At 40.8% G+C, this 240,622-nt stretch overlaps 1 protein-coding gene across 1 annotated transcript; it reads right to left on the reverse strand.

The window, feature by feature from the left end:
• Window positions 1-29,099: 29,099 nt before the first annotated feature.
• On the reverse strand, window positions 29,100-178,199 carry clic4 (chloride intracellular channel 4). The gene is made up of 6 exons (XM_072548355.1): window positions 177,786-178,199; window positions 115,552-115,661; window positions 88,500-88,625; window positions 57,503-57,609; window positions 37,831-38,012; window positions 29,100-34,127 (listed from the first exon to the last, which is right to left on the reverse strand). Exons 1-6 carry the CDS (start codon window positions 177,852-177,854, stop codon window positions 33,963-33,965), a joined length of 759 nt encoding a protein of 252 aa, XP_072404456.1. The 5' UTR covers window positions 177,855-178,199; the 3' UTR covers window positions 29,100-33,962.
• Window positions 178,200-240,622: the final 62,423 nt, after the last annotated feature.

A 240,622-nucleotide genomic window follows, 5' to 3' on the forward strand; every position in this document is an offset into this window, starting at 1 on the left:
CAAACTTGTTCTAATGTCGGGATCTACAATTAGAGGCCAGAAAGTAAGGCCATGTTCACAAAAACACATACAGCCATTGCTTCCATCACCCAATGGCTCGCGAGTATGTTGTAATGACCAGAGCCTGGGCATAGCTTCCCAATTCCTTCTGTTTCTGGGGGTATATCCCAAACTGTTAAGTTTCCATGTGAACATGGATAAGCTGTCGGCCTAAATGTATTCATCCATCCCTGGGTTGGTTGTGACAAGGCTAATTTAAAAGGGATCCCTTCCTTTGTGGTTACTTTCCTCCCAGATCCAACTGAAATTATCATGTAAAGGAGCCAACTTAACCCAGCTGTCTTGAATCAACAAAGAGTGAGTGATAAATGTGATAAGAATTAGAAATACAACACAATACGCAGAGATCAGAAATGAAGGGAGTTCACAAAGATAAGACTTTTAAAAATAGATATATAGATTTCTCCCTGATTAGTTTAATGCTGTGACGGTAGCAGTGGAGGTTGCTGGTAACATTGAAGTCCAAGATCATGAGCTTTGCAGATTGGTTGAGATTCTGCAATCCTGTTGTCTTTTAATCAAAATTGAATTCCAGCATTCAGGCTGACTGAGTGTCCTTCAACATCCTGTTTCCTTTCTAATTGGTTTTGCAGCACTTGGAGTTAGAATGTTTACCTGTAACGCAGGGGTGACAAGGGGACAGTTCTTCAACTGTACCTTTCATAACGTACTAACACTCAAATCCAGGCTGATAGATTTTAGAGTGTTTCATCCCTCTCGTCCATTCCAGTGGACTTGAAACTGACTTTTTAACTCCTTTTCTTGTATATCAGTCAAAGGGACATGCAAAAATGTGTCTGCAATTTGGCTCATAATCAGCAAACAGTATGTTGCTGTTGAGACGTTGCTGTCAAACCAGCACCTCCTCATTTTTGTAGTCACAAGAGATCACAGTCCAGTCGGTTTGGAGTTTCCTTGATACCTTTAGACTCCTCTGATCAGTTTCACACACAATGTTTGTTACACCTGTAATCACTGTATATGTAGCAGCCTCTTTTAAATAAATACATCTTGGAATTAAGGGCTAACAGCATTCTCAGTACTTTGGGGTTCTGATCCATCATTTTAGCAAAATGTGCAACACTGACATGGAGATTACTGGATATTAGAACAATGGGAAATGCTGGAATGCCATGCTAAATTGCTGCGTAATGTCCTAAAATTATGCAGGTTAGGTGGATTGGCCATGGTAAATGTAGCTAGGGTGGGGGTTGGGTCTGGGTGGGATGCTCTTTGGAGGGTCAGTGCAGACTCGATGCGCTGAATGGCCTTGACCTGCACTGTAGGGATTCTACGATCTTATGAGAGAAAACAGCAGAAGCAACATTAGTTTGTACATGATCTGGTGCTGACGTTACTGCACATGGAAGATGGTGGATGGCAGTGGCACACTCACAGACACGTCGTGAAGCCTGCTGCAGACAACTGATATCAACAGGACTTTCTTCACATGCACAGGGGGTCAGCAGGCAATATATCAGCCAATTTAGTGTTTGAAATAATTACCCTAATTGCATAAATACAGCAACTTATTCAACCCTCAAAGCCAAATATCGACTGCAGGAACAAATGTAAAACTTCTCTCACGATTGTCGGTGAGGTAAATATTCAGATGCATCTGCATAGTTTATTCTATTTGACGTTTACCAGTTTCTCTTAAGTTCAAGATTATTGAAGGACCTGCCAGTCTCAGAGTGAGCAAACCAATAGTGTGACTGGAATATGCTTCTAGCTCAATTTCAACTCGTCTGACTAATTGATTCCCAAAATCCTTTCATTTCTCCTGGAAAATCATTTTCCTAGGTAATGATGAGAACAGAGATAATCTCTTTATAACTCAAAAAGAATTTAAAGGCCCACTTCAGTGTGCATGCTTGAAGTCTTGTTACTCAAATGAGGAGTCTAAGGTGTTTGACTTTAAAGATGTGAGGCTCTCAACTAATAATGCAGGGTTCTGTAAACCTTTTTCGGTTATCTGCCAATTTCATCTTTTGTATTGCACTCCCAAAATGCACAAAGACATGCCTTGGATGAAATGGAATTATCTTTCTCAAACACTTTCTCAGGATACAATTTGATAGTTTGTTAGTTAAGCCATCTAAGACAGCACCTTGCAAACCTATGACCACTTCCATCCAGAAACTCTAGGGCAACAGAAACATGGGAACACTACCTTCATGTTCCCCTCCAAGCCATTAAACATTCTTCCTTGGAAATATATCACCATTTCTTCAGTGTCACTGGGTCAAACTCCTGGAATTTCCTCATGACAATGTGGGTCGAGCAGCAGCACATGGATTGTAGTGTTTCCAGAAGGCAGCTTACCAGCTTTCCTTCTCTAGGAAAACCACGGATGGGCAATAAATACTAGCCCAGCCGTTAACATGAATGAATAAAAAACTTCGCTCTATACAATATAAGTTGTCACTTATTTACAAGGCTAGTACACGAACTAGGCAAACTAGTCCACTAAAGCAGCAAAATATGAAGGGGTTAGCAAAACCAAATTAAATATTCAGAAAACTACATAAATAAACAAGCAGACTTCAGCAGTAGAAATGAAACTGTTCAAATCTACTGATAGACATCTGTATACGTTAACTTGACTACAAATTACCATTGGTGGAAGGAGGTTAAGGTGAGGGTGATAGGCCGGAGAGGTCCGGAAGAAGATTGCAGGTCAAGAAGGTGGTGCTGAGTCTGAGGGTTGGGACTGAGAAAAGGTGGGGGAAGGGGAAATGAGAAAGCTGGAGAAATCTGCATTCATCCCATGTGGTTGGAGGGTTCCTAGGCGGAAGATGAGGCGCTCTTCCTCCAAGTGTCGTGTTGCCATGGTCTGGCGATGGAGAAGGCCAAGGACCTGCATGCCCTTGGCGTAGTGGGAGGGGTAGTTGAAGTGTTCAGCCATGGGGCGGTTGGATTGGTTGGTGTCGGTGTTCAAGAGGTGTTCTCTGAAATATTCTGCAAGTAGGCGGCCTGTCTCCCCAATGTATAGGAGGCTACATTGGGTGCAGCGGATGCAGTAACTGATGTGTGTGGAGGTGCAGGTGAATTTCTGATGGATATGGAAGGATCCCTTGGGGCCTTGGAGAGAAGTGAGGGGGGAGATGTGGGCGCAAGTTTTGCATTTCTTGCAGTTGCAGGGGAAGGTGCCGGAAGTGGAGGTTGGGTTGGTGGGGGGTGTGGATCTGACAAGGGAGTCACAGAGGGAGTGGTCTTTCCGGAGACTCCCTCTGCGACTCCCTTGTCAGGTCCACACCTCCCACCAACCCAACCTCCACTCCTGGCACCTTTCCCTGCAACCGCAAGAAATGCAAAACTTGCGCCCACACCTCCCCCCTCACTTCTCTCCAAGGCCCCAAGGGATCCTTCCACATCCATCACAAATTCACCTGCACCTCCACACACATCATTTACTGCATCCGCTGCACCCGATGTAGCCTCCTATACATTGGGGAGACAGGCCGCCTACTTTTGGAATGTTTCAGAGAACACCTCTGGGACACCCACACCAACTAATCCAACCGCCCTGTGGCTGAACACTTTAACTCCCCCTCCCACTACGCCAAGGGCATGCAGGTCCTTGGCCTTCTCCATCGCCAGACCATGGCAACATGACGCCTGGAGGAAGAGCGCCTCATCTTCCGCCTAGGAACCCTCCAACCACAAGGGATGAATGCAGATTTCTCCAGCTTTCTCATTTCCCCTCCCCCCACCTTTTCTCAGTCCCAACCCTCAGACTCAGCACCACCTTCTTGACCTGCAATCTTCTTCCTGACCTCTCCGCCACCACCCCCTCTCCGGCCTATCACCCTCACCTTAACCTCCTTCCACCTATCGTATTCCCAACACCCCTCCCCCAAGTCCCTCCTCCCTACCTTTTATCTTAGCCTGCTTGGCACATCTTCCTCATTCCTTAATAAGGGCGTATGCCCGAAACATCGATTCTCCTGCTCCTTTGATGCTGCTTGACTTGCTGCGCTTTTCCAGCAGCACATATTTAAGCTCTGATCTCCAGCATCTGCAGTCCTCACTTTCTCCTACAAATTACCATTGATTTACATTGCAATCTTCTTCAAATTTCTTATTACATTCTTCAAACTGTTTATGTGATAGTTTAAACATTTTTCACCTCTACATAGCATATTCCAAAACTGTAAACTGGTTAATAATAGTACAAAAATAACTCAATCTAGCCCATTCTATCATGATGATTAGTAATTGTATGAATAGTGCATAACATAATCTTGTAACTGTGCATGAACAGACAGTATTACACTGTGTGAAGCAAATTGCACAGTATAATGTGCATTTCCTGCAACATAAGTACCGTGGAGAAAGTGAGCACTGCAGATGCTGGAAATCAGAGTCAAGAGTGTAGTGCTGGAAATGCACAGCAGGTCAGGCAGCATCCAAGAAGCAAGAGAATCAATGCTTCGGGCATAAGCCCTTTACAGGAAACATAAATCCTGTGCAAAGTCTAGAACAATTCGAATGCACAAGAATGTATTGTGGTATTCCTCTTTATGTACACTAAGTCTGTGATTATGACCACACATTTTTATTCATACTAATGTATAATATTCATTTACAAATTAATTGTGGGCAAGGGTGAGGACTGCAGTGACCTAGACTGAAGTTTCACAGTGTGCTGGCAATGCTTATCAACCTGATTTATCTTTGAAAAACAGCAGGCTTATTATTGTCCCTCTTTAATGATCCAGCCTGTTAACCACAGTAGTATGGTCAGGGCATGATGGCTGCAGTGGAAAGAACTACAAGTAATCCATGGTGGTGTTCGAAGCATTAACATCAGGGTTTACAGTATAGACTATAACTCTACAGCATCAAGGCCAAAACTGCACTCTCAATTTCTAGGCATATCAGTTATCTTTCATCCCACCAAAATGGAATTTAAAAGTGATTAAAATATTAAGGAACTCAGTTAAACGAACCCTCTTCACCAGGATGAATTTCAACGAATAATTTAAAAGACCATGTGCTGTACCTTACTATCCAGAACCAGTGTATCAGTAGTGCAAGGAGTCCCACAATTATCTACATTAGCACAGATTGTCAGACTTGGCTCAATTCCAACGAAAAAGATTCTAAAATGAATACAAGTAATGTCAGGAAAAGACCAAGTGTCTACTCAACATGTCTCACTCTATATCACAATGTACTCCTAATCACATCTAATAAGTAGAAATACCAGACAAGATGAAAACCCAAGCCAATTGGGGAAGTAAAAAATTAGCAAAATCCCTCTGTGACACCACCCCCACCCTCAGGCAATCAGAACCCAGGCACCACTCTGATAAAGCATTAGCTGGTGCCTACCTAGAGGTGATCTGTGTCCTAGTTAGCACCAGCTCTAAGACTCGCTTGAAGACATTCAAGAAATGAGGTTGTAACATGTATCAGAATTCTGACCAAAGATTCACCAGTCTCTGGTAAAACTATCACTACCTAACATCTTAGTTAGCTTTGATCTTTGTGACAGTTCTTCCTCTCTAGCGCCTGGTTAGCGCTGCAATATTTTCTAAGTCTCTGCAACGTCTTCAAACATCAGGAAAGGGTAGCACTCTCCAATACACGCGAGTCCTAATAAACCATGATCTGAGGTACCTCAGAAATATGAACTTGAGCAGGACCCTGAAATTTTCATTCTTCAATAGCAGCCAAAGCCACCCCACAACTACAAATGTACTTGAGAAAAACTGATTAGTTTTGCAACCATCATGCTTTATTCATTTATTCTGGAACACAAGGACTGGAATCTGGGAGAATTATCCATACAATATCGGTCTTGGCATTGATGGGATCACCTTGAGCACTAGGCACCACCAATGAATTACTACAATCTCAACTATATTGCAGGCTTGAGTGGTGAACCCCAAGGATCATGCAATGAGGTTCCTTGCATTTTCTTTTTATCTGATTGCCTCTTGATTAAGTTAGCATGTGTTTAAATCAGTTTTTAATAAACGTTCTTCCATTTCTGTCCAACATGGTGACATTTCCCCGTCAATGTATTTTACATGATTTGGATTATGAAATGTGAAGTGTTGACATGTGTTGTGTTGTGTCACACAGTGGACAGGCAATATATCTTTAAGGGACACACTCATGACATCATGGCATATGACATAAGGTTATAAAGCTCTCAGCCTCCATCTTGTTGCACTCTGTCTTTCTGTCGAATGTCTCCGTTAAATGTCTTCAAGGCAGAGATTGATAAATTCTTGATCTCGCAAGGAATTAAGGGCTACAGGGAGAGTGCGGGTAAGTGGAGTTGAAATGCCCAACAGCCATGATTAAATGGTAGAGTGGAGTTGATGGGCCAAATGGCCTTATTTCCTAGGCCCTTCTGTCAACTCACCATTATGTTAAAATCCTGACCCTCCAACTGTTCTTGATGGAAAAAGGATCTTGCAAACAGGAGTCGGTCCATTGAGCCTGTCCATCATAAATAGCTCTCATGGGAGCTATACGTAGATGGTATCATAGGCTTCCTCCTGATGAACCTATTCCAACAGTCACTGCATCAGAGGTCAGATCAGTTTTCCTACGTGTGAATCCAAGAAAAGCGATGGGACTAGATGGAGTATCAGGCCGTGCACTCAGGGCATGTGCAGATCAACTGGCAGAGGTTTTCTCAGACATCTTCAACCTCTCCCTGCAGCAGGCCACTGTCCCTCCCTGTTACAACAGGGTCAACACCATCCCTGTGCCCAAGAAGGCTCATGCAGCATGTCTCAATGACTACTGCCCAGCGGCCCTAATTTCGGTGGTCATGAAGTGCTTTGAAAGGCTGGTCATGGCATTAATCAACTCCAGCCTCCCCACTACTCTTGACTCAGTCCAATTTGCCTATCGGACCAACAAATCCACGTCAGATGCCATATCTCTTGCCCTTCACTCCTCCTTAGAACATCTCGACACCAAGAACAGCTACGTAAGAACCATTGACTACAGTTCAGCCTTCAACACTATTATCCCCTTGAGACTGATTACTAAACTTAGTGATCTCAGACTAAGCCCCACTCTCTGCAACTGGATCCTCAGTTTTCTGACCCAAAGGCCACAATCACTGAAATTTGGGGACAATATTTCATCCTCACTAACACTCAACATGGGAGCCTCTCACAGCTGCATACTCAGCCCCCTACTGTACTCACTGTGTACCCATGACTGTTTCATCAAATACCAGACTAAAGCCATTTTTCAAGTTCGCTGATGACACCACCATAGTCAGTCGAATCTCAGATGGCGACGAAACAGACTACAGACAGGAGGTGAAAGACCTGGAAAAATGGTGCACTGAGAACAATCTAGCTCTCAATGCCGGCAAAACCAAGGAACTCATTATTGACTTTCGGTGGGATGTCACTCATGCCCCCCCTGACACATTAACAGCACAGTGTTGGAATGAGTGGAGAGTGTCAAGCTCCTAGAAGTGGTCATCCACAACAAGCCTTCTTGGACTCTTCGTGTGGACCTACTGGTTACAAAGGCCCAATAACATCTCTTCTTCCTCAGCAGCTGAGGAAATTTGGCATGATGGCGAATACCCTTGCCAACTTTTATAGGTGCACCATCAAGAGCATTCTGTCTGGATGTATCACTACCTGTAGTGGCAACTGTACCATTCAAGATCGGAGACAGTTACAGAGAGTGGTGAACTCGGACTGGACTATCAGAAAGGCCAACCTCATATCCAAAGAATGCATCTACCAGGGCCCACTATCAAAGAAAAGTCTCCAGCATTCTCAAAGATCCATCCCACCCTGACAATGTTTTTCTACAACCTCTACCATTGGGGAGAAGGTACAGAAGCCTGAACACATCCACCAGCCGGTTTCGAAACAGTTTCTACCCTACTGTTGTTAGAATACTGAATGGACTCACAAGCTCTTAACATTCGCCTGTACCTGTGTTTTTGTTTATTCCACTGTTCACCTATTATTTACAATCTATGCTACTTAACTCTGTGACCTGCCTGTATTGCTCGCGAGACAAAGCTTTTCACTGTGCCTCAGTACACGTGACAATAAAATCGATACAATTCAATTCAAAAACTCAGCCCAGGAATTGAGTTTGCTCTGTAAGCTTCTCTTTTTTTTATTCTTGAAGTTGCAGGTTACCTTTACCCAAGATTGGAGTTTTGCTTTTGCAGATTGGCCTGTATTTCATGGTCAGTGGAGAAGTGACACCACTCTCTACTGACTTTCAAAATGCTGCTACAAATTTCAAACTAGTTACGTGGTGTCTTTTTCAGCTTTTCCAATGTTAATTTCATTTCAGCGTATCCTTAAGGAAAATGGTGACATTCAGTAACAGTTCGGGTATCAAGCATGTCATCCAGCAAGTCACATTGAAAAGCTCCCAGGTATAGTAAACCGGGAATTTAAAAGTACAATGTAGCCTTCTCTTTTCATTCATGTTATAATTGGCGAAGTAAAGTTTGGGACACGCACCTGAGATTAAGGTAAGAGCTAAACTATCATTAAAAAATGCTTTTATTATTTTATAAATCTATAATTATTTCATTATTGTGGTTAAATTTGACATTCCAAATACACAAAACTATGTTTCCTGGAACAGAGAGGTTATAGAAAAATAGGTGTGTCTTAATACATCAGTAAAAACCCAATTTATACCTCATTTAATCAAGACCTTTTACAATAACACCAGGACTAATAGTGTAAAAAGCAGAAATCTATTTATAATTAATTGGCGTTGGGGATTTCAAAAGAATGTTAATTTTATATCATTTCTGTTAATTGCATTCAAGTTCAGTATACATGCAAGTACACATATAGCAACAGACTGAAAGAGTGATTTCCTGTTGGAGGAGCCTAGCATGTCATGTACGTCTCTATAAATAAAAGGAACCGCTAAGTGATTAAATATTGTACCCCAGAGTTCTTTCACCAACTGGTTATTGAGCTTCAACATTGCACATTATGTGGAGGAGCAGAAACTGACTGACAGCAACCTCTGGATTTCCACCTTTAGCTTCACAGGTGCAGTTAGGCACAGGAAGTTGCTGTCAGTTTCACAGCTATATTGACTGCAAAAGCAGACAGTTTCAGCACAGTTACAACTGCAATACCGAGGTTACTGAGCCAGTGAGTTTTCTTTTGAATTTCCCATTCCTAGATGTTTTCGGCGAATGGAAAATACTGTAGCTAGCTTAATATGCGTCCTCTCTTTCCTAGTATTTGTTCATATATGAAATGCCTCAGCACTGAATACCTCCTATGGTGGTACATCCTGTGAAACAGGAAAGAGAGCAACTGTTCAGAAATAATATTTTCCAGGTAAGATTAATCTTTCCTGTTAAGATGAAAATGATCTTGTGTTGCACAATTCCTTGGGATTTGCCCCATTTTACACTCACTCTATTTGGCATGTACTCCAAAATACCAGGAAAGAAAGGAGTGGCAGAAGAGTTCCCAGGGAATTATCTCAGCTTAAAAAGTTACATAGCACTCCAGTTCTGCTTCAGTTGGGCCTTAAATGTTTTGCAAAAAGCTAGCATTTTTGTGCTTATTTTTATCAGTGCCCCTTAAAAGCGGAATGCATCTGTATATTTAAGTCATGGAATATTTCTCTCTCTCACCTCTCACATTCTGTAACGGAGGAAACCCATTCACTTCTTTTGCAAGTAGTCAGTTTTGACTGACTTTCTTTCTAGGGACAATCTTGCTTTATCTGATGTAAGGAAATATATCGACAGATTTTACCATACCAGCTTGCTGCACAATTGATCACTGACAGTATGACTGTATTGTAGAGACATCTAGTGGTTATTGTTAGATTATTTTCAATTTTGAGTGACTTGACTATTTAGGGGCCATTTCTTTACATTTGGTAGCACTGAAAGGAAAGCTGTAGCAATGTACAGGTGAGGCAGATGAGCTGGTGGACTGAGGTTTTCACATGCAATAAATGACAGCATTTATTGTCCCTCTTACAATTATAGTTACACTAAGAGGTTGAAATTGCAACCAATTTCAGTTGAAATGCTGAACTGAGTAGGAATTTATTACAAACTTGGATCAAATTAAAATCCTCCTCTCCCTGATATCTGCTCATGAACTTGGCACAGACACTGTCTGCTCATATCTAGAGAGAAACTGTGGGTCCTCATCAACTTTATCTTTAGCAACTTAAGCCCCTCTCATAACAAGTGCATATTTTGAACCATCTTTTCAGGATGTAACGCTTTGCATTAATTAGCATTAAATTTAATCTGAAAGGATAGCTACTAAATTTGCTGACAACACGATAGGTATACAAGTGAATTGTGAAAAGGATGCAAGGATGCTACAAAAAGATATAGAAATGGGTTAAATGAATGGGAATGATGTGACAAATGGTGTATAATGCGGGAAAGTATTATGTCCATTTTGGCAGGAAGAATAAAAATGAAGAATTTTATTATAATTATGAGAGATTGCCGGGTTATGAGACGCAGAGGAATCTGGGAATCCTAATGCATGAATCAAGAAAGGTTAGTTAATAGATAGAGCAAGTAATTATGGTGGAAGAACTGCGCAGATGCCAATTCCCATCACCAAGTCACCCTTTAATTACTAGTGTCGAGTACACTGGCTGTAGCCAGCCAGCAGAGAGTCAGTCCTCAACTGAGGAGATTCTATTCTCCTGGTTATATAGGCCAGCCAAGTCTTTCCTGATTGGCCCAGGATAACATTCCCAGTCAAAGATCTCATAGTCAAGTAGGTCAACCTGGTCCCAGGAACTATACTCCCCCACCCCAGTCGCAAATCTGGGGATATAGGCCTGGCCTTTCACTTGTAGCTTCCCTTGCGATGTTTTCACCTCATGTCCAGTTCCTCTGACCTGGACTCAGACACGGGCGATATATGAATGGGCAGACTGTGGCCCATCTCTTGCATCTGGAGCATTTTGGAAGAGTTTCCTCCTCTTCTTCCTGTAGTAATGGTATCAAGGCTACATCTATCTCGCACTCTGAGGTTTCCTTGACACTAGACAGAGGGGGTGCACCTATGGTTTCTGCCTGTCCTTCTGGCTGTTCTGAAGATCCAGGTATGTTTTCCTCCTGCCTGGTCACACTGTAACAGTTTTCAGATGATCCATGTATTTGTTTAGGACTGTATTCAGAACTTTGTAAGTCATGGGACCTGACCTCGCATCAACCTTGCCTTGTTGCCATGCAGGGCCATTTCTTGGTTCCGACACCAAACTTCATCCCATGAATTAGATTGTCTCTCTCACTGAGAAGATGCATTTGGCTGCTAATGGCATTCCTGCTGCTGTTTCACCACCTTACCCCCTCCCTCCTCCCACCACTACTTTCCCCCACTACCAAAAAGGTCTGGAAATATCAGGATTATCCTGTTGCAAAGTCTTCACCCCATCAGAAACTCTGCTGGAGCTACCCTTGTTGTTACATGTGGGGTGGTCCCATAGTCTAACAGGAACCAGGACAGTTTGATAACCAGTGACACTGTAGGGTGCTTCTTTAAGCCTGCTTTCAAGGTTTGGATGGTTCTTTCCACTTGACCCTTGGATGATGGATGGTATGGAGCTGTCCTTTTGTGTTGAATACCATTGGATTTTCAAAAATATTAATATTCCCTGCTGGTAAATGACATCCTGTTTTCCATGACCAATATTTCCAGGAGTTCATGTATCACGAATGATGCTCACAGCTTCTCAATCATCATCTCTGAGTTGCTAAATGAACTTTATGCACGTCCAACCACTTTGCTGCATTTTCCAATGATAAACCCAGTTATAATGCCTGTTTGATGTCCAGTTGGGCTTCAGCTAGTAGGCGCTTCTGCAAGTTTACATCAGTAATCCCATATACCAAATGGTCTCTCAGCACCTCATTCAAGGTTAACCCCAACAATTGTAATTTTGACTCAGAGGAGAACAAGTAGTTTGGCTGAACCAAGTTGAGCCAGTAATTGGTAGCCTTCCCCCAGCATCTCATTGCCATGGCATCTCTGCTGCCAGTATGATCCAGTTGATTGACGTTTTGATTGACCATTTCTGACCACTGTGTCCAGCCTGCATTGCGTTCTATAAGTGCACTCTTATAAGCACTTGTAGCATAACAGCATCTTCTCGTTATGTGAAGCAACGGAACATCAAGCAGAAAATAACTCTGTAAACAAAAGCATTAACACTTTTTAGCCAAATTGCCTCATGGAAGCAACTCTACCTGTCAAGAGAAGGGAAGAGAGACATTGCTGAGTGCACACCATGTGAATCACTGATGCTTGTTACAAGGAATAAAACAATTTATTGTGTTTACATTGAATTTCTCACATTGCTGTAATAGTGAACTGACCCATTCAAAGCTTGTGGGGAGCCACCCACAGTATATGACACAGTTGACACTGTGGTAATTAGCAATCTTCATGGAAAGACATCATTAAATCATTTTTCCTCTTAAGTTTTTCTGTGGATTTTACATTCTGAGATGGGCCTTTGTCCTACGTAAAGTGAAACACAAGATTACAGGGAGAAGAGTTGAAGGAGATTCTCAAATAAAACTGGAGCAAGGGTTTAGCTGTTTGGATTCTCTCACATTTAACACAATCATCTTCGACCTTAACCCCAAGATCCCACTTACCTGTTAATCTGAGGTGCTATTCAGTGTTATATGGAGACACTTGAGAACCCGTATAATGCGGTTACAGAATGCACATCAGATGTTGCTTGTTTGCAAGCTTTTACACTGAATATTCTTCACAGTATTATCAGACATATTAAAATGATGACAGTGTAACTAAATATGAATTTTATGAAGCTTCTTTGCGTTTCCTTCCTCCATCCTCCCATCTTTTAACTTGCACCAAATTCCATTGCTATAGCACCTCTGGGTCCACTGACCTACACTGGCTTGCAGTCAAACAATGTCTGAATTTACAATTTCCATCCTTGTTTTCAAATCCATATGGGGCCCACCACTCTCTGTCTCTGTAATATCCTCCAGCCCTACAACCCCTTCAGATTTCTGCACTCGTCTCATTTTGGTCTCTTGGTAGGTGTTAGTTATTCTGCCATTGTTGATTCTACCTTCAGATACCTCTGTCCCAATCTCTGGAATATTCTCTTTACATGGTTTCACCTCTCTATCACACTTTCCTCCTTTAAGACATTCATTAATACCCACCTTTTTGACCAACGTTTAGTCATTTGACTTAACATCTCCTTATGTGACTGCGTGTCATATTTTAGTTTGCAATGATGCTGTAAGGCACCATTTCATTAGTTTGAAGGCACTGCAAAAATGTAAGTTCTTGTTGTTACTTTGTTTATTATTAATACACTTTCTTCTGTTCCTTGATGGGATACTTTATAGCCAACACAAACCCTCCAACATCTCTCCCAAATAACTGTGAATGAGCTTCAACAGGGAATGATTGTAACCTGACTGTCCACAGCATGCCACCAAAGGTAAGCTTGTTCCAGTATTCATCAACAGATACACACAGATGCATCCAGCTGGGTTTGCTGAACACCAAACTAGAGTCATATTATGAACTGCTGAAGATCCTGGGATTGAGTTTAAAAGGTTGAGGGGAGATCTAATAGAAACTTCCAAGATAATGCATGGCTTAGAAAGGGGGGATGCTGGGAATTTGTTTCTGTTAGGCAGGGATACTATGACCCATGGGCGCAGCCTTCGAACTAGAGAGAGTCAATTTAGAATGGAAATGAGGAAACATTTCTTCAGCCAGAGAGTGGTGGACCTGTGGAATTCATTGCCACGGAGTGCAGTGGAGCCTGGGACGTTAAATGTCTTCAAGGCAGAGATTGATAAATTCTTGATCTCGCAAGGAACTAAGGGCTACAAGGGAGAGTTTGTGTAAGTGGAGTTGAAATGCCCATCGGCCATGATTGAATAGCGGAGTGGACTTGATGGGCCGAATGGCCTTACTTCCACTCCTATGTCTTATGGTCTTATAAAATCTTAACCCTTCCTAACATTACATAACCAAAAAAAGCCAACTTCCCCAGTTGAAGTAATCTACTCAAAATCAAACTTTGACTCCTCCCAATTCTATGGGGCATAATTGAGTAGTCAAACCAAACTGATTTATTCAGGTTTGCTTTTGCTTTTGCTTGGCTGCAACTCAGTTGATGATATTCTTACGTTTAAGTAATAAGGCTTTAGATTCTAGTCCCATTTCCAGGATTTGAGCAGAAAAATCGAAGCTCACACTTCAGTATCACACGAGGGGATGCAGTACCATTTGAGGTGTGGTATTTCAGAGAGGATGATAAACCAAGGCTCTTGGGCAAGGATGCCATGGTCAGTTTGAAGAGTTACCCTCAGTGCTCTGACCAATGTTTCTCCTTCAATTATCATCACCAAACCAGATTATCATGTCATTATGACATTGCACACAGCCAGCTCCCATAAATAGCAAATGTGCTCTTGCATTTGCTGGAAATTAGTTACAACCATCATTGCATTTCAAAAAGGTATTTAATTAGTTTTGCATCATCTAGTGGTGATGAAAGGTTCTTCAAAAATGCCAGTCTTTCTTCTATGTCAAATTTCTCTTTAATGAATCGCAATTCTTTCAAATCTGAACTGACTCTTCTTTGACTGAAGCAGAGAGATATCGGATGCTGGAGATTAACTCTGTTTTCTTCTTCACAGATGCTTTTCCATCAATTTCTGTTTCTCTTTGTGTTTCAGATTACAGCAGCCAGAATATTTTGAATTAATCATTACTTTCTCTCACCCTCATTCCCATCTAAGGCAATATTTACTGTTCCTTCTAAAACAAAAGGGTGTATGCCTTATTGTATCCATTCTTGCATGTATTGGATTATTTGTCTGAGAAAACCTCATTTTGTTTATTAGTTTCTGCATTAAAACTCAAGATATAGCGAGAAATTCATTATACTTCTGTGAAAATATCACACATGTTGCATTAAAATTATAAGCCAAATGTGATAGTTGAATCAGTGATCACAATTGGTTTATCCAATAGAGGTCCTGACGATTGCCTTATATGTTGTTACTAATAAACTTGCCAAAATGGTAAAGTCTTAAAATGCAGTCAGTGGTCATATTGTAAAAAAGGAATTGCACTAAAGGGAATGCCTTCTGGGTGATAGTAAGCAGATAATACATTGTGTAATGTCTACATCCAAACAACTGCTCCTGGAGGGACTTGAGTTGGATTTTAATTTGTGTCAATACTGAAAAGAACCAGAAGATGCCACTGTTGATCACCAAAATAACAAAGGTAGTGACTTTCAGCTGGCCCAGTTTTTGGAATGAGACCAAGTGGCTTGAGCCTGTCCCAAAACCAGGCCTCAGGCCACATTAAAGTCTTATGTATTGGGGCAGCTCAAACATTTAAAAAGTATGGCTTTGGATCAATAAAACCCTACTAAGCTGAAGACATTTTTAGTTTTTAAAAGACTTGTTCCTACATTGGCAACCACTGAAGCCTGTCCAATTCCCAGGAACAGGAGCAAAACTGGGTTTTACCTTCTCAATTATATGAAGGACCTGAATATTGGGTCGGACATTTTCCAGCCAACCATGCAGCATGAGACTTTGGTCCCTGAAACTGATGAATATTACACCCATTACACAACAAAGATCAGGCACAAAAGGCTCCACTTTTCCAAAAGCATGGGAGTACCCAAATTACACATCTTTAGACACTCACATTTCATACTTGACTTACCCAGGACTTTTGACTTTTGACCCAGGGGTTCTGCTCACTGTGCGTCTTGTGACTGTCAAGGAGCATAAATCAACTGCAGGTTTGGAGGTTAGAAAGTCCACTGCAGACTGGCTCACTAAGACTGAGCCCAGCTTGCTGCAACACTTAAAAGCTTCAAAAACTTTGCCCCTTACCCCAGCCCCCCCATCCATCCCAGTTTGCCTGTGCCACTTCCATGTCCCCCTAGTATCTTCCATTGTCCCTCACTCTGTACGTACTGTGTATAGTCCTCGGGAGCCATTCAATAGTCATGAGAGTTATTTCAAAGTTGTTGGAAAAAGTTCCAGCTCTAACCATCTAATAAATCCATTAATTCAAGCTCACTATCATGGACATACATTTAAAGAATTCCAGTGCAAAAATAACTGCATATTAGGTTTGTACACATACAGGACCCCACATTAAAGACAGTTTCTGTTATGACAGACATTATAATTTTCGATCCTTCTTGAATTCTATATCACTAGCTTATTGGAAGTCATCACTAGCCTTTGAAAATCAAGCTATCACAATGGCGCTAACTGTCTCTGTTACGGACTAGGCCAGACCACTCAAGACATTCTTAAGCAGCCCAGGCCAACTTTGTTATTTGTTTCAGTAAGTGTATTAGTGTATTATTCAGTGAAAGTTACCTGGAATAAGTTAGCGAGGTTGACTACCAGGTTATAAAACAGACAAAAATTTAATCACAAAATTACAGAATGAAATATTAAGAACAGAATACAGAATACCATCTCACTTATCCTATCCAAACTAGACTTAATTATACTGTTCTGAAAGTACACAACAGTCCCAATAAACAAACTCCTTAAACACAGAGTAAAACTGAAACAGAGGCTTATAAATCAAAGTTAGAAGGGCAGAAGGAGAGAGAGAAGTTCCAGTCTCAACTGACTGTCTCCAGCAGCCTCTCTTGACATATACCACTGCTGAACTGAACTGACTAAAGTTCTGAACTGAATTGAACTGCATGGCTAAAGAGCTGGCCACGCCCCCTTGATTACACAGGTTACTTCGAAACATAAAAGCCTTGGCCTAAAGTCTCATCTGTTTACGTGCAAACAAAAAGCCTCTCAGTAAACCCTTTCATCTCTGTACCACTTCAGCCAATTCGGAGCCTGGGATGTTTAATGACCGCTCTGAAAAAAAGTCAAGGACTCGATAACCTTGAGAAGAAGGAACAGCTTTTGTGACAGTCTTAAAAACGGTAACTGAGGGACTAACCGAGATGGTCACTTCAGTGTAATACTGTGGGAGTATCTGAATCGGACATGTCAGTGTAGCACTGAGGGAGTAACCTAGATCAATACTTCAGTGTAGTACTGTAACAGTATCTGAGTCAGACATATGAGTGTAACATTGGGGGAGTAACCTAGACCAATACTTCAGTGTAGTACTGTCGGAGTATCTGAGCTGGACATGACAGTGGAGCACTTGAGGGAGTAACCTAGGAGGTCACTTCAGTATAGTACTATGGGCGTAACTGAGCCAGACAGGTCAGTGTAGCACTGAGGAAGTAACCTAGGCCAATATTCAATGTATTACTGAGGGAGTGATGCATTGTCAGAGGTACCATTATCTGGGTGACATATTAAGCCCAGTTCCCACTTATCCTGTCATGGTAGGTGCAAATGATTCCCTGGCACAATTTCAAGATGGACAAAGGAGTTATCCCTGGCAACCTGATTGATAGGAGAAAGTGAGGACTGCAGCTGCTGGAGATCAGAGTTGAAAAGTGTGGTGCTGGAAAAGCGCAGCAGGCCAGGCAGCATCCGCGGAGCACGAGAATCGACGTTTCGGGCACAAGCCCTTCTTCAGGAATACCTGATTGATATCCACTTTAGGTACTGGTTGAAGGATAACTAACTTGACCATTTATGTCTTTATGAAATCTTACCATGCAGAATTGGCTGCCACATTTCCTGTAAGACTACAATTCAAATTATATCTTCAGCTGTAAAGAATTTTAGAGAAATCTTCAACTCCTCATTCTAGGGTAGCCATGGGAATTGTATTGTTCCACAGTTTTGTGACAGCACCATTATTCTGCATGATAAATGGAGTGGTTTTAAGCAGCACAGGTTTAAAAATTGGACAGGATGATCAGTTTTATTTTGAAGCAATTCTGAGTTAAAAATGGCTCATAAATCTAAAATATTGAGTTTGCTTCTCCAGAGTACTTCAGCTTGGATACAAAAGTTGTTACTTGTCACAATTTTAATCAATAAAAACAGCAGAGCCTATTTCAGCTGAAACCTCTTCATAAACCCTACTCAAACATAACAAGATACTTGTAACTTATTTGGTTGGCAAGCAGTGTTTATGGCCTTCCAACATCTCAATGTGAGGCAACAGTAGCCCCCATATTAAAAAAATATTCTAACTTCAACATTCAATATCACAATCAAAAGTAAATTAAAACCCAAGGACATTTTTAGGAGCCACAAGTTGTTATCGGGAAAGCCGGTTGGAGAAGGTCGATGCTCGAGCTGGTCTCATATTTATTGACAGAAGTAAACATTATAAATTTGCACCTCCTAACTCAATCAGTCAACATTATTTTTAAGTGTCTGTTAATATGTGATCAACTGAAATCCCAAATCATGCCCACTATCAGCATAGAATGCATTACAGTGGCTCAGTGGTTAGCACTGCTGCCTCATGACACCAGGGACCTGGGTTCAATTCCACCCTCAGGCAACTGTCTGTGTGGAGATTGCTCATTCTCCCTGTGTCTGTGTGGATTTCCTTCAGGTGCTCCGGTTACCTCTCACAGCCCAAAGGCTAGGTGGCTTGGCCATGATAAATGCAGGGATAGGATGGGGGAGCAGGACTGGTGAGATGCTCTTTGGAGGGTTGATATGGACTTGATGGGCCAAATGGCCTGCTTCCACACTGTAAGTATTCTATGAAAAACCAAATAATTTACAATTAACACCGTATTGAAGCTTTGGTACCATCCCAATATGATTTGTGAGAACGGATGCAAAGAGGCTGTGATATAAGCAACAATATGATAATTCTGTAGCTTATTGTTTTTATTAGTTTCTCTTTGATTGGGAAACTCTCAATGCTTTAAAGGGACAGCTTTTCAAGGATTTTCCATATGTCCAAGCACCCTTCATAATATAAAGCTACCAAAATCCATAAAGAGCCAGCTTTCTGAATTGCCATATTCATATCAAAGCTGAATGATCTATTTCAAATCCTTAAAGAGAGCAACACTCAATTTTAGTCTGTGTAATGAGGGCTTCATGAAGAATGACAAAGCTGAAAGCTAGGCAAGGAATAAATTGTACTGGAAGAAAAATTATCGAAGAGAAATGAGCATCTATTCAAAACTCTGACATTGATTTGGATTTAATTTCATGGGGATAAAGTTCATTTCACAGGTACAATTGAGCTGCGCTTTGCCATCAATCAGAAGCTGCTTTCTCAATATATAGGTGTCAATTTGATGCCTGAGTAGATTAATATCAAATAGTGTGAGATCCCCATCATTAAAGTCTTCACAAATTTCTTTCAGTAGTAGCACTCGGAACATTTTTGACACTACTTTATTCACCCATGGAATTTGGGCATCATTTATCACCCATCCCTAAATGCCCAGAGGTCAGTTAAGAGTCAACCATATTGGTGTGGGTCTGGAATCACATGTGGGCCAGACCATGTAAGGATGGCAGTTTCTTTCCCCAAAGGACATGAGTGGACTTGATGGGTTTTTCTCAAACAATTGATTCATGGTCATCATTAGATTCTACCAACGTTTTTTAATTGAATTCAAATTCCACTCATCTGCCATGGTGGGATTCAAACCAGGTCCCCAGATGTTACCTAGGTCTCTGAATTAATAGTCTCACAATAATACCACTAGGCCATTGTCCCCTTCTCTAGGGCAGGTCTAAGGCCTCGACAGCATCACCAGAGGAAGGTTCAATAGTGACATGCCATTCCTCCCAGAATTTCAATGTGGGATTTATTCTAAATCCAAGGATCTGATTTGATGTTATCCAGATAGCTTGATAATGATAACTATGACTCAGGCCTAAAAGGCTCTTTGAATCGCCTGGGATCTAATCTTTGTATGAAATGTGAGTTGAAAGTTAGAATAAAGAGTTATTCTATTATTATCTACCTTAATTCTCCTGAATTCAAAATTAGTGCTGAGCAGCAGAGAGTGTTAGATGCTGGTTAGATGCTGATTGAGGAACACAGTGGAAAGAAAGGTCAATCAGGCTCTGGGGCGGCATGGTGGCTCAGTGTTTAGCACTGCTGCCTCACAGCACCAGGATCCAAGTTCAATTCCAGCCTTGGGTGACTGGCTGTGTGGAGCTTGCATATTTTCCCATGTCTGCGTGCGTTTCCTCTGGGTGCTCTGGTTTCCTCCCGCAGGCCGGGTGAATTGGCCATGCTAAATTGCCCATCGTGTTAGGTGCATTATTCAGAGGGGAACAGGCCTGGGTTGGTTACTCTTCGGAGGGTCAGTGTGGACTTGTTGGGCTGAAGGGCATATTTTCACACTGTAGGGAATTTAATCTAATCTTTTGCTCTGAAAGTGTCCGTGAACGAAGAATTAAATGTGATTAAACTCATTTAATATTTTGCCTTTGGGGATCACAAAGAAACAATTTGGGGCTCAAGGTTTCACACAGATTGTAGGATTCATGTCTAAGGTATTATTATGTGCAGTCATGTTGCCTTATGTCTTCCTTCATACAAGCCTTCATGAATTGCAAAGGTTTTCACTTCATGCATGAGCAATTGATGTGCAATATTAACAGTGGAAGTTAACATCTGGCAGCGACCATGAAATTTGTATGTTAGGGTGATGTATTAATGCCGATATAGCAAGTGAAAGGCTAAGGGACAGTTAGGCCCTTTATAAGTATGCGATCCACGAGCTGCTTATGATCCACTAACTAAGCTACAGCTGTTTTCCATCTCTCATGCTGCAGCCATTGGGGATGTAGCTTATCTAGAGAAGGTAAAAGAAAATCTGAGACAGGCATTATGGAATCATAGTAAGTTGATAATTACTGTGCCAAACGAAAAATACTGAAAATCTGAAATAAAGTAGGGAGTGTTAAGCTAATGCGATTTTTAATTAGCCATTAGTTATCGTTTGTATTAATATTATTGTGATTTACACTAACGTTGAGTTTGTGATATAGCCAGTTTGGTCTTTCTGTACTGCAGAGTTCGCCAAATTCAAGAAATATGTCACTTAAACCCATGTACTCTATTTGTACTGATAGAACAGAGTTGGGTCTGTTCCACTGCAATGAATGAGGCTCATTGTGTTTCAGAAACCCCACTGCTACATCAGTATTCACTTTCCTTCCTGTTGAAAGCTTCATGTCGCAAACACCCTGAGCTTTCACGTCTTTTTGCTTGACCAGGCAACAGAAAAGTTAGGGTGTATCATAAAATAACTGAATTCAATTTTGCAATCAATCATCACCAATGTTTCGAGAAAAGATCGTGCAGCTTTGTGCATGTTGCTAAATTTAATTTTTACGTGTGATTTCATAAGAAACTGGAAATAATACTGTCTCCAACTGCAATAAACATGAACAGCTGCTCTGCTATAACAGGTTAGCCATTTCCTCAGAAAGCTTTCTTATTGGCATGAATACTGAAATCCAGTTAAGGACTCCCTGTAGCATCTGCTATATTAATATTTTGACAAATTATGCAAAAAAGAAAGCCCAGGTCATCAATATGGCGAATGTTTGGAGTCTAGCAGCACATATTAATTTTGAGTTAGAATGAGGTCATTATAGACCTTAGTGGAATGCTTTTCAGTAAACGTGTGCTTTTTTAAAAACAAAAGCTTGAAGGTATATTTGCTATTTCTTTGTGTAGGTCAGAAAACAACTTGGAATGATATAGTCTTCCTATCAGAAGTGGAATTTTCTGCCAAAGCAATAATTTTTGCTAAGAGTTTACTCTCCAAAACCAAGCAGCATTTCACACAGTTTAGAACACATCTGAATCTCCACTAGCAATGCCCATCCTATCTTCAATTGCATCCATTTATTTTCCATTCTTGGAGAATACTATTAGTTCTGCAGACCCCAGCACATAGATTTCAACATGGATATTCTGGATTACAGTTCTTTCAATAGACATTCCCCACTCCATCCTTTCAATCATTTCCAATCATACAACCTAATTTGCGCCTTCTGTGGTTATCATATTCATTCTCCACTGCCCCTGCTTCACTATTGGAAAGAACACCTCTAGCCTTCCTGGTTCTTTTCTCTGGCATTTTCTCTATCTATCCACCAATATCTCTCCCCATCTTCAAAAGTTTCCTCATAAACTATAACCTGAATCTTCCCATTTTCAATTAAAATGCTTTTTTTTTCTGTTGCTCCCAGTCCGGCATAGTTAGCAACCACTTTTCTCTTGCCCTTCACCTTAATAATTATGCAACCAGACTCTTTTTGATCTTATTCTTGTGCAAACTCCATCATTATTTTCATTCTGGGTCAGCGTACTTCGGTATACACCATAGAGCACTATCAAAGTGCAGACTGACTAACACTCTGCAAACAATCATCTCCGTCTCCCTTGATTTAGATTTTGTTACTTTTATAATCAAACACGTCATTGGTTTTGTTATTGCTACATTGACTCCGTTTAGAGTTGATTAAACATAACCTCCTGGGTCTCCTTTAACACTCTCCTTTGATTTGCTAATGCCACGGTGGCTTAGTGGTTAGCACTGTTGCCTCACAGCACCCAGAACCCGGGTTTGATTCCAGCCTCAGGTGACTGTTCATGTGGAGTTTGCATATTCTCCCCGTGTCTGCGGGGGTTTCCTCCGACAAACCAAAGATGTGCAGGTCAGGTGAATTGGCCAAGTTAAATTGCCCATAGTGCTAGGTGCATTACTCAAAGGGAAATGGGGGTGAGTGGGTTATTCTTCGGAGGGTCAGCAAGGACTTGTGGGGCCAAAGGGGCTGTTTCCACACTGTAGGGAATCTAATCTACTAATTATGAGCATGACCCCCTCCCCACCCCCGCACTTTTATCATTGCTTCTTTTTAGTCCGTTTCTTCTCTATTACCAGGGTTTACATTGAATCTTCGCATCTTTGCATTTAACTAAGAGCATTTCATGTGGAACTGTGTCAAAAGTTATTTGGAAGTCAAGGTACACCATGACAGGGGTGCCTAGCACAGGCCACATGGCTTCTCACTACTTCAAAGTAATAGAAGAGGTTGATCAGGCAGTCACTTCCCCTTCTGAATGCATGCCGATTGATTTTTGCTGTGTTTTCATTTACGGACGATCCATAATTTTGTTCCAAATGATAACATTTATTTTATTTTTGTGAGTCTGCATCTGTTTTGTTACTCTCTTGGAATAAACACCAATCTATTTCCAATCTAGTGTCCATGGCCTTTTAATAATGATGGTCAGTTTCTCTCAGATTTCATGTTTATACTTACTCAGCATTCAAGGTCGTATAAACACCATTTATCTCTGGAACTTTAACTTGTTTAGAAACCTTTATTAACCTTATCATTTTCATCTTTCTTGTGTCAAAAGCATTTTACTTAGGCTATTTCCCTTTGGATAAGGTATGTTGCTCATATCTTCTGTTGTGAATATTTGGAAATATTAATCCTTTGGATTATTTATTGTTTGGTCTCATTCTCTGCTTGAGTTTGTTTGTATCTTTAATGCTTCTCAACTCTTTTGTTGAAATTTGGAAACAATGCTTTCAGAACTTATGTTTGAAGGCATGTTCTGTGCAGAGAATCTCAAACATAAGCATTCAACTGATTGAACATGGAAAAAGGGACTAAATCTTTTGTTGTTTTTGCTAAGAGTCAGTTTTGATCAGTTTTATAGAATGTTTCTCTCTGCATCTTATTAGACTTGCCTCATGAACTACCTAGCCAGCCATTAAGTGCCCCTCTCACCCAATTCTAGCCCCATTCTACCACTCCTGGAACCAGTCACCAGCTGTCTGCTGAATGGTTGATATCGCTGGCATAGTTGCCACCTCTAAAAGACTGTTGTGCACCCAGATGAGCACTGGTATTCTAAGGCTGCCATGATTGTCAAATGAGTCTCTTCAACGATGTCTAAGAAGGAGAAAATGGCACAATGATTCTCCGACAGGGACCTGGAAGTCCTGCTGGATGCAGTGGGCAAGAGAAGGGCTGTCCTCTTACCCAGATGACAGGCAGAGGAAGCCATGCCACCAGACCCTGGCAGCATAAGCCAAGGCAGTGCCCTATCTATGGTGTGGAGCAATGGCCAACAATGCCTCAAGAAGATAAACTAACTTCTCTGCTTTGCCAGGGTAAGTGTCACACTCTCTTTTCTGCTACCTCAGACTCAGTCTATCCCCGCTATTGCACCCAGCTCCCTCCAAGACTCTTGCTCTGTCATTTTCCCTGTTGCTTGCAACATCTTTCCTCATTAGCTCTTCAGCCTCCAACATCCCCATGCCCACGAACCTGGCATGGCCTCTGCTTTGCCTACTCACCTACCTGGGATGCCATCATTCAACCACCTGCACCAGCACTAACAACTGTGACAGCCACTTTCATCTTACTCCATCTATACCTTTCTCTCATTCCAGGAAAAGACAGCCCATAACAGGGTAGAAAGAGAGAAGGTGGTTGGATGGGTACCCGATTACCACATCTTCAGACCCTGCAAAGGAAAGTCCTATGCCTCTTAGGAGAAGACCAAGACCACTTCTGGGGGATGCTAAGATATCCACATCTCACCAACTAAGTAGGTACCACCTTCTGTTCTCTGTAGCTCTTACAGTAACCCCTCTGTGAGTGTCATTCATTACACACTACTTCTAACCATTGGCCGTGATACCTTCACTGTCTTGCCTCTTGTAGGTCCCGGCAGGATTGCCATGGCCTCTAAAACGATGTTCGAGTCCGGAGGAACAGAAGTTCATAAGTCTCAGAGGAAGTGTTGGCAAGGCTGCCTCCTGGAACTCCCACCAGCTCAGATACTGACACCTCGGTGCAAACATCAGGCTTAGAAAGTGTGGGAGCACAAGCTGGTGAGCACCTCACTGTGACAGCTTTGCAGTCGACCAAGAAAGACCTGCCTCAGTCCATTGGCAGTCGGTAGACTGCTCGAGACCAGGCACCTGCTCAGCCTCAGCAAGTACAGCATCCTGTCGTGTGAGAAATCACGAATTTCAACACCTGCACAGGGAGGAACAGGAGCAGCAAACAAATATATTCACAAGATTGTTGCCAGGGTTGGAGGATTTGAGCTATAGGAAGAGGCTGAATAGGCTGGGGCTGTTCTCCCTGGAGTGTCGGAGGCTGAGGAGTGACCTTATAGAGCTTTATAAAATCATGAGGGATTTGGATAGACAAGGTCTTTTTGCTGGGTGGGAGAGTCCAGAACTAGAGGGCATAGGTTTAGGGAGAGAGGGGAAAGATATAAAAGGGACCTAAGGGGCAACTTTTCACGCAAAGGGTGGTGTGTGTATGGATTGAGCTGCCAGAGGAAGTGGTGGAGGCTAGTACAATTACAATGAATAGGAAGGGTTCAGGCAGGTATGGGCCAAGTGGTGGCAAATGGGACTAGATTAGGTTACGATATCTGGTCAGCATGGATGGGTTGGACTGAGGGATCTGTTTCTGTGCTGCATATCTCTATGGCTCTATATGACACACCATGTCCCTCAGTGCCCAGAGGGAGCAGGACATGGTATGGCGAGCCAGCTATCTCAAGTATGTGATCCATGGACAGTTTGATAGCTGCTTTGAAGAGCCAGGTCTAGCACTCTCAGGGTCTGCTGTATATGCACACCTACTTGCCCTCATTACCCCCACTATTGGTCCTCAGAACCAAAGGTAGAGCAACAGGGGATCCAGGAACCTTGACCTCACTCCATGTGCCCTTTCCTTACAAAGCAACAGGGCTGTACCAGGCCAGTACCCCACAGTCCCCTCAGAAGCTCCAAGTGGCCAAACTCTCTACCTCAATCATGCCTGCCACCACGCCCCCACCCCAATTCAACTTGTACCTAGCAAAAACACCTCCAGTATATCTGGCCTGAGCAGTCACAAACTCCCCACCCTGAACAAACTGCCAACGAGCAAAGGGCTCCTATGCTGAACCAGGTCCCCTCCTCCTCAGCTGCAGTATCTGGGACAACACAGAGATATAGTTGCAGGGGAGAGACAGAAGATCACTTTAAGGGCACTTTGGTGGCAACCAGTAACATTGCACTCTCTATAAAATCTCACGTGTATAATTGTCAATGGCTTGCAAAGCATTGTTTGAGTCTCTGTCTGGCCATAGATATAACTGTGTCAGCATGATGCCTGACATCATGGCAATCCAAGCCATGTGCCATTGATCAACATCTGTTGAGAACCTGCTGCTGCATATCGTAGCAAGTTAAACAAGGCGTATACAGGGCAATGGTTTCTGCTGACACAATTTGGTCAAACATCCCTATCCTTTTCTTGGCCTCTGTGTTCAAAATTGTTGGTGTTGAATGAAGTAACTAGCAATGTCTGGGGCAGGGAGATGTGCAGCGAACATACAGACAGTGCATTAGGACTGCCAGGGGCTAGTAACACTGCAGGTCTAAGTCCTGTGCACTGTATGAGTTTGTAAAGCGTAATGTTACAGCCCTCTAAGGAGCCTCATATAAGTCAGTCAATAGATTGCATTTTCTCTATCATAGAGGGTGCAGGTATGGTTGTGGAAAATGTCAATTTTTTGTGAATTCAGAATTGGGGGATAGTTGTATTACACTGTATAATTATGGAGTCACACCCATGAAACCCACAAGATTCAAAATGACATAATCATAGTTCTTTGATGTTCCTATTAACAGCAGAACATTGAACTGGATTTCAGGTGCTTTATTATAGATTGGTAAAATGGGCCAACCTTTTTTCTGAAAGTAATTGAAATGAGAACAAATTTGTGCTCCATTAATTTCCAATACTAATTTCTATAATAATGTATGAACATATACAAATGCTACATGAAACACATTTTGGATGTGAAAATATACATTTTATTTTATTAACAGCTGCCAGCAGTATACTTGTGTTTCTGTAAAATATTTTCAATATACAGTGAGTGTAAGCATACTGTTCAACAGGAACTGAAACTAATAATAATCCTGAGGGGGCAATGGGCTCCAAACTGTATACAAGGCTTTGTTTTTAACTAAAACAAACGTTACACTAATCTGCCACTCCGTAATTTTCAGTACTGGCAGGCTATGTGTCCTAAATGATAAAGGACAAGTCTACATTGTTATTGGATTATGACTCATGTTCCCTCTTCATTTTAAGTAGTTTGTTAGTTTATGTTTCTAACACAGTGGTTAGAAACTTCTAACAGTCAAGCTTTGTAAATATAACAAAGGTTATTCATTGTAAACCAAACTAAGAAAGCTTAGAAAAGGATGCTACTTTCACAGGATGTCCAGGTTCTTCATTGACCCTGGCATTGTTCTTGATGAATGATTGGTCTGTCAATCTCAAGGTCATTGCAAACTACAGAACCACGTTTATCAATTTGGGTTCATTTTCAGGCATCAATTCCTATCAAATCTCATTTGCCAAACCAAAGCTGTTGACTCTATTGGTTCTATGAGCAGATCCATGAATTTGATTAAATGAAGATAGTCTACAGCAAGTGCCATCATCAACAAAATGTGCCAAAAACTACCCATTTTCTCTGGTGGCTTGGGATTGTTCAGTGATCCTTTCAGAATCAGCGCATTTGAAAAGAAAAATAAAAACTTCAAATAGAAGTTTTATTTTGAAAATTTCAAGTACAATTTCAAGATGTCTATCATGCTTGTAGCTACTAAAATGCATTAAAGGGGAGGAGATGATCTCATGGTATTATCCAGTAATGTCCCGGGCACCCAGGTTCAAATGCCGCCACGGCGGAATGTGGAATTTGAGCTCTAAATATCTGGAAACAAGAGTCTAATGATGACCATGAATCCATTGTCAGGGAAAATCCATCTGGCTCACAAGTGTCCTTTAGGGAAGAAAACTGCTAATCTTACTTTGTCTAGCTGATACGTGACTCCAGACCCACAGCAATATGGTTGACTCTTAACTGCCCTCTGGGCCACAGGAGTGAGCAATAAATACTGGGCTGGTTGGTGATCCCATAAATGCATTTTAAAAAGTGTACCTTGTGGTTACCAGAATGTGAACTATCTACAGACATACCAATTCTAGTTTAACACTGCTCAGGCTTGGTTTCAGTTTAATCAGTGTTATTTTAATGACTTTGCAGATAGTTTCACAATTTTTGGTGATAAAGCATCACCCTATCACTGTAGGCAATCACTCACTTTGAGTATAATAATATATTTTATAAACTGCAAAGAAAATGAATATGGAAACATTATTATTTTCATATTACTTGTACCAATGTGTAGGTTTCAGGAGAGCATAGATTGCATTTAGATATTATTTATTATGACTGAGGCTTTCTATTGAGGTAGCTGCCTCAGAAATGATACATGAATTAAATTTTTCACAGAGCTACAGTAGATGGTCCTGTACTAACATTTACATACGTGCATGGATTTGTCAATCAGTACTCAAGACTTTATAATAATGTTAAAAACAGTTTCAGATGATTCAATTCATTTCTAATTTTAAAGGATCATCTTTGACAACAGTATCATGTATTACTTTCTCACGATGCAGCCTAGAATTAATTGTAATATTTCATCTTTTTGTTACGGGATTGCAACCATGAGCTACATTTTGATTGGTTCATTATCAAAAAAGGTTTTCTACTTGATTATTTAGTTCTAAAGGACAGTATCTAGTGGACAATATCCCCTGGGATTAGAACAGTATGGTCTGAACAGGTTGTCATAGCTTGCTCTGAAATGTCGTTATACTACATACTCAGTTAACATTGTAACAAGGATTCTAAAGCATTATCTCCATTATTTCAACATGCTTTTTATTTGAAAACATATTTAAAATTGTTTTTTCAAAGACGTCAGGAGGGATGAATCTGGTCCAATGTCTTAGTTCTACCAACTGATATTAACTCTTTAATAGCTGGAGCTTGATACAATACCTCCTGTTGTTATATGGGATCAGAAAATTCTGCCTGGGTTCTCCCCTAACACAATTGTTATTCTGCTGGTGGTCCTATTACTGAAAGCAACCACAACATCTTGCCAAGTGTCAATTTGAACTGTTTGATGTGCTCAGAAATTTGCTGATGTTCCACTTCAAATTTTTAACAGCTTAAGAGAATAGGCAATTAACTTTGACCAAGTAATAGCACTTTAATTTATAGCCCTTTCACATGAAACAGTAAACTTTCAGGAACTGACACAATTGATAAATGAAATACCAAGAAAACACAGTGTACTGTGGTTCAGAACCCTTCTCCTTATATAAAAATACTGTGTGCTATAAAACTCCCCATTGGGTTATCAACACTATTGGAAAGTAATCAAAGAACACTATCACAGATCTGAGTCGGGAATTTAAGGCCATGTGAACTTTGGACAAATGGAAACATTTTTATTTTCATTTGCTAATCTAAAAACCTTAGTTTCAAATTAAAAATTAAAAATTTGCACATAGGTATAATTATGGAGTTTTAATTGGCAAAATGATATTTCACTAAGCATCTCAGTTTGGAAGTATAGAAGGCACTCACATCCCTTGTGATGAGCCTGATTTCTAGTCACATCAGTCTAGAGATTAAGTGAAAATTAGACCCCGTGATCTTTGGATTGATTCTACTATCTCACCCACAGTCATGAATGTATAGCTGGTGATGCACTAGATGGGAATTGGAAAGCCTGGTCTAAGTTGACATGCCCACCGTTCCAATCTTTAGAGAATCTTGAGTTTACTTCCTTTCAAAATTGGTCGGTCTCAGACCCTGTCTTCTGATATGCTTAAAGATTAGATTTTCCCTTGTGCTAAGCATTATTTTAGTAATTGTTCCAGTGTTAATAATTTTTTTTCTTGACTGTTGTGTGGGAAATACTGAGTGTAAATATTCTTTATACTCAAGTCTATAAGCAAATTTATTGAAGGCAATGTTCACTGGGATGTTGATATTGAAAACATTGTTTATAGCTTCAGGAGAACCTTATTCAATAAATATTGACAGGTCACTATCCAGTAAAAAGATACAAATGAGCAGTACTGAGCATACAGTAACTCTGACAAAATTGAGACAGCTCATGTTGAAATGGAAGTGATGATTCATCGATTCACAAAAATGTCATTCTTGATAGTCAGATAAAATGAGCCTTTTTTCTTTGATTTGCAAATAAGGTTTTTGATTACCATGTTATCAATGTGGATCAAATTTTTGAACAGATTTTTCTTTACACGCAATCTCAAAGAATTAATGCTTGCAATATGGAATTGATATCACTACCACCCAGGAAAAGTGTTTAGTTTGTTATGAATCCAGGATCAGCATTTGCACAAAGCTTTATATGCTCAAATCAAATGCAACACAAATTCAACTTGGAATGTGTGGAATAAACTAGGCTTGTCACAGGATTAGCAATCCTGTAGCCATATGGAACCAAATTATTGGTATTTACAAAAGGGGAAAAACAAATAGTCTACGGGATATTTATTGGAACATGAGAAAGTTGAACTGGACTGAATCAAATTACAAAACCACATTTATGGAAGATTTACATTGTCCAGTTTCCAAACATTGTAGGAAATGAAAGCACAATCACTTCAAATATATTTCACAGGAGCCCCTCCTGGGATTATTGATTAATTCTCCTCTTGTATAGGATAAATGTTGGTTTTCCCTTAAATTGATAATCTTGAGAACTGTTCTGATAAATGAAAGATGAAAAGCTTTGACAAAATTGAATTTTTTAAGTAGTACTCAGGTTCTGTGCTATCAATTGGGTACTTAATATATTAAATATTGATTTTCTTAAATCATTGCAAATATTGCTGAAACTATGCATTTGTTATCCAATTTGACACTAACAATTCACTTTATAATGTTTCAGTTTAACTCAGATGAAAATGTATTTATTCTTGGATCTAGTTCAGGACGGATTTTCCAGGTCTTCCTGACAAGTACAATAGGTATAAAACATTACCTGTTGAACATGACTTTTATTTGCTTTTTGCAATATGGTGTTAATAAAAGAATGAAGAAACGTTAGCATTTATTAGAGGAGATTAAGCAGCTCAAATGATGCACAGCTGGAGAATTTTTGGCAACATTTGCATTGCGTACCATTTCTTAGAAAGACATGACATTCTTAAGGACATTTTAGTCATAACACTTTGAAAATTAACCACTGGGCAGCATGGTTGTTCAGTGGTTAGCACTGCTGCCTCATAGCACCATGAAACTGAGTTAGATTCCCACCTCGGGTAACTATATGTGTGGCGTTTGCACATTTTGTGCATGGGTTTCCTCCTAGTGCTCCGGTTTCTTCCCACAATCCAAAGATATACAGGTTAAGTGAACTGACCATGCTAAACTGCGCCATACTGTTAGGTGCATCAGTCAAGGATAAATGTGGGGAATGGGTCTGGGTGGGTTACTCTTCAGAAGGTTGATGCGAACTTATTGGGCCAAATGGCCTGTTTCCACACTGCAGGGAATCTAATCTACTCTGCAAAATGGATTAATTCAGCCATTTTGTATTTTTATGAAATTTTACTCTGCTTAAAACCAAAGAAATACAACGTGAATCAATTTGAACTATGGTACTATTATTACATCGTGAGGTAACTAAATTCGAATTAGAGGCATGCTTGCTTGCCTAACATGTGTAAACTGTGTCATGTTAGACTAATTATTTAAATTATCTAATGATGTTTTGGAACTCAGTATTCTGGGTGACGTATCCCATTGCTTCTCTCTCCTTGGGAAATATGTTTACAATGAAGACAGCTCGGTATCAGATGAAAGCAGAACACAAAATATGACCACCTTTGAAGGGAAGGAAAAAATTTTACAAATTGGGTTTCTTTACAATTTGGCAGAAATTTCTGTAAGCTCTTTATGTTAGTTTCAAAAGGACTTGGACTCAATGTAAACTGCTTCCTTTTATGGAAAGGATGTACTTTCTTCAATATTCTTTGATGTGCCATTTTCTCTCCCCATGCAATCAGTACCTGCAGAAGTGATTATCTGTACTGCAAACTCTCTAACACAGCCCTCAAATACTATTCTACTTAATTGGCTGGAGAAATGTGTGAGCTAAAGTGAATGGGTTGACCACAGGTCAATGAAACCCACAAAGTTTTTGCAGCTCTACACTTTTGTGGTGCACATAAATGGGCAACAATTCTGCTGGCTTTTAAAAGTGATTTCATTTCTTCAGTCAGAAATGTGAAAACTTGTATATTAAAACCAATGTGGTGTAACTTCACTGTCCCTGCATTTCAAAAAAGTTTCTTTTATATAATGATGCAACAATCGCTTTTACCTGTAATATCTGAACTGAAGTAATCTTGTTCCTTTTTAATCACTTGTAATTCTGCCACCATTAGGAGATGAATAATGTGGTTGAAAATGCAACTTAGTTACTAGTTATGAAAAATGGCAGTTTTATCTTCACACAAAATCCTTCAAAAGCCACTGATGAATGGCCTTGAATCAAGGGATAACTTCAGGTTGTACATATATCTTTCATAAATCACAACAGCATTACCAAGTGACTAATAAATGAGTACCCTATAGGTTGTCAGGTATATTGCATTCTACAGCAAGGATGTAATTGTCTTGTTGCTCAATCATCAGTGGAAGTGTTCTTCTTCATTGTAAACTGAATATCAGTCATGAACTGAGCATAACTCAGATATAGACTGCCACTGACTCTTGGATTTAGCATTCTGCTACTGATAAATTGTAGGAGGAAGAATTGGCAAAGAATTGCAAGACATGTTTGAAAATTCATGTGTCAGAACTTTCTGACACTAAGTGTCCTGTGGAGCAACTGTGCAGAACTGCACTATTTATAAAAGATTGCTTCTTTCCCTTGAGAAAATCCAGGATACAAGTGGCATCATCTCTTTCTGTATATTGACATGTTGTACATGAAGTTATTCACTCAGTAAAACTAGCCTTGCCTTTTCCTTAAGTATCCAAATGAACCACTCAATGTCTTTTTAAATTACACAAAACCATAGGGAGAGCTATTAATCCAGATTTATTGTCTTGAGCTTGTGTATCTGTGTAAGAACAATAATGTCTACTTAACAAAAACTTATAAAAAAATTCTATAAAACTGGCTATTGCATTGTCCGCTACAGCCACTAATCACAATTTTTACTTCAGTATTGATTTTGTTTAATCTCTTGCTCAGCCATCTTTCTCTCAATAATATGAATACAGGGCAAAGTGATTCTTTTGTTAACTTATCAAGATGTCTATAAAACAAAAGGAAATGATAAAAATGTATCAATAGTTTGGAATGAAGTTTAACAATACGGAAAATGGGAAAATTTTACTTATGATTAAGCAGTCGAGGATTTGAAAATTTTTGCAGCATTATAAATACAATGATAAAACTGTTCAGCGGAATACTGTAACTTATTATGTTCAGTGTTTGTATGTGTATTTGTTTCATAATACCTAAAACTAGGGCTTTCAAGGTTACTTGCTGACTATATGGTCACACTTGCATTTAGGTCCTGTTAACCAACGTGATACTAACCAAGAAGGCAACTTTAGTCTGTTATTATTTGAAGCTAAAATACATTTGTGATACCTGTGTGTAAATATGATTAAAACTGAGCAATTTTCTTTTGCTACGTTTCATATATTTATAGAATGACCTTTCACAGCACAAGGTCTTAAAGGCACAGGTTCCTATAACATCTTTTCTTTCAATATCAAGTCGTCAACATCTGATGGATATCAATTGCCAAGTGCTTCTGCTCACTCTGACAACTGCTTGCTTAGTTTTACTGAACCTTGAAAACCCTTCCTAAAATATATTTTATATATATATATATAAAAAAGTAAGAACTGAGATACCTGAAGTTATAATCCAATGGAAAATATAAAATATCTGACAACTTGCAAAACCATGCAATAAAAGTAAAGCGTAGTCTGTTAACAAAAGCTTTTCTGTTAGTGAATGCTTGGTGCTGGCCTTGTCCATCATCACTTGGTGAGGCGTTTTGCTACATCTGCATAAGCAATTTCAATTTCTTTGTCTCCAGGACAAGTATTTGTGAATTCATCCCTGGTGTAAGCATTCTGCAGGTATCGCCAGATTCCCGTCATGGATTTGGGAATATCGAAGTTCCGGTATTTCTTTGCTACAACCTACCAAAAAAAAGGAACTTGTATTTATATATTATCTTTTCATATCATCAGGATAGCCCTGAGCACTTTACAAAAAAGTCCTGCAAAACAACATTTTTCATGTTTCAATCTAATTTGCATTTCTGATCAGTTCATTGATTTGTGATGAGCACTGTGAAATATTGCTGAATGAACCATCGATTTCAGTTTTAATGCCATCATCTGTCAATATATATTTTCTACTTAAGTTACACAATTCTAACTACTAGCAAAGATATAGAAGTCACAATGATGAAGTTGTTCCAGAAGCACCACAGAAAATGAAAGAAAATAACAGGTACAAGAAAATGATTACAAGACTTTCATTTTATTTCCAGGTTATGGAGTGGAAGCATATGGGCTATTTGATGAGATTGTAGCCTTGTTATCATTTGCAATTGTCCATTCTTTACTTAGCTCAGAAATGATTAGAACATTTGCACACAGTGGGGTCCACAAGGATTGAGAATAATGTATTAACATTAACCTGGATTGAGGATTGGCTAACAGTTAGACACCAGGTGTCTGGTTAAGGACCAGTGTTTTATACGGAGCTATTTACAAGCTCTATAAATGACTTAGAAAGCAGGACAGAGTGTTAATCATTAATTAAACAATGTTAGTTAGGGGCATAAATTGTTGGGAGGATACAAAGTGGCTGCAAAAGGGATAAAAGGCAAGTTAAATGATTGGACAAACAATTGAGACAAAGCATAATATTGAGAAACTTTAGGTTATTCACTTTGGTATAAAGAATGGAAAAACAGAATATGTCAAATTGTGAGAGAGGTTCAAATATTGGCTGCTCTGAGTGATTTAAGTTAAAAATCTCACAACACCAAGTTATAGTCCAACAGGTTTAATTGGAAGCACACTAGCTTTCGGAAAGTCGCTCCTTCATCAGGTGGTAATGGAGGGCTCAATCCTAACACACAGAATTTATAGCAAAAATTTACGGTGTGATGTAACTGAAATTATACATTGAAAAATTGATTGTCTGTGAAGCCTTTCATCTGTTAGAATACCGTGATAGTTTCACTTCTTTCATGTGTAAATCACAAAACCTTTTTTTTAAAACGTTGCATTCTCAGGTTAGCTGTTCACAATGGTGATAGCTAGACAATATATTGAAGGTGTTAGCCCCTTGAGTTCTCTTGTACTCCATACAACCCTGTCACGGTAGGTGCTGCAAGACGTGTCAGAGTGTGGACATAGATACCACCATTATGCGTGGGCACACCTCCCACCTTGTACATGGCAGGTACTCATGTGACTCAGCCAACGTTGTCTATCTTATACATTGCAGGCAAGGATGCCCGGAAGCATGGTACATTGGGGAAACTGAGCAAAGGCTACGACAACGGATGAATGGGTACCGCACAACAATCAACAGACAGGAGGGTTCCCTCCCAGTTGGGAACATTTCAGTGGTCCAGGACATTCGACCTCGGACCTTCAGGTGACCATCCTCCAAGGCGGACTTCAGGACAGGCAGCAGTGAAAAGTGGCCGAGCAGAGGCTGATAGCTAAGTTCGGTACCCATTGGGAAGGCCTCAACCAGGACCTTGGGTTCATGTTACAGTATAGGTGACCACCATTGCACTATACACACACACAGGTACTCCTGCACACACACACACACTCTCACACACACACAGGCACTCCTATACACACATACACACAGACACACATATACACAGACACGCACACAGACACCCACACACACACCCTTATAGACACACACACTCCCACACTCTCACATGCACTGCCTCAAAGACTTAAGACACTCTGCACTCACTACACACACACACACACACACACACACACACACACACACACACACACACACACACACACACACACACACACACACACACACACTCTTTCTCAGACAGACAAAGACCCACATGCGCACATATATTTTGTGGGGTGAATTTGTACTTTCAGGGTTACATTGTACTTTGCTCAAAAACTGCATGCATTCATGTAAAACTCTGTTATCTCACTTTATAGATTAGAATCAATCTAAAAATCAGTCCAACACCGGCATCTCCAAATCAGAGTGATTTAGGTGTTCTCATACAAGAAACATTGAACTGCGGCACACAGGTAGAGCAAGCAGTTAGAAAGGCAAATGAGTGTTTGTTGTTATCGTGCACAGGGATTGCTGTATAAATTAAGGGTGTTTTTTTCTGCAATTATATTTATGTTTGGGTTCCTAGATCACCAGGTATAATTTTGCTTTTCTTATCTGAGGAAGCATATATTTGTCTTGGTGGGAGTGCAACAAAGGTTCATGAGTTTAACCCCTGGGTGAGATGGTCGTCCTATGTGGTGAGACAAGATATATATAGTTTCTAATATTTAAGAGAGTGAGAAGTAATCCAACTAAAATGTATACAACTCTTCGAGGACTTGGTAGGGTAGATGCTGAGATGATGTTTCCCCTAGCGTGAGAGTTTGGAACAAGAGGCCGTATGCTCAGAATACATTTAGAACTGTAATAATAGAGAATTCTTTTCACTCAGAGGATTGTGACTCATTGAACTTCTCTCTGCTAGAGGCCTGCAGATGTACAGTTGTTGAGAATGTCCAAAGCTGCATTTGATGGGTGTTTTGGGAACTAAGGAAATGAAAAGATATAAAGGTAGAGTGGGAAAGTAGTGTTAATATGGGCCAAAAGGCCTATTGCTGTGCTGTAAAAACTCTGTTACTCTCTAAGACTTTATTCAGAAGATCAGCCATGATCCCACTAAACAGCAAATCAAAACTCATGGTGCCAAGTGATGTGCTCCTGCCTTTATGTCTTATGTCCTTCATGCTCTCATCGGTCCATGTTCTCATTCTACAAAAAATGAAACAACTATGGTATCCAACCCACACAGATAGGATCTAATGGTAAACATAAAGAAATATTTCCTGAAACTAAATCCGCAAAATGTTTGTTGCTTTATTGCTGGCTCTCTATAGGGCAAAGAAGGATGCTTCACAAACATAGCAACAACGTTAAAGTTGCTGGCTTAACATCAAATTATTTTGCAGTCTGGATCACTAATCTGTTTTTATAATTTCTCTACTTGTTTACTTTATTTTGATAAGCAGGATGGCCCAGAGTTAAAAAAGTCCCCTGACTTGGTACTTATTGATTGGCAATGATTTAAGTCCTGATTTTAGCTCTCTCTGCCTAGTGGGAACAAGATGAAGGACAGTTACAATAGCGTAAGGGACTTAAAGAAAACTTTCCTACCCTATTCTGGCTATCCATGGTAAAGATAGCCACACCAAGCCAGCAAGTTCCTCTTTAAATATGCGGATTGGACTCCAGTTGCACCACTGAGACCCAATCTGCTGTTCTAGTGGGTGGCCTGAACCTGGAAGCAATGACAATTTCCTAGTTTGATCAAAACTGCCAGGAATTGAAGCATGGACCAGGAAAAGTGCAGGCTGGTGAGATTTATTGAAAAAAAAATACTAGATTCATCTTTCCTTATTGGCCAGAAGGAATTGAAGGGCTAAGTGGTGGAAACCATTTCACTGCAGTGCTAAGTCTGAGTGCAAACACACCTAAAGAGAAACAAGGTGCTAAGTTGTTCTGGATCACCAGGTCCTGCACCAAATGCTTTCCTCCCTGGTACACATCTGCACAGTTGATTGGTTCAAAACACAGTGTGAAATAACTCAGTACCTTGACAATGTGAAGCTTCGGCAGTAGATTGCAGTCTGCTAGTGTCATCTCATTTCCATCCAGAAACTTGCGGCTGGAAGCCTTGACATCATCCATGCTGTCAGCATCAATCTCTTCAGGGAGGGGTGTGTTCAAATACTCATCCAGCTTCTGCAGTGTTTTCAGCAGGCCTTTTTCCAGAGCTGTCGAAATGGGAATGAAAACATGATACAGTAAACTTCACTTCAGCATTTGTAACTGATTCATTAAAATGTTCCAGAGAAGTATACAGTAGTAGAAAGCCAAACCCATTTAAAATATTTGGCTACAGGATCTGAAATGTTCTCCCTAAACCTCAGTGCCTCTCTCCTATAACAGATGGCCCTGTAACCCTAGCTCCTGCCCACATTTTTAGCCAGCTGTCATAATATCCCCTTATGTGTCTTATGTCAAATTTTACTTGATAATACTCCTGTGAACTGCTTTCAGGTGTTTTAATTATTCAAAGCAGCTTTATGAATGTGAGTTTTTGTCAAATAACCAGATCAGTTTCTAGGAAATGCCACTTGTAATGATTCCACTTTCATCATTAATACCACCTCTAAACCCATCTTTGGTTTCATTTATTGTGCTAATGCCACGCTGTTTTAGCTTGTACTATAATCCCTATTGCCAGCTAATCACACCTGCCTCACATAGAACAATATCGCACAGGAACCAGCTCTTCAGCCCATCATGTCTATGCTGAGCATGATGCCAATCTAAACTAATCCCATCTGCCCACACATGTCCATATCCCTCGATTGCCTGCCCTTTGATGCATCTGTCTAAATGTCTCATAAATATTGCTATTGTATTTGTTTCCACCACCTTCCCCGGCAGTGTATTCCATACACTTACTACTCTGTATGTAAAAAGCACTTCTTCACACATCTGACATTCTAGTAGAAACAATGAAAATTTGTCCATCCTCTCCTTATAAGTAATACACTCTAATGTCAGCAACGTCCTGGTAAATCACTGTTGTACCTTTCCCAAAACCTCCACATCTTTTCCTATAGTGTGGCAACCAGAACTGCACACAATATTCCAAATGTGGCCTTATTAAAGATGTAAACAGCTTATCGATTTTTACACTCATTGCCTTGACAGATGATAGCAAGTATGCCGTATGCCTTCTTTACTACCTTATCCATTTGAGTTGCCACTGTCAAGGGGCTATGGTCTTGCACCCCACGATCTCTCTGTCACATCAATGCTCTTGAGGGTCCTGCCATTTATTGTATACTATCCTCTTGCATTTGACCCCTCCAAAATGCACCACTTCACACTTTTCCAGATTAAACTACATCTGCCATTTCTCTGTCCAATTTTCCAACAGATCTATTACCTGCAGTATCCTTTGCCAACCTTCCTCATTATCCACAACTCCACCAATTTTCATGTTGTCTGATAATTTACTAATCAGACAACCTAAAGTTTCACCTAGGGGTCCCAACACTGATCCTTGCAGAATACCACCAGTCACAGAACTCCAGTCTGAAAAGCACCCATCCACAACTATTCTTTGTCTTCTATGACCAAATCAATTTTGTATCAAAATTACCAACTCACCATGGATTCCATATAACTTAATATTCTTGACCAGCCTGCCATGTGGGATCTTGTCAAATGTTTTGGTAAAGTCCATGTAGACAACATCCACTGCTCTACCTTCATCAATCATCTTTGACACTTCTTCAAAAAGCTCAATCATATTTGTGAGACAGGACGTCCCCCACACAAAGCCATGCTGATTATCCCTAATAAGTCCATTCTTTTCCAAATGCAAGTTAATCCTGCCCCTAAGAATCTTCTCCAATAATTTCTCTACCACTGATGTAAGGCTCAGTGGACTATAATTTCCTGAATTATCTCTGTTGCCTTAGAAACAACATTCGTTGGTCTTCTGGGATCCCACTGTGACTAAAGAAGGTTTCTGTCAAGGCCCCAGCAATCTCTTCTTTTAGTATCCTGGGATGGATCCCATCAGGCCCTGAAGACTTATCTACTTTAATGTTTATCAAGTTGCCCAACACCTCCACTTTCTTAATATCAACATCCCCTAGAATATCATCATATACATCCTTAATCTTAGCATCATCTATGTCCTTCTCCTTGGTGAATACTGATGCAAAGTACTCACTTAGGACTTCACCCATATTTTCAGGATTGAATTTATGCATGGAGCCTATGTCCTTGACTGGTCCTACCCTCTCCCTTTAGAGATAGTGAGATCTGCAGATGCTGGAGATCAGAGTTGAGAGTATGTTGCTGGAAAAGCACAGCAGGTCAGGCAGCATCCAAGGAGTAGGAAAATCGATGTTTTGGGCCGGAGCCCTTCATCAGGGTTTTCAAATGTTGCCATCCTTATCGTTCATCCTCACAGGAACATGCTATACTTGAATTCTGATCAACTGGCTTTAAAGGATTTCCACATGTTAGATGTGAATTTACCCTCAAACAGCCACCCCAAACTACTTTCTCGAGTATCTGTCTAATACTGTTATAATTTGCTTTGCACCCATTTGGCACTTATAATTGAGGACCAGTCTTCTTATCCACAACGATGTTAAAATTTACTGAACTATGATCACTATTCCCAAAATGCTCCCTTACTGAAACATTGATCACTTTTCATTCTACAATATAAGATACAGGGTAGTCCCTTCCCAACTTGTAATATCCGCAATTGTTTCAAGAAACCCTCCTGGATACACCTAATAAATTCTGCCCCATCCACGTCCCTGACACGAAGGCAGTGCTAGGCAATATTGGAGAAGTTAAAATCATCCATTGTAATAAACCTGTTGCTCTTACATCTTCCCTCACTCTCGTACATATCTGTTCCTCTATCTCCTGCTGGCTATTGGAATATTTATAGTATAACCTCATCATAGTGATTACACCTTTCTTATTCCTGATTCTAGCCATACAGCCTCATTGGATGAGCCCTTCAAGATGTTCTCTCTTTGTGTAGCTGTGACATTCTCCTTAATCAGTAATGCAACTCCTCCATCCTTTTTGCATCCCTCTCTACCACACCTGAGACATCTAAACCCTGGAATGTTGAGCTTCCAGTCCTGCCCTTCTATCAACCAAGTTTCTGTAATGGCTACCATATCATAATTCCATGTTCTAAGCTCATCTGCCTTACTGTTATACTCCTTGCATTAAAATAAATACACTTCAGACTTCTAGTCCCACAGTGTTCATTAACCTGATCCTTCCTGTTCTTCCTATTAATCTAATTTGACTTAACCTCTACCTCCTTCACATGCTGACCTACTGCTCTGGTTGCCACACTCCCACTACACTATTTAAACTTTCCAGAGTGGCACTACAAACCTCTCTGCAAAGATATTAGTGCCCCTCTAGTTTAGGGGTAATCATAAGACCATAAGACATAGGAGTGGAAGCAGGCCATTCAGCCCATCGAATCCATTCCGCCATTTAATCATGGCTGATGGGCGTTTCAATTCCACTTACCTGCACTCTCCCCATAGCCCTTAATTCCTTACGATATCAAGAACTTCCAACATCTGCCTTGAAGATACCCAACGTCCTGCCTCCACTGCGCTCCATGGCAATGAATTCCACAGGCCCACCACTCTCTGGCTAAAGAAATGTCTCCTCATTTCCATTCTAAATTGACCCCCTTTAATTTTAAGGCTGTGCCCACAGATCCTTGTCTCCCCGTCAAATGGAAACAACTCCCTAGCGTCCACCCTTTCTAAGCCATGCATTATCTTGTAAGTTTCTATTAGATCTCTCCTCAGCCTTCTAAACTCTAATGAATACAATCCCAGGATCCTCAGCCAACCATATATTAGGCCAACCATTCCAGGGATCATCCATGTGAATCTCAGCTAAAAATGCTCCAGTGCCAGTACGTCCTTCCTGTGGTGTGGGGCCCAAAACTGGACACAGTATTCTAAATGGGGGCTAACTAGGGCTTTATAAATTCTCAGAAACACACCACTGTTTTCATATTCCAACCCTCTTGAGAAAAATGGCAACATTACATTCGCTTTCTTAATCACAGACTCAACCTGCAAATCAACCTTTAGAGAATCCGGGACTAGCACTCTCAGATCCCGTTGTATTTTGGCTTTATGAATTTTCTCAATGCTTAAAAAATAGTCCATGCCTGTATTCTTTTTTTCAAAGTGCAAGACCTTGCATTTGCTCACATTGAATTTCATCACTCTCCTAAACTTTCTAAATTTTTCTGCAGCCTCCCCACCTCCTCAGTACTACCTGCCTGTCCACCCAACTTCGTATCATCAGCAAGCTTCGCTAGAATGCCCCCAGTCCCTTCATCCAGATCATTAATATATAAAATGAACAGCTGCGGCCCCAACATTGAACCCTGCAGGACACCACTTGTCACCAGCTGCCATTCCGAAAAAGAACCTTTTATCCCAATTTTCTTGTAACCCATCCTTCTTGGACAGGTCCCTCCTGCCTCAAAGAGATACTAATGATCCAGATATCTAAAGCATCCTCTTCTATCTCAGCTCTTTAGCCATAAATTCACAATTTTAACTTTCTATTTCTGGTCCCACTAGCACATGATACATGCCTTTACCTTATCACACACATTCCCCTTTGATATTTTGCTCTGATGTGCATCTCTCCAGATGGGTACACAATCAGATGAGAACAAGTTGTCATTTGTCTTGTAAACTCAGTTTTACCTATTTGCATAAGAATTGAATGGACAATGTGTGTCTGAATTCAACCACGTATGTCTAGAATAAGTTGTTAAGTTTGGAAAAAATGGATTATGTTTTATCTCTCATGGTCAGTGTGTCTGTCTATCTTTATGTGACATGCTTTTGATATCATAACATGTGATCTGAGAGTATAAGAGTCTCGTATTCCATCTTATCTCAGATCACTCAAAGCATGACACACTACTGGAAGCATGCTCCTCTGTTTGTAATCTACTAATTTAAATTTAAGTATGTTATGTAAATACTTATGCATCTGAAGAATAAAATGGTCATATGTAAATATCAGTTATAATAAACAACTTCTGGAGTCTTCAATACATGGCATCCACATTCTTGTGTTTTGGGAGATGATATAAGCATTGCCATATCATGTAAAACACCTTGTGCAGGTGCATTAACATCAAAGCAACAGGAGTAGGCCATTCAGCATAAATATTTCTTGCTGTTTAGTAGCTCAAATGTGTATTTTGGGCATTCTGCATATGGACATTGCTGTTTCAGTATCTGAATTGTAAATGGTGCTGAACACTTTGCCGATAAATGCACATGTCCCACTTCTGACCTTATGGTAGAAGCAATGTTATTAATGAAGCAGCTCAAGATGCCTGGACCCAGAACATTGAAGAGCTCCTACAGAGATTTCCTGGAATTGAAATGACTAATCTCCAACAACCACAAAAATCTTCTTTTGTGCACAGTACAATTCCACCAGAACAGAGATTTCCCCAATACCTAGTGAATCTAGCTTTTCTAAGGATCTCTGATGCTTTCCTCAATGAAATGCTGCTTTGATGTCAAGGCCAGTCACTCTCACCTCACCTCTAGCATTCAACTCTTTTGTCTATGTTTGGCCCAACATCTTGCGCTGCAGAATAGAGCAGTCTTAGCAGAACCCAAACAATGCATCAGTGAGAAGATTATTGCTGAGCATGTGTGACTTGGTAACACTGTTAATGACCCCTTTCATTATTTGCTGGTGATTGTAACGATGATTGGGACTGCCAAAGCTCATGAGGAACTATTATAGCTATCAGGGAACAGCCATCTCAACATAGTGGAGTTGGAAAAGAAACATGCTAGGTATTTCACCACGAATACTGACATAAGCCATTATAGGCTAAATGGTGCATGACTGATTTCACAAACTATAACTTTTAACAATGGGGTGCCTATCAAGCGAATATTTTGATAGATCACTCAAACAGCTTACAGAACAGAAATATTTGCTTTCATAAGGGATTAATTGAAGGGCCCAACAGAATGACAAAGAATGGTGAGGGGCCATGAGTTAGCACTGTGTTGGCATCAGAGCCATGGACATCACTGCAGGTTTAGGGAGCATGAGGGACCAACAGGGTATGGGTAGGTGGGCACAGGAGGTAGAGGTTCTCAAAGCAGGGGGGAGGGGGGAAGGGATTGGGATGGTGCAAGGACAAAAATCGTTGGCCCCTGACTAGACCCAAGTGCACTATGCTCCCGTAGAGCACCTGGCCCCAGTTATTTGCCTCTGATACAGTCCCTAATTGGAGCACTGGGTAGCATAAAAGGCATAGGTTGGCATGTGGTATGGGTTTATAAAGGTGTAGAATCATACAGCACGGAAACAAACCCTTTGACCCAACTCGTCTATGCCGATCAGGTTTCTTAAACTGAATTAGCCCCATATGTCTGCATTTGACACATATTCATCTCAATCTTTCCTCTTCTTTATCTGTCCAAATGTATTTTAAATGTTGTAATTGTACTACTTCTACCACTTCCTCTGGCGGTTCATTTCATAGACACACACACTGTGTGTGAAAATGTTGCTCCTCAGGTCCCTTTTTAAATCTTTTGCCCCTTACTTTAAACCTATGCCCTATAGTTTAGGATTCCCTCACCCTTGGAAAAAGACCTTGACTATTCACCCTACCCATGTTCCTCATGATTTTATAAACCTCTATAAAGGTCACCCCCTCAGCCTCCTATGTTCCAGGGTAAACAGTCCCAGCCCATCTAGTCTCTCCTTATAAGTGAAAGGGGTTGGGTACAGGACAATAGGTGGCACAGATTGGCATGGAAAGTGAAGGGAGTAATGTGTGGGAGCAAGAGGAATGCTTTATTTTAATCTTTAAAGTTCAAACACAGTTGCCAGAGTCCTCAGGCAGGCTTTCCCATGCACCTCAGAAATTATCCCATCCTACCACTGGACCGAAAGTGAGGAAAGCAGCATCCATTTTTCAGGTCAGATCTACATAACTGAGAATCCTCCTGGTTCTGTTTACAAGAACCAGTAACAAAAGTTTGGGTCTTCATGTCAGTGTGATTTTATTCACTTACTCTTCCCAGAATCTCCATAGTGACTGATGTCATGAATATTTATACTGACAATTATGTCATTTGTAGGTCTGGTAACAGTAAAGGGACATAAGTAGAATAACTCCAAAGTACAGAACAAAATGTACAACATTGGAGCTGTCTGTCTCTGTTTGTTGCACAACTCCACTCAATCTACCCAGAGAGATTCAAGGACTGGATGAGGTTACAGCAAGAACAGGGAAAATGGCTACTTGAATCAGCAGAAGTGCGATTTGACCTAGTCATTACTGAAATTATGCTTGTTGATTATTTAGAACACCAAACACTTTACTTATATGATAATCGTCCAACTGGATTTGACATTGCCTACATCTGTGAACTCATTCTGCCAATCACTACTAGGCTAGGCTAAGTGCTAACCCTTCAAGGAAGACAGCTTCCATAGAGATTACATTTGAAGCATTCAGCTTGTCTGTGCTGAAACGTTTCATGAAAACATTAATTTGCTACTTTTCATGATGCAGTTCACATTGAGTCAATCTCACATTTCATAGAAGTGACAAAGAATGTTGCATGACCTTGAAAGCTTTTTCTCTTAAGTACAACAGAATATGCTAATAAACGTTCTCTATAACACAGCAAACTATTTTCTCTAAATAATGAAAAGCAATGTACCCATGCTGCACTCTGCAGAAGAGGTAATAATAGAACTGTACTTTCACAATAGGATTCATTGGTGAAGATTTTTTAAAAATTGACAGGTGCCCGAATATATTGCCTTGGAAATGCAAGATTTGAGGTCAGAAAATGGTCATTTTGCTTCAGCAGAATCTGACCAGATAGCCTCAGATCACCATATCCTTCAGACAGAGTATCTACAAAATGGAGTAAGTTTCTTTGAAAATAGGGGACATTCGAGGTGCTGATATTTATGGAATAGACTTAGTGTAAAGAAACTCAAAATCCTTCATTCATAGGTCCAAGATGTATAGGATCTGTTGAGGAGGATCACTAATTGTTTATCTCATGTTTGCCTTACTATGGCCCTGAAAAGGAACACACTTAGTCCACCAGTACACTTGAAACCTTTTATAAATAGTACACTCCCCTAGATATTATTTGAGTTTGAGTTTGATTTATTGTTGTCACGTGTACTGAGATACAGTAAAAAGTGTTGTTTTGCATGTTCTACAGGCAGTTTGTACCATACAAAGTGCATCAGGGTAGCACTGTGTAAAACAGTTGCCCCCATGTCCTTTTAAATCTTTCTCTTCTGACCCAAAAAAAAGTGTGCCCTAGTTTTGAACACCCCCACCTTAGGGAAAAAACCTTTGCTATTCACCTTATCTATGTTCCTCATGATTTTATAAACCTCTGTAAGGTCACCCCTCAACTTCCACACTCCAGTGAAAAAGTCCCTTCCTATCCAGTATAATTTTATAACTCTGCCCTCAATTCCTGGCAACATCCTGGTAAATCTTTTCTAAATCCTCTCCAGGGCCCTACCATTAATTGTATAAGCCCTGCCCTTGTTTGTTTAACCAAAATGCAATACTTCGCATTTACCCAAGTAAACTGCATTTGTCATTATTAACTGCACATCTCACTATACCTCTCTCTAGTAAAAGTGAAATTTACCAATGTCTACCAGATCCATAAGGAACCAATTACAAGGCACTTAAGTGAAAGAAAGAGCAACTTTGTTATCTGTTAATAAGAAAATAATAAAGACATAATGTCAGGCATATATAAATGCAAGTATAAAGTTAAAGAAAGGAAGATACAAGGATATACAGTTTAAAATCTTCAAGGTGTCTGTAAAGGTGCAAGGATTTAACCTGAGACCATAGTTGTTTAAAGTATGTCCTGTTTTCTCATCAGTAGTGAATACCTTGTCCTTTGAGTTCTTGGTGCTTTGAAATTACTTTTTAATCAGTACAGTCACTGGCATGTTTTCTTTCTGGGAGGCTCAGACAGCACTTCCTTGAGCTGATTCCAGTCATGAATCTACCTTCGCAGCTCACAGAAATATAGTTAGTTTGTGTATTCCTTGTATCCAAGGTTGATAATTGTAGGTAACGTCTTTCATCTTCAATATGTCAAACAGATCATACAGGTGTAATTCAAAAGAGGAACTGAGGGTTTTCTTCATGCCTGACTAATTTCAGTGTCTTTTGACAAAAAAAGTTAATTTCAGTTCAGATGATTTTGTTTAATCAATATTCATTTCACAAAATCTAGCCAATCTGTGTGGTTAGCTGATTGCTGTGGCCATTTCAAGACAATGTTTTAGTCGGTGAAGTTTCTAGGTATTAAAATCAGATTTAAAATCAAATTTTAAAATCAGTAGTACATATTTTATTATAAGGATGATACCACCCCTTTACAAGTAGTAACATGACCAATATTTCTCCTTGTTTACATGAGTATATTATTACAAGGTTGAAATGAAATAATATAGAAATTGGCACTACAACACACAGACATTCACCTTCTGCGTCATTTCCTGGGTTCAAAACCAGTTTTAGAAATGACAGCCAGACTTATTACCTGAGCTGTGCTACTTGTCAGAGCATTAACCATCCATTGTCAAGTTCTATGATCCATGTACCAGATTCAGGCACTTTTCCAAATTTGGTTTTTATTGTTCTTTTGTTATTCCTTCACAGAAACTAGAGACATCCAGAGTCCTTCTGAAATGGAATAAACTCACCATAGCCCCAGGGAACAATAGGCTGCTTTCTCATTAGAGAGAGATGATTGGTAGTGAGAGTTGCCATACCTCAGGCTAAGGAGGAGGTTGAGAAGATGGGACCCTCATGCCAATCTCAGCGGGTACAGGAAATGATCCTGCACTGATGGCATCACTGTGCATCGCAAATCAACCATCTAGCCAAATGAACTAATAAATTCCCCTTGTCCTTGTAGGTCTAGTGGTGGGATTTCTGGGGGTGAGGTGGGGTGTGGTGGAGGGAGTGGGGTAGGAAATGAAAAGGTAAAAACAATGACTGCAGATGCTGGAAACCAGATTCTGGATTAGTGGTGCTGGAAGAGCACAGCAGTTCAGGCAGCATTCAAGTAGCTTTGAAATTGATGAAGGGCTTTTGCCCGAAACGTCGATTTCAAAGCTACTAGGAAATGACCAGTTTAGTTTTGTGCGTGGTAAACTGGTGGTTGTCTCTGACAGGGTGTCAGAATTTGCATCCTGCACCTTATTCTCTTTGAACTTCTTTTCAACCAAAATAAACTAATTGAGGTTTGAGACTCAGGTCTGTTCCTTTGATGCCCCAATAGGCAACTCTGCTTTTACTTCACTGGTGTCCCCCGGGGATCTCCAGCAGAGACACTTGCTGTGGTATATGTTCCCTTCTTTTTTCTCTTATGTTTGATTATGGGGTTTCCCTAATCTATTCCCTGGAACACTACTGCCACCTGTTGAACAGTCAGCTTCTGATATTTACCAACCTCCCCTATGTTCTTGTATAAAGCGCCACTACACTTTCATTTTCTCTTGTCCTGTCTGGCATGCCTCTGGTCACCCTTTACTCTAAGTTTTCTGTTGATCAGATCTCAATCACTGTCTTCTCAACCTTCTCTCACCTTCCCCTTCACGTTCCTACTATTCATTTAAAGCTCAACCTGGCTTTTTGTAACTCATTGGTGTTCCGTCCTGATCCTTTCTGCTGCAGCTTCTTGAACCAGTCCAACCCAATAGGGTTCTTTCTGCCCCCTGCAGGGCTGGCAAACCTCTCTTGGATCTCAGATTCTCCACTGCTTCCTGCTGACTTAATTCCACTGACCTCTCATGAGCTACTCCAACCCTCATGGGTTCGACTGCACCCTCTTGGGTTTCAGAGCCTCTCTGTTCCCAGCCACTCTGCCTTCCCTGCCTCTCTGGATTGCCTTTTCTGTTTGAATAGTATACTGTATTTTGCTCATGGACAGAGACTGGAGCATCTATCTCTGGCACTGCAACAATGACGCCCCACCCCCACTCTTACCAAATCCATGACAGGTTCACTGTCTAAGTCAGCATTAATCAATGGCATTTTTATACTCTTTCTCATGTGTCCTCCCCAGTGGAAAATCTTAGCAATGTCTGTAAACATTCAGTGCCTTGGAGAATGTTAAGTTATCTCTCTGGCTGTTTAAAATAGTAGGTGGTCACTGTCTCTTGGAGTACAAATTCCTGACAGCTAGCCTAGACAACAGTCTTGAAAGAGCAGTGCAATAGACACTAGTCTTGTGGTCTGAGTGTGTGGGAGACTGGATTTGCATATTATGGAAGAGAGGTCGGGGGTGGTGAGAGTAGGGATGCAATGGGGAGGCCAAACACCTTATTTTACAAGCACCTGCTGCCCACTGTCAATCACAATCTCAATTTTCCTCCATACTACATTAGACTCTCAAATGGTTTGAAACAATATTCCAATGTCTAGAAATATCCTTTGACTATTTTTAATGAGATGATGGTGAGTTTATACTGTCTACTTTCATTGGATTCAAGCATTATTGCTGTGGAAAAGGACTGGCCTGAATTGTCAGCCCCAGCTGTGCAATGACTAATCTCCACAGGATGGAATGTTTTCTTTTGCACCAGCTCTGTTGGTCTTGTTGCCAATCAGAACTTGGATGAAGTGCCTTCAATAACTCTATTGTCTCCATTTCCAAAAAGCCACCCAATGACTGCAAGGCAATGAGATCAGTCTCACAGATTCACTCCAGTGACTGAATTATTTAACCCACTACACACTTTGATATAAAACTCTTCAAAGGGTCAGTGTGCACTTGTTGGACTGAGGGGCCTGTTTCCACACTGTAGGGACTCAAAGATTCTAAGAGAAAAAAAGATTGGTAGCTTTTAATAAGCTACAGTTTGTGGCAATGAGTTTGGGTTTTCATAATAGATTTAATTCACTCAAAAATTTTTAAAGTCTTTTTTCAATCTGAGAATCACTGTACTCTAGTTAAAAAAAACACTTTTGGAGATGTTTTTATTTTTACAGTAATAAGGAAGCAAAATCTGGAATTCACCACCCGAATCTCTTCAGAGTCAGGTCACATTATCATCAGCTCAGCATCCCACCTAAGCCTGCAGTCCATCTTCTTAACATTAGGCCCAAAATTTTCTTTGGTCTAGGTTTGTTCATTGCAATTCATTTATTCACTTCATGTCGGTAAAAGACAAATACCTCAATGATATCTATCTATCATATCCATGTAAGCAAAGATAGATTTGTCACTTCTAAATTCTCATGAGTTCTTTTTTACTCATTTTAAGGTGAGCTATTGTTAGCAAGACCAGCTTTGATAGTCCATCCGTGGCTTGCCATGAAAGGTTGGCTGTAAACATTCCTTCGTGAACTGCCAGAACCTGGTGGAGATACTTCCTGCGTCCTCTTGGCTTGAGAACTTTGGGATTTTGACCCAATGGTGAGATGCCTCTGAATTGGTATCACAAGTGTGGTGAGGCAAGCACAGTCCCAAAAATTGTACATTCTAAATTGAGCCACAACTGGAGAAATCAGGCCAGACAGAAAATTGGCAGTGCTAAATTAACCAGCATGCATCGGCTACAGAGAACAGAGAAAACCAAGGTCTAAAAAGTCACAAAGGTTCATTGGAAACCATTTCCAAACAGCCTGGAGGTTGCGTGTTGGAAAAGTTTCAATCAGACCTCTGGGCATCTTAACTTCCAGCCAGTGCACTTTATACCTCCCTGGCATGGCAACTGTGAAGGGTACTGGTATGATCACATTGCATACTTTAAATCGCACTCAGGACCACATTGGCCAAAGATCACAGAACATTCTGGAAGGTCAGGTGCGAGGGCGGATTAGAACAGACATCTGAAAGCCAACCCTGCAGTGAAGCCCCTCAGGGAAGACTTGTAACATGACTTTTGGCTGAAGGCAAAGTGACAATCCAAGAAGACACAAGACCTGCATCTGACCTGCAAAACCCCACCTTTGTGGGAGACAGCCAGCTCTAAGTCAGGGAGAAGGGAGATTCCAATGGCTCAACTCAAACATGCGGATCATTGCGAGTAATATCCTTTCTCAGACAGATAGAGCTGGATAGAGAGTAAATATTGTGGCATTTTGGGAAATGCTCACATGATGTTTTTAATAAAATCAAGTTGACCCAAATTCTGTGTCCCTTTGTCCACTTCACTGACAAAAGCGGTTATGTAAAGTGTTTTTAATACATAAACAGGTCCACTTATCCAAAGCAAGGACAGTATGTGCAACTTGAAAGGGAAGTGATGTGTTCCCATGAACATTACCATAATCCTTCTAAGACAAGTGTGTACAATCCCATTAAGGATGCGCAGTAGTACAACCACCAGTTTAAGATTGCCATCAAGTCACATTGGGCTGGCTGCCAGTTTGGGTCAGGTCTAGTTGAAAAGTAGAGTCAGAAGTTTGAGCCTTCAACAGAGCAAGGAGCAGAAGCAAGCAGACAGGCGCCAACAAAATATGCCCCCAGCCAGACAGGTTTGCCAGATTTATCTTATCTCTGGGTCATTACCCTGGAGGTATCTTGAGACAGGGGCATAGGTAATGGCACAGCTGGATTTCCCAGTCAGTGTCTAATTTGCCAAAGATAACACAGCACTGTTGTATTGAGAGTAGCCTCCTCGCAGCAGACTGCAGGTCCAAATTCCAGAGGACTTCCCCCACCTGTGTGTAGTTGTAGTTGTTGGAGGCCACCTTGTTGTAGGTTCATGGTCTCCATTTTCAAGCTCCCTTTCATTCTGTCACCCTTTTGTCACCTCATTTCAAGCTGGAAGGTCCTTGATTGACCCTCCAACACGGAGAACCCACCCACTGGGTTGATCAGATGACAAGTCCAGGCGCAGGTCATTAAATGGTTAACCTGAGAAAAATCACAGTGAGTGACCGTTCCCCACACAGCCTGTACTTCTGCTCCCAACTTCAGCACAACTCCGGGATCCAAGACCCTACAGGAAACATCCAGTTCCGTGTTTTTCAGCAAACCTAGTCAACTGGAACTCTCATTATGGCACGTAAGACAGACTTTAACAAAACCTTCACTAATCGCTTTTCCATGTTATACTAACAAAATAGTTGCAGTTTTGTTGATGATGTACAGATTTAACAGTTTGGAGAACCATGACAATGAGCAAGAATTGTCACCCAATTTTCTGTCATTCCTATTTCTAAAATCGCTGCTGATCTTAAATACCTATCATTTCACATTGTTATTGTTCACCAAAAACTCAAATGGAATTATCAATTTTTGATGAAAGTATAATCTATAAATGAAGAGGAGGCTTGGCAGTGATACAAAATATAAATAGCCTGAAAATCACCATTGAGGCTTCAAGAGTCATAGAGATATACAGCATAGAAAATGTCCAAGTCGTCCATTCTGACCAGATATCCTAAATAAATCTTTTCCCATTTACCAGCATTTGGCTCATATACGCCAGAAACCTTCCTATTCATATACCCATTCAGATGCCTTTTAAATGTTGCAATAATACCCACCTCCACTACTTCCTCTGTGTAAAAAGGTTGCCCCTTAGGTCCCTTTTAAATCTTTCCCCTTCACCTTAAACCCATGTCCCCTAGCTTTGAACTCCTCTACCCTGGGGAAACACCTTGTCTATTTATCCTATCCATGCTCCTCATGATTTTATAAACCTCTGGAACGTCACCCCTCATCCTCCGACACTCCAGGGTAAACAACCCCAGCCTACTCAGCCTCTCCCTATAGCTCAAATCCTCCAAACCTGGCAACACCCTCGTAAATCTTTTCTGAATCCTTTCAAGTTTCGCAATATCCTTCCTGTAGCAGGGAGAGAAGAATTACATGCAGTATTCCAGTAGGGGCCTAACCAATGTCCTGTACAGCCGCCACACGACCTCCCAACTCATATACTCAATACTCTGACCAATAAAGGCAGCATACCAAACACCTTCTTCACTATCCTATCTACCTGCATCTCCACTTTCAAGGAACTATGAACCAGCACTCCAAGGTCTCTTTGTTCAGCAACACTCCCCAGGACCATACCATTATGTGTATAAGTCCAGCCCTGAATTGCCTTTCCAAAATGCAGCACCTCAAATTTATCTAAATTAAATTCCATCTGCCACTTCTCAGCCTATTGGCCCCTCTAATCAAGATCCCATTGTAATCTGAAGTAATCTTCTTTGCTGTCCACTACACCTCCAATTTTCGTGTCAGCTGCAAACTTACTAAACCATACCTCCTATGTTCATATCCAAATGATTTACATAAATGATGAAAAGCAATGGACCAAGCACCAATCCTTGTGGCACACCACTGGTTACAGGCCTCCAGTCTGAATAGCAACCCTCTTCCACTATCCTCTGTCTTCTAGTTTTGAGCTAGTTCTGTACCCAAATGCCTGGATCTCCCTGTATTCCATGTGATCTAACCTTGCTGACCAGTCTACCATGAGGAACCTTGTCAAATGCCCTACTGAAGTCTGCTCTGCCCTCTTCAATCCTCTTTGTTACTCTGTCAAAAAAACTCAATTAAGTTTGTGAAACACAATTTCTAGTGCACAAAGCCATATTGACTATCCCTAATCAGTCCTTGTCTTTCCAAATACGTGTAAATCCTGTCACTCAGGATTCCCTCCAACAACTTGCCCTCCACCAATGTCAGGCTCACTGGTCTCCAGTTCCCTGGCTTTCCTTACCATCTTTCTTAAATAGTGGCACCATGTTAGTGACCCTCCAGTCTTCTGGCACCTCACCTGTGACTATCATTGACACAAATATCTCAGCAAAGGGCCCAGCAATCACTTCCCTTGCTTCTAGGTTTCGGGGATTTATCCACCTTTATGCGTTTTAAGATTTCCTCCTCTTTAATATGGGCATTTTTCAAGAGGTCGCTATTTATTTCCCCACATCCAAATTTTCCATATCCTCCACAGTAAACACTAATGCAAAATACTCGTTTAGTATCTCACCCATCTCCTGCGGTTCCACATACAAGTGGCCTCGTTGATCTTTAAGGGGCCGTATTCTCTTCCTAATTACCCTTTTGTCCTTAATGTATTTGTAAAATCCCTTTGGATTCTCCTTAACCCTATTTGCAAACTATCTCATGTCCCCTTTTTGCCCTCCTGATTTCCCTCTTACGTATACTCCTAGTGCCTTTATACTCTTCTAGGGAATCACTCGATTTCTGCTGTCTGTACCTGACATATGCTTTTTTCTTATTCTTGATGAAAACCTCAATTTCTCTATTCCTCCACAATTTTCTACACTTACCAGCCTTCCCTTTCAACCTAGCAGGAATAAATATACTGTCTCTGGACTCTTGTTCTCTCATATTTGAAGGCTTCCCATTTTCCAGTCGTCCCTTTACCTGCAAACATCTGCCCCAAAGCAATTTTTGAAAGTTCTTGCGTCAAGAAAAGTCAAAATTCGCCTTCTTCTAATTTAGAACTTTGACTTTTGAATCCTGTCTATCCTTTTCCACCACTATTTTAAAACTAATAGAATTATGGTCACTAGCCCCAAAGTGCTCCTCCACGAACACCTCAGTCACCTGCCCTGCCTTATTTCCCAACAGCAGGTCAAATTTTGCATCTTCTCTAGTTGATGCATCCATATGCTGAATCAGAAAATGTTCTAGTACACACTTAAATTCTTCTCCATTAAACCATCAACATTATGTTACAAACAAAATGGATTGTATGAAAGAGATGTCAACAGCCATTGAACTGTTCCTCAGCATAAATCAATGACTTCAGAAAGCAAAGATCGAGAACAACTACTTACATCTATACAGAGCCTTTGACAAAGTAAAATGCCTCAAGGTGCATCATATGAGCATTATGAACAAAATGTAACAACAAGCCACATAAATAAGTAGTAGATTAAATTGTGAAAAACTTAGTCAAGGAGGTAGCTTCCAAGGAAGGAAAGTAAATTAGACAGAGAGGTCTAGGGAGGGTATTGAAGAGTTTAGGGCATAGACAAATGAAGGGCTGATCACCAGAGTTGGAATTCAAATGAAGTATGCTCAAAAAAGTCAGATTGTGATGAGCACAGATATCTTGGAGGTTTGTGGTGTTGAACGAGACCACAAAGATCAGGAGGAGTGAGGTCATGGATGGATTTGAAAACAAGGATAACAATTTTACAATGAAGATCTTGCTTGAAAGGGAGCCAATATAGGTCAACAAGTGCAGGAGTGATAAGAGAATGGAACTTGAAATGATTTGAGACATAGGCAGCAGAGTTTTGGATGATCTCTTATTTGAAGAGGGTCAAATATGGGAGACTAACTAGGAGATCACTGGAACAGTCAACTTTAGAGGTAACAAAGGCAGGATTGAGGATTTCAGCAACAGATGATCTGAGACACAGAAATTGGCAGCCTTACTGATGGCATGAATGTGCACTCAGAAACTCAACCTCAGAGTCAAATATGACACCAAACACTAGCTTAATCTTAATCTCCCAGGGAGAGGGATTAAAGTCAAGAGCTGGAGAACACATTTCGGTGCACAAACCAAGAACAATGACCACAATGTCCCCAGGATGATTGCAGAAAATTGCTGCCTCATCCACTACTGGATGTCAGACAAAGAGCCTAGTAATTTAGCAGCTATGGAAGTGTCAAGACGATGGTGGTAAGATAGAGCTGGGTGACATCAGTTTTCAGATGATATTACAAATGACAACATATGGAGAAGAGGATAAATCTTTGCCATACACCAGATTAACAGTTGGTGGGCATGAAAGTAACTTCAGTGGTGAATCAGTTGAGTGAGAAATTAAGTGCTCCTATGTAGCAGAGGCTGTACATGTGGTGTCAGATGACTGCAGGCACTGACGTAAATGCTTGTGGTAATTTAAAGGTATTGACTATTTAAAATGCAATTACCTTTTTATTGAGGTATCATTTGCCTGTTAACTCCTGCTTACTTTCAACTGGTTTTGATTTGAGTTAAAGTATAAACTACAAACGTGAAATCTTGTTGGCAATTTTCAGTGTGGCACTCACTCAGTCCACTTGGTTATTTTGGTTTACAGGTTCCATGGTTTACAATTCTCACTGTTCTAAAGCTGTCAGATCTGCTGAATGTTTCCAACATATTCTGTTTTCAATTCCATTAGGATCTTTAGATCAATTCCCTTCTCAACAAGGAGCTAATAGATTCTGATGAGGGCACAGGGTATGGGTATGTGGATTTTGCACTATATTTTGAATGAAATTTCTTAGAGTTCAAGAATTTCTTTTTAGTCGTTTTACAGAAAATAATTCTTGGTAAATCTGTCAATGTCATCCTGAGACTTAATTTTTTAAACTTGGCTCAGTGTCTGGTCAATGACAACACCCAGAACGCTAATGATCGAGAATTCATTGATGGTAATGTCAGTGAATGTCAAGCGGAGATAGTTAGACTCTCTCTTGTTGGACATGGCTTTTGCGTGATGTTTGTATGGCATGAATATTACTTGCCTCTATCAGTCCAATCCCAAATGTTGTCCAGGTCTTGAGGAATAAGGATCGAGCCACTCAAGTAAAGGAGAGGAGGGCAGTGCAGGTGTTGGAAAGCTAAAGCTTGGTGGTTTTGTGCTAGCCAAGCTAAGAATATTTGTTTCGGCAAATCATTGTCAGCATATTTGTCCCTCTGCCACACATGCAAGACATATTAGTACACAATCCCTTTCTTTCTATTGAGGCAAGGAAACCAGCAGGCATGAGGTACTGCAACTAACTTCCATTTATGGACACCTTTTCTTAGTAAAACTCACATTTCTCGATAATATACAAGAATGACTGAAGCAAAAAAGGCTGGAAATACTTAGGAGGTCAAGCTGTGGACAGAAATAGAGTTAACAGGCAGAATTCCAAAGCTGTCTGAAATGGCATCATTGGTGGTGGAAGTGTTTAATTCAAAGGGAGAGGAGGGTTTGGTACATGTCCTACATTCTTGCCAGAGGTGGTCTTGTGTCACAGTGGTAGTGTCCCACCTGTGGCCCAGCCATTTCAGGTTCAAGTCCTACCTCAGGTCTTGTTGGTCACAGAGGTGAACACAGCCTTACAGATAGATAGTCGATCTGTACATCCATCCAAGATGCCTTTGACAAGCAGGAAAGTTTCTTGGTCAGGCAGGACTGTGTGCTTTGGGCTAGATGCAACCCACATTAAAATGTTCTCTGTGCAAGCTTTTCCATGGCTAAGTATCATCCTCATTCACACACATCTTATTCTAACGTATACTTTCTCAGAATCTCAGTGTGTTGAATTCCAGACTTCCATGTTGTTATCTCCAGCACAAATGAAATGCTTTTAGGAGCACACTTCTGGGTCAGTTAATTTCCTGAGTTACCCAACTTCTCTTTAACTGTTTTTAAACTTAGTGTTGTCCTGCAATGGAGCCCTAGCCCAATATCTTGGTTTCTCAATGTATTCTATCACAGCTTGCCTGATATCTTGCTAAACACAAAGAAATCATGAATCCACACTCTTAAAATGGAAGAATATAATCCATAACCAAAATACATGAGCACTGCCTGTTGGCAGACACTCCAAAATGGAGAGAAGCTTCTCTAAGAAGGTAACTCTCCAAGAATAAAATTAAATGTGCTGCTCACCTTCATTAGCTTCTGGTTTAGAGTTCTTGATGTAGGCTGAGAACTTTGCAAAGATATCATTCCCAGCTGTGTTGGACTCTGGGTGCTTTGTGCCAAGCTTCATGTACCTGGGAATAAAAGATACAATAAGTGAGAAATCCAAACAAAATGTAACAATGGCAACTGCAACATCATTGCAATGTTCCAAAATGGATTCAATCTATTTCATAATTATTGCTGCTTTAACATTAATGATTCCATGAGCCTACTTCCTAACTAGACATCAACTGGAATACGTCTTGAATTGCTAGAGGCATGTTGCCTGGAATTAGATCATGGCGCTGTTACCATGAGAACACATCAGAAGTATTTAGCTTAGTCTTAAGAGTAATTTAAAAAAAACCTCTTTTCTACACATCATTTGGCCCCATTGCAATTAGTAAGACAACCAGAAATTAGCCAGAGAGGTGACATTGAGAACAATTTTGGTGCATGATTCAGGGAAGCAATATAAATTGGCTGCACAGAATAGCATGTGGGTCATAGCAGGTTTAAAATGAGAAATTAAGGAAAGCCAGGGCAGAGACAATACATAAGTATACATGAACTACGAGCACAATGAAGACACTGAGAAAGAAATCCATTAACATTGTGCCACTTCTAGCAATGCTGTGCTATGCTTGAATGTTAATAGTGAGGACGCTGTACAGGTAGCTTCCCAATGTGCTCCAGGGCATTAGCATAAATCTGCATTGCAGCAAACAGAACTCTCACGTTAAATGGGAGATAATTTTAGTTTAGTACGGATTGCAATAAACCAGCTATCCAGCCAATGGAGCTAACTGATGCTGAGTGATACAACAGTGTGGGTTCAATTCCTGTAGCAGCTGATGTTACTGTAATGAACTTTCCTTTTCAACCTCTCCCTTCCCTGAGGCGTGGTGACTCTCAGGTTAAAGCACAACCAGTTGTCTCTGTCTAATAAAAGAGCAGCCTTATGGTCTGGTAAGGTTTTGGCTACTTAACCTTCCTTTTATTTGAATAACAATGGGTTAGTATCAGTGCAAGGCAAACTTTATTGAGGTCATTTTGAAACTTTTTATTAGTACTGTATACAATATCATGCTCAGGTCTCTGAGTACATGGGAACAGGCAAACACAGCAAGTACTGGCTGCAGGCCACCATCTGCTGTATAACTGCATCATCAGCCAGATTAAAAACCATCATCAATCTTCCCTCAAGACAGAAGCTACTCAAACTACTATACTAATGTCTTAATTCTCCATTTTTCACAAAACTCAACCCCGATCAATTAGGTCATATTAAATTATTAGATTTTTTTTAAAATCAAATCAACAGCAATTCAGATGTGGGATGTAAGAAATGGGGGAGGAGGGGTGCAATTGAGACTTCCAAAGCTCCTACACAACCATGAGATTCCCTAGGCATGTTACTATCTAAGAGACTTTTGAAATGCAATCACTGTTGTAATGTCACAAAGGCAGTTGACAATTTGCTGCACAGCACGGACCCAGAAACAGCAATGTTACAATGATCAGATAAAACTGTTTCACTAATGTTGGCAAAGGTATGTTGGCTCATCTCTAGGAGAATTCCCTATTCATCATCTTTTACTGCCAACTGAGAGGCAGATGGGATCTTGGTTTAATTTATAATCTGAAAGACAGTGCACCTTACAGTGCAACACACCTTCAAAACTGCAGTGGATTGTCTGTGTAAACTTGAATCCTCGACCTTTTCACTCAAAGTGGGGATTGCTACCAATGGAGAAACAGCAGATTTAGCTCCTGATTAGCTGAAGCACTTGCAAGGTTTGATGCAGGATACAAGCTATCTTTTCTCTCTTTCCTAACTACTACACTAATATGTTACTCTACATTTTCCACAACAATCATCCTGTAGCTTCTATAGGTGACATAACAGCAGATTCAATAAAGACCAAAGACCAGTCTGAAGAATTATTAACAGTACATTCTGGAAGCAATTTTACTTTTAGAACACATCATAGATATGAGATTTTACAGCCCTAAGATCATATAATGTCTCTTATATTTGTGTCAGGTATTTCCCGAACAGTCAGTAATTTCATTTCTATTGAGCTGCTGAACTTAATTGCTTAAAACATAAATTGTATCAAGGGCTACATATGGCATGCTCCATGAAATGTTTTGCAGATTTCTGTTTCACAATTGCCCAGTTTTTGGGGGTGCGTAACCTTACTGAAGTCTTTGACTGTGTTCTCAAAGTAGCTTAATAAATTCATCCAGGGAAATGCAGAGCCATTTAGCCCAAGCAGGCTCAATCCTCCAGACTGTGTAATGTCAGCAGACAGATCTCAGGGAGTATATTACAATGAACAATGTCACCAGGTTTGAGTGAAAAAAAGTTTCCCACTCCTGATTTGAAGAAGATTGACAAAAAAAACAGCAATTCCATGATTTAACACATCCAAGCAGCCTATGTCACAGCAGAGACATACACTATTTTGTTTCCTCATTTAAAATGTCTCTTTTCCCTTTCTTGAATGGATACAATTAGAAACAGCACTTCAAGCTTCCTCTAAAGTGCTGACTATTTTTTTTTCACAGGAGGATTATTGTAGCACATTACTCATTCTGACAGTACAAACAACATCTGCTGCTGACAGCTCTGCATACTACAGCTTTCCCAATATTAATATTACAAGAGTTTCCATTTGCAGCAACATAATCCTCACCATTGAAAAATGTCTCTCATCTTGAACTAGCCATTAATTTGAAAGAGAAAGAAACAGAAGGGGACAAACAGTTCAAAACCTTAAATAGACTGGCCTGAAGCAGTTACTGCTTCAAGACATAAATCCTCCATTTTGGAAAATAACGGAAACTACTGTTGTGCTTTTCATCTCAGAAAAAAAATTAGATGTGCAGTTCTAATTAGCACCAGGCTACCCTCAGCTCAAGGCTTAAAGTGATCAGCTCCCAGTACATACCCCAACAACCTCATATGAAAATGAAGTACATGTTCAGTTGCCCTGTTTAATCTCATACTGTAAAATATTTAAGCTTGACCATGTCTGTATCCCTAATAATGGTACATCTCATTGAACTAGCAGTCAGGAACCATTGTGCACATGCCATTCAATAAATCTCTACCTAACTAAGCCTATATTATTATATATCCAAATAGATTTCGAGTTCAAGTATATTTATTTTTAAAACTATTCAGTATTCAGTGTTCAGTGTTTTAGCTACACTGAGGACATTTCACTGCAATGTGACAACGCATGCGTAGCATTTCCCGCACTAATGTCTGATTATCCAAATTCAAATATTGCCAAACATTTTACTCGATTAGAATGTCTACATGGCAGCTGCAAGTGAAGTAAAACTCAGCTCCTGCTGACTAATTAGAGATCCAATGCTGAGCTACTCCAGTGCTGCAAAATTTACCATTCATTCAGAACACTTTCGCACATGCTTAATCAAGAATCATATTTCTCTGAAGTTAATTATCTCAGAGTCTGCTTCTCCAAACAGGGTTCACCCATAAGATTAGAAGATGTAGGAGCTGAATTAGGCCATTTGCCCTAAGTCTGCTCTGCTGTTCAATCATGGCTGCTGTTTCTCAACCAATTTTCCTGCCTTTTCCCATAACATGGTCCCCTTATTTATCAAGAACTTATCTATCTCTGTCTTAAATAAAGTTCAATGACTTGGCCTCCATAGCCTTCTACAACAATGAGTTCCACATATTTATCACCCTGTGGCGAACAAAATTCCTCCCCATCTTAGTTCTAAATGGTTGTCCCATCATTCTGAGGCTGTATCCTCAGGTCTCTCCTACTAATGGAAACATCTCCTCCATGTCCACTCTATCCAGGCCTCGCAATATCTTGTAAGTTTCAATGAGATTCCCTCTAATCCTTCTGAACTCATTCTCTGTTCCAGTTGTAAACATAGACCTGATCTTTAGCAATAACAGAGAGCTTCCTGCTGTTGTATAAATAATGGCAGAGGCCAAAATCCAGAAGTCTTTCCTCCAAACAGGATCCTCACAATTTTCAGGAGGAAAGAAATGGGGACAAGATCCAAATTGCACATCCATGGCTCTTGGAGGCTTACTTTCAGTCATGTCAGGGCAGGTGACCAGGGGTCAGTGGGGGAGCACTTTGGGGCCAGCGGCCATAATTCTATTAGTTTTAAAATAGTGATGGAAAAGGATAAACCAGATCTAACAGTTGAAGTTCTAAATTGGAGGAAGGCTAATTTTGATGGCATTAGGCAAGAACTTTCAAAAGCTGATTGGGGGCAGATGTTCGCAGGTAAAGGAATGGCTGGAAAATGGGAATCCTTCAGAAATGAGATTATGAGAGCCCAGAGACTGTATATTTCTGTTAAGGTGAAAGGAAAGGCTGGTAGGTACAGGGAATGCTGGATGACAAAAGAAATTGAGGGTTTGGTTAAAAAAGGAAGGAAGCATATGTCAGGTATCGACTGGACAGATCGAATGAATCCTTCGAAAAGAATAAAGGCAGTAGAAGTATACTTTACAGGGAAATCAGGAGGGCAAAAAGGGGACATGAGATAGCTTTGGCAAATCAAGTTAAAGAGAATCCAAAGGGTTTTTCCAAATACATTAAGGACACCAGGATAACTCGGGAGAGAATAGGGCCCTTCAAAGATCAGCAAGGCAGCGTTTGTGTGGAGCCACAGGAGATGGGGGCGATACTAAACAAGTATTTTGCATCAGTGTTTACTATGGGGAAGGGCATGGAAGATATAGATTGTGTGGAAATAGATGGCGACATCTTGAAAAATGTCCATATTACAAAGGAGGAAGTGCTGGAAGTCTTGAAACACATAAAGGTGGATAAATCCCCAGGACCTGATCAGGTGCAGCGTAGAACTCTGTGGGAAGCGAGGGAAGTGATTGCTGGGCCTCTTGCTGAGATATTTGTATCATCGATAGTCACAGGTTAGGTGCTTGAAGACTGGAGGTTGGTTAACATGGTGCCACTGTTTAAGAAAGGGGGTAAGGACAAGTCTGGGAACTATAGACCAGTGAGCCTGACGTTGGTGATGGTCAAGTTGTTGGAGGGAATCCTGAGGGACATGTATTTAGAAAGGCAAGGAATGATTAGGGAGAGTCAACATGGCTTTGTGCATGGGAAATCATGTCTCATGAACTTGATTGAGGTTTTGAAGAAGTAACAAAGAGGATTGATGAGGGCAGAGTGGTGGACGTGATCTATATGGACTTCAGTAAGGTGTTCGACCAAGTTCCCCATGGGAGACTGATTAGCAAGGTTAGATCTCATGGAATACAGGGAGAACTCACCATATGGATACAGAATTGCCTTGAAGGTAGAAGACAGAGGGCGTTGGTGGAAGTTTGTTTTTCAGACTGGAGGCCTGTGACCAGTGGAGTGCCACAAGGGTCGGTGCCTGGGTCCACTACTTTTCGTCATTTATATAAATGATATGAATATGAACATAGGAGGTATAGTTAGTAATGTTGTAGATGACACCAAAATTGGAAGTGTAGTGAACAGCGAAGAAAGTTACCTCAGATTACAATGGGATCTTGATCAGATGGGCCAATCAGCTGAAGATTGGCAGATGGAGATTAATTTAGATAAATGCGAGGTGCTGCATTTTGGAAAAGCAAATCTTAGCAGGACTTATACAATTAATGGTAAGGTCCTAGGGAGTGTTGTTGAACAAAGAGACCTTGAAGAGCAGGTTCATAGCTCCTTGAAAGTAGAGTTGCAGATAGATAGGATAGTAAAGATGGTGTTTGGTATGCTTTCCTTTATTGGTCAGAGTATTGAGTACAGGAGTTGGGAGGTCATGTTGCGACTAAACAGGACATTGGTTAGGCCACTGTTGGAATATTGCGTGCAATTCTGGTCTCCTTCCTATCAGAAGGATGTTGTGAAACTTGAAAGGGTTCAGATAAGATTTACAAGGATGTTACCAGGGTTGGAGGATTTGAGCTATAGGGAGAGGCTGAACAGGCTGGGGCTGTTTCCCCTGGAGCATCTAAGGCTGAGGGGTGACCTCATAGAGGTTTATAAAATCATGAGGGGCATAGATGGGCTAAATAGACAAGGTCTTTTGCCTGGAGTAAGGGAATACAGAACTAGAGGGCATAGGTTTAGGGCGAGAAGGGAAAGATATAAAAGGGACCTAAGGGGCTACTTTTTTCATGCAGCGGGTGGTGCATGTATGGAATGAGTTGCCAGAGGAAGTGGTGGAGGCTGATTTCTCAACTGGCACAGAAGGAAAGGGGGCTCCTTTGGCTGCTCAATTTCAAAATTAAATTCAAGCTCATTGCGAGCTATTTCACAGCGCTACTATGGAGTGACATCACAAGTTGTATTCTCCATTTATATAATATTGCTGCCAAACCCAAAAAGATATTGTGTCTGCCACACAATTAAGTCATGTGATGTTTCAATTTCAGTGCCAGTGTGATGTGCCAGCTTGTCCTAACAAATGGTAGACAGCGTCAAACAACACGTCCTTCAGTTGCCTTCAATGGTGTACTGACTCTATTCAACTAACCCTTGAAAGTAAATCAAAAACTGACTGAATTACCAGAAGATAATATCAGCATGTTTTCAAAGCCACAAATATAATCTCCAGAGGCAGTTGATATCTTGATTTTTAATAAATGACTTATTCTGGATCATATTCTGGTGGATGTTGAGGACAATTATTTCCAGGTTTCTTGGTTGATTTCAAATTTGTACCCTTTCTATTCTTGTCTCCTTTTGCAATTAACTCAGTTACTTGTATAGAAAGCACTGGATTAACAAGAAATAGTTCCAGTCCACATCGCTTACTTTCTGCTGAGTCCAATAAAACACACCGGGAAAAGACTAAGACACAGTTAGGGCAGATCCCCAACAATTCTGGGATTGTTTGGTACCATTGGGCAAAACTTTCATATGCCTTCTGACATCCAGAAGCCTGCTTTGTCAATATCTTGGCATATTACTGAAGATTTATGTGTTGAGAGACAAGGCATACTGACTGTCAGAAGGGTACAGGTGGTTCCCATGGGGTGGGAAGAGAAGTTTCAAGCTAAGGTAGCAGTCTTCCCTACAGAACGGGACCTGGATGACAAAATGGTGTCCAGAGGGTACAAAATCAGAGTAAACTCCCTTCAACTGGTGGCCAGATTCACAGTCTTTCGGGGGTAAGTAGGCACTGAAGGTGTTGTAACCTTCTACACCCAGTAAATCATGTGGCCTTGAGTTGAATCCTGAAATTCTGGTGGAGTCAATGGTGGAAAACACAATTGGACCTTCCACAGAAAAATGACTACAATCAAAACAGAAATTGTTGGAAAATCTCAGCAGGCCAGACAGCATCTGTGGACAGAAAGCAAAGTAAATCTTTCAGGTCCAGTGACCTTTCTTCAGAACAGGTTGGTATATACTGTATACTGAAGATGGCATGGGGGTGGGGAGTGTAAACAATAGGTGGAGCTGAAAAGAGAGAGAGAGAGAGAGACAAAGAGAGAGAGAGAAAGAGAGAAAGAAAGAACACAGCAGTTGGGCAGACAAAGTAATGAGCAAAGGTCAGCCTGGAAGAATGAATAGCCTCTAATGGGGACCGTTAGTGGTTAACAATGGGTTGTTTGTGGTCACAGCCCATGTGATAAACAAGACCTAGTATGTGGGGGTTGGGGGTAAGGACATGGGAAAATGTGTTCAGGCCCTAAAATTGTTGAACTCAATATGGAGTCCAGAATGTTGCAGTGTTCTCAAGGAGAAAATGAGGTGCTATTCTTCCAGTGTGCACTCAGCTTCACTGGAGCACTGCAGCAAGCCTAAGACAGAGATGTTGGCCAACGAACATGGTGGTATGTTGAAGTGGCAGGCAATAGGAAGGTCAGCATCATTTTTGCTGACAGAACATTGATGTTCTGCAAAGCGGTCATCCAGTCTGGACTTCCCCTACCCAATGTAGAGGAGACACATTGTAAGCAGCAAATATAGTAGACTAGAGTAAGAGAAATGTAGATAAATCACTACTTCACCTGAAAGGTGTGTCTGGGGCCTTGCATAGTGAGGGCAGGTGTTACACCTTCACAGGCTGCAGATTTAAAAACTCATACAGCAATTCACTTGGTTTGATGCAAGTTTATAGGCATTGTATTCAGGGTTACTCATTTCACATGTTAACAAACCACTTGGAACAATATGAAACCACTAGGCTAATAAAATATTCATCACAACCTCAAACTCAACAATTCGATTACTTTTTACTGAGTCTTGCCTCCAGTCTTTCTTTCATCAGTTGTACCTTCGAATAGGTGTTAACTACAATACATCTATTGCAGGTCTGCAGGTCATTGTGAAATCCCATTTGACATATTTGTTTGAGTTTGTTATCCTCACATTGCATTTGCCAGTTATGTACACTGTGTATAAATTCCCACCAGATAGAAAACTGCACAACAGTGCAAGAATAAATATTAATTCATATTTTAAAATACAAATGCATAAACAGTGTTCAAAGTTCCAGCACAATAAGGTCTTGCTTTGTTGAACTCCCATGGGTGTGTTTTTAACAGTATGCATACAGACTTGCTATAAATATATTTTGGGAGTTTATTTTTAATAAATGGAAGTAGGAGGAAATAGAATGGGGTGATGTGAGATGTAGTGATTGTATGGAGGCCTTGTGGAAACCAAAAGGAGGAGCACTGGGGTTCCAGTGGAAATATTTGAGTCACAAGTTGACTTTCATTAAATACTGGCGTTAGTCTGTCTATCTTTACTTTATTAGCACTGGTATGAAACCCAACCCTGTGGTGAGTATAGTTCACAAAGGGCCAATTGAGAACATACAATCCAAACAATTATTAGTGGTAATGCAGATCAAGTTTTGGCAGATTCCAGGCAATCTGACCTCCAAATCTCATGAATGAAGTGAAATAAAGGCTCTGACTCTATGAGGCAGTAAGGTTTAGATTTGTTCTATCCTCCGACTGTCCTTCTTCCCACCCCAAAAGAAAATAAAACGGAATTATGTGATTTAGAAAGTCAAAACAATTTAAAAATCAAAATAGAAAAGTCATATGAATTATGCTCACTTGCAACTCTTTGTGTAGTCAGTGGGTCAAATCAATAACAACCTTTATTTTTCACTTCTGACCTGCATGTTCTTTTCTCAGGTCATTAAAAAAAGGGCTGGAGAGATTATGGTGTGAGAGGTAAGTTCATCCTTCAAGGTCTCTAGAATCTCTAGCTTCTGATATGGTTGTATTTTGAATATCTGTAAGTGCACATAAACGCTCATCATTATAACAGATTGGGAAATCTGTTGCTTTGTTTCATCAGGAGAGATCACTTTATTGTCCATTTGATCTGATCTCATGAGAAATGATTCTTTGGAAAATGCATGAGGCCACTTTTGGAATATTGCGTGCAATTCTGGTCTCCTTCCTATCGGAAGGATGTTGTGAAACTTGAAAGGGTTCAGAAAAGATTTACAAGATGTTGCCAGGGTTGGAGGATTGGAGCTATAGGGAGAGGTTGAATAGGCTGGGGCTGTTTTCCCTGGAGCATTGAAGGCTGAGGAGTGACCTCAGAGGTTTATAAAATCATGAGGGGTACGGATAGGGTAAATAGATAAAGTATTTTCCTTGGGGTGGGGGAGAGTCCAGAACTAGAGGGTATAGGTTTAGGGTGAGAGGGAAAAATATAAAAGAGACCTAAGGGGCAACTTTTTCACGCAGAGGGTAGTACATGTATGGAATGACCTGCCAGAGGATCTGGTGGAGGCTGGTACAATTGCAACATTTAAAAGGCATCTTGATAGGAAAGGTTTAGAAGGATATGGGCCAACTGCTGGCAAATTTGGCCAAGATTAGGTTGGGATATCTGGTCAGCATGGACTAGTTGGATCGAAGGGTCTGTTTTTGTGCTGTACATCTCTATGACTCTAGGACTCTAAATTGGTTGAAAACTAATTCTGAGTAGGTAACTGATAGGGAAGCTTATTTATTGTCACTTGGATCTGTTCATAACTTAGCATTTTCACTGCCTCTTGATCAAGCTTCAGAGGGTTACATTTTATTCATCATGTATCACTGGCTAGTGGTATCACTGACATTTGTCAACTGTCCCTAATTGTCCATGAACTCTCAGGCTGTCTAGAACATTTCAGAGGTCAACTCAGAGTCCACCAAATAGCTCAGGATCACCTGTAGGTGAACCAGTTAGGTTTTTACAACAATTACTGAGATTAGCTTTAAATTCCAGATTGGTTATTAATCAGCTAGCATTATTGGATTTGAACCTATGTTCCCAAAGAATCAATTTGGGCCTAGCAGCAACACTAAGCCACTTGCCTACTTATTATTAATCCCTTCCCACTCCTTTTGTTTTCCTCTAAATTTAAATACTTCACTCACTACAATGGCCATTTTTTTCATATATCTAACCATTATTTCAATATAAGGCATAACAATAAAATTATATTATTATACTGATGCCATTGAACAGTTGAAATTTTAACATCTAGCAAAGGATACATAACATATTGATTTTAATTATTAAGGATAGCGGTGTAATTATCAAAAAAAACTACCTTTTCTTTTCTGATTTTTCATGTATTTTTTGACCTTGTCTCAATACTTCACAACCAGTAATGCTCAATGAACCACTTAAGGATTTTTTACTTCAGTAAAGGTGCTTTATAAATAAAAGTTGGTACTATTCATGTGGAAACAAAACATACTAAATAAATCATAAGATGTCCTAACCAAACTGGGGACTTTAGAAGCCTGATCTGACCATGTAATCGAAACTGATCTTTAATATTACACTAAAGTCAAAATAAATAAGGGCAAAATGGTGCTGACACAGAGCATTGTTCACATTTAGTTGGTTCTGTTATTGTTGAGCACACTGTTTAGAAAGAACCTTTAGCATAGGATTTCTTTTAGCATAACACTTTGTTCCACAAGTATTACCATGTACAACAATGGAGGAGCCCAGCACACCAGTGCTAAAGACAAGGCTGAAGTATTTGCATTCATTTTCAGCCAGAGATGCTGAATGGATGATCCATCTTGGCCTCAAACAGAGGTCCCTGTATCACAGATGCCAGTGTCAAATTTGATTCACTCTACATAATATTAAAAAATACCTGAAGACAATGGAAACTAAAATGGCTACTGACCATGAAAACATCAGCTAATAATACTGAAAACATGTATTCCAGACATAGCTGTGTCTGTAGCCAAGCTGTTCCAGTACACTCACAACATTAGCACTTACCTGATGATGTAGAATGTTATCAAAGTATTTACAAAATGCTGGACAAATTCAATGCAGCCAACTACCATTCTATCAGCTTACTCTTGATCATGTTGGAAGAGGTTGTTGACAATGCTATCACCAGCATTTGCTTTGCAATAAGCTGATCAGTGATACTTAGTTTAGGTTCCACTAGGGTACTCAGCTCCTAACCTCATCACAGTTTTAGTCCAAACTTTGATAAAACAGCTGATCTCCAGGGTGAAGTGAAAGCGACTGCCCTCAACATCAATGCTGCATTTGACCATGTGGCACTGAGGACTCCTTGCAAAACTGAAGTCAATTAGGGGACAATTAGGGGAATATCTCTTTGCTGGTTGGAGTCATACAAAGCATAAAGAAAGATGTGTGGTTGTGGTTGTTGAATGTGAGTCATCGTAATCCCAGGACATCTCTGCAGGAGTTTTTCAGAGTACTGTCCTTGGCCCAACCATCTTCACTGCTTCATCAATGACCAACCCTCCACCAAATGTTCAAAAGTGTAGATGCTCACTGAAAATTGCACAATGTTTATTTTGTAAGAGCTCATATACTGAAACAGTGCATGTTCAAATGCACCAAGATCTGGACAACTCTGGGCTTGAGATAGTAAGTAAATGCATATCATACAAGTGCCAGGTAATGACCACCTAGGAACTAGAAATTCTACAACAAGTAACTGACTTCCTATTGCCCCAGTGCCTGTCCACCATTTACAAGGTGCAAGTCTGAAGTGTGATGGAATACTTTGCACTTGCTTGGATACATATAACTCCATCAACATTCAAGAAGTTTGACACCATCCAGGACAGCACAGCCCTAACCACCACCATCAACATTCACTTCCTTCACCACTGAAAAACAGTGACAGCAACGTGTACTATAAACAAGAAATAAAACGATAACACACATTCAACAGCACTTTCCGAATCCTTGGAGGTCACTGGGCAGCAGATACATGGGTAAACCACCACCTGCAAGCTCCTCTCCAAGTCACTCACCATCCTGACTTGGAAATATATTACCCTCCTTTGGTGTCGCTGGGTCAAAATCATGGTACTCCCTCCCTAATGTCATCGTGACTATGCCCACTCCCTTGGAACTGCACCAGTTCAAGTAGGTAGCTGATCACCACTTCCTCCCAGGCCATCCAGAGGGCCAATAAATGCTGATCTTGCCTGTTAATGCTCATATCCCACAAATGAATTAAAAAGGAGAGTTAAGCAAACTTTGTCAAATCCAAAATAGAGGACCATAGGTTTATTCCCATACCCTTCCACTAATTAGCAAAGAAGGCTATGAATTACAGGTGAGCTCTACACCGTCCATGCTTTGACACTTGGATTCTATTCTCAGCACACGATGAAATTATGTGCACTCTTCAAACTCATAACTTGTAATGTTTAATCAACTTCAGGCATGATACATGTCACAATGTTTAAATCCCTTTTAAAGTTGTTTTCAGGATGCTGCCTTATTTGGCTACAGTGTGAATTCTTTATCCTGATTCTCTTTTTTCACACAAAACCATGAGCTACATTTACCAGAACTAACAATGTGGAAATTTTAGTTATGATTTCCAGCTCCATCTAATAATGTACTTCAAAGAAGTTAAGAAAATCTCTTTCGTTGATCTGATCTCAGCTTTAAATCTTCTGATTACGGGTGCGTCAGGCATGAAACGTCCCCAGTGTTAACCAGCAAGTATGTGGCAATTAGCTACACAGAGGCCCAAAACACTGAACAGCAATTTCTAGCAACTGTTTAAGGGTTTCCAGAATGAAGATGTAAGCACTGTGTACAGTGCTAGGATACAGCGCTGTCAACGATTACAGGGAAACTGTTAAAAATCAGATTTACTGGAGGAATGCCCACAGCAAAGAGGGTTCAGAAATCAGTAGAATAGAGAAAGTACCAAAAAGAGACACCCAAAATTAGAAAGGGAGAGAAAGAATATACAAATACATAGTGTAATAGGAAAATAAGAGAAATATTGAGAGAGTTATTTAGAGAAAGTGAGGACTGCAGATGCTGGAGATCAGAGCTTAAAAATGTGTTGCTGGTAAAGCGCAGCAGACATAACCCGAAACGTCGATTCTCCTTCTCCTTTGATGCTGTCTGACCTGCTGCGCTTTTCCAGCAACACATTTTTAAGAGCTATTTAGAGACAAAGTAATGAGAAACTGAGAGGACAGTAATGTATTTCACAGTCACTTAAGATGGATTTTATCAAACACTTACTTTAAGTCCATATAAATAACATGCAAATACATTCTTCTGTCCGCAACTAATATGTTGAAGAAATGATTAGCAAAGTTTGTCAAGTTCAACCTGCCCTTCACCAATGCCTGCTGCTGCAGAACATTTTCAAGGTGTTCAACTAATCAAAACTTAACTTGAGTTCAATAACACCCTGACAGCAGACATCTGGCCGACTATTTTGTCATTTATTGGTTTTCATCTCTCACCTTTCTTAAATGGCAGAGTGACTGGCAACAATCCGACAAAATGTTCCTGGAAGCTAAAGAGCTTTGAACATTTTCAATTAGGACATCTGTAATATTCTCATCAATTCATTTAAAACCTTTGGATTGAAACCATCTGATCCTGGGAATATGTCACTGCTTGGTGTCATTATTTACTTCATTATACTGTTTGTGTTAACTTTGGGAAATCCCTGTTACTGATTCAGCATTAGATTGATTAGGATCGTTCTATTGTTATTAGGTCATTTTATTTCCTTTTTTATTGATAATATTGCAGTTATTAGTCTTTAAAGGATCTAGATTGCATCTGAACCTTTTCCTAATGTAACTAGAAGAAAAATTGTGTTTATTTTGATATCCCATTCCTACTACTTTCTATTGTTCTTACTATGTTTTGTTACCATTTTCTGCTGTTTGGATCTTTTTTATAATTTGCCAGAATCATGGTTACTTGTGTTGCTTTTCCTTTTAACTTTATGTTGCTACTTCCCTGTTTAGTCATCCATGGCTGTTTTCCTTTTCGAGAATTAGAATCTTACCCAATTTAGAACAATAACTGCTTCAGTCTCACATTGAGTCTTTTTAGAAGGTCTCCTAATTTTGTCCTTTTGCCCAGATATGTCCACTTTCCTGTGGAAGGACTTATCTCATTGCATCTGTCGCATTTACTCCCAGCTCAGCTGCTGTCAGCTTACTTCGCAAGGACTAGGGATTCAACCTTGACTTTTCATCTTCTGTCCAAGTTGCTTAAACAGCACATTTACAGTTCAGAACATTTACTGCCCATGAACTACTAAGGTTAACTAACCTAGATATTCAGCCTGACATTTGCAATATCATTCAACAGTAATTAATCTCTGCAAAAGCACTACTTGCTCTTCAGAGAAACTAATTAGAACACAAATGGGAATTTTTAGAATAATTTATGATTGAAATGGAGACAATTTAAAAATAGAAGCCGGATCCCTACAACAACTTGAAGTGTATGATTCACCTGCCATAGGTGGAAACTATTACATTCAAATTGTACTAGGAAGCACTAAAAAGGTGAGACCAGAGAAAGCCACCTTTCAAAATATCAAGTAATAATGACAGGTCAGAATCCCAGAGCATTATCAGCATTTTTACTTTTATTTCCAAAAACATGCACAAAGTTTTTTAATAAAATAAAGAGGGTCACCTCAGTTAAACAAAAACTGCAATGTAAATTCAATAACAGCCTAACAGAGTCCTGTGGGAAGCCATATTTGTAAAGTGTGAAGAATACTTCAAATCAGTGGAGACTCACTGAGACTGTTACCTGGTATGGTGATGAAATATCTGAAATTGAACCTTCCAGCTCAGTGCGCAAACTCACATCCAGGGGAGATATTTAAAAAGAAGCAATCACTAGGGGGTTGGCTCAGAATCCAAATTTGAACGGATGTATTAAGTAACCTGGGTGTAACCCAACGGAAGTTTTCAGCATCTCACCTGCTCGTATGGGGGAACAAGAATGATACCACCAAACCATAAAAACAAAGATCAAGTCCTATAGCCAGGAGTACCCCCATATCTGGGATAAAGAAGTAGATTTCCTACTGTTCACCACCAGGGAACCCAAAGAGTTTACCGGTTCTACTCTGTTAATCTGTTTGAAATAGCTTATGGGCGCCATGTGCAAAAGCCCCTCTACAACTCTCAGAAAGGATTTTGGAACCAGAGCAGGGAATCTCCATGTGATACAATGTAGCAGAGTTCCAAGAGCAGCCTTGTGAGTCTGCGAAGTGGCCTAAGAACACTTGGAATTCTCACAGGGATGAAACAAAAGGGAGCCAGACATGCCAAAGTCCAAACCTTTCAGCCAGAAGACTACATGTTAGTGCTCCTACCTTTCTCAGGTGAATCCATAAAGGCCCCATCCAGTGAGTAGGGGAGGTGAGTTATCAGACCAAGACCCTAGGCTATGAAAAATTCAAAGGCTTCATCTTGCCAATATAATAAAGCAATGCCTGTACTGTGAAAGGTCAAGCAGCTAACATTGCCACTAACCTGGAAGGTGAGGGTAGCAGTAGAAATGAAGTTAGCGGAAAATGTAGGGAAGGCCCTCATTGACCCCTCTACAATCTGGTTAATTAATACAGAAATAGCAACAAATTTATACTCCTTAAATACCCACCTCGGTGCAGAAAAGTGAGCAGATTTAGTTAAACCGCTTACTGCAGTCAACAGCTCATACAGAGGCAAGCCAGAATGAACCACTCTAGATAAACCACATAGATTGACATGGTGTAGATGTGGGAGAGGCCCCTCCATAGGATGATCTCAGATTCTGGAGGAAGTTAAATACATACCGGATCACAAACTGATCCAGCATGGCAACAAAGCTAGAGGTCCTCAGTTGTTATTCGTGCCCTGGCCTGTTGGCTCTACAAGGCTTTGCATTGACTACTGAAAATGCAGTGTCCACAGCCTTTTACTATCTGAAACCCCAATGGGAGACTGCATAAACTGGGAAGGGGTAGCAGCCTACATTATCAAGATAGATTTAATCAAGCAATACTGACAGTTTCTCTTGACGGCCCACACAAATAAAATATCCACCATTTTGAAGCCAGATGGGTTATATCCACAGCCAAAGGGACACTGAAATGTCTCAACCATGTTTCAAGGGTTGCTGAACCAGATAGTGGCAGGGTTATCTAATTGCAAAGTGTACTTAGACAATGTTCTAGTGTACAGCAACACTTGAGAAAAGTACTTAGAGCAATTGGGAACCCTGTTGCAAGAAAATGCAATCAGCTGACCTGGTGAGCCATCTTGCAAACAGCAAGTTTGTTAAGGCCCAAGTGATCAATTTAGTGGTCAAGGGTAAACAGCACAGTTCCCCGTTCCTACAACAAAATGGGAAATTAAAAGGCTCTTCCTAGGAATGTATGAACGTTTCGTGCCAAACACCAGTATAGTAGCCATGCTACTGACAGACCCATTACAGAAGAGAGTCACAGGTAGACTGAGAAATACTAGGCAACTTTTGAAAAGTGGAATGCCACTTCAATATCTACAGCTCCAAACTTTAACCAAATATTTAAAACGGATGTCGCGATATGAGTGATATCGGGGAGGAAGCTGTTCTCCTTCCTGAAGGTGAATCCAAAATAGAGGGGCCAATCAGGTCCTTCCTCAAAAACTAAACAGGCATCAGAAAGCGTATTCCACAGCTGAGAAAAAGAAAGCTGTAGTTTATTACTGGCTGTTGCTAACTCGCTCTTGAAATATGTCCAAGGCATGTACAGAGAGACCACTGTCGTTACTGATCATAACCCTTGACTTTTGTGGGAATGTTAAATGCACGGAACACCAGGTTATTTGACTGGAGCTTCTTCCTTCAAAGACACCAAATCACTCATTTCCCCAGGAAATTTACTGTGTTTCAAGATGTCATAGACAGAACTTAGAGACACCTACTTAGAACCAAAAAGCTAATTGTTCAAGGCTGGAGGAATGAATGTGTGTAGGTCAGCTTGTTTATATATTTTTTTAAAATCTCTCCTTGTAATAAAATGGGAATGGATCTCATTATGGTATTGTGGCTACGGATCAAAATCTTGAAGTGTTCAGAGATGATTTTACTTTTAATTCCAAGTCAACACATAACACACTGATCACACTGGTTGGCATGCACAAAACATCAGAGGAACCTTGGAGCATGAGACTTAGACAGAATGTTGGTGCAGGGCACCATTAACTGCATCATGTTGTGCTGAGAGGACCATAATGCACTGCAGCAGAGTTCATCAATAGGAAGGAATTCCATCCTATCATTCCTACTTAAGTAATGTCTCCTACATGACAACAATTGATTCACATCAAAAGATGAGCTCTGGTATTAACTGCATGTTTAATATAGTCAAATGATTTATAAATTGTCACAATGACAGATTAGAACCCAAAATTGCTTATAGATACATTGAACTTTTAGACAAGGCATGTCTTTCTCAAAAAAAGGCTGACATCCAAGCCTGGCTGATAATGTAATTTCTATGAAAGGAATTTACAGAGCGCTGAAAAATTCTCTTTGTGAACCTCATAATGTCATACCTTGTACTGTATCAAGGAAGCTTCAAAAGATAGAGACTTCAAAACACAGAAGTGCAAGGAAATCTCATCTTAACAGGAAAATATCTTCTGTGGGTTGTATTCCAGACAACGGACATGAGTCAAAAAACATATTTGTGCTTTACCTTTCTGAGAAAATAGAAGTCACAAGTCACACAACACCAGATTATAGTCCAGCAGATTTATTTGAAATCACAAGCTTTTGAAGCATTTGACAAAGGGGTTATGCTCTAATAGCTTGTGGTTTCAAAGAAACTTGTTGGACTGTAAGCTGGTGTCGTGTGACTTCTGACTTTGTCCACCCCAGTCTAACACCAGCACCTCAAGAAAATAGAAAAATTGAAACAACCGCAAAGCCTGGCTTGTGTATATGAATGTGCTGATATGCTAGTGAGGACCAGTGTGTTGTAACATTGAAGCTTGAGAACACCCACTAGACAGTCCCGCACTCCAGATAGAAAGAAAAAACAATCACCTTGAGTGTCAAAAGTCGGTCAATCAGCCAGTCATGGACAAAAGGGAAACAAGGCAAAACATTTCAGCTAACCTGGAAAGCCAAGAATCTCAAAATCGACTATTCAGCTACCAATGACCATGTTACGAGCATCCTCCAGTGTAACAGTTTCAACCTTTCACTACCTATTCTTCATTAGCAATCCAGTGACTGATCCATACATCTTAACTTGTACTCTTTTCAGGGCTCATTTCTCACTTCTAATCTGTGCACGTGTGAGTTGCATTATTACTTATTTTCCTGTTCAGTAACTAATAAAATTCACTTTTTCTTTAACACAAGAAAGCTTGAGTAAATTGGCTCCTTTTGAAACGTAAATTAATTTGGGAACTGGAGAAAGGTATCCAGAAGGATTCTATTAATTCAGCCTTGCTGCAATCAACCAAGGGGATTGGTGAGTATAGAAAAGGAGCCCTTCCCATCCGGAAGCACAAGAATTTTGGGTATATCATCCAGATTCGTAATGAATTGGGGAACCTTACATGGATAGAGGGGCTAGCAGTAACAAAATACAACTGTTATTTATCACTTAAATCCCTTCCCATTACTAAAAGGAAACAGATTGCTGATGGGATTACAAAACAGTAGTTGGAAAAGCCAAACACCAGCTGGTTGTTGTTCAAAGGCTCCCCATTACTGAAGAGGCTAGTAACTGAGTGAAGTTTTAAGTCCACTGTCAAATCCTAGAGCAACATTGATTGCAGGTAGCCCAGCAAAGACAAGCTGATTGATTAAGAAGGACAAACTGCACCAAACTGAGTACTGGCTTCATCATGGCTGAAGCTTCCTTAAAGACAAGTATAATTTGGGGCTTTCATGTGCTGTATTGTAGAGGTCAGATAAACTGCAGGTCATTGAGAACATCACAATGTTGCCATTCATCCAGAGTTTTAGTGCACACAGTCCATCTACAAACACCAGCAACCAGGTGACAAGGCTAAGAAGCTTAGTCAATATCCCTGATAGAACACTGTCATAAGGATTCAACATATTAAGTTAAGGAAATTTTAAAAATTGAATGTCCATTTTCAAATCACTGTCTGGTAGATCAAAAGATATCGTTATCTGTTAACCCTTCAGAAAAGAAAATGCAGTACTGGTGGCAACAATCTGTTTTGCTGTGCTTTTTACCCTCAGGACCCTAGGTTCAAATTGAAAGCAAGAAAATGAGGTTATAATTTCCTTTGTTGTTAAGTGTGAAAATGAGCTTGTAAAACTATCATCCAGACACCATACAGCAGAAAACAAACTGCATGCAAAAGCTAATTGGCACTAACTGTATAGTCTCACTCACAGAGTGCATACCATACTCTTCAGAAATCTCATCCTGTTGTAGGAGTGGAGTTGAGGCTGATTGAGAGGACAGTTCAGCACTGCATTTAACCCATGCTCTAGACTGTGACTGTGTTTCAATATTGTTCAATTTTCAGCACAATCTTGTTTCGCATCAAGGAGCAAGAAGCCCATCCTAAAGTAATGTGAAACCAGAGATAGAGACAGAGACAATCAGCTGCAGTAGCTGCAGTGTAGTATTTCATTGCCAGGCACTTAACAGGGCAGGGTTGCAGTTGCCTTCCAACATTTTGTTGCTGTCACAGAGAGACATTTGGAAGATGAATAGTGGTGTGCAAAAATGGCAGGGAAATAAATGGGCTGTTCTGTAGTGACTGTTTCTATGATTGTCTGTGGATGTTAATTGTACAGATCAATCAGAGCGAGCTATGTGCACTTGCGTCTAATTAAGAAAGGCTGCAACAGAGAAGAAATACTGACTAATAAATCCCCATACAAAAACTAACAAAGACAATGTAAGAAGGGAACACAAGCACATCAACCCTGTTATTATAGTTGTATGATCTGAGTGCTCACGCTGCTCATTTTTAAGAATGTTTGCTCACAAGCTTTTAAAGTTTTAAAACAACCAACATAATAGGAAAGATCCCAAAATTCTAAGCAAAATTGTGGAAGAAAGATTATTCTGAAACATCCTGTGATAGAGCTAATTTTGAATTTCAAAAAGGACAGCTAGCAAGATTTTGTTGCTGGTTTTTGTCAGGTGAAAATAGATTCTGTATAGTGTATCATTAAGCATTTATGTATTACAGGTATTTTGAGGCTGAGTAAAACTGAAGTTCTATTACAGAAATTGGTTTGCATGTTTCAGACAAAACTGATTTTCTAGCACAGCTCTGCCTTATTCCTCTTGAGCACGTCTGCCAATTTAAACATAATAATGAATTTTTCCTATAATGATACACAGATTCAAACTTCATAATTCATATTTTCAAATGAACTCCAAACAGGTCTGATTTTCCCCCCCGAATGATCTTGTATTTTACCTTTAGAAGTGCTAAACCAGTTTTTAAAACTATGTCAAGTTTCAAAAGTTAACTCACATCTCTGTCCCACAGAACTGTCCAGTAACAAAGTTTAAACACACGCACACACACTTTAGTGAGACTGAAACATTTTTGCGTGATGATTAATAATCCTGTCAAGAAACCAAATTAATTGCATTGCTCTGATCATGTCAAAATATGTGTTTTAATGATCGCAGCTCAATTCAAAACAATTGATCTATTAAGGAGGACAATATTTTTCTCTCCTTGCAAGACTGTCAGAATTCTGTCACTTTTTTCTTTTTTAACAATTAGTGTGTGGGATATGTGCATTGCGAGCTGTGCCAGTGTTTGTTATCCATCCCTAGTTGCCCTGGAGAAGGTGGTGGTGAGCTAGCTTCTTGAACTGCTGCTGTTCAGTTGGTCTAGGTACCTGCATAATGCTGTTAGGGAGGGACACCCTGCTGGAAGTTTTCTGAGCTATCAAGAGGTTATGATTTAAGGGAAGTAATATTAGAATGAACATATCAACTTAGATATTATATCAAGCTGTTGTAAATGTCATTTGTCATTTTGTTTTATGACGTTATTCAGAATTAGCTCCCAACAGGCTGGCTTCACATTGGAATGCTGCTCCTATAGGTGAGTGACACTTCATATACCTGCTTCAAATCTTGAAAGTGAGTGTTAGCAGACACCAGTGTCAACAGAGAAACAGCTAGGATGCTGGCAGCTAATTTCAGTGTTCATAAGCTCGGTACAAATTGGAGTTCTTGTTCCTCCTGACTCACCATGGCCCCTGTAAAATGCTCAGAAATGAATATGACCAAGTTAATCAGTGAAGCCATCCATTGTCGAACAGCTGGCTAGCACAAATCTTCTAGGCACAAAAACAAAGACAGACCCCTCGAATGGGTGGGCAATTGCCATCTTTGAAAAATTCTCCCAGATAAAAATGCACTCCCAGACCCTTCTTGAAACGGAGCATGGCTTGGAGAATGGATGCAAGGTTGTCCTCAAAGACATCTGCAATAGCCTTCTTTGAAGGTCAGCAGCCTTCCTCCAACCCCTGGAATAGTGGTGTATAGGAGCATTAAGATGGGTAATAGCTTATGGAAGACAGCTACTAAAGGGTGATGAAGGGCTTTTGCCCAAAATGTCAATTCTTCTGCTCCTCAGATGCTTTTCCAGCACCACACTATCAACTCTAATCTCCAGCATCTGCAGTCCTCACTTTCGCTTAACTACGAAAGAAGTGTAGAGGGGCGAATATTGGCCTTTGTATGCACCATAAGGGTTTGGGTATGTAACCACAACGTAGACTCATCATCGATAATAATCGCACCACCCCCTTCCATTACCTCTTGCTACCTCTGCATTTGCAAGCTCTGAGATAAAGGACAAGGGTGTGAGGGTGTAATGTTCATGCTAAGTACATTGAGAACAGAGGTAAAGCATATGAATGTCCATTAAACGCCCAACTGGTAAAATGTTTTGGTATGTAAGCACAGGAAGTGAGTAAATTGAATATTGTTTGAAGCTGTTTGGATGGGCTATTTGAAAATTCACTGATTTTGATAAGTATCATGAGTCACTGAACTTCCTGCAGCACTGCACCCAGGTCCTTATGACTTGATTGCTGATATTGAACATTGCAGTCAGTTCCTGCTGACTCTTATCTTGCACCTTATCTGCATTCTACCTCCTTTTCCAGAGGTGCAGAGTCACTTGCATCAGTCAAGCCAGAATGCAGCTCCGCTTTCAGATACCTTTGTACAGAAATGGTGTGCAGGGATATGGGGAAAATGCAGGAGTTTGGCATTCAGTAACAGAAGCGGTTTAAGCACTATGGGCCAAATGGCCTCGATCTGCACCGTAACAATTCGGTGTTGTTGCCTTGCTTAAGTTTTACTCGTCTCTCATGATATTGCCCTACCAAACTCACCATGATGCACCCTGTCAATCCATACTAGGTGCCTGACGAATGCAGCAATCATTAATAAGAGCTGACAGCAAGCAGTTTGCTTATGGCCTGCATCACAAACAAGCTAACGCTCATTTTCAGGGGCCATGGAGTTTAATTCCATCTGCAAAAATAATGACTAAAATTTAACACAGCTGATTAAATGAAGACTGCAAGGTAAGGTGGATGTGACAAACCAGTCATTAAGTGGAACTCAATCTAGTCAGATTTTTACATCACTGATAGTTATAACCACTTTTCAAGCTATGAAATAACCAGACAAGCTCTGACTGCCTACGACATGATGTTACTGTTAGTTCAGATGAAGGAATGGAGAGATATGACTCCCATCTCAGGATATTGCCACATCACTGGTTCACCTCTGACCCTTCTCTGCTCCCAGCTGGTGAAAACAGCTTTCGTTTGAACTGTGCCAACATTTCCTGGAATTGCCAGAGTTTACCGCACTTCATTAAGGAGCAAAAAACTGTCTTGAATTTACAGCAAAAGGAGGAGGATTTTAAACTAATCATAATAAGTACTGACATCACATGATCTATGTAAAACAACTACAATATACACACTGTCAAACAGCTTTCTGGCATCAGATATAAAATTAGCATTGTGCTACAAAATGTAAATAGAGCATTATACAGACCATAGCAGGCCTCCAATCAGGCAGGTTCTTTCATCTACTTCAGAAAGCACTGCAGTGCTACTGTGAAATTCTGTTTGCTTGCGTTAACTCAACTGCCTTCATTAACAAAGCCACTGCCTTTGTGTGAAACTAGGCCAAAGAGGCCACAAAAGGGTCTGTGCTTAACCTCAAGGCTGGAAAAAGTTGCTATGCCTGGTATCCCTGTGTGAGGCTTCTTGTCCTGTAAGTCCTGGAGAAAGTTAGTCACTGTAGGGGTAATGTTGGGAATAGCATTAAACAGATATTAGAGCTGCAAACAATAAAAGAATGCCTGTAATTATGGGTGACTTCAACCTGCATATGGATTGGGTAAATCAAATTGGTAACAATACAGTAGAAGAGGAATTTCTGGACTGTATTGGCGATGGTTTTCTGGACTAATACTTTGAGGAATCAATGTGAGAAGTGGCTGTCCCAGACTGGTGTTATGCAAAGATAAAGGAATAAACTGGTAATCTAGTTGTGTAAGGCCCCTTAGGAATGAGTGACCATAATATGGTAGAATTCTTCATCAAGATGGAGAGTGCTGGGGTTGATTCTGCACTTAAGCTCCTGAGTCTTAATAGAGGAAATAAAGATTGCCTGAGGCGCAAATTGAGTCTGAATGATTGGGGAACGCTACTTCAAGGGATGATGGCGAAAAGACAATGGCAAAATGTAACATCTCCAAATTTGCAAAACTGGGTGTGAGAATAAGCTCAGAGGGGGCTGCAGAGATCCTTCAGTGCAATTTGGACAGGCTAGCAGATGCAATATAATGTGGATAAATGTGATATTATCCACTTTGTTAGGAAAAAGGAAGGCAGATTATTACCAGAATGGCTATAAATGGAAAGGGAGGAATGTGTACCAGGCCCTGGATGTCCTTGGTATAATAGTCACTGAAATGAAGCACTGGATTAGTGGTGCTGGAAGAGCACAGCAGTTCAGGCAGCATCCAATGAGCAGAGAAATCGACGTTTCGGGCAAAAGCCCTTCATCAGGAGCCTCTCCCACTGAAATGAAGCATGCAGGTGCAGCAAGTGGTGAAGAAAACATATGGCATGTTGGTGTTCATAGTGAGATGATATGAGTACAAGAGCAGGGATGTCTTGCAGTAATTATACAGGGCCTTGGTGAGACCACACCTGGAAAGTTGTATGCAGTTTTAGTCTCCTTTTCTGATGAAAGATGTTCTTGCTTGAGGGAAAGCAGCAAAGGTGCTGACTGATTCCTGGGATGGTGGGACAGATATGTGAAAAGAGGTTGAATCAGGATTATATTGTGTTCCAAAGTATAAAAGGGGGGAATCGCATAGTAATGTATAAAATTTTAATATTGACAACATAGATACAAGTGGGGGAGGCCAGAGTCAGGGGGTCATAGTCTAAGCATACAGGGTAAACTACTAATAACTGAGATGAGGAGAAATTTCATCACCCAGAGAGTGGTGAGGCTACAGAAATCATTATTCAAGAAAGTAGTTGAGGCCAAAACATTGTTTAATTTCAAGAGGAGCTGATATAGGGCTTAGGGATAAAGGCAGCAAAGGATATAGGGGAAAAGCAGAAACAGGCAATTGAGTTGGATGATCAGCCATAATCATAATGAATGGTGGAGCAGACTCAAAGGGCAGAGTGACCTACTCCTCCTCTTATTTCTATGTATTATTTTACTTAATTATAATTATAGATTGAACTGAATCATCATAAAAGTCTTTCAGTTCTGACTTGCTACAAGATCATTCCAAACAGGAGTCCATTCACACAAATGTCAATGTGTTTGTTCACTTCATAACATTAAGCACCAAATAGTAATGATCAATAAAGACCATGGACCAGCCTGTTCACTCTGGAATATCATGTCATACTTCTGGCTAACTGAAGTTCTTTTGCTGTCTTCTTTTCACATATCTGGCTGCTAAGAGTTACTGCTTCTTAATTCTTGCTAGTGTTATTTCTGTGCAAGGTAAGTGGCTTCCTTGATTGATCTACCAATGCATGAACAGCGCATGCAATCAATCTTGGACTGGAACTCCATCCCTCACAGCACTGTGGGTGTACCTGCACCAAATGGACTACCATGGTTCAAAAGGAGAGTTCATCACCTTTTCTCAAGGGCACCTAGGGAAGAACAATAAATGCTAGTCCAGCCAGTGAGGCCAATATCCACGAATCAAAATAATTTGATGGTCTAAAAATACCTTCTGCCTTATACTGACTACTTTAACTTTGTTGTACCATTTTTCAGAAACTGAACATGTCATTCTTCAGTATATCCCATCATGCATTTAGTCACTTTACATGTCTGTGATGAACTGTCCAACAATTCATTGACTTAAGTCTTAGAGTAAAGTTAACTTGAAAACTCCAGACATTACAAATTCCTGACTGTTTTCCAAAGACGCCTACTTGAAAAGATGTGCAGATGTCATCAAGCATCCACCCCCTCCACCAACAACACTCAGCAGCAGCAGTGTGTACTATTTACAAGATGCACTGCAGAAATTCCCCAAAGATCCTTAGACAGTGCTTTCCAAACCCATGCCCATTTCCATTTAGAAGGAAAATGGCAACAGATACTTGGGAACACCACCACCTGCAAGTTCCCCTCCAAGGCACTTATCATCCTGATTTGGAACTATATCATAGTTCCTTCACTGCCGCTGGGTCAAAGTCCCGGAATTCCCTTCTGAATCACATTGTGAGTCTACCTATAGCACCTGGACTGCAGTAGTTCAAGAAGGCAGCTCACCAACAGCTTCTTTAGTGCAACTAGGGATGGGTCATAAATACTGGGTAAAAGTGAGGACTGCAGATGCTGGAGATTAGAGTCGAGAGTGTGGTGCTGGAAAAGCACAGCCAGTCAGGCAGCATCCAAGGAGCAGGAGAGTCAATGTTTTGATCATGAGCTCTTCATCAGGAATGAGGGAGTGACCCAAGAGAGCTGAGAGATAAATGTGGGGGGTGGGGAATGGTGCTGGGGGCGGGGAAGGTAGCTGGGAATGCAATAGGTAGATGAAGGTGGGGGGGGGTGAAGGTGATAGATTGGAAAGGAGGGTGGACTGGATAGGTGGGAATGAAGATGGACAGGTAAGACAGTTCAAGAGGGCAGTGCCAAGTTGGAGGGTTAGATCTGGGATAAGGCGGGGGGGAGAGGAAATGAGGAAATTGGTGAAATCCACATTGATCCCATGTAGTTGGAGGATCCAGTTATAACACAGGGTAAACGGCAAGAAGTGCAAAACCTGCGGTGGCAGGGGAAGGTGTCAGGAGTGGAGAGGGTTGGTGGGGGGCATGGACCTAACAAGGGAGCCCTGGTTGGGGGCGGGGGGTTGGTTTCTCCGGAACGCAGATAGGGGTGGGGAGGGAAATATATCCCTGGTGGTGGAATCTGTTTGTATGTATCAGAAATGGCGGAGGATGATGAGTGTATCCAGAGGTTGGTGGGGTGGATGGTGAGAACCGGGGGATTCTGTCCTGTTGCAATTGGAGAGTTGGGGTTCAAGGGTGGAGGTGTAGGAGGTGGAGGAGATGTGCTGGAGGGCATTGTCAACCACCTGGGAGGGGAAATTGTGATCTTTGAAGAAGGAGACCATCTGGTGTGCTCTATGGTGGAATTGGTCCTCCTGGGAACAGATGCAGTGGAGGCGGAGGAATTGGGAGTAAGGGATAGCATTTCTACAGGAGGCAGGGTGGGAGGAGTTGTAGTCCAGGTGGCTGTGGGAGTCAATGGGTTTAAAGTTGATGTCGGTATTGAGTCAGTCACTGGCAATAGAGATGGAGAGGTCCAGGAAGGGGAGGGAGGTGTCTGAGATAGTCCAAGTGAACTTGAGGTCAGGGTACAATGTGTTAGTAAAGTTGATGAACTGTTCAACCTCCTCATGGGAACATGAGATGGCGCCAATACAGTCATCGATGTAGCAGAGGAAAACATGGGGGATGGTGCCAATGTAACTGCGGAAGATGGACTGTTCCACATCCCCGGCAATGAGGCAGGCATAGCTGGGGCCCATGGCTATCCCTATGGTCTGAAGGAAGTGGGACAATTCAAAGGAGAAATTGTTGAGGAGGAGGACCAGTTCAGCCAATCGAATAAGTGTGTCAGTGGAAGAGGAAGAAACAGAGGGCTTTGAGACCTTTGTCATGGTAAATGGATGTGTACAGGGACTGGATGTCCATGGTGAAGATGAGGTGTTGGGGGCCAGGGAAACAAAAATCATTGAGGAGGTGGAGGTCATGGGTGGTGTCCTGAATGTATGTGGGGAGATCCTGGACCAGGGGGAACAGGACAGTGTCAAGGCATGCAGAGATAAGTTTGGTGGGGCAGGAGCAGTCTGAGATGATGGGTCACCTGGGCAGTCAGTGAAGCTTGGGTAGGAGATAGAATGGGCAGAGCAGAGTTCCCAACTATGAGGTTGGAAGCTGTCGATGGGAGATCTGCTGAGGTGATGAGGTTGTGGATGGTCTGGGAGATGATGGTTTGGTGATGGGAGATGAGGTCATGGGCAAGGGGACAATAGGAGAAGGTGTCAATGAGTTGGCGCCTGGCTTCAGCGGTGTAGAGGTTGGTGTGTCAACCCGCCAATGAGCATCCCCACCCTTGTCTGCTGGTTTGATGGTGAGGTTGGGGTTGGAGCAGAGGAAGCAGAGGGCTGCGCATTGTGAGGGTGTGGGGTTGGAATGGGTGAGATGGGTGGACAGGTTGAGCGGTAGTTGGACATGAAGAGATCGAGGACAGGTAACAGACCAGCACAGGGTGAGCACAGTACAAGGTAATGAAAGGTTTTGACAGCATGAAATGCTCAGGTCAGTTTGTCACTGCATTTTAGAGACGACAGTGGTAATAGAAGAATGGAACTGTACCCTCGGTGAGGAAGTTGGTGAAGAACCAAAGGAAGGGGCTCAGCTAAGAATGCATTGGAGATGTCAACTCTTGAGATGGTGAAAATATAGTCCAAGATTTTAGTTGTGAAGAAGGACAGATAAGGGCATATGACAGTATTTTTGCCTTTTTTAAAAAGAACAGGTTTAGCAGCACAGCAGGCGAGGTTGGATTTGGGATTAAGTGGAATGTCAAGGTTCCAGATCTTCCAATTAGGGCTGAGCTAACAGATGTGAAGCTGGTGGAGTCAGCCATAAATTATATATTATTTATGTATTTAATTCTTTGCACATGGCGGATGTTAACTGCGGATTCACTTGTGGCTCCTATGAGTAGTTACAGGTGGAGCCTGAGTGTTTCAATTGCTCGAGAATGTGCTGCTCAGTAGTAGATTCTGAGTTCAAGTCCTACTACAGAGTAAGTTGGTCATCCACTAATCATTTGTGTGGTTAAAACCTTTCACTTATTTGAGTGGCTCCCCTTTGAAATGGACTGCTTAATTGGGAATGGTTTTCACAAAAGAGGTGTAACAGAACAGACAAACTGTGCCAGCTGGGTTAGGAGATGCAAATTTGTAATATGAAACTCTTATAAATAAAAGCTTATAAAATGTTTGAAGATTGGCTCTGGTCTTGTCCTTCACTATTAGAGTTTGTGAATTACAAGATAAAGGCCAGAGGTAGCGAATGTATCTTGAGAAGAAATGCATCCCTAGGATACACCAGGGCATTGTCTAAAGTAATAGTTTGCATTAAACTCCATCCAATCTGCTGGTTTCCTCCCACAGTCTGAAGGTGTGCAGGTTAGGTGAATTGGCCCTGTTAAAATTGCCCATAGTGTTCAGTGATGTGTAGGTTAGGTGTTTTAGTTTGGGGTAAATGGAGAGCAGTAGGGGAATGGGTCTGGATGGGTTACTCTTCGGAGGGTCGGTGAGGACTTGTTGGGCCGAAGGGCCTGTTTCCACACTGTAGGGATTCTATATCTATATCTTATATCTATATCTATATCACTTTTGACTGGGGAAATCAGCAGAAAAGCTTCAGATCTTGAAGGGGACAGATGTGTCATTAATATCTTCTACTAGTCTTAATAACAATGTCTAACTAGCTAAAAGTTCTTTCAGCCAGTCTGTTTGGACAAGTTATGACACACCTCTGGGGCATGTGGGAGTTGAACCTAGATCTTCTGGCCAGAGATAGGGACACTACCACTGTGCTACACTTGCTCTTGTACCCAATTGTTATTATGCAACAATTATAACTTTTAAGACAAGAGCCTTTCTTGTTAATACTCATTAGTTACTGTTCCTCCAACACTTAAAACCATACAGGCAAATAAAGTTAAATATAAAATATGGAGAAACTCAGCAAATGACGCTGCCAGCATGTTAAATTTCTCCAGTGCTAGCTGTTTTTATTTCAGATTCCCACATCTACAGTACTTTGCTTTTATTATCAGGAAAGAGGAATGGCAATAGCATATTTCTATTGATAAATATAACACACAGGTGTTTGTAGGCGCAATGAAGGAGAAATCACTGCAGAGGAGTAGAAAATAAAGATATGGATTTAAATTACACCTTTCATGTTTCTTAAGATTTCACAACCAATGTATCACTTTGAAATGTGGAGACTGCTATAAAGCTGGCAAATACAACTTGCATACTAGGTATGATTCCAAGATACAAGTCTGGAAAGTATTGGAATACTCTCCATTTGCCTGGATGAATACAGCTTCAACATGATTCTAGAAGCTTGATACCACCGAGACAAAGAAGTCAATTTGATTGGCCACCACTATTCTAAATATTCTCTCCCTCCATCATTGACACAAATGCCAGCAGTTGTGTCCCATTTACAAAATGCATTACAGCAACTCACCACGGCTCCTCCAACAGCACCTTCCAAACCTTGATCTCTACCATCTAGAAAGACAAGAGCAGCATACCATATGAACACCATCATCTGCAAGTTCCCCTCCAAGCCACATACCATCCAAACCTGGAAGACATTTCTATTCCTTCACTGGAACTCCCCCCTTAATAGTATTGTGTATGTACCTACACCATTAGACTGCAACAGATCAAGAAGATAGCTCACCATCACCTCCTCATGGGCACTTACGGATGGACAATAAATGCTGATCGAGGCAGTGATACTCATGTGCTGTGAACAAATCAGCATGTAACATTCATTTTGCAAAGTAAGCACCTAGAGGTTTCAGTGTTGGATCCTTAATGTTCACCTGAACTAAACGTAACAGAATAGATCTCACCTGAAGGGCAGTGCTTTTAACAAAACTGCACCCACTCAGTAAGGTCTTAAAATGGCAGCCTACTACACGTATTCCAGTGTTGGAGTAGAGTTTGAATCTTGTAAATGCATGTAGCAGATGAATATTGCAATTATTTCCTCCTCTCAGTCAATATTAACATATTTTTATAGATACAATTAAATTTCAGGTCAACTTAGTTAAACCTGATTAAGAAGCTGCATTACAAAAGCATATCCTATTGGTATTTACAAACTTTGTTGCTTGGCATTAAAAGGTTTTAAACTCACTGCAATATTTTTTATTCACTTGCTGTGAATTGGTGACCATAGCTAAGGGGCTTCAGCTAGAAATCACAAAATTCTCAGCACACTTCTGCAATACGCATAAAACCTAGTCTGACACTGTGGTTCTGCTATGGATTTCTGGGAAACAGAAGCTTGCGTTCCTAAACTGTGAGACTTACTTGGGTGGAGCCAGGATATCCTCAAGGAATTCCTCAATCTTATTGACATCAGTTTTCACTTCTCCATTGAAGGTTATGAATGGGGGATGTGTTCCCGGAGCCAGATTTTGCAGGTCAGCAGGTTTCCTATTGATTCAGAAAGAAAGAAAATGTCATCAGTTCTCATTAGCAAAATAATTTGACATTCTCAATATTGCATGGAATTCATAGCGAGGGAACAGAATGCTCATGCTGCGGTTTAGGTGGAAATCTGTGCTTGTGTTTTACAAACAGGATAAGCAAGGTCACAATTGCATCACATTGTGTTCTGCTGCAGCCTCTGACTCAAAATTACTTAAAAGCTGCCTACAACACTGGCTAGATCCGTCCATTAGCAATCAGCTATTCTTCTCACTGACCAGCAACTGACAAAGGAAAAGGTAACAGTGCCAGTTAACTAAAGAAGTAAAAGAAGAGAAAAAGATGAAGAGAAGTGAAAAGATCATAAACGTAGAGAAACAGAGAAGCAAGCAAACCAAAAACAAAACCTGAAAACTCAAGAGATGAGCAGAAATAGAAAGAAAGATGGAGGGGTCATGTCACTTTCTGGGAGCAATGATGTGGACAATACACTGGTGATAGAGAATGAGTTATTCAGGGACGGTGCAGAAAATCTTTGTGAAGTTGAAAGCTTATGTATCTACATGATCGACCTGTCACAGGAACTGCACTGGAATAGTGCAGCAGAATATTAACCCAGGTCTTACACTGATAGAATACTGTTGCCTACAGATACAACATCAGTCCTATAAATTACACAAGCTCCTGAAATTTAATTTTATTTGAGACTCAAAGTTTTACAGTTATCAGCAGTTGTCATTGGTACACCAGTTAAAATTGTTGCTTTTATACCTCCTCCTGCCTGGAAATCTGTTGTCACGATGTGTCAACATTGGCCTATCTTGCTCCATTCTCACACATCCTTCTTAACCCATCTTCTGTAATCTTCATCATCCAACCATAACTAGGTAGGCCTCGCTTTCTGCTGGCCTCCACTTCACCCTCTAAAGTAGACCACTGTAAATTGACCATTCTGACTAAATGGCAGAAAGAGTAAAATTTTATTTGCTGCATTTTACTTTCAAAGAGTTCTTTTTTGCTTTTATTATTTCAAGAGCCTCTTCATTCGATTCTATTCTATTTATGGAGTTTTGAGTATTTGTCTTAGCATCCCCATTTGACAAGCCTGTATGTTTTCTCATCAATCTTCACTTATTGACCAGGTTTCTGAGGCAGACAAACAAGTAGATAGAATGCAGCGTCTCCTAAGTTTTTTTCCTTTGGAACAAGTTTGAATTTTATTGTCGTTAACGTATGCTTCATCTTCACAAAATTACTTCTGGCGCGCTCTATCCTTCCTCTAAATTTTGCATCAGATCTGCCTTTCCCTGGTCTCACTTGTTCGAAGTAGACAAATATCCCTAATTTTTTCCAATGTATTCCTTTTCACTACATAATGATTTTGTCTTTTTTGGTATTTGTACTCAATGTACATTCTAAACTTGCAGATTTTAATTGGTCGGTGATTCCTCGTCAGGCCTCCTCTGAGCATACCACAGCTTTTCATGCTCTTGCCTCCAATTTTGACCCCTGGAAGTAGATCTCATTCTCTTAACATTTGTTCTGTGTCCAGACTGAATATTTTTTGCAACAGTACACAATTTTGTTGTAGTCCTCTCTTCACTTGAAACACAGCTGACTGATGTTCTTTTACTTGTCCGATGCTCACAGTTTGCTCCCGATGTAGAGCTATGGATAAATCTCACAACTTACTGTCATTGCTCCATTTCAGCCGGATGGCTATTAATGTTTGATGATATGCATGAATAAACACTTTCTTAAGGTCTACTACATACAAGTAGAAATCCTTGCTAAGGCAGGGCAGCACGGTGGCTCAGTTGTTAGTGCTGCTGCCTCACAGCATCAGGGGATCCACGTTTGATTCAATTTTCGGGTGACTGACCATGTGAAGTTTGCACATTGTGTGTGTGTGTTTCTTCCCATTGCCCAAAGATGTATGGGTTAGGTGGATTGGCCATGCTAAATTTCCCTTAGCATCCAGGGATGTGCAGACCAGGTAGATTAGCCAAGGGAATCATAGGGGCAGGGGGGTGGGTCTGGATGAGATGCTCTTCAGAGGGCCACTGTGGACTTGATGGGCCAAATGCCTGCTTCTACACAGTAGGGATTCTTTCAATGACAATGTATGATATTTATTGAAAGTTGTTGTTAGGTTATGATTTGGAGATGCCAGAGTTAGACTGTGGTGTACAAAGTTTAAAATCACACAACACCAGGTTATAGTCCAACAGGTTTAATTGGAAGCACACTAGCTTTCGGGATCGTCGCTCTTTCATCAGGTTGTAGTCCACCTGATGAAGGAGCGACGCTCCGAAAGCTAATGTGCTTGCAATTAAACCTGTTGGACTATAACCTGGTGTTGTGTGATTTTTAACGTTGTTAGGTTAAATATTCCCTGTCTTGCTCCTGCTCCTGGTCTAGATCCAGCCTGCTTTTCATCAGTCTTGCTCCAAAGGTGTTGCTATTTATTTCAATTATGATTTTCAAGATCACTTCAATGAATTGACTCATTACAGTTCTGAAATGGTTGCACCCCATTAACTCCATTTGTTAAAACAAAAAGAACAAGATCACACTGTCCTTTCGAATCAGAAAAGTCCAAACCTCTGTGTTTGGATAGGAGACGGGGGAAGGGAAGTAACAAAGAGACACAGGGAAGTTCCTTGCTGCTGTGTTCCCCAGAATTATTTTGCATAATGTAAAAGCAAAACTAAAAGACCACTTTGCACATACTGAACATTGTGAGCGGTAATCATGAGCACATTCAAGTGGCAAACTGAAAGATCGAATATCTTGTTACTTGGGATTTACTCAATATGCCAAAATATTCATATTGAAACTAAATCTGCATATTTACTTAAAATAATGCGCTGAGAAAAGGAAAAGAAAAATCAGTTACGTTGTATAATTGGAATGAGCAAATTTTATTGGCTTCACGCTACATGAGAGCTACCGTCGTTATGTTTAAGAAAATAAATTACTATGTATTCCTGCTTGATGAATTGTTCCTCTTTGTCTCCCCTGCGAATTTTTAAATTCACAATTGTTAATCTGATTCATCGCTCTCCTGCAATAATATGTTTTTTTTAAAAAGATCAGACGGCACATGGTGTAAGGCACTGTGGCAGCTTACGTTTAAAAAGGGGAAGTAATTCAGTTTTCAAAGAAAGCATTCCAAGAGTCAGCTAAAAGTCATCAATCAAGACATGCAGGTGCACAAACAGAACCACACAGATGGTCTCCGAAAGACCATTGTTTAAAAGAATGCAGTGATTAACAAGAGGAAGTTGAATCAGATAAGATATAATAGCAGCGATTTTCCTTTCTAAGGCCTTGCTGGACCACCAGAATTTGTCACATCCGCTGATGAAATATTCCTATGACTGGCTGAGTTGCGAGGTTGTCCTGCTTTGGGTACCACTTCAGCCCAGCCCACGCCCACCAGAGCTTACAGCAGGGAATCAGGAATGGAATTAGGAATGAAGCTGCGGGCTTTGTCTTGGAGGTCACTTATAGAGTCATAGAGATGTACAGCATGGAAACAGACCCTTCGGTCCAACCTGTCCATGCTGACCAGAAATCCCAACCCAATCTAGTCCCACCTGCCAGCACCTGGCCCATATCCCTCCAAACCCTTCCTATTCATATACCCATCCAAATGCTTCTTTAATGTTGCAATTATACCAGCCTCCACCACATCCTCTGGCCGCTCATTCCATACACATACCTCTGCATGAAAAAGTTGCCCCTGAGGTCTCTTCTATATCTTTCCCCTCTCACCCTAAACCTATGCCCTCTAGTTCTGGACATCCCGACCCCAGGGAAAAGACTTTCTCTATTTATCCTATCCATGCCCCTCATAATTTTGCAAACCTCTATAAGGTCACCCCTCAGCCTCCAACGCTCCAGGGAAAACAGCCCCAGCCTGTTCAACCTCTCCCTGTAGCTCAAATCCTCTAACCCTGGCAACATCCTTGTAAATCTTTTCTGAACCCTTTCAAGATTCACAACATCTTTCTTATAGGAAGGAGACCAGATTGCACACAATATTCCAACAGTGGCCTAACCAATATCCTGTACAGCCGCAACATGACCGCCCAATTCCTGTACTCAATACTCTGACCAATAAAGGAAAGCATACCAAATGCCTTCTTCACTATCCTAGCTACCTGCGACTCCACTTTCAAGGAGCTATGAACCTGCACTCCAAGGTCTCTTTGTTCAGCAACACTCCCTAGGACCTTATCATTAAGTGTATAAGTCCTGCTAAGATTTGCTTTCCCAAAATGCAGCACCTCGCATTTATCTGAATTAAACTCCATCTGCCACTTCTCAGCCCATTGGCCCATCTGGTCCAGATCCTGTTGTAATCTGAGGTAATCCTCTTCGCTGTCCACTACACCTCCAATTTTGGTGTCATCTGCAAACTTACTAATTGTACCTCTTATGCTCGCATCCAAATCATTTATGTAAATGACAAAAGTAGAGGACCCAGCACCGATCCTTGTGGCACTCCACTGGTCACAGGCCTCCAGTCTGAAAAACAACCCTCTACCACCACCCTCTGTCTTCTACCTTTGAGCCAGTTCTGTATCCAAATGGCTAGTTCTCCCTGTATTCCGTGAGATCGAACCTTGCTAACCAGTCTCCCATGGGGAAAATGTCCAGATTACAGAGGAGGGAGTGCTGGATGGCTTGAAATGGTTAAAGGTGGATAAATCCCCAGGACATGATCAGGTGTACCCGAGAACTCTGTGGGAAGCTAGAGAAGTGATTGCTGGGCCTCTTGCTGAGATATTTGTATCATCGATAGTCACAGGTGAGGTGCTGGAAGACTGGAGGTCAAATACCTTACTGAAGTCCAGATAGATCACATCTACTGCTCTGCCCTCATCAATCTTCTTTGTTACTTCTTCAAAAAACTCAATCAAGTTTGTGAGATATGATTTCCCACACACAAAGCCATGTTGACAATCCCAAATCAGTCCTTGCCTTTCCAAATACATGTACATCCTGTCCCTCAGGATTCCCTACAACAACTTGCCCACCACCGAGGTCAGGCTCACCGGTCTATAGTTCCCCGACTTGTCTTTACTGCCCTTCTTAAACACATTTGCCAACCTCCAGTCTTCCGGCACCTCACCTGTGACTATCGATGATACAAATATCTCAGCAAGAGACCCAGCAATCACTTCTCTAGCTTCCCACAGAGTTCTCGGGTATACCTGATCATGTCCTGGGGATTTATCCACCTTTAACCATTTCAAGCCATCCAGCACTTCCTCCTCTGTAATCTGGACATTTTGCAAGATGTCACCATCTATTTCCCTACAGTCTATATCTTCCATATCCTTTTCCACAGTAAATACTGATGCAAAATATTTATTTAGTATCTCCCCCATTTTCTGTGGCTCCACACAAAGGCCACCTTGCTGATCTTTGTGGGGCCCTATTCTCTCCCTAGTTACCCTTTTGTCCTTAATATATTTGTAAAAACCCTTTGAATTCTCCTTAATTCTATTTGCCAAAGCTATCTCATGTCCCCATTTTGCCCTCCTGATTTCCCTCTTAAGTATACTCTTACTGCCTTTACACTCTAAGGATTCACTCAATCTATCCTGTCTGAACCTGACATATGCTTCCTTCTTTTTCTGAACCAAACCTTCAATTTCTTTAGTCATCCAGCATTCCCAATACTTACCAGCCTTCCCTTTCACCCTGACAGGAATATACTTTCTCTGGATTCTTGTTATCTCATTTCTGAAGGCTTCCTATTTTCCAGCCATTCCTTTACCTGCAAACATCTGCCTCCAATCAGCTTTCAAAAGTTCTTGTCTAATACCAACAAAATTGGCCTTTCTCCAATTTAGAACTTCAACTTTTAGATCTGGTCTATCATTTTCCATCACTATTTTAAAACGAATAGAATTATGGTTGCTGGCCCCAAAGTGCTCCCCCATTGACACCTCAATCACCTGCCCTGCCTTATTTCCCAAGAGTAGGTCAAGTTTTGCACCTTCTCTAGGAGGTACATCCACATACTGAATCAGAAAATTGTCTTGTACACACTTAAGAAATTCCTCTCCATCTAAACCTTTAACACTATGGCAGTCCCAGTCGATGTTTGGTAAGTTAAAATCTCCTACCATAACTACCCTATTATTCTTACAGATAACTGAGATCTCCTTACAAGTTTGTTTCTCAATTTCCCTCTGACAATCCCAATAAGGTGACCATCCCTTTCTTACTTCTCAGTTCCACCCAAATAACTTCCCTGGATGTATTTCCAGGAATATCCTCCCTCAGCACAACCTAATGCTTTCCCTTATATAAAATGCCACTCCCTCTCCTCTCTTGCCTCCCTTTCTACCCTTCCTGTAGCATTTGTATTCTGAAACATTAAGCTGCCAGTCCTGCCCATCCCCGAGCCATGTTTCTGTAATTGCTATGATATCCCAGTCCCATGTTCCTAACCATGCCCTGAGTTCATCTGCCTTCCCTGTTAGGCCCCTTGCATTGAAATAAATGCAGTTCAATTTATTAGTCCTACCTTGTTCCTGTATGCCCTGACTGTTTGACTCACTTCTGTTCTCAGCTGTACCAGGCTCAGATTAATCTCTTTCCTCACTATCTCCCTGGGTCCCAGCCCCCCACCTTACTAGTTTAAATCCTCCCAAGCAGTTCTAGCAAATTTCCCTGCCAGTATATTAGTCTCCTTCCAATTTAGGTGCAATCTGTCCTTCTTGTACAGGTCACTTCGACCCCAAAAGAGATTCCAATGATCCAAAAATGGGAATTCTTCTCCCATACACCAGGTCCTCAGCCATGCATTCATCTGCTCTATCCTCCTATTCCTGCCCTCACTAGGTCATAGCACTGGGAGTAATCCAGATATTACTACCCTTGAGGACCTCCTTTTTAAATTTTTGCCTAGCTCTCCGTAATCTCTCTTCAGAATCTCAACCTTCTCCCTTCCTATGTCATTGGTTCCAATGTGGACAATGACCTCCTGCTGGCCCCTCTCCCCCGTGAGAACATTCTGCACCCTCTCTGAGACATCCTTGATCCTGGCACCAGGGAAACAGCACACCATTCTGCTTTATCTCTGCTGGCCACAGAAACGTTTGTCTGTACCTCGGACTACAGAATCCCCTAACACAATTGATCTCTTGGAAGCCAATGTACCCCTCGTTGCATTAGAGCCAGTCTCAATACCAGAAACTTGGCTGTTCGTGCTACGTTCCCCTGAGAATCCATCAGCCCCTACATTTTCCAAAACAGCATACCTGTTTGAAATGGGTATATCCACAAAAGACTCCTACACTCGCTGCCTACCTCTCTTACCCTTCCTGGAGTTAACCTATCTATGTGACTGTATCTGAGACTTTCCCCCTTCCTATAACTGCCATCCATCACATACTGTTGCAAATTCCTCATCGCTTCTATCTGTCTCTCCAACTGATGCACTTGATCTGATAAGATTCGCATCCAACAGCATTTATGGCAGATATAATCCGCAGTAACGCTTAAACTTTCTTTAAACTCCCACATCTGACAAGAAGTACATATCACTGCAAAGGCCATTTTTGCTCCTTCACAATCTACAGACCCAGAAAATAACACCATCTTATTCCTCTACAAACACTGCCCCAGGTTAAATTAATAGCTATGGCTTATATTTTAAGTTTAATCAAAAGACCTATCTCCAAAAACATATAATCAAGAAAGAACCCACTGTACACACTAATACAGCCTTTCTCTTGGACAGATTTAATACAACAATTAACTTATCTGATTCTGTGTTGTGAACTTCATCCAACAGATTCCTCCAAGATTAGTTGTGAAATTCACTGTTTGTTAATTTTCCCAGATGCACTCCGATGTCCAGCAATACACGAATTCAAAAACAACAAAGGCAGTAAATGTGCAGGTTCTCTCTCTCTCTCCTGCACTGTCCTCACCATGTGCTTTCTTTGTCTGCTCTTCTCCCTTTTAAAACTGCTGTTGCTTCTCAATCCTCTAATTCTTGAGTTTTATACTCCAACTACAAAGTTGAGCAGATATAATTCCCTTCACCAAGGCAGGTTTGGTGGTGACATGGGCATTTAATCATGTGTGAGAGTGTCAAGTGAAAGCCCATCCTCCCACTTCTAATTAGGGCTACTCTCACCACCACTTGAAGTTGTTGTGTGGGTCCCATGGGCCCTCATTGGGGTCTTTCATTAGTCCAAACAACTGACTCATTTCTTCCTCTCAAGGAGTGGGATTTCCATTCACAATGTCCTTGATCCCAAGGAAGGCATGTCACTGCTCTACCAAGTAGTCGCGAAGTTCTTGGCTCTATCAGCAAGCCAGATCCTCTTTGCCTCCTGGGAAGACCACCCATGATACAGACAGTAGCCTCAGAAATACTCAACATTGGTGCGGGAGACATTCATCTGAAGGATGCTGCCTCGGTTGGAGGCTGGATTGGCTCGGGTTATTGCCTGGAGAGCAGTGAAGGCTGAAGGAGGGGGACTTGATTGAATTGCATGGACTAGGAGGGGCACAGAAAAGATGAGTAGGAAGCAACTGTCCCTCTTATTTGAAGGGTCAGTAACAAGAAGGTATAGTTTTAAGGTGAAGGGCAGGAGGTTTAAAGGGGATTTGAGGAAAAGGGCTTTCGCTCGGAGGGGTCTGGAATGTGCTGCCTGGGAGGAAAGTAGAGATTAGATTAGATTAGATTGTTTACAGTGTGGAAACAGGCCCTTCGGCCCAACAAGTCCACACCGACCCGCCGAAGCGCAACCCACCCAAACTCATTCCCCTACATTTTACCCCTTCACCTAACACTACGGGCAATTTAGCATGGCCAATCCACCTAACCTGCACATTTTTGGACTGTGGGAGGAAACCGGAGCACCTGGAGGAAACCCACTCAGACACGGGGAGAATGCGCAAACTCCACACAGACAGTCGCCTGAGGTAGGAAATCTCACAAACTTTAAAAAGTGTGTAGATAAGCAATTGAATCTTGTAACATACAAGGCTCTCGGCCAAGAGGTGGGAAATGGGATAAGTTTAGATAGGACAGCTACAGACTCAATGGGTCAAAGGGCCTCTTTTGTTCTGTCTGACTCTATGACTATGCCCATGACCTGCAACCACCCCCTACCCTACCTTTGCTGCACAACTAACACAGCCACACTTCCTGCAAGATGTGGGCCTCCCACTTATGCTAGTCCTAATACTAATAGGCAAAATGAGACCCTTAAGCAGCCAGTGACTGGCCAATCTCCAACCTCAGCATGCTGAAGGGATAGCAGGTCTCTCGAGTCTTGTGAAATTTCCAACAATCAGAGCTGGGCAGAATAGTGGGGGGAAACCCAGCCACTCAATATTATGTGGCCCTAGCCCAGCCTCTAAACCCATTGGCAATGGAGTATAAAATCCAGCCAATCAGTAAAACTACTAAACATAAAAGGGGGAGTACTGCTTCCAATGTCCAGGACAAAGATGACTAAAGGTAATAGACAGGGTAATGTCTACAGATGTTGATCATATGGACTTAGAGTCATAGAAATATACAGCATGGAAACAGACCTTTCGGTCCAACTTGTACACGGTCACCAGATATCTGAATCTAATCTAGCCCCACATACTTGCATTTGGCCCATATCCCTCTAAACCCTTCCTATTCATATATCCACCCAGATGCCTTTTAAATGTTGTAATTTTACTAGCCTCCACCACTTCCTCTGGCAGCTCATTCCATACACACACAACCCTCTGCATGAAAAAGTTGCCCCTGAGGTCCCTTTTAAGTTTTTCACCTCTCAGCCTAAACCTATGCTCTCTAGTTTTGGACTCCCCCACCCCAGGGAAAAGGCTTGTCTATTTACCCTATCCATGCACCTCCTAATTTTATAAACCTCTACAAGGTCACCCCTCCAACTCCGACATTCCAGGGAAAACAGCTCCAGCCGATTCAGCCTCTCCCTATAGCTCAATCGCTCCAACATCCTTGTAAATCTTTTCTGAACCCTTTCAAGTTTCACAACATCCTTCCTAAAGGGATTTGGTAAAGTCCCACATAAGAGGCTGTTAAATAAGATAGAAACCCATAGAATGGAGGGAAAATTACTCATGTCACTGGGAAACTGGTTGAGTGGCAGACAACAGAAAATAGGGAAAATGGGTAGGTACTCAAATTGGACAGATGTGACCAGTGGTTTTTTTTTAGATTAGATTAGATTACTTACAGTGTGGAAACAGGCCCTTCGGCCCAACAAGTCCACACCGCCCCACCGAAGCGTAACCCACCCATACCCCTACATCTACATTTACCCCTTACCTAACACTATGGGCAATTTAGCATGGCCAATTCACCTGGCCTGCACATCTTTGGACTGTGGGAGGAAACCGGAGCACCCGGAGGAAACCCACGCAGACACGGGGAGAACGTGCAAACTCCACACAGTCAGTCGCCTGAGGCGGGAATTGAACCCGGGTCTCAGGCGCTGTGAGGCAGCAGTGCTAACCACTGTGCCACCGTGCCGCCCACAAGGCGTTCCACAAGGATTGTGCCAAGGCCTCAAGTATCCATATTATTTATTAGCAATTTGGATAGTGGCATAGAAAGTCATCTATCCAAATTTTCTGATGACACATTGTTAGACAGCATTGTAGACAGTGTAGATGGTAGCATAAAATTACAAAGGGATTTAATAGACTAAGGGAATGGACAAAACTGTGGCAGAGAGAGTTCAACGTAAGCAAGTGTGAGATTACCAAAGAATAGATCAAAGTACTTTCTAGATGGTATGAAGTTAAATACAGTGGATGTCCAAACAGACTAGGAGGTTCAAGTACATGAATCTTTAAAGTGTCACAAACATGTACAGGAAGTAATCAAGAACATAGATGTTATATGCTGCAGTTATACAAAATTCTAGTCAACCTCAATGTGAGCAGATCTGGGAACCACACCTTAGAAAAAATATATTGCCTTTGGAGGAAATACAATGTAAGTTTACAAGAATTTGTGTGGATTTCATGTGTTAAGTTATCAGGAAAGATTATACAAATCAGGCCTCTAAAATTCTCTAGAATTTAGAAGATTTAGGGGTGATTGGATTGAAGTCTTCAAGATATTAACAGGAAAAGACAGGGGTAATAAAGATAAACTATTTTCACTGGTTGGTGATTCTAGAATTAGGGGATACAGTCTGAGAGTTAGGGCCAGACCATTCACAAAAGGGTGGTACATGTTTGGAACTCTCTTCCACAAATGGCAGTGGATGCTGGATCAGTTGTTAATTTTAAATCTGAGATACAGATTTTCTTTTGTTAAACAAAGGTGTTAAAGGACATCAGCCAAAGGTAGGTGCATAGAATTAGGTCAAAGGTCAGCCATGATCTCACAAAAATGATGGAACAGGCTTAAGGGGCTGAATGGCCTATTCCTGTTCCTATGTTCCTAAAAAGGCAAAGTGATAACCTCAATCAACTTAACGGTTCTGCTAAAACTTCTTGTATGTGATCTTGCAGGAAAGGCAGCTTTAGCCTCAACTGGGATGTACTTCACAGATGGCTAGCTTGTCAGAACTCCTTACTTCGATTCACACTTGCACTCTGATGACGCTGAGGTAAGCAGACACCAGCAGAAGTCAGTGTCTTGAAACTGAGTGGAGGAATTACTGGAATGATGGCTGTTTGTGATTATGGTACAGTTCAATAAAGCATGGCTTTTAAGAAGGGGAAAGAGGAATTACAGCAACTAAAGGATCATTTCTAATTGGCAATAGAAAGTGAAATTGAAGTGCATTGATTTGAAATTCTGACAAGTTAAAGACTTTAATCAGCGCCCTGCTCCTAGTTCTCCAAATCTAATTTGACATGTCTGCATAGCATTTAAAAATTGGTCTTTTTTTTTCCACGCATGTGAACTTAAAGTCTGACAATGGATCTTTTGTTGTTTAGTACCAGCCTCAGACAGGGATGTTCTAATAACCAAACATTTATTGTTAACTCTTTACAAGATGAAATAAGCCTGTACAGCATGTAACATGCAATATTCTTCTACAATTAATCTGTGATGGCATTAATTAGGAAACTTCTACTCTGTTCAAATTCAGCTTTGGAGAGGTTCAAAGCTTCTCAGAAGTTTTGACGTTCAAATCACTACATTTCAAAATAAAACCTATTGATAAATCATATGTCAACATAGTTTATTATTCAAGTATAAAAATATCAAAAGTCAGCAAAATCAGAATAATTAAAGAAGGAAAAGCAATAGGGGCTTCAAAAGACCATAGCGAGAGAGCTCAGGAATATAAAGAACAAATATACAGACCAGTAGAAAAACGAGATGATTAAGTGTAGATAGAGAAACAAATGGCAACATGGTCAGTTGAAAGTTATAAGTTTATCAGAAATTAATTTAAAGATTAAAACGCATAAAATATAGCAACAACATTTTGGCAATTTTTAAGGGAAAGCTAAAAGAAATATTGATTATAAGGTGGAAACCATAACCATTGCTATTCTTATACATATGATTGTACTGCAACCAAAATCTTTTCTGCTTTATTTAAATGGAAATATTAACACCTCTGGGGAATTTAGGATAAATGTTTTAAGCATTTGTACTAGAACACTATTGACTGTAATTTCCAGGTGTCCATTTTCATCTGATAGATAACTGGTTTGGATTAATTCTGCTCACATAACAAGACGTATATAGAAAATGGCTGAACAGCATATTATAATCCTCCTGACATTAAATATAAAAATATTTTAAAATGTACCTTGACTATTGAGACAGCATGTCCCATTTGATAATTTGCCATTTTTATATTTATCATATTTATTTTCTTTAAAGTTATTTTAAGTTGTTTTTGTTTTTACAAGTTCATATTTGAACAAAACAGTCCATCAAGCTCTTGGTAAATATAGGACACCACATTAAATGATGGGTAGCATTAAGGTGGCACAGTGGTTCAGTAGTTAGCACTGCTACTTCACAGCACCAAGGATCCAGGTTCAATTCCAGCCTTGGTGCCTGTGTGTGGAGTTTGCACATTCTCCCCGAGACTGTGTGAGTTTCCTCTGAGTGCTCCACTTCCTCCCACAGTCAAACGATATGCAGGTTAGGTGGACCATCCATGGGAATGCAGAGTTTTAGGGGTTAGGTCGGGGTGGGATGCCCTTTGGATGGTTGCTGTGGACGTGCATGGGCTGAATGGCCTGCTTCGAAATGACCTTCCCTCCATCATAAGGTCAAAAGTGGGAATGTTCACTGATGATTGCACAATGTTCAGCACCATTACGACTCCTCAGACACTGAAACAGTCCCTGCCCATTTGCAGGAAGTATCTAGGTTTGGGCTGACAAGTGGCAAATTGTATTTGCACCATACAAATGCCATGCAATGAGCCTCTCCAACAAGAGAGAATTTAATAATTTCCACTTGATATTCAACAGCATTATCATCACTGAATACCTCTCTATCAACATTTAAAGGATTACCATTGACCAGAAACAGAACTGAACGAGCTACATAAGTACAGTAGCTACAAGAGCAAGTCAAACAGAGGCTCGGAATCCTGCAATAACTCAACTCTTGACTCCACAAAGCCTGTCCACCATCCAAAAGTTTCCGCTTTCCTCCCACAGTCCAGAGAGGTGCAGGTTAGTTGAATTGGCCATGCTAAATTGCCCATAATGTTCAGAGATGTGTAGGCTAGTTGCATTAGTCAGGGGAAATGTAGAGTAATAGGAGTAGGGGAACGGTTCTACATGGGATACTCTTCGGAGGGTCGGTGTGGACTTGTTGGGCCAAATGGCCTGTTTCCACACTGTAGGGATTCTCTGATTCTATGAAAAGGCACAAGTCAAGAATATGATAGAGCTGCAATCATCCAGGAAATTCGCAAGTGTTCTAACAGCACTCAAGAAGCTTAACATTATTCAGGACAAAGTAGCCCATCTAATTGGCACGACATCTACAAATATCTACTCCCACCACCACCAATGCTTAGTATCAGCACCAAATAAATTCCTCACCGTACTTCTTATGGATCTGAAGTCCTCACAGATACACAGAAATGTTTCCACATCATGTCAGAAAATGCAGTTCCTACAATTCTTAAAGCTATTTAATCAAAACATCTAAGGAAAATCCCTCACGATATTCTTCAGGCAACTGGTAAACAGTCAACCAACGATATCTGGTCAATCTTTGGAGAGAAATTGGTAAACAATTACAGGAAATTATTAAGTGCTTTGATGCTTTTCCATGGTTTTCTGACCAAACACCGCCATGAGCTAGCAACAAAGAGATCAAAAAGCACCCTTTCTCTGATAGAAGACTTTAATATACTTAGCAGAATCTTGGTATGTGCTACTTATTGTAAACATTATTGGAAGGAAATGCACTCACACAGAGGAAGTGAGCAGAACACAAATACATCTGCAATTTAATCAGAAAAGGACTAACTTCAAGCAATGCCAAACCTTTAAATCATTGAACCAAATCTGCAGCACGAGTGAAAATACCAGAATGTGGAGATTGCTTTTACTACCTTATAACCCAACACAGTCCTTTGAACACATAAAAAGCATCTCTTGGAAATTAAACAGAATGGTTGTTACTTAGGTTAAAGTCACTCAGCAAATATGAATTTGCTTACAGAAAATAGCAGTGATACAATCAATCAATAATAGGACTCTTGTGTTGCAGCAGTAGTGCCCTACCTCTGGTCCAGAATGCTGAAGTCCAACCTGCTCCAGAGATGCATCGTAATATCTCTAATCAAGTTAGTTAAAAATACTTACAGTTGTTGCACAGTGGAGTTTTAGGCCTTCACGGCAATAAATATTATATACTGTTGTTGTAATTAATCTAAGCGTTGAAACAACTCAGTCATCATCTATTCTGAAGTATTGGCTGAAAAATCATTTTCAATTTGAATAAGTCTTGTTCATCTTTGATTGTTAAATGTTGGAATAACAATAACTTTAACAAAGTGATGTTGAAAGTGTTCGAAAAAGAAAACTGAGAGTAAATAATCAGTCAGTAATTATACGCAAGTAAATTAATAGGTTATTAAAAACAGAGGTTAAAAAAGTAACTCTCTTAAGTGCATTTGACAGCAATTCCAGAAAATACAGCTCTGATGAAGGGTCACTGGTCTCAAAACATTAACTCTGCTTTTGCTGCACAGATGCTGCCAGACCTGCTGAGTTTCTCCAGCAATTTCTGTTTTTGTTCCAAAAACATACAGTAACAGGATGAAAGCATCCACTGTCCTGCAATTGCTTTTCAAAGACGAAAACAACTACAAGTGGTTTTAACTCACCATGGAAAAAGACCTCCATTTCCCCATTCCTCCTCCTCCAAATATTTCTCAAACCTTTTAGGATTAGCAGCTTGATTCCTCTACTCTTTGTCATTTACATAAATGATTTGGATGCGAGCATAAGAGGTACAGTTAGTAAGTTTGCAGATGACACCAAAATTGGAGGTGTAGTGGACAGCGAAGAGGGTTACCTCAGATTACAACAGGATCTGGACCCGATGGGCCAATAGCTGAGAAGTGGCAGATAGGGTTTAATTCAGATAACTGCGAGGTGCTGCATTTTGGGAAAGCAAATCTTAGCAGGACTTATACACTAATGGTAAGGTCCGAGGGAGTGTTGCTGAACAAAGAGACCTTGGAGTGCAGGTTCATAGCTCCTTGAAAGCAGAGTCGCAGGTAGATAGGATAGTGAAGGAGGCGTTTGGGATGTTTTCTTTTATTGATCAGAGTATTGAGTACAGGACTTGGGAGGTCATGTTGCGGCTGTACCGGACATTGGTTAGGCCACTGTTGGAATATTGCGTGCAATCTGGTCTCCTTCCTATCAGAAGGATGTTGTGAAACTTGAAAGGGTTCAGAAAAGATTTACAAGGATGTTGCCAGGGTTGGAGGATTTGAGCTATAGGGAGAGGCTGAACAGGCTAGGGCTGTTTTCCCTGGAGCGTTGGAGGCTGAGGGGTGATCTTATAGAAGTTTACAAAATGATGAGGGGCATGGATAGGATAAATAGGCAAAGTGTTTTCCCTGGGGTGGGGAGTCCAAAACTAGAGGTCATAGGTTTAGGGAGAGGGGGGAAAGATATAGAAGAGACCTGAGGGGCAATTTTTTCACTCAGAGGGTGGTACGGGTATGGAATGAGCTGCCAGAAGAAGTGGTGGAGGCTGGTACAATTGCAACATCTAAGAGGCATTTGGATGGGTATATGAATAGGAAGGGTTTGGAGGGATATGGCCGGGTGCTGGCAGGTGAGACTAGATTGAGTTGGGATATCTGGTTAGCATGGACGGGTTGGACTGAAGGGTCTGTTTCCATGCTGTACACCTCTATGACTCTATGACTCTATAAATTCAGTTCATAAGTTAATTATTTCATTGATGTGCATCCTGATATCAAAATAATCTTTTTACCATTTTCATTTTATATGAGTTTACAAAATCTACCTTTTCTACATTGATATCGTACACTGTTAAGGCAAGGCAGCTCAGCATTCTCCACACAATCTCATCCCTCAAGTCTCTGATAGCAGAGTTCAACCGCAGAAAGGGCATAGTAAGTGTTTCTGGTTATGAATTCTAATGGATACTGCAATGTCCCACAAACAGCAACATGTAGTATCTGAGAGAAGCCAATGAGGAACCCACTCCTGTTTGGAGATGTGACAGTCAGGAGAAATTGAGGACTGCAGATGCTGGAGATCAGAGTCAAAGACTGTGGTGCTGGAAAAGCACAGCTGGTCAGGCAGCTTCTGAGGAACAGGAGAGTCGACGTTTCGAGCATAAGCCCTTCATCAGGAATGTGAGGCTCATAACGTCAATTCACCTGCTCCTTGGATGCTACCTGACCAAGATGTGACAGTCAGCCCATTTCTCTTTCCAATGTGACAGATCCATGGCCCACCACCAAGTACTGCAACTAAGCAAGCAGTTTGGATAAATAATTTAGCCTTTGAGATGGATATATCTTATATATATATATATATATATATATATATATTATATATTATGTACGTATGGCGTATATCTTTAAAGCAACCTGTCGGGACATGTTTGTCTGACCTTCTGGCTCAGAGGTAAGGACACTAATAGTGCACCACAAAGCTCCCTGAAGATGTGAGTTTGTAAGTTTTGCAATGAGTTGCTGAGTGCAAAATGGTCTTAAACTAAAATAAATGTGGTGATTATTTCTTTGTAATGTAACATTGAATTATTAAAAGCCATGAAAACAGACTGAATGTGCTAAGGACTGTGGATGATTACAGACACCATTAAAGAATAATTAGAATGCCAGGAACCTAGCCCAGTTTGGCCAAGTAATATCATTGTTCAGTCCATGGTCCAGAGAAGAATTTACATTCTTGGCTAGACTTCACTGTGAACCCTTGATAATACAGGAATTTGTCTGAGAATTTGCCCTTGTTTATTGATTTAAAAGCCTTTCTTCTGTTCCTCTTAATTAACGATATTTTCACCTCATACTTATTTGTTTATCACAATGGAATCACAAAACATTGAAGGGGGAGGAAGAAATAAGGCTGTTCCATTTTGTTTTCCTTACAAATTATTAAAGTACAATATGTGGCTGCCATAAAATGTGCTACAGTCATTTGTCAAGGTCACCTTAACCCCACGAGTAATTTATAAGTTTGCTGCAACTCTGAGATTGTGTTTCAGACTTGTATCTCATGGCAGCTGTTTTTTTAAAATAAATGTATATGCAATGTTTCATATTCTGTTGCTTAATGGATTTAGCATTTAGGTTTCCTACCAACTGTAGGAAAAACACTTGCAATGAAATTATCCCCTCCAACACCTGATTTTTGAATATTGTTTACTATTCTGAAAAGTATTGGAATGGTTGTTAACTGCCCTCAACTCAAAAAGGTCAAAACAAGAGTAAAGGGAAGACCTTTTAGAACAGAGATAAGGAGAAACTTCTTTAGCCAGAGAATGGTGAACCTGTGGAATTCACTGTCACAGAATGCTGTGGAGGCGAGGTCATTTAAGATGGAGATAGATAGGTTCTTGATTGTCAAAGAGAGAAAGCGGGAGAATGGGGTTAAGAAACTTATCAGCCATGATTGAATGGCGGAGCTAACTCAATGGGCTGAATGGCCTAATTTCTGCTCCTAAGTCTTATGGTCTTATGGTCTAAAATGCTAAAATTACGTATTTCTCAAACAATGTTTTGAGGTGATTGAGGTGATTGGCACACAACAGCATTGGCAGATGACGGTCCTGCTATGAAACTTAAAATTCATGTAAAAAAATAGCCTAGCTTGAAATTCCAATCTTAAATACTTAATCATATGCTATGTACTTTTGTAATGTGCTCTGAAAGTTGATACTAGATACCCTCAACAGATTAGATTAGATTAGATTCCCTACAGTGTGGAAACAGGCCCTTTGGCCCAAAATGTCCACACCGACCCTCCGAAGAGTAATCCACCCAGACCAGTTTCCCTCTGACTAATGTACCTAACATTATGGGCAATTTAGCATGGCCAATTCACCTAACCTGCACATCTTTGGATTGTGGGACGAAATCAGAGCACCCGGAGGAAACACAAAGACACAGGGAGAATGTGCAAACTCCACAGAGACAGTCACCCAAGGCTGGAATCAAACTTGGGTCTCTGGCGCTGTGAGGCTGCAGCTAACCACTGAGCCACCATGCCGCCCCCAACAAATCTGACAAGTAGTGCAAATAATTTCTGCTAGAAATCTCCAATTTATCGCTGTGCCCCTTTTAATTGCTCCCTTTTTTGTCTACAGTTTATCATTAACATCACACATCATCTCAATAATCTATATTGGTCTGGATATTCCTTTGGCAAGATAGTTAGACAAGTTAGACTTTGGGATCTTTCAGAATTGCACACACAGTTGAATCTGTGAGAATCACCAGTGAAAATGATGTTTCCAAGGGGTAATTCCCCTACATCCAGACCTGACAAAAAAACCCCCACAACATCAGAGAATTTTGAAGGTTCTGCTTCTGTTAAGCTAACACATACCTCTGAAATATTAGATAATTAAAAACCAAACCTAAATCTTGAGTAACCCTTAAGGTGGACTTCCAACTTATTGGACACACACCTACCAGCACTTCCTCCTGACCTGTTACACCTTCGGAACTCTGATAATACCCCAATCTAACACCATTCTATTGCCCACTGCCCTCAGGGGCCCAAAACTTTATCAGCACCAAAGCAAGTTTGACAACGCCCACAACCCAGCCCTAAACAGTCTATCATTTATTTGGCACCCTACCAATCTGGCATTCTAACCCTTAACCAACATCCTTGCTAACCCCACACTCACTAACTTACTTACCATTTCACAATAGCTGCAAAAGATTGTGGCTGTGCTGCTGGACATTAAATCTCAGGACGCCAGCACATTGACTGCTGCAAAAGTAGGCACAGTTTGACTTCCCTTGACTATCTTGCAGTATGGGCAAACAGTGAAAACAATCCAAGTTTGTCCAACCTCTCCTTGCAGCTAATACACTCCAATCCAGGCAAGATCTTTGTGCACCCCCCAAAGTCTCCACATCCCTCCTATAGTGTGGTGACCAGAACTGCACACAATAAACCAGGTACCAGGTGATAGCTGTGGCATCATGCCTAGCTGCTAGATTTTAACGTAAGGGCAATAGTGATGAGAGCATGTCTTGTCTTCTAATATTACATGTCCTGGCCCAAGATCTGAAATGCACAACAATATTTCTTATAATAAACATTGGCAGGACAGCCGTAATATAATACCCTTGCCTTCGAATCCTAGTCAATCTTCCACTGACATTAGCGACAGAAGGAAGTGTGCAACTGAAAAATGTTGCTCCTCCTAACCGTTAACACATAACGTTCCCAAGAACGTTCAGCCCCTCTTTTCAGCATTGCTACTCCAACCAGTGTTAATTCAACATATTAACTTTATTTTGGTCATCCAGTGCAGAAAAGTATGCCAAACAGTTTCAAATGAATGATCAGCCAAAGAAGGAAACAAAATTTTGGGTGGCCAAAAACTTAGTCAAATAGTCTGGCATTTTCAAGAAAGTTTTACAAAGATGGTAGCAAGATGTAAGGAGGGAATTCCAGAGTGCAGAGCCTACATAGCTGAAGAATCAGCTGCCAATTGTGGAGCAAAGGGAAGAGAATGTATCATGAAACAGATACTAAGGCAGGGAAAAAGTCTACATTTGTACATTGATGGAACATCATAGGCCTCTTTGAAAAACACATCCTTTACTCAAGAACTCAATGTAGTCCACGGCTAAAGGGAACAGACACTTCCTGCAAATCCGGAAAGAAACAACAGGAATTTCATTCATCAACTATGACAGTTTTCACTATTTTTTCTATGTCAGGTCACATCAAAAATAAATGACCATAGTTTCCTGCATAACCCACGATTTACGGGCCATTCAGGAATGCTCCAGGAGTTTGGGCTGAATTGTGAACTCTAATTCACATATTAGCCTCTGGGTAAGCGACAAACAGCCCTCGAAAAATGTCTTTACTTGTCTCAGTGGCAGCAAAATTCAGGTTGATTCGATGGAACATCTTTTCCAGCTCGACCCTGTTGTCATGCCACCAAATCCACAACAAAAAAAAATGCTTCTCACAGAAAACATTTACAAGGTGATCTATAACATTGCTGCCTTTAATTAACATGTAACTTCTAGCAGGGAAGGTTACACATTCTTTGCAGTTTATGAGGTCTCTGACTGCCTTAGAACTAGTGTGTCATGGAAAGTATTTCAATTACCTTGTTAGCTCACTCTTATTGTTAATGCTGAATGTTCCACAGTAATTGCTTTTGTCTAGAAAATTGGCATAAAATTCATGTATTCTAATACTGCTATAGACATAGTGAATCTTTCAAATATATCTTGACCAACTAATACAATTTCTAAAGTTTCCATGATTGAAACTTAATTGGATCATAATAGCTGTTGAAAACTTTTGTTGTCTAGAGTGCATGAGAGGTAAGCATTGAGAATTCAAAGTAGATGAATGGCATTTAATATAAAATTGTACCTATTTGAAAGGATTTTTAAAAACTATTTTATATGGACAACTCATGAAGGCAAAGTGTATTATAAAACCACAATAACAAGGAGATGCAGACTAGTGCAAAATACAGAGATTTCAAGTTGCAGGTAGATTGATGCTGAGTTGAATGGTGTAGCATTCCTGTCCTGGAGTCAGAAGGCTGTGCCTTCAAGTCCCATTCTCAAGACTTGAGATGAAAATTCGGACTAAAGTTTCAGTATAGCACTGAGTTACTGCTACACTGTTTTTCCAATGATCTGTTAATTGGAACACCCCCTTATCTTTAGGTTGATGTAGAGATTTCTACTTGAAGTTCTATTCAAAATAAAAGTAGGTTGTACCTCTCCTCCCATTCCCCCCACCCAGCAACTTGGCCAATGAAATACCAGAGAACTGGGCTAGACAGCTGAAACAAAAATGTGATGTGGTGAAATGTCTAACTGTACACCTAACCACAATGGCAACTTCTGACAAGTGAGGATAGGGTCAGTCCAATCCTGATAGCTCTACGATGAAATTGTGTGCCAGAACTCACCCCTTTAACTTCCAAATGAATATTTAACAAATCAAACTTTAAAAAAAAAATCAGGGAACTGGGCTATATTTCAGAGATTTGTTCTTTAGTTTTGAAGAGCTATTTAATTCCAGTTGGAATCTGTCCGTAAGACTCAATGACCTTCTTAACAGATTTGCAGGGGGAAGAAATCTCAAAGCTTTCTGGATACTTTCAGAAATGCTATAACCAATATCACACTAGATCCTTACACATGCTCAAGGTGAAGTTTTGGAGATTTGTCCAGCTTTTACTAGACAGCTATTCCAATTAGGAGAAAATATGATGTGTTTATGACAGGAAAGAATTCGAGGCAACAGATGGTCTCAGTGCACGCACAAAGCCTTACACTGCAGAACTGCAGAACTGGGAGACTGATGAATGGGTTCTCTGTCTTGCCTGTTCAGTGACCAAGAACTAGAATCTATGATCTACTGTTGAATCCTATTGCTATTTACCACATCCACAGTTCACTGAAGGGTAATATTGGAAAATCAGGACAAGAATTTGCCTCACCCGTTGAACATTACAATATCTGAATAGCATTTACTCAGGAACATTCAAAGTTCTCCTCATGTCATCTTTTGTGGCTTTAGCAAAAAACAAATCCAACACAGTCAACGCTGTTTGTAGTCTTACGCAGGACTTGTTTCTTTCTTGTCACAAAGGCACGATCCATGGCACTAAAAGCTTTTGCTGACACATTTATATCCTATAAAAATTTTAAACAAAGCTGCATGATAAGACCAGAGGTCAGACCTAAAATGTTGTGAATTTAAATTTAGCTCAGACATGAGAAGGAACCTCTTTATGTGGAGACAAATATATAGCTGGAATAATGTGATAGGCAGAGTTGGAGAGCTATAATTCCAAACGGCAGGGTAGTTAAACATTACAACATCTACAGCAGGAGACACCAAAGTTTATACTGGTTGAACCCAGACTGGGCAGGGTTGACCAATTTCCAGCCCAATTTGAAATCCCAATGTATTCAGAAGTGGACCTTGATAATTCTACCAAGTCAAATCAAATGTATCTGCCATAAGTATTGCAAACCATACATCTCTATCAAAGAGGTCCCTAATAGCATTGGATGGGGTGATCGTAGCATGGTTAGATGCTAGACTGGCAAATTTAGTATCCTAGGCCAATGACGGTCAATAGGCTGAATGGCATTTTGCATTCTAAAATTTCTCGTACTTGTATATATTTATTATTGGTTCAGCATATTGTACAGGCATAGAACAAGGTGGAATCAAGGCTGAACAGCAGGGATGTGATAGCTCAAATCACAACATATTGATTAAAGATATAAGCTTGGGAATTCAAACATGATGATTAGAGAGGGAGTGAAAATGATTGCAAGATAAACTATTTAGCAGTTTTGAGGGAGTTTACAACCAAGTCTGAAACAATGAATACATTTCTCCCTCTTTAGTCCTGAGTTTGGTAATCACAATGTTTGAACTTTTAAACACTTTTTTTCTCCCCCCATAGAAACTTTAAGATGTACTAAGGTCAAGCCTGACTGAACTATTTAAAATTAAACGAATTTGTAAACTCACTCAAGTAAAATACGAAACTAATTAAAAAAAGGGAACAATCCATCCTAAATCCTATAACACAAACATACTAGCATGTAAGGGTGAGGAGAGGAGCAATTACGACAAAATGTGTAATCTATACAGAATACATAAAATGCTGGGAATCACAAAGTCAAGCAGCGTCTGTGGAAAGAGACCAAGCTAATCTTAAGTCAGGGTGTAATTGAGAAGAAGTTACTGTTCTTCAGTGAAGGAATTATTTGTTCAAATGTTATCTTGACGTTCCGGTGGGAATTGCACAAGGTTCTAATGGAGACAGTTATTTTAAAACTGCAATCAATTCTTTTTCACAGAGTGGGTGCTTTGGCACTTGAAGTTCATTTTATCTTTCAATTCTCTATTTCTGTGATGTAGCCCAACATATTGCAGAGAGTATTGAAGAGTGAGACAGATGTTGATGGATTATGCAGCGATTGGTGGTCCGAGATGTTAGTCTTCTGCAGCAAAAGCCACAAGTTTATATTCAATACTAGTGTGAATACTAACTGCTGAGCCACAGGGGGGACCAACCATTCTTTTAACAAAGCAATCCAATGGCCCATTGTTAAAGATTACCTTTTGGGAATATAGAGACTGATGGGGAGGTTTCAATCCTTCTTCTTGCAATAATGGGTTTCAGAGAATGGTTTTGTTTCAGCAATACCTGCAGGCATGAGGTCTTATCCCAAGATACAGCTGAATATTAGACTGTGAGCTGGCTATTCCAAATGATGTATTTTAATGTTCAGGTGATTACCCTTAAAAAGCCATTTTGAGGTGTGGTAGACTACTTCGACCATGCTAGTTAGACACGCCTTTGTAAATTCCTGTTGAGCTTGGTTACTTTGATATCAAGCGATATTGGCAGCCATTTTGAGGAGTCTCAGTTCATTTTAAATTTTTGTCTCTCGAACCAAAGTACTGGGCTCAAAAGGTAGTCGAGATTTAAAGATTAATATTTTGTATCATCACAACAAGGTTCTGAGACAAAAAGGATTTGGAAAAAGCAATTAGTGAAGGTATGGGGGAGAAAAAATGTATTGGGGTCTCATGTTTGCAGCTTAAGAGGAATGAGTAAGAAAACGTGAGAGCATCATCAGCTCTGATATAGTGGAGTCATGCCATATTGGAATTGTGCATCATTTCCAGTGGAACTATATAGAGTCATAGAGATGTACAGCACAAAAACAGACCCTTCGGTCCAACCTGTCCATGCTGATCAGATATCCCAAACCAATCTAGTCCCACCTGCCAGCACCCAGCCCGTATCTCTCCAAACCCTTCCTATTCATACACCCATCCAAATGCCTTTTAAAATGTTGCACTTGTACTAGCCTTCACCACTTCCTCTGGCAGCTCATTCCATACACATACCACCCTCTGCATGAAAAAGTTGCCCCTTAGGTCTCTTTTATATCTTTCCCCTCTCACCCACAACCTATGGTCTCTAGTTATGGACTCCCCCACCCCAGGGAAAAGACTTTGTCTATTTGTCCTATCCATGTCCCTCATGATTTTGTAAATCTCTATAAGGTCACCCCTCATTCTCCGACGCTCCAGGGAAAACAGCCCTAGCCTGTTCAGCCTCTCCCTTGGGCTCAAATCCTCCAACACTGGCAACATCCTTGTAAATCTTTTCTGAACCCTTTCAAGTTTCACAACATCTTTCCAATAGGAAGGAGACCAGAAATGCATGCAATATTCTAACATTAGCCTAACCAATGTCCTCATGTAGAGGAAGAGTAAACCTACTCCAAAAGCTGGACAGAATAATGCTCTATCATTGAAAAAACTTATTTTTCTGAAATATGACTCCACTATTAGGAATGACATAAAACCTACATAGCATTCAATGCAAATACTGAGACACAAAAACCTATATGAGTCACTGATCAGATGCTAGACATTAGTGTTCTTTTGTCTATTATTTTAATGCAGGTGGCATCCTGTTTATTTTCACTGAGTTAACACCTCTGGTAAATTAGCAAGCAGGGAAAAGCCATATGTATGCAATAACAACTCATTTAAAGTAATTTATTGTGTTGTGAGGAAATGGTTACCTTTCGATGATAGATTAATAGAAATCTCTGAAGTTGCAGACATGCATCGTATGCTGTTGTAGCTTTATTTTGTTAATATCTATGTACTGTACTATTTCCTTTGTACTACATTCGCCCCAGATGGAAGATCTTTTTTGCTGCCATCAGCGGATTAAATTAGCATTCAAGGCTGTGTTCCTGTCAGCATAATGTAATGCAAGCATAAATAACTTATGTACTGCCAGGCTAATCCACTTCAGGATGTTGTAAGAACAAACCTGCATCCTTGATTTAACATAAGAAAAAATTGGAAGATGTAACTCTTAAATGGGAAGTCTTTTAAAAATAATTTTAAAATATTCAAACAATTTGATTAATATAAATATTACAGAGCAATTTATAGTTCTCTTCTTGCTGAGAGAATTCGGATATTAAAATGTTAATGTGGCAATTTGATTTTTTTAAAAACAAAGCCAGTGCTTATATTGGGTCATGAAACACAAAGAACAGTCTTAGGGTGTTCCCTAATCTTCAATGTTACTGAACTACAGCTCAACTACCCCCATGAACAGAATTAACTTAGGAATCACTTCAGCTACATGAGAAGCAAGTTTCATGGAGATTATTTTCCACTCACCGACAAATGCTACCCATTTTTCTGTCCACATTCTTAGTTAAGAGTTTCCTTTTCAAATCAGATTTTGTTTCTGTAATGAGTAAGATGAGGCTATTGGAAAGACTGAGCTGTGTGAAGGGGGATTTGCCACTTGTTGAGTGGTACCAGTAGAAATAAGAATGGTGGTTAAAGACTCCAGGCATATCTGGAACAACCCTGCTGTGCATCATTTCTTCTGTGTGACAGAATTCAAACTGAACAACCTAGAGAAAACTGCATTTATATAGCAACTTTCACAACGTATGTTTGGCAAAAGGACTTTACAACTTTAGGGCGGCACGGTGGCAGAGTGGTTAGCCAGAGACCTGGGTTCAATTCCTGACTCAGGCGAGTCTCTGTGTGGAGTTTGCACACGTGTCTGCGTGGGTTTGCTCCGGTTTCCTCCCACAGTCCAAAAAATGTGCACTAAATTGCCCTTAGTGTTAGGTGCAGGGGGAAATGGGTCTGGGTGGGTGCGGGTCGGTGTGGACTTGTTGGGCCGAAGGGCCTGTTTCCACACTGTAAGTAATCTAATCTAAAAAAAACTAATGAGGTACTTTTGAGGTGCAACCACTCTTGTAATGCAAGAAACGAGTTATTAAGACACAGCAATTTCTGTAAAAGGAAGTCCATTGATGCTGTGCTTTTTGGAATAGGCAAACATCACCTGTTACAACAAAGAAATTCATTTGGACTGAACAGGAGAAAATCCCACCCCAGGTAAAACTGATGACAATGCAAATTGGTTAGTTTCACATTGTCTTTTAGTTTTGCTCAGAGGCAGACGGAGGCTGGTGTTCTAACTCAGTAAAAGCACCGTGTAATTTGATTCATGCTCAAGTGTCTGACTAACTTGTGTGAAGAGAGTTCTGATTGTCCAGCAACAGAAGTAGCATTTATTTACATTGCACCAGCAGCATATGTATATCACAGGTCTTTGGGCCTAAAATCTAAAAATATTGTGGACATCCGCTCACAACCTTACCTCTTCAGATCAACTGTTGTGACATTGAAGACCACACCTTTCAGCCACAAGATCATGAACAGTCGTTGAGAAAATGGACAATTACCAATGCTTTCTCCATCACTTCCAGCCTGCAGGACAATGAAACAAAAAAAAAACAAACATTATTAGTGCCACAGAACAACTCTGTTTTCCATTGCAGTATGCTGGTACAGCATATGTTGGTTATGTTAGTGAAGGGCACTTCATTCCTTCCAGATATATTATATTTTCTTCTGATAGTTCTTACCAAAAATGTCTTCAATACAGTATTGTAGGATTAAACCTATTGCATCACCATACAGCAGAAGATCACTAGGCAGTATCAAAAGTCAGAGAGCCATAACACATTATTGCCGTAACTGAATGGGCCAGAGAGTGGAGGCCATGTTGGGTGATAGACAATGAACACTTTGTCATACTAATTATTATTGTCCCCCGTTTTATCTGTGGGTATGTGCTGAATTATTTGATACTATCTAAGGGAGGATAGTGTAGGATCAGATGCAACATTGTCCCTGCCATGGGTTAGTGATCCTCTGGACTACAGGTTTGGCAACATAATCAAATGTTTAAGCAGACAAAGAGATACTGCTTGTTTAATATGAATAGCAGAGAAGCACCGAGCACTGGTTATACAACCATCCTCGTCTCTCCCATCAAGAAAAAAAAGTTATGAATTTAACAGTGAACAACATTAAGAGATATTAGGTCAGGAATTTGTTCAGAGGCAGATGCAAAAGCACAATCTAACGGAGGCAAACAACATAAGCAAAGATATTCCAATGGCTAGATTGATATCAGGACAATGCATACTGGAGTTGCAAGTTGGGACCATGTGGAACCCAACACAGCACCACTGTCCCCTCTTCCAAATACACTCCCGATCCCTCACACCACTCTGCCTTGACATTCACTCACGACATAAAACAAACAACCCTGACTACTCTACAGCCTGAAACCCCCACACTCACAACTAGAACTAACACTGTCCCCTCACCAAATGCTGATATAATACCCCTCCACCTGAAACCCATTACCTACCAACTCCAAGACACAACAAGCACCACCTATTCCCATTGCACAACTCACCAGACCTTAGATTCAACAATAGCCTGACGAAGCAATCTCAACCCCATACCCCACTGTCAGTCCAAGGAAGGGTGATCTTATTGAAACATATAAGGTTCTGAGAGAACTTGACAGGCTAAATGTTGAGAAGATATTTCCACCAGTAGGAAGATGTCAAACTAAGGTATACAGTAACAGAATAAGGGGAGAACCATTTAAAACTGAAATGCAAAGTAATTCATTCTCTAGAGGGTAGTGAAGATCTGGAATTCACTTCCTTAGAGAGTTGTGATGGCTAAATGACTCAAAATATTTGGAAAGAAGGCAGACAGAGTGTTGAAATGTGAGCGAGTGAAGGTCTATGATAAGCTAAGCGATCAGGAAAGAGTTGAGGCCTGGGGCAGCTCAGCTACAATCTTGTTGAATTGTAGAGCTGGCTTTATGGGCCAAATGGCTTACTTTGATTAGATTAGATTAGATTCCCTGCAGTGTGGAAACAGGCCCTTCGGCCCAACAAGTCCACACTGACCCTCCAGAGAGTAACCCACCCAGACCCATTTCCCTCTGATGAATGTACCAAACACTATGGGTTTTAGTGCTTGGCAGACGGAGGCTGGTGTTCTAACTCAGTAAAAGCACCGTGTAATTTGATTCATGTTCAAGTGTCTGACTAGCTTGCGTGAAGAGAGTTTTGATTGTCCAATTCACCTGACCTGCATATCTTTGGAATGTGGGAGGAAACCGGAGCACCAGGAGAAAACCCACGCAGACACGGGGAGAATGTGCAAACTCCACACAGACAGTCGCCCAAGGCTGGAATTGAACCTGGGACCCTGGTGCTGAGGCAGCAGTGCTAACCACTGAGCCACTATGCCACCCCTCTGCTCCTATTTCTTATGTTCCATTAGACCTGTTATCTTACTCACTCAAACCAACACCACCAATCTGCTGGACTCAATACACCCTGTTCTACTACACCCTATCGTGTACCTGAAAGTCTTTCTCCCTGCCACCCTGACCAGATGCACTCACTGGCACTAAATTCTTACCAACTTAACTGACACACTGCCACACTATTTACCTGGCATCCCATATACCTCACCCACCTGGCGCTCTACTGCCTGGAATTCTTCCCTATGAACCACATTGCATCTTATCTGCCCCAACACCCTCACTCACCTTATGTACTTACCATTCCACTGTGGCTACTGGACATTTAAACTATAAAATCAGGACAGGGTGCTAAAAAAAAGGAGGCCAAAGTTGCTATGAAGGTCTTTTTCATCACTAGATTCATGGATTCCATACAGGAAACCCTGTCCCAAAATCTCCAATGCAAAAGTCATGTAAAGGTAAGTGGATAATTCGTAATCCATTCAGGGTTGGCAGATGATTGAATATCTGGGCTGATATATATCATATATCTTTTTAACAGAGTTAATTGAAAAGTAAGAATTTATCTATTAAAGGTAAAGGGCGACAATAAATAGGAAATGTGGGACTTGTATCTTTATTTGGCTTAATGTTATAGCATCAGTCAATTGTAAGCACAAAATAACTGTGGCATTGGGTGCCATTGCAGCCCAGTTGTTGCTGATTCCTGTTTCACTTAACACGTATCCTCTTTTTGATGCAAGATGCTTATAATGTTAGCTGCCCATCACATTTCGCACATATTACTGGGTGGATTTTCTGTCACAATCCAATTGATAGTGAGCTCCATTGTGCCTGTTTTCACAATACTACATGTGATATTTTGAAATTAATGTAAGTAATGATGTAACATGTAACAGACATTAGAAAGAGAGAGACACCAACCTAGAATGAGCATGTGAAGAGAGAGGACCTAGACACTGCACCAGAGAGCATATTTGAGAACAACTCCCTACTGATATCAGTGAAGGAGTGTTACAGTGCATAAGGAGTTGAACAGCATAGTTAGAAATTAGGAGCTTACAGCCTCAGGGGCAGTACATATGCAGACAAACTCAACCCAGAAATTCTCCAGAATGGTGACAGAACTAGCTTAAAGCACAAGATAAAACACTTAGATGTGTATTGCCTCCAAGACTGCATCCGTGACACATACAAACATTTGGTGTGTTAACTTAACCAGATTCCAAAGTACAGCCAGGCAGGATCACTAGACGCATTAAGAGTAGACATGGTAGTAGCAGTTGATTTAATGTCAGTGTTTCCATTTTGGAGATGAACACTCCAGCTATTGCTATTTCTTAAAGAGGCAGAACTGAACACATGGTAGTACCCTCCGCGTGTGTTATCAAAAGGAATCTGATATCAGTTACTTTCAGGTTAATTACAAATTAGTTTTATTGAGTCTTGCTGCAAATGTGGGAATCTTTGAGCGTCTTTGGTTTCAGGCATTATTTAAAATTGCTGGTGCCTATCTGGAGTGGTATAGCACAGATCTCAAGGACTCCACACAAATTACATTCTCCTAGCCATAGGTCAATTGCTATATTCCCTTTGGATGACAACATGGCAGGGAAAATGATCAGAGGCAATATACAGCAGTACTGAAAGGAGGAGGAGCAGTAGACGGGAGAAGGATCTTCAGGAGATGACCATATCTAGTTGAGGTGTTCAGAGAGCAATTCTCCTCTGGGAAACTTAGTGGCCATTGGAATAGCTGACGTCTCTACTGAAGATGATATAGCTCAAATCTGCCAAACTCGGTTTCTCTCTCCACAGATGCTGTAGGACGTGTCAAGTTTGTCCAGCATTTTCTGCTTTTGTAATTAATTCTGAGCACCATTTTTTCTGAGGCAAAATGAAGAGACTGAGAACTGAAGTGAAGATTAAATGTTATTGCAGTTGTTCCTGACTTAATCTATTTTATGTGAAACCACTCTTGGGCTTTCTGGTATTACATCTCTCAGCGTGCATTATGATCATGTTTAAAGCTCTCTGAAGTTAGATGCCAATATCTCTTTCCATGTGTCTGTTGTAACAAAAGGTAAATTCCTGGTGCTGAGCTTTTAATGTAATTGATTTCTGTGTGTGGCTTGAAGTACCATGATATAAATCACAGAAGAAAACCCAGGGATTTGTCACACGAAACTATTCAACTTAACCCTTGCAAGAATGGATTGTTCTGAAACCTCAACAACCTGCTGGTGGCAGGAAGCTGGCCTTTCTGTTGGAAGATCGCCACCGACAGAAGGAAGAACAAAGGGTTTAAAGTAGGCAACTCGCTTTTAAGCATATTTGTTGTTGTGGCTATTCTACTGTGGGAAGTTTTTATCTCCATTTTTTTATTGGCATACCTCAAAGATTCAGCATTGCAATTCTTAAATGAGTAAGCTTACAAATTGCTTGGGTGATACTCGCATAGCAGCACAGATCTGCAGGAACCTAACCAGGTACTGTCAGATTCTGAGGCTGTAGAATCACATCATGCCAAAATGAATATACAGCAATATTCTCAGTCACTAATCGCATGATACAAATATCCATTCATGTCACCTACACCTCATGTCACCCCATGACCACCCAACCTCAGAAAAGTGTTTACTAAATCCAAACAAGTAATTGCAAAGCCATCAAGCATCACAGGTTGTATAAATTCTGTACCAAGTATACTAAATGCTGAACAAGGAGTGTTGAATTTATCAATAACTGATCAAATAAAATCACTTGGTTTATGTGTGTGGACCTTGTAACAACAGCTCATCTTTAACATAAAACATCTTAAGGCCCTTTCCAGGACTATTATGAAGCAAATTTGCCACTGAGCCATGAAAGGTTATATCAGGACAGATTAGCCACAATCTGATCAAAGAAAGAAAGGCTTACAGAAAGAAAGAGAAGTAAAGAGGCAGAAAGGTTTAGGGAGGGACTTTCAGAGTCTAGGCGACATGACAATCTATGGGAGATAAATCAAAATCAGCAATGTTCAGGAGGCCACAATTCGATACCTCGGAGGGTAATGGAAGTGGAGGATTTCTAGGATAATGAGGGACAAGGTCATGCAGGTAACTGAAACCAATTATGAGAATTTTAAAGCGAGGCATCGCTGAATTCATAGAATCCCTACAGTGTGGAAACAGGTCATTTCACCCAACAAATCCACACCAACCCTCTGAAGAGTATCCCACTCAGACCCATTCCCCTACACTTCCTCTGACTAATGCACTGAGCCTACACATCCCTGAACACTATGGGCAATTGAGCATGGCCAATTCACCTAACGTGCACATCTTCAGTCAGTGGGAACAAACCCACGCAAACACAGGGAGAATGTGCAAACTCCACATAGTCACCCAAGGCTTAAATTGAACCTGGGTTCTGGCTCCCCCCACTGAGTCACTAGGGGGCCAATGTAAGTCAGTGAGCGTAGGCATGTTTGGGGAATGGGACTTTATGTGAGGTAAACACACAAACAATTAGGGATGATCTCTAGCTTATCAGAGGGTAAGATTACGTATGTCCACCAAAGAGTGTATTGGAATAGTAAAGTGGCATGATATATTCATGTACTGGTAAAATCTTGAATTTTACGGTCCATATTTGTTAAATGGATCTAAACAGATTTGAGATTCCATACCCGTAACTCCAAAGGATCTTTGAAGCCACGTGTTTGGAGCTTCAGCTGTCATATTGAGTGCAGATCCTTATTTAATGACCATAAGGTTCAGGAAATGTGAAGAGGCAAAAGGAATCCCATAATATAATACTGGGTAAAAAGACACTTCAGAATAGCATAAATGGAATTACGATAATAACAGGAAGCCAGTAAAATTATATCCTACTAATAACCTCCTCGTTTACCAAATAATTTGCAGAGATTACAAGTGTAAATTCACAGAGTAAAAAGTGGATTGTGATATCTTCGCAAACTGCATCTATTTTTCTTGCTCTGTTGAAGGTCATCTAGACTTGAAGCATTAGTTTGCTCTCTCCACAGATGCTGCCTGACCTGTTGTGATTTCCAACATTTTTTGTTTTCAGTACAGATTCCAACCTCTGCAGTAATATGTTCCTCTATTTTTCATGCACCTTGTACATCTTAATTTTGAAAATGCACCATAACTTACAAATGCTGACTGTAGAAGAGTAACAGCTTTTCAGTATACACTAACTATGTACAATATATTCAGGTTTTGTACCCACTTTCCTTTTGGGAGTACACTGGAGATATTAAAGAGCCAGCAAATAATTGTTTTGCAAAAGAGCCTTGAGAGGCGTAAAGAGCACAGACATACAAGACTTAGCCCATGGGATTCAGAGCAATATTATTTCTTTGCAAGAACAAAAGCATGATAAACTGCAAATTATTCTCTTTGTTCTGGGAATATGCATTGTGATTCTGGTGAAAGCAGACCGGATTCCTTGTATTGGGAAGGACTTACAATCAGAATCAACTTCACAATTTGAAAGCATGTACATTTCTGCCCTCTAATATCTCCAAAACCATGAGCTAAAATCCCATTCCACTATTTTTTTGAATGAATTGCTATTCTGTCTGCTTTAGACCCCTTGTGCTGAGGATACAGGTTTCAGACATGCCCAAGAATGTCTGCCACTGTACAATGCGATGAGGTACATTAATTAAACAATGATTCACGTTTGTACATGACATTATGTCTCTGTGCTGTCTTTAAGATATGGAGTGTAACTATGAGTTACAAGGTGGAGATTTCAATGGCTGCAAGCCAACCAGAGGCAAAGCAGAGAGTGATTCAGCCCTGCCATCTTTTATGGGATCATCTTTAATTGTAACATTTTAGAAAGATCCAGATATTTGAAAAAGACTGATTGGCAAGTCTTTTGGGGTGTGGTTGTAGGAAAGAGCTGCTATAGAGTTTACATGCAGCAACTTAAAAGTACAGGGATCAGCATCATTGCTTTTTGTCGCCATAAACTCAAGTACAAGTGAAGTGAAATGCCGCACAGAAAGGCAGTGCCAAGAGTGGTTGGGACACAAAGAAGTACAAATTCATGTAGCATGATAGCTCTAATTGGGAGACAGTCAATTAGGGGCGACATGGTGGTTCAGTGGTTAGCACTATTGCCTCACTACACCAGGGAGCTGGGCTCAATTCCATCCTCAGGTGATTGTGCAGAGTTTGCATGTTCTCCCTTTGTCTGGAAGGGTTTCCTCCCACAGTCACATGATGTGCTTGAGTGGTGGACTGGCCATGTTATAGTGTCTAGAGATGTGCAGGCTCGCTGGATTTACCAGGGTCCCAGAGATGGGTACTCATTGGAGGGTTGGTATGGGCTGAGTGGCCTGCTTCCACAATATAGGAATTCCCTGATAGCCATTCCTTTATACTCCACTCAATAGTCATCCCCATTAATGTCAAAATACCTTTGTTATTAATAGCTGCTTGGTATCATAGAATGTGAATACTGCTGAAAAAAAACAGAAATGTTGCTGATCTTTTTTGTCTTGTACTCTACAAGATAAACACAAGAGTGCCAAATTTGAAAAGGTGACAACAATTTATTCTACGGGAAAAGGTGCTAATTGCTGCAGGTCAACTCTATGTGTCTGGGGCACTGCTATGGTAAAAAGAAAAAGGATCCTGAAGCTTTTAAGTAATTCAAAACAAATGACACAAGACATGAACATAGTCAACGAATGTGTCTTGTTAGAGGTGGATTTACATTCATATGCAAGGGCCCATTCTCTACAAACAAAGGGAATATGATCAAGACTTGCACCATTTTCTTGGACTTAATTGAGAACTTAAGGAGTCTTTAGCTTCCTGTTATTTTGTCCATGGCAGTAATGCCTCAGGCCAATTAAAGTTGACTTGCCAATCAATTAATATCCTTTTCCCCGTATTATAAACTACTGTGAGCATTTGAAATTTGGTATTCTTGCAATGGTCCTGATGTGGCAAAATGAAAAGCTTCAGCAACATGTCTCTCTTTTGAACAGCTTTGTTTTTTGTCAACATAGTGTTGTAAATGTGCTAGAAATTAAAATGGCTTGTTAATATATACATCTAAAAGCAGCATTGCAGATATATCAGAGACTAGAACTACACAGTACACTACAAAGTTGATCAAACCAAAATTCTACCAACACTTTAACACTAGCTTTCTGCTTTGGTGTTCAGCTCCATCAAGCAAGAACCTTTCTGTACACTTTTATGTTTCTATCTTTAATAACATATCACTGTATTCCAAGATCTTTTTGGTCCTCTTCACTATTTATTTTCTGATCCTCCAAGGAATGAGAAGTTTTTTTTTGAAATAAAATAATCCAATGCACTCTTTGCTGAATTAATTTTGGACTGACATTTGTGAACCCACTTTACAAACTGGTTCATTTCTTTTACCTTGGTGCAGTCTTCCATGTAGCCCTACTAATTTGATGTCAACTGCAAATTCCAATAGAAAATACTGAATCCAAATAATTCACATACATGATGAAAACAGTATCTATGTGTCAGCCAGTGGAGGATGGGGCAGGGGGTTGAAATGATAATAAGCACCAAAATCTCCCCCATTTCTCAGAAGGCTGCTAGATGATGGACCTTCATTGCAATTATATGATGGACAGAAAAACCAAGAAATTCCCATCTTTTTACACTGCATTATCACTACAAGCAGTGATAATGTATAGCATGCTAGTTCTGGCCCTGAAATATCACAGATCCGACCTGATATTTCTAAATCATTTTATTTACATTAAAGAGAAAGTAAAATGCAAAGCAAATGACTTATTTCTTCCACTGAATTTGTTCCCAGGAGAACAGCAGCACTTTGAGGGAAAAATCTGTTCCAGATGGCGTAAAGATTTTCCTGATATCCTACTACTGTTAGTCAGTTAGTGTGAACACATTCACTGATGGAAGTAACAGATTTATCCAATTGCCTAAATGTCTAGCTGTCAGATAATATCCTATAAGACACTTGTGTGAGCAGAACAGTTTGGGAGGCACATCTGTGATATTATGAACTACATGAACTCCAAAACCTTTTTTTTTTAGCTTCACTCAGAGTATAATTTATTCTCTTGTCTTGATATAAAATGACATGAGGTGCCAGACACAGCAGAGTGTGGCATTTGATGGAAGTTGTGTTTTATGAACAAAGTTCTTGAGAGACTGAACAAACCTGAAATCATCTAGGGGACGAGACCTTTCAAAGAGGAGGTCACTTTTCACATCTGGTACAGGACATCAAAGAGTAGAAGATACAAATGTGCAAAATGTATTGGGTGTTACAGAAATTATTTCACCTCAGCAATAAATATATGGGCTGGATTTTATAAAGAGCTGGGTAAGAGGGTCACAAGCCTATGCAAGTGGACAGAAGGACTCCAGTAGAGCACTGGGTTTGTCTTTTTCAACTTCCATCACCATTTTACCAGCTCTCCAGCTTTAATCCTAGTCGGTCTCCAGAGACCTGGTAATATTCTCTACAATGTGCTGCATCTGATGACATTTTAGGTTAATCAAGTTTGGGATGATCGCATGAGAAAACACACTAGGCCTCACAGAGAGAAACCCTTCATGGAACTGGATGGAACTGACACTTAGCCAAAATAGAACACAGAATGTTTTGGCTCAGTGTCAGTTCCATGAAGGGCATCTCTCTGTGAGGCCGAGCGGGTTTACTCGTGCGATCATCCCAAACTTGTCTCATTAACCACACCTGTCCTGTTCGATGCTAACACAATTCATCCACTCCCTTGGACAGACGTTGTGCCCATGACCCGGATATCCCAGAATAGACCTGCATTATTGTCACTGGTGCCATGTTTGAAAGACACATACACATCCAGACATGGGTGTTTTGAGCTGCCCACTCTCTAGTTAAAATGATGGCAAACAAGGGGAAATTGGCAGAAAAAGACATGGAAGTCGTGATGGGCCAGTGGTACAGAAGAGGGGCATCCCTTCCCCCCAGGACCAGAAAAAAACATGGCACCAAACTCTGGGCTGCTTCCCAGATCAATGCAGCCTGTACACTCCAGAGGATTGTCCAGTAATACCAAAAGAAGGTCAATGACATTTCCCAGCCTGCCAGGGCATGCCACCATCTTCTCTCTGCTACCTCATGTTCAGTCTCTCTCTCTCTCTCTCTCTCTCTCTCTGCTCTTGCACCCACCTCCCACCAAGGGTCATGATATACTACTCTCACTACTGAGTGCAGCAACATTGATCACTCGCTCTCTCCCACCCTGAGCCTCTTGCAGCACTAACTCTTTGCACTGCCTACTCACTCACTTGGACCAATTGGGGAGGAGGTAAGGGCTTAGTGGTATTATCATTGGACTGTTAATCCAGAGACCCAGATAATGTTCTTGGTACCCAGGTTTGAATACAACCATGCCGTCCTCCAGATGGTGGAGTTTGAATTTTTTAAGAAATAAGTGTCTAATCACGACCATAAATCCGTTATTGATTGTCAAGAAAACTCATTTGGTTCACTCATGTCCTTTAGATTACTTACAGTGTGGAAACAGGCCCATCGGCCCAACAAGTCCACACCGCCCCGCCAAAGCGTAACCCACCCATACCCCTACATCTACATCTACCCCTTACCTAACACTACGGGCAATTTAGCATGGCCAATTCACCTGACCTGCACATCTTTGTGACTGTGGGAGGAAACCGGAGCACCCGGAGGAAACCCATGCAGACACGGGGAGAACGTGCAAACTCCACACAGAGAGTCGCCTGAGGCGGGAATTGAACCCGGGTCTCTGGCGCTGTGAGGCAGCGGTGCTAACCACTCTGCCACCGTGCCACCCACTTTAGGGAAGGAAATCGACATCCTTACCTGGTCTGGCCTACATGTGACTCCAGGCCCATAGCAATGTGGTTGACTCTTAACTGTGGGCAATAAATGCTGCCTGACCAGTGAGGCCCTCATCCCATGAATGAATGAAGAAAAAAAAACTCAGGACCCATCTCTACTTGCACTACAAATGATGACTCTTCTGGCTATATTCACCTCAGTCAATCCCTTCTTTTCTCTCACCAAAGAGAAAGCAGCCTACAGTTGGATCGAGAAAGCTAGGGCAGGTGAGGGAGCGCCTGCCATTATGTTCCTCACCCCATGCAAGGAGAGGATCTTGGCCTGGTGTTCAAGACTGGGACAGGGCCTGTGGAGATGTGTAACCCTCCAAAAATTGTCCATTACAGTACCACTCTCACACTAACCACACTACTTCAATGGGTTTCTTAGCTGCCATAGCCTATAACCCTTGGTTGTCATGCTTTTTCTCTTTGTGACTTGCAGGTGCCTGTGGAATGTCCATCAGCACCATAGTAAAGAGGCCCACCCCATAAGCATCCCTTTCCACAGCCTCTGAGCAAGATATCATGGATGCCTTATAGGATGAACTGGTGAGGCTACCTCCTGCATGCATCTCTCAAGACATTCCCAAGGTCGCTGACTCCATTCTGCCTGTCACCTTCGGGCCTGTGAGAGTTCAAGCCAAGGAGAGTGCACCTGCACCTGGCAAAGGTGCATGCAGTATGTCTGGGCCCTCAGGACACAAATGGCTGCTGGGGTTGCCTGACCAATCTTTCAAAGCCACCAGTCTCTACTGAAGAGCAGGCTCCCTCTACCTCAGCTGCAGATGTTAGGACCCCTGAGACGTTGTTGGAGGGAAAAGAAGACGACGACCTTCTGAGGACACATGGTTGGCACCTAGCTGCAAATTGATTCTCCATTTTGTAATTATATGCTCACTTTTCACCATCATCTCTGCGTAGTCACAGATACAATTTTGAAGGTACTAGAATTACCCAGCCTGATCCTCAGATGATGTTCCATGGACCAAGGTGTGAAGTGAGCAACTACTCTGCTATGTGCATATAATGGGGAAGGCACAGGCGCCTGAAACTTTGGCAATGCAGCTCCATCTATCCAGGTGTATAGATGTTGCTATTGTATCTCAGTGGGGTTCAACCATTATCCTTCATGGAATGATCAGGGGGGCTTAGGTCAAGGAATTGGACTGCACATGTGAGACTAACATCTAAGGGTTGCAATGTATGCTCAGGTATCAAGAGGAGGTTTAGCTTCAGACTATGGGTGTGTCTCTACTGGTGATATCTTTTGAAGGGCTTCACATTATTTGAACTTACACTGTCCCCTCCCCCACATCACCTTTCAGATCAAAGCACTTTCCCTGCCCAGTTAATTTTCATTCCCATTGCAAGCTTGTGATTTGCAAGATGGTGGAAGACAGCAGTGGACATTCCTAGGACTGTCACTCCGGGGTCCACCTTGTCATGTAGGTGAACCCCCAAACATCAACATCCCCTTCCTGCTAGTCCTCACTATCAACCCTATAAACCTCACACCTCCTCAAATCCTCCCCTTCCTCATAAGGCCTTTCCCTCCCACACTTTATTGTCTTCTCCATTATAGAGGGAGCCCCCACACCCCACCTTCACAATTGTAAACCTCTTTGCATATCAGCAGTGTGCCTCCACTCTCCATAATTATGTTCCCCAGCCTCTTCCCAGCAGCACGAACAAACTGTTAACTTCCACCTCTCTTCCCTTGAATATCTTTGGATGGTCACCCTAGTCTGACCATGGCCCATCCCCTTAAGTGACTTAGCTATATAGACCCAAATGAATAGTCAGACCCCTGACTGACATATGTATAGATCCCCGACAGTGCCCAAGCCCCCAGAATGACACCCAAGGCTGCACTTGACTTACTTTCCTGGGATCCCCAATCAATGATTGGATTCCTGAACTTCACTGAGGAACCCTTCACTTAGACTTTGAGACCTGGCTGCTTGCTTGAATCACATGGCGTGTGTTTGCCACATAGGGAGCTGTAGATGTAAAATTGACATACTAATGTGTCATAGAGCAACTTGTCCACCTCCTTGACTAGCCACTGCTGAGAAGAATTGACATGCTGCCTGGCTTTGTGTCTGAGCTGAATGGCACAGCAATGCAGTCATCCTCTGGGCTTTTATGCTCTGGTTGAAGGGCAAAACATAAACTGAAAAGGTATGCTATGAGCATCCAGGTAGGCAGTGACTGAGTGAGTGCCAAGAGTGCAAGCAAATAACCCTAAGATTCAGTCTGGTCCAGTCCATTAGCTGAGTGCATTTGCCTGCGTTCAGCGTGTCCTTGCAGCAACATTGCACTAATAGGTGTCAGGGCATCTTGGATTCTGCATCAACACACGAAAGCGTATTGTGATTCAAAGATGTGCCACAAGGGAGCAGAATGACTGGTCCATGTGGAATGCCAATATTTGGGAATGCAGAGTGCATGTGGTCATTTCCTGTGATGCATGCCCTGAAATGTTGGCACTAGGTATCCAAGATGGAGGTCATAGAGACATAGAGATGTACAGCATGGAATCAGACCCTTCCACCCAACTTGTCTATGCCAACCAGGTATTCTAAATTAATCTAGTATCATTAGCCAGCATATCCTTCTAACCCTTGCTCGTCATGTACCCACCCAGGTGCCTTCAGTGATCAGAAGGAGCAAGCAGCAAACGGGAGTTTATGAGGCAGGTCATAGAATCTGAACCTGCATATTAATTAGATGAGATTAGGCAGTAATGGTGTAGTGTTGAAGGTGGAAATGAACAATGATCCTTGTTATTCAGCATCTTGTCACTCTCTAGTGAGAATTTCAACAACAGAAACTCTGCTGGAAAGTGTGACTTGTTGCTCCCATTTGACTTCTCACTTAACTTTCCCAGATTTCCCGTCTCAGCCCACATTGTTCAGGGCCTGGGAAGATTTTCACTTCTGAAAGGAAACAATCTCTGATGAGGTACTAATGCCTGAAGTCAAGCACAAGTCAATAAGGTGGCCAAGTAGCCTTATTTTATGGATGAACGTCAATGTGTGTCAATGGCTGTTATGTTGCAGGGGTATCACAGAGAAACGCAAACCACACCAGCAGAACTCATTGTATAACACACACCCAACCCCAATCAGAATTGCTGAACAAAGATATCTGTTCACAATGAGCTAACCAGTAAAATGCTAGTAATGCTTGGGAATGAACATTCTGGTCATACCGGACTCTAGTTTGACGGTTATGAGATGGACCAGTGTGAGTCATTTGCAGATATTACTGATTTTTCCTTCTGTCACACAGTTTTAATTAAAGGATTAAATATTAATAAGACATGTCCAAACCAGTCTCAGGGCACAGATTTATAGCAGACAAGTGAGGCTGGCTATTTTAGTCACACAGGCCCTTCCCCTTGCTGCCAGCCTCCCCCCACCCCAGGGGAACAGTGTGTAAGAAGCCAGAAAGGCTCAGTCCTTATTTCCACGCTCCGATTTCAGACAAAAATTCATTAAGTAGTCATGTGGCACGGGCTCAAAATAAACAACCTTCGCTCAGCTTAAAAATAACATTCCTCCAAGACAGCATGGCACAGAATGTGAATCAGAGACTCGATCTATCAGACTCCTAATTCAGATAATTTGCAGAACATGGTACACACCCAGTGTTTTCTGGAGCCAACACTGCAAAGCTTCAACTGAAAGAAAATGCTTCACAGAGCTGAAGGTTGTTAATCACCATTTCATCTTCTCCAGGGGTTCGGGTGACAGCACATCCTGTTAACTCTTAAGGCACCAATCACTCCACCATTTAGACTAATAACACTTCAATAAATACTTCTTAAGTGTTAAAAGCAACAAAGCAATGCAGAAGAGGGAGAACGAGCCACAATACATTTCCTCAGGGCTATGATATTGTGTCTGCAAAGGATCAAATAAACCTTTGCCAGGTTCTTCAGGTCAAAGAATGCCACTAATTTCTTCCATACTGCAGACACTCAAATAAAACAACCGTTGAAAAAATAAAGACATGCATTGCTCACCCAGACAATCTCACACATCCTTTGCTTTCCTTCATTTTGGTATCAGCCTGTGGAATTTTAATCTCTTAATGGGTAGTTACCTGCTTTTAATGTATTTAAACCATTATCAAAACCAATGTGTGCACACGAAGGATTAACAATCAAATTTTTTAATGCATGTGGATAAAGTCAGTCAAATTTTATTTCAAATACAACAAATATTGATTCATGCAAATCGCTAACCAATGAATAGGAAACTCAAGGTGAGTATTTTCCTGAAAAGTTAGAGATGAGAGTGCTCTCTTAAGTGTTGACCCAGGAACACAAGTAAAACATGGCTGCCAGCAGTTTGCTTGCTTCTGAGCAGTCAGCAGTGATTTCATTGAAAAAAAAGGTGGGGTCAGGATGACTGATGAAATACACCCAACCAAATGAAAAACTAATGGAGCAAATAGCCACTGAAAACACCAAAATAAATGGCAGACAAGGCTTGCCAGCTAAACTTTTAAAAATAAACTTTCTTAGTTTAGCATCCTGAAAAATATTTCTAGATAATAAATATATTCCTGTCAGAGGTCTGCTAATCCATTACTGCCTGCGCTATAGGAAGATAACATCTTTTGATGTCTGTAAATCTACAATTATGAAAACTGAGAAAATGCCAGCTACTCCCAAGTGACATGTGACATCAAGTTGACATTAAACATTTCCATCTGCTGTGGTGTAGGATTCGGAGAATATTTGCTATGGGTTTTTTCAGAAACCACCACAGTTATTATCACAAAAGGGTCACACCAGACACTGATACCAAAAAGATGGAAAGTAAAAGCTATTAGAGATAGTCTGGGTGAGCAATTCCTGTCTGAATTTTTAAGGCAATTTATGTTTTGTGCATGTCTGCAGTGTGGAAGAAATTGGTGACTGACATGGATGCTCAGACACCCTCACAAACTGATGGTAAAAGTGAGATGGAATTGGATAAAGCCATCCTCTAGGGGGAGTCTGGGGGCAAGGGGAGACCATGTATTCAGACAAGAGGATGCCAAGTGAGGAGTCTGGTAACCCTGTCACCTTTCTGTCTCTGATTAAGTCATGAGCAGGAAGGCTCATGTGTGGCCTTCCTACTCTGATGCCAATTAAGGCTCTTACGTTTGTCATTAATGAAAATTTTTCATTAGAAACATAGAAAATAGGATTAAGCGTAGGTCATTTGGCCCTTCAAGTCTGCTTTGTCAATCAATATTGATCATAGCTGATCATCCAACTCAGTACCCCAGTTCCCACTTTCCCCAAGTTCATTGATTATAAAGTGGATCAAGACATCCAGTCTGCGACTTAAGTGCACATCTTCATTTTCTTTCTATCTGTACTTCAAATTTATCTTTCTATTGAGTTTGGAGCCAAGGCTCAAACAGACATCACAATAAATAGAGTGTGAACCTTTAGATAACTTTATTAGTTCGCTGGACTTACATAGTTAATGGTCAGGCCCTGGCAAGTGTTGTCAAACAGAGAGACCTAGGGGTGCAGGTATATAGTTCCTTGAAAATGGTGTCACAGGTAGACAAGGTGGTGAAGAAGGCATTTGGTACAATTGCCTTCTTTGATCAGAGCACTGAGTACAGGAGTTGGTATGACATGTTACGGCTATGCACGACATTGGTTAGGTCACATTTGGAGTACTGCATTCAATCTGGTTACTTTTCTTCAGAAAAATGTTGTTGAACTGTAAAGGGTGCAATAAAAGATTTAAAAGGAGGTTTTGAGACTGGTTTTTGAGTTTGAGTTATAAGGAGAGGCTGGATAAGAGGCTGAGGGCTGACCTTATAGCGGCTTTATAAAATCATTAAGGGCATAAATAAAGTGAATAGCCAAGGTCTTTACCCAGGGAACGGGAGTCCCAAAACTAGAGGGCATAGGTTTATGGTGAGAGGGGAAAGATTTAAAATGGACCTAAGGGTAACTTTTTCACAGGGAAGATAATGCCTATATGGAACGAGCAGAGAAAGTGATAGAGGTGAGTACAATTACAACATTTAAAAGACATTTGGACAGGTACCAGGAGAGGAAAGGTTTAGAGGGATATGGGCCAAACGAAAGCAAAGGAACTAGTTCAGTTAAGGAAACCTGGTCAGCAAGGTTGAGTTGGGCCTAAGGGGCTGTTTCTGTGCTGTGCATAAGTCTACTTCAGAGTCATAAACACAAAATGCAATGCAAGTTGGAGAAATAACACCCTTCGTCTTCTACCTTAGTACCTTGCAGCCCTCAGGACTCAATATTAACTTTTAACAATTTCAGAACATAAACACCTTCCTTCATGTTTGTTAGTTACCCTATCCCCTCAGCTCCTGTTTTGTATGGGTCGCTCCCAGCGCAGCTAACCCTTTTTCCATTATTCACACTTCCCGTCCGTGCCAATTCAATATTTATTTCAAGTCTGGCTTATCATTGGCAATCCTTTTTCTGCTTCACACACACACACACACACACACACACACGACAAAGGGTCACTGGACTCAAAACTTAAACTCTGTTTCTCTTCACAGATACTGTCAGACCTTCAGAGTCCAGATTTAGAAGTGTTGATTGTCACTATTTAGCACCAACACTAACTGTGCATTGTGTATTTTCAAACAGTGGAAGAAAAGAAATAAAAACAATTAAAAATGTGTGGATAAAGCAAAATAAGTCAAAACAAACCATGGACGATTTTACTGAACAAGTTAACTTATCGGGAGTAGTGCTGGGAGAGTTAATTTTTGAGGTGTTGAAGGTCAGGCAGAATAGTTTATCTAAACCGTGAGTCAGACAGATGACTAAATAACTATTCTTGAGGTTCTAACAGACATAGTCGGTAGTGAGTGCCAGTTTTTCTGAGATTTGCCAACTCTCAGACTCTCCATTGATGACCTAATTAAGCCAGCCTGAGTCACTAGAAATCAGCAATAGCTGGAATTATTTTTAAATGCTGAATTTCTTCCTTTCTTGGTCAAACTTGAGCCACGCACCACAGACATGTGACCTTCTATATCAAAACCACATAAGGCTGGAACGACACTGACTCAGACTGATAGGGCCTGATCACGTTGTGATTTGATTTTCTGACCTCACATGCATAAATATTTTAATATCCTCCTGTGGATTTTACAATCCATGTTGCATATTACTCTGTCAAAGTACTGTGCTGGGTAGCTATATGATTTCCTCCCTTGGGAATCTGTAACCTCAGTTTTATGTTAAGGGATACAAAGTGGGAGGATCCTGAAGTGCAACATAAATGCAGGCATACAGCTCAAATGTGCCACTTACACACAGCAAAATGTAAAGCAATTTTATGGAATTTATGTCAAGGCACTAAATAGCAGCGATAGATGTCTCCCTAAAAAGGGAATAATCAAAATTTGACCTCATATCACTGTGAGCCATATCATGTTTCATCAAACTGGTAGTTGTCTACTGTCTGCTCTCCCTCTTCAACAGCAACACAGGGAACAATAGACTGATAGCAAAAATACTGATGATGGTGAAACTTATTCATATAGCATGCCACACACCACTACCTACTATGGCCCATGTTACTTTACTCTTTGAAAGAAGCAGGGGTGTTTAGTATGGGTCCATCTGTTCAGATAAGCTCAGTCCAGACTTCAGAGCATTTCTACAAACAGTATCCATTAACTGAGTACATGATGATTTAGCAGCAGGGATCTCTGCCTAGTCCTGGCTCCAACCTTCCAGCAGAGTTTTCACTCACATGACTACTGAAGTCACAGGGTGTATATCACAGCATAACTCACAGGCTTATCTGAGTTTGTTGCAGTAATGGGAGTGGGGGAGGAAAAAATTCAGGACTTACCGAACAAGTCCCAGAACCAAGGAAATAAATTAATGTCAATATATTGTATCAAGAAAATCGTTGCAAAAGTACTTAAGAGATGTTCAATATGATAATTTCAGAATAAAATGTTAAGATTCGGAGGTGCTGATGTTGGATTGGGGTGTACAAAGTTAGAAATCACACAATGCCAGGTTATAGTCCAACAGGAAGCACTAGCTTTCGAAGCGCTGCTCCTTCATCAGGTGGTTGTGGAGTATAAGATTGTAAGACACAGAATTTATAGCAAATATTTAATGTGATGCAATTGAAATTATGTATTGAAAAAGACCTGGATTGTTTGTTAAGTCTCTCAATTTTTAGAATGACCATGTTGGTTTCAGTTCTTCGAAATGTAGATCCCAATACATTTTTGTGAAGTTACATTCTCAAATGAACTTTAACAATTGGTGTCATGTCGGCCCAGATAATGCATTGAAGGTGTGAGGTGCCCTATGTGAGGCTGTCTGTGCCACAATGTTCAGACTGATTCTATTTCTAATAACAAGGGGGGACCTTCAGGTAACCATCCTCCAAGCTGGACTTCGGGACAGGCAACAATACAAAGTGGACGAGCAGAGGCTGATAGCCAAGTTCGGTACCCATGAGGATGGCCTCAACCAGACCTTGGGTTCATGTCACACTATAGGTGACCCGACTGTACTATATAACATACATTTACACACACACCCACATGCACACACACACATATAAATTTGTGGAGTGAATTTGTACTTGCATTTTATTTTGCTCAACAACTGCCTAATCCATGTAAAATTCTGTAAATCCCTTTTTTGAGAAGCAGAATCAGTCTGAACATTGGGGCACAGACAGCCTCACACAGGGCACCTCACACCTTCAATGCATTACCTGGGCCAACATGACACCAACTGTTTAAGGTTACATTCTCAAGTGAACTTTAAAATAAGTTCTGGGATTTACATTTGAAAGAATTGAAACCAACATGGTCATTCTAAAAGATGAGAGACTTAAACAATCCAGGTCTTTTTCAATATATAATTTCAATTGCATCACACTGTAAATTTTTAGTATAAATTGTGTCTTACAATCTTATATACCAGAACCACCTGATGAAGGAGCAGCACTCCGAAAGCTAGTGCTTCCAAATAAACTTGTTGGACTATAATCTGGTTTTGTGTGGTTTTTAACAGAATAAAAAGTGACACTGTTTTAAAACAAAAATTTTATACCATCATCAAACAGTGATAAGGTACTGGCTATCTCGTGCCATTGGTTCCAGGGACAACAGAAAGATTTAAACTACCTCTCTTTCACCTGATTAAACAGGTTTTAGGGCCGATACAACTTTAATGGTCACAGGCCTGAATGATTGTTTTTAAAGGTACAGCTTTCTGAAATGTGACCAAGCATCAAAAGGCAATTTCTTTTAAAAAAAACTTTATCTTTCTTACTCCGCCTTTACTAACCGTTGTCAAGCTTCCAAGAATTTGTCACTCGTTTTGACATGATGCATATGAGGTGTGGTTTATCCGCAAAAAAGGTTCTTTCCAACAGTTAGTGTTTACGAACTAGCTGACAAAGTTGCTTGTTCATCTTGTTACAAATGAACACGAATACATATAGTTTATTGAAAAGGCTGAACAGGCTGGGGCTGTTTTCCCTGGAGCACCGGAGACTGAGGGGTGATCTAATAGAGGTTTACAAAATTATGAGGGGCATGGATAGGATAAATAGGCAAAGTCTTTTCCCTGGGGTCGTGAGTGCAGAATCAGAGGGCATAGGGTTAGGGTGAGAGGGGAAAGATATAAAAGAGACATAAGGGGCAACTTTTTCACGCAGAGGGTGGTATGTGTATGGAATGAGCTGCCAGAGGAAGTGGTGGAGGTTGGTACAATTGCAACATTTAAGAGGCATTTGGAGGGGTATATGAATAGGAAGGGTTTGGAGGGATATGGGCCAGGTGCTGGCAGGTGGGACTAGATTGGGTTGGGATATCTGGTCAGCATGGACGGTTTGGACTGAAGGGTCTGTTTCCATGCTGTACATCTCTATGACTCTATAAATCAGGTTGATTGGTATGAATAGCAGAATTGGCAAGCTATCAAAGTTTTGCAAGGTGTCTGTCCATCATTTTAGAATCATACAATTATACAGCAAAGAATACATCATTCAGCAATAACGGGTCCATCTCAATTGGTCCTAGTGTCATTAAACTGTGAAGGAAAACTGGCAACAGTTTACATTCTGATTGCTAATCAGGGATTTCCTCTTTGATATTTTAGTCAACTGTGACTCAAACTGCAGCATTCTGGCCTCTGAGTAACAATGTTCTGGGTTCAAATCCGAGCTAGTCCAGTGCTTGAAGACAAAAATCAAGTTGGAAACTCTGACATGGTAGTACTAAAGGAGTGTTGTCGTGCTGTCTTTTCGAATGAGATTAAACAGAGGCTCCAACTAAGCCTTTGGTTGAAAGGCAAGGCAGTGGAGTTGGGGATTATCAAAATGGCGAAGATCTCATCGGCTGGCAGAGCAGACTTCATAGGCTGAATGGCTTACTTCTGCTCTTAAGTCTTATGATCGTACGGGTGGATGGGAAATCATCTCTATTGGAAAAAAAGAGGCATTTTATCTATTACCCTTTGGTTAGCTCAGTTGGCTTGACAGCTGGATTGTGATATGATGTGACACCAATAGTGTACGTTCAATTCCGAAACTGGCTGAGGTTATCATAAAGGACCATCTTGTCAACTTCACCCATTGCCCGAGGGGTGGTGACCTTTAGGTTAAACACACCACCAGCTATCTCTCTCTCTCTCTGTAATGATTGATTACTATATCAATATCAGAAAGGATCATAGACCTGCATCCATTGTGCTGTAGTTGTCCATATTCAACCACCATTTACATTAGATTAGATTCCCTCCAGTGTGGAAACAGGCCGTTCGGCCCAAAACGTCCACACTGACCCTCTGAAGTGTAACCCAACCAGACCCATCATCCATACCTGAAACTCTTGTTGCAATGCCAAAGATTCCTCCTCAGAAATCCCAGAATACTGTTTGTTTTGGATGTTATCTGTTGAATATGAAATTCTATAGGAGATTGTTTTCAAGTTGTACTTCCAAGTATGGTTATGCAGCTAACTGTTGCAGAACTTGACTTCAAAACTTAAAATGTTCTGGTTGCTGGATCATTTTTTGCCAGTGGTGCATAAGGCATAGCACTTTTGGCATTGAGTAGCACCTTCCATTGGTCCTGCCAACTTTGCAGTTCCAGATCATCTTGTGGTAAATTGGTGTGATCTTGACTTTTTCATGGTGTGTAAACCTAGTCATCTGAAAATAGATCCACCCTTGTTTTAAAAACTTGCTGGGAAAGTCATTCATGTATGGTAAGAAGGTTAAAGGGCCCAACATAGTTTACTGGGCATTCCAGATTAGACAGTTTTGGGACAGGGTGCATGCCCATCACACACCATGCTCTGACTTTTGTTGGTAAGTGCCAGATCCAATTTAGTAATGTTCCTATATTCTATAGTAATGGAGTTTGGTCAAGAGATTTTCATCAGGAACTCTGTCAAACTTTTCTACAAAATTATTTCTTGCCCTGTAAGAGTTCTTGCCCTCTCTGCTGAGACTTGAGGTTAGGTTGAGGCTGTAAATCTATCTATTAGGATACTGTGAGCTTTAAAGAACTTTGTGACAGGTAAGCTTTTTGTAAGAGTAAATAGGAAGCGTCCCAGGTAAAAAATTTAACAAAAGTGTAACTTAGGGGTGTATACTTAGTGTGTTCTTTTAAACAAAAATGCCTCTTTGATTTTGTGACTCAAATTTTGTTGGCTCAGCTGAAGTGGGAAACTGTCTGCCCATATAACATTCTGCATTAGTGATGCTGGAAGAGCACAGCAGTTCAGGCAGCATCCAAGTAGCTTCGAAATCAACGTTTCGGGCAAAAGCCCTTCATCAGGAATAAAGGCAGTGAGCCTGAAGCGTGTAGAGATAAGCTAGAGGAGGGTGGGGGAGGAGGGTGGGGGTGGGGAGAAAGTAGCATAGAGTACAATGGGTGAGTGGGGGAGGGGATGAAGGTGATAGGTCAAGGAGGAGAGGGTGGAGTGGATAGGTGGAAAAGGAGATAGGCAGGTCGGACAAGTCCGGACAAGTCATGGGGACAGTTACTGAGCTGGAAGTTTAGAACTAGGGTGAGGTGGGGGAAGGGGAAATGAGGAAACTGTTGAAGTCCACATTGATGCCCTGGGGTTGAAGTGTTCTGAGGCGTTCTTCCTCCAGGCGTCTGGTGATGAGGGAGCGGTGGTGAAGGAGGCCCAGGATCTCCATGTCCTCGGCAGAGTGGGAGGGGGAGTTGAAATGTTGGGCCACGGGACGGTGTGGTTGATTGGTGCGGGTGTCCTGGAAATGTTCCCTAAAGCGCTCTGCTAGGAGGCACCCAGTCTCCCCAATGTAGAGGAGACCGCATCGGGAGCAACGGATACAATAAATGATATTAGTGGATGTGCAAGTAAAACTTTGATGGATGTGGAAGGCTCCTTTAGGGCCTTCGATAGAGGTGAGGGAGAAGGTGTGGACGCAGGTTTTACAGTTCCTGCGGTGGCAGGGGAAAGTGCCAGGATTGAAGGGTGGGTTGTTTGGGGACGTGGACCTGACCAGATAGTCGCGGAGGGAACGGTCTTTGTGGAAGATGGAAAGGGGTGGGGAGGGAAATATATCCCTGGTAGTGGGGTCTGTTTGGAGGTGGCGGAAATGTCGGCGGATGATTTGGTTTATGCGAAGGTTGGTAGGGTGGAAGGTGAGCACCAGGGGCGTTCTGTCCTTGTTACGCCCCTGGTGCTCACCTTCCACCCTACCAACTTTCGCATAAACCAAATCATCCGCCGACATTTCCACCACCTCCAAACAGACCCCACTACCAGGGATATATTTCCCTCCCCACCCCTTTCCGCCTTCCGCAAAGACCGTTCCCTCCGCGACTACCTGGTCAGGTCCACGCCCCCCTACAACCCACCCTCCCATTCTGGCACTTTCCCCTGCCACCGCAGGAACTATAAATCCTGCACCCACACCTCCTCCCTCACCTCTATCGAAGGCCCTAAAGGAGCCTTCCACATCCATCAAAGTTTTACTTGCACATCCACTAATATCATTTATTGTATCCGTTGCTCCCGATGCGGTCTCCTCTACATTGGGGAGACTGGGCGCCTCCTAGCAGAGCGCTTTAGGGAACATCTCCGGGACACCCGCACCAATCAACCACACCACCCCATGGCCCAACATTTCAACACCCCTCCCACTCTGCCGAGGACATGAAGGTCCTGGGCCTCCTTCACCGCTACTCCCTCATCACCAGACGCCTGGAGGAAGAACGCCTCATCTCCCGCCTCGGAACACTTCAACCCCAGGGCATCAATGTGGACTTCAACAGTTTCCTCATTTCCCCTTCCCCCACCTCACCCTAGTTCTAAACTTCCAGCTCAGTAACTGTCCCCATGACTTGTCTGGACTTGTCCTACCTGCCTATCTCCTTTTCCACCTGTCCACTCCACCCTCTCCTCCTTGACCTATCACCTTCATCCCCTCCCCCACTCACCCATTGTACCCTATGCTACTTTCTCCCCACCCCCACCCTCCTCTAGCTTATCTCTTCACGCTTCAGGTTCACTGCCTTTATTCCTGAGGAAGGGCTTTTGCCCGAAACATCGATTTCGAAGCTACTTGGATGCTGCCTGAACTGCTGTGCTCTTCCAGCACCACTAATCCAGAATCTGGTTTCCAGCATGTGCAGTCATTGTTTTTACCTTGCCCATATAACATTGGCAATTTTCTGAGCAATAACTTAGGTGTTCAGAAATTCTAATCTCAGATTGTGATTATTCTCTGAGTATTGTTAAATTTGGTTGCAATTACAAAAAGAAACTGCACAAATAAATGAAAAGAGTTCCATTCTAACTTTGATTAGGAATGAGTAAACGAGATGTGGAATTCTGAAAGGAAAGGGATTTACGTTAGTTCACCTGAAGTTTGGGCTGTTCTGGATTCGGTTATGACTCTGTGCACGTAATAAATGTGATTCCTTGTGCCACCTAACAGAAATCCCACAGATTGCACAATGGAATTATTATATCTGCTGACAGGTTTTTACTTTGGAGTGTTAAAAATAACACATGGTACTGAGAATCGTGATGGAAAGGTTTTTGCTGTTTCCTAACTGTTCCACTGAATTGAGGTGTAGCACAAGACTTTGAAATGGAACGTGTGTGTTAGAACTCCACAAAACCTTTTCATTACCATCAGCCCACAAGTCGGCTGTTGCCTCCAGCAAAGGAAAATTATTTAATGGGACCTTGTTACAGAACTAAGTCCAAACCTTTTATGACTACAAAGACTGCTAGTGAATTACAGACATTGGATAAGCTCAAAGCTCAAGTGAAATGAATCCCTCATAAGAACTCACTTACTACTCGTCATTAGCTTGCTGTGAACTCCAGCATTACTCTTTGATTTACAAAGTTACCTTTAGCTTGTAGTAATTAATAATGTTTCAAATCCACAAAGCATTAATACAACCATTAAATGCCATCACTAACCAGATCGGTTTATGTTCCAAACCAAGGACATCTATCATTCAACCTCACTCATCACTTTTGAATGAAGGCATTCTTACCACTATTTCTCCCCATTCAGGAGGAGGCACAAAGCAAAATTGATAATCTCAATACACTTTCTACACATTCTGTTGGTGTTCTTGGGAAGCAATTTGGCAAAGACTGTGGGCCCAGATCTGTCCATTTGAAAAGGAATGGCCTGACTTTTACGTGGTGTGATGGAAAATTATAGGAAAACATTAAGTGTAAAATTGAACTTTACACACTTGAAGGTGTTGCCACTTATTGAGGATATACAATATACTAGAAAAGGAAATGTCACCAATGGTGACTTGAAGTACTGCCAGTTGATCATTTGCCTAAACTCTTTTGACTATTAAATTCTACCTATCACTCTGTTACAGAAGTGGAGAAATCAAAACACAGAAGGCAGCCTTACAGTCCATTGGGTAGAATTTTAGCACAGGCTTCTAGACCAGAACCAAAGGGGATTCTGACTCCACAATTTCTAGCAGTCGAATTGACTCAAATCTTCCAGGGGCAAGCCTCCTGATTTATCATTTATGATTCAACATTATATTTAGGACATTGGGCTAAGGGTAGATGTTGCTTGAAACTCTGAAGCTTTGATGCTCACACAGGGATCTGATGCGGGGGGTTGGGCACCTCCAAATAGAGGCTTTGTTGGATGGAGAAGTTAAAAAAAAATTAAAATCGGGGACAAAGTGAGCACTCCTCAGAACGCTTCTTCAGGGCTTGGGAGCAGCCTTTTCTACTCCCAGCAACAACCTTCTCCAGCCCCACCCCCTCCTCCAAACAAAGAGCCTCCAGCTCCAATGCCCCACGCACCCAACAGTTGGGCACATTAGGTCTAAGATCTCTCTCTTTCCCTGCTTCTTCTAGTATGGCGTCTTCTTTCAGTCTTTCTTAATGATACAACATATCAATAGACTGTTGGGTCACCATAGGGGCTGCTCTCTCAGACAGAGCAGTGACTGGTGGTGATTTAACCTGAGAATCACCAGACTTCAGGCGAGGGAAGAGGTTTAGAAGGAGCATCCTTCATGGTAACCTCAAATTGGTGGTGGGAATTGAACCCACACTGTTGGCATCACACTGCTCTGCAAACCAACGATCAAGCCAAATGAGTTAACCTGATTCCCATCAATAGATATTTCCTCATCATTTACATATATTGTCAAACTCAAGGTAGGATTCCCTGGAAAACTTCCTTCAGTCTGATCATAAGGCCACATTTGTCATATACATGGGGGCACATATCAGCTAGCGCACAGTCTTTTGGCAAAAAGAAAAATGCAAAGCATGTTCTTGGAAACCTTGGTCTTTGCCTAGAATATCTCAGATGAGCAGCTTCTTGTCTTTGTGATCAGATTTTGCTGCCAGGATCACCATCACACGCGGCATCCATATTATCATGTTAGGCGCTCCCAAGTTTAAAATACCCTTGTTTCACAAATAACTAGGAACCACATCATGTGTTAGTCTGACTGTTAGCTGGTTATCTGCTTTCCGTAATAATTCAGAGAACTACAAACTGGTGACTAAAGCACTGAGAATTCAAACAAAATAACCAATGTGGGATTGGAGGGAAAGGTGAAAACATTCAGCTCTGATGAAGAGTCATCAACACATTAAATATTAGCTTGCTCAGTCTCCATGGATGCTGCCTGACCCACTGTGATTTCCAGCATTTTTTTTGTTTTCAGTACAGGTTTCAGCATCCGCAGTAATTTGCTCCTGCTTGAAAAGGAAAGGTAATTGGTGTGCTGTGAAAGTTGTCTGTGTGCTGTAATGAATACGTGCAGCCATTTCGAGGCTGACTCTCTGTTTGAAAATACAAGCCATCATCTCACTACCTGGATTTTCAAAATATAACAGAACATAATTCACAAATGAACTTTAAAAGTGAGTAACACATCATATGATGTCATGGGAATGATTAAACAGTATTTATTCATAAGTTTTCATTGCAGTTAGACTTAACTCAAACATGACGTTTTACTTTTACTCAACCATTAGCTTCTTTCACATATGTTGAAAACATCATAAAGGCTGGTTTCGACTGAAACAGCTGCTTCTTTCCACTTGTTGGGAAGTTTTTCATAAAATTTAATGGCCTAGAAATTCTGCTGCACAGCTTATATAAAGGAGGAGCCTAAATATGAATTTACCCTATTTGGAGGTGGGTATATTGATGGTTGCCTTTGGTTATGCACCACCGCATCTACAAGAGAAGCAGAATTATATGAGTAAAACTGGTGTGGTCAGTTTGGGCAATCCTTTTACCATGATTTAATAAATGGCAGTGTGTGTAAGCTATGAGATATTGATGTAAAACATGTAGCAGTGCTCAGCATGTGAGGATAAGGTGAAGCTAGAAATGACAGATATGAGTTGTGATTGAGTTTGTTGGTCAATGTTGTAGGTCTGGTGCATTTTCTGCAGTGTGTGAGGCCAGTGGTACGTTTGATACATTATTGTATTTAAAAGAAAATGAGGACTGCAGATTCTGGAGATTAGAGTCAAAAAGTGTGGCAATGGAAAAGAACAGCAGGCCAGGTTGCATCCGAGAAGCAGGAGAGTCAATGTTTCGGGCATAAGCCCTTCATCAGGCCATTCCTGATGGAGGACTAATGCCCAAAACGTCACCTCTCCTGCTTCTCTGATGCCTGATCTGCTGTGCTTTTCCGGTGCCACATTTTTCGACTATAGTGTTTAAAAATACAATTACTGACCCTGCATTCTGAGGAAGGGTCATTCGACCAAAAACGGTAATTCTGATTTCTCTGCACAGATGCTGCCAGACCTGCTGATCTTTTCCAGCAATTTATGTTTTTGTTTCTGATTTATACAATCAGTCTTTGTTCTGAATTTATACGTTGCTGCTGGACCTGCAGGCTAGATGAGATTGGCCATACAAAATTGCCCCTACTGTCTAGGGATGAAGCAGTATAAGTGGATTAGCCACGGGAATGAGAGGTTACGGAGATAGGGTAGAGGGGTGATTCTGGGTGGGATGCGCTTTGGAAGGTCAGTGTGAATTCAATGGGCCAAATGGTCTGCTTCACACGGTCGGGATTCTATGATTCTTAGCAGATCTAAGCCAAATACTGCACTTATTGAAAAAATTGCAGACAAGGCCCAAATGTTCGGGCTGACACACTAGCGAGAAATTCTGCACCCATTGTTTGTGCCAGTGTATCAAATATAGAGCAGAGCATCTGGCTCGCCCCACTGAGCACGGGAATTTATTGATTCTGCTGGTGATAATTCTGTTGCAGAAATTAAATTGATCCAAACTGAGATTTAGTGCATACTGAAGAATACAGCTCAGTCTAGTAAGACCAAAATGCTGTGGATGTTGGAAAGCTGATTTAAAAAGAGAAAACACTGAGCAAGGCTGGCAGCATCTGCTTAATGAAACAGTGTTCAACATTTCAAGCTCTAATGAAGTTTGATAACGAGTGATAAAGTCATAGAGATGTACAGCATGGAAACAGACCCTTCAGTCCAACTCGTCCAGGCCGACCAGATATACCAACTCAATCTAGTCCCACCTGCCAGCACCTGGCCCATATCCCTCCAAACCCTTCCTATTCATATACCCATCCAAATGCCTCTTAAATGTTGCAATTGTACCAACCTCCACCACTTCCTCTGGCAGCTCATTCCATACACATGTCACTCTCTGTGTGAAAAAGTTGTCCCTTAGGTCTCTTTTATATCTTTCCCCTCTCACCATAAACCTATGCCCTCTAATTCTGGACTCCAACACCCCAGGGAGAGACTTTGTCTATTTACCCCTATCCATGTCCCTCATGATGTTTTCTACTTTACTATTTATTTTTGAGAAGGCCATCATTTGTTGCTCATCCCTAAATACCATTGCACAAGGCACTAACAGTCAATAACATCACTGTGGGAGTCACATGTAGGCTTAACAAAGCAAATTTGGCAATTTTCCTTCCCTAAAGAACATTAGTGAACCAGATAGGTAACAATTGATAACAAAACTAGCTTTCAATTCCACATTTATTAACTGAATTTTAAAATTCCAATATCTAGCTGGATTTGAATCCTGGGCCTTATGGATTACTAGACCAGTGGTATTACACAACCACCTTCCCTAATCTTATCCTTCAAACATAGTCATTTCCAAACCAAATAGAAAAATAATCTCAAGAATAGTTTTAAAAAAACATTTTTTGTAATAGCTCTTAGTGGTAGTGACCTAGGTATTAATTTTTACTCCTTGAAGAACCTTCACATCAGGTATTGTAAAGTCTATTCACTTTACAAACAAGTGCACACATGTAGGACGAGAAATGACAGGAGTGTAAGCGCAGGGCAGGTGGAGGTAAAAATATGAAGCTGCCTCCAGTAATGTATTATTCCAAGGTGGCAACCCTGGGACAGAACATAGTAAACACCTCTCCTCTCTCTGTGATTGTTTACTTACCAAACAGTTATAAGGAAATGTGAAATTTATCATAGAGAATCTAAAACTTTTGTTTTTGAAAAACTAAATGTTCCGATGCGATCATAAAAGGGCAACAGATCTAAAACGATACTATAAGCTCAGCCACTTGAAAGTTATCCAATCAAACACTTTGATGACATATTCCAGTTTGCTACTGTAAATATAGCTCAAACAATTACTACAAGTCACAGCCCAAAGGTGCAATATTAATGGAATATCAAAAGTGAATTAATAAAGACATGTGGCAAAGCAACACAGTCGAATGTGGAAAATATAGCCCTGATTGATCTGGTAATAAAGAAGGGACACAAAGAACAACACAGCACAGGAGCAGACCCTTCAGCCCAACAAGACTGCGCTGACGGATGATGCCTTTCTAACCTAGCAACCTTTTGCCTCGACACAATCATAGAGTCATAGAGATGTACAGCATGAAAACAGACCCTTCAGTCCAACCCGTCCATGCCGACCAGATATCCCAACTCTAACTAGTCCCACCTGCCAGCACCCAGCCCATATCCCTCCAAACCCTTCCTATTCATATACCCATCCAAATGCTTCTTAAGTGTTGCAATTATCCCTCTATCCCCTGCTTATTTATGTATCTGTCAATACGCCTTTTAAATGTTGCTATTGTATCCATCTCCTCTGACTCCTGTAGCAGTGCATTCTCGGCACATATTAACCTTGGTGTAAAAAACACCTCTTTATACTTACCCTCTTTTACCTTAAACTTGTGTCCCCTAGTAACTGTCATTTCTACTCTGGAAAAAGACTATCCATTCTATCCATACCTCTCATAATTTTGTCATCTTCTATCAGACCACCCTTCATCCTTCAACACTCAAACGAAAACATACCAAGTTTGTCCAATCTCTCCTCATAGAGACAAAAAAAAACTGCAGATGCTGGAATCAAAGGTAGACAAGCAGGAAGCTGGGAGAACACAGCAAGCCAAGCAGCATCAAGAGGTGGAGAAGTTGTCAACGTTTCGGGAGTAACCCTTCTTCAGGACAATGTCTCCTCACAGTTAATACCCACAAAACAAGATAACATCCTAGTGAACCATCTTTGTACCCTTTCCAAAATCTCCACATTCTTCTGGTGGTGTGGCAATGACACAATATTCTAAATGTGGCCTAACTAAAGCTCTACACAGCTAACTGATCAAGGCAAGCATGCTATATGTCTTTTTGACCACCTTATCCACTTGTTTCTTTGGTTATTATCAATAGTGCTTTTTAAAAAAATTATCCCTCATTATATTCCGGTCAATAATGAGCAATACATGTCCATAATGACTCAAGAAAAGGAAAACTAATCTCACAGAACTGTTATACTAATAAAGACAGTCTAATGAAATAGACTCTAAGCTTTTCTTTTTTGTGGGTTACACAAAATCCATACATGAAATTCGCTGTTAAGACACCTTGAAGATAGTGTAACAATGGACCTCTTGCTTCCTCACTCTTCCCCTCACTTCTGTGCCTCTCTCCTTTCAGAAATCCAAGAACTCAAACTTGACTGGGCAGCAGTGGAATAAACAGGAAAACAGCGACAGAGGTGAAACTCCATCTCTTACTCTCACAATCACAGCCACCAGCTCAGTTATTAACACTGCACACACTTTACAGGGTAGATTAGAAACAGCAGCTGCATATGGTGACTTGTTGGGTATAAGTGGCCTGAACCAGGGCAGGGTTGAGGATTGCTCATGTAACAACACAGCAGAGAGGGCAAGGTTGCACACCTGTTCTACTGCATTGGGCATCTTCACTAGGAGGGCACACAGAAGAAAAATGATCTCAACTGACATTAACCATTAATCAGAAACTAATCTGTTGTGCATGGAGAAGGCATGCGGTCAATGTGAAGGATCATGAAAGAGTCTGGTAGGAGTATGGCCAAGGGTTTTGTGCAGGACTTAGAGCAGTGTGGCTGTGGTTGCCAACTTCTTGAGAACATTTATAGATCCAACAGTGACACAGTACCTAATGGCTGACGTCTCAGCATATAGCCATGCAAACTCGGACAGCTGCCAACATTGACTACAGATACCACTGTTCAAAAGGGGCTTGCAGGGTCTCAAAGCAGCCTTAAAACTATCCTCCAACAAATCATATTGCTGAGGTCAAATTGAATGGTAACAGTTCCATGGGGAACAAAACTGCTGTCCTGCCTGAGGAGGAGTGTTTTCACCCTCCAGTCTCTCCGACTCCAGTGGTTCCCTTTCCATTGTTCGGAAACCTGCCAGCCTAGACTGCTCCTGCACATGCAAGAAGTGAGTCACTCAACAGTTCAGCTCAAGGACATCCTGCAAGCCCACCTGAAGTCTCCTTTACTGAAGGTCAGCGGCCTTCCACCAGCCATGAGGTACTGCACAGAAATATTGAGACAATCACATGGAAAACAGAGACAAGAGGTACACAGACAGGTTAAGTGTGTGGCTTGGCAGGTGCAATTTGACATGGGAAAATGTGAGGTTATGCACTTTGGCAGGAGAAACAGAGGAGCTCAGTATTATTTAAATGCTGTGGAGGTGCCGGTGTTGGACCGGGGTGAATAAAATTAAAAATCACACAATGATAGGATAATGAAGATGGTGTTTGGTATGCTGTCCTTTATTGTTCAGAGTATTGAGTACAGGAGTTGGGAGGTCATGTTCCATACAGCCACAACATTGGTTAGGCCACTGTTGGAATATTGCATACAATTCTGGTATTGGAAGGATGTTGTGAAACTTGAAAGGGTTCAAAAAAGATTTACAAGAATGTTGCCAGGGTTGGAGGATTTGAGCTACAGGGAGAAGCCGAATAGGCTGATGCTGTTTTCCCTGGAGTGTTGAAGGCTGAGGGGTGACCTTGTAGAGGTTTATAAAATCATGAAAGGCATGGACAGCATAAATAGGGTGGGGGAGTTCAGAAATAGAGGGCATAGGTTTAGGGTGAGAGGGGAAAGACATAGAAAAGACCTAAGGGGCAACTTTTTCACGCAGAGGGTGGGACTTGTATAGAATGAGCTGTCAGAGGAAGTGATGGAGGCTGGCACAATTGCAACATTTAAGAGGCATCTGGATGGTTATATGAATAGGAAGGGATTGGAGGGATATGGGCCGGGTGCTGGCAGGTGGGACTAGATTGGGTTGGGATATCTGGTCAGCATGGATGAGTTGTTTCCTTGCTGTACATCTCTAGGACTCTACGACCAGATTATAGTCCAACAGGTTTATTTAGAAGTACAAGCTATCGGAGCGCTGCTCCTTCGTCAGGTAGCTGGTGGAGTAGCTACTCCACTAGCTGCCTGATGAAGGAGCAGCGCTCCGAAAGCTTGTACTTCCAAATAAACCTGTTGGACAACAACCTGGTGTTGTGATTTTTAGCTCTATTTAAATGGAGAAGGTCTGCAGAAAACTACAGCACGGGGGATTTGGGAGTCCTCGTGAATAAATCTTAAAAAACTTTGCATGAAAATGCAGCAGGTAGTAGGGAAGTCAAATGGAATATTGGTCTTTACTTTAATGGGACTGGAGTATAAAAATAAGGAGATCTGGCTAAAATGATACAAGGCACTAGTCAGGCTATAGCTGAAATACAGAGAATAGTTTTGGGTTCCCTAGCAAAGGCAAAATATACTGGCATAGAAGGCAGTACAGAGAAGGTAGTACAGAGAAGGTTCACTGGGCTGATCCAGGGTATGGTCAGGCTGTTTGAAGAGGAGAGGTTGCGCCTGTACTAATTGCAATATAGACAAATCAAAACCTTACTAAAACATACAAAATTCTTAGGGGCCTTCACAGGGTAGATATGGAAAAGTTGCTTCCCCTTTTGGGAGAGTCTGGAACTAGAGGGCATATAATCTCAGAGTAAAACGTTGCCCATTTAAGGCAGGGATGAGGAAGAATTTCTTCTCTTTTATGGCATTCTTTATCAGAGAGGGCTATGGCTGGGTCATTAAGCACAAAGGTGACATCACAGGATCATCATAAGTTCATTGGTTGGTAAAGCTGTTAATTTGACTATTACAGATTACTCTCATTTTAAAGTAAATAAGGGAAATATGTATTGGTTACAAACAAAAGACCAGCAGGAAATTTTTTAAAAAAGTTAAAAGCTACACATATGAAATAGAGATGCAGGGTGTGGCAATGGGTTGGAGCTCCTTGATGTGGGAGTTGGTGGACTCCATTGTGGTTCAGAGTGACCACATCTGTAGCAAATGTTGTTTGCTTGAGGAATTCCAGCTTAGAGGTGATAAACTTGATTTTGTGCATCAAGCACCGCAAGACATCAGGGAGGTAGAGAGTTACCTGGACGCTGTGTTTGAGGAGGCAGTCACACCCCTTTAATTAACTACCTCAGATTCTGTCAGTGACCAGGGACAAGAAGGTGTGACTACGTGATGCAAGTAGAGGGATCCAGGAGGTAGTGCTGAAGGAGCCTCAGCCCTTGCACTTCTCTTGATGGGTTTGAAATTCTAGTTCCCTGTGTGGCTGAGTGTGTGTGCTTTAATAAGAATGAAAAAATTGACCATAGCACCATAGTACAGGTAGATATTCAAGAGTCGGGAGAGAAAAAAAATGTAGTTGTAATCAGGGATAGTATCATCAGTGGAATAGACATTTCAATCCCTGGCCAGTATCGAGACTCCCAAAGGCCGTGTTACCCGCCCCAGTGCCCAGTTTCAGGAAATCTCATTGGGATTGCAAAGGACCTTGGAGAGGGAGGGGAAAGATCTCGTTGTCACGGTCCATTTAGGTACTATGATGTAGGTAGAAAGATGGAAGAGGTTCTTTTGCAGGAATGAGCAACTAGGGCTAAACTAAAAAGTGGAACCAAAAAAGGTAACAATTCCCAGATTACTATCGGAACCACAAGCAAATTGGCACAGGGTCAAAAAGATTAAAGAGATAAGCACGTGGCTCAAAAGATGAGTTTGGGAGAAATGGGACATTGGCACCAGTACTGGGGAATGAAGGAACTGTTCCGATGGGACAGGCTCCAGGTGAATCATTAAGGGTCTGGAGTCCCAGGTTCAAATCCAGCCTCAGGTGACTGTCTGTTTGGAGTTTGCACATTATCTGCATGGGTTTCTGTAGTTTTTGCTCTAATTTCTTTCCACAGTTTCCTCTTGCAGGCTAGGAAGATTGGCCATGCTAAATTGTCTGTATTATCCAGAGATGTGCAGGCCAGGTGGACAAGCCATGGCAAATATAGGGCTCCGGAATAGGGTAGGGGGCTGGATTTGAGTGGGATGCTCTTTGGATCATCAGTACAGATTTAATGGGCCAAATGGTCTCTTTCTGCACTGTAGGAATTCTATGTTTCTATCAATTTCTGGGGGTGATTCAGAAGCAACAGCAAAGTTTCATCCCAAGGAAGAATAAGCATTTTAAGGAGAGGAAGAGGCAACCATGGCTGACAAGGGATGTCAGGGATAGCATAAAGAAGAAAGGAAAAGAAAAGGCATACAGTGTGGTGAAGATTACTGTAAAGCCAGAGGATTGGGAAGCCTTTAAAAACCACTAGAGGACAATTAAAAAAACAATAAGGGGAGAAGATGAAGAATGAGGGTAAGCTAGATACTGATATTAAAAAAAATTGCAAGTTTTTAAAAAGATATATAAGAAGGAAGAGAGAGGCAAGAGTGGAGGAATGGAATAGGTACTTTTGCATCAGTCTTCACCAGTCTACACCAGTCGAATACCAGAACATCAAGACATTCTGGGCCAGCGGTGAGTATAGAGGTCATCACTGAGAGGAGAAGCTGCTGAGGACGCTGAAAGGTCTGAAGATGACTAAATCACCCAGACCGATGGACGACACTCCAGGGTTCTAAAGGAGAGCTGAGGAAATTGTGGAGGCAGTGGTGATGATCTTTCAAGAATGACTGAAGTCAGGGAGGGTCTCAGTGAACTGTAAAATGGATACTATAACACCCATGTTTAAGAAGGGAGGGAGCTGAAGACAGGAAATTATAGGCCGGCTACCCTGACCTCGGTCACTGGTAAAATTTTAGAATCTATTATTAAGAATGAGATTGCGAGTACTTGCATGAGGCTGAGTCAGGGGAAAGTCATGCCTGGCCAACCTGTTACAATTCTTTGAGGAGGTAATGAGCAAGTTAGACAAAGGAGAGCCAGTGAAGGTAATATGTTTGGATTTGCAGAAGGTCTTTGACAAAGTGCCACCCAAGAGACTGGTAAATAACATAAGAGCCCATGGTCTTAGGGGCAAGGTACTGGCATGGATAGAAGATTAGATGACTGGCAGAAGGCAGAGAGTGGGGATAAAGAGATCTTTTTCAGGATAGCAGCTGGTGACTACTGAAGTTCTGCAAGGATCTGTGTTGAGAATCACAACTACTTATACATAAATGATCTGGACAAAGGAATTGACAGCATTTTTTTAAAGTTTGCAGATGACACAAAGACAGGTGGAGGCACAGGTAGTGTTAGATTAGATTAGATTACTTACAGTGTGGAAACAGGCCCTTCGGCCCAACAAGTCCACACCGACCCGCCGAAGCATAACCCACCCAAACCCATTCTCCTACATTTACCCCTTCACCTAACACTATGGGCAATTTAGCATGGCCAATTCACCTAACCTGCACATTTGTAGAGACAGGGACGCTGGAGAAGAACTTGGACAGGTTAAGGGATTAGGCAAATAAGTGGCAGATGGAATACAACATGGGAAAGTGTAGGGTTATGCATTTTGGTGGAAGAATAGAGAGATACCCTATTCTCTAAATGGGAAATGGATTTGGAAATCTGAAGCACAAAGGGACTTCGGAGTTCTAGTTCAGAATCAATTGGCAGTTGGAAAGGTACATGCAATGTTTGCATTTCAAAATGCTAGAATACAACAGCAGCAATGTACAGCTGAGCTGGTATGAGGGTCTGGTCAGTCTGAATTTGGAATGCTGAAAGCAGTTTTGGGCCTTATATCAAAGGAAGGATATGCTGGCCTTGGAGGGTGCAGAGGCTGTTTACAAGAATGATGCTGGGGATGAAGGGCTTGTCATAGAAGGAGAGATTGAGGACTCTGGGTCTATACTTTATGGAGTTTAAAAGGATGACGGGGCTTTTGATTGAAACATACAGAATACTGATACAACTTGATAGAGTAGATGTTGAGAAGATGTTTCCACTGGTAGGAGAGATTAGGACTTGAGGCACAGCCTCAGACTGAAGAGACAACCCTTTAGAACTGAGATGAGGAGGAATTTCCTCAGCCAGAGGGTGGTGACTCTGTGGAACTCATTGCCACAGAGGAGTGTGGAAGCCAAGTCATTGAGTGTATTTAAAACAGATAGATAGGTTCTTTATTAATGAGGCGAAGGCAGCAGGTTGGGGTGGAGAAACATATCAGCTGTGATTAAATGGTGGAGCAGACTGAGTCAGCCAAATGGCCTAATTCTGCTCCAATACCTTATGGTCTTATCATCTTATATTCAAGGCTGAGATCAACAGATTGTTTAATTAGTAAGGTAATCAAGGTTTCTTGGGAAATGACAGGAAACTGCAGTTGATGATTATTCGGATCGGCCATGATCACATTAGCTGGTGAAGCAGACTCAATGGACTGAACGACCAACTTTTGCTCCTGTGCCTTATATTAAGGGAATGCAGAAGGGGGTGATTTCTTCTAATTTGCAGTATAACTTAGTGGGAGTTATAAATTTGATTTGCAATGGGTACTTTGTGGTGGCTTTTAATTTTGAATTATGGCCAACAGGATGGAGGTAAAGTCCATAACTCTTGGTCAACAAGACCTAAGGTTGACCCAAGTCAGATCACAGACAAGTCAGCCAGACAGGTTGTCTCCTCCATTCTTTTTTATGCTTCTTGGCCGGTCGCCACAGAGTTGGGGAGAAGACCTGTCTCCCCATGATGCCACCGTAGTCCGGCATCACCAGTCTGACACATCCTTTGCTGATTACTGCAGGGCTCCTCCAGAATTGTCCAGGCAGTGACATTTGATTTCAACATGCTAATGAGGTGCTGTATTGTATTCTGTGCCATGCAGCATGTCTTTCATTGCACAATTGACGTCCACATAAGTACAGGCTGGGTATTGGAACCATAAGCCGTTTGCTTAAGGATAGTCTCTGATTTGCAGTGATGGCAGATGGAAAGTGTGAACTGCTGGACAGTGTGGAATCCCCTCCAAATTTGGTTCCCTCACTTGTGCTGGGTAAAAATTGCAAACCCTTTCCTCATGACACTGTAGTTGTGGCTACACTATATAGACTGCAGTGGTTCAAGAGATTAATTTACCACCACGCCTAGCCCCCAATAATCACATCCTGTGAAATAAAAGAAGGAAAATCTCAGAATTCACACATTGCAAATTGATACACGTGCTGGTAATGGCATCTTGCAGCATGAGATCAAGGGCAATTCTCACAAAACAGTATGCCTGTTCTGTCTGCTTTTCACTGGCAAGCAAGAAAAAATGTAATAAGCTCCAAAATAGTATGCAAATTGGCATCATTATACTGTTCAATTGTTCCTTGTTTGTCTATGTCTGACTGATCTATGCTCTCTGTACTCTGTACTTGATTAGTTAGGTCCGGTGTGCCTTTACAAACTGGAGAAAGAAGAGAGTGGTGGAGAGATTTTAAAACCCTCTAATCTAAATTACACTCATACAGCTTCATGTCATCTCTGCATAGATCTGAAATGCAAGATCTACAACTCTCATGATGTGTCTACTCTGCATCAGGCAGATGTTTTCTGCACACACACTACCCCTTCAAAACAATGCGGACAGTGGGGTCCCTGTGAGAAATCCTTTCTGTTCTTGAACATGTGTACAGCTGTATCTGTTGAGGAGACACTTATAGCATGTTCCTGTTAATGTTGATGTGAAATCTGCATCTGAGCTCGCTGCCCATCTGCATTCACAGGGCTAACCCACCCTCCAATGCCCTCACCAAAATGGTGAGTATGCCACAAATGCTATTTTGTCGCCTAACTGGTATTTTTAGGGCAGAAGGTTAGTCATAACGAAACCAAATTTTATGATGTATGATTGTAAAATAATATACACTGTCTCTAAAATATTAAAGGGATAATATTAATATCAACTAACATGATTTATTTAGGCTCCTTCTTAAGCTACAGTCCTGTTTATCATAACAAAGCTTAAGAGATTTTACATAAATAACAAACTGTAGTAACCAGCCCAAAAAGTCTCTGGTGTAGAAAGAGAAGTCATACCTTTAAGCATCATCATTTAATCAATCCTAAAACTGTACAAAGTTAGAAGTCACACAACACCAAGTTATAGTACAACAGGTTTATTTGGAAACACTAGTTTTCGGAGCGCTGCTCTTTCATCAGGTGATTATGCAGAGTAAGATTGTAAGACACAGAATTTATAGCTAAAGTTCCCAGTGTAAAGTAACTGAAATTAAACACACACACACACCCTCTCACAGACATTCATAACAAACCACTCCCCCAACCCCCTACACACTCATAAAAGTTGGTGGTGTGAATTTGTACTTTTAGAATTATAATTTACTTGGCTCAAAAACTGCATGAATGCATGTAAGATTCTGAAAATCAATTTTTTTAGATTAGAATCAGTCTGACCATTGTGGCACAGACAACCTCACAGGGAGTTAACACCATCAATACTTCATCTGAGCCAACATGACACCAATTGTTAAAGTCCACTTGAGAATGTAACTTTTAAAAAAAGTTTTGCGATTTACATATGAAAGAACTGATACTAACAGGCTCACTCTAAAAGATGAGAGACTTAACAAGCAATTCAGGTCTTTTTCAATAAATAATTTCAGTTACATCACACTGAGAATTTTTGCTATAAATTCTGTCTTACAATCTTACTCTCCACAATCATCTGATGAAGGAGCAGCGCTCTGAAAGCTAGTGCTTCCAAATAAACCTGTTGGACTATAACCTGGTGTTGTGTGATTTCTAACTTTGTGCACCCCAGTCCAACACCAGCATCTCCAAATCTTAAAACTGTGATAGTGTTTGGAGAATTAATAATTCTAATTAATGGTGCATTACTTCTCATGGTTTTAATTTCACAACTCTTCACTGCTGTGAAATTAAGTTAGGGTCTCTAGTCATTAAGGAGGCACAAAAGCCTTTGACAGATCATTTCAAGTACCTACCAGGAAAAACAATAGGGGTTTGAATAAAGAGTTTACTGACCAAGCATGTGGGGTGGAAAACAATGAGGAATGGGTTTAAGACAAAAGAAAGTCAATCAGGTTTACAAAAGGAAATGAGGTAATGAGTATGTGACCAAACTTTAGAGGATATCAACACTTAATGTCATCACCTCAGTCAGTAATAGGGCAGTTTTGTCATCGCTAATCTAGTAATGTGTTCAAAAGACGAACAAATTCATCACAAGCACAGCAGGAGTGTGGGGAGGACATCACATTGAACAGCATGAGTTTGATTGACATGTTTAGTGGGCAAAAATTGTATAAATACTAAAGATTGTGAATGCCATTTTCAGAGTAGTCTGAGAGAGGTTGGTAAGTGCTGGTACTGCTACTCTGCTGAGGTTTTAGAACTTCTACTTAGACTAGGTGTCTTGTTACTCTGTAACTGTGATACTGTAGTAAATGTTTAAATAAATGTGCTAAATCTTTAATGGACTGCTTGTAAGAATTTTATTCCAGGCAATGGATCGGGAAAGAACCAGGGAAGGTTGAGCAGACTGCAGTAGGGAATCCTCCCTTATCCACTGAAGCTCTCGGGGATGCTTCAACACTAGAGTCAGAGATGTACAGCACAGAAACAGATCCTTCGGTCCAACTCGTCCATGTCGACCAGGTAAACTAATCCAGTCTCATTTGCTAGCACTTGGCCATTATCCCTCGAAACCCTTCCTACTCATGTACCCAATCAGATGCCTTTTAAATCTTGTAATTGTACCAGCCTCCACCACTTCTCTGGCAGCTCATTCCATACACGTACCACCCTCTGAGTGAAAAACTTGCCCCTTAGCTCCCTTCTAAATTTTTTCCCCTCTCACCTTAAACGTATGCCCTCTAGTTATGCATTTCAATCTAAGTACCCCAAAATCACATTAGCCTATCCCTAACCCATTTGATCACCACATATGGTCATGGAGTCAGACAGCACAGACACAGACCCTTTGGACCAACCAGTCCATACTGACCATAATTCCAAACTAACTCAGTCTCACATGCCTGCTCTAGGCCAATATCCTTTCAAATATTTCCTATTCATGTACTTATCGAAATGTCTTTTAAACATTGTAACTGTAGCTGCCACCATCACTTCCTCGAGAAGTTCATTCCACTGACGAACCACTATGTGTAAGGAATTTATCCCTCATGTCTTTTTAAAGTCTTTCCCCTCTCACCTTAAAAATATGCCCCCCCAGTCTTGAAATCCCTCACCCTGGGGAAAAGATACCTGCCATTCATCTTATCTATATCTCTCATTAATTTGTAAACGTATATAGAGTAACCTCTCAACTTCCTACGTTCCAGTGAAAAAGTCCCAGCCTGTCCAGCCTTTCCTTCAAACTCAAACCTTCCATTCCCAGCAACATTTTGGTAAATCTCTTCTGAACCCTCTCCAGCTTAATAATATCCTTCCTGTAACACAGACCAGAGCTAGACATTTACATCTAATTCTGGTGAGGTGGCCGTGGGACGCCGAAGGCAGAGAAGAGAGAGAAATAACATTGCAATTTGAATATCATTAACATGTACTTTGCTCTTAACTGGTAAACTGTAATTCAGTCACTTGAAAAGTATAACTTCATAAATTTTAAAGCAGTTGTAGATGTTGCTCAAGCAATGGAACTACTAAATGTTGGCCCCTTTTGGTACAGTTCAACATTCCAAATTTCAGTATTTTATCCAGAAGAAACAATGAGCTCTAGCCCTAGCGCTTAATACCAAATGGTTAACAGAACATAATGCATAAAGGTGGATAAATCCCCAGGACCTGATCAGGTGTACCCGAGAACTCTGTGGGAAGCTAGAGAAGTGATTGATGGGCCTCTTGCTGAGATATTTGTATCATCAATAGTCACAGGTGAGGTGCCGGAAGACTGGAGGTTGGTTAACATGGTGCCACTGTTTTAAGAAGGGTGGTAAGACAAGCCAGGGAACTATAGACCAGTGAGCCTGACGTCAGTGGTGGGCAAGTTGTCGAAGGGAATCCTGAGGGACAGAATGTACATTTATCTGGAAAGGCAAGGACTGATTAGGGATAGTCAACATGGCTTTGTGCGTGGGAAATCATGTTTGACAAACTTGATTGAATTTTTTGAAGAAGTAACAAAGAGGATTGATGAGGGCAGAGCAGTAGATGTGATGTATATGCACTTTAGTAAGGTATTCAACAAGGTTCCCCATGGGAGACTGATTAGCAAGGTTAGATCTCATGGAATACAGGGAGAACTAGCCATTTGAATACAGACTAGCTCAAAGGTAGAGGACAGAGGGTGTTAGTGGAGGGTTGTTTTTCAGCCTGGAGACATGTGACCATTGGAGTGCCACAAGGGTTGGTGCAGGGTCTTCTACTTTTTGTCATTTATATAAATGACTTGGATGCGAGCATAAGTGGTACGGTTAGTAAGTTTGCAGATGACACCAAAATTGGAGGTGTAGTGGATAGCAAAGAAGGTTACCTCAGATTACAAACAGGACCTTGATCAGATGGGCTAATGGGCTGAGAAGTGGCAGATGGAGTTTAATTCAGATAAATGCGAGGTGATGCATTTTGGGAAAGCCAAATCTTAGCAGGACTTATACACTTAATGGTAAGGTCCTAGGGAATGTTGCTGAACAAAGAGACTTTGGAATGCAAGTTCATAGCTCCTTGAAAGTGGAGTCGCAGGTAGATAGGATAGTGAAGAAGGCGTTTGGTACACTTTCCTTTATTGGTAAGAGTATTGAGTACAGGAGTTGGGAGGTCATGTGGCTGTACAGGACATTGGTTAGGCCACTGTTGGAATATTGTGGTCTCCTTCCTATCGGAAAGATATTGTGAAACTTGAAAGGGTTCAGAAAAGACTTACAAGGATGTTGCCAGGGTTGGAGGATTTGAGCTATAAGGAGAGGCTGAACAGACTGGGGCTGTTGTCCCTGGAGCGTCAGAGGTTGAGGGGTAACCTTATAGAGGTTTACAAAATTATGAGGGGCATGGATAGGATAAATAGACAAAGTATTTTTCCTGGGGTCGGGGAGTCCAGACTAGAGGGCATAGGTTTAGTGTGAGAGGGGAAAGATATAAAAGAGACCTAAGGGCAACTTTTTCACACAGAGGGTGGTATTTGTATGGAATGAGCTGCCAGAGGAAGTGGTGGAGGCTGGTACAATTGCAACATTTAACAGGCATTTGGATGGGTATATGAATAGGAAGGGTTTGGAGGGATATGGGCCGGGTGCTGGCAGGTGGGACTAGATTGCGTTGGGATATCTGGTCAGCGTGGACGGGTTGGACCGAAGGATCTGTTACCGTACTGTACATCTCCATGACTGAATGAGAACAAGGTGCCACAGTTACAATTTGGACAACTTCCACAAATAGACTTAGGCCTCTCATAATCTAAAATGTAACTTCCCGCATTGTGAATGAGATGTAGCGTGCCAGGTTAACAAACTAATTATCTCTAATTACCAGGCATTAAAGGTTGACTGTCCTCCACATACATTGAGCACCTAGGGTCATCTCCACAACCAAATCCAGGCATCTGATCAAGCCAAGAACAAATGTATCCGAGCAATCCAGGCGGCAGCGGATGAGAAAGTTGATCACAGCAGCATGGCAGTTTTCCAGGCACAAAGCCTGTGCCTAGCTTTTGGCAATAAAATGGGGCGCACGTACACATAGTCTTTATATAGAAGAGAAAGGAAGAAAAGGGTCAACCAATGCCAAGCCTGAAATAGCAGATTAGGCTCTTGAATTAGGGGGCCTAGCATCCATACATAACTAGGCTTCCCTGAATGAATGCCCTCATTAGGACAATTTAATTATTCCAGACAATAATACTGTCTGTAAGAGAATTCCACAGGGGAGGCTGTAAGCAGACTTTCTTAGAAATCTCTGTAGATGTTTTTTTGTAACAGAATGAAAAAGCAAAACAAGTCCCTTTTGTCTAGAAACACTGAGTTAATAAACACTCAGACAAATCCACATCTGCTCCATGACTCATTAACACCCAGGTGATCTGGGACTTATGATCATTTTGCATTTCTGTTTTCCTATACTGCAGTTTTCTCTTCTTACAACGGATCCTGGTTTCTTTCAAATTGATAGAGTTGGAGCAAGCAAGGATGTGATCTGCTTCCTGGAATTATAACCACACGTTGTGGGATTTGCAGTTTCAAAGCAATTAACAACAGTGTACAGTGCTACAGACTATCAGTAAAGCACGTATATCACACATCAATTCAACAGGCAATATCAGTCTGGCCATGCTGCCATATTGAAGTGCTTTGGGTGTTGGTATAACAGAAGGTACAAGATCCTGTGCATGGATGGGCACAATTGTAGATTATGTTGTTTCTGCTCAAAATGTTGTGACTATCAATTTCTTTAAACAGAAGCAAGCACATTGCAAAGTGTCTAGATCCCTCTTGTCATTTGACTTGTACATTAGCAGGGCTTTCATTCTAACTGCACTATAACTTGACAAAATCACTATCATCTTCAGATTATCAAAGCAGACATTTGTGGACAATTACAGACTCCATAGACATACTGGCTTTAGAGTACCACAGCCATGAATACATATAGCAGTAACCTAATCTTCATGTTGTTTGAAGTCCGGTCATCATAATTAATGAATACACTGCGGAAAGATGTTAAACCAAATACTATAATCAAAATCGAATGTTCATTTAACTATTCTTTTTCCCAGTAAATTTTGCAGCAACTATTTTTTTCACTATACTGTGTCTTGTTTCTCATGTTGAATTAATCTAATTAATTGCATATAATTAAAATAAAATTATTCATAGAACCAAACAAATATATTTTCTGCTCTGCTTCAATAAGTAAATTGCCAACTTTGTAAATGGCCACTCAGTACTTTAAGGGAACTGGCTTGATAGGTTGATCAGTATTATAGGTTAGGTACTGATTACCACTGTCACTTCAGTTTAATTCTTACTTTATCTAATTGTAGCAGCAAAAATAATATATGTTAAGGATAGCTACTGCTGCTTTTGGAAGATGCTCATTTCTGCATTTAATATATTGACTACATGGACAATTGCTATGCAGTACATGGCATTCTAAAGCTATTGCTTCCTATTGATCAGAACTCAAGTTAGGTGACTAATGAGAACAAAGTACAAGTTTTAGTTTATGCTTATTTCTGGAGAGGTGAAAGGTCATTCATGACAGATATGCTCTGATTACACTTCCAGACCAGTCTAAAATATATTTTGTGTGCATGAATTTCTTCTAAATCTTTGATTTTACATGCTGATGAGTGTCTGCACTAAATATTTTGGATGTGCAAGTCATAAATATTTGAAGATTAACTCCCTGTAAGAGTTATAAGGTTCAATGTGTCCCAGGAGAAAAGCAGATAATCAAAAAATCTTTTGTTTCATATTAACTCATGGAATATGGGTACCTCTGGCTAGGCCTGCATTTATTATCCATCCCTAAATGCCTAGAGTGCAGTTAAGAGTCAACCACATGCTGTGGGTCTGGAGTCATATGTAGGCCAGACTGATATGGATGGCAATTTCCTTCCTAAAGGAAATTAGTGAATTAAATGGGTATTTATCATCAACTGTGGTCAGGGTCATCATTAGGCTCTTAATTCCAGATTTTCATTGAATTCAAATTTCACCATCTGAATGGTGGAATCCAAACCTCAAGAGGAAAACAGGGAATTCTGTGATCCGATGTGAGCCAGAAGAAACAGAGCTCACAGGGATTGAAGGCTGAAACCGCAGGGCTGCAATGCTGTGACATTATCTAATCTAATGTTCCTGCAAGTAAAATTCTCACTGCATTACTCAAAGAACATATGAAGATTGAAAACTACAATTATTATCAGGCTTTACTGAGCCTCCATTCTAAGTTCAGCTAGGTGATGCACTATCCCATCAATCATAGTTTTAATATTTTGTTTTTATCTCAACAATGATAAAATTGCAATAATGGTGAGGGGCTCAATAGAGAAAGGAACCTTGCAACAGTCTAATTGTACATGAGATGGGGGAAACCTAGACCTTTGTTGCCTTAATCTATAAGGGAGAACTGACTTCTCATCCTCAGTGATTTCAGCTTCTATCTCAATTTACCTTTCTCTCTCCATAGGTTTGCTGCTCTCCTGACCTTCATTAGATTCTCCAACTCTTTCTTTTCTCTGCTCTTAACCATTTCCTCAAATTTCTCTGTCCTGTCACCAACCACTGCATTTACCGCCAACAAGTGCAGGAAACCCATTAGCTGTGTTATTAAGATTCAACAGTGTGATCAGCCTCTGTAATGTTCCTCCCTTTCTTAGATTAGATTCAATTAGATTACTCTACAGTGTGGAAACAGGCCCTTCGGCCCAACAAGTCCACACCGACCCGCCGAAGCGCAACCCACCCATACCCCAACATTTACCTCTTACCTAACACTACGGGCAATTTAGCATGGCCAATTCACCTGACCTGCACATCTTTGGACTGTAGGAGGAAACCGGAGCACCCAGAGGAAACCCACGCAGACACGGGGAGAACGTGCAAACTCCACACAGTCAGTCGCCTGAGGCGGGAACTGAACCCGGGTCTCTGGCGCTGTGAGGCAGCAGTGCTAACCACTGTGCCACCGTGCCGCCCAAACCCAGGTTCTGTGGTCCATCAAACCCAGGTTCTTCCAAGGTTGCCTGTAAACCCAACCTTGTTCTAGTCCTGAACAAACACTTTTCTCTAGATTTTCACCTATCTTCCTTGTCATGTCTTAACCAAGCTTGATTGGTCCAAAAGAGACAGCTCCTGCTCCCATGTTTTAATACTGATCTGCTGAACACTCATCTTCCCACCAGATTTTCTTGCCAGCTGATATTTTCACAGTTCTCTCTTCTCAAACTGTGCCCCTCTCTCCTTCAAAGTTGCTATGATGTTGCCCTTTGACATAAGATGTACATTCTCCATCTCCCTATTCCCTACAAACCTTTCCCTCTCCCTTTGCTAATTAAATTCCAAATTATTATTTTCCTTAACATCCTCGAAAATGTTGTTACCTCCCAAATATGTGCTCATTTTATCAGAATTCCATCTTTGCATTCTCCAATCAGATTGTGACTCTTCCCTCGTCCTGAAATAGCCCAAATTAAAGCTGAGAATGGAATCAATGTGACTGAACCTACTAAATCTTTTAAAATTGATGTTCACACCAAACTCTTGGCTGTCCTCCATTTTCCAGCTGATTCCATATCTATCTATCCTGCTCTGGCCAGAGACTCTCAACATTAACCAGATTCTCTGTCCACAGATGCTATTAGACCTACTGAGCTTCTTCTGCATTCTCTTGTGCATATCAGGTGATCATTACTGGAAATACATTGAAGAGACCAGTGGATCCCTGACTCAGGTAAGTCCAGGGTTTTTGGACAATCAGGGATAAAGTACCATAGAAAAACTGACAGAGGTAGACAAACAGGTTTTGAAGGCATGATGGGAGTCACAAAGGAAAGGGGTATCATGTTGCGGTGGATTATGCACAGGGAACCTCTCTGAAAGGATGAACCCCACTTCCTTCACATGTTTTCACTTCAGTTGGTGAAAAAGCAGACTCACGTTCGCCTTCCTGCCCACACAAAAGTGGGAGTGTAATATTGAGGTTGATTGGTTTGCTAACAGACTAAGCTACCAGACAAAGACTTTTCTTACAATGGTAGATAAACTATTGATTTCAACATCTGCTTATCGATCATATTATGGGAAACTGACATCACATTCACAACCAAGCTCATGACCCTGACATCATCTCACTGGCTTTAACGCATCTGCAAGATAGTAACAGTCCTAACTTACAAATGTAAAAGCTATGTTTTTAAGTCAAAAATGATTCTTCTTTGGATAGTCCTTACCGGACTCTTTTTCTCTCCATAGGTGCTGTCAGACCTACTGAGGTTAAAGTCCCCAGGATAATTTTGCTTTTATTTTGGTTCAGGTTTTGTTCAAGGTTCATGAAATACCTTCAGATCCTTTACCAAGTTAGTGGTGCTAAATAAATGTAAGTTTTTTGTTGTTGGTAGTGCTTACAGGGTACATGAAAGGTTAAAGATTCCTTTCAAGTTTTGAATTCTGCAAATGATCTGATTCCTTTGAAAGCATGGCGGTCAGAAAAAAATGGAAATGCAGTCAATCATACTGTGCTATCTTGTGCAAAGGCAATGCCTTATTAACAATTGCTTCACATGAGACTGGGTGTACAGTATCTACCAAAAACTTTGGAGGATATTGTCCTTTCAATGACTGATCTATTGTTTCAGTCCCAACCCAGCAGGAACGAGAAATGAGTCAAAGAATGCAAATATTGATCCAAATCGATGGCCTGACTTCTGTACATGTGTAAAAGGTAAAAATGAAGGGCTTTTGCCCGAAACGTCGATTTCAAAGCTCCTTGGATGCTGCCTGAACTGCTGTGCTCTTCCAGCACCACTAATCCAGAATCTGTACATGTGTACAGATTTGCAAGCATATAAGGGTGGAAACTCTCTGATTCAGAAAATAAACATTCAAAGCATGATTAAGCCATCTTTCTCTTCAACACCCAGTTTTACACACTGAAATGAAATCAATCTGACTCTTTACCAAGTACTTTCACACTTCCCTGCAGCACATTGTCCCAAAGGACAGGAAAATGTCCCAAAGTGCTGCACAGAGACATAATTAGACATCACCAAATGCGGAGCCATAACAGGAAATATTAGGTGAGGCAATCAAAAGCTTGATTAAAAAGCTGCATTTTAAGAAGGGCCAAGATTAGCAGAGAGGGAAATGTAGTGACAGCTGAGTTTTTAAAAGGGTATTCAACATCATGAGTGGGTCACAGGAGGAAAATAACATTAGATTAAGAGGCAGGGGTCAGTTTTGCAAGGTGGAAGAGCTGCACAGTTAAGGGAGGGATGAGCAATGAATGGGTTTAAATATGGAGGATGAGAATTTTATACTGGAATCAATAATTGTAAAGGAGAAGACAATGTAGACCTGATGGGTGAAATGGGGCTTGGACCAGGTGAGGATCTATTTAGCAGAGTTTTAGATGAGTTGATGAACAAACAGTGAAAAAGGAAATCCAGCAAGGGACGTAGGATAGAGATAACAAGGCCGTGTATGAAGGTGTCAGTGGTAGACGTAGCAGAATAGGTTATGGAGGTAAACCGGTGTTCACGGTGGTGGGTAGGATGTGGTATTGGAAGCACAGCCTCAGATTGAATGAGACACCGAAGAAGTGTGAAGAAATTGGATGAGCCTCAGGCAGAGGACTGGGAAGCGGGTACACTAGGTGTTGAAGGCTAGGCTGAAAATAATTGCCTCTGTCTGCACAACTCTTTGGTGAAGGAATGTACTGGGATTCTCCTGCTCCTCGATACTGCCTGAGCAACTGCGCTTTTCCAGCTCCACACTTTTCGACTCTGATCTCCAGTATCTGCAGTCTCACTTTCTCCCGTACTTCATAAATTGTTCACCCCAGGCCAACACCAGCATCTCCACATCATACTTCATAAAATACAATCAAAATGGAAAGTAAGCACACAGCATTTTGAGTCTGATTAATTTGGACTCTTGTCCTCTTTAAAGATGCAAACACACGCAATTAAGTATGATCAAGTATCTGTGTTCACTCCAAAGACAGGTCCTCAGCTCATTATCTACTGGTATCTTCATCCTAATCTGTTTTCTTAGCAGATCTTTTCAGTGATAGTTTACCATTGCCTTTCAGTCTTAGGGACAGAACAAGGAGGCAGGTATCACACCATCCCCTGCAAGATGGGATTTAAACCTACACTTTTGCTGTTATTCTTAGCTACAAGTCAGTCAGTTAAGCTAACCAGCCTCCATTGAATTATATATCACTTATAAATATTAATTTATTTGTCTCTGTCATAAAGAATTAAATTCAATCAGTAATAACTAAACAATTTGTCAAATGATGAAGTACTTTCTTTCCCTGTTGCTTTTGGATGCAATTAGGTTTTTGAAAGCTGTACCTTCCTTTAAACAAAGATGCTTATTTAAAAAGTCTAGTTCTTTTACAGACTTATGGAAACATTTTACATGTTGCTAAATAAATGCAAGATGTCAATAGACTGAGTTTCCCATCAGTATTCTCTATTATCAACAGGGGTACAATGCCTTTCTTAATGGATTTCTCCAACTAGAGTGTTCTGGTTGCAATATACACTTCAAACATAACAAGATCACTAAATGCAGAAAACAAAGGCACTTTAAAAAACAGTTTCCATCCCCACCTGAAGCCACTGATATTTTGTTGGAATTATTTTGTTGAAATATCTAGTACCTGATCCTAATGGTCCTTTGTGTTTGAGTTTGTCAGCATGTGCTATATGACCATAAGACCATAAGACCATAATAAGACCATAAGACATAGGAGTGGAAGTAAGGCCATTCGGCCCATCGAGTCCACTCCGCCATTCAATCATGGCTGATGCACATTTCAGCTCCACTTACCAGCATTCTCCCCGTAGCCCTTAATTCCTCTAGACAACAAGAACCTATCAATCTCGGCCTTGAAGACATTTAGCGTCCCGGCTTCCACTGCACTCCGTGGCAATGAATTCCACAGGCCCACCACTCTCTGGCTGAAGAAATGTCTCCGCATTTCTGTTCTGAAATGACACCCTCTAATTCTAAGGCTGTGTCCACGGGTCCTAGTCTCCTCGCCTAACAGAAACAATTTCCTAGCATCCACCTTTTCCAAGCCATGTATTATTTTGTACGTCTCTATTAGATCTCCCCTTAATCTTCTAAACTCCAACGAATACAATCCCAGTATCCTCAGCTGTTCCTCATATGCTAGACCTGTCATTCCAGGGATCATCCGTGTGAATCTCCGCTGGACACGTTCCAGTGCCAGTATGTCCTTCCTGAGGTGTGGGGACCAAAACTGGACACAGTACTCCAAATGGGGCCTAACCAGAGCTTTATAAAGTTTTAGTAGTACATCTCTGCTTTTATATTCCAACTCTCTTGAGATAAGAGACAACATTGCATTCGCTTTCTTAATCACAGACTCAACCTGCATGTTTACCTTTAGAGAATCCTCGACTAGCACTCCCAAATCCCTTTGTGCTTTGGCTTTATTAATTTTCTCACTATTTAGAAAGTAGTCCATGCTTTTATTCTTTTTGCCAAAGTGCAAGACCTCGCACTTGCACACGTTAAATTCCATCAGCCATTTCCTGGACCACTCTCCCAACCTGTCTAGATCTTTCTGTAGCCTCCCCACTTCCTCAGTACTACCTGCCTGTCCACCTAACTTCGTATCATCGGCAAACTTCGCTAGAATGCCCCCGGTTCCCTCATCCAAATCATTAATATATAATGCGAACAGCTGTGGCCCCAGCACCGAACCCTGCGGGACACCGCTCGTCACCGGCTGCCATTCTGAAAAAGAACCTTTTATCCCAACTCTCTGCCTTCTGTTAGACAGCCAATCCTCAATCCATCCCAGCAGCTCACCGCGAACACCATGGGCCCTCACCTTGCTCAGCAGCCTGCCGTGTGGCACCTTATCAAAGGCCTTTTGAAAGTCTAGATAGACCACATCCACTGGGTTTCCCTGGTCTAACCTACTTGTTACCTCTTCAAAAAATTCCAACAGGTTTGTCAGGCATGACCTCCCTTTACTAAATCCATGTTGGCTTTTTCTAATCAGACTCTGCTCTTCCAAGAATTTAGAAACCTCATCCTTAATGATGGATTCTAGAATTTTACCAAAAACCGAGGTTAAGCTGATTGGCCTATAATTTTCCATCTTTTGCCTTGATCCTTTCTTGAACATATGGTAATGCCACTAAATTAGTAACCTGGAGGCTCTGCAGTCTAACACTTTGGTGGCATAGGTTCAATTCCCAACACACCAGCTGGTGGAATTTAAATTCAATTAATAAATCTGGAATATAAATTTAGACTCAGTAATGGTAACTGAGAAACTATCATTGTCTGTTGTAAAAATTCAACTGATTCACCAATTCCTTCGAGAGGGAAATCTGCCATTCCTATGTGACTCCAGACTCACAGATATGGGGTTGCCTCTTAACAAGCTAAGTAGCAAGACCCTCACTTGAAGTACAATTGGAATGGGCACCAATTGTTGTCCATGCTAGAACATCCACATTTATGAAAGAGTAAATTTAAAAAGTGTTGATATGCTGCTAGACCATATCAGAACCAACTGTCCTGGCCAAACATTCACCAACCCAAATCCAGGAAAGCTGCAAAATCTCACTCAGTTGATACTTCTTCCCTTAGTGCACAGCTATTCAAAGACCCGGCCACGTGAAGTCAATTGCAGCATTGTTGCTGCTGTCCAGGCCAAGATCAACTGAACTCTACATAGACTGCAGTTCAAACCGGAGTCTCTCTGACCTGACGGCTTAGTTGTTCAGTAGGTAAATATGCTGACACACCAATGGATGGCTCACTGTCACTTTAACCAAAAATAGATTACACAACAAGGTTGCCTGCAGCAATATGATATTATCCACTACCTTTCAATAACTGTTTACACGATATCTGAACCATCACATTTTAGAGTCCAACAAGCAGCTGAATGTAAGCAGCAGATCACTGCCACTGATCCATAAACATCGTGAATAACCAAAATCATCCACGAATCACAGTTTTAATTAATCCAGTTAATAATGGGACTAGATCCCTTGAATTAATAATGTATGTCCACATGGGAACAAGTGAGTAGTCATGTGCACACATGCATACAATGAACCTGAACCTCTTCTGTTTTTTCAATTACCAGCTATTCAAAGAATTAAATATTTGCTTCAGGGAACACAGTCATCATACATCTATTAGACTACCTGAGGATAATAGTTGCTGAATAGAGATTAAAGGGCTGCTGTCACCATGGCAAAGTCTTGTAGGCACTGTACCAGATCCACGCACAGTCTCAGGCAATGGTGCAGTTAATAACAATAATGTATGCTGCTGCCACATCTAGGAGGTGGAAATCATTGATTTTTTTCAGACGTTTTTAATGAAAATCACGATTCAAGTTCAAATTGCTTCAATAAACCTGGTATTACATTGGACACTGTATCCAATCTCAAAACAAAAAGCAAATGTAGCATGAGATATGAAAAGAAAGGCTTGCACTTTCCTGACCAATGGACATCGCAAGCATGTTAAAGCCAATGAAGTTTTTTTTTGACATTTACTCAATGTTGTCAAGTCAAAAATGCAGTAGCCAATCTGCACTGAGCATAGTCTCACAAACAGCAATGTGTTTTGTGATGTTGATTGAGGGCTATGTATTGGCCAGAATGTCACAATAACTCTCTTCACTCTTTTACAAACTAAGAAAAAATCATGTTTTGTTGCAGGTAAACATACAGATGGGGCCTTAGTTTAACATGTCATCCATAAGGAAGGACCTCTGACAGTTCAGCACTCCCTTAGTCCTGTACTGGTGTTACAACCTTCATTTTTGTGCTCAAATTCTGAAGATAGACTTGAACATAGAACCTTTTCTGACACAACAGCAAGACTGCTATTATCATCACAACAAGAATTGAATGGTTATCCCCTCTCCCTTTATCACAGTTTTAATTAATCCAGTTAAATAATGGGACTGAATCTCTTGAGCATTCATATTCACCTGGTTGAAATAAAGTAATACTCAAAATTTCTGTTTACCTATATTTTGGAGGGATTTGCACAGTACGAGGATTGTTACGGTTGATCTTTACATATTGGATTAACCAGACTAGTCCCATTTGCTGTGGACCAACTCCTGGTGGATGTGCACGTTCTGAGGAAGGGTCATTGAACCTAAAACATTAACTCTGATTTTTCTCCACAGATGCTGCCAGACCCGCTGAGCTTTTCCAGCAATTTTTATTTTTGTATCTAATTTACAGCACCCACAGTTCTTTCGGTTTTTACCAAAAGGGTATCATGGCCAGAGTTTGATCACTCAATCAAAATTTAAAAAAGAAAACTCTGTTATCCAGGTCACATCTGCTGATCTTTCTATTATAATCTTTCTTGGCAACACTTGAATAAAAATTTATTGTGACTGTGAATTGTTTTCTTTAAAGTGAACAACAATAGTTTTCTGAATTACTGCCAAGAGTAAAATCTAAACCATTGTCATCAGGTCAGATTGGAATGAATTCCTGTTTGAATAATGACAGCTGGGAGTAGTTTACAAAATGAGCCAAAGTGACTGGAATCTGGCACAGAGCAAAAGCAGGTGAACTTTCTGGACAAAATATCCAGAATTCTACACTGTCACTTTGGAGAGATTCAGGCATCTCAATCTACATGTGTCCATAACACACATAATTCATCCTGGGAGATGCTGGATGGGAAAAAACGCTGAGTTGCTTTGTCAAAAGGCAATCACACGCATCTCTGGAACAATAATCAAACTGAATAAAGAGGCAGCAAACCTTTCAATCATGGGGGTAACATTGTTAAACTAGCCTCTCTATTTAAAAAAATCCAACAGAACTACAAATGCTGTATTAATCAGAAACAAAAACCGAAATTGCTGGAAAAGCTAAGCAGGCCAGGCATTATCAGTGAAGAGAAATCAGAGTGAATATTTCAGGTCCAGTGACTAACTCTGACGTCTCTTCACAGATGCTGCCAGACTTGCTGAGCTTTTCCGGCAATTTTTGTTTTGGTCACCTTTCTATAACTTTGGGCTGGAGTACATGAAGTAAAAGACTCCACTCCATGGTCAGTTGGCAACATTATGGAGAACAACATCAATTATCCAAAAGAGACGAGCGGGGAGTATTTTGTTCAGATAATTGATTTTTCTGATAATGGATACCATTTTTACGGGACCTTGAGATCTTGTTTGGATAATCCGAAATTCAGATAGTTGATGTTCAGATATCCAACGTTGTTCTGTACTGTGTTTTCTCTTTCCATCTCTGAAATCTTCATAAAATGATTCAGATTTGACCAGATCCTACAGAAGGTATTAGCCATTTAAGGGCCCTTGATGAGTTAACCCTTGTTCCTTTCAGACTCAAAAACTGTGCGAAGAAATGATACACCTTGCAAAACAGTGTCCATGGTACCTTGAAAGCAATAAGATGCTCTAAGAAGTGAACGGCTACCCACATCATCTTGAAGCATTTAGCGAATCCGAATTACTGTTACTTTGAGTACTAGATCACTTCAAATGAGTTTCATGTTAAAATCTAGTTGCCTTTATATTATAAAATCAATTGCATAACAAATTTCCAAACTACAAAGCAGGATAAATAAATCAGCAAGAAACATGAATTTCTTTACAAATGGTATTACTTAACTAAAAGCATGGAAGTCAAATTGTTTCAGTTTTTTCTCATGGCGCAGAAAGCTCACAGATTACCAAATTTAAATATGGTCACTAGAATTTTCTTTAGATGTGAATTGGCCAAATGACTAGACTATTAAAGTGCCATCTGTTTTAGATTGGGCTCCAAAAATATAAAATGCACAAGCTGTGAAAACTGCCATACGTAGTTTAAATGCTTAACCTCAGGGCTGCATACTATTATCATTTCCTGTACAGTAAAAGCCTCTTAAAACAGGGCTTCCATTTTTGTAATGTCTGTGCAAAGGTTTACTCCCAAATATTTCAACATGCACCATGAAGCCTCAAATACATTAGGTTTCAATGCAGGCAAACAGCCAGTTTCAATCAATCTCACAGTATAAGCACAAACCCCTTCTACAGGTCCTAATTAAAGGCCTACATTGATAGATGGAAGCTTAGATGTCAGAGAAATTTTGACACCAATTTACACAACATATTTAAAATGTGCAAATTTTGCTCTGTTCTACAATGGCAGGGATCGCAATGAAAATGCTACAAAACCCTGCTCAGAATAGAAAAGAACAATTTTGCAATGAACAATAGTATGGAAAGATTAGAGCTATTAATATTTCTGCAGCAGCAGTTTTTAAAACTACATTTAATTTTATATATTTTCAGGTCTCATTATTTTTCACTTCCTTTGAAATGTATTATATTTCTACTTACTGATCTTTCCACCTTTACTTCACCATCTCATGCCTGAAATGATCTTTTAATTTTTCGCCAAGATTCAATGCCCTTGAGTCTCATTTCACCTGTGAATGTGCTCAGTCTCTGTCCGCAGAAAGATCTGGCATTTTCTCCCACTTGCACTGCACAAGTCAGTATAATTTTAAAAGTACATATTTCAAGATCTACCGAAATCCTTCAGTCTTACTTTAGATTTTGAGTTTGGGTTTTATTTTTGAAGAGTGAATTCATATTTATATGACATCTCTCATGGTTATAAGATACCCCAATGTGTTTTAACAATGAAATACATTTGACGTATAATCATCTCTTGCAACATAGCAACATGACAGCTAATTTACATACAGTTAAGTCCCACCAACAGCAACATAAAAAGAACTGGATATTCTATTTTGATTGGCTTGGTTATTGAATCATTGTTGGTCTGGACACTTGAGGAAACTCCCATACTTTGCAAATATCTGTAATGCTGAGAGATCTTTTACATCCACCTGAGTAGGCAGATATCGTGTCATCTGACATTACCAGTAACTGTGGCAAGGCCAAGACAATATTGACATGCCTGTGACAAGTAGAACAAAAATTAAAAATCAAGGAAGTGACACATCAGTGAAAATGTATTGGGTCAGTATTTGAAGTACGTGCAGTTCCCTTGCTATTTATGAATTTTCAAGGCTGCGGTGCTTTTATCATTACAATTTTTATTCTCCTCAAAAAAATTTGAAAACAAGGAGCTAAATTCAAAGGATGCATGTTTGTGTTTAATGTATGTACTGACAACACAAAGGTAATACAGATTATTCATTAGTATGCAGACATGTTGTCCAGTCTCCCTAATCAATAAAGTACATTTTAAACTTTGATAAGTAGCCATTTCTAAAGTGATGTTGAAGGTCATGAATATAAACCTCATACGTATTCATTCAGATTTATGTTAGTCTTGTTATTCTGAATGGACTTCAGTTGGGCAAGTGACAAGATGAATTTCAAATTTCTTGCTCTCATTATTTTTGATTAAACACAATGAAGTGAATTCAGTCAGTTTGACAAGGAGCCTCTAATATTCTTTTGTTAATAAAATAGTAAGTTGGAGATTTAATATTTTAAATGCACTTTAAATCATGCCCCCCCCCCCATTCCAATACTTACTTTTAAAATGAATATACTGAGCACTACTTTACCTCGGATTTGCAAGGTTGATACTATCCTTTTTAAATCAATGAGATTTCTTCAGTCTGTGAATGGTTATTAAAGGCTTATTTTCTTTTAATATTACAATTTTATTTACTCAAGATAGAATAAAATCTCACAAAGTACTTTAAAGGATGGTTTAAGGCTTTGAGTCAGTCATTGTTTGCTGGGATGAAGTAGCGAAGTAAAGGGAACCAAAAGTGGAAGTCTCAGAAGACAGAGAGGGGCATCTGAAAGCAAACTATTTGATGGTGAACCAGTTGGAATGCAGCCTAAATGATTAGTGATGTCAACAAGCACTGCCTTAACTTGCTGGCTGTCTGTACCAAGCTAGGACACTGTGAGCTCATCCAAACTTTGAAAAAGATGAATACAGTACCTTGAAGTCACTTTCTGGGACATGTAAGTCAGTCAATCAAACAGAGAATATACATGCAGCTCCAAGACTTTTATGGATGAAGAGAGCTGAAGTAGTTTTCCAAATGAATTGTCATTTGTGAACATTTGGCATGAGGTAGTTGGCTTTGAGAACATTAAGCTGGGCATTGAAGGGTCAATAGCGTGGACAAGGGTTCCAGCTGCAGCAGAGAAAAGGGAGAGACTTGGAAACAGTTGCAGAGGTGGATACACACACACACACACACACACACACACACACACACACAGAGTTAAAGTTTGGAAAAGAAGAGGTAGCTCAGTTTAAAGAGAAACATCAGAGTGATCTAAGTGCTGACGAACAAAAATCACATTCAGCTTTACATTGGAAAATTAGCTTGGTTCGCTTGGCAGCATTCTTTCCACTACATCAGAAGATCATAGGCTGAAGCTTGAACGTACAGTCTAATATATCTGTGAAGTAAATAATAAAGGGGTACGATATTATCTGAGCTGCCAGCTATCAGATGAGATGTAAATCTGAGGTCCTATCTACCTACTCCAATACAAAAAAATCCATCACATTATAGTCAACGTTCCTCTTCCTGATTTGGAAAACATCCCTTCCTTGAACTACCAGCAAATAACAGCAGCAATGGACAATGGGACAAGGGGCTGCATTCTGTCAGCAACAGCCAACTAATGGCTGCTGGTCTTTTTTTTTAAAGACACAGGGTGCAAGAATCTTTATTCAGTTTCCACCACCAGGAAGAAAGAAACACCCGAGTGGCCAGTGACAAGCAGTGCCCTTCACATCAAAGGGCAATGCTGTGTGATCAAACAGTGAAGGGGAGGGCAGGGGTTAAATCAAAATAGAGTTGGATGGGGAAATAATACACTCCACTCCTCGCGGCGCCCACCTCTCCCTGAACAACTCCAGGATGTTGGTGGACACCGCGTGCTCCTTTTCCAGAGACACCCGGGCTCTAACGTAACCACAGAAGAGGGGCTGCTGGTTTTATTAAAGAGAATCACCCAGGTCCAGGATTTGCTGGTCAATCATAGGTCTATCAGCTCAGCAGCACTACTGGGAATGGTGGTCACCATTGGGACTACACCTAGAGGAGGAGAGTGCAGTGCCGAACATGCATCACTGCAACTTTTGGTGGACAGAGTCAAAACATGGAGTTGTGGGGGGGGAAGTGACAGGATTACTTGGTCAGGACAGGCAGTAGGGGTTGGCTCTTCTTTGGGCCAAAAGGCCCCATTTTCTCCACCACTGTCTAACAGGAGACCACCCAGGATTACCTGCCAGTCTCTTTCCACCAACCAAGAGAGAGGACTGCAGATGCTGGAGATGAGAGTCAAAAAGTGTGGAGCTGGAAAAGCACAGCAGTTCAGCCAGCATCCGAGGAGCAGGAGAGTCAATGTTTTGGGCATAAGTCCTTCATCAGGAATGGGGGGGTGGTTAAGGGGGCTGAGAGATAAATAGGAGGGTGGGGGTGGGGGATGGGGGTGGAGTAGCTGTGAAGGCGATAGGTTGATGTAGGTGCAGACTGTTGGTGATATGTTGGAGGGGAGGGTGGAGTGGATAGCTGGGAACGATGATGGACAACTGGGACAGTTCAAGAGGGTGGTGTCGAGTTGGATCTGGGATGAGGTGGGGGAAGGGGAGATAAAGGAAACTGGTGAAGTCGACATTAATGTCGTGTGGTTGGAGGATCCAGAGGTGGAAGATGAGGCGTTCTTCCTCCAGGCGTCAGCTGGCTTGGATTTGGCAGTAGAGGAGCCCCAGGGTTGGCATGTCCTTGACGGAGTGGGAGGGGGAGGGGAGTTGAATTGGCCAGCCACAGGGTGGTGGGGTTGTTTGGTGCATATGTCTCAGAGATATTCTCTGAAACATTCCGCAAGTTGGTGTCCTGTATCCCCAATGTAGAGGAGACCATAGCAAGAGCAACAGAACCAGTAGTTGAGGGTTTGGCTGTGCAGGAAAATCCCTGCTGGATGTGGAAGGATCCTTTGCGGTCTTGGATGGAGGTGAAGGGGGCAAGTTTGGGAGTGCAGCTTCCCTTGCCACCGCAGGAGGTGTAAAAGCTGCAACCACACCTCACTGCTCACTTCTGTCCATGGCCCCAAAGGATCCTTCCACATTAGGCAGAGATTTTCCTGCACATCCAAACCCTCATCTACTGTGTCCGTTGCTCTCGATGTGGTGTCCTCTGCATTGGAGAGACAGGACACCAACTCGTAGAATGTTTCAGAGAACACCACTGGGACACACACACCAAACAAACCCATCACCCTGTGGCTGACCACTTCAATTCCCCCTCCCACTCCACCAAGGACATGCCAGTCTTGGACTCCTCCACTGCCATATCCAAGCCAGCTGACGCCTGGAGGAAGAATGTCTCATCTTCCAAGTGCAACCCTCGGGACCAATGTCAACTTCACAAGTTTCTGCATCTCCCCTCCCCCAACCTCATCCCAGATCCAACCCTCCAACTTCGCACTTCCCTCTTGAATTGTCCTCCCTGTGCATCTTCCTTCCCGGTTATCCACTCCACCTTCCCCTCTGACCTATCACAATCACCCCTCATTTGCATCTACCTATCACCTTCCCAGCTACCCCCGCCGCAGATTTCTGATGCCTGAAATGTCAAGTCTCTTTCCACCCCACCACACCCATATCCTTCCCCTTCCCCCACCCTGTTGTGGAGGCCAGTGGGAGGCAGAGAAAAGCCCTTAATTATTTCAATTAGTTTTGGATGTAGGTTTGCTCACTGAGCTGGAAGGTTCATTTCCAGACATTTCATCACCCTACATCTTCAGTGGGCCTCAGGCAAAGATGTTACCTAGTATGGTGATGAAACATCTGGAAATGAACCTTCCAGCTCAGCGAACAAACCTACATCCAAAACCTCAACCTGAGCTACAAATCTTCTCAAAGCTATTTCAATTAGTCTCTGGGTGGGAGGGCAAACCACCAACCACCTACCATTGGTAGATGGCATGGTTATGAGTAGATGGGATTCATTCTAACTGCTAACTCCGCTTGTCATTTTATGGCTCTCTCTCCCCACCAGTCCTACTTACCTCTCAGTCTCATATACAACAGAGGCCCTAACTGCTGGATTAGTTTTATTCCTTTGTTGCTTATGAAAGCTTGCTGTGCAGAAATCTTCTGCCCACGTTGCGTCACAAGACACTAAACTTGGCCCCCATGTGTGCCAACATCATCCATCGTTGTTTGCAAAGGGCTGTGGGATATCCCGGTGATGTTAGAAGGTGCAACAATAATCAATGCGAAGAATCCAATAATCATTGCAACCAGATCTGACCTCACCTTATGCTCACAAATGCACAGTGGGCACTGGATGGATCAGGAATAAAAACAAAACCTATCTAGAATTCCCTTTCTGTGCCAATTGATCAGATATTTCCCAGTGACCTGGACGAGCCCAGGCTGCATGATTCATTCGCTGGCCAATGGATACATCCCTGAACCATGGAGCAGTTAACGGGAGTGGGTTTAGTGGAGGGTGTATGTGTGGACTGTTACGTGTAATCACTCTGATACTTCCGTTAGTTTCCCAGATAAACTACTTTCCTTCGACAGGCCACTCGAATCATGATTCACGAAGAACTTCGTGATCCAACTTATTTCAGGAGAAAACAAAATTTCCAAAATAAAAACTGCTTTTAGGGGTTGCAAAAAATCCACCGTTTTGCTTATGGCCGCCCCATGAATGGTAATTTGGGTGCACCCTTCCATCATAAGACTTTCATAAACCACACCCAAAAAACTCTCTCAGACAATATAAATATTAAAATATTTCTTTGCTGAGATAATGTAATCTGAAGTCATAGCCTGGGTATATGGAAGCGGTTAGCTAAGCTCAGGGCATTTTCTGTGGTTACTGAGTGGATCAATTCATACCTACCACAGGAAAACTGCTTCGTTTTCACACCTTTTCAGTTGGTCTAAGATCGATTTTAGCTGGCTTCAGTTGTGGAAAAGGAATTCTGGCGAATGGGGAGTGGTCTTATGTCACCAATGACTTTTGTTCCCACAAAGCGGGAACAAGTTTCCTAGCCAGTGCTTGAATTACTCACACTGCTTTACACAAACAGAAACTGTCACAAAGGCAGCCGTGCTCTCTCTAAATGTCGATATGAATTGGCAGCTGTGGAGAAATGCATTAAAAATATTCACTGCCCAGCAACTGTTTCGCGTACGCTCGAGAATATCACACAAATGTAACAAAACATGAAAGCAACACAAAGCAGACCAGAAATAGAACTAAATTCAAACTCTTAACCGGTTCAGTACAAAATGTTATACTTTGGAACACAGTTCGATCTTTTTCATACACAACTACCTCGAGTCAGTTGTTCAGCGGTTTAATAGGAATCAGTTTTACTTTAATATAGAAATGGATTTATTCTGGTCAGAAAAAGCAATGAGCACAAGCAGAGCCAAATGCCTCTCAGACAGCTGTGTGCTGGCTGTTTCTGGAATAAAGAGTCAGATTCTGGCAAATCCTACCTTAACAAACAACTCTATCAAAGGATCCTTGTGTGCGTCCACTCCATTCTGTGGGGTCGAGAGAGCCATGATGAAGCAACTTCAAGATTTCCAATAGTCCACTGATTCGGACTTTCCTCCCAAGTTTACAGATTTGCTCCTTTTCTCTGTCTCAACTCACAGCAGCTGCTACAAACCTTTCTTAAGCGGAGAAGAGATTCCTTTTTGCTTCTCTGAGCCTGTTCAAACAGTGTTGTTCTTCGTGTGTCTGCCTGTAGTAATATGAGTCAGTCAGTCACGCTCTCTCTCTCTCTCTCTCTGTTCAGTGAGATGCTTTCTTTAGCCACGTCCTGGGGAACTGGGTGGCGAAGTCTGGAGCTGAGCAGTTTCCTCTGCTCACTCTACATGGTCATTGTGTGGAGCACAAAATCGCTGAGAGAGAAAAAAAAGCAGCTGGAATATTTAAAGCCGATGATGTCATGCAGTATAAGGACGGGAGGAACAGGACAGGCCTGTGGAGAGCGTCAAAGCACAAAGCAGGAACAGCCAACAAATCAGATAGAGCTAGACCAAAAATGTAGAAGTCTGGGTTTTACCTAAAGTTATCCACTGTAATTACACTTTAGCTTGCGGATTAGAGAGAGTCTAAGATGTCAGGGAGCTGGGAAAATCCCGTATTACAATGTAAAAGTGTAATCTTTCATCACATTTTTAAATGAGCTAACAAGTAGAGTTTTTTCACACACATAATCGTTTGCTTCTTTTGTGTAGTAGTTTAATTCTCCTTCTGATTTGCAGTGTTTTTCTTTGTTAAATAGACAAAATAAATAGAAGTTGTTGGTTTTATGTATTCTTTGCAGAAAATGTACTTTTGTGCTAATGCAGCAGAGATCTTTGTTTAAATATTTAATTCACAGAAAAGTGCTTAGAAGACACATCGGGTCTATTATATAGTCAGCTGAACAAATGTTGGATGGATGTGCAATTCAGTCATTAAACCAATATTCATGTGATTAGCTAAAATATTATCCAGAATTTATTGTTAAACCGATTGTCAGGTTAGTTACAACATTGTTAGATATTAATACATCTGAACATTTGATACTCTAGGATATTGCTCCCAACGATCCATAAATCAAGTTTTATCGAATATGTAAGAGGTTTTCTTAAATCTCTGCAAATTCAATGAAATGGAAGGCAGCAGTGTATTAATAACAATGAGGCAGTGCTACTGTTGCCAGAGGGTCTATACTTTAAGAGGCAACAATGCCTCTGCCAACAAGTACAGACATAGACACTCATAATTATGTTGTAACCATGAGGAAAATACCACACTCAATTTCATTTCCAGTACTATCCATCCAGTGCTGAAAGCCTGAACATATTTTCAGGATAACTTCAAGAAGAAATAATCCTGTGATGCTTAGAGACTGTTGGTTGCATTTTTATAGAATTCCTGCAGTACAGATAGATGCCATTTGACCTCATTCAGTCTGCAGCAAGCCACCAAAGAACATCCCATCACCCATCCATCCCCATAACCCTGTATTTATGACAGGAAGCCTACACAAACCTGGACAATATGGAGCAATTTAGCCAATCCACCTACACTGCACACATTTGGACTGTGCGAGGAAATTGGAATACCCAGAAGAAAACCATGCAGATATGAGGAGAATGTGCAAATTCCACACACAATCACCCAAGGTTGAATTGAACCCAAGTCCCTGGTTATGTGAGACAACTGTGCTAATCACTGAGACACATTGTATATGTAGTTAAACATATAAAGCTGACTGATGGAGTTGGAGAAATGGTTGCACATTGATACAGTAGTGACTGTATCTTGGTGGGGGGGGGGGGGGGAGGGGGTGGAAGTGAGGGGAGCAGTCAGAGTGAAGAGAATTTTCATTTCCATCACCACCAGAGGTAAGTGAGATGACACAGGGAGGAAGAGACCTGGCACCCAGAGTAAGGTGTTCTTTGTTTCATCAATGCTAATTTGGATTTAATGTTAGGGGTCATGAGAGGCAGGAGAGACATCCTCTTCCTGGGGGGTGTAAGGAGGAGGCAGCTTCTTCATTCAGAAGAAGCACTGTTCTATTTTTTTCCTATTTTTCTAATCAACCTGTTCAGAGCTGTTATTACACACTATTGGAGCAGGTGGGACTTGAACCACTACTTCCGGTTCAGGGGTAGGGGCACTATCATTGTGTCACAAGACAACCTAAACATCATCACCTTCCTCATCATCTCTTATCTCCTGTTCTTCTCACCATGAGCTGTCTCCTTCATTGACCTTACTGTACCAAAGGGCCACACCTCTCTGTAAGGCCATGTTATGGAGACATCCACAAAAGCAGAGAACCTTGTAGGAGGCTGTTGCAGGCTGCTACCTAAAACGTCCAGTGATTGGAATTACATCTGTAGAAGTCCAATGGCCTGTTCAATACGAATTATATGGATTGCATTGTCTCTGTACCTCTGCCTGGTATCAATAGCCATCTCATCTCATGTAATGTTGAACAATTGAACATTCAGCTTTAAAAATAGTGGCTTATGCCATTTCGTGCCAGCTGCACAAGAAATTACCACCTCTCAGGTAGGTATTACAATTATATCCAGCACAGGCTAATTCCAATTACAGTGAAGTGCTATTGACAATGCCACATTATACCAACAGCTTGCATTGGTATTGTGCCTTTAACACAGTAAAATAGTCCTGGGGCTTCATAGATGTATAAATGTAGAAAAACTGACACCAAACAATAGAAGGTAATGTTCAGGTAGGTGACCAAATGCTTGGTCAAAGAATTTTGGTTTCATTTTAAAGGTAAAACAATGGAGGGAAGATAAAGATTTTGAGTTCAGGGAATACTACTTGGTAGAGTCTAGACAACTGATGATGCAGCCAGCAACAGTGGAGGATAAAGGAAGTTGGCCATGCACCAATAGGCAAGAGTTGGAGGAACGCCAAGTTCCTCGAGGATGTAATTCTGATGGAGGATGCAATAGTAGGGAGGGGAAAGGCCACTATGGGATTTGAACTTGCAGCTAAGAATGTTAAATTGAAAGTTCTTGGTTTCAATTTACAATACATGTCAGTGAGCAGAAGGATGGTGAATGAATAGGGCTTGGACAAGTCGGTATAGCAGGACCAGAATTTTGGATAAGCTTAAGTTTCTGATGGGAGAATAAGGAGCACTGAAATAGTGAAGTCTGGAAGTAACAAAAGCATGGTTCAGCACTATATATTGTTTGATTGAACACAGTTTAATTAACAGAAGACTTAAGAAAGAAGACAGAATTAAACCTCAGAGTTACTTTCACTTTAAGAGCGTCCTACTGCAGAAATAACAGAGGCAGTTTAATTCATTTTGCAATGGCCAATGTGAGATTTGGTGAGTTAGATCATTTGACAGAGCCTTTATATTTAATTTTTAAAGTAATGCTTGCTCCTACAGGAAGTCTTCGGTTACAGTTATGGCTGTGCTCCTAGAAATCATGACCTTCAGCAAATCTTAGGTTCCCATTGGAATTAATGTTAAGGTCAGAGTCAGATTCCTTCCGATACTTCTTGCCAGGAAAAAAACAATACATAAGATGAAATACTGTACTGGAGATGTTGAGCACTGAGTAATCTTAACTGAAAAAAAACTTGAAAACTTTTTAAACAAAATAAATCTCTATATATTGAAGAAGTATATTGAACGGGAAACACTGCAGGGATATGGCAAAGGAACAGGGGAGTGGGATAGAATATAATTGAATAGTTATTTCAAAGACCCAGCAGATGCAAAAGAGACCAAATGGTTTCCTTCTGTACTGTATAGTTTTATAATGCTATAATTCCATGGTTAAAAGCTGAGGAGAGATCCCCAAGTCTGGTCTTCAGACCTCTTCCCTAAGTTAATCTCTGATATATTGTTCTCTGTAACCTTATCCAACAGATGCCCCTCTCAACCTTTTTCAGCTTTACAGCTAAAATTAAAAAAATATTTTTTAAAAGTTGTAACCTTACAATCAGGAAATGCTGCATCACTTTTTCACATCTGCTTTGATCTCTACACACAGCAGTTAATTATCTCAATAAGTTTCTTCCCATGAATTCTTCACCCTTTGAAGAAAACATTTAATTCTGTGCCATAGATAGTTATCCAAACCCTTTAGTTGGGTTTTCAGTAATCTTTGCTTTAATTTCTACAAGATTATCACTTACTAAACCAAAACAACACCTCTAATGTTGGACAAAGCAAATTATTAATTTCCACCTCTAACACTGTCTTAACTTTAAATTATTGTAGGAAAACCAGCTTTTCTTCCAAGCAGAACTGTTAGTCGTATCTATTTTCTTAGCCGCCGAGTAAATCCACCACTCGTACCCGATGTTCTTTATAATTCATCAAGTTTAAACATTAAAAGAACATGACTTGAAATATTAAGCCGAGTGTGATGCACCAGGGTAGATGGGAAGAAGTAAATTCTCATTCAGTTTCAGCACTACACGAGGACGCTTCTTCCCACTAAGCAGCATAGGAAACAAAGTGAGACATGGATCAAATTTTGCTTAATTACATGTACAGTCAGAAATTTCTCCAAATCGATGCAATCCCCTACTATATAATATAAGACATCATGAGAGGAAGAGGTCTTCTTTTAAAATACAATTCAGCCACCTCAACCTCTTTCTGACATTTATCTTTGTAGCTTTTATAACAACTTTTTATATTGCCAGATGGCAAACAGTGGTGTATGCTACCAAAGCCAAAAAGCACAATTGAACTTTTATGCCAGATCCACGATAATCGGTAACATTGTCCACCATAACCAGCTACTTCTGCCCGCAACAGCAATGCTGGAGCTGTTTGGTTTATATTTCACTGTACCTCTCAGTAATGTGAAACATGTTTATGTCATAAAGGTGTTTCTTAATGCAATTTAAAAAAAAATAATATTGAATTGGAAAAAATTTTCACATTAAAACAATTTACTGGTAAAGACTGCTTTATGGCATGTATAGCTGTATATTCTGAGTGAACTGAAGATACATTATAATGACGTGCAATTCCAATATGTGGCTCTGATGTTAATATACAACGTTGATGCTGACAAAGCACATAAATGACATTAAAGTGTAAACTGATGATGCAAACTGAAAAAAGAGGCTCCATGGAGTAAACTACATTTAAATAAAACTAATTATTAAGTGGGACAATTTAAAATGTAGACTTACTATACTTCAATTGTTATCAGTTTTGCTCATGTACACCTCTGATATATTTCCTATCAACATTAATCACCATCACCCTCAAGGAAACCCAATCTTATATTGTTACGTCGTGATATCCCCTATCAGACACAGGCTTAACTTTCTGAAGATCATATTTCACCTCTGTTACTTGGCTACATGAAGTGAAGCTTTGCACTGACTGTAAGAAATTAACACCTTTGTTGTGATAGACTACAGGCACATACTTACAGCAATGCTATAAAGCTATTTATGGAATACACCAGAGATAAAATACCCTTATCTAAAGCAGCAAATATTTTCAGATGCACTGCTGCAATGTGATTCCAGCTGCAATGTGAGTTGAGATAGACTTAAGCTCAGTTATGAGGCCCCAGTTCTGTAAACACATATTCTCTTGCTTTATACATGAAAATTATGCCCTGCTTGAGGTGCAGCAAGATGTCCATGTAACTTCAACCAAGCATCAATAGAATGTTCAGAAGACAGGAGACAGTTGAAAAAATGAGTCATACTTATTCTGCATGCTATAAGTGTACACAACTCTTTAATATCCAAGGAATAGGAGTAGACCATTCAGTCCTTCTAAGCCTGTTCCACTGTTCAATGAAATCATGACTGGTTTGTTTTGTAAATTCACTACAATTTAGTGCTAAAAGTTAGCAGGAAGTAGAGAGTGAGGACTGCAGATGCTGGAGATCAGAGTCAAGAGTGTGGTGCTGGAAAAGCACAACCGGTCAGGCAGTATCCGAGGAGCAGGAGAATTGATGTTTCAGGCATTAGCCCTTCATCAGGAATGAAGCTTGTGAGCTGGGGGGCTTAGAGATAAATGGGAATGGGGTGGTGTTGGGGGAAGGTAACTGGGAATGCAATAGCTAGATGAAGGTGGGGGAGAAGATGATAGGTCAGAGAGGAGGGTGGAGTAGGTAGATGAGAAAGATGATGGACATGCCGAGTTGGAGGCTTGGGACTGTGATAAAGTGGGGGGAGGGGAAATGAGGAAACTGATGAAATCCACATTAATCCCATGTGGTCACAGGGTCCCAAGAGAGAAGATGAGGTGTTCTTCCTCCAGGCACAGGTGGTTAGGGTTTGGCGATGGAGGAGGCCCAGGACCTGCACATCCTTGGTGAATTCAGAGGGGCAGTTGAAGTGTTCAACCACAGGGTGGTGGGGTTGGTTGGTGCGGGTGTCCCAGAGACGATCTCTGAAATTATCTGCATGTTGGTGTCCTATCTCCCCAATGTAGAGGAGATGACGTCAGGTGCAACGGATATGGTAGATGACATTTGTAGAGGTACAGGTAAAAATCTGCCAGATGTAACTTATGTGTATCTCCATAAAGAACAATTGTGATGGGAAATTTGATTGTTGTCAGAACAGATGTGTTTCTACAGCCATAGACGTGAATCCAGGATGGTATGTTGCCTTGTGTAGTAACACCGAATACTATAATCACTCTGATTAAGAGTGTAAATAACCAATAGCCATGGTCCACCTGAGCACCAATGAGAAAAGCAGAAAAAGGATAAGGTTCTGAATGGAGATTTTCAGAACCTGAAAGGAGACTTACAAGCAAGCTGTCAAATATGATGATTTCTGAAATACACCTGGTGCCATGTGCTAGCATGTTGAGACCAAATAGATGAATGTGTGGCTGAGAACATGATACAAGAGGGAAGACTTTAGATTCCTGGGACACTGGGACCAGTTCTGAGGGAGATGGGGTGTAAAGGTTGGACAGTGTGATAAGATTAGATTACTTACAGTGTGGAAACAGGCCCTTCGGCCCAACAAGTCCACACTGCCCCGCCACCCACCCATACCCCTACATCTACCCCTTACCTAACACTACTGGCAATTTAGCATGGCCAATTCACCTAACCTGCAAATCTTTGGACTGTGGGAGGAAACCAGAGCACCCGGTGGAAACCCACGCAGACACGGGGAGAACGTGCAAACTCCACACAGTCAGTCGCTTGAGGCAGGAATTGAACCTGGGTCTCTGGCGCTGTGAGGCAACAGTGCTAACCACTGTGCCACCCTGTGAGTGATTTCCTAGTGCTATGAAGGAGGATTTAAACTCACTAGCAGGAGTTTAGGAATTCAGGGGAAACATTAGGAAGGCAAAGTGCACAAAGAATTGGGTAAGAAATAAGAAATTATTAAGCATTAGGAGATGGCAGAGTGAGAGAAATACATATATTGTGAATGTATGCCTAAGTATGGAGTCTGATAAATAGTACTTTGCAGGCACAGGGAGTCATGAGGGAATATAATGTCATAGAGATAATGGAAACTTCATTCAAAAAAGGGCAGGGCTGGGTATTTACTATTCCTCGATATAAAATCTTAAGGAAAAGAAAGTAAGTGGGGTGAAAGATTTAAAGAGAATATCACAACAGTGGAGAGAAAGAACATCATGGAAATATCAGAAATATCAGATAACCAATTAGAGGGAATAACAAATTTTGAAGAGAGTTACATGGAAAGTGTGAAACTTCAGAGTAAGCACATTGAAGGACTTCAATTATGTCAATCCGTACCAGTATAGTGATAGTGTAAGGGAGGTGATGGCCTGGTGTGTTTATTGCTAGACTATTAATCTGGAGACCCAGGTAATGTTCTGGGGACCTGCGTTCAAATCATGCCAAGGCAGGATTTGAATTCAATAACAGTCTGGAATTAAAAGTTTAATGACGACAACAAAACCATTGTTGATTGTCAGGAAAAACCCATCTGGTTTACTAATGCCCTTTAGGGAAAGAAACTGACATCCTTACCTGGTCTGGCCCACATGTGACTCCAGACCCATAGCAATGTGGATGACTCTTAGCTGTCCTCTGGGCAATTAGGGATAGGCTAATAATATAAAAATCCTTGTGTGCTACGGCATTTCAAGTGCTAATCTAAATTAGAATGTTGTGTAAAAAAAGGGGCAGGAGAGGTTCTACAGTATGCTCAGGAGAATTTTCTAAATCTGTACAATTTTCCAGTCCAAAAGGAAAAATGTCGTTCTGAGGAATGATGTAGGTCCAGTGCACCATGTATGAACAAAAACAACGTTAGAGGACAGTGACCATTGCGTCATAAGGTTGAGGTTAGCTAAAGTACAAAAAGTACAAAGAATAATCCAGAGCGCAAATACTGAGGAGCATGGATAGAGTAAATAGACAATGTCTTTTCCTTGGGGTGAGGGGGTCCAGAACTAGAGGGCATGGGTTTGGGGTGAGAGGGGAAAGATTTAAAGAGGACATAAGGGGCAAGTTTTTCATGCAGAGGATGGTGCGTGTATGGAATGAGCTGCCAGAGGAAGTAGTGGAGGCAGGTACAATTACAACATTTAAAAGGATCTGGATATGTACATGAATAGGAGGGATATGGGCTAAGTGCTGGCAAATGGGACTAGTTAGATCATAAGACATCACGATGGCTTAGTGAAAAGATTCTTTTTGTGTAAATAAAAAGATTTCATGTGCCAAAACCCAAGAAAATAACAGGTCACTAGTATGCTTGGGGTCAAGAGAATCAAATGTAACATAGCATCCAAAAAGAAGAGTGCAATGCATTTGTCAATAACCCTCAATGTTTAAAAAATACACTGACTGCAACTGAAAGCCTTTTTTTAATGACACACCTCTGGAAGCGACAATGCTGTTCCTTGATTTGTTTTCCAGAGGTGTCATACATGTATCGATTCTGATGAGTCTGGTTTGGATGCATTTTAGGGCCAATTTAATTAAAGCTAACAGGTACTGTCTCAGGAAAAAGGCTTTCAAGTTTAAAACAAAACACTTGTACAATGAAAGGGGAGTTGTTATTTCTCTCAGCTCAGCTTTACTCTGGTTTGTTTTGATTTGGTTTTATCAAGCAGTCAGTTTTTTGAGGTTGCTGGTCAAAGCAACAGCTCATGGGACTGTTCATGCTCATCCCCCCTCCTCTTTCTCTCTCTCTCTCTCTCTGACATCTCTCCTGTAAGAACCTGTATTTGATTTTGCCTTTTTTGCCAAGGATTTTTTTATGGAGATGTTGCAAGCAATTGGAACAGCTTTATTAAGTTGCAATGGGGTTGATTGGGTTTTTAAACAGTTAAGTTATTCTATATTCTGTCCGCTTTTGTTTGTGTTTTATTTGGTAATCTTGAAAATAAATTCTGTTTTGTTTAAAACAAAGTGGTTAGGCCAGCTGCAGTGCTCCTGGAATATCCACTCGACACCTGCTTAAAACAACTAGAAAAGTTAAGGTCTGGGCTATCTTCTTGAAATATTTTGAGGGGGGGTCTGGCCTGGTCCATAGCACTGGAGAAGGTGGGACTTGAACCCAAATCTCTTGGTTCGTGGGTAGGGACAGCTGGAAGACCTTTAACCCTGTCAGTGATTAGAAACACATGTATAACCAGTTTCTGGAGTCAAGTCAACACTCCTTTTGAGATGTTGGGAATTGGATGGTTCAATTAAGTCAAGGTGCCTCCTTTTGCGCTGTGAGATTCTCAGCAATCACTACAGTAAAAGTAGCAATTTGACCCACTGTGTTCACACCAGTCAACAATCCCATTTACAGCTCTTGGCCCAAAGCCCTGGGAGCTATGGCAGTTCAACAGATTGTCAGAGTACTGCATAAATATTGCAAGAGTTTCTGTTTCAATTAGCCTTTCTGACGATGAGTCCAGTCTCTCACCATCCTCCAGGTGAAAAGAACTCTCCTCAACTCTCCTCTTAGCCTTCTACCTCACTGTAAGTCTGTACCTCCTGGTATTAACTCCTCTACTATTGGAACAACGTGTCTGCCTATTCATTCTATCTATGGGCCTCATAATCTTATACACTTGAATGAAGTCCCATCTCAATCTTCACTGTTCCAGCTTCTCAATCTTTTCTGATAGGACAGACCCTTCATTTCAGGCAGCATCTCCTCTGCGCAGCTTTTAGTACAATCATATACTTTCTATAACATGATGACCAGAAATACACCCAGTAGTCCATTTGTGGCCTAACCAGTATGACCTCTCTGCTTTTGTCTTTGTGCTTCAGCTAAAAAAGGCAAGTATCAATTTGCTTTGTTATCCAAATTATTTACCTGCCCTGCACTGTTCAGGGATCTGTGACTAAACACATGAAGGTCCTTCTGATCTTCAGCACTTTCCATGGTCCTTCCAAGCGCAGTGTAACCCCTTGCCTTGTAAGCCCACCCTAAGTGCAATATGTCATTCTCCCCGTGTCTGCGTGGGTTTCCTCCAGGTGCTCTGGTTTCCTCCGACAGTCCAAAGATGTGCAGGTCAGGTGAATTGGCCATGCTAAATTGCTCATAGTGCTAGGTGCATCATTCAGAGGGAAATGGGTCTGGGTGAGTTGCTCTTTGGAGGGTCGGTGTGGACTGGTTGGGCCAAAGGGCCTGTTTCCACACTGTAGGGAATCTAATCTCACACTTTTCCAGATTGAGTTTCATTTGCCACAGTTTGATGAAGGGTTACGGGACCTGAAACATTCACTTTGCTTTCTCCCCATAGATGCTGCCAGACCTGCTGAGTTTCTCCAGCAATTTGTTTTTGTTTCATTTGCCACTGCTCTGCCCACTTGAGCAATTTATTGATATTCTGTTACAGTTTATGACTATCCTGCTCTTACCACCGTACCCAAGTTTTGTGTCATCTGCTAACGTCTTGATCATACCTGCACTCCACCTCCAACATTTTTGTCCAGGTCATTAATGCACACCACAAACAACAAAGACCCCAGCCTGAAGCCCTGCAGAACCCCACCAGAAACAGTCTTGCAGTCATAGAGACATCGATCTCACTAGTCTGTCAGCCATATTTGGATCTGATGTGACTCTTTGCCTTAGATTCTTCCTTTCTTGTCCAGTGTGCTGTGAGGGACCTTACCAAAAACCTTGTAAACATCCATGTAGGCAAATCAACCCTCATCAATGTTCCTGGTTACCTCCTAAGAAGATTTTATCAAATTTGTCAAACATGACAGATCCATGTTGACTATCCCTGATTAATCTATGTCTCCCCGACTGCAGATATATTCTGTCCCTCAGAATTATTTCTAAAATCTTTCCCAGTACTGAGATTAGACAGACTGGCCTGTAATTTCTTGGTCTATTCCTTTTTCTTTTTTTAAACAATGGGACAAAGTTAGCAGCTCTCCAGTTCTTTGGTACTGTTGGCATGTGGATTTATTCACTTTTCAGGCTGCTAAACCCACAAATTGTGAAGATTGATGCAAAATATTCATTGTTCATGAAGAGATTATCTTTATGGTCCCTGCTCTTTCCCTAATTATTTCTTGTTATTTATATAATTTAAAAAACCTTTCTGCACTTTTTCACTCTTCTAGGGACTCTGTCATATCAAGACCTCCATATCCGCCATACGCTTTGTTGTTTTTTTTCAAAACTATTAACCCTTTATGCCTTTTTATATTTGGGTTCTTCAGTCATGGCTCCACCCTTTGACATCACAGGAGTATATTTGCCTGTTCTCTTGCTAGTTCCTCCTTGAATGCCCCTGTAATACGATTGTTAAAAAAAATCAAACAACCAACATTTAACTTGTCAGCAAAGGTAAAATAAATCATTAATAGTTTTTGGGTACTATAAAACTTGACTAACAAAGGCAGATATTGTCAAAGCTTTCCATCTTCCATTAATGAGGACAATTTATGAGAAGAATCAAAGTAAAGGGAAAAACACCATTTATTTAGTACGGGAGCACTGGCTGGTTTGTTGGCAAGAGGACTCTAATTAGTAGAGGTGTTGCCATGGAGAATGCATCAGTTAATGCTAGCTGACAGTTAACAGCCAAACTTGATTACATTTTAATCCAAGACTCTGACTGGTTAAGGCATTGCTCTGAGGAATGAACCAGAGAGTGGCTGTTGAAATGATTCCATAGAGGCCATTATCCCATCATGAAGTCACTCTTTATATACACGTAAAGAGCTCTTGACACTGATCCAACTCCCTCTCTGAACAGGGTATCTGACACTCCTTTTGATGTCTGTCAGCCAGGGCTCCTAATTGAACCAGATTAACAGACCCAGTTAGGGAATTCATATTCTATGAGGTCAACCTGGCTGACCTAATTACAATCACTACAGCTGCCAACTATTTTATTGAGTTGAAACAGGCGCAATGTGTACACCTGTTACTTCTTGTCTGCAAACCTGACTGGAAGGTACATGTATTAATATAGAGGGTTCTGTTAAATGCAAACAGAATGAATATGAAGAAAAATGTTTTTTGTTTAAAATGGCAGTTAACTGTCAGTGAACATTAACTGCAGCATCCTCCATGACAACTCCTTTATCAATCAGGGTCTGATTATCAACCAATGAACACTCTCCTCCTGTACAGTATAAATGCTGCCTTTCCCTACAAATTGGCCTGAAGATTTAAGCCAAAAAGCTTTGACAAAATGAGACTTTATTCAGCTATAACTCAAATGATTTAAATTACTTGTGTGTTTTCACTTTTATTCCATAATTTTTAAACAATCCTTTCTGATACTGGACACTGGACATATTGCATGAGTCTTTGTTGTAAATCTTTGCATGAGATATGGTCCTATTTCAGTGCTTTGGAAACTAAGCTCATCAAGTTGGAGGGGAAGAAGGATGATGAAATAAAAGGAACAGTGCAGAGCAGCAGAAGTCATTCGAATCAAAATGCCAATAGTTGGTTCTGACCCAACAAGGAAAAGAGAAAACTTTGCAAGATATTAGCGTAATGACAGGGTAGCCTTTAGGGCCCCTTCAGTGCTCACTGGCAACAACACCATGAGTATTTATTTTGTGAGATACTTTCAAATGGCATCATAGGTGGGAAACATGATTGCATGTCTTCTTCATTAAAAAAAATACAGTTCACATATTCCTGGTTATTGCATTATTTATCCCTAAGCAATTCATTTTGGCTGACAATCTCTCATGAATGTGATAATTAGTATCACTCATGTCATGCACTGGCAAATCAGCATCAATATTGTGCGGGTTCACTTTCAACATCATTGCAATGCATACATTTTTAAAACTTAGATGTTAAGATCCCATTTTTCAAATGTTAAACTTCTGCGAGATAATTGTCTGCCTTAATGCATACCTCATTGTAGGTCTAGTGATTCTTCTTTTTCCCAATTGGTATTGAAGTTATGAGTCTTGACGTATGAGTGGCAGCCTTCAGATATTTCTCTGCAGTTGAGAGAAAACTGTTGTAACCTGAGCATGAAAGGCCCTGATTTTCATTCCCAGATACAGGTGGGAATGGCTGCCTGCACTCCCCATTTTTGGGTCGAGAAAGAGGTGCGCCGGATTGAAAGTCACACCGGGTAACTCAGGAAGATCTGAGAAGGCTGCCAGCTCTCAAAGTGGGCTGGATGGAAAGCCCGCCATGGGGCTCCAGTGCTGTCTCCAAAAAATACTAAAAGAATAAAATATTATTTTCTCCTCCAGCCCACACTTCTCACACCTCCATCTATCCTTATCTCATCTATGCTTCTACATACTATCCAATGCTCTGTAGCCAACCCCCATGTCCCATCATACCCGATATACCATTCTATACCCCTTCACCCATATCTCATTCCATCCCATTCTAATTTAGTGTCTAATTCCATCTACCACCCTTTCTCCTTCACCTTCCATGCCAACTCACAAAAACCACCCACGCAGTAGAAAAACAACTTCTATTATATAAAACTCTACATTAGAGACTACACTGTATTGACAAAAGCACCCTCATACAGAAAAATGCATTTGGACACCATTGACACTTGACATGTTTGACCATTCCAAGGGGTTTATGTATGCACATTAATATATATATGCACATTCACAGGATGTGGGCATCACTGACTAGGAACAACATTCATTTTCCATCCATAATTGCCCAGAGGACAGTTGAGAGTCAACCACATTGCTGAATGTGGGTCCGGAGTTAAACGTTTCTCTGCCATTAAAAATCCCAAAGCACGCCTGAGACTCCACTGAAAGGTATCCAACTTGCCCCACCCTCCAGGTGTATCTGAAAACCCTCACCTTGCCACAAGACAGTACCTGATGACCATCCTTGAGGTGTCCTGAGATCATATCCAAAGGTATGATTTAGCTTTTCAAATGGGTACTCTGACATTCCAAAATAAATGCGCTTACAACAGACCTGCTCATACCTGATCTAATCTTCAGATCTGGGTTCAAGACTGCAGTGATTCCAAAGTCGGATTTGAAAAGAGGAGGCTGATCATTTCAATGGCTAGCAGCTTCCATGGACTATGCATGGATGGATTTTAGTGTAAATCCCCACATCCATCAGCCTGATGAAATGAGAAGGGAGACAGGATTTCTGACATCATCTATCATTTTTAATGGAGAGGCTCTCCATTGTGGTGAAAATCTGAGCCACACTTTCAGCTACCCAAAGGAATCCAATTTCTATTATTGAGAAATCCAGTTTCTATTATTGTAGAAACCCTATTGGGTTAGCAGTAGCACAACATCCTCGGCTATAACTTTAAAGAAATCGATGAGACAGTAATCTGATTACCTTCTTGATTTATGCATTAGATTGTTGCCTTTATCATCAGCAAAAGTATGAATGATCTATTAATCTACTAAACAAAGTCATAAATATCCATTGCACAAAATAATTTCTAAGCCTCAAGCATTTTTCATCCCATCTAATCAGCAAGATCCAATGAGGAACAATCTTCTTTCAGTGCAACGTAAATGTGGTCACATTGGAGTCAAACTGGTTCCAAGAAGCAATGTTCAAAACTAAATGAATGCTATGTTGTAACTGTGGTGTCCAAAAACTGAAACAGGCTGCTTCTTAGTGCTCCAATGCACTAACAATGATTGATTTGCTCATTAGAAGAACCTGGAATTAAACCTGTCAATAGAGGCCAGGAGTTTTCTCACTGGATTCCAGATAACTCCAGGAGTTTGTGAGGTTCCAAGTTTGACAAGCAGTTCAAAATTTACTCATATTCTATATTAGGAACCTATGCAGGTTTGACCATTTTAATTCCAACACTAACCCTGGGCTATGGCTCTGTCGGCTTGCACTGAAGCCCTTGTGACTGGGATAAGTGTCGATACGGTGGTGAGAAATCCCCACATGGAGGGTATAAAGATATATCCATACTAAGCAAATGGAATTTCTAAAAGTGTAGATTTCTTCTCAACTTATTTTGGGTGCTCAATTTGTTTATGTAATGATATGCATTTGTATATCATATGTATTCATAGCAGTCGTACAGATATTCTAAAGGTGCATACTTCTCAGTAGTTTATTTTGGGCAGCATAAACAAAGTGATGGACCTCTGCGTGTGGAATATATCAGCTAACATACACAACCAGAACTGGTGAAGATAAGACAGCTTATGTGCCTAGCATGCAAATTCAAACAAATCCTCGATGTGATAATTTATCATCGACTCCATCAGGAAGTCCTGTGCAGGTGCTGCTGTGGTTGAGCCTTTAGAACAGAGAAGCATTGTGCAACTGTATGAAGGATTTCATTTTCACTGAAAAAGTAGAAGGAATCAGTCTGCATGATACAAAAACTTGGCCGTATGTAATTGCTTGATACCTCAATTAGTGAAAATTTTGACCAGTTCACTGAAAATAGATTACTCCATCTAATTACCGAGGAGCTTTATACTAAAACACTGTATCATGGTTGGATGACTTCATTCAAACACCACTGGATAGTCATAAAATACACATCAGACTCTAGTGTGCAATGAAAAACAGTCTCCAAATATGATCATAAGGTGGATAAAGAAACATTATCCTTGAATGCATTATGGTATGCCTCACAAATTAATAAAACAAAATCTTGGCAAAAGACAATGAGGAAGATTTGATTGAGATGTGGAAGGCTATGAAAGGATCAGACAAGATGGACAAAGAAAAGCAATAGATGATTGCATGAGCTCCGAGAAGCACAGATTTATGGCTTGGGGAAAGAGATACTGGGCAACATTAGGAAGAACATTTTAATACAGCCAGGTAATGACCTGGTATTTACTGCAGAGAGGCTGCTGGAAGTGGAAATGATTAATAATTTCTAAAGGAAATTGGACAGGTGCTATAAGAGCTATAGGGATAGAGTTGGAGAGTAAGGCTGACAGGAGATTTCACAGAGAGGATCGATCAGTCAAATGGTATCCTTCTGTGCTCTAATGACTCTATATCCTTTGGTTTAGATAGATTTAAAACAGCAGAAAAATGGACAATGGGGATGTATTACATGGTACGTGAAGGGAACAAGATTGATTAGATTCTGTAAGTTTATTCCTGGGGAAGAGGGGATAAAGCTTTCTTTCTGATATTTGTAATGAATTTATTCCAATGATTCTTGAATAATGTAATATAGTTATTATTTTTCTTATGCATAACCAACTTTTATGTTATAATATTAAAAGTACATTGGCAGCCTTATGTAGCTTTATTCAATGACTAAACTCCATGGTAAACAAAGTGGAAAAATAGAACTTATGGTTTATCAAGCCAGGTCTCACTGGAATCTGATATGCCCAGTTTAATCATCAGCTAGGATGAGAAGTGTATAAATTTGTATTAAACTGTAAGTTTTATGTTTGCTTTTGTTTTTATAATGTGGTGAAGAGCTCAGTGACAGAGAGATGATCAGATAGTTGGTATGTGGAGTATTGGTGTTGGGGACACTGGTATCATACTTGTGTTAAGTGTTTAGGAGTGTGGTGCTGGAAAAGCACAGCTGGTCAGGCAGCATCCAAAGAGCAGGAGAGTCAACGTTTCAAGCACAAGCTCTTCATCAGGAATGAGGGGGTGGCCCAAGCGGGCCGAGAGATAAATGGGAGGGAGTTAGGGCTGGGGGGAAGACAGCCGAGAGTGCGATAGGTAGATAAACGTGGGGGTGAAAGTGATAGGTCAGAGAAAAGGGTGGAGAGGATAGATGGGAAGGAAGATGGACAGGTAGGACAGTTCAAGAGGACGATGCTGAGTTGGTTGGATCTGGGATAAGGTTGGGGGGGAGGGGAAATGGGGAAACTGGTGAAATCCACATTGATCCCATGTGGTTGGAGGGTTTCAAGGCAGAAGATGAGGCGTTCTTCCTGTAGGCATCATGTGGCTAGAGTTTGGCGGTGCAGGAGGCCCAGGACTTGTTTGTCCTTGGCAAACTGGGAGAGGGAGTTAAAGTGTTCAGCCACAGGGCGGTGGGTTTGTTAACAGTTGTGTTAATTCTTCATGTACAACCTGGAAGAGGTTCATTATCTCAGGTCACACCTCAGTTGCACATTGAAAAAGTGGATCATTTTGGTTTCTGCTACATGGTAGAGTTGACATAGTAGAGGTTACCATAAAGGATTCTCCATCTCAAGCCCTCCCCTTGCCTGAGGTGTGGTGACCTTCAGGCTAAAGCACCATCAGTCATCTTTCTCTCATGAGAGAACAACCCTATGGTCTGGTAAGACTATGGCAATTTTATCTTTACCTTTGCTTTTAAAGTCGATGTGAGGCATTAGCAAAGCGATGAGCATTGTATTCTGCACCATGACAAAGCCTGCAAAATTTGTAAAACACTCATGCTCACCTGCCAGCTTCTGTTTGCTGTGAGGAAAGAAAATGAAGTGGTTTCTCTTTCCATAGAGACCCTCAGTGACCTGTTTTTCCACATTGCAAACTGTAATGGCTGCAGTAGCAAACTGGTAACAGTCAAATGCATAAAGATTCTAAGCCACAATCACTTTCATGGACACCAGCAATACAGTCCTCAGCACTCCCACTGTTTGGAGCTGCAAAAATTGCTAGATTTCAGCGATGATATCCTTATAAGAGTGCAAATGACTCAAATATTGGCTATCGTTGAAGTTTTAGGAAAAGAGATGCTGCTGAACATCATGGAGAGATATGACTACCAGTAAACATCCCTTTTCTCCATTCCTCTCCTAGCAGCTTTTCCTAATTCATATGACCTTTATTCATTCTCCCTTTCATTGGTCATGCTCAATTCCAAGAAGAAGACTGATTAGTGCAGCCATGACTGGGAACAATTGGTTCCACAAATCAGCCAAACGTCCTCAGCACATGCCAAACCACTCCCTGTGAGCTGTTGAAACTTCAAACAACAACTGAAAGCACCATCAACATGTAGAATTGTAGCAACATGCAGAAGAAACAAAGCAGCAAGTGATTGATGATCCCTATAAATAAGTCTGGTTGGTAAAGGACGGGCTTTCATTTAGCTCGACATTATGGTCAGCTCTGTGTAGTTTGCCCAAATGGCAGCTGGTGAGTGAGTTGTCAAAGGGATAGAGCTGGTGTTGAATCAACATTGCATGTTGATTAGGATGACATCATCTGCCAGCTCTGCATCTGGCTGGTGGATGTCCAATGTGCCCTCACTTCTCATTCCCAGTGTGGTGACCGGAACACTTCACATCAGAAATGTGTAAGCTGCGGACATTATTTTGAAACCTATAAAGGGTTCATAATGCCCAATAAATGGATGCTGCCAAGCTTATAGTGTATTACTAATGGCGTACAGCCATGTTTCACAACTTATTTCCACTGTGAGCCCATATTGAGCCATAAAATCTGTCACGACCCCTCAGTAAGCATGGGGTAAGGCAGCCATGACAGCAGGGGCCTATTTGAGTGGGGGTACAGCTGTTATAACTTGGTTGGAGCCTCAGACTCCAAAAGACTCCAAAATTTTATCTCTTGACTCCTGTTTTAGGAAGGCTCGCTGAACTAGACAATAAGAGTCGGGCATTGAATTCTTTATAAAATCTCTGATATAGTGCTTAACACCAACATTTTCTTCATTTATTTATAACAAAATATGGAACACATATCTGATCAACTCACTTTGATGTGTGATGCAGAATGAAAACATGGGCAATTACTGAAATAAAAATTAGTATGGATCAATATATTTGAATACAGAAAAGCAAATAAACTAGACACATTTAGATTTTGGCCAGCATTTCTATAAGCATTTGAACCCATCTAAACAAATAATTGACACTTCAACAGACAGTGGTAGAATGCCTGACATGCAGGGAAAGATACTGAAAATCATTTTTACATGAATTACTTGATTAAAATTATCTGTCCTCTAAATTGTACCACTGTCTACAAATGGAAATTTGAGAGTGGATTGATTTTTTTCTGCTGTGGAAATCTAGTAATCTAAAAGCATTTTATTCCTGAGTCAGGGATTCATTGTAATGGGAATAAATGAGACCTAGCTTTATACATTAGAATTTGATGCCCACTTGCACATTTAATCCAGATCAGTTCTGCAGAGCTTGATTAAAGGGAATGATTTAACCAAATACCTGCTTGTCCAACATTATTGTGCTTGTTTAACAGTGTCACTCAGCCTTCTATTATATTGCATGCTTGCTCTGACATAAACACCAATGTAAAGCAAAAATGTCCCTTTGAGTTATAAATACCCATTCTCAAAGCTGCTGACAAAGGCACTCCTCATTTCAGCACAGACCTTATTAAAAGACTGATTTCTCCCTATCTCCCTGCACTGCAGTGATCCAAGATAATAAAACACCAGGAATTATAATGCAATAGCCCTGTAGGAAACCTTTCTTCTCTCATGCACCACATTGCGCAGCAACCCATTGCAAAGGCCTGAAAGGAAAGTAGGGTGTGTCGTTAATCAATGATTCTTTAAACAGTAATTTGAATTCAAAATGAAACACATCCTGGTCACATTTTGAAAAATTTGTCCCACCTCTGTTCTGAGAGATATTGAATCATTTCACATTCCTATTTACTTAAAAGATTCTGTCTGTGCTGATAAATACAATGTTAAAAGATAATGAGGCCTCACCCATTCTCTCCTTTGGCTATATGCATAGCCTTACCTCCTTTGATACCCCCCACACATGGTGACAATGTTATTTTCACACCACAATGCTGCTGCTGTCTGGTTCTGAACTGGAGGGTTTCTTTAACTTAAATCTGATGAGGAAAAGGCTTTTATTATATGTAAATACTGACCATTTTACTGTAGAAATCTGAGCAGTAGCCACACAGAAACTAGAATCCTTAACCCTCCATGCTCCATGTCTGGTAGCAGGTTTGACAGTTTTTTTTCCAGGATCTGTTCAATGTCACAGTGACTGAATAGTGTGGAAATTCAGTTCTCATCATCACAAGGGCAAGAAGGTATTTACAATCAAGGCATGAGCAGGGTTTTAAAAAATAATGTAAAATCAAGACAAACAGAAGGCATTCTTAGTCCTTTTTTTAATAACCCAACTAGGATTTTGCAATAAACTGAAAAAAAATGAAGAAAAATCAGAAAAAGCTAAAGTTAATAATCCACAAAAGAACAGGTAAAATCACTTTGAACAAGAAGCTCTCAGCATCATTACTAAACTAGTAAATTTAAATTGATGAAATAGGATTATGTCTTGTGACTTTTTTTTTAAACGAACAATTTTCTGCCTTTACTCTCTTCAGAATTTTGACTCTTCACTGTGACTTTGTTCCATAATTGCTGGTAGCATATCACCTCCATGTCATGTCACACTTCACTGGCAAGGCTTGACAGAAAATATTGGTATTCAACCACAGATGGGGTAAATAGAGAAACGTAATGACGGACCTTGAGCACTTGTGCGAATGACATTTAGTATCAGAATCCGTGAGTAACTTTACCCAACATTACCCAAAGGCTAATTGTAATGCTTTATGTCTATGAACATAGAAACATAAAATATTCTGTACTGAAGGAGACCATTCTGCCTGTCTGCCTGTGCCTCTGCTGTTTGTGCTCAAACTTTATTTTAGTAAAGATTGAAACAGAATTACGTCATTGGATGTCCTCAGCTGATCTTTTATGCTTTATAGTTACTATTTAATTGACAAACTCAAGAATCCAGATGGTTATCCATGAGTTATGTTGGCCTGATGTTTTGTGGTGAAAGTGAATACTGCAGATACTGGAGATTAGAGTCGAGAGTGTGGCGCAGGAAAAGTACAGCAGGTCAGACAGCATCAGAGGAGCAGGAGAGTCGATGTTTCTGGATGGAATCATGGAAATGAATCGATGGAAATGTCGATTCTCCTGCTCCTCAGATGCTGTCTGACCTGCTGTCCTTTTCCAGCGCCACACTCTCAACTCTGATATTTTATGGTGCTAACCGAAAATTGACAATGAAGTGGGATGGAGTAAAAATGCAAAACAAGGAGGTCTGAGAGGATATTGTGGGCACTGCAAAAATGTGCACAATTGTTTGAAAAGAAATTTCTAACTTCTTAAAACTTCAAAATATCAGAAAAGTAAGGAAGCTGAAAGCCAGCTAAAATTAAAGCTTACAAATGCTGAAAATATGTCATAAAAACAAAAATGCTGAAAATACTCAACAAGTCAAACAGTATCTGTGGAGACAGAAAAAGTTTTGACTCAATGACTTTTCAGAAATGCGCAAATTATTTTTGTGTAGTTTGTACTGTAATCAACAGAGAACCGACATGCTTTCGTGTTGATACATTATGCTATATCATTCATAAAGAATTCCTAGGGTTTATATTTGCCTAATGGGCTCAAAACCTAATCATTCTTAAAAGTTGCATAATGATTAACTAGTACTATCCTTTGAGATTATAGAACTGGCAACCTTATTCAATTAGAAATATTATGAATATTACAAACTTAGTCATAGAAATTAGGAATTCAATCAATCCTGTGGCTGGTAATTAAACTGGGGAGATTGCATACTCAAAACTAATGAAGGTTGATAAGCCAGCATAACTTGTTAATCAAACTAAGGAGTGGTCACTGTGGACTGATTTTCATCACACTCTTCTCCCTGCTTCCACTTAATGTGCAATGGGTAGAATAGTCCTGGCTGGATAAACAGCAAGAAGGCCACCCATGCTTTGTGCTGCTAAAATGGAAAATTAAACCCCTGAAATACTGCCATGAACATTGGGAACACCATTCTCTGGCATTTGCCAACTTGCACTGAAACATTCAGGACTTAGAGAATGGACTGTCCCTTGACTGGGGTGGGGTGATGACTGTCTATCAATGTTAGAAGATCTTAATGCTTGCCAAGCTTGTGGTAATCAGGTCACCATATTCATCATACTCACAATAAAATAAAATATGTAATCTTTTGAAAATATGTTTCAGGTTTTAAAGCAATCAGCAATTAAAACTGATATGCGGACAGCCAGGCTCAGGAAACAGCTTTGCAAAGGCTTTTCAATACAACTGTCCCACAAAACAAATGTGTCTTATACAATATCAAACGTGTAGGATTGGAGTGGACTAGGTCAGAAGTCACACGACACCAAGTTAAAGTTCAACAGGTTTATTTGAAATCACAAGCTTTTGGAGTGCTGCTCCTTCGTCAGGTTTTTTCTAACTCTTTTCTTGTTTATGCTTTGTCACCTTCTGTTTCTAAATGTAGCTCTGACATTTAGTAGGCTACTAGTTCCTGGACAATCTTCTGAAAAATTTCCTTATATGCTAATTTCTTTTAATTGTTTATTTCATCCAATCTGTTATGAAGAGGTTGAACATGTTCGGGTATTGTTGCACTTCAAGTTCATGAAAATTATTCATTTTAACCCTCATTAACAGTCGTGCAATTCTGTTCATTGTTCACTGACTGCAACCGTTTTATGAAAGCCCCCCGGAACCACAAGCAAGTTCTTCATTCAGCATCTCCAGTACACTCTGCCAATTTATTCCTCAGGGAAATGTCGAGAGCCTTTGAATCACTGAAATCCAAACCTGCTTTAATTACATTTTACTGAGCATTCCCTAACCCTTAAGTGTATCAATTTTAGGGGCACCCAGAGAGAACAGGAAGAAAGGAAGTAACAAAGAATAGACTTTGTCTTCTCATGGGCCTCTCTGCATCTAGACTGCTCAAAACCACAAAACTGGATCACGTTCTGATAAACGAAGTTGTATCCAACAACAATTTTCTTTGGTCAATTAGGGACGAGAGACCAACAACAGTCAAGCAAGTGAAACCCATACCCATACTCACCATTGCAACTTCGACTTGTTATTGTGTGGCCTCGAAAAATGACGAGCATCAGGTCATCACTTGTTACTGGCTGATTCACTGCATCTGGTGAGTGGTGAGTTTATTGGACAACACTGCTGTATTTCAGGCAAATAGAAACTGTATCCATCCATATTATTCGGGAGCTTGGTGACGGATGTTTGCATCCAGCTGACCAAACAGAAGTAAGTCTTTCACAATAAGAAACAGTTTATAATGGGAGTAAAGGGGTTGATGAGTACATCCTTGTAGCATTAAATCCTGCAAAAGGAGTAATTTTTGCACAGTTGCAGTAAGTTGGAAGCCTTAAAAGTGTATAATCCTATGATGCCCTTGTCTACATGTTAAGATTTAGGTTTCTTTTAACTACTATTCTGAAGACAAGACAGATAACAATTAGACTTAATATGTGCTTGAGCAGATGATTGCTAAAAATGATTAGGTTTGACAGTCCCAGGCTGACTTCAATATACACCAAAATACAGCTGGATGATATATATTTTAAAAAGGTTTTCCTATCTCCCAGACAGTGGTTAGGTAAAGGAATACTTAAACATGAGACAACATGAAGAGTAACAGTCAGTGCGATTGGAGACATAACCTGAGTGATAATGCTTGGTGATAATGATCATTTTTGGAAAAATTCATTCATGGGATGTGGGCATCATTGGCAGGGCCAGCATGTATTTCCCATCCCTAAATTGCCCAGAATTCAGAGTCAAACACGTTGCAGTGGGTGTGGAGGTAAGACCAGGTAAGAATGGCGGTTTCCTTCCCTCAAAGCAGATTGAGTATATGTAAGAATTTGTTTCAAAGTGGGGATTCAGTGAAGAGGGGGAAAGAGGAGCTTTGGTTAAAGTTTACCACAGAAGTAAAATCTCCAGAATGAAAGATGAGTGGAGGTGGATAAAAGGCCTTCCTGCAGTGAGACCAACAGTGGAGTGGTGTTGCTAACGGCTGATTTCAAGTAGGATTGATTAATGTTTCTAATCTGTAAGTAAAAAAAATCAGTTTGCATTTAAGTCTCTAGTCTTTCTCTTCTCTCTTTTCTTATAAATTAATACTGTTTTTCTAAAACTACAACAAACTACAAAATATAAGGATTCTGGAGTAATTAATAAATAAGGTAAGTAGTGATGGCTGGATGGGTGATGTGTTCCTGCTGTAGTATCGTGGGCACTGCTGGTCACCAAGATGGTACAGAGGAAACACATCCGAAAAATGTTTGCAGCTCAACAAACATTGGACCCGAGCTGAGGAGATGCAGTCCAAGCTACTGACATTGTACCACATCAGGGAGGGAGAAAGTTACCTGGACACTTTGCTCCAAGAGATTATCACACTCCTCAGGGTTTTAAAAAGGACAGGCAAGAAGGAAAGGGCAGTGGATAGTCTTATAGTGCAAGAGGAATAAGTACAATACTAAGAAATGATCTTGGATCAGAAGATGCAAAATCCATATAGAGTCATAAAGACGTACAGCACAGAAACAGACCCTTCAGTCCAACTCATCCATGCTGACCAGATATCCTAAATTAATCTAGTCCCATTTGCCAGCACTTGGCCCATATTCCATGAAACCCTTTCTATTCATATACCCACCCAGATGCCTTCTAAATGTTGCAATTGGACCTGTCTCCACCACTTCCTCTGGCAGCTCATTCCATGCACACACCACCCACTGCATGAAAAATTTACCCCTTAGATCCCTAATCTTCACCTCTCACCCTAAACTTATTCCCTCTAGTTCTGGACTCCACCAGCCCATAGAAAAGACTTTGCCTATTTACCTTACCTATGCCCTCCCTTCATGATTTTATAAACCTTTGTAAGGTCATCCCTCAGCCTTCCACGCTCCAAGGAAAACAGCTCCAACCTGTTCAGCTCAAACTCTCCAAACCTGGCAATATCCATGCAAGTCTTTTCTGAACCCTTTCAAGTTTTACAACGTCCTTCCTAGAACAGGGAGACCAGAATTGCACACAGTATTGGCCTAACCAATGTCCTGTACAGCTGCAACATGACCTCCCAACTCCTATACTCAATGCACTGACCAATAAAGAAAAGCATACCAAATTACTTCTTCATTATCCTGTATACGTGCAAATTCACTTTCAAGGAACTATGAACCTGCACTCCAAAGTCTCTTTGTTCAGCAACACACCCCAGGACCTTACCATGAAGTGTACAAGTCCTGCCCTGATTTGCCTTTCCAAAATGCAGCACCTCATATTTATCTAAATTAAATCCCATCTGCCACTCCCCAGACCACTGGCCCATTTGATCAAGATCCCGTTGTATTCTGACTAGTACTCCATGTGATCTAACCTTATGAACCAGTCTTCCATGAGGAACCTTATTGAATGCCGTACTGAAGCCCACATAGATCACATCTACCACTTTGCCCTCATCAATCCTCTTCATCACATCTTCAAAAAACTCAATCAAGTTAGTGAGACATGATCTCCCAGGCTCAAAGCCATGTTGACTATCCCTAATCAGTCTTGCTTTTCCAAATACATGTAAATCCTGTCCCTCAGGATTCCCTCCAACAACTTGCCCACCACCGATTTCAGTCTCACTGGTCTATAGTTCTCTGGCTTTTTAAGATAATGGCACCACATTAGCCAACCTCCAGTTTTCTAGCACCTCACCTATGACTATCGATGATCCAAATATCTCAGCAAGGGTCCCAGCAATCACTTCCCAAGCTTCCCACAGAGTTCTAGGGCACACCTGATCAGGTCCTGGGGATTTATCCACCTTTACATGTTTTAAGACAACCAGCACCACCTCCTCTGTAATATGGACATCTTTAAAAATGTCACTATTTATTTCCCCACATTTTGTATCTTCCATGTCCTTCTCCACAGTAAATACTGATGCAAAATATTCATTTGGTATCTCCCCCATCTTTTACAGTTCCACACATAGGCTGCCTTGCTGATCTTTGATGGGTCCTATTCTCTCCCTAGTTACCCTTTTGTCCTTAATATATTTATAAAATCCCTTTGGATTCTCCTTAATTCTATTTGCCAAAGCTATCTCATGTCCCCATTTTGTCCTCCTGATTTCTCTCTTAAGTATATTCCTACTTCCTTTAAACTCTTCTAAGGATTCACTCGATCTCTGCTGTCTATACCTGACACATGTTTCCTTCTTCTTCTTGACCAAAACCTCATTTTTTCTTGCCATCCAGAATTCCCTACACCTACTAGACTTTCCTTTCACCCCAACAGGAACATACTGTCTCTGGACTCTCACTATCTTATTTTAGAAGGTTTCCCATTTTCCAGCCGTCCCTTTACCAGCAAACATTCCCACCCAATCAAGTTTTGAATGTTCTTGATGAATACTGTCAAAATTGGCCTTCCTCCAATTTAGAACTTCAACTTCTTGATCATATCTATCCTTTTCAATCACTATTTTAAAACTAATAGAATTATTGTCACTGGCCCCAAAATGCTCCACCTCAGACACCTCAGACACTTGCCCTGCCTCATTTCCCAAGAGTAGGTCAAGTTTTCACCTTCTCTAGTAAGTAGATCCACATACTGGATCAGAAAATGTTCTTGCACACACTTAACAAATTCAACCCTTAACACTATGGCAGTCCTAGTCTATATCTGTAAAGTTAAAATCCCTTACCTGGTATGGAAGGTGCTAGCTATGAAGAGAGGTTGACTAGGTTAGGTTTATTTTCACTAGAGAAAGGGAGATTGAGGGGGGACCTGATTGAGGTTTACAAAATCATGAAGGGTATAGACAGGTGGTTAGAGACAAGCTTTTTCCCAGGGTGAAGTATTCAATAACCAGAGGTCATGCTTTCAAGGTGAGAGGTGGAAAGTTTAAGGGGGATACACGTGGCAAATACTTCACACAGAGGGTCGTGGGCGTTTGGAACGCATTGCCAGCGAGGTGTTAGAGGCAGGCACGGTAGATACATTTAAGATACACCTAGACAGATGCATGAGTAGGTGGGGAGCAAAGGGATACAAATGCTTAGAAATTGACTGAAAGGTTTAGACAGTACATTTGGATCGGCTCAGGCTTGAAGGGCCGAAGGGCCTGTTCCTGGGCTGTAAATTTTCTTTGTTCTTTGTTCTATTACCAACCTATTATTCTTACAGACAACTGAGACCTCCTTACAAATTTGTTTCTCAATTTCCCACTGACTACTGGGGGGGGGTCTATAGTACAATCCCAATAAGGTGATCATCCCTTTCTTATTTCTCATTCCACCCAAATAACTTCCCTGGATGTATTCCCAGGAATATCCTCCCTAAGAACAGCTGTAATGTTATTCCTTATCAAAAATGCCGCTCCTCCTCCTCTCTTGCCCCCTTTCTGTCAATAGACAATAGACAATAGACAATAGATGCAGGAGTAGGCCATTCTGCCCTTCGAGCCTGCACCGCCATTCAATATGATCATGGCTGATCATTCCTAATCAGTATCCTGTTCCAGCCTTATCTCCATACCCCTTGACTCCACTATCTTTAAGAGCTCTATCCAATTCTTTCTTAAATGAATCCAGAGACTGGGCCTCCACTGCCCTCTGGGGCAGAGCATTCCACACAGCCACCACTCTCTGGGTGAAGTAGTTTCTCCTCATCTCTGTCCTAAATGGTCTACCCCGTATTTTTAAGTTGTGTCCTCTGGTTCGGCACTCCCCCATCAACGGAAATATGTTCCCTCCTGCCAGAGTGTCCAGTCCTTTCATAATCCTATATGTTTCAATCAGATCCCCTCTCAGTCTTCTAAACTCAAGGGTATACAAGCCCAATCGCTTCAGTCTTTCCGTGTAAGGCAATCCTGCCATTCCAGGAATTGACCTCGTGAACCTACGCTGCACTCCCTCAATAGCCAGAATGTCTTTCCTCAAATTTGGAGACCAGAACTGTACACAGTACTCCAGGTGTGGTCTCACCAGGGCCCTGTACAGCTGCAGAAGCACCTCTTTGCTTCTATACTCAATCCCTCTTGTTATGAAGGCCAGCATGCTATTAGCCTTCTTCATAGCACTTCCCATAGCACTTGTATTCCAGAACATTATGCTGCCAGCCCTGTCCATCCCTGAGCCACGTCTCTGTAATTGATATAATATCCCAGTGCCATGCTCTTAATGCCCTGAGTTCATCTGCCTTTCCTATTAGGCCTCTTGCTTTGAAATAAATTCAGTTTAATTTACCTTGTTCTCTACTTTGTTCCTGCCTGCCCTGACTGTTTGACTTGCTCCTTTTCCCAGCTGTATCATATGGGTGTTGGCAAGAAATAACAAGGAAAATGACACTGCAGGGAATAATCCATAGGTCTCTGAACAGAAGTGTTCTGCAGGACACAGAACAAATCAGGAGATAATCAGGTCACGTAAAAATGACAGTACATTAATCATGGGTGACTTTAACTTTCATCTCGATTGGGAAAATCAAACTGGCAGAGATAGCCACAAGGAAGTGTTCATAGAATGTATTCAGGACAGTTTGCTAGTTGTGAATCTAACCACGAATAATGCATGTAATATGTAATGAGACAGTTTAGTAAATTATCACAAAGCAAAGATTCTGAGGAAATAATGACCATAACATGGACCAAATGTTGAACTACAGAAGCAATCTTCCCAACAGCCACAAACGAAGCTGCATTAGAACATTATTTCAATGAGCCACCACACACCGAGCACAGAGGAAATACGCAGAGCAGAGGAAAATCACCTATACAGCGTATTCAAAAAGAATGGGTACCCAATGAACACAGTCCACCGATTTCTCGGCAACAAACCCTGGAAATAGGTATCTTTACGATAGAGGAGAATATGGAGTTGAAACCTCATTTATGGGCTTAATAGAACAATAAATATGCTCAATAATTCATCTTAATGTCTGAAACAAAAAAAAGTCTTCAGATTTTGTTCAATACTGGGCTGTTGATTTTTGTGATGTGTGCTCTGCAGAGCATCCTTTCCATTTCATAAAACTCAATGCTAGTTCCCATGGTTTTTAAAGTATGCATAATTATTTTTTTCTTCCATTGCTTTGACATACAATAGTTGTTAACTCCGCTCCAGAAATATTTTTGCAATATCATTTTAAATTCATTAGAAGTATTGAATAGAGAAGTGGCATTATTCCTTGAGCAAAAGTAAGTTGAAATGATAACTGGCCTCTTTAATTGTCTGGTCATTTCTTCCAACTTGTCTTTCTTCTTTTAGTAAACTCTTCACTCTCCTGTTTCACCCTATGAATAATCTAATTCACACAAAACCGCATGGTCTGCATCCAATTCCACATCATGTTCAGTTCACATGTTGGTAGGTTGAAAGAGAGGAGACAAGTCAGCTAAATGGAATAATTTTAAAGGGGCACACAAGTGATTTGGAGATGTTTGTGCTTCAATTTTTGAAGATGACAGAAGACATTAGCAAGCCTGCTCAGTATAAATAGAAGTATAGGACTGGACTTTCCCTTTGGGGACAAGAAACAGAAGTTGTAGGTTTCTCGCTAACAAAAATGCACCCTGCCCCACTGTCCCTATCGATGCAACTCTGCCCCCGGGGTAACCGTCACTCATTGGGATTTTGATAAATGCGACCTCTTAACTGATATAAAAACAGGGATGTCCAATTAAGACTGGCTGCGGAAGGGCTCATGGAAATCTGGAGGGTCATCCAGAGGTTGACAGCAGCATCAAGGTGTGATGGATAAAAAGTCACTGGAAGGATGCTTTGAAATGGCATGGTAACCTTCATTAACATATTAAAACGTTAGGCAAGAGACAGGTAGCCAGACCACTGCTGTGGTAGGAACAGCTCTTTCTACAAGTGGCCTTTGACTGTACCTGCACAATGGTAGGCAGGCAGAAAGGACTTTTTGACCTGTATGGAAGTGCTAGCCTTGTGGCCTACCATTGGGTTCCAGCTCCAGGCATCGAGAATGCCCCTATTGTTAACTGGAAGTGAACTTTGATAGGGATTAATTAGGCTTCTAATGACACTGACCAGTTACTTGCAATGTGAAATCTTTCTGACTCTAAGCCTGTATTAGCAGAAAATGGCTGGCACCAGGAAAGGGGCTGGGAAACTGACAAACTAGCTGGTGCCATTGGTGCCTGTAAAGCCCAGGAAGCGATCGTTATTTAGGTAAAATATGAGTTCAGTCCCCGCAGGAATGTTGCTGCATTTTTGGGATCTATACCTCTGGAAAAACATGAAGGTTGTGGAAAGAGTGCACAAGAGATGTACAAAAATGACCCCAGGCAGTAGGAATTTCATTTATGTAGCTGGGGACTGAGCGAATTGAGGTTATTCTTTTTAGAGTGGAGAAGGCCAATGGGAGATTTTAAAGAAGTGTTTAAGACCGTAAGGGTTTCTGATATGGCATTAAGAGAAACTGTTAGGAAAAAAATGTAAAACTAGAGGCTATATATATGAGGTGATTGGCAAAAGTAATCGGATACAAAAAGAGGAAAGTCGTTTTTAAGCAATGTGCAGTTTGAATTTGGAATGCATTGCAAGATAAGGAGGAAAGGAAACAGATTTAATGTAGTTTTCAAAAGAAAATTGAAGCAGTAAAATTGCAGGCATATGGAGAAAACATGAGAAAGTGAGACTCACTCCACTGGTTTTTGAAAGACCCTGTGTCGATGCTACACGCTGAATTTGGTTCTGTACCATTGCATTTCCCTTTATTTTTCTTGTTGCTTCAGCCTAACTATGTTTTAGGCCCTTTAAAAATGTTCCTTTAGGAAATGCAGATCTGTAGTAACAGCATTTTCTGCCTCTGCAGGGTGTTCACACCCAATAAGGAGTGATACCACAGTCATATAGGCATTTAGCATAGAAATAGGTCCTTCAGCCCCACTCAAACAAAATAGTCTTCCCCTATTTTTGCATAAATCTGCAGAAGAAAATGCGGCATTGACCAGCCTCTGGACATAGGTAAGGTTTCTTAGTGTAGAACGTTGCTTTAAAGTGTTTTTTAAAGCTGTTTTTTTTTGGAGTTTTATAACAATGCCATCAGGAGCATTTGACTGCCATTTTCTTTTTAAATCGGAACTGCTTGTGTTCAGGTTTTATTTAAAGAGACACAGAATTTCTAACCTGATACAATTTAGATTTTAATCCGTAATAGATTAACTTTGTCTTCAGACCTATCCCTGTTGATCCAAACGTAATTGTTGTCTAGTTGATCTTCAATTACGTTTCCAAATATGGATCAAATATTTATCTTCAGTTAGGTTTCTGGCACCTTGTGTGGTGACATTCTCAACGTTTCACTGTACTCCTTTATTCTGTATTATTAATGCACTAATTAAGGATGGGCATACCCTAACAGGCCAACAACCAGTAAATTCTTTAGATTCAGCCAACACTATTGCTGTGCTCTGCAAAGTGCACCAAGCCAACAAAATCTCTAACAGATACAGATTGTCGGACTTCACAAAAGCTGTCCAGCCTTTCTGGATATATGTAAAGCATGCAGCATGAAAGAACATTGGATACAGATGTGCAGGAAATCTAGTTTCAAAGGCCAATCCAATCTAAAATCTAGAAAACACAAGATGGTACAATACCATACCATTGGCAATGAGGCGCACAAATGTAAATGTATCCATGAAGTTCAGATAAAAGGCAAATTTCAGAGGTTAACCAAGCTTTCCACTGTTAACCTTACACACCAGGTCAACAACTTAAGGTGAACTGAAGCTTTCACAAATATTAAAAGGCATGGTGACACACTCTAAAAGCTAAAAGCAACAAGCAACACAGGAGTTGGTGCAACATATTATTATCATCATTCATCTTGAAAGGCACATACTTTAGCACTCCATGGTACAGTCTGTAAGAGACTGTCTTACAGTTTATGATGGATCAACAATTCTACCTATTGGCATAGTCAAAGTTCATAGCCAAAAACTTTAACTTGGTAGACGTCAGTGTTCCAACATGGCATAGTCTTGGTATAGTCATAATTCCTGAGATTTAAACAACCTCATTGTGGTATAGCAAACCACAAGTAAGTAAATGAGTCAACTATCTTTAACATCTATACACAGACTGCTTTGAGTTTTAAAGGTGATGGAATGTTGCATATCAAGGATGATGTGTCGATAAAGTGTGGTGCTGGAAAAGGTACAGTAGGTCAGGCACCATCGGAGGAGGAAGACAGCTGACATTTCTTGCTCCTCAGATACTGCCTGACCTGCTGTGCCTTTTCTAGTGCCACACTTTATCTACTCTGACTCTCCAGCATCTGCAGTCCTCACTCTCTCAAGTACGATGCAATGTCATTTGTTCCTCTAAGGAAATACAACATTGGCATTCAGGAAAAGCATCGAGCGAAAATAGATGAGATGGAATGAAATGGTATGATTCGGAATTAGACCACTGCACACGTTGGTGTGGCTTCCAGCACCTGTACCTTAAAGGAAGATGGCACTGTAAGAGTATCCTATAATCAAGGCACATTTTCTTAGAAGGTGTCCATCTAAAATACTAATGCTGGAAGAATTAAATCCTAATTTTTCTTATCTGGATGCGAGAAAAGATGACCATCTATTTAGCAGAAGAATCCAAGGATCTCATTGTGGTTTGGATGTCATTTGAATGGTACTATTTCCATTGGTTACAATTTGACCTATTTCAGCAGCAAACAGATGGAATTATTGAAAATGTAACTGGTTGCATTTGTATAGTTGATGATATTGTGGTTAACAGTAAGACAAAGGCAGAACATGACCACAACCTTCACCTATTGGTGATAGTAGTGTGACAATATGAACTGGTATTTAACAGCACAAGGAGCTGCGAAATCAATAACGGCCAGGTACATTTCTTCAGATGCATGGAGTCCAGCCCAACCTAAGTAAAATCAAGGAGGTTAGAGAAATGCTGACCCCGCATGATAAAGAGGATCTGTGACCATTGCCTCTGACTTTCCAACTTCCTGTTGACATATATGCTCAACTTTGTGGAAGAACTATCTCTGCTGAGGCTTTTGCTCAAGAAAGGTTTCCCTTATGTGTAGCAAGTTGACCACCAGCACATCTTTGATTTTTGAAGTGGGCTCTGTCGGCAAATTCTTGCCGACAAAAACAACTTGCTTTTAGCAAAATCAGAAGTCATACAATACCTGGTTATAGTCCAACAGATTTATTTAAAATCACAAGCTTTTAGAGCAGTGCTCTTTCATAAGGACAAAGGAACAGCAGTCCAAGAGCTTGTGATTTTAAGTAAACCTGTTGGACCATAAACTGGTGTTGTGTGACTTTTGACTTTGTCCACTTCAATCCAACACTAGCATCTCCACATTATGCTTTTGACAAGACAGACAAAAACCCTATTGATTTTGCTTCAAAAGCTGTGTCATCTGTGTAAGCAAACTACTCCAATATAGAACATAAGTCTTTATCTCTGATATTTGACATCACAGGGTTTCACATTGACTTATTTGGCAAGAAATTTACCATTGTTCTAAGGACTAAGATAACATTGAAAATATTAAATCATTTACAAGATAGCTGAGTTACAATAAATTAAAAAATAAAACAAATTAAACTCTTAGATCTTTCTGCTGACTTTTTGACAGATTTTCTGTACTTACATAGAACATAGAACAGTACAGACAGTATAGGCCCTTCAGCTCTCGATGACATGTTGACCTTTTATTCTACTCTAAGATTAGACTAACCTGCACACCCTTCATTGTACTATCTTCCTTGTGTCTATCCAAGAGACGCTTAATTGTCCCTAATGTATCAGACTCTATTACTGCTGGCAGTTCATTCTACACACCTATCACTCTCTGTGTAAAGAACCTACCTCTAATATCTCTCCTATAATTTCCTCCAATCACCATACAATTATGCCCCCCTGTGATAGCCATTTCTACCCTGGGAAGTGGGTAGGTTCACTCTATCTATGTCTCTCATCATCCTGCACACCTCTATCAAGTCACCTCTCATCTATTTTCATTCCAATGAGAAAAGTCCAAGGTCCCTCAACCTTTCTTCTCAAGACATGTCCTCCGATCCGGGCAGGATCCTGGTAAATCTCCTTTGTACTGTCTCTGAAGCTTCCACATTTTTGCTATAATGAGGCGACCAGAACTAAACACGATATTCCAAGTGTGGTTTAACCAGGGCTCAATAGAGCTGCAGGGTAACCGCGTGGCTTTTAAACCCAATTCTCCTGCTAATGAAAGCCAACACACCATACATCTCCCTAACTACCAAATCAACTTGGGTGGCAACTTTGAGGGATCTTTGGATATGGAACCCAAGATCCCTCTTTTCTTCTACACTGCCAAGTATCCTGCCTTTAACCCTATATTCTGCATTTAAATTTGACCTTCCAAAGTGAATTACTTCACATTTTCCAGGTTGAACTCCATCTGCCACTTATCAGGCCAGTTCTGCATCCTGTCAATGTTCTGTTGCAACTTACAGTTGCCCTCCACACTATCCACCACCCCACCAACCTTTGTGTCATTGGCAAAGTTACTAACCCACCCTTTCACTTCCTCATCCAAGTCATTTATAAAGCTCACAAAGAGCGGAATACCAATGGTTACCAAGCTCCAGGCTGAGTACTTTCTATCTACTAACACCCTCTGTCTTCTATAGACCAGCCAATTCTGTATCCAGACAGCCAGATTTCTCTGTATCGCATGCCTCCTTACTTTCTGAATGAGTCTACCATGGAGAATGTTATCAAACGCCTTGCTAAAATCCATGTACACCACATCCATTGCCCTATCTTCATTGATGTGTTTTGTCACATCCTCAAAGAATGCAATAAGGTTTGTGGGGCATGATCCTCACAAAGTCATGCTGACTATCTCTAATCAAACTACGGTCTTCCAAGTAATTATAAGTCTTTTGTCTCAGAATCCTCTCCAATACTTTACCCATGACAGTTGTGATACTGACTGGTCTGTAATTCCCAGGATTATCCCTATTCCCTTTCTTGAACAAGGAAATAACATTTGCCCCTCTCCAATCATCTGGCACTACTCCAGTGGACAGTGAGGATGCAAAGATCACTTCCAAAGGTGCAGCAATCTCTTCCCTTGCTTCCTGTATATCTTGTCTGGCCCAGAGGATTTATCTATCTTTATGTTATTCAAACTTTTCAGCTCATTCTCCTTTTCAACATCAACCTGTTCAAGCAGATCAGTCTGTTTCATGCTTTCCTCAGACATGTCAAGGTCCCTCTCAGTAGTGAATATTGAAGGACAGTATTCATTAAAGATATCCCCCCTCCTTGGACTCCAGGTTGTAGGTTCCCTCCACTATCCCTGATCATCCATACCCTCACTCTGGTCATCCTCTTGTTCCTCACATAGTGTTGAATGCCTTAGTGTTTTCCTTATTCCTATCTGTTAAAGCCTTTTCATGCCCCCTTCTAGCTCTCCTAAGTCCATTCTTCAGGTCATTCCTGGCTACCTTGTAACCCCCAGAGTCTTGTCTCCTCAACCTTAAGTAAGCTTCCTCTTCCTCTTAACTAGATGTTCCACATCTGTTGTCACCCACGGCTCTTTCAACCTATCATCCCTTCCTTGCCTCAGTGGGACAAACCTGTCCAGCACTATCAGCAAGTGCTTCCGAAACAACCTCCACATTTCTGTTATGTATTTCCCGTAGAACAATTGTTCCCAATTTAGGATCCTCAGTTCCTGCCTAATAGCATTGTAATTCCCCCTCGCCCAATTAAATACTTTCCCATTCCATCTACTCCTATCCCTCTCCATGAGTATAGTGAAGGTCAGTGAATTGTGATCACTATCACCAAAATGCTCTCCCACCAACAGTTCTGACAGCTGGCACTTGGAGTATTGCATACAGTGCTGGTCACCTCATTATAGGAAGGATGTGGAAGCATTGGAAAGGGTGCAGAGGAGATTGCCAGGCACCAAATCCAATGTGGCCACCTCTCTAGTTGGCCTATTTACATATTGAGTCAGGAATCCTTTCTGAACACGCTTGGCAAAAATTGTGCCATCCAAACTATTTGAACTAGGGAGGTTCCAATCAATATTCGGGAAATTAAAATCACCTATGACAACAACCCTTTTACATAGAACATAGAACATTACAGCAGAGTACAGGCCCTTCAGCCCTTGATGTAGCGCCAACCTGTGAAACCAAGCTGAAGCCCATTAACCTACACTATTCCATTATCATCCAAATGTTTATCCAATGACCATTTAAATGCTCTTAAAGTTGGCAAGCCTACTACTATTGCAGGCAGTGCGTTCCAGGCCCCTACTACTCTCTGAGTAAAGAATCTACCTCTGACATTTGTCCTATGTCTATCACTCCTCAATTTAAAGCTATGCCCTCTCGTGCTAGCCATCACCATCCGAGGAAAAAGTCTCACTGTCCACCCTATCTAATCCTCTGATCATCTTGTATGTCTCTATTAGGTCACTGCTTAACTTTCTTCTCTCTAATGAAAACAGCCCCAAATCCCTCAGCCTTTCCTTATAAGACCTTTCCTCTATACCAGGAAACATCCTGGTAAATCTCCTCTGCACCCTTTCCAATGCTTCCACATCCTTCCTATAATGAGGCGACCAGCACTGTACACAATATTCCAAGTGTGGCCACACTAGAGTTTTGTACAGCTGCAACATGACCCCATGGCTTGGAAACTTAATCTCTCCACCAATAAAGCCTAACACACAGTACGCCTTCTTAACAATCCGATTAACCTGGGTGAGAACTTTCAGGGACTTATACATATGGACACTGAGATCTCTCTGCTCATTCACACTACCAAGAAACTTACCATTAGCCCAGTCCTCTGTATTCTTGTTGCATCTTCCAAAGTGAATCACCTCAAACCTTTCCACATTAAACTCCATTTTCCACCTTTCAGCCTAGTTCTGCAGTTTATCTATGTTCCTCTGTAACCTGCAACATCCTTCCACACTACCCACAACTCCACCGACTTTAGTGTCATCCACAAATGTACTAACCCATCCTTCTATGCCCTTATCCAAGTCATTTAGAAAAATGACAAACAGCAGTGGCCCCAAAACAGATCCTTCCGGTACACCACTAATAATTGAACTCCAGGATGAACATTTCCCATCAACCACCACGCAGTCTTCTTACAGCTAGTCAAATTCTGATCCAAACCACTAAACCACCCTCAATCCCATGCCTCTGTATTTTCTGCAATTGCCTAATGTGGCGAACCTTATCAAACACTTTCCTGAAATACTTCTGCATCTTTCCAAAATCTGCATCCTAATCTGCTCCTCCATGTCTCTGTTGCTATTGGGGCGTCCGTAGAAAACTCTCAATATAAAGTGAGCGCTGCTTTTCTGTTTCTGACTTTCATCCATACTAACCCTGCAGACAAACCCCTGTTTAATTTGCCTGTAATTCAATGTAAATTCAAATCTCAAGTATTATGTACCTCTAAACTAATATGACAAACAGTTATAGTAGGGCATTGATATCTTACGCAGTCTTATTATTTGGAAAATTTATATTGGCCTTGTTTAACCTCTCATCCAAATGCTGGTATGCTGCACTGCATTGGTGTTAAAGACACATTACACCAACTCTGCAAAACTAGCTCCCATATCCGAAAGGTAAGAACTTTAAATTCAAGCTTTTGCGAGACTGAAAGGATTCTTTTTTGTACAATACAGAGTAGGGAGCTGGCATTCAGCTATTACACTCCACTGATCTGAATCACAGAAGTGCCAGATGGAAATAAACCTACACTGAGATATCATAATAAGACTTTGCCATTTCACGCACTACTGGGACTGTAGTGCATTCCCATCCAATGCCCCCTTTGTGAAACAAGGAAATTGCTATCGTAATAATGCTCTGCTAGCAAAGTAAGCATATGAACGTCAGGTTCCCCAGCAACTTACACGATCCCTTCATTCTCATAAAACTAACCATTTCATCATCATTTTGTTAGGATAAAGGTGAAAATGCTGGCTCCTAGCTGATGCTGAATACCCATTGTTACATTGATTTATGATGATTCTGGAGACTCCATTTAAAAGGCAGAATGATAGAATGAAGCCTGTGGAGTGATCGTTGGAAAAATCTAAAGCATTCTGAAGTTAATGTTCCAAATGTCTGCTATACTGTAGGTTGGATGGGCTTTAGATTGGTTTCACGGATCGGCACAACTTCGAGGGCCGAAGGCCCTGTACTGCGTTGTAATGTTCTATGCTCTGTGTTTACTTATCAGTGAATGACTTACAACACAATCCAGGGAAGATATTTAAAATTATAGACAAATGCAATGTGTACAAGAGCGTATATGGATAATTATGTGGAAAAACAGGAAATGGAACAAGTTTGAAGAGGAACATTAGGATATTTTTGGTTGATGAAAGTAATTCTTGAAAGAAAAGAATTAGGAAATAGGCAAGTCATCTGTTCAAGTCCCCACTGCCATTTAACATGATCATGGTGAATCTTATCCTGGTTTCAACCCCACTTTCCTGCCTACTCTCCATATCTCTTTATCCAGCTTTTCATCAGAAACATATCTATTTCTGTTTATATATCCTTTTGGGCAAGAGATTCTGCAATCTTACATCAATTGGAATGAGGACAGAACATTGTGTGTCAAGATACACTAGATTATTGCAATGGGCTCACAATTCTTTTTCATATGCAAAGATTCACATGTACTCCGTGACTCACCACAATACCATCCATTTCCTGTCCAAATTTGAGGGGTCTCTAGACATCTTTATGTATTGACTGTGAAACTGAAGTGAATGGTGTCAGTCACCTGTGATCTGAATATCATGGTGTTCAGCACATTCCTTCTGTGACAGGATGCATTTCACCTTCACATCCATTTCCGTGGCAGCTGCATTCTGAATACAAGACGCTACCATTATGTTCCCCAGCACAATGATGGATTACACACTATATTTTTACTACAGCTATAGAATCTTTCTCCTTGGGCAATTTTGTTTAAAAGCTAATGTGCATAACGATGTTGCAGAATAATTGACCATAAACTGTAAGCTTTAAAAATGTTAAACTTTGCCTTAGCTGCAGCATTTCCTCTGCTGGTAAGCCCAAATACGTAAGTGAGCCGAATTATTTTCAGTAGCCTTCAGCCTTTGCAAGGCCGCAGTAGCACTATGCTCTCCTGACTGCAGGCAAGCAACTGCCTTAATACTTCTGACAGACATTAGAGAGTTATCACTGACCAACATGGTGTGTTCATTAGCTTAGTCACAGGGCACATCAGTCCCATCTTCCAAGTTTTGAGCAGTGCAAAATAACATCAATTCTAATTATTTCTAATAATTTGTAAAAATACCAAGGTCAATAAATTGCTCCTCTCAGGTTTCCCTCCAATATATACACGGCCCTGATTTGGAACTATGTCAATCTTCTTCCACAATCTTTCTTCCTATGTGCGTATCTGCACTATATGGACTGTAGTTGTTTGAAGAAGGCCACTCGCCACTAACCTTCTCAAGGGCAATTAGGGATGGACAACAAACACAGGTCCAGCCAGCAATGCCCCGATCCCATTAAAAGATAAATGGGAGCATTTATTTCTGACTTTTCTGACTTTTCTGTCAAAATCCAGCAGAAAATGTTCAATCTATGGACCTGAAAGGTTATAAAAGATCACAAAATCTAAAGTACAATAATGTCTGGCTTGCAATCAACATCATCTTACTTCATAAGTCCTTTAAGAAAAAAGTCATTGAAGTCTTCAGGAGAGCAAGCCACGCATTCAAAGCATTAACCAGAATGTTCTTTGAATTCTACAACAAAGATATCCTTCAGAATATATCAGTGTATAATACTTTATGATCAATCATGTACTTTTGTCTCAAAAGAAAGGACTCAAGATACTAAGTATAGAAATGTTTACCTCAGACTCAATGTAAATTCCACATATAATAATTCCTGACTTGTGCTTTATAGGTAGCTCTAAGTGGTCAGGAGGAAGTGAGCAGCTGTAGAATGCACAGCATGAGTTGGTTAAAGTAGCTATGCATGTGGGTGAAAGCTGTAGAGGGCCTACAATTTCTGAAACAACGAGGACAATCACTGAGAACCAAGGCTTTCTAAAAAGCCAAGCTTGGGATTCACCTGCCCCCATCATCAACTAGGACCTGCCTCTAGGAATAGTGAGTCTGCTCACTCAGGAAATTTCTCAATTTGACATATTCACTTCTGTGGCAAAGATCTAGCCCTCTCTAACAGGTTTTGGATAATAACTATTCTAAATGGAGAGCTTTGGGCACAAAAACCATCAGAGGAAATGTGACTTAACCATGGCTGACAAAAGACAAGGATGGTAGGCCACTTTTGGAATATTGCGTGCAATTCTGGCCTCCTTCCTATCAGAAAGATGTTCTGAAATTTGAAAGGGTTCAGAAAAGATTTACAAGGATGTTACCAGAGTTGGAGGATTTGAGCTTTAGGGAGAGGTTGAATAGGCTGGGGCTGTTTTTCCCTGGAGCGTCGGAGGCTAAGGTTTATGAAATCATGAGGGGCATGGATCGGATAAACAGACAAAGTCTTTTCCCTGGGGTGGGGGAGTCCAGAACTAGAGGGCATAGGTTTAGGATGAGAGGTGAAGGATATAAAAGAGACCTAAAGGGGCAACTTTTTCATGCAGAGGGTGGTGCATGCATGGAATGAGCTGCCAGAGGAAGTGGTGGACGCTGGTACAATCACATTTAAAAGACATCTGGATGGGTATATGAATAGGAAGGGTTTGGAGGGATCTGGGCCAGGTACTGGCAAGTGGGACTAGATTAGGTTGGGATATCTGGTCAGTATGGATGGGTTGGACCAAAGGGTCTGTTTCCGTACTGTACATCTCTATGACTTTACTAGATCCAAAGAGGAGACATATAAAATTGTCAGCAAAAGCAGCAAGCCTGAGGATGGGGAGTCTTTTAGAATTTAACAAGAGAGGACAAAGAGTTTTATAAAGAGGAGAAAAATAGAAGTTGGGAGTAAAATTGAGGGGAATATAAAAAACTGACCACACCAGCCTCTATAAATACATGAATAGAAAAATATTGAAGACAAAGATAGGACCTTTACAGTCAGAAGCCGCAGAAATTATGAAGAGAAGAAATGACAGAAGAGTTGAACACATACGTTGGTTCTATCTTCACAAAAGAGGGCACAAATAACTTCCTAGAAATGTTAGAGAACCAAAAGTCTAGTGAGAGGGTGGAATTTAAGGAAATTGGTATGAGTAAGAAAATGATGCTGGAGAAATTAATAGGGTCAAAGGGTGACAAATCATAGGACCTGATAATCTACATCCCAGAGTACTAAAGGAAATAGCTCTGGAATTATTGGGTATATTGGTGATCATCTTCCAAAATCAGAAATCACACAACACCAGGTTATAGTCCAACAGGTTTATTTGAAATTACAAGCTTTAGTGGGCAGCATGATGGCTCAGTGGTTAGCACTGCTGCCTCACAGCACCAGGGTCCCAAGTTCGATTCCAGCCTCAGGTGTGTGTGGAGTTTGCAGATGTGCAGGCCAGGCGAATAGGCCATGCTAAATTGCCCACAGTGCTAGGTGCATTAGTCAGGGGGAAATGGGTCTGGGTGGGTTACCCTTCGGAGGGTCGGTGTGGACTGTAGGGAAACCAATCTTAGGAGCGCTGCTCCTTTGTCAGGTGAAGATACAAATAAACCAGTTGGACTATAATCTGTTGTGTGACTTCCAACTTTGTCACAGCATTCAAACACTGGCACCTCCACAGCGCATCTTCCAAAATGCTATGGGTTCTGGAGCTGTTCCTATAGATGCAAGTTGGCAAATGTAACCTCCCTACGTAAAAAGGAAGATGTAGATAAAACAGCATTGCAGACCACCAGGTAGCTTAACATCTGCAGTGGGGAAGATGCTACAGTCTATTATAAAAGACCTGATAACATTTGAAACACTTAAAAAAATGGGATTGGACAAAGCCAGCATGGGTTTATGAACGGGAAATCTTGCTTAACAAATTTATTGAGTTATTTGAAGATATAATTGGTGAAGTAGTTAAAGGAGAACCAGTGAGTATAGTGTATTTAAAGTTTTAGAAGGTCACTCATAAGGGGCTATTGGGCAAAGCTAACGGACAGGGATAAGTGGTAATATATTAATATGGATTGAGAATTGATTGACAGACAGTAAACAAGAGTGGAATAAATGGGTCTTTTTCAAGTGGCAGGCAATGACTAGTGAGGTGCAAGGATCAGTGCTTGGGCCCCAGCTAGTCAACTAAATATAAATTAACTGGGTGAGGAAGCAAAGACAACATTTTCAAGTTTGCTGATGCCATAAAACCTGGCGGGATTGAAAACTTCTGAGGAGAATGCAGGGAGGCTTCAGGGTGATTTCAACAAGTCAAGTAAGTGGGCAAACAGATAGCAGATGCAATGCAATGTGACTATATGTGAAGTTATACACTTTGGTGTGAAAAAACTAAAAGGAAAAGTATTATTTAACTGATGATCCTTGTACACTCGTCAATGAAGTAGACAGGTGCAGCAAGTAATTTGGAAGGGAAATGGTATATTGGTCTTCATTGCACAAGAATTTGAGTTCAGAAGGAAGGATGGTTTAAAGCAGATATACGGGGCATTGGTGAAACCACAAGCACTTTTGGTCTTCCTACCTAGAAAAGTATATGTTTGCCATAGAATGAAAGGTTTATTAGGCTGGTAATAGAGATAAAAGGACTGTCCTATACGAGAGATTGGTTCACTTGGCTGTATTCATTAGGTTTGAGAAGGTGAGAGGAGATCTGATTGGTACATATTCTATTCTAACAGGGCTGGACTAGATGCAGAGAGGGTGTTTTTTTCTCCCAATCAAGGAGGCTAAAACCAGAGGACACAGTCTCAGTATACAGGGTAGACCACTGGGGCAACATGGTGGCTCAATGGTTAGCTCTGCTGCCTCACAGGGCCAGGGACCTGGGTTTGATTCCAGCCTTGGGTGACTATCTGTGTGGAGTTTGCCCATTCTCCTTGTGTCTGCGTGAGTTTCCTCCCACAATCCAAAGATGTGCAGGTTAGGTGAATTGGCCATGCTAAATTGCCCATGGTGTTATGTGCATTAGTCAGGGGTAAACATAGGGGAATGGGTGAGTGGGGTTACTCTTCGGAGGGTTGGTGTGGACCTGTTGGGCTGATAGGCATGTTTCCACACTGTGGGGAATCTAATTTAGGAGTAAGATGAGGATAGATTGCTTCACTCAAACAGTAGTGAACCTGTGGAGTTCTTTACCACAGAGATTGTGAAGGACAAGTCATTGAATTTATTCTGGAAAGAGATAGATAATTTGATTAATTTTAAAGTCATCAAGGGTAACAGGGAGAAGTAGAAATATGGCATTGAGGTAGAGGATCAGCCATGATCATATTGAATGATGGAGCAGTCTCAAAGGGTCAAATAGCTTACTCCTGCTTGTAGTTTCTCTGCTTCAAATAATAAATTCTGTAATTTGGTGAATAGTCTGCCAACCATTCAAAACAAACATAATCGGCATCTGGCATCTAACGCTGGATGGAATATGTAGGAACTGTTGCTTTATTTGTATTTAGCTTAAGGATCAGATGAACAATGGATAGCATAATCAGCAATGAGAAGATGAAAAAAGTATAAAGGATTCCAATGAGATTATGCATGGGAAATGGAGGTCTACATAATAGAAGAGGCTAGATGGCTGTAATTGAAATGCTGCATAATGATTAATTATGTATTTACAGTATTTGGAGTTAACTCAAAGATTATTAATTATTGATAAATGTTTTCTGAATGGGGAATACTATTTTAATTATTTTCTGTTTCTTATTTCTAAAATATGACCTGTTGTGCTGAGGGCTGAGTTTTTTTGTTCTGTGTTTGTCTTTTTTCTTATTTTAAGCTATGAATATGTTTACTTACAAATGAACATAACTTTTGCAGATGGTATATGAGAGGATGTATGTCTATTCTTTGAAAAAAGGCAGAGGAAATTGGGTGATTAAAGGCTTTAAAGTAAATTGTTCCTCTTCCAACATCTTTCTGCATTGTTATAGATTTTCTTTCCTTTGATGATCTTTTGTCAGACATTGTCTTTCCTTAAGGGAAATTCTTGTTTCTATTCTAATCCTTTGAAGGAATAGAGAATAAGATGAGGATTCAGCCTATGAACTACATTAAATGGAGATAACAAATTGATTTCCAGTGAAGTTTCATAACAGGGGATTTGCAGTAAATAGCTTAAATCTACAGACCATCAAAATTGGCTGGCTAGTTCTCAAAAGAATTCACACGCAATATGTGAGTCAACAACAGAGCGAATCTCAGCTTCCCTTTTCTCCTTTACGTACCTTTCGCAAAGAACTTTCTTTGCAATTAAGTTTTTGGTCATTCTTCTTTGTAACCTACTTCATCAGCTTACTATCCATTTTTGTCTGGTTATCTTTCTGGTAAGTATTTCAGTTTGCTTTTCTAAGTTTTACATCAGTGAAAGTAATTGTTTATCATACTCAAGAAAATAAGCTTCATGCAAGACACAACAGCATTTCAGTTTTGAAGTAACAAACTTAATTGATGCTACTTGAATTTTCCAGCACTATTTGGAGCAGACAGCACAACATTCCAGTGTGAGACTGTATACGTTACTCCATTCCATCTTCCATCAGGCATGAAATGAATGTCAATTACAAACGCCAAAATCAAGCTGCTTACATTATCACCAGTAAGGATCAGTGGGAGGCGATGTTAAGCTGGTAAATGTTTGACTACCAATCCAGAGGTTCAGGCTAATTCTCTGGGACATGGGTTAAAATCTGGAATTGAAATCTAGTCTTAGTAATGGTGACCATAAACTATCTTTGATAATCATAGAAACTCATCATGTTTACTGTTATCTTTTAGAGGGGGAAATCTTCTATCCTACCCTAGCCTGGCCTTTTTGAGACTCCAGATCATTAACTGGCCTCTGAATCGGCTGGCCACTCAGTAAAGGATGGACAACAAATGCTGGTCTTGCCGACAATGTCCACCTCTCTTGAAAGAATAAATAAGAAAGTATTAAATACCTTCACTGGTGGAATAGAGGGTAGAGAATAGATTAATATAAATATCTGGGAACAGCTTCAAAGTATCTGGCTTGTAAAAATGCTAAGTAAAGGAATAGCTTCCATTTTTTAAAAAAAGCCCAGTGAGAGACAATACGAATTAACAAGGGCTAAGGGGTTTGATGGATGGAAGTTATAGGAAGGGAGAAAAGACACAGATACAGATAGGTAGATGGGTTAACTCCAAGAAGGGTTGGAGGGGTAAGCAGGTAGTACAGGAGTCTTCTGTCACTATCCTGTTTCAAACAAGTATGCTGTTTTGGGAATGTAGCTCAAACAGCCAAGTTTCCAGCATCGAGGCTAGCTCTACTGTAATGAGGGGTACGTCAGGTTCCAAGAGATAATTGTGTTAGGAGACTCTCTAGTCCAAGCACAGACAGACGGTTCCTTGGCCAGCAGCGAAAAATCAGAATGGTGTGCTGCCTCCCTGGTGCCAGGGTCAAGAATGTCTCAGAGAGGGTGCAGAATATTCTCAAAGGGGAGAGGGACCAGCAGGAGGTCATTGTACACACTGGAACTAATGATATAGGGAGGAAAATGGATGAGATTCTGAAAGGAAAATATAGAAAGTTAGGCAGGAATTTAAAAAGGAGATTCTCAAGGGTACAAATATCTGGATTACTCCTGGTGTTCAAGCCAATGAGGGTAGGAATAGGAGAGAGCAGATGAATGCATGGCTGAGGAGCTGGTGCAGGGTAGAAGGGTTCACCTTTTTGGATCACTGGAATCTCTTCTGAGATTGAAGCGATGTGTACAAGAAGGGCAGATTACACCTGAATTGGAAAGGGACTAATACATTTAATATACTGGCAGGAAGATTTGCTAGAGCTGCTCAGGAGGATTTAAACTAGTAAGGTGGGGTGAGGAATGTGGTCAATCTGAGACTGGTACAGTTAGGAAAGGGAGCGAGCCAAACAATCAGGGCAGGCAAGGACAAAACAGTGAACAAGATAGGACTGATGAATTAAACTTCATTTACTTCAATGCAAGAGGCCTAACAGGGAAGGCAGCTGAACTCAGGGCATGGTTAGGAACATGGGACTGGGATATCATAGCAATTACTGAAACGTGACTCAGGGGTGGACAGTGCTGTTCCAGGATACAAATGTCATAGGAAGGACAAAAAGGGAGGCAGGGAAGGAGGAGTGGTGTTTTTGATAAGGGATAGCATTACTGTTATACTTAGGGAGGATATTCCTGAGAATACATCCAGGGAAGTTAGTTGGGTGGAACTGAGAAACAAGCAAGGGACGATCACCTTATTGGGATTGTATTATAGACCCCCCAATAGTTAGAAGGAAATTGAGAAACAAATTTGTAAGGAGATTTCAGTTATCTGTAAGAATAGTAGGGTGGTTATGGTGCAGGATTTTAACTATCCAAACATAGACTCAGAATGCCATCATGTTAGAGGTTTAGGTGGAGAGGAATTTGTTAAGTGTTTACAAGAAAAATTTCTGATTCAGTGTGTGAATATGCCGACTAGAAAAAGTGCAAAACCTGACCTACTCCTGGGAAATAAAGTAGGGCAGGTGACTGAGGTGTCAATGGGGGAGAACTTTGGGGCCAGCGACCATAATTCTCTTAGTTTTAAAATAGTGATGGAAAAGGACAGACCAGATGTAAAAGTTGAAGTTCTAAGTTGGAGAAAGGCTAATTTTGACAGTATGAGGCAAGAACTTTCAAAAGCCAACTGGGGGCTGATGATCACAGTTAAAGGGACGGCTGGAAAATGGGAAGCCTTCAGAAATGAGATAACGAGAGTCCAGAGAAAGTATATTCCTGTTAGGTTGAAAGGAAAGGCTGGTAGGTATAGGGAATGCTGGATGACTAAAGAAATTGAGGGTTTGGTTAAGAAAAAGAAGGAAGCATATGTCAGTTATAGACAGGATAGATCGAGTGAATCCTTAGAAGAAGATAAAGGTAGTAGGAGTATACTTCAACTCAGGTGAAAAATTATTTTTCAAAACATGCCAGAATGGAAATTAATCGATGGAACGATCGGCTTAGTGCGAGAAATTAGGAAGACAAAAAGGGGACATGAGATAGCTTAGGCAAATAGGGTTAAGGAGAATCCAAAGGGATTTTACAAATACATTTATGACAAAAAGGTAACTAAAGAGAAAATAGGGCCCCTCAAAGAACAGAATGTGTGTGGAGCTGCAGGAGATGGGGGAGATACTAAACGAGTATTTTGCTTCAGTGCTTACTGTGGAGAAGGATATGGAAGATATGGAATGTGGGGAAAAAGATGGTGACATCTTGAAAAAGAGGAGGAAGTGCTGAACGTCTTGAAAGCATAAAAGTGGATAAATCCCCAGGACGTGATCAGGTGTACTCTTGAACTCTGTGGGAAGCTAGGGAAGTGATTGCTGGGCCTCTTAATGAAATATTTGTATCATCGATAGTCACAGGTGAGGTGCTGGAAGACTGGAGGTTGGCTAACTTGGTGCCATTATTTAAGAAAGCTGATAAGGAAAAGCCAGGGAATTATAGAGCGGTGAGCCTGACATCATTGGTGGGTGAGTTGTTGGAGGGAATCCTGAGGGACAGGATTTACATGTAAAGGCAAGGACTGATCAGAAATAGTCAGCACGGCTTTGTGAGTGGGAAATCATGTCTCATAATGTGGGTGAGTTTTTTGAAGAAGTAACAAAGAGGATTGATGAGGGCAGAGTGTTAGACGTGAGCCGTATGGCTTCAGTAAGGCATTCGACATGGTTGCCCATGGGAGACTGGTTAGCAAGATTAAATACAGGGAGAACTAGACATTTAGACACAGAACTAGTTCAAAGGTCGAAGACAGAGGGTGGTGGTGGAGTGTTGGTTTTCAGACTGGAGGCCTGTGACCAGTGGAGTGCCACAAGGATTAGTGCTGGGTCCACTGCTTTTCGTCATTTATATAAATGATTTGGATGTGAGCATAAGTGGCATAGTTAGTAAGTTTGCAGATGAGACCAAAATTGGAGGTGCAGTGGACAGCGAAGAAGGTTACCTCAGATTACAACAGGATCTTGATCAGATGGGCCAATGGGCTGAGAAGTGGCAGATGGAGTTTCAGATAAATGTGAGGTACTGCATTTTGGGAAAGCAAATCTTAGCAGGACTTACACACTTAATGGTAAGGTCCTAGGGAGTGTTGCTGAACTAAGAGACCTTTGAGTGCAGGTTCATAGCTCCTTGAAAGTGGAGTCACAGGTGGATAGGATAGTGAAGGTGGCGTTTGGTATACTTTCTTTTATTGGTCAGAGTATTGAGTACAGGAGTTGGGAGTTGCGGCTGTACAGGACATTGGTTTAGCCACTTTCCAAATATTGCGTGCAATTCTGGTCTCATTCCTCTTGAAAGGATATTGTGAAACCTCAAAGGGTTCAGAAAAGATTTATAAGGATTTTGCCAGAGTTGGAAGATTTGAGCCATAGGGAGAGGCTGAATAGGCTCGGGCTGTTTTCCCTGGAGCATCAGAAGCTGAGGGGTGATGTTATAGAGGTTTATAAAATCATGAGGGGCATGGATAGGATGAATAGACAAGGTCTTTTCCCTGGGGTGGGTGAGTGAGTCCAAAACTAGAGGGCGTAGATTTAGGATGAGAGAGAGGTAAGATATAAAAGGGACCAAGAGGGCAATTATTTCACACAGAAGGTGGTGCATATATGGAATGAGCTGCCAAAGGAAGTGGTGGAGGCTGGTTCAGTAACAGCATTTAAAAGGCATCTGGATGGGTGTATGAATAGGAAGGGTTTAGAGGAATATGGGCCAAGTGCTGGCAAATGGGACTAGCTTGGGTGAGGACACCTGGTCAGCATGGACGAGTTGAATGGAAGGGTCTATTTCTGTGCTGTACATCTCTATAACTCACACATCCAACCAATGCATTCTAGTGGCAATCAGTCAAGTATTCAATATAAATGATGAAGGACTTTTGCCCGAAACGTCGATTTCAAAGCTACTTGGATGCTGCCTGAACTGCTGTGCTCTTCCAGCACCACTAATCCAGAATCTGGTTTCCAGCATCTGCAGTCATTGTTTTTACCCTATTCAATATAACAGGTATGTACAATTTGCTGAATGTTCAGCTGAAAAGTATAATCTATAACTGATTTTGTTATGAAACTGATGGAGTAAAACTGATTTTCTAACAGAAAAGCTGTTGTGGTAAACAACTGTACAAGACAATTTTATTGGGCAATTGATGCAACTAAGAGAGTACATAACTATAGAAAATCAGCATTGGTTTTTATCATGATAAAATAGCATGATTTGAGTGTCAATGATACTTGACTTTATAATTGCAACTGTCAATTTTTGTTTTACTTGAACACCCCAAGCAACTAAGTATGATATTCATACAGTTGCTTTGTCACATTGTGGGAGTTAATATAGTGCTGAAAACATGCACAACCATTTTAAATGCAAAAACCTCTCTGAAACAGAAATATTGAAACAATATACCAATATATAAATCAAAACTAAACTTGACTATTCAATGTTTCAGTTACCTGGAAAGAACTCTAACAATAGTATAACAACCATATTATGAAAGTTAACATCACTTTATAGGAGCTCAGAAAGATAAATGAAACTGCATGATGTAAAAGTCAGTCTACAAATCTACTAAACAGTCACTCATACATGACTTCAACATGATTTTTTAAAAAATTATTAGATTAGATTAGATTACTTTACAGTGTGGAAACAGGCCCTTCGGCCCAACAAGTCTATTGCGGAAAACTTTTCAGGGAATTAGGTAGATCTATGTTTAGTTCCCGTCTTAAGGGTTTGTGCAAGATAGTTGCCTTGGTTTTGGATACATGGCTTATTATAAGTGGTCCTTATGTCCATTAGAAAAACACCATGTGTCTTTTTGTTGCTGATTTCTTAGTGTTTGAAGCAAGATACAGAGATTCCATACCATTGTTATTCAACTTGTTGAAATTGCTGGCATTTCTGACAGATTATAATGATTGGAAAATGGAGGATTTGGACAATTTGGTTGTGAAGTGTTTACCATGTAACGTCTTGGAAATCAAAAGTCAAAAGAAATGGTGACTGTCTGCTGTTTACAAATCTATTGACTTTGTGAAGAGCCACAGGTTCTGGACTTTTGTTTTCTGTTTTGTCAAACTTGAGAGTTAGAAAGGGCCACCAAATTGGAAATAGCTAATTGTATTTCTCCTGAAAGGTGAGAGCTGTAAGAAAGCTGACAGTTGCTAAAGAGATTGATGAGGAAATGAGCTCTCAATTAAGTGTTTGAGAGTCTTGAACGTTTCAATACATTGTACAGTTCTTAACTGTTTCCCACTGAATGTGAAAACTGGTCTGAAGATCTTCCATCACTCTGCAAGTGACAGCATCAGATCTCATTAACAGAAAATCAAAGGAACTGGAAGAAGTAAACACTTTCTTTCCTTGCACTAGAAACCTTGAACTCCAGATGTTTTAGTGCTTTATTGCTTACTTTCTGCCACCCATAGCTCCTCTACAGAGCTGTATCACCTTGTCCTGTAATGAGTGCATGCGAGCAATACAGGGGAGATAGTTTAACTCTCCATCGTAATTTAGTTGTTAACTGTTTTTGACACTTATTGAAAAAACACATTTTGTCTTTAAGAATGTCATTTTTGAGTTTATTCAAGAAACCTGGTGAAAACCTCTTTTGTTCTAGATAGCATTAGTAATGAAAAACAATATTTTGGCGATTGAGTAGGACACAATACTTTTAAGACAGCTCGTAGAGTATTGGGTTTAGTTTTCAGGGTTCTCGTCCCAGTAGAGCCACAACAAAATGTAATATAACGTGTTATCATATGATCATTTGGCAGCAGAATATTCACTACATCAGACCGTAGCTCAAACTATAAACTGGCTGATTTATTGAACTCCGGCCCTCTAGTTCGCAATATTTAAATGCCTCTCGGTACAGAGTGTTTACTTTTTAGCATAAAAACACTCCATCACAAATCCCTCTAATTTGCACTATTCTCCTAATTAATTACTTGTTGCAACTCAGTTTAAGTTTAGCTCTTTTTTACTGACCCTTTTTATAATCAATCAGATCAAAGATATTATTACATATCTCTGGAGCAGGTTGGTTTTGCCTCCCAGTACAGGAGTACAGACACTACCACTGCACCACAAGAGTGCCCCTTTTTAATATCTGAACAAAGAAAATTAAAAAAGATTTATCATAACTGCATTTAAATGGATAAGGATTCAAGGGATTCAAAATACTATTCGCTCACACAAATAAATCTGTCAAACAAATGTGCAATACAAACTGCCCCAAAGGATCCTTGCAATTGAATGGAATGAGTTGACCCCTTTCTAAGAAACTCACTTTATGGCTTTGACCCTTTGATTGATCTGCGATTGCAGCAGCTTAATAGTTTGTGCAGAAAATAATGGGCTTATTGCTGAGCAGTTGATACTAATTACTGAGGACTGTACAAATACTGGAATATTGATCAATTTTTCTGACAAAAATAATGACCTGATATAGGTATTTTGAGTTTTGTGAATAGCTCTGGCCTTTGTTTTATATAAAGAATATTGATACATGGTAGAAAGTACAATAAGATTGACTAGACTGATATCAGAACTGACAGCTTATACCTATCAGGGTTGATTGAACAGGTTACAGCTTTGTTGTTTCTGAAAGAGTAGGCTGGGAAACAATCTGATGGAGCTCTTCAAGGTTATGAAAGACTTTAATAGGGTAGACATAGAAGATTTTTGTCTTGTACCCAACACCAGAAGTCGGAGCTATAAACATAAGATAGCCATTGCTAAATCCAATAGAGAATTTTGAACAAACTAGAGAGGTTAAAATGTGATATTTGCCACCACAAGGAATAGCGGAGGTGAATAATATATGCATTTTAGAGGAAAGTGAATATACATAGGAAGGAAAAATAAATGTTAATGGGGTTAGATGAATAGGAGTGTGGAGACCTGTGCCCTTATGATTCTTCTCAGAAGTTGTACACAACGTTTCTTGGGAAATCAGCTTCTGATTCCCAAAGACTCCAGTACAATCCTGGTGAGCTAGTAACTCATATGGGGATTAGGACATTACTATGCAATTAGAAAACCTCTTAGAAGAGAAGTTGGTCATAAATCCAAAGACTATTTTCTTGAAATCCCAATTATTACCCCTGTAAAAATTGAACACAAGGAAAGGTAACAAGCATTTTACTTTATTTTTCACCAATGAGGCTCTCTGATTAATTTTGACCAAAGATTGATGCATTTGACATGAAGGTGTTTAACCTGCAAGTGTATTTAAGATAGTTGATGCAGGGAAGCTAAATTATCAAGAGATTTACTGATTAACAGCTATTACGCCACCTTGACTGATGCCTAGTTCAGCATTCTCATATAATAAATCAATCCCCAGGCACATTACCACCACAGTTAAGCATAATGTTTAGTGTTCATTTTATTATTAAAAACTGAAACAATGTGACTGTGTCTATATACCTTTTAAAACAATTTTAGTTATCAGAGCAATATCTCAACACTAACCAAATCCAAAACTACTTTGTTACCAAGGAGCTAACACTGAATCATTGAGAGTCTCACCTGGTGTGTGGTCTCTCTGGTGCCATGGCATAGAAGATCACAGTGGCAGGATACTTTACAAGGTGAAGGGAGTGAGTCAGAAGTTCTGTTGAGCATTGGTACCAACAACACAGAGAAAACAGTACCTTAGGTGTACGGTCATTTATTTGGGAGCTTGGGAGGAAGTTGAAGACTCAGACTTCAAAGGCAGTGGCATATGCCACATAAACACAGAAACAAGAAAATCAGGAGGATCAATGCGTAATGATGCATATGCAGAAGAGAGGGCTTCAGATTCTTGGAATACTAGGGCTACTATAGGGAGAAAGGCACCTATTCAAGAGGACAAGTTAAACATCAACACAATTAGAAACAAAGTCCTTTGTGGGGAGGTTGACTAATATGGTTGATAAGGACATAAACAAAATTGGAAGGTTATGGGCACCAGCATATAGCAGAAACGAGGAATAGGGTACATAAAGGAGAGTGTTGAATTGCATTGGGGAAAGAAGTAGTGCTATATAAGGTTGCAGCAGACTAAGAAGGACTTTGAAGAATACAAAGATGTATGCATGCAAATACTCCAGTGTGCTGATGATGGTTAGTGAGCAACAAGCACACCAATCTTGGAATCTTGATACTCAGAGGCTGGAAGGAGCAACTGCTGCACCCCAACAGCCAACACCTTTTATCCAACATGAAAGCTAACACAGGGCTGTATAAATAGGTGAGGTGAATGAGGCTTCTACCAACATCCCAACACCCTCATCTCTTCCTGCTTCCTTGGCTACCAGTTGGAGCTAAATTATCTCACCTCTAGGAGTTTCTTTGAGTAGTGTCTCAGGCCTACCATCTTTTGCTACTTCAACTATGAGGTCAGATGTAGGAGTTGTTCCCTGATGATTACCCAATATACATCACCATTCTGATTCCTCAGATACTGAAGCAGTCCATGTGCAAATGCAACAAGTGTCACAAAGCTGGTTTCTTTTTTCTAAAAGCTGTTCCTTTTCTCAAGGATACTATGTCCTTGCTTTTTTCAGAGGAGTAATAAACCACTCTCAGTGCTGATTAGACTGGTTCGGTACAGAGATTAAAGGGTATTGAGAGTCCTTTTTGTTTATATGTAAACAGATGAGACTTCAGGCTAAAGTGGTCATGTTTCAGAAGTGACCAGTATGATGAAAAGGGAGTGGTCAGCTCTCCAGCTGAGCAGTTTAGTTCAGTCCAGAACTAGTTGGGAGTTCAACAGTGAGCTGTGTGGAAACAAACTCTCTCTCTCTGCCCTTCTAACTTCAAGCTGTAAGCATCTGTTCCATTATTTTAACTGTGTTTCAAGAGGATTTGCCCATTGGAACTGCTGTGTATTGTCAGAAGAGCAAAATTAAGTCCAGTTTGGACAGACTGAGTTCTGTAGGGGTTCTTTATTCTGTTTTTTGTGTTTCATTATGTAATTTTGTGAATAAGTTTTTGTCTGTTCAAAACCTGGTAGCCAACCTCGCTAACTTAATCCAGGTAACACTTACCTAAACAAATTGCAAAGTTATAGTCTGGGCTGCCTGCCTAAGAATGTTTCGAGTGGTCTGGCCTAGTCCATAACAGACTGGGGGCTCTTTACAGGATTTTAAAGAGTGTGTGGAAATTGCTAGTGTCTTTATTTTGGACGTTGGTTTGGTTGGGATAGTAATGGCTGATTCATTCGCCAAAAGTTTTCTGGAAGTGGATGCGGTGACTTTGGAAGTTTTGCAAAAAGTAAATAAGACCAAGCTGCAGGAATTAGGAGAGAAGCTGGAATTGGAACTGATTGCTTCTGTGAGGAAAGGAGAGATAATTACAACAGTCGGTCAGCATTTAAACTTGCTGGAGAAACCATCAGAATTGATAGAGATGGCAAGAATTCAATTGCAAATGAAGCAGCTTGAGTTAGAGGCGAGAGATAAGGAAAGAGCAGCAGAAATGAAACGGTTCGAGTTTTAATTAAAAGCAGAGACAGGGAAAAAGAGAGCACAGCAGAACAGAAAGAAAAAGAGAGCTTTTGAACTTCAAAACTGACACTCAAAAAGGAGAGTCAGCTTAAAAGGCTGGAGAGAAAGCATGAGGTTAGGCTTAGTGAGGAAGAGAGTGAGAAGGAGCAAGCCCCTGGTAGTCAGAAGCCCAGTGAGAAACTGTCTACGTATGGTCAAACTTTGCCTAAATTTGATGAAAAGGATGTGGATTCATTTGCAATTGAATTCTTCCCATCTCTGTAGATTCTGACGGTTTCTCCAGCAAGTTTAAATGCTGACCTTCTGTTGTAATTCTCTCTCCTTTCCTCACAGAAACAGACAGTTCCAATTCCAGCTTCTCTGCTAACTCCTGCAGCTTGGTCTTATTTACTTTTTGCAAAACTTCCAAAGTCACCGCATCCACTTCCAGAAAACTTTTGGCAACTGAAACAGCCATTACTGTCCCAACTAAACCAACACTCGAAATAAAGACACGAGCAACTGCCACTCACTGTTTAAAATCACGTGGAAAGGGAAAGGTAGATCTTAGTGAAGAACATAGGCTAATTTACCACAGCGTAAAGAAGAAACCCCGAGGGGGACAAAAGTTAAAAAGTTCTGGTGTTTTCATTATAATAAAGTATGCCACACAAAATTACATTGTTGGTAGGCTAGGAGAGAGCCAGATGTAGGAAAACCAGTCAAGCCTGGAAGTTTTGTTGGACGAGTAACAAAATGCACAGGGAAGTTAGACAACTGCCTCAGAGTGTACACGATGACCAGAGGTTGATTAAGGGGAAGTGCGAGAGGTGCTTAAAGAATATATATGCAAGGGTAAAGTTTATTCATATAGGCCTGAAGCAGTAGGTAAAAAGGTTACAATATTAAGGGACACAGGATCCTCTCAGTCTGTAATGCTGAAGGATAAGGAGTTATGCAGAAAAAGGTACTGGTAACAGGAATTCATGGTGAGACAAAAAATGCTCAATTATGTAAAGTGAAGCTAGAGAGTCCAGGGAAGGGTGGAGAATTTGTGGTAGGAGTACTGGACAAACTCTCAGCTCCAGGAAGACAATTTGGCCTTGCAAATGATCTTGCTGATTCACTGGTAGGTGTGCTGCCTACTCTAGTTCAAAAGTCAGTGGAGATGCAGGCAACTGAAAACATGAAGAATGTTTTTCCAGGAACTTTACCGGATTGCGTGATCACATGATTACAGAGGCACAAGTTCAAGCAGGAGAGATCAAAGGGTACAGATAAGGAAGGTGACATAGCTTTATCCAAGACCTTTTTTGATCAGATAAGTGAGACAGAGCAGGAACAAATAGGCAAACATGCAAGTATCTTTAGCTCTGCTAGCTGATTGATGAAGAGTTAAAACAGTTATATCAAAAGGCATTTACAGAGAAGGAAAGTGAATACATCCTTTTGTGTTATTACTTAACAAATGATGTTTTAAAGAAGAAATGGAGACCATCACACATTCAAGTAGATGAGAAATGGGCAGAGATTCATCAAATTGTTTTGTCAGTAGGATATAGAAAGGAGGTGCTGTGAGAGGTGCATGAGCTACCACTTAGAAGTCATTTAGGGGTAAGGAAAACACAGGCAGATGTACAAAGATTTTTACTGGCCTTGACGACACAAGGATGTAGTTGAATTTTGCTAGATGTGTCATACATGTCAGCTAATTGGAAAACCACAGGCAGTAATGAAACCTTCACCTTTAATACCTATTCCAGCATTTGAGGAACCTTTCACAAGGGTCTTCATTGATTGCATATATCCCCCACCTCAAACAAAAAATGGGAATAAGTTTTAATAAAAATAATGGATGGGTCAACTAGATTTCCAGAGGCAATCCCATTACATAACATCACAGCTAAAAGGGTTGTAGAAGAATTAATCAAATATTTTACAAGATATGGATTGCCAAAGAGATCCAGTCAGATCAAGGATCAAACTTCATGTCCAAACTATTCAAGGAGGCTATGGATATCTTGGAAATAAAGCAATTGAAATCTACTGTGTACCATCTGGAATCACTGGGAGCACTAGAAAGATGGCAGCAAGCATTTAATATCATGTTGAAGGCTTATGGTCAGGATTATCCAGATGACTGAGGGAAGAGAGTTCTGTTTGTACTTTTTGCAATCAGAGATGCACCAAAGGAATCAACCAAACTAAGTCCCTTTGAATTAATTTTTGGGCATGAAGTAAGAGGACCATTAAAATTGATTAAGGAGAAATTAATAAGTCAGAATTCGCAGACCACCCATTTGGACGATGTGTCAAATTTTAGAGAACGATTAAATAGAGCTGGAGAGTTGGCCAGACAGCATTTAAAAGTATGAGAGCATTCAATGAAACAGGAAGCAGAATGAAACAGAATTTTGCAATTGCGGATAAAGTATTGGTGTTACTTCCAATAACAGGTGAGCCTTTAAAAGAAAGATTTCGTGGACCGTGTCAAATCGAGAGGAAATTGAGTAAAGTGAACTACTTGATAAGGACTCCAGACAGGAAGAAATCTCAGAGTGTATCATGTGAATATGCTCAAAAGGTATTTTGACAGGGAATGAAAGCAAGAGGAGAAGGTGTTAATAATTACAGCACAGAAGGAAGAACCAAGTTCAGAGGATTCTGAAATGGACCTTCCTCAAATCAAATTGGACAATGAGGAAGTTATCAAAAGTTGGGATTAATTATTGAGTTATCTTCCATAAGAGAATTGAAGTGACCTTAAAGATTTAATTTCACCACATAGGTAGATTTGCGGAAATAAACTGGAAGTAATAACCTAATTGTGCATGATGTAGATATAGGATATGCTGTTCCAATTAAGCAACATCCTTATAAGCATAACCCTCTAAAGTTGGCACAGGTTCAGAAGGAAATAGAGTGCATGCTCCAAGATGGCATAATCGAAGTGAGTTACAGTGACTGGAGCTGACCAATAGTCATGGTGCCAAAGCCAGATAGTACCCAATGGTTATGTGTGGACTATTGTAAAATCAACGCCGTTACAAAGACTGATGCATATCCAATTCCATGGTTGGAGGGCTGTGTTGAAAAAGTGGGACAAGCAACTTACATTTCTAAGTTGGACTTGCTCAGAGGCCACTGGCAAGTACCTCGGTCAGAGACAGCGAAGGCAATTTCGGCTTTCATGTCATCAAATGGACTATATCAGTTCAGTCATACCATTTGGTATGAAAAACGTTCCAACCACTTTTCAGAGACTGACTAATAAGGTCATTGTCAGATTACCCAACTGTGTGATGTTTATTGATGATCTGGTGATTTTTAGTCACTCATGGAAGGAACATTTACAGCATTTCTCGGACTTGTTTGATCGACTTTGGAAGGCAGGCTTGGTGGTAAAACCTGCCTAAAAGTGAACTTGCCAAAGCCCAAGTCACCTTCCTGGGCTATGTTATTCAACTTTGACAAATGGCCCCACAGGATGATAAAACAAAAGTAATTGGGGAATTTCCGACACCTTCTACAAAAAAAGTAGTACGGTTCCTGGAATTGAGTGGATTTTACTGAAAGTTTGTGCCGAACTTTAGCAATGTGGATGCTCCACTCACCAAATTGTTTGAAAAGGGCAAGAAGTTTCAGTGGACAGTGGACAAAAGGCATTTGACAGCCTAAAAACTGTTAGCCACTGCCCCAGTATTAGCTATACTGGATAGCCTTTCAAGGTGGCTATCAATGCCAGTGATGTGGGTATCAGTGCGGTGCTCCTGCAGGATGACAACGAAGGAACAGAAAGACCCATCGGGTATTTTTCCAGAAAGCTGAACGTTCATTAACAGAAATAATCAACGGTGGAGAAAGAGACTTTAAGCTTGGCATTGGCCTTACAACATTTCATTGTTTATATTCCCAGCAATGTATCCAAGACAATTGTATACACTGATCACAGTCCATTGACATTTGTGGAAAAAATTTAATGACAAAAATGCAAGACTGTTTAGATGGAGCTTGTTGTTTCAGCCACGTGGCAGGTCACGAAAACGTGATTGCCGATGCTTTATCGAGACTTGAATGAGATACAGAGGCTGGTGTGCCACAGCCTGAATTGGAATGTGGTTGTGCATATTTGCGTGCGTATAGTTAGTTTAGTGTGTGTTTTAGATGAATAACTGGGTTTTTGAGAGCTTTTAAAATGAAGCCATCTTTTGGTATTGATGGTTCTTTTTTTAAGGGGGATGGTGTCACAAAGCTAGTTGCTTTTTTCTAAAAATTGTTCCTTTTCTCAAGGAAACGATGCTTTTTGTCAGAGGAGTAATAAACCGCTCTTGGTGCTGATTAGACTGGTTTGGTACAGAGATTAAAGGGCATTGAGGGGTCTTTTTGTTTATATGTAAACAGAATGAGACTGCATGCCAAAGTGGTCATGTTTTAGATTAGGTTCCCTATAGTTTTGAAACAGGCCCTTCGACCCAACAGGTCCACACCAACCCTTCAAAGAGTAACCACCCAGACCCATCTCCCTATCCTATCTTTACCCCGACTAATGCACCTAACCGTATGGGCAATTTAGCATGGCAAATCAACCTGACCTGCACATTCTTTGATTGCAGGAGGAAACCAGAGCACCCGGAGGAAACCCATGCAGATACAGGGAGAACGTGCAAACTCCAGCCAGTTGCCGAGGTTGGAATTGAACCTGGGTCCCTGGCACAGTAAGGCAGCATGCTCCCCTTTAAAAGTGACCTGTATAATGAAAGGGGAGTGGTCAGCTGTCTAGCTGAGCAGTTTAGTTCAGCCCAGAACTAGTTGGGAGTTCAACAGTGAGTTGTGTAGAAACAAACTCTCTCTGCCTTCTAACTTCAACCTGTGAGCATCTGTTCCATTCTTTAACTAAAGAGGGTTTCAAGAGAGTTTGCTTATTGGGACGGTTGTGTAAATTTGGAACAGCATAATTAAATCTAGTATGGATAGACTGAGTTCTGTAGGGATTCTTTATTCTGGTCTTTTTGTGTTTCTTTGTGTAATTTTGTGAATAAGTTTTTATCTGTTTTAAAACCTGGTAGTCAATTTAGCTAACTTACTCTGGGTAATTTTCATTGTACACTCACTTAAACAAATTGCAAAGTTATAATCTGGGCTACCTGTTAAGAATGCTTTGTGTAGTCAGGCCTAGTCCATAACATAAGACCTCGTCAATATGCAGGCTACGAGTTGACAAGTGGCAACTAACACTAAGTCATACAAGTGACAGGTTAAAACCATCTCCAATGAGAGAATTTAACTATCCCTTGACTTTCAAATGCATTCCAATACAGTTGAATTAGCAATATAAATACTGTGGGTAAAAATATAGGTCAGATGAGTTGTCCTGCCGTGGGTAACTCATCACCTAACTGTTAAAAGCTTGTCCATCATGTACAAAGCACAAGTTACGATTTTGATGGAATAATCTCCATTTGCCTGGATAAGTGTAGCTCTAACATTTAAGATTGACACCATTCAGAACAAAGCAAACTGCTTCTTGGCACCATGTACACAAACATTCACTTCCTCCACACTGACATACAATAGAAGCATTTCAAAGAATCCCTTCCAGTGTGGAAACAGGCCATTTGGCCCAACCAGTCCACACTTCTGAGGAGCATCCCACCTAGACTCACCTTCCACCCGCCCACCCAAAAACCCTGCATTTTCAATGGCTAATTCACCTAACTTACACATCTCTGGACACTATTGGCAATTTAGCATGACCAATCCACCCAACTTGCACATCTTTGGACAATGGGAGGAAACTCACGCAGACACGGGGAGGATGTGTAAAGTCCACTCAGACAGTTACCTGAGGCTGGAATTCAACCCGGGTCCCTGGCGCTGAGACAGCAGTATTAACCACTGAGCCACTGTGCTGCCCATACGTAAAGTAAGAGAACAGTCACCATATGTCCAGGGGGCCATTGGGCTACTCTCTCATGAGAGAGATAATTGACAGTGTATTTACTCTGAGGGTCACCATGTCTCAGGTGAGGGGTCAGTCCGTGTTTGAGAAAGTGGGACCTTAAGATGGCACAGGAATCGACTCTGTGCTGTTGACTTTAAAGAAGCATGCACCATCTACAAGAGGCACTGCAGAAATTCACCAAAGTTCCTTTGACATCATCCTCCAAAACCTGAACCACTACCATTTTAGAAGGAAAAAGACAACAGATAAATGGGTACACAGCCACTTGTAGGTCACTCACTATCCTGATGTGGAACTAAGTCACTGTTCTTTGGTGTTACAATGTCAAAATCCTGGACCTCCCTCCCCAGTGGCAGCACCAAATGGACTGTAGCAATTCAAGATGGCAGCTCACTACCACCTTCTGAAGGGCATTTAGGGATGGGCAACCGTTGTTGCTCCAGCTAAAACATATATCCCTTGAATGATTTTTTAAAAATCTTACACATATAAGGGGGTTGCAGAAGACCCCCTGATGTCTGTTCAGGCACGCGGTGAGCTCAATGCTGGGAGTGTAATCTTTGTAAACTTTATCTCTACCGGGTCTTCGTCCTTCACTGCTAAGGATGTTTTTTTTTGATTTTCCAGCATTGGAAGATCAATGCTCTGCCAACTAATTCCATGAGCATTTATTATGAATCCTTACTTCTTACGTACATGTTAAAAATCACAAAATATTTGCACTACTGTGAACTTAGGACACCACATGCGTCTTCTCCATGTGACCCAATTTGCCCAGCTTAACTAGTATTCTTTCTAACTACTAGGTTGCCAGATAATGAGTTTGAATCTCTATTGACTATTTTAAATGCACTTATCTGTCCGTTTCATCAGGCACTGAAAAGATTTTTTTATATATGGAATATTTAGCCATTAATTTTTAAACGGCAGATTACTAGCTTTCAATAAATTCAGAGTTCAAACTCTGGAAATAACATGCATGATTTCATGAACACCATTGAGAGGAAAATCACAAATTATGGATACAGTAGTTACATCTCCTGCAATTAAGCATTCATGTCAAGGCTTATGGGAAATTGATCAGAGTTTTTTTAATTTATAAAGGGCATGTAAGGGAAGAGCATTTCCTCTTGTTGAGGCATCTCTGGTGAGTGGTCATCCATTTAAAACCACTGCTGAGAGAGTGAAGAGAGCACTCTTTTTACAGGGTGTTGCTAGAGCAGTGCTTTACTAGACAAAACAGTTCAAGCAAAGGGCATTGTATCTTTCGAAGAAAAATACAAATATCTCAAGCATAGGAAAATACTGAACAATGGGGAGAAGAAACCAGTGGGGGAAAAAAACCATCTTCCATGTTCTCACAACGAAGACAGCGCCGGCAGCTCGAGCCAAGTGACCTCCTTTTGCCCTTGAACCTTCATCCTAAATGGTTGGAAAAATTAGCATTCTGTTCACTATAATCAACAAAACACGTATTTAGTTTTAAATAATTCATTTGAAAAAATATTTTTATCTCACTGCTTTGAAAATTCACATTCAAAATGACTGCAGTGTACTTTAGTTGAGAGTAGAAAAGCAAAACAGGTCAGACAGCATCTGAGGAGTAGGAGAATTGAGGTTTCGGGCATAAACCCTTCATCAGGATTCCTGATGTGTGCTTTTCCAGCACCACACTCTCAACTCTGATCTCCAGCATCTGCAGTCCTTGCTTTCTCCTAGTATACGTTAGTTGTTGATGCAATTAGATGGAGAGAATTGTGACCATCTGACTAGTTTGAGTGAGGTATATTCAATACCTCACCACATCTACACTGGTGAGGTTATTCTCCCCATTAACAGTGATGCTTTGGTGCAATGTTCCCTCTGACAGGTAAGGCAGGTTTAAAAAAAAATTGTTCCCATTAACTGATGGGTCAAGGGCATTTAACTACTTAGGTATGAGATACAGAGAAAGAGTGAGGAATAACTTTCTAC

Source organism: Chiloscyllium punctatum, chromosome 27, assembly GCF_047496795.1.
Source record: "Chiloscyllium punctatum isolate Juve2018m chromosome 27, sChiPun1.3, whole genome shotgun sequence".
Classification (NCBI taxonomy): domain Eukaryota; kingdom Metazoa; phylum Chordata; class Chondrichthyes; order Orectolobiformes; family Hemiscylliidae; genus Chiloscyllium; species Chiloscyllium punctatum.

Bases quoted from the DNA above. Each gene is read 5' to 3' on its own strand.
- clic4 (XM_072548355.1), bottom strand. From the start codon at position 177,854: ATGGCTCTCTCGACCCCACAGAATGGAGTGGACGCACACAAGGATCCT. The intron at 88,626-115,551 runs GTAAGGTTGTGA...CTGAATCAATAG, and splicing joins ACAACAGTTGATCTGAAGAG to GAAACCTGCTGACCTGCAAA. The intron at 34,128-37,830 runs GTACTGAGTTAT...TTTTTTTGGTAG, and splicing joins CGAAGCTTCACATTGTCAAG to GTTGTAGCAAAGAAATACCG.